The 288,358-nt window shown below is 38.1% G+C and overlaps 1 protein-coding gene across 1 annotated transcript; it reads right to left on the bottom strand.

The window, feature by feature from the left end:
- Positions 1 to 189,472: 189,472 nt before the first annotated feature.
- LOC145692584 (uncharacterized) lies at positions 189,473 to 190,120 on the bottom strand. The gene has a single exon (XM_081767898.1). It carries the CDS (start codon positions 190,118 to 190,120, stop codon positions 189,473 to 189,475), a length of 648 nt encoding a protein of 215 aa, XP_081624024.1.
- Between the last annotated feature and the right edge of the window lie 98,238 nt (positions 190,121 to 288,358).

A 288,358-nucleotide genomic window follows, 5' to 3' on the forward strand; every position in this document is an offset into this window, starting at 1 on the left:
CCCCTGGCTTTGACAACATTACATATAGACATATCAAAGAAAGTCCTCCATTATTATTGAATCTGCTTGCCATCATCTACACATTCATTCTTCGCACAGGCTTCTTTCCAACAGACTGGAAAACTTCGAAAACTCTGATGTTTCTGAAGCCCAATAAGCCTCCAACCGACACATCCTCTTACCGTCCGATTTAGTTAACATCTACTTTCAGTAAAATTCTAGAACGTATCATTGTTAAGCGGCTCCATCCGTATCTCGAAACTAAAAGTATACTCCCTATTCATCAAGCAGGCTTCCGACCTTCCTACTCCATCAACGATCAACTCCTTCGCCTCACCAGTCTAATCACAACACACTACAACTCTGTTAAACCCTCTTGCCTTCTTGGAGAAAGCCTTTGACAAGGTATGGCACCTTGCACTTCTTTACAAGCTTATTCACCTTAAATTTCCCACTGTTTACGTTCGCTTTATTTATCACTTTCTGGTCTGTCGCCTTTCATACGTTTCCATCAACAATCAGCTCTCTCATCCTATATTTCTTCTGTCTGAAGTCCCACAAGGTTCTGCCCTATCACCTCTGTTGTACATCATTTTTGTGGCCGATTTTCCTTCGCTTCCTCCTGACATTTATTTATTTCAATATGCGGACGATACAGCCTTTTTAGCCTTGGGTAACACTATTCGGCAAATTAATCAGCATCTGCAAGAGGCCATTAATCGCTTCACTCGTTGGTGCACCAAGTGGAACCTCTCTATTAATGCAGCGAAAACCCAAGGTATCACTTTCATTCCTCCCCGCAAACGCTCTAAGGTCCATAGAAACCCACCGTTGCTCTCCCTTCAGGTTCACGATACTCTCATCATTCCAACCAAAACTGTCACCTACCTAGGCATCATTTATGATACTCACCTAACCTGGAAAGCTCATCTACAGCACATCGCTGCCAAAGCCTACAAACGCTTAAATCTCCTGAAGCGCCTCACTTTTACGACCTGGGGACTTCAACCGACCGTAGTCCTTAATACATACAAAGCATTCATGCGTCCAGTTCTCACCTACGGCTTCCCCGCCTGGATTTCTGCATCCGCTTCCTTTTACGAAAAGCTACGAATTCTCGAACGACATGCTTTCCGCATAGCCCACCGTATTCAGCTACCCAGCCCTACCAGAGAACTTTATAAACTCATCAAATTCCCCAGCATCACATATCATCTTGAGTCTCTCCGACAGAAATTCATCTCAGCTCGTTACAGCTCTCAGCATCCATTACTCATGGCAAGTATGCATTTTCATGAACTTCATCCTGTCAATCCTCGGTACGTTTACTCTCCGCTTTGTCTCCTTTTCACATTTTACTGCTACACTCTGCCTCCCGATCATCCAGACCGAGTCCTGTTACACGAGTATCAACTTCATGACCATCTACCTCACATTTTCCCTTCATTTACTGCACAGTAATACCTCTTGTGACTAACAGGGCTCCCATCGTCATCATCAACCTAGAGATGCCCCTAGGCAGAAGATAACACTCATTCGTCTTCCTAACAAAACCCTGTGTTGTCCCGTGCATCGCACTTCATCTCATTCTTCGCCCTCATTATTGATTAATACTTTACATGTTAATTATTTTGTATGTGTTCATATCAAATAATCAGTTACTGTATCCCATTATGTTGCGCTTACGTTAATAGTTTTTTTTGCATGTATTTTGTGATAGTCGTTGTTATTATATATTTCTATGTGTGACACCAATTAATCTACATTGCAAGTTTTGGCTAATAAACGTAGAATACCTTTCCCACAGTTATGATTATGGTCGCAAAGATCATAATGTCCTGGTTTCAGATAAATAAGAATAATAAAGGATTCCTAACAAATATCACTTAGCCCAACCATTGTTCCTATGAACCTAAACTTTCCAATCACATCCTATACCTAAAAGAGGGTGTAGCCCTCTAAAAGGATGCTAGCCTTCGGCTAGCCTAAAAAAAATTTCTTCCGAAGTGCAAAGAGCTGAGACAACTATTATACGGTATATATTTTTGCTAGGTGAAGGCTGTATTATAGCTAAGCCTTAAGTATTGTTGATTATTGTAGCCGGGCGTTATATGCAAAATGCATGTTTATCGTAACTTGCAGGAAGGTACGGAAAGAGTTTTCTTCTTTCCGTCGAACTTGTAAGTATTCATGTGAGACGCATGTGAAGATGCATATTTCACAAAATTCGCAAGATACTACGCAATGTATATGGAGTATTACAAGTAGCACATTTTCTGCTATCGAGAGAAAAAAATTACCCAGAATTCTTGCGCGACGGGACGTCATGTGGAAGAGAGCACGAAACAAGCACAATGTAGGGAATATACTAAGCGGTGTCGATGCGTGAAATTTATAAAGATTGGGTATTTATTGAGACAAAAATGAATAAAAATAACTTTGTTGTTGCTCAATGTCTGAATTGAGAAAGGAAGACTCCATGTATAACATAGCACTCCTTTTCTAAAATGTTGGTACAACGACAATGAGTTTCTCGGTGTAAACGAGCAGACAGAATCGATGTAAACAATGCTAATATTTATTCTATTCATTTCTTACCCAAAGATTGTGAGACAGACTTAGAACACGAACTGCATAAGCTACCTGTAAGAAAAAAAGTTCCGCCCTCATGTAATTTCTTCTCTGCATATATCGAATTGGCATGGAATTGTTAAAAACGAACAGAAGTAAAAGGTTAAGAGAAAATAATTTATTTTTCAAACATATGAAGTTGAAGAACTTGAAACAAATTTAAACAACTAGTCATGGATGCCGATCCTGTAGGACGAGCAAAAATGTTAGAAAAGAGGATTTGTCCATTTTGTCCCCATAACTCGGTGAAGCCAAAAGAATAATCGACACAAACCTGATTGGCTGCTCTCTTTTTCGCCAGTAATGCTCGCTCAAAACTAGGTTTTCCGTATGCCAACATGTAGTGTTAATTGCGTTTATTCTTATTTAAATATTAACTTTAACGTTTAAAATGGTTACATGTGCAACTTATGGATTCGTGTTCGTTACCTTCAATGGGGATCGCGTTCTTATTTCCATTGAGGCTCGTGCTCACTTGGGCTAGAACTCATCCTCCAATAAGGATCACACTCAGGGTGGGATCCAGGATTTTCTGAGCGGGGGTGCATCAATAATTACCAAACTAACCAATCTCACTAAAACTCTTCAAAGTGACATGTGGCAATATTCTTTACCCTTGACAACGCTGATACATAGAACGGGGGGCGGTTATTTTAAAGAAGGTCGCATGTTTTTTGTCCTACTTGACAAATGTTATATTGTTTTGCTTGGTGAATCCTTTTCCTTCAACCTTCAGAAAATCGACTTAATGTTTTGCTTTTGCAAAGCTCTGCTTTTTCTTATGGCACCAGTGTGTATTAATGTGGGCTCTGGTTCCATATTTTCAGTGGGGTTCGCGCTATTTATTCTCGTTGTGGCTTGCGCTTTCTTGGTCTAGGACTCACATTCTTTAATGAGGTTCAAACTCACTATGCTCCTTGGAACTCGTGCTCTCTAGTGTCCTTCGGTCACGCACTCGCTTGAATTCGGGCATACTAATCTGGATGGGACTCGTGCTCACTTGTGTTGGCTCACTTCCGTCAGCTGGGCTCGATCTCATTACCATCAATATAACTCGGGCACAATTGCTAGTTCTGAAAGTATATAATACTTCCATGTCCCATTCAATTTCTTCTTTTTTGGCTGAGAGTGCTGCAAAAAAGCAAAAAGGAACAAATTTTATACTGGGACACACAAAAAACGCAAGTATTTTATACTTCAAGAACTTGCAAGGGTGCTCCTTGTCAAGAAATCATAGCATGGAGGCAAGGCATGACTAATGTAAAAACTGATGAAAATTTTGCCTTCCTGATGCGTTGATTTCCAGTCGGCAAAGGGCCACTTTCCGACGGCGCAAGAAGTCGGATGCCGCCTGTGGGAGAATCGGGAAGCCGACGTCGAAAAGAGGTCCTTTCCAGCAGTCGGCAAACAGCCGGAAAGGTGCATAAAATGCGCCGGCGCCGCCGTCGAATAGTTGCCTTGCAGAGCAGTCGGCAAACAGCCGGAAATGAGCATTAAATGCGCCGGCGCCGCCGTCGGAAAGTTGCCTTGCCGAGCAGTCGGCAAAAAGCCGTAAAGGTGCAGTAAATGCGCCGGCGCCGCCGTCGAAAAGAGGCCGGCATAAGGAGTCGGCAGAGGGTCGGAAAGAGGTCTTTTCGACTGTTTTGCCGACTCTGGCGGTCGGCAACAGTCGGCAAAGGGCATTTTTTTTTTTTACGATTTTCGACCGCTTGCCGCCTCGGCAAAAGGTCGGCAATTTTGAACAAGTAGATCGTCGTGCCGCCGCGGACTGGTGCCGGCTGCCTACCGGCGGCGTGCCACCGTCGACGACGGCAATCCCTCTTGCCGACCGCGGCATCCTGATGGGGTCGAGCTCACTGATACCAGCGCGGTTTTCACTAATGTGGGCTCGGGTTCATTACCTTTAGTGGGGTCGTGCCCAGAGCCGGATTTAGGCTTGGTGGGGCCGTAAGCTATTGAAGGTAATGGGGCCCCTTTATGTATTTTGTCATAAAGGGACCCCTTTATGTGTGCAGGAAATGAAGAAACTAGTGATATTTTAGGAAGCAGGCTAGCAGAAGGGGCTCCATTACTTACATGATAAAAGTCTACACAACAACAAACAGTATAGTTTTTTCTTATATTTTGGAAATGTACATAAAGATTTTCCTTTAATTGTTTGGGGCCCCCAGCAGAGTGGGGCCCTAAGATATAGCTTTTTTAGCTTATACGTAAATCCGGCACTGCTCGTGCTCATTATTCTCGTTGAAGCTCGTGCTTATATAGCCCCGGGCTCATATCCTATGTTCCTTGGAGCTCGTGCTCTCTGATTTCTGGCAAGCGCTTACTTGGCCTCAGACTTCAACATTCAGTGGGACTCGTGCTCACTGGGTTAGTAGGGCTTGTACTCAATTTTGCTTGGGCTCACATCCTTCATTCAGGCTCGTGCTTAGTAGGTTTTGGCTCAGATTCTTTAATGAGACTTGTAGTTATTAGCCTCCTGGCACTCGCACTTACTAATTTTATTCGGGCACATTTTTCGCGATTTAAACCCAAAATATAGTAAAAACTCACGTAAAAATAAGAACATTTATTTGAGCAATCTCAATCTAAAAAAAATAAAGTCCAAACAATGAAGAAACACAGTGCAAGGAAGAATAATCAATGCGTTCCGAGTTCTGTGACTTCTGAGGGCTGCAATTAGAATTATCACTAACACTTCCTATCAATATTCATAAAAGAACAGCAATGAGTGGATGATAACATTAATATAAATTTATTATAATATACCCATTTACCCTGCGTATTATAGTGTTAAAATTAGTAATATTTTTGGCTCTATGTAGTTTCAACAAACAAATGAAGTTACAATATGCTCGGATTATACAAAAAGTATATGCTAAAAGCAGAAGACACGATTTCCTCTCTTCCGCGTGACGTCACACTTCCAGCGACCAATGCCAGTTCGAATCGCATATTTAGCAGCCCCTGGGATACTATGTATTTCTGAATTTCCTTGTTGCATACTAGCATATTTGAGAGTACATCACAAGAAAGTGGGTTATATTTAAAGTGAACTGACTCACTTTGTAAACGCAGATGTAGAATAAAGCGTTGTATAGAATAATAGAAGAAAGCGTTGTATCCTATCCCAAATTAGTCCACCTGACTTGTCTTGCATACGGTCTTCATTGCGTAGCAGATACAATCAGATGTTAATATCTAGCAGTAGACGCGCTTGTATCAAATGTAAAATAAAATCTTTTTCTCAGCTCCATCGCACGTACATACCTTTCGCGAAGTTCCGATAAATGTTCCAGTACCTTCTCAAGCAGTGGAGCTCGTGGCTAGAAGCTGTGTCGTATTATGCAGGTTACTTAAATCAAGTGAAGACAAGTGTAGACTCGGCTTTGCAGCCAATTATCAACTAACAAGTTATTGCAAAGTTATATTTTGGATGGAGGTTAGCAAACGATTAGGATTAGAAATTAGATTTCTGGGCTGTCGGCTTCTAAAGCCATTTACCCGTCAAGTATATGAGGGATGACGTCACTCGGCAAGCTCACCAGCCGCTGAAAGGTAAAGGAGGAAAGTATTAGGGAAGGAAGGAAGCGGCCTGGGTTCTATAAGTTAGGTGCCATCCCGGAATTTGCCTAGTGCGAATGAGGAAAATTAAGGAAAACCTCATTCAGGATGACGGGCCTGAAAGAAACTTTTACATTTTTCAACCGAGTGCTCCCACCTGAAGTCGAACCCAGGACCGTTCGCACCAAAGGCGAGAGAATTAGTGACTATGCCACGCGGGGTTATTGGACGGGAGCAAAGCGTGCAGAAAGAGATGGCTTTCTCGCCACACAGTGTAATGGTCCCATCGGCTCCCTCTTCGTATCAAAACCTGAGACTTAATCCCAAGAGACGCTTACATAATATAAATAAAATATGTTTATTAATTGTCTAGGGTAATTAGCAAAGCAAATATTAATACCCAAGGTTTAGGGAATTTTATATAGATTACGCTTTTCCAATTAGACTAAAATTTATTCAGGAAACCAAAAAAGAGAAATATCCCTAGTGAGATAAGAAGTTTCTTCATTAATAAAATTGAACTCTCTAATTGTTCGCTCCCCCCCCCCCAAAGAATATAGGTTCACCTCTTAGAACTAGAGTTCAGCGCCTACTTAATGCCTTAAATTCTGCTTGCTTCAGCCTGCAAGCGTTCAATCCAAGGATAACTAAGATTTCTCTTAAAGAGATTCTGAACATGTGTTCTCGTACAAGCCATCATAAACGTCGAATTCTCTAAAGACAGCCCCAACATTCTGAGCATTGTCTGGCCTAAAATCCCTAATTCAGGTGTTGCCCTTTATTGGACAATCTTGAGGAAATAAACTAGCTATTAATCATTAATCAGGGAAAAAAAAGGAAATAGGGAAATTTCCTTCATCTAAGAATATAGCACCTTCATGCAAGGGTCGGTAATAGGAAACAACCTCAAACCACACAACCTGTTATCCCCTTACGTGATGAATCAGCTGTGTAAAATAATCTAATCCAGCTAGTCAAACACAACTAACTGTAAAATAAATAAATAAAAAAAAAACTTATTCGGCTCCAGTTGCCATAGCAACGACCTTCTCTAATATTCAATCAAAATTCATGTAACAGCCAGCGCCCAAAAATGGACGTTGCCTAAAACAGATCTAATGATCCCTACTAAAATACATTTTCCACAAAATTTCTATCTAGGGATCGCACCTATCCTTAGTCTAAACCCCAAGGACATACAACCAGAATTTAAATATTCTGATTCGTATTGCTCTAATATAAATCTAAAACTTGGTCCTAAGCCACAGCCATCTCCTCGGCTACACCCTCGCTACTGACTTAAAAAATAAAAAAGAGTCGCGAAGAAAAACAAGACCTCTGGAGCACAGAGGCTCCTCCCGAAAAAAATTTCCGTCCTCCTGCTATTTCCCTTCTCTCTTATATATGATTTTTACAACCTCCCCCTCCCCGAAACAAAGAGAGAAGCTGTCGTTCTGCTTAGCAGTGTTTCAAACTAAACCAGCTCTCAACCAAAACAAAAGTTTAGCCTAATTGGAATTAATTTTGTCTAAAGCTGTACAAGATAATTTTTAGATTAACATATATATATATATATATGTACATTCAACAATATACAAAATAATCAAACAGAAAATATATATATATGTATATTTATATAAATGATTAATAAGTATTTTCCATATCTTATCATGATTTTACCAGCGCTGGTACTAACTACTAATTATGTATTAATAAAACCAAAGAAAATAATATGTATATTAAAATACATTAAAATATATGTAGATATATACAAAAGCTAGCAATGAGCCTGAAACTGCTCATGACAACAGAGTTTCACTTCTTCCTGAATTCTAGCTTTTGTGTTATTTGCAGTCCACCTACTGTAGCAGTTTCTCCAGTCTTACTTTCTTGGACGTAGAACTATCGTAATTTTAACTTTTCGTTCGATATATATTCGGCCCGACTTCTTGGCTGCATGTATTGTGTAAGGTGCTGCAAAAAAGTTTTCTAGAAGAAAAATATTTTTAAGCAAAAGGTGCTATCTTCTGCCATGTTTCCTTCCTATCTCAATGACAACTAGTCCTCACGTTGCGGAAACAAGGTATAGTGGGACTTTGGGCGAGGCTTTCCCTTTTCGTTTTTTTGTAAAATATATGTAATCAAATCACGGTTGATTATAGCGGTTATCCAGGAAGGATCTTGCATCGTTTGGCCTATTCCTCGTTTCGCCTAATCAATTATCGGACACTTTTATGACAGATAAATGATAAGATTTGTATCTGCCATGCAAGGCGAAATAAGTATTCTCGTTTGGCCTAAAATGGCGGACTATAAACAAATTCGCTGAAATAAAACCGGAGAGTAAAAAAATGAGAAAACTCCCTGCTATATGAAGAACTGAGAAATATTTATTTCCTCTTAACTAATTTGTAATACGAATATTTGCTTTTGGGAAAATGTTTCGGCATTTGTCTTATGGTTAATTTTAATTTCCATTTTGAGAACATTAACATTCGATATACCTTTCATTTGAACTTAAGCATAGTGTATAGTTACTATATTTCAGATGAGAGAGAAACAAGTTACACGTACCTTAATCCATGTTATTAATTTAGTTTATAGGCGAGTGTTTTAGTTTACAGTCTGTTCCCAAATATCTGATATTGTCAAAGGGCATCACTGCAATTAGGCATCTGGAAGGAAATATAGTTTGCATGAGTATAAACGGAAATATGGGTTTTATATTTGTTTGTTTCGTACTTATGTGGATGCAGAAGTTATTTTATTGTAGGTTTAGCTGATTTTTCAGAGGATTTCATTCCAATTTCAATGTCTTTTCTTTAAAACTTTGAATGCATTAGGAGGAATCCCATTGTGATTCTGTATTATTTTAATTCATATGAAATTTGTAAATATATCGATCTAGATCTGACAAGAAATATCTAACTTAGCTCACAACAATAATAAACTGTGATGACAATTAGTGATTTGAACAAATCGCTCCACTGGCAAAGTTGATCTTTGGATAATTCCACAATCCAAATATCTCAATGTGTTACTGTTCTTAGGATCTGTGGAAAAGATATGTTATAGATTGTTATTAAAAACAAGATTAAGTTTTTTTTTTAAAAGTGAATAAAAAATTTAAGCTTTAGATTCCACGGTTATGCGGGCCAGGCTAAAGAAGATAGTCATGATAAGAAATGAATGAAATGAATAAAGTGGAAGGAAACGGTAGAACCCCAGAAAACCCACGCACATAGTGTTTGTCCACCACAAAGTTCACTTGGCGCGAGCTGGGATCGAACCAGAGACCGCATGCACCAGCGGTGAACGCTCTACCACTGAGCCACCGCGGTTGAGAAAGTCTGCTTAGCAGGGTTATTATATAAACTATGCACTCAAGGTCTTCCGGATCGTCTTCTGCATTTATTTCGTTCTTATCTTATTGACAGAACCTTTCATGTGTCGGTTGATAGTGTCAAATCCTCGTCTCAGCCAACTAATGCAAGTGTTCCACCTCTTATATAATCTTTATAGAGCAGCCATAGATACGTTTCAGTAAGCGGTATGGTAGTACAAAATGCATTGATACAGGGGCCAAGAGAAGACCTGAAACAGTTTGGTGTTATCAATCTCAAGTCTTAGGATGCAATAGGAGTTATTTTTCACTATCAGATTGTTCAAAAGTAGTGAGCCTTTTGCACAGAAGATGGCGTGAGTATCCTAAACCTCAGATTATATTAGTCGCAGCGTGTAAGGCTTAACATCATTCGTTAGCCGACAGTTGAAGCAAGTAGAAGCAGAATGTATTGAAATTCTCACATTCAGACGTAAGATACAATGTCGTGAAAATGAGGAGCTTTGTACAAAGCTGCACTACATCATACAATCTTTTTGCGATAATGATGTATACTGTGCAAACCTGCGAAGAAATCAGCGTTGTTTAAGAACAAGATACGTTATAAAAAAATGTAAGAGCCGAAACACAGTTCAGTCGCTTTCGTTCTACAAATTTTGATGTCCAGGTTTCTCCTCGCATTGAACGACCAATAACAATAGAAAGTGGATGATATTCTGGAAAAAGTCGAGAACCATGATCGGCATGTAAGCAGTAATGACATCGCCAGTGACCTAACATCCATCACCAAATAGTATTGAACCATTTGGATCAGTAAGTACGCCAGAAATTTTTACTTGAGGGGGTGTTCAAAATAAAAGGGGGGTGCTCTCAGAATAGTGATATAATTTTTAAGCAAACTCAAACAAACAAGAAAACAGTATATTATGTTTCGCAACTATTGCAATACTACTACTATTACTACTACTACTACTACTACTAGTGGACAAACACCGTGTGCGTGGGTTTTCTCGGGGTTCTCCCGTTTCCTCCCACTTTCTTCATTCCACCATTTTCATTCATTATTCATCATCACCGTCTCCTTTAGCCTAACCGGCATAATCGTGGGACGTAAAACGCAAGGATTTCACTTCATTTTTCTACTACTACTACTACTACTACTACTACTACTACTACTACTACTACTACTACTACTACTACTACTAATAATAATAATAATAATAATAATAATAGTAATAATAATATCAGTTCTTCCCAGTGGTAGGTTTAATAAAGTAAGTTCACACATTTTAGCATTTATTATTATTATTAAACTAAGTAATACAGTGAAACCTCTCAAAGCGGACATCGGTGGAACCGATTATTTGTCCGTAAATGAGAGGTGTCCCTAAAAGGAAGGGTTCTCTCTCATAACACCACACCGTACATATTTATGGCATGGAAGAATAAGAAAGTTTGTCCTGTTACGAAGATCTCCATTATTGAGAGATGCCCGTTAAGAGAGGTTTCACTGTATTAGCAATTAAGCTGCACTGTTTTTGCCCAGTAATTACATGTGAATTGATTACATACGAATTATTGTAATTATTTTGCAAAATTCTGCTATTGTTTCAATTTATTCAACCCCAGCAAGTTTTAGTGGGTGATTTTTTTTTTTCAAAATATTAATTAGGAAAAATTCCCTCGTCCCATGCTGAAATCACATTCGTTTAGTAATTAATACTGTACGTAGTTCCAATTTCATTATTTTAATATTCTAACCCTGATGTTAACGTTAATTGTTGTAATATTATTTGATCTCTTAATCTCCGTTTATGCCCCTTCCTGGCTACGTTATTGCTCTGAATATCTTTCATGAGTAAATTATTCATTGATTTAGTTTTTTTTTTCAGAAATCCAGTTTTTCAATTTACAAATATGTTGTATCTTTCTGTTTTGTCTTCTTTAATATACCCTAATTTTAATAACCCCATGGCTCATAGGGGTCTGATCTCTTGTAAATAGTTGAAAAGTGACCAAAAATGGCCAAAAGCACACGAAAAAGTGACCAAAATCTCATCATGCCCCTTTTTTCTTTAATTCTTCTTTTTGAGCTTCCTACTTTCTTAGGTTTTCCAAGTATGCTTTGTAGTTACGGTAAGCAGACTTAGCAGATGTAAGAAGCTTCTGAGTAAGTGAAACCGGTTCTGACCTATTTCCGAATTTCTTCATCCCAGACATTATATTTAACTTCGCATTGAGAGTTCTCAAAGCCATGAAATATTCAAATTCATCACCTACTCTTAAGAACATACAAGAAGCATAATACAAGACGAACATGATGAACCACACAAACACACAACGTTGAACGGAGCGTTAACTATTACGAGAGAAAACTAAAAGATTATTATGATAGAAGAAAGAATAGACACAGAAGGGTTCTCAACCCCACGTTGAGAATTTAAGCATCCACCAACCATCCACTGTGCTTTAGAAAGAATAAAAGCTGAAGTGAGAATAAAGCTGTTCACATATGGCAGCAAGTACTGAAGCTTTCAGAAGAGTAATGAGTAACAAGTTTCTGTCTTTTTCCATTTGTTTTTATATTTTTCTTAGAAAACTGCCAATGCAAAACTAAATCACACGAAAGTCACTTTACCTCTCAAAAAAGTAACTTTTAGTGACCAACTTGAAAAAAAGTAAATTTTAGTTGAAAAAATGACTCGTTATGAGCCCTGTTCCGCTCAATGAATTTACGTGAATAAAAATATACTTTACAAAAATTAAGCTAGCACCAAATGCGTTCCTGCATAACACTCGAATCAGTCTAAAAATATATATAATTCTTACTTCTATCGATCTTTTCATTTCCAAAAACGTTTTAACTACACCCTTCTAACGTCCGTCCGTTGATACACCACTTGCAGAGCAGGCTCGAAACCAGCTACAGAGTTTTGGGGCCCATGAATATGTTAGGAGGGGCCAAGTCATTAAAAATTCTCTTACAAATATCTAAATTGTGCATTTTGTATTGAGGTCTGGATGAAATATGAAAAATTTAGGGACGGCCAGGCCCCACCTAGCCCCTCTTTGGTTGCGAGCCTGTTGCAGAGTAGCACTTACCAACTGAATCTGGTATTGGCTTATTACTATATTGTCACATTTTTCCTTATTGAGGAGGAGGGAGGCGAATGACCGCTAAAGACGTTGCCAATTTCAGTCATCTGCATATGTCCATCCATCTCTTTTCTCGGAAACGACTGCGGAGCCCAGGAGGGTAGGTATCAGCGGTCTGTTTTGTCAATTGTTTCGATCGAAACACCGCCCGAAACAATGATGTCATGGGGTTCTCGAAGCCGTACAGGAGAACGAGGTCGCTTCGTATTTTAAGTGAAATAAATAAATAAGAATATTGCCTTCTTTCCTAAACGCTAAACCTTTTTAAACTTGATGTAATAAATAACCTATATGATACTGATTGATACAATATGGGAAGTATTCTTTTTCCATTCAGGGGTGTGTGTAAAGAAATTTGGTGGGGTGTTAGGGGGGTGTTGGGGGCGGGTGTAGATTACTCCCTGATTTGGATAAAGCCGGGTAGAAAAAACGGTCGACACTTGGGTGGCATATGATTTGATACACGATTACATTTCTATTTGAGAACCTTACTGAAACGTAACGAATTCGAGCCATTTCTGAAGCGGTTGATCACGAGTGATGAAAAATAGATAACCTACAACACCAATGTACGAGAAAGATTGAAGTTGAAGCTAGCAGAAGTTCTACAATCTGTGGTAAAGCCTACACTGCGCCCGGTAGATTAAGCTATGCGTTTGGAGGAATTGAAAGAGCATCTTGCACCACGAACTGCTGTTGCTGGGCAGACCGATAGACTCGGTCCTGTATTGTCAAAATTAATGTGGGTGTGCCTAGAAATTGAAATTAAACGACTGGAAGTTATCAACAGAAAGAGTGTTTTATACCACGCTAACATCATCAGACACAGTGGCGTAACAATCGCGTTTTGCACCCCTATGCTAAAACCCTAGTGGCGCCCCCTCATCCATCGAATAGGCCCAATGCATGACCATCTATAACTTATGCGTAGGCGCAGAAACGACCATAAAATTGTTAGTGGGAGGGTATTGACTGTTTTTCTTTTTATATCTTGTAGTGTCTTTTAAAGTAAACTGGACAGAGTGTCCTGTTCATTAAAAATATACTCATGTAAAATTCGGACTTTTTGCAATTGTAGTGTAAATAAACAGTAATGTATCAACCAATATTACCTAAAGGATTTCAAATGAACCGTGGCGAAGCGTACTATGAGGCTCTGTGGAGGGGCCTACCCTGTTCTCCGCTGTATATTTTTTTTATCTTTGCTCCTCATAAAATAAAGTCAATACTTCAAGATTTCGGTTTGTTCGGTAACAAAAATTGTAGGTTGGAAACAATTGGAGACGTCTGAGCCTCACCAGCTCGCTAGACATGCTTGTGCGCTATGCTGGTCAATGATATCGTATTAATACAGGAGGAATTATTTCTTAATCATACGGTGCTATAACGTCGACGATTTTCTAGTAATGCACATAACTTGATACGCAAATGTAATAAGCTGCGAGTGAAGTGAGCTGAAATTTTTATTTTTGCCAAATTCGAAAATGAAGACCACGAAATCTTGGGGCTGAATTTATATAATTTGCTTCTTTTTTAATTAAAATACTGAGCCGCTCATAATATATACCGAAATGCCATGCGCCCGTAGGCAATGCCTATCCTACCTACCCTATTGCTACGCCACTGATCAGACCTCATACATACTTAACCTGTCAGAAACTGAGAAAACTCGTTTCAAAAGATATGACTGCTTGCTGTAAGCATGCATTGGAAGTCGGTCAGCTTGCAGCCGGCTTGATTGGAAAGAGTGCATGCATGCCGCAAGCTGGATTCCAGTAGCGAAGTTACATACGGGCAACCTTGCATTCAGTGTTCCATTGAAGCTTTTCTCAAGCGTTTTATGCTGGCGACAAATCAATAGCCAACGAACGGCCAGTGATGGTATGACGGCTTTGTGAATGATCTAAAGTATCGCTTACAAGTACAACAAAATGCAGATTGTATGAAAGTATGCCTTAAAATGGCAAGCATAGAAAACCAAAAGCCAGGCAATCGCCAACTGGCCGAAAGTTTTCTTGCTACATAGGAATGTATCCACCGCATAGCACGGACATAGCACTATTATAATGTTGTTTGTTTCGGTATCTGGAGAACTCTTTGAACAATGTTAGATTTAAAAAGAAGCCTGTTAAAACCACGTGTTACAATTTTTGACCAGAAACTACAGCAGCACTGTAGCAACGGAATTATGGTGTTGCCGGAGAAATAACAAAAAGTCATCGACTAAACTGGTGCAAATGTGGTTTCCTAATATTTTCTAATCACAATTAATGTACTCTCAATTTTGACCTACAATGGCTTGATATTTTTAGAATACCTGATACTTGCAAACAACTTGCTTTATCTGTATCCTTACTTACATTTTTAATTTCGTTATCTACAGTTACTGCGTACACATTTTGCTCAGTAATGCATACCAAGTGGATTACGTTTGTTACCCTCAGGTTTGTATAGTTTTACTTAGCTTTTAAAATAGTTCCTTACGTGATTACTAATATATACTTGGATACGTATTAAATTGAATAAAAAAAAAACACTACTTCAAACATGCTTTACACTTGTTCTCACATACGGTTTTCGAGTAAAACACTCCTCTTCCAGTTGCAAAAATGAGCAATCAACCAAATGTCAATTTTCTTCTTACGAAAATGGAGCGACCAGTCTTTAGTGTACATTACCAAATGTCTCTATTCTATTGCCTTATTTTATTAGTACTTTTTTTGGTTTACTTTACTGCGTATGCCCGAATGATGTGCTATTAACTAAGCTACTGAGTGGATGATACTAAAAAAGTAGTCAGACTTCCTTAGGGGGCGCAGAAGGACAGAGAAGGGCGCTATTTGTTGTCAACACTTTACAGTACTTATAAACATATTGGAGTATGTAAAGAATGTACGGCAGATTGGGTAGATTATATGACAGAGACATTACATCATTTATTTCCGTGCAGATTAAGAATACGGGGTTAAATTTATAAAACAGTGACACTCATTTCTTCATGAGAATAGTGCCATCATGCCTTCTAAATAACTCTTTCGTTGGCGCATGCCGATACCTTGATAGAAACAGATTATGTTGAAAGGCGCCAACAAAAATTTTAAGCAATGGTGTCTTTAGAAGGAAGTCACATCGGTTAAAATTACTGTTCCATCGTTTCAATTCAACTTAACATCGGAAGAAAACTTAACAAACTTGGCTAATGTTCTGATTACGTATACTATACAGTGATTAGTAAATTAGGTAAATTTCCTTCTCTTAATTTGTACCGATAAGAATTTAATTTTTACTATTGTAACTTCCCTCAAGAGCCGCCACTAATTACAAATCTTTAACTATTTATCTACTAATATTTTCCACTCGTTTATTTCCTTGGCGCCTAGCCACTAACTCCACACGGATTAGTAGGATACTTGCAAACTTGTTATATGAAAAAAAAAAAAAACAAGTGCAAAAGAATGCACCAACATGTGCTAGGTGACCACTGCAAGCTAGTATTACTTCTACTCCGAATCAGAGCAAGGCGAACTTGAACGACTTGCTCAGGGGTGCGTCCTTAGGGAACACGAATGTCAGTGATGATGGATATGCGTATAAAGGACCAACTTATGTTACGTGATCGATATAGCTAGCTCTGTGTTATAATTCCATAGTACTGAACTATATTTTTAACACTGTTTCTACCTCTACAGATGACTTACATGCTCTCTATTTACGCCTAAACATCACTCTCCTTTGTGAATTAACACGTCTAACTTTTCATTTTCAGAATTGATCTCGTATTCTTAATCTGTACTCCTATTTCTACCTGAGCTCCTTCGTGGCTAAGCGGTTAGCGTACGCGCCTTTGGCGTGGGAGAACCGGGTTCGATTCCCGGCGGGAGCTCATGTGGTTCGGATTCGACGTTAATCAGTAGGTCCACGTCTCATATAGCCTCGCTGCTGAACGGGACGCTAAACTAAAATCAACTCAACTCAACTCCTATTTCTACCTAAATTTATTCAGTTTGATTTCAGTTTTTAGAAGTGATATTTCCTTTTTTAAGCTTGATATTTTCTATTGGTATTCATTTACCTGTTAATTGGTGTATTTCATGTTCAACATGCTACCTAGTCATTTTCACAAACATGTATTTTTCTTTAAAGTTTACGAATATTTAACTGCCTAATACTGTATACGGAAAAATCAATAATGACATGGTATAGTGTAAAGGAATTCCAAACTTTTTTTCATTGATCAACAGTAAGCTTGGTCTAACATTGAACGTAAGTTTCTGCATGATGCCCGCAGAAAATTGTAAATATTACATACAGAGTGGCCCAAAAGTAGGTATACAGTCCCGTACTGATCGGTCATGACATTTTATATCATTTAGTTATTGTTATCTATTCAGGTATTGGTTTAGTTTCTTCCTTATCTGTTCTTAATTTATTTTCACTTATAGCTTAAGCTCGGAACAAACCGAAGCAAATGAATTAATTCATTGTCTTAATCCATTAAAACGCCATACTTGATCGATTCTGGTCTTTATACCTACTTTTGGGCCAGTCTGCATGAAGAAAATAACTATAACACTCACCTGGAATTTATCAGTACTCTGGAATGGCAGCAGTGTTGAATTCAGACTTTTGTGCAAGGAAGGGGGGCAATAAAAATTAAGGGTACATTTTAAAAATTCCGGATTTTGTCCGGCAAGGCCATTCTAACTCAAATTTTTCCAAAGAATTTCCTTAGTCCCACCAGGGGAATTCCGTATAAAAAGTGCAAACCACAGAAACCAGTATGGAAAAACCTCATATTACACCTCCATAGGCGCCGACTTGAAGAAAATATTGGGGGGTCCAAACAATGAATAAATATATTATCATCGTATTCAACCGTTTTCAATTAAGTGCTTGATTGAAGGCCCCCTTCCAACTCCAAATCTCGTGGGGGCGCGGTGGCTCAGTGGCGGAGCGTTCACCTCTGGTGCTTGGGATCCCTAGTTCGATTCCAGCTCAAGCCGTATGGAGTTTGTGGTGGACAAACACAGTGCTCGTGGGTTTTCTCAGGGTTCTCCTGTTTCCTCCCACTATATTCATTCCACCATGTCATTCATTTCTCATAATTACCGTCTCCTTTAGCCTAACCGGCATATTTGTGGGACGTAAAACTCAAAGATTTCATTTCATTTTTCCAAATCTCGATCCGCTACTCCGCTGCAAAACTCACATTGCATTAATCTTCATTTGCCAGATGTTGCCAGAATGCTGGTTGAAGCTTCAGTGCTCTATTCAATACCATTCTGTAAACGGCCTTTTCTGTCGAATAAGAGGGCTGTAGTGATGGCCACAAGCGACCTCGAGCGAGTTTTCTTTGAAACTCGACTCGACTCGCAACATATAGGCCTATATTTAAGCTCGAATCGAGAACTTGGTTCGAAATATTTCCTCCAACTCGACTCGAATTCAGGTCGAGTTTCGAGTCGAGCCAAAACAAGCCAAATGGAGCTAAATTTTGTGTAGTTTCAAGTACTCACTTCAACTATCCTACATAGACAGTATAATTATTATCAATGATGCTACTGCTACTGCAACTCATTATTATTATTATTATTATTATTATTATTATTATTATTATTATTATTATTATTATTATTATTATTATTATTATTATTATTATTATTATTATTATTATTATTATTATTATTATTATTATTATTATTATTATTATTATTATTATTATTATTATTATTGTAACATTGTATATAAACATGGAAGATAGGCAATTTGTATTTGAATACCAAAAACTAGTTGACTGCGAATCTCAGAAGTCGTGAAGTCTTGGAGGCAAAGACACCGTTCATGAGATTCTGGATTTGAGTTCCGGAGAAGCAAGGATTTGGCTCTAGCTAAAAATTGTTAAAAGTTATATAGAGCGCAGGCCAAACATGTTAAAAACTGCTCGGCTCGTGTTTAGGGTTGACGGCCTGGGTGAGCCGATCTAAGCCGATGGCTCATCCCAACCGAGCCCTCTCCAGCCGATGGCTCATCCCAACCGAGCCATCTCCAGCCGATGACTCATCCAAACCGAGCCAAACAGATCTGATGGCTCAGTTTGGTTACAATTGATGGCTCATCCCAACCATGCCGGTTCGAGCTTTTCGCTTCGTTGAACCGAGCCGATCCAGTTTACAACACTACCCTGGTTGGGTTTCTGTTTAACCTCAAAAATTGAACCTTGCAGGTCTCAGTTTTGATGGTAAGAATTACAGTATATACTTAAATTGATGCTAACGACACTTAAGGCCTCATTATAAAATCCTTTGTCATCTCGTTATCCAGACGGAATGAGATGCGAGCAGTTTCCCTTTTCATGAGCAAAACTAAAAGTATTCCACTTTATCACTTACATTTCTCATGGCTTTCGCTTTCCAGTCTAATCAACCATGATTTTAAAACGAGTTAAAACGACTGAACGAGTGAACCATTTATCAAACTCGAGTCGACTCGAAATTCGACCTAAAGCACAGTGACTCGGTTCGGAACTCGACTCGAGAAAATTACGTTTGACTTGACTCGTGCCCATCCCTACAACGCTGTTCCTAACGTTAAATTAAAGGGAAAACGAAGTTTACGACATAAATTCTTGCTAGCCTTTGATAATTATTCCTCGGTCGGATTATATTGGAGGGGCGAGGACCCCATCTCTAAATATTGGGGGGGGGGGGGCAAAAGTGTCCTGCCCCCAAAGTCGGCGCCTATGTACACCTCCGTATGATCGACTCTCTTTTTCGACTTTTTGCTTTCCTTCCTTGCTCTCAACATTGCAAGACTTCTAAAACAGAACGTCTCGAAACAGTGATTACCCTGCTGAACCACTCCCTATATTCCAAATGAAAATTCAAATCGTTCCCACAATGCAACGAAAGTGATATCAGCGATACTGGCGGCTAGAGTCATAACTAGCTGCATCGTCTACTACTGGCTGTAGCAAAGTGTATCACTGGCTAATTCTATCAGACTCAAGCGCTCTGAATGATTTGATTCATTCTTCCTTTTAATAGTTTGTGGTAGTCAACTTCCTTGAGTGGTGGCGCCACAGTCTCCACAATTTCAGTGGAAGAGCAGCTGAAACCTCTTATACTATATTATTACTCTATGTCTTGAAACCTACGCAATACATATGTGAAGAATGAGTCAAGAGGATAAAGACTAATATGAACATGTTCGGGGCTGTTTTATTTTGTTTACCGAGTCCTTACCATAGTGCTTCAACTTCCAACACTTTTTTTTTTTTACCTGGTCCGTTGCAATAACCAACATATTGCCATTTTCTTCTAACTAACGTTGTAAAGCGATTGTGTGCATCTGTATCTAATTTCCAAGGTTTCATTTAACTTAGACTTTATACGAGAACGCGATTTGTTAATTAAAACAATTAGGTTGGCTGAAAGAAGACACTAATTTTCTTAAAACAAAAAAACAAAAATATCTGCTTTTAAGACTCTTTTATTTCCTAAAAAACAGAAAAAAAAACAAATATTTCATTGCACTGTATAGATATTCTAGGGATTACAGTATATTCTAGGGGCGTTAGCCCTCTCTTGAACAAGTCTGAATTCATCACTAATGGCAGTAACAGTTGTGTTTCATACCTTGTACTCAATCGATGTACTAGTGTAAATAAAACATTCTCTACGTTACATATCTTTGCACAAAGCACATCCATCTTCTATAACAAAACAGAACAGAGTCCTATTGGCTAGCAAGGGGAGCTTTCAAGCTTCCGCGTCCTTCACCTTGACTTGAGGGGAGGTTGCGGGCTAGTTTGACCCTGTGGGAGAACTCTCTAATGCAAATTATCAAGTGCCCCTTACGTGGCCCTTAAGTAGCCGTCTAAATAACTATGCATACGGCCCTTAGTCATGTAAGGAAAATTATACAGAGAAAATGAATAAAAGCAAAGCATCTATAAACCTTCTATTTCAAGCTGTATGGAAAACCTTTGTTGTCAATAGACGTCAGCATATTGTCCTCTGACAGAATATTAGAGGATCAAGCCAGTGTTAGATAAAAGTCAATTTTTTCTTGCAAGATGTTATAGCAATATATTTTGATTTTGAGTACATTGGACCTGATTCTATGGTTGAATTTCTTGTTTCTGTTATATTGTAATATATACCAGTGTTCAATGAATGCAGACTTGATACACTTTGCTGTATATAAAAGAATTTTCGCACTTTGAAATGGTAGATCATTAAGTACGTCCCACGTGCTAAAGTTGAGCAAATAGTTCACACTAGAAATGGCTACCGGTATATCATAAAATCAAAAGACCCGAACTTTGGAACCTACTTGAGAAACAAGGCATCCTATGAAATCTTTGGGAAAAATGCCAAACTTGCTAAGAAAACGGATTCTAGGATCAAACAACCTCCACCTCCGAAGAAGATACCAATGCTGTCTGTGGTCATTCGTGGCGTCCTACCTGAATTTACCGATGAAGAAGTTCGTGAAGAACTTATTCAAGAGGGCATCAATGTTGACAAATGCATTCGTATCAAGAATAATTCAGGACCTACTTATATGGTTCGGGTATTATCTCAAAACCAACAAGCTATTGATCATTTATTAGCCTACGGTGCACACATTTACAAAAAGATCCATAAGGTAGAACCGTCAAAGACTCCTGGATCAGTGCCTATTAGATGTGAGAAATGTCAAGTTTATAATTCTCATTTTACGAACTCGTGCCCTAATCAACCTAAATGTGGCTATTGCGGTGAACAACATAACACTAGATTGTGTAAAAACCAACAGTAACCTCCAAAATGTGCCACGTGCGGAGACTCACACCCCACTTACAGCTATCGCTGCAAGGCAAAACCTCAGGCAGAACCTACTCGTCCAGAGTTTACAGCACCCCTCCGAAGTTCTGACAAGCCAACGCCACCAGCGCAATCAATTTTACACCCTGTCAGTGTTGAGGATCTTCTCCGCTGTTTAACTATTGTGCTTCAAAACATACTGCCTTTTCAACGTGATCATATCCTTCGCACTATTAGTGACACAGCTAAATCACTCTTCAATATCAATCTCCATGCTACCTACTCCAGACAATATGCCCATTTTCAAATCGCACCATTGAATCAATCGTATAAAACCATGGCACTAGTATTTCTCATTATGGCAATTATTAATATTCTATTTCTTAATATTCGATCGTTTCTACAACATAAACTTCTACTGGAACAGCTACTGCTAGAGGAACACATTGATCTATTTGCATTAAATGAAACTGCACTCAAACCTACCACCACAGTACGTCTACCAGGTTATCAAATATATCGCCATGACTATTCAGGGCATGGTGCAAGAGCACAGGGTGGGGTCGCAGTTGGGTTTTCCCCTAAGGTATCGTTTCGCCAATATCATCCACAGATCTTCATCAATCATCCGGAGCATCTTCTTTTGTCAATTTATTACCCATCACTTGTTATCAATATCGCTACAATCTATATACGGCCGCGTCACCCCGTCCCATTTGATTTTCTTCATTACATAGCACATAACTTCCGAAATGTCATCATCATGGCCGATATGAACATTCATAGTCGAGGCGACCGAGAGAAACAACACTTCTTTTACTATGTAACTCAAAATTTGAATTTACATGTACATCGTTTACCTAGTCATTCACGACCAATTAGTCAAACAACACCCGATGTAGTGATAACGTCTCTTAATCTAGTCAGTGACTCCACTATACAAATTCTTGACACTATAGGCAGCGATCATGCACCAATTAAGCTATCGTTGACTAGGGGCCGTTGCCCACAGTCTAAAACCGAATACCGTACTGTCAAGCGATATGATCGAGCAAACTGGAGCACATATAGGCAGACTATTGACAGAGATATTACAGATATTGCTGCACCAAGTAGCGAACACGAATTATATAATACGCTCACTCATCTTACTGACACCTTAACAACAAACGCACGTGTAAGTATTCCTGAAGACAAAATAAGCGCGTACAAACCAAAATTGCCACCTCAATATCTTGCACTTGTAAAGCGCTTACGTCAACACATTAGAGAACATCACCGAACTGGTAATGTGGAAGAGCTCCTTTACCACAGGCAATGGCAAAGAGCAGTTAGGAACTATCTTATTGCATACAAACGGAAGCACTGGATTAGTACTTGCAACAAACTGCGAGACGAAGTACATCCAACCCGATACTGGAAGAAATTTCACCAACTAACGGGTAAAAGTACAATAATTACGTATCCGCTTCAACTTAATGGTGTACCACTTCACACTGATATCGATAAGGCAAATGCTTTTGCTGACCAATTACAGACAGTCTTTACTCCATCAGAATCGCCTTGTCGTGATGAGCGGATTGATCTCTCCACCATCTGTTCTCTACAGCCTTCTACATCACATCACATTGATCACAATCATCCTCTTACAAGCCCTATTACACCGAATGAATTTCATTCAGCTCTTAGTAGAAAACGAAACACAGCACCAGGCATGGACGGAATTTCTTATAGGATGATAAAAGAATCACCGGTCTCGTTTATCACTTTGTTAATTTCCGTTTATAATTTCATCCTCTCAACTGGTTATTACCCGTTACAGTGGACGGTTTCCAAAGTATGTATGTTCCATAAACCAAATAAGCCCATTCATGATGTCAGTTCATATCGGCCGATTCAGTTGACTTCCGTATTTAGTAAACTATTCGAAAAGATTCTAGTAAATAGACTTCATGCACATCTTAAGGCATATGATCTATTACCAATACATCAAGCAGGTTTTCAAGCTAACTTCTCTATCAGTGATCAACTGCTTCGTTTAACTACAGTCATCACAAATCAGTACAATAAAGGACTTCCATCCTGTCTAGTCCTCATGGACTTAGAAAAGGCGTTCGATAAAGTGTGGCATTATGACTTACTACGTAAACTACAGCCCACTTGTTACCTTCGACTCATATACTCCTTTATAAGTAACTGTATCGCATATGTTTCAATAGGAAATGTACTATCAAGGCCCATTTTCCCACATACAGGTGTACCACAAGGTTCTGCCCTTAGTCCATTATTGTATATATTATACGCTTCCGACATGCCGAGCCCACCGCCTAATGTGTACATCTTTCATTACGCAGACGATACTGCCTTTTTATCGCTTGGGAAAACAATCCTTCAGGTCAGCAGAAACCTACAAATAACCTTAAACAACTTTCTTAATTGGTGCAGTAAATGGAAATTAACTGTTAACACTGCGAAAACACAAGCTCTTGTTTTCCTCCCTTCAAAACGACGCAGTAAAGTACACAGAAATCCTGGAAATCTTCGTGTGTCAGTAGATGGTCATTTCCTTAGACCAGCAGTTTCTGCAACATACTTAGGAGTGGTCTTTGATTCGAAACTCTCTTGGAAACCTCACTTCCAAAAACTTGCGTTGCAAGCAAAGCACAGATTAAATCTCCTCCGTCGTCTCACTGGCACAACTTGGGGGCTAAATGCAAAGTTACTACTCAATACCTATAAAGCATTTTTACGGCCTATATTAACATTTGGTAACATTGCCTGGTGCCATGCCTCACCTACGCTATACGAAAAGCTTGCAATTCTCGAACGCCATGTTATTCGCCTTGCATATCGTATTAAATTACCATATCCAAATTACCTCACGTATGAACACATTGATTTTCCCAACATCATTGATCATCTCTCTACTCTTAGGGCACGATATATACAGTCTCGAATCACTACTTCTCATCCCTTATATCTCGATACATTACGAGTTGATGCCCTTACCGACGCACCGTACAGATTTCTACACTCGCCACTCAACATTCTAACAACAAATTCGAAATGGTTTTACTCTGGCCGAAGAGAAGGCGTAACCTTCTGTGGCATGCCCATCTCCGGATGGGAATGAAATTGCTTTTGATGATGATGATCTTTGAAATGGTTAGCCAAAATTTTTCTTTTAGTAGGTTTTATTTTTGATGGGCGAATGCTGCATTATAGCTAAGCCCTATATATTTGTATGAAACAATATAATTTTTTGCTAACGGTGAGCATACTGGTAGTCATCAGCCCAACCACAGTGCAGTGTCGTGGAAAATCCGCGCGGGGCGAGAGTATACAACGGCGTCCTTGTAGATATGGATATGAGTGAGGTCGACAAACCAGCCGCGAAACGCCATCATGATTGGCGCGAACCGTAAGAAAATTTTCAAAAATAAACTTTGATTTTCCTTGATTTTGAGCACTTTTTATTACTTTTTTCCATCCATTTTATAGATGTGCACATGTATTTTCCTAATATGAGTAACATTATAGGACCACTTCCTAAAGCAGGAAGATGATTTATGTATATACTAGTAATTTTTCCTATCTTTTTCTTTCCTTCTTTTATATTTTTCTAATGAATTTTGCGCTCCCTTACTTCGGCGCCAGGAGCCATCGACCCGCCTGCCTCACCCCCGCCCCCCAAGGCACGGCACTGACAGTGAAATACTAGAAAGTTAAAATCGATATGTGTTAAGTTGCCATAGCTTTTAACAATTCATGGCCGAGGATAATTACCGTATCCATAAATGATATTTCAGTATGTTTGAGCTCTTCAGAATGTATCTGAAGATGTTACACTTTCATTCTTTCTTGAGAGTTCTTTTTTTTTTTTTTTTTTTTTTTTTTGGCTTTCAAACATGATTCACCCCTCTTTACATATGTTTAATTAGTCATTTGAGTCTACATTTCACACGAAAAAATCCAGTATACAATTACTGTATACGATATGTCCAACATAAACATACCCGTGGCCTAATACTCCATTTAAAACTGTTAACCGATGTTATTTTTAGCTTATTAATTTATTTACAAACTACAAGAGCAATTTATACTAAGGTGAACAATAATAGCAGTGGGAAATGATGCGAAAGAAGTCGACTAGGTACTATCCTGGAATTCAGATAGCGTAGCTGAAGAAAAACCAGTCATTATTGAGGTGCTGACTGTATTTGAGACCGATAATCCCCGATAGCGAAGCCAAAATACTAAATACAAGTAGGGTCTAATCTTATTTTGTCAAGATAGTTCCGATTTCCGATAAAATATCCTTCATACCAACACGGGTCTATCAGGAATTTGAAATTTCCCGACTTGTATATTTATTGATTAAGTTTATTATTATTATTATTATTATTATTATTATTATTATTATTATTATTATTAAATTTAATTTTCATATTACTATACAGAACCTTCAAGAAGACAGGAACAGAGGTAGGCAGGCGGACAGGAACGTAAGAGGTAGGCCTATATAAGGCTATGAACTATTTAATTCATCATTTTTTTGAAATCTTTCAGTTAAAAGCTTCCCCTATTACGCCCTTTAGACTAAGGGAGACGCATGATTAAGGCAAGAGAATGATGATGGAAGAAATGGTGGAATGAGAATGTGGAAGGTAACAGGGATACCCCGAGAAAACCCAGGCCACGATATTGTCCACTACAAATTTACTTGGTCGGGGATCGAATCAGGGACACACGCACCAGAGGTAAGAGCTCTCTACAACTGAACCATCGTGCCCTCCGCCATAAAGCATATACGACTGAACATGTTTTACTGTAACTTTATCAGTTACATAAATATGATTGTCTCCTCATTAGAAAGCCATATTACACTATTACGAAAAAATAACAGTTGGTACCAGTGTTTCTTCCAGACCTGTTTTTTGGGGCACTGCCCTCCGCAGCTCTGACAGTTTCTTCCCCCCCCCCCCCGGAGCAGACCAAAATAATATATTTACAATATAATAATAAATAGAATAATATCAGCAGTCCCCCCTCCCGGAATAATAAGTATGCCCTTCCGGAACATTATTTCTGAAGGAAATACTGGTTGGTACATTTCTCCGTCCCTCCCCTGTAGCTACCTGATGTGTTCCTACGTTTTGCTTTGGGAAGGTAACATCCCTGGCTACTAGTCTACAGTTTGTTTCAATGCAACTGAATGACTAAAAGACAGGCTCTTGACGCGTGTGGTCCTGGGTTCGATTCCTGGTAATTGCACACAAATAATGACGTTAATACATCATAAAGCAATTGAAATTGGAATCTTTCAGTTTAACGTCCCACGATTATAATCTTTAGGCTACGTGAAACGGAAGATTAAGGCACGTGAATGATGATGGAAAAATAGTGGAATGATAATGTGAAAGGAAATAGAAGTGTCCGAGAAAACCCACGGACACGATCCGCTACAAACTTACTTGGCCGGCATCGAACTAGGAACCCTATGCATCAGAGGCAAGCTCTCTAACCACAGCCCTACACGAGGCAATTTAAAAAAGCTCTCTGAATTCATGTCAATTTTGATTTAGCAATTCACAAGCCATTAGAATCGATAATGATGACAACGTACGCCCCACTTAAAAGTACTGTGGCCGGTTATAATCATTTGTTTGATTTAGATTTTCAGTTTAGTGTCCCTTTCAGCAGCAAGTCTATATAAGACGTGGACCTACAGTTTAACTTAGGTTACGAACCACATGAAGCTCTCCCCAGGAATGGAACCCGGGTCTCCCAAGTCAAACGCGCGTACGCTAGCCGTTTAGCCATGAAGCAGGTCCATAGTAATTTGTGTATAATTATAGAGTTAAGTTTGATCTTTTATTTTTATTTATATATAACAATGACATTGTTAATAATATGAGCAGGTAGTGGCGATAGGGTGGAAAGTAACACTAGACATACCTATTGTGGATGCTACGTAGTCAAAATAATGATTATAGTTGGGAAAATATGAAAAAAAAGAGAATAAAATAAACTTACTAGTTTAACATTCCACGATTACGCACCGAGGATAAATGAGGCGATGATAAAGATAATAAATGAAATGGAGGAGGGAAGAATGTGGGAGAAAACGCAAGATCCCCGAGAAAAGCCAAGCATATGATATTTGTCCACCGCAGAGCTCACTTTGGTACGAGCTAGGTTGGTGAAATTTGATATTTAGTAATAAATTATGTCGTCCGATTACGTTGAGTTAAATATTTTCTAAGATAGAGCCAGGGACGAGCAAATGTATTACGAAATTAATAATTTCTTTGTTTGAAGTTTAATGTTTCTTGTGAGCAGGACCGTGTAATGCTCCCTTTTCTCCAGAAATCTTAAAAGCCACGATTTTAAAAATACTACATCATTATGAACAATGAAGAGGAAAGAAAGTGCACTCGTACTCAGAAAAGCCTAAAAACTACAAATACAATCGTTGTGTTTGTTTTTATTTTAAAAATAATTATCTATTATGTTAGCAGAAGATAAACATACACGTAGAGGAAATATGGTAATCCTTTTTTTAGAATTCAATATCGACTTTCAATCTCAAAATATCAGTTTGCAATTCCAGTGCAATTAGCTCTTTTATCTTTATTTCTTGATTTCCCATCTACATCTGTTAAAAAAATTAAAGAAAAAAATGTTTCCACTTTTAGTGATAAGGAACTTGTTTGTAACAAGGACAAAACTAGTTTTCACATGAAAACTGTGATAACCAACTAAATGGAACAGATGTTCGCTACTGTTCCAGAGTAGAGTTCTTGTATTTGACAACAATCAAGCAATTCATGCTAGTATTTCTTTGACCATTTGCTTTAGCACTGTCCATGTCACCTTAAACTAATGCGACCTAAACATGATCTATGAATGTAGTATTCAAATAGAAGGTCAGCTTAGTAAATTTAACTACCATCATCATGAAGTCTGTTTACAACAAGAAATATTTATTTTGAATAATATAATTATGACAGATTTTACCATTCCTCGAAAAGTGCCTCCCCGTGCAAAGGTACGTGTTGCACATATAGTACAGCTGTCCCTGCCGTTGAACACAGAGACCATGTTACCGTGAACACCACAATAGGTTCAGTGTTCGTACGTCGTCCTTCCTGCGTACCAAGGAAAACAAAGGTCAAATTGCGAGCAAATAGAACATGTAGGTTGAACAGGGTACACGGTTGTTCAATGATAGAGCGCTCACCTCTGGTCTGAGGGCTCCCTGGTTCGATTCTAGGCCAGATGAGTTTGTGGCGGACAGCATTGAAACTATGAGTTTGCTCTGAGTTCTTCCGTGTCCTCTACATTCTCATTCCACCCATTATTTTAGAATTATTAACTTTCATTAATCACCTGTTTTCATTAGCCTAAAGGACATTACAATGGTACGTTGAATTAAAAATTCCATTTCATTTTATAACTTCATTGCGCTTGAAATCATGGTTCAAATGAACTTTTAATTATGTAAAGTTTAGTAATTACATCACAATTGTTTACAGCTTTCTAGATGTTTGGTACGTCTTAACCCTATAATGCATAGTGGGATAGATATGGGTCATAGTGGAAAATGTAATCTATGCTTTCCTACATAACGGTATGTAGTTGCTAATGCATGTTGAGCCAGATTGGGAACGTTCGAAGCTAGTCGTAATTCTACAGTTTCCTCTTAGATGGCACTTTAAGCGTACTAGTACTTCCGTTACTTCTTTTCTCTTGGAAAACTATCCTTTTTTTTTTTTTTTTTTTTTTTTTTTTTTTTACAGAAAATAAAATGATGTATTTTAGGGTTAATATATGCTCTTCCACTATTACTTCAGATTATGAACGAAAAACTCTTAAGCCAAGAAGTCTTTAGACAGAAACTCCAGTATACTTACAATTCGTAGTTTATGACTTGAATTTTCTTTTTATATTTTGATTAGTTCTACTTTAAAGTAAGGAAATATTTAGTAACGTCTTGTAAAAGAAAGGGGTAATTAGTAAAATAACTTGCTGTAATAATTCACGATGTAACTCGGTTCGTGACTATAGGCTGAATGTAAGATGCCATATTCGCTTGAGCAAAACGTATTATCTGGTAGCTATTACTTATGTAAATTTTTCTCTTTGGCTGCGAGATATGATTATCACGGCAGTTGGCTGTTAACTTTATCGTATTAATACGCACTGTTTAACCTTTCTTTCATGCATTTTACACGCTAGTTTTTGCGGAAGATTATTTCGGCTTCTTTTATTTCTGATCTTTTGATGCTCAAAGAGCATGATGAAAAGATGCAGAAAAGGGAACAAGGGATGATTACACAATCTGAATGCATCAGTCGAATAACAAGAGAAGAACTATTTTTCACTCATATCATCACTGAAAAGTAAGTTTAGGTTCGAGATAATTGTTAGTATGACGTCTGGTTATCGGTAGCAGTATTTACGTAATGCACATATTTACAGAAATTCAAAATTTAACGTACTTATTATACGCAGTGTTCGAAGTAAAAAAAAGCAGAGGCGGTGTTTTATTACGATTTTGACTCGACATACCGGCTATCTAAATGTTGAAATGCAGTGAGTGTATGTTCCCTAAAAGATTGCATTTGTATTTATATAATGACTGAAAACCATTGGAAGGCTTTTCTGTAGTAATACGAGGAGAGAGAACATGGAGGGGCTTTCATTCCCTCCAACAACTTTTTGAAAAAAAAAATGAAAAATATCCCCTTATGTCGTATTATAGAGAATTATACACAAACTGCTCAAAAACCGAATGAGGATATTAACAATTTTCTGTGGGAAATCTCCAGGTACACTCATGTCCAAAATGATTGTCGCATATCTATAACTGTCTTCTTGTAAGAATATAATTTGATAATGATTTTGCAGGGTACTTTTAATACTGATACTATGTGTATAATCGGGAAGTATATATTTGTGGTAAATTTCATAGGAAAACAAGTATAAAGACGAAATTTAGAATAACTAAAACAAAATGTTGCTAAATGGACAAGAAAGTTTTATTTTCGTTTTATTGTTCTTATTTACTTCTTTTTTGACATGAAATTTGCCACATACATGTCTTTGCCAATTATACACATACTAACATTATAAGAAATACCGGGCAAATTCGTTATCAAATTATATTCTGACAACAACATATTTATAGACATGCGACAATAATTTTGGACATGAGTGTACATCACTCAACTGTGGCGTATTTCAAACATCTGGAAGGTCCGCTCCCATAGCAGACAACTCCTAAATCCGCCCATGCTGAAAACATGGCATTTATATCATATCCATTAAGGCAAGAACACACACACACACACACACACACACACACACACACACACACACACACATATATATATATATATATATATATATATATATATATATATATATATATATATATATATATATATATATATATATATATATATATATACTACACACGCATATATATATTATTTATAGCTTTCTAGATGATTGGTACGTCTTAACCCTACAATGCATAGTGGGACAGATATGGGTCATAGTGGAAAATGTAATCTGTGCTTTCCTACATAACGGTATGTAGTTGCTAATGCATGTTGGGCCAGATTGGGAACGTTCGAAGCTAGTCGTAATTCTACAGTTTCCTCTTAGATGGCACTTTAAGCGTACTAGTACTATATATGTGCGTACTAGTACTATAGTGTAATATATATACGTAACAAAGAAACAATTCAATATGGTACATCAAAATATAAACTAGGTGAACTTCCTTGAAGACACCATTTTAAAAAGAAAAGTTATGAAAGGTAAGAAAAATGTCAGTGTTATCAACTAAAAATTATTTCTACAAAAGAAATAAAATCTTTTTATGTGCAAAGCTGTTCGTCAATTACTGTGTATAAAAATGGATTTATTAAAGGTATTTAAAATCTACTTTCCAGTGACGGTATGTTTTAATCATTGAAAAACCAGAGACGGTATGGCATACCATCGCATACTACCTCACTTCGACTACTGATTACAAGGGCTTGAGTTTTGCTGTAGTGACCCATTGTTCACCTATTTGATCTATTCTACGGCCTAACCCAGAGACCTTTCCATGCTAGACACTTCTCTTAACTTCTTTCCAGCTATTGTTCGTCACAGAGTTCCAGAGCTATGTAAGTACTATCACATTGCAGAAGAAAAAGAAAACAAAAACTATTGCAAAACATTCTAGCTATGGCGTATAAGAATAAAAAGAATTAATCCCAGAAGCGACAGTCCTATTAGCGACAGGAACTGTTATCTGTCCTATGTGCGACCGATTCATTTACATTGAGATGATGGAAGATGATATGATTCCCTCTCGTGAAATATGTTTGCCTCTGGCGTTATTATCGCCCGAACAACCTTGCTACGAAAAATGTACGTGCTAGTAACACAGTTCATCAAATATATTTTCCCTCTACAGTGAGCGCAAATAAAAACATAAAACATATCAAGTAACATAGCGAGACAACAGGGACATTTCCATGAAAAGTATATTCTTATGTAATTATTGAAAAGCCAGTTGTAATATCTCCTTTCTTCAAAATCTCTGTTTTCCGTACTTAATTTGATTCAAATCTAATTACTCACTAAGCATAGTAATATATTTTATTTTGATAAACCTAAATGTGTAACAGTTTCGCCATTTATCTACTTCTTAGACTTCCAAAGACACTGAATAAAATGATGAAAAAAAAAGTCAATGATAAAAGACAGCTTTTGAGATCCTTTACATCTGATTGGCTATTCTCAACCAATCTCACCAATTACAATGCAGTTCACTCTAAACAATCCAAAAGGTAAACAGACTCTTTAAACTACCTTCCTCCCTATTGTAAGCTACTAAAACGTAAACTAATTGCTTAATTTGCCTTCCTTTCTTGTTTTGACTTATACATAAAAGCTTGTCGTATAGCAATCTGAAATACGAGTAATCCCTTATAACTAGACGAACTGTTAAGTCCTGCGAGAGATTTGTAACTTGTGTAATAATTTCTTCGAATACATTTTTTAAAAAGATTTCTTTGATATCCTCAAGTGGTGAACACCCTGTTTCCATGGGCGCCCGATGGGAAGGCAGGGATCACCCCCCTGGCTCACGAAAATGTATACGTAATATAGCAAACCACGTATATTAAATACCAGATATACCAGACATGGTACAGCAACCATGAAGATGCCCCTCCCTAGAAAATTTTCTGCGGGTGCCCCTACCTCTTTCTGATTTCTTTCTTATGCTATAAACATATTCAATCTAAACTTATGCTCCGCATTATTTTAACATGAAATTTTTAATTATATTAGAATCATAGACAAAGGCGGAGCTACTCTAAATATTTAATTAGTTTTCCCCTTGATATAATCAGTGTATTCATAGAAAGTAATCCAAAAATATTTAGGAAAAACGTAGAAAATATTGTTAGTGTAATGAGAGTAGTCTCACGTATTAAATTCAGGTAGAGCGAAATTTTTCATAGTACATTTTGTTAGGTTCTAAATTGCATTAGCATGAAACAAGTTAAAGAAAAGAGAACCTTGTCTTCTTCCATTATCTTAGTATGAACGAATCGGTGACTCATAGAGCAGTTAACAGATCGAATCGGTCGCTCATAGGACAGTTAACAGTTCCTGTCGCTAATAGGAATGTCGCAAGTGGGACGACACCGAATAAAAAGTATGGAACATGAAACTTTTTCACTTGCATTTCTTTAGTTCAATTATGTCACGTCCAAATTACAATATTACAGAAACAGATATTTATGAAATATTGTCAAAATTATAGTAAGTTTTTGGAAAATTTCGTCCGAAGAGAATGTACACCAAAAGAGTAAACTATTTCTTATGAAATTTCTCATGATAGTGCATTTGCATTATTTCATAATGTTGTTAATTATATATTTATATGTGAAATGCCTGTTTAACTCAATTTGACAGAAAGAATGGTGTGTCGGTTGTATAAAAATTTTGTTAAACCGGAATAAAGGGTTTCTGATATACATTGCAGTAGCGTACGCAGGAATTTATTTCGGGAGGGGTCCAAACTCAATATGAGGGTATTTTATATTATAATTCGTAAAATTGCCCCTAAAATTAGACTAAATTTACACAAAAGTCGTCGAAATTTCGAGAGGTCGGTCCGGACCCCGAGGACCAACCCCCTGCGTACGTCCCTGATAGTAAGATATCAGCCGCACCGAACTGAATACAAATCTTAACTCGCAAATATCTCTTAACCTTTAAAATAGAAATAAATGCCCTTTAGTCCTAGGCAGATAGATAATTAATGCATATGAATGATGATGTCTGCATCAGTGGAATGAGGTTGTGGGAGGAAACGAGAGCATCCAGAGAAAACTCCACGGATATGACGTGGTCTACTACAAACTTCTTAACCGGGGATCAAATCAGGGACCCCGTGCATCAGAAGTAAAAGCTCCACCACTCAGCCACAATTGCCTTCCACCCTTAGGGTATAGTACGTATGGTAAAAATAGACAGGGTAAGTATAGTAAACGATTCGTAACAATGAACTTGTGTTTGATAAATAAATATTAGACTGTCCAAATATAGGTCTACTATATTAGAAATTGCACACAATAAAATAAATAAATAAATAAATAAATAAGAGATTCGATTAACCCCGAAATTCGGTTAACCATTATCCGGGCAAGCGGGGCCTCCCAGGCTCAGCAGCTTCATATTTTTTTTTTCGAATTTCTCAATAACCATAAATATTTCGATGACATATAATTCTGAGTTATTCTATGGTTAGTCGAAGTTAAAGTCATGAACATATCGAGTTGGGAAGGCAAATAGACTTGGTTAGGCCCAGTTGCCCGTCTACGTTACAAAAATATCTTGCTCGGACAAGGGTTAACCGGGATTAAGTTAAACGAGGCTGCTGTAAGAACAAAATTATCAGTGGTATTTTGGAGAAATCTGACCGAAAAGAGCAATCCCCCAAAATAAACAATTCCTTAAACTATCACTTATGGATTTTTTATTATTATTATTATTTGGTGAGAAATGACATGTCATATTGAAGCGTTTTAAGATGAAATATCAACAAATTGATATAATTCATTTTAGAAAAAAAAAAAAAAACTATGTGAGAACTTTCCCACTATATTGGGGTATGCCTTCAAGATTTCTGGTACAAAAAAAGTAGGATTGTCCAACACTGATTTATGAAAAGCAAATAATTTCATCAGAGAAGTTTTCGAGATTTTTTTTTTACCCTCCAGAAAACTACTGTATATTCATTTATGGTGGATACGAAGAGAAATTCGCATTTCACGTTCTCTTTAAGAATGTCATAAATCCTTAACTTTCGGTCCGGGTACTTTGAACGATAAAGTACTGTACACTGGCGTTTCTGGCATGTAAAACTGGGGGGGGGAGGATATCAATCAAAGATAGTGATTTAAATGGTAACCTAGCCCAACCTGTGTATTATCTTCGATTCCATTTCTTACCTTTCTGCTTACCTTCACGGACCCTCTGAGACATATCAACAACTCTGTTATAATCGTTTCACATCCTGAATATTATATTCCAAATAAATATAATAATTATTATTTATATCTTATTCTGTCGTTAGTATATAAATTAAAATAAGAATAAAATATTGAATATTTTGTACTTCAAAATATTAGGGGGACGCGTCCCCCCAAGTCTCCCCGCCAGAGACCACCATGGTACTGTACCTACATCGGGACATTCATTTTTTTTTTTTCAGTGAGCAGTACTCATGACATTTGGGACTCCATTGACATCTATAATTCGATTTTTCCCACCATTTCTATACATTCTCCTCTCCTATCGTTGCTTGTGGATTATGTATCCAATTTGTATTCTTTACAACGTAGGCCCTATTTTGTGTTGGTGTTCACCTCCATAATCCTAACCCGCCCTCTCCAAACAAAATATAAAATTACCGTGAATAACATTCCTTCCTGAAGTATTAATTTGCAATGTAAAATATGAAAATTATTTCCTAACTATTCTTCATCGTTGCCAAGATATTAGTTAAACGAATCTTGCTTTTTGTTTAAAGAAAAAAAAATGGAGTGTTTTAAAACTAGAGATGCAAAAAAGCCGGCTTTTTTTAAATCGATGGTTTTTTGCACATAAAAAGCCGGCTTTTTTGAAAAAAAAAACGAGAATTTTGGAAATTTTGGCTTTTTATGATTTTGATGATTTTTCTATTTGAATAGCTTTCTTATACTCTGAAGATTTCATGACCTAAATACCATATTTCGTCCTGAAATTCACCATCTTGATAGATGGAGCATATGTTTTATGAATTAAAGTAAACATACAGAACGTAGTATTTGAGGGCAATTGTAGAGGATATTTAACTTTATTTTAACTTCTGTGTTATCAACATTTTTTTCTTCTCTGCGTCATTTCTTTTTAGTCATCCGTGTTTCATTTCTTAAGAGATTATAAATATACCACATTGACTTGATCCCCAGTCTTCCGTTGCAAGCGCTGCTATCGGCTGAAGGAATTCCACTCGCGTTCTCTCGCTTAGCAACAGCTGAACCCTTATTGGCTGAACTCGTGGGTGTGTGAGGGTGTGAGCTTTAGTTCGCATTTTTGCCACGGCTCAAGACATTTTGGCAGCACAATAGTAGGCCTACTCTAGCTTCTAGCACATAAGTTAAATTTCTGTTTTTCAATATATCCGTAAGAGCGTACGTTTGTCAGTATATCTGTCAGAGCGTACTTCCACATTTTTGTTATACTGTAGCTGTGCAATGATTTAGCAATAATCTTCTGGATACAACCTTGAATACAGTTTTATAGAAATAATCAGTAGCGGATTCAGAAAAGTATTTTGGGAGTTGTTTCCCTGCTTAATGTTTGTTTTTTTTCTAAAATTTCCTAATTTTTATTTGGGAGGAGCTTGAAGTTTATGAGTATAGGCCTAACCAATATTTCATTTGTTTATATTCAGCAATAATCTTCCGGGTACAACCTTGAAGACCATTTTATACAGTACTGATAATCAGTGGCGAATTATCCATCTTAATATTGTCCTCCCATCTGCCCCTAAGTTTTCCTAATGGACGTCCAGTTAAAACTTTGAAAGTGTTCCTACCACCTTCTTCCATTCTGGCTGCATGACCTGTCCACCTGAGCCTCCTAGACTTGATGACCGTAACGATGTTTAAGAAACCGTAGTATGAATTATGCAGTTCTTCGTTATGAAGCTTCCCCCATTCCCGTTCCTCTTGTGTCCGAATATTCGTCTCAGGATTTTATTTTCAAATACTTTCAGTCTGCATTCTTCCCCCAACGCAAGCGACCATGTTTCACAACCATACAGAACAACAGGTATGATTATCGTTTTATATATTTTAAGCTTTAAATTCCTCGACAGAATTCGCGACGACAAAATATTTTGAACTGAATAATAACAGGAATTTTCTGATTTCAGTCGACATTTAATTTCTTTGTGGATATGATCTTGGTCTGGTAATATTGATTCTAGATATTTGAAAGTATCCACTTTGTTGAAACTATTATTTGATATTTTAACGCATCCACAATTTGCCGTATTACGATCCCGGTGAACTTCCATGTATTTAGTTTTCTCTGCATTTACTTCTAAACAAATGTCGCTGCAAGCGTTTAGTAAGGCCTATGCATTTTTTTGGTATTATTTTCCTATCATCCCCTATTAAATTTACATCATCAGCATACGCCATAATCTGGTAAATACCATTCACCTCTAGGGCCTGGTTGCTAACTTTTATTTTCCTTATAGCGTACTCCGGAACAATGCTGAATAATAATGGCGATAACGCATCTCCTTGTTTCAGACCATTTTCGACGTTGAAGCTCATGGACAAGAATTTTTCTACTCGGACTTTACTCTGGGATTCATTTAAACACATTTTAATTAATCTAACTAGCTTTTTCGGTATTCCGAATTCTGTAAGAATTGTACAATACTTCCCTCCTATCGGTGTCTTCCTGTTCTGTCTAATACCTGTTCTGCCTAATACCTGTTCTGCCTAATGACCCTCCAGCACTTTGTAACACATTTTTGATTTAATCTTATATTTAGGCACAACAGGAATTCCTGTTCTGCCTAATTCACACAAAAAGGGATATTTAGATTTGAGGGAAATTTATTAGTAACTATTTCTCTTTATTTTCAAATATCATTCAAGAACTCTTTAATAAAACTTCAAGGCACAAGTGAGGGTTAGTTAGTTAGATTGAACACGTGAGTGGAACGAATTGTTTCATGTGACCAAATACCACTAAAAATCATTTTTAGTATAACAAATGTAGGGAAAGTGTCCGGTATTATGTAAAAAGCAAAACACTACAATTACGTTGAGTAAAATGATTACACAATTTATTAGAGATAAATACTTCCAAATATCTACAAAGGAAACTTGAGAAGAACAAAGTTAGCTCTAAAATAACAAATTAAAATATCGGAAAGGAAATACAGTTTTAACTTCTTAAAATCACATATATATCTTTTCAATTTGAGAGAGAACAAAACTTCGAAACTTCGAAACACATACTAAACCCACACACAACCTTCATTGTTATAAATGTAAACTGTAAGCTACAGCGTCTACACAGGAAATCAAATCCAATTGTCCCGACTCTAATTTACTTTGCAAGGACTTGATTCTCTGCTGAATACGCTTATATTTTAGTTTCTGTTCTCTTGGTTTCTTCCCAACTTCTAGAAGCATCATTGATCTTTCATTTTCGTTCTGCTCTTGCTGTAAAAACTGGACAAGGTTAAACATATTCGGATGTTCCTTTGTCAGCCTTCGAAAGAAAGCCCTCCACTATATTAGTTGTCCTTTCTTCTCCGTTGTCATAATAGTAATGTAGTTCACTAGAAAACATTTAAGAGAGCATTAGTATTGAAAAACACTAAGCAAACAAATTATAACGTTTACGAATAGATAATTGTCTGAAATATCTGTTGAAGTTTCAACGAAAAGCACATCAAGTTTCCTTTCAAAATGTATGAAATTCAGCGTGCAGTAAACAGACTGAAGGTTTTAACACAGGATACAAAATCGCAACACTCAAGTGGGAGGAGATAGAAGTACAAAAAAAAAAAAAAAAAAGAAAAATGATATTTGAATATCCATAATTATTACACTTACACAGCTAACCATTACTTCAGCCATTAATCTACGTAAATAACATATGAATTATTGTAATTAATTTGCGGGCTTTTGACGATGGTGTCAGTGTCATTTTATTCAGTGACAATCAGAGCCATTTTCGAAAACTATATGTTGAAGGAAACACTGGAATTGATCAACAAAAGCAAATATTTTTGTTTCTCTTTTTTTATTGCAATTTTGGGCCAATATACTTAACCCAAATCGGTAATGACAAAAAAATATTGCAATATTAAATTACATATGTTTTATATAATTCGTAAGAAAAAGTAAACCTAACTATACAGTACTTGCGGTGTGAACTTGGCTTCTGCATCGTCCAACCACGTTTCAACCAAATAATCGTGAAAATCGTCTCGATTCGGCACTTCTGGTGTATCTTCTTGTATATGTAAGTACATATCACCAATTTTATCAATGGGTACAAGTGGTAAAGCACTAGTTCGTCGTATCCACCTTCTAACTTGCATATCTTGACGGTACCATGAAGATGAATCCAGTGACTGGACTTTTCTCCAGATGCTCAGAGTATACCCGAAGAAACAACCACGAATAGTAGCATTAGGAAAAGATCTAAATAGAGCAGCCCTTTCAAAGTCCACAACAACTTTGGCAGGACCATTATCAACAGCCTTCTCCTTAATAAAGCATAGCATTCTGTAATAATCACCCTCTTTTTTGCTTGGCAGTAGACAAAATAGAAATGGAAAGACCTGCCCCAAATATTTCCCGTGTAAGGTATAAAGTTGAAGAAATAGACGTGGAGCAGCTTTAAATGTACCATCCATAAATAATGTGTCTCCGCTTACAAGCTTCTGTACATTTTCTGTAAATTCTTCCACTATACTTAGTGCATCTGGGGAAAAGACCAGTCACTGGGTTTATCTTCATTGTACCGTCAAGATATGCAAGTTAGAAGGTGGATACGACGAACTAGTGCTTTACCACTTGTACCCATTGATAAAATTGGTGATATGCACTTACATATACAAGAAGATGCACCAGAAGTGCCGAATCGAGACAATTTTCACGATTATTTGGTTGAAACGTGGTTGGACGATGCAGACGCCAAGTTCACACCGTAAGTACTGTATAGTTAGGTTTACTTTTTCTTACGAATTATATAAAACATATGTAATTTAATATTGCAATATTTTTTCATTACCGAGTGGGTTTAGTATATTTGTCCAAAATTGCAATAAAAAAAAAGAGAAACAAAATTTTTTTTTCTTATGTTGATCAATTCCAGTGTTTCCTCAAACATATAGTTTTCGAAAATGGCTCTGAATAAAATGACACTGACACCATTGTCAAAAGCCCGCAAATTAATTACAGTAGTTCATATGTAATTTACGTACATTTCATATGTTATTAAAGGCTGAAGTAATGGTTAGCTGTGTAAGTGTAATAATTATGGATATTCAAATATCTGAGCTCCCTATGTCGATACTTTTCAATGTGAAGAGATTTTTTTTTGTACTTCTGTTTCCTCCCACTTTGACTGTTGCGATTTTGTACCCTGTGTTAAAACCTTCAGTCTGTTTACTGCACACTGAATTTCATACATTTTGGCAGAAGACTTGATGCTCTTTTCGTTGAAACTTCAACAGATATTTCAGACAATTATCTATTCGTAAACGTTATAATTTGTTTGCTTAGTGTTTTTCAATACTAATGCTCTCTTAAATGTTTTCTAGTGAACTACATTACTATTATGACAACGGAGAAGAAAGGACAACTAATATAGTGGAGGGCTGGCTTTCGAAGGCTGACAAAGGAACATCCGAATATGTTTAACCTTGTCCAGCTTTTACAGCAAGAGCAGAACGAAAATGAAAGATCAATGATGCTTCTAGAAGTTGGGAAGAAACCAAGAGAACAGAAACTAAAATATAAGCGTATTCAGCAGAGAATCAAGTCCTTGCAAAGTAAATTAGAGTCGGGACAATTGGATTTGATTTCCTGTGTAGACGCTGTAGCTTACAGTTTACATTTATAACAATGAAGGTTGTGTGTGGGTTTAGTATGTGTTTCGAAGTTTCGAAGTTTTGTTCTCTCTCAAATTGAAAAGATATATATGTGATTTTAAGAAGTTAAAACTGTATTTCCTTTCCGATATTTTAATTTGTTATTCTAGAAGAAACTTTGTTCTTCTAAAGTTTCCTTTGTAGATATTTGGAAGTATTTATCTCTAATAAATTGTGTAATCATTCTACTCAACTTAATTGTGATGTTTTGCTTTTTACATTATACCGGACACTTTCCGTACTTTTGTTATACTAAAAATGATTTTTAGGGGTATTTGATCACATGAAACAATTCGTTCCACTCGCGTGTTCAATCTAATTAACTAACCATCACTCGTGCCTTGAAGTTTTATTGAAGAGTTCTTGAATGATATTTGAAAATCAAGGGAAAATAGGTGCTACTAAATTTCCCTCAAATGTAAATATCGCTTTTTTTTTTTAAGCACAACAGGAGCTAGGCAGAACAGGAATTCCTGTTGTGCCTAAAGATAAGATTAAATCAAAAATGCGTTACAAAGTGCTGGAGGGTCATTAGACAGAACAGAAATTAGGGAGAACAGGCAGGAACCTTAGTTACATATGATTCTTTCATTTACATTTTTGTAGGGTAGAAAGTACTATGGCTTGAATTGAATTGATTACATATCTTATACATCCATCCATCCATTCACACACAATATATATATATATATATATATATATATATATATATATATATATATATATATATATATATATATATATATATATATATATATATAGTTGACTCTTTTTAATTCGAAGTCCAAGGGGACACGAAAAAACTTCGAATTATGCAATATTCGAATTATCCAACTACATTCATTTTCACATATATAACACCAAACAAACCAAAGTACTGTGCATTAAAAAGATATTCATATCAGGGGCGGACTGGCAACCATAGGGCCCACCCTGCTAAACTGAAATGATGGCCCACTGTATAAAAATGTAAAAAATGTACTTGGCATTCTTCATATGCATTACAGTCCATGTTCGAACCCATAAATAGTATCCCATATATTCATACAAAAGCAAAACATTAATTACAAAAAATCTGAAGTAGGAACATCTGAAGTTACACCAACGCTTACTGAGCCCAGTGCGGCAGCTAGTGCTCTCAAACGGGTCAGGTCAGGCCTCATTGCGTCAGGGCTCTAGTCGAACCTCCTTGGGTCACAGGTCGGGTCAGGGCTGCTCTAGCCACGGTCAGCTCGGGTCAACTTTTTTATGCGTCGTTTTGGCTAAAACCTATTCGGATCATGAGTCGGGTCGGGTTGACGTTCAACTCGACCCGACCCTCTCGACCCGAGAAGGATTTAGCCGAAACGGCGCATAAGAAATTTGACCCGAGACGAGCACAGATTCAAACAGCCTACGTTGTTTTGGGTCAGATGCAGCTTTTTGTAAATCTCATCTTCGTTTGTGTTCTCGCTTTTTAGCGCCACTTTTATATTTTTTCTTTACAGTAATCTTACAATCACTCCTACCATCCATACTGACACAACCACATCTGTCTTCCACGACAAACGGCACGTAACTGGTGTTCCAATAATTGAATTGCTGCTATCGGATTTGCTCTTCGATGTAATATACAAATAAAACACGAGCCGAGGGCAGCAACTTCATAGTAATTGTTTGAGGTTTGTATAAAACAATCGTTGATAGTGGCGACTAATTTCTTTTCGCTTTACCGCACTGAAAAAACAAAACAACAACAACAACAAAACAACAACAACAACAACAACAACGAAGCCTGATTCGATTTCCTTCTTCGAAGCTTGGTCTGAGGACAATGCAGTTCAAAAGCGTTCCGGCACCACTTCCACTTTCCACAATAACAATATCTACGAAACTATTGTTTCTTTAAAACATCGCCACTCGCCGGCTTGTAAAAGGACTGGAGTAGGCAATGGTATCCAAATCCAATAACAGCCTGAAATCTAGTGTGTTTCTTATATTTAAAAAAGTAGTAGTTAACGTGCTCGTTTTTAACAGTTGCTGTATCACAAACCCCGCAATGTTTTAGGGCCTGATTGTCTCATAGACGGAACCTTTTCAAGTCGATAAACGTGAAGAAGAATGAGGTCTGTTCATGAAAGTTTAACTTTACGTCTTTTTTTATGCAAAACACAAGTTTGCGGGAGTTACCCTGCCATATTTTTGATGCTGGTAGGTTTAATTGAGCACATCTTTTTAAAATTGGTGGAGGGGGCACACCCTGCATTTGCAGGGTAGCAGGTTGGGCCAGTCCGCCCCTGATTCATATGGTGTAGACTTTACCTTTAAAGCAGCTTATTATTTGCGTGATCGAATACCGCAAACTAACAAACGACATTGACTCCACATAAATCAAACTACATCTATAATGGAAAATATATTTACGTACAACACGACAACATTCTGTACATTGAATAGCCCAAATAATTAAACACCAGTAACAATTGGAATATTCTGTTCTCACTTTTAAGAAGTCGTAAACCTCATTTGCTTAATGATTGCTTTTGTACGGTCAATAAATCTTGAATTTCATGTATTGCGTGGAATACGATATTAAAAGATTTGGTTGACTTAATCAATAATTCATCTTAAATTTTCAACCAATTCTTAAAACAAGATGAGATTGGCACACGTTCTCTATTTTTACTTCTTCCCCAACTCACCTTCATCTTTATCATTACATTGATTTTCTATTTATCTTTTGTATTGCTCTTCCCTATGGCTGTATCTGGATAACTGAAAACACGTTAAAACTGTATTTCTCTGTTTACATCTATCCATCATTAAAAATTTTCAACTGTATTTACTTCGAATTATCCAAAACATAGGTTCAAAATTTCGATTTATCCACGATATTTTACTATTGTTTTCAATACAGTTTTCAAGGGGAATGGACTTCTGTTCGAATTATCCAATATTTCGAATTATCCAAGTTCGAATTAACGAGACTTTCATTGTATATATACATACACACACACACACATATATATATATATATATATATATATATATATATATATATATATATATATATATATATATATATATATATATATATATATATATGACAGAGAGGGAGAGAGACGGATTCCACGAATAATTTTTAGCGACTTTTTAACCAAAATTGGAGTCATTTCATCTCCTATTTAGCGACTTTTTGTATCAACTTGTTGGCAACACTGATCGATTGTTCGATGTTCCTCCAGATGACACCTCTGATTGAAGACCTAGAGATTTTCGTAGTCTAACAAAAATAACATCTTTCAGTTTTACGTTTTATGTATGTGCTAACTAGGCTATGATGATGATGATGGGAATGAATTAAATGATAGAACTAATAAAGTTGGAACAAACGGGAGAGTCCCGAGAAAGCCCACCACAAACGTCACTTCGTCTGATAGGTCCCGTTAATGATAATGTCTTTGGATCTAATGAAAGGTACGATAAACATGATACACAGGATCATAAACAACCATCAATACTGAGCATAGAGCAATTTTTTGTATTGTTACCTATTATAGAAGTTACTTTATTTTTAATAGATGTCAGCACTATTCATCTTGAAAGATTGATTGAAAGTCTCATGTAAATGTTACATATAAAAAGATACACTTTTCTACAGTTTAATGGCACTCTCTTCTTTTGATGAAATGTAAAAGTCATATCTTATTACTTGAACTTGGCTTTTGATACATAATAATATGTAAAACAGCTCACGGGAAATTATTTGCCTTAATGGTTAAAATTACAGGAACCAGTATTTATGTTTGGAACGAGGAATTCATTTGCATTTGCTACATATTTTTGCTAGGTGAAGGGTGTATTATAGCTGAGCCTTAAGTATTGTTGGTTATTATAGCCCTTCATTATAAGCAAAATGCATGTTTACCGTAACATTCAGGAAGGTCTGTCAAATGTTTTCTTATTTCCGACGAACTTGTAAGTATTCGTGTGAGACGCATGTGAAGATGCATATAAGTGCATATTTCGTAAACTTTGCATGATACTGCGTATTTCTAAATTTTAGTGTTGCATACTAGCATATTCGAGAGTATACCAGAAAAAAGTAGATTATATTTAAAGTGAACTGACTCACTTTGTAAACACATATGTAGAATAAAGCGTTGTATATAATAAGAGGAGAAAGCGTTGTATCCTATCCCAAATTAGTCCAACTGGCTTGTCTTCCATACGGTCTTCATTGCGTAGCAGAAACAATCACATGCTAATATCTAGAAGCAGACGCGCTTGTATCAAATGTAAAAAAAAAAAAAAAAAAAAAAAAAAGTCTTTGTCTAAGCTCCATCGCACGTATGTATCTTTCGCAAAGTTGCGAAAAATGTTCCAGTACCTTCTCAACCAGTGGAGCTCGTGGCTAGAAGCTGTGTCGTATTATGCAGATAACTTGAATCAAGTGAAGACAAGTGTAGACTCGGCTTTACAGCCAATTATCAACTAACAAGTTATTGCAAAGTTATATTTTGGGTGGAGGTTAGCAAACGATTAGGATCAGGAATTAGATTTCTGGGCTGTCGGTATCTAAAGCCATTTACCCGTCAAGTATATGAGGGATGACGTCACTCGGCGAGTACACTATCCGCTGAAAGAGAAAAAGTATTGGGGAAGGAAGGAAGCGGCCTGGGTCCTACGTTAGGTACCATCCCGACATTTGGCTAGTGCGAATGAGCAACATTAAGGCAAACCTCATTCAGGATGACTGGCCTGAAGAAACTTTTACACTTTTTCGACCGAGTGCCCCCATCCGAAATCGAACCCAGGACCGCTCGCACCAAAGGCGAGAGAGTTAGCGACTATGCTACGCGGGGCTACTGGACGGAGCAAAGCGTGCAGAAAGAGACTGCTTTCTTGCTACACAGGAAGTTTCAATTCTTCCTGAATTCTTTTAGCTACTGTAGCAGTTTTTCCAGTCATACCTTCTTGGACATAGAAATAGCGTAATTTTCACTTTTCGTACGATATATGTTTAGCCTGCATGCTTCGTGTACGGTGCTGCAATAAAGTTTTGTAGAGAAAAATATTTTTAAGCAAAAGGTGCTATCTTCTGTCATGTTTTCTTCCTCTCTCAATGACAACTAGTCCTCACGTTGCGGAAACAAGGTATAGTGGGACTTTGGGCGAGGCTTTCCCTTTTCGTTTTTTTGTAAAATATATGTAATCAAATCACGGTTGATTATAGCGGTTATCCAGGAAGGATCTTGCATCGTTTGGCCTATTCCTCGTTTCGCCTAATCAATTATCGGACACTTTTATGACAGATAAATGATAAGATTTGTATCTGCCATGCAAGGCGAAATAAGTATTCTCGTTTGGCCTAAAATGGCGGACTATAAACAAATTCGCTGAAATAAAACCGGAGAGTAAAAAAATGAGAAAACTCCCTGCTATATGAAGAACTGAGAAATATTTATTTCCTCTTAACTAATTTGTAATACGAATATTTGCTTTTGGGAAAATGTTTCGGCATTTGTCTTATGGTTAATTTTCCTTTCCATTTTGAAAACATTAACATTCGATATACCTTTCATTTGAACTTAAGCATAGTGTATAGTTACTATATTTCAGATGAGAGAGAAACAAGTTACACGTACCTTAATCCATGTTATTAATTTAGTTTATAGGCGAGTGTTTTAGTTTACAGTCTGTTCCCAAATATCTGATATTGTCAAAGGGCATCACTGCAATTAGGCATCTGGAAGGAAATATAGTTTGCATGAGTATAAACGGAAATATGGGTTTTATATTTGTTTGTTTCGTACTTATGTGGATGCAGAAGTTATTTTATTGTAGGTTTTGCTGATTTTTCAGAATATTTCATTCCAATTTCAATGCCTTTTCTTTAAAACTCTTAATGCATTAGGAGGGATCTCATTGAGATTTTATATTCTTTTAATTCAAATGAAATTTGTAAACATTTCGAGCTAGATCTGACAAGAAATATCTAACTTAGCTCACAAGAATAAAGAACTGTGATCAAAATGAGTGATTTGAACAAATCGCTTCACTGGCATAGTAGAAGTTTGGATAATTCCACAATCCAGATATCTCAATGTGTTACTGTTCTTAGGATCTGTGGAAAAGATATCTTATAGATTGTTATTAGGAAAAAGATGTGAAATGAAATATTCAAGCTTTACGTTCCACGATTATCCCGGCTAGGCTAAAGGAGATGGTGGTGATGAGAAATGAAGGAAATGGTGGAATGAATAAAGTGGAAGGAAACGGGAGAACCCACACACATGGTGTTTGTCCACCACAATGTTTACTTGGTGCGAGCTGGGATCGAACCAGAGACCCCATGCACGAGAGGTGAACGCTCTACCACTAAGCCACCGCTTTTGATAAAGTCTGGTTAACAAGGTTATTATACAAACTATACACTCAAGGTTATCCGGATCGTCTTCTGCATTTATTTCGTTGTTATCTCATTGACAGAACCTTTAATGTGTCGGTTGATGGTGTCAAATCTTCGTCTCGGCCAACTAATGCAAGTGTTCCACCTCTTATATAATCTTTATACAGCAGCCATAGATACGTTTCAGTAAGCGGTATGGTAGTAGAAAATGCATTGATACAGGGGCCAAGGGAAAACCTGAAACAGTTTGGTGTTATCAATCTCAAGTGTTAGGATGCAATAGGAGTTATTTTTCACTATCAGATTGTTCAAAAGTAGTGAGACTTTTGCACAGAAGATGGCGTGAGTATCCTAAACCTCAGATTATATTAGTCGCAGCGGGTAAGACTTAGCATCATTCGTTAGCCGACAGTTGAAGCAAGTAGATGCAGAATGTATTGAAATTCTCGCATTCAGATGTAAGATACAAAGCTGCACTACATCATACAATCTTATTGCGATAATGATGTATACTGTGCAGGCCGACCAATAACAAAAAAGAATGGACGATATTCTGGGAAAAGTCGAGAACCATGATCGGCATTTAAGAAGTAATGACATCGCCATTGACCTAACATCCATCACCAAATAGTATTGAACCATTTGGATAAAGGTGGGTAGAAAAAGGGCTCGACAATTGCGTGGAATATGATCTGATACATAATTACATTCCTATCTGAGAATCTTTCGGAAACGTAACGAATTCGAGCCATTTCTGAAGCAGTTGATCACGAGTGATGAAAATTGGATAACCTATAACACCAATGTACGAGAAAGATTGCGGTTGAAGCTAGCAGAAGTTCTACAATCTGTGGCAAAGCGTACACTGCGCTCCGGTAAATTAAGCTATGCGTTTGGAGGAATTGAAAGAGCATCTTGCTCCACGATCTACTGTTGCTGGGCAGACCGATAGACTCAGACCTGTATTGTCAACAATTAATGTGAGTGTGCCTAGCAATTCAAATTAAATGACTGTAAGTTATCAATAGAAAGAGTGTGGTATACCATACTAACATCATCAGACACAGTGGCTTAACAATGGCCTTTTGCACCCCTAGGCTAAATCCCTAGTGGTGTCCCCTCACCCATCAAATAGGCCCAATGCATGACCATCAATAAGTTATGCGTACGCGGAGAAACGAACATAAACCGAAAATTGTTAGTGGGATGGTATTGACTGTTTTTCTTTTTATATCTTGTAGTGTGTCTTTTAAAGTAAACTGGACCGGGTCTCCTGTTCATTAAAAATATACTCATGTAAAATTCGTACTTTTTTGCAGTTGTAGTGTAAATAAACAGTAATGTATCTACCAGTATTACCTAAAGGACTTCAAATAAACTGTGGCGAAGCGTACTATGAGGCTCTGAGGCCGGGCCTATCCTGTTTTACGCCATATATATATATATATATATTTTATCTTTGCTCCTCATAAAATAAAGTCAATACTTCACGATTTCGGTTTGTTCGGTAACAAAAAATAGTAGGTTGGAAACACTTGGAGACGTCTGAGCCTCACCAGCTCGCTAGACATGCTTGTGGGCTATGCTGGTCAATGATATCGTATTAATACAGGAGGAATTATTTCTTAATCATACGGTGCTATAATGTCGACGAGTTTCTAGTAATGCCAATAATTTGATACGCAAATGTAATAAACTGCGAGTGAAGTGAGGAGGAATTTGTATTGTTGATAAATTCAGATATGAAGACCACGAAAACTTGGGGCTGAATCTATAAAATTTGCTTCTTTTTTAATTAAAATACTGAGCCGCCCTTAATATACCGAAAGGTCATGCGCCCGTAGACAATGCGTACCCTGCCTACCCTATTGCTACGCCAGTGATCAGACCTCATACATACTTGACCTGTCAGATACTGAGAAAACTCGGTTCAGAAGATATGACTGCTTGCTGTAAGCATGCATTGGAAGTCAGTAAGCTTGCATCCGGCTTGATTGGAAAGAGTGGATGCATGCCGCAAGCTGGATTCCAGTAACGAAGTTATATGAGGGCAAATTCAGCGTTCCATTGAAGCTTTACTTATGCGTTTTATGCTGGCGCAAATCAATAGCAAATGAAAGGCCGGTGATGCTATGATGCTCTGCAAATGATCTAAAGTATCGCTTACAAGTACAACAAAAGGGAGATTGTATGAAAGCATGCATTAAAATGGCAAGCGTAGAAAGCCAAAAGCCAGGCAAACGCCAACTGGCCGAAAGCTTTCTTGCTACATGGAGAACTCTTTGAACAATGTTAAGTTGGATTTAAAAAGAAGCCTGTTGAAACCAGGTGTTACAATTTTTGACAAGAAACTACAGAAGTATATAGTAACGGGATTATGGTATTGCCGTATAAATGACAAAAAGTCATCGACTAAACTGGTGCAAATGTAGTTTCATAATATTTTCTAATCACGATTAATGTACTCTCAATTCTGACCTACAAAGGCTTGATATTTTTAGAGAACCTGATACTTGCAAACAACTTGCTTTATCTGTATCCTTACTTACATTTTTGATTTCGTTATCTACAGCTACTGCGTACATATTTTGCTCAATAATGCATACCAATTGGATTGCGTTAGTTGCCATTAGCTTTGGATAGTTTTACTTAGCTTTTAAAATAGTTCCTTACGCGATTACTAATATATACTTGGATACGTATTAAATTTTATAAAAAGCCACTACTTCAAACATGCTTTACACTTGTTCTCACATACGGTTTTCGAGTAAAACACGCCTTTACCAGTTGCAAAATTGAGCAATCAACCGAATGTCAATTTTCTTCTTACGAAAATGGAGCGACCAATCTTTAGTATAAACTATCAAATGTTTGTATTCTAATGCCTTATTTTATTAGTACTTTTTATTTTATTTTAGTGGGTATGCCCGAATCATGCGCTATTAACTAAGCTGCTGAGTGGATGATACTAAGAAAGTAGTACTACTTCCTTAGGGGGCGCCGAAGGACAGAGAAGGACGCTATTTGTTGTCAACACTTTACAGTACTCATAAACATATTGGAGTATGTAAAGAATGTGCGGCAGATTGGGTAGATTATATGACAGAGACATTACATCATTTATTTCCGTGCAGATTAAGAATACGGGGTTAAATTTATAAAACAGTGACACTCATTTCTTCATGAGAATAGTGCCATCATGCCTTCTAAGCAACTCTTTCGTTGGCGCATGCCGATACCTTGATAGAAACAGATTATGTTGAAAACGCCAACAAAAATTATAAGCAATGGTGTCTTTAGAAGGAAGTCAGATCGGTTAAAATTACTGTTCCATCGTTTCAATTCAACTTAATATCGGAAGAAAACTTAACAAACTTGGCTAATGTTCTGATTACGTATACTATACAGTGATTAGTAAATTAGGTAAATTTCCTTCTCTTAATTTGAACCGATAAGAATTTAATTTTTACTATTGTAGCTTCCCTCAAGAGCCGCTACTGATTACAAATCTTTAACTATTTATCTACTAATATTTTCCACTCGTTTATTTCCTTGGCGCCTAGCCACTAACTCCACACGGATTAGAAGGATTCTTGCAAACTTGTTATATGAAAAAAAAAAAAACAAGTGCAAAAGAATGCACCAACATGTGCTAGGTGACCACTGCAAGCTAGTATTACTTCTACTCCGAATCAGAGCAAGGCGAACTTGAACGACTTGCTCAGGGGTGCGTCCTTAGGGAACACGATTGTCAGTGATGATGGATATGCGCATAAAGGACCAACTTATGTTACGTGATCAATATAGCTAGCTCTGTGTTATAATTCCATAGTACTGAACTATATTTTTAACACTGTTTCTACCTCTACAGATGACTTACATGCTCTCTATTTACGCCTAAACATCACTCTCCTTTGTGAATTAACACGTCTAACTTTTCATTTTCAGAATTGATCTCGTATTCTTAATCTGCACTCCTATTTCTACCTGAGCTCCTTCGTGGCTAAGCGGTTAGCGTACGCGCCTTTGGCGTGGGAGAACCGGGTTCGATTCCCGGCGGGAGCTCATGTGGTTCGGATTCCACGTTAATCAGTAAGTCCACGTCTCATATAGCCTTGCTGCTGAACGGGACGCTAAACTAAAATCAACTCAACTCAACTCCTATTTCTACCTAAATTTATTCAGTTTGATTTCAGTTTTTAGAAGTGATATTTCCGTTTTTAAGCTTGATATTTTCTATTGGTATTCATTTACCTGTTAATTGGTGTATTTCATATTCAACATGCTACTTAATCATTTTCACAAACATGTATTTTTCTTTAAAGTTTACGAATATTTAACTGCCTAATACTGTATACGGAAAAATCAATAATGACATGGTATAGTGTAAAGGAATTCCAAACTTTTTTTCATTGATCAACAGTAAGCTTGGTCTAACATTGAACGTAAGTTTCTGCATGATGCCCGTAGAAAATTGTAAATATTACATACAGAGTGGCCCAAAAGTAGGTATACAGTCCCGTACTGATCGGTCATGACATTTTATATCATTCAGTTATTGTGATCTATTCAGGTATTGGTTTAGTATCTTCCTTATGTGTTCTTAATTTATTTTCACTTATAGCTTAAGCTCGGAACAAACCGAAGCAAATGAATTAATTCATTGTCTTAATCCATTAAAACGCCATACTTGATCGATTCTGGTCTGTATACCTACTTTTGGGCCACTCTGCATGAAGAAAATAACTATAACACTCACCTGGCATTTATCAGTACTCTAGAATGGCAGCAGTGTTGAATTCAGACTTTTGTGCAAGGAAGGGGGGCAATAAAAAATTAAGGGTACATTTTAAAATTTCCGGATTTTGTCCCGCAAGGCCATTCTAACTCAAATTTTTCCAAACAATTTCCTTAGTCCCACCAGGGGAATTCCGTATAAAAAGTGCAAACCACAGAAACCAGTATGGAAAAACCTCATATTACACCTCCATAGGCGCCGACTTGAAGAAAATATTGGGGGGTCCGAACAATGAATAAATATGTCATCATCATATTCAACCGTTTTCAATTAACTGCTTGATTGAAGGCCAGCTTCCAACTCCAAATCCCGAGGGGGCGCGATGGCTCAGTGGCGGAGCGTTCACCTCTGGTTCTTGGGATCCCTAGTTCGATTCCAGCTCAAGCCGTATGGAGTTTGTGGTGGACAAACACAGTGCTCGTGGGTTTTCTCAGGGTTCTCCTGTTTCCTCCCACTATATTCATTCCACCATGTCATTCATTTCTCATAATTACCGTCTCCTTTAGCCTAACCGGCATATTTGTGGGACGTAAAACTCAAAGATTTCATTTCATTTTTCCAAATCTCGATCCGCTACTCCGCTGCAAAACTCACATTGCATTAATCTTCATTTGCCAGATGTTGCCAGATTGCTGGTTGAAGCTTCAGTGCTCTATTCAATACCATTCTGTAAACGGCCTTTTCTGTCGAATAAGAGGGCCACAAGCGACCTCGAGCGAGTTTTCTTTGAAACTCGACTCGACTCGCAACATATAGGCCTATATTTAAGCTCGAATCGAGAACTTGGTTCGAAATATTTCCTCCAACTCGACTCGAATTCAGGTCGAGTTTCGAGTCGAGCCAAAACAAGCCAAATGGAGCTAAATTTTGTGTAGTTTCAAGTACTCACTTCAACTATCCTACATAGACAGTATAATTATTATCAATGATGCTACTGCTACTGCAACTCATTATTATTATTATTATTATTATTATTATTATTATTATTATTATTATTATTATTATTATTATTATTATTATTATTATTATTATTATTATTATTATTTTATTATTATTATTATTGTTATTATTATTATTATTATTATTATTATTATTATTATTATTACTATTATTATTATTATTATTATTATTATTATTATTATTATTATTATTGTAACATTGTATATAAACATGGAAGATAGGCAATTTGTATTTGAATACCAAAAACTAGTTGACTGCGAATCTCAGAAGTCGTGAAGTCTTGGAGGCAAAGACACCGTTCATGAGATTCTGGATTTGAGTTCCGGAGAAGCAAGGATTTGGCTCTAGCTAAAAATTGTTAAAAGTTATATAGAGCGCAGGCCAAACATGTTAAAAACTGCTCGGCTCGTGTTTAGGGTTGACGGCCTGGGTGAGCCGATCTAAGCCGATGGCTCATCCCAACCGAGCCGTCTCCAGCCGATGGCTCATCCCAACCGAGCCATCTCCAGCCGATGACTCATCCAAACCGAGCCAAACAGATCTGATGGCTCAGTTTGGTTAGAATTGATGGCTCATCCCAACCATGCCGGTTCGAGCTTTTCGCTTCGTTGAACCGAGCCGATCCAGTTTACAACACTACCCTGGTTGGGTTTCTGTTTAACCTCAAAAATTGAACCTTGCAGGTCTCAGTTTTGATGGTAAGAATTACAGTATATACTTAAATTGATGCTAACGACACTTAAGGCCTCATTATAAAATCCTTTGTCATCTCGTTATCCAGACGGAATGAGATGCGAGCAGTTTCCCTTTTCATGAGCAAAACTAAAAGTATTCCACTTTATCACTTACATTTCTCATGGCTTTCGCTTTCCAGTCTAATCAACCATGATTTTAAAACGAGTTAAAACGACTGAACGAGTGAACCATTTATCAAACTCGAGTCGACTCGAAATTCGACCTAAAGCACAGTGACTCGGTTCGGAACTCGACTCGAGAAAATTACGTTTGACTTGACTCGTGCCCATCCCTACAACGCTGTTCCTAACGTTAAATTAAAGGGAAAACGAAGTTTACGACATAAATTCTTGCTAGCCTTTGATAATTATTCCTCGGTCGGATTATATTGGAGGGGCGAGGACCCCATCTCTAAATATTGGGGGGGGGGGGCAAAAGTGTCCTGCCCCCAAAGTCGGCGCCTATGTACACCTCCGTATGATCGACTCTCTTTTTCGACTTTTTGCTTTCCTTCCTTGCTCTCAACATTGCAAGACTTCTAAAATAGCACGTCTCGAAACAGTGATTACCCTGCTGAACCACTCCCTATATTCCAAATGAAAATTCAAATCGTTCCCACAATGCAACGAAAGTGATATCAGCGATACTGGCGGCTAGAGTCATAACTAGCTGCATCGTCTACTACTGGCTGTAGCAAAGTGTATCACTGGCTAATTCTATCAGACTCAAGCGCTCTGAATGATTTGATTCATTCTTCCTTTTAATAGTTTGTGGTAGTCAACTTCCTTGAGTGGTGGCGCCACAGTCTCCACAATTTCAGTGGAAGAGCAGCTGAAACCTCTTATACTATATTATTACTCTATGTCTTGAAACCTACGCAATACATATGTGAAGAATGAGTCAAGAGGATAAAGACTAATATGAACATGTTCGGGGCTGTTTTATTTTGTTTACCGAGTCCTTACCATAGTGCTTCAACTTCCAACACTTTTTTTTTTTACCTGGTCCGTTGCAATAACCAACATATTGCCATTTTCTTCTAACTAACGTTGTAAAGCGATTGTGTGCATCTGTATCTAATTTCCAAGGTTTCATTTAACTTAGACTTTATACGAGAACGCGATTTGTTAATTAAAACAATTAGGTTGGCTGAAAGAAGACACTAATTTTCTTAAAACAAAAAAACAAAAATATCTGCTTTTAAGACTCTTTTATTTCCTAAAAAATAGAAAAAAAAAACAAATATTTCATTGCACTGTATAGATATTCTAGGGATTACAGTATATTCTAGGGGCGTTAGCCCTCTCTTGAACAAGTCTGAATTCATCACTAATGGCAGTAACAGTTGTGTTTCATACCTTGTACTCAATCGATGTACTAGTGTAAATAAAACATTCTCTACGTTACATATCTTTGCACAAAGCACATCCATCTTCTATAACAAAACAGAACAGAGTCCTATTGGCTAGCAAGGGGAGCTTTCAAGCTTCCGCGTCCTTCACCTTGACTTGAGGGGAGGTTGCGGGCTAGTTTGACCCTGTGGGAGAACTCTCTAATGCAAATTATCAAGTGCCCCTTACGTGGCCCTTAAGTAGCCGTCTAAATAACTATGCATACGGCCCTTAGTCATGTAAGGAAAATTATAGAGAGAAAATGAATAAAAGCAAAGCATCTATAAACCTTCTATTTCAAGCTGTATGGAAAACCTTTGTTGTCAATAGACGTCAGCATATTGTCCTCTGACAGAATGTTAGAGGATCAAGCCAGTGTTAGATAAAAGTCAATTTTTTCTTGCAAGATGTTATAGCAATATATTTTGATTTTGAGTGCATTGGACCTGATTCTATAGTTGAATTTCTTGTTTCTGTTATATTGTAATATATACCAGTGTTCAATGCAGACTTGATACCCTTTGCTGTATATAAAAGAATTTTCGCACTTTGAAATGGTAGATCATTAAGTACGTCCCACGTGCTAAAGTTGAGCAAATAGTTCACACTAGAAATGGCTACCGGTATATCATAAAATCAAAAGACCCGAACTTTGGAACCTACTTGAGAAACAAGGCATCCTATGAAATCTTTGGGAAAAATGCCAAACTTGCTAAGAAAACGGATTCTAGGATCAAACAACCTCCACCTCCGAAGAAGATACCAATGCTGTCTGTGGTCATTCGTGGCGTCCTACCTGAATTTACCGATGAAGAAGTTCGTGAAGAACTTATTCAAGAGGGCATCAATGTTGACAAATGCATTCGTATCAAGAATAATTCAGGACCTACTTATATGGTTCGGGTATTATCTCAAAACCAACAAGCTATTGATCATTTATTAGCCTACGGTGCACACATTTACAAAAAGATCCATAAGGTAGAACCGTCAAAGACTCCTGGATCAGTGCCTATTAGATGTGAGAAATGTCAAGTTTATAATTCTCATTTTACGAACTCGTGCCCTAATCAACCTAAATGTGGCTATTGCGGTGAACAACATAACACTAGATTGTGTAAAAACCAACAGTAACCTCCAAAATGTGCCACGTGCGGAGACTCACACCCCACTTACAGCTATCGCTGCAAGGCAAAACCTCAGGCAGAACCTACTCGTCCAGAGTTTACAGCACCCCTCCGAAGTTCTGACAAGCCAACGCCACCAGCGCAATCAATTTTACACCCTGTCAGTGTTGAGGATCTTCTCCGCTGTTTAACTATTGTGCTTCAAAACATGCTGCCTTTTCAACGTGATCATATCCTTCGCACTATTAGTGACACAGCTAAATCACTCTTCAATATCAATCTCCATGCTACCTACTCCAGACAATATGCCCATTTTCAAATCGCACCATTGAAACAATCGTATAAAACCATGGCACTAGTATTTCTCATTATGGCAATTATGAATATTCTATTTCTTAATATTCGATCGTTTCTACAACATAAACTTCTACTGGAACAGCTACTGCTAGAGGAACACATTGATCTATTTGCATTAAATGAAACTGCACTCAAACCTACCACCACAGTACGTCTACCAGGTTATCAAATATATCGCCATGACTATTCAGGGCATGGTGCAAGAGCACAGGGTGGGGTCGCAGTTGGGTTTTCCCCTAAGGTATCGTTTCGCCAATATCATCCACAGATCTTCATCAATCATCCGGAGCATCTTCTTTTGTCAATTTATTACCCATCACTTGTTATCAATATCGCTACAATCTATATACGGCCGCGTCACCCCGTCCCATTTGATTTTCTTCATTACATAGCACATAACTTCCGAAATGTCATCATCATGGCCGATATGAACATTCATAGTCGAGGCGACCGAGAGAAACAACACTTCTTTTACTATGTAACTCAAAATTTGAATTTACATGTACATCGTTTACCTAGTCATTCACGACCAATTAGTCAAACAACACCCGATGTAGTGATAACGTCTCTTAATCTAGTCAGTGACTGCACTATACAAATTCTTGACACTATAGGCAGCGATCATGCACCAATTAAGCTATCGTTGACTAGGGGCCGTTGCCCACAGTCTAAAACCGAATACCGTACTGTCAAGCGATATGATCGAGCAAACTGGAGCACATATAGGCAGACTATTGACAGAGATATTACAGATATTGCTGCACCAAGTAGCGAACACGAATTATATAATACGCTCACTCATCTTACTGACACCTTAACAACAAACGCACGTGTAAGTATTCCTGAAGACAAAATAAGCGCGTACAAACCAAAATTGCCACCTCAATATCTTGCACTTGTAAAGCGCTTACGTCAACACATTAGAGAACATCACCGAACTGGTAATGTGGAAGAGCTCCTTTACCACAGGCAATGGCAAAGAGCAGTTAGGAACTATCTTATTGCATACAAACGGAAGCACTGGATTAGTACTTGCAACAAACTGCGAGACGAAGTACATCCAACCCGATACTGGAAGAAATTTCACCAACTAACGGGTAAAAGTACAATAATTACGTATCCGCTTCAACTTAATGGTGTACCACTTCACACTGATATCGATAAGGCAAATGCTTTTGCTGACCAATTACAGACAGTCTTTACTCCATCAGAATCGCCTTGTCGTGATGAGCGGATTGATCTCTCCACCATCTGTTCTCTACAGCCTTCTACATCACATCACATTGATCACAATCATCCTCTTACAAGCCCTATTACACCGAATGAATTTCATTCAGCTCTTAGTAGAAAACGAAACACAGCACCAGGCATGGACGAAATTTCTTATAGGATGATAAAAGAATCACCGGTCTCGTTTATCACTTTGTTAATTTCCGTTTATAATTTCATCCTCTCAACTGGTTATTACCCGTTACAGTGGACGGTTTCCAAAGTATGTATGTTCCATAAACCAAATAAGCCCATTCATGATGTCAGTTCATATCGGCCGATTCAGTTGACTTCCGTATTTAGTAAACTATTCGAAAAGATTCTAGTAAATAGACTTCATGCACATCTTAAGGCATATGATCTATTACCAATACATCAAGCAGGTTTTCAAGCTAACTTCTCTATCAGTGATCAACTGCTTCGTTTAACTACAGTCATCACAAATCAGTACAATAAAGGACTTCCATCCTGTCTAGTCCTCATGGACTTAGAAAAGGCGTTCGATAAAGTGTGGCATTATGACTTACTACGTAAACTACAGTCACTCCGCTTGCCCACTTGTTACCTTCGACTCATATACTCCTTTATAAGTAACTGTATCGCATATGTTTCAATAGGAAATGTACTATCAAGGCCCATTTTCCCACATACAGGTGTACCACAAGGTTCTGCCCTTAGTCCATTATTGTATATATTATACGCTTCCGACATGCCGAGCCCACCGCCTAATGTGTACATCTTTCATTACGCAGACGATACTGCCTTTTTATCGCTTGGGAAAACAATCCTTCAGGTCAGCAGAAACCTACAAATAACCTTAAACAACTTTCTTAATTGGTGCAGTAAATGGAAATTAACTGTTAACACTGCGAAAACACAAGCTCTTGTTTTCCTCCCTTCAAAACGACGCAGTAAAGTACACAGAAATCCTGGAAATCTTCGTGTGTCAGTAGATGGTCATTTCCTTAGACCAGCAGTTTCTGCAACATACTTAGGAGTGGTCTTTGATTCGAAACTCTCTTGGAAACCTCACTTCTAAAAACTTGCGTTGCAAGCAAAGCACAGATTAAATCTCCTCCGTCGTCTCATTGGCACAACTTGGGGGCTAAATGCAAAGTTACTACTCAATACCTATAAAGCATTTTTACGGCCTATATTAACATTTGGTAACATTGCCTGGTGCCATGCCTCACCTACGCTATACGAAAAGCTTGCAATTCTCGAACGCCATGTTATTCGCCTTGCATATCGTATTAAATTACCATATCCAAATTACCTCACGTATGAACACATTGATTTTCCCAACATCATTGATCATCTCTCTACTCTTAGGGCACGATATATACAGTCTCGAATCACTACTTCTCATCCCTTATATCTCGATACATTACGAGTTGATGCCCTTACCGACGCACCGTACAGATTTCTACACTCGCCACTCAACATTCTAACAACAAATTCGAAATGGTTTTACTCTGGCCGAAGAGAAGGCGTAACCTTCTGTGGCCCGCCCATCTCCGGATGGGAATGAAATTGCTTTTGATGATGATGATCTTTGAAATGGTTAGCCAAAATTTTTCTTTTAGTAGGTTTTATTTTTGATGGGCGAATGCTGCATTATAGCTAAGCCCTATATATTTGTATGAAACAATATAATTTTTTGCTAACGGTGAGCATACTGGTAGTCATCAGCCCAACCACAGTGCAGTGTCGTGGAAAATCCGCGCGGGGCGAGAGTATACAACGGCGTCCTTGTAGATATGGATATGAGTGAGGTCGACAAACCAGCCGCGAAACGCCATCATGATTGGCGCGAACCGTAAGAAAATTTTCAAAAATAAACTTTGATTTTCCTTGATTTTGAGCACTTTTTATTACTTTTTTCCATCCATTTTATAGATGTGCACATGTATTTTCCTAATATGAGTAACATTATAGGACCACTTCCTAAAGCAGGAAGATGATTTATGTATATACTAGTAATTTTTCCTATCTTTTTCTTTCCTTCTTTTATATTTTTCTAATGAATTTTGCGCTCCCTTACTTCGGCGCCAGGAGCCATCGACCCGCCTGCCTCACCCCCGCCCCCCAAGGCACGGCACTGACAGTGAAATACTAGAAAGTTAAAATCGATATGTGTTAAGTTGCCATAGCTTTTAACAATTCATGGCCAAGGATAATTACCGTATCCATAAATGATATTTGAGTATGTTTGAGCTCTTCAGAATGTATCTGAAGATGTTACACTTTCATTCTTTCTTGAGAGTTCATTTTTTTTTTTTTTTTTGGCTTTCAAACATGATTCACCCCTCTTTACATATGTTTAATTAGTCATTTGAGTCTACATTTCACACGAAAAAATCCAGTATACAATTACTATATACGATATGTCCAACATAAACATACCCGTGGCCTAATACTCCATTTAAAACTGTTAACCGATGTTATTTTTACCTTATTAATTTATTTACAAACTACAAGAGCAATTTATACTAAGGTGAACAATAATAGCAGTGGGAAATGATGTGAAAGAAGTCGACTAGGTACTATCCTGGAATTCAGATAGCGTAGCTGAAGAAAAACCAGTCATTATTGAGGTGCTGACTGTATTTGAGACCGATAATCCCCGATAGCGAAGCCAAAATACTAAATACAAGTAGGGTCTAATCTTATTTTGTCAAGATAGTTCCGATTTCCGATAAAATATCCTTCATACCAACACGGGTCTATCAGGAATTTGAAATTTCCCAACTTTTATATTTATTGATTAAGTTTATTATTATTATTATTATTATTATTATTATTATTATTATTATTATTATTATTATTATTATTATTATTATTATTAAATTTAATTTTCATATTACTATACAGAACCTTCAAGAAGACAGGAACAGAGGTAGGCAGGCGGACAGGAACGTAAGAGGTAGGCCTATATAAGGCTATGAACTATTTAATTCATCATTTTTTTGAAATCTTTCAGTTAAAAGCTTCCCCTATTACGCCCTTTAGACTAAGGGAGACGCATGATTAAGGCAAGAGAATGATGATGGAAGAAATGGTGGAATGAGAATGTGGAAGGTAACAGGGATACCCCGAGAAAACCCAGGCCACGATATTGTCCACTACAAATTTACTTGGTCGGGGATCGAATCAGGGACACACGCACCAGAGGTAAGAGCTCTCTACAACTGAACCATCGTGCCCTCCGCCATAAAGCATATACGACTGAACATGTTTTACTGTAACTTTATCGGTTACATAAATATGATTGTCTCCTCATTAGAAAGCCATATTACACTATTACGAAAAAATAACAGTTGGTACCAGTGTTTCTTCCAGACCTGTTTTTGGGGCACTGCCCTCCGCAGCTCTGACAGTTTCTTCCCCCCCCCGGAGCAGACCAAAATAATATATTTACAATATAATAATAAATAGAATAATATCAGCAGTCCCCCCTCCCGGAATAATAAGTATGCCCTTCCGGAACATTATTTCTGAAGGAAATACTGGTTGATACATTTCTTCGTCCCTCCCCTGTAGCTACCTGATGTGTTCCTACGTTTTGCTTTGGGAAGGTAACATCCCTGGCTACTAGTCTACAGTTTGTTTCAATGCAACTGAATGGCTAAAAGACAGGCTCTTGACGCGTGTGGTCCTGGGTTCGATTCCTGGTAATTGCACACAAATAATGACGTTAATACATCATAAAGCAATTGAAATTGGAATCTTTCAGTTTAACGTCCCACGATTATAATCTTTAGGCTACGTGAAACGGAAGATTAAGGCACGTGAATGATGATGGAAAAATAGTGGAATGATAATGTGAAAGGAAATAGAAGTGTCCGAGAAAACCCACGGACACGATCCGCTACAAACTTACTTGGCCGGCATCGAACTAGGAACCCTATGCACGAGAGGCAAGCTCTCTAACCACAGCCCTACACGAGGCAATTTAGAAAAGCTCTCTGAATTAATAACTCAATTTTGGTCTAGCAATTCAGAAGCAATTAGAGTCGATATGATGATCACGTAGGCCCCACTTAAAAGTACTGTGGCTGGTCATAATCATTTATTTTATTTAGATTTTCAGTTTAGTGTCCCTTTCAGCAGCAAGTCTATATGAGATGGAGACCTACAGTTTAACTTAGGTTACGAACCACATGAATAGTGCTCTCAAACGGGTCGGGTTGACCCGACCCGACCCGTGACCCGACCCGACCCGAGTCGGGTCGGGTCAGATCGGGTCGGGTTACGGGTCGGGTCGGGTCAGGTCAACTCGGGTCGGGTTATCGGGTCGGGTCAGTCGGGTCAGCTCAGGTCGGGTTGCCGGGTCAGGCTACTCGGGTCGGGTTATCGGGTCGGGTCAGTCGGATCAGCTCGGGTCGGGTTGTCGGGTCGGGTTATTCGGGTCGGGTTGTCGGGTCGGGTCAATCGGGTCAGCTCGGGTCGGGTTGTCGGGTCGGGTTATTCGGGTCGGGTCAATCGGGTCAGCTCGGGTCGGGTTGTCGGGTCGGGTTATTCGGGTCGGGTTGTCGGGTCGGGTCAGTCGGGTCGGGTTATCGGGTCGGGTTGTCGGGTCGGGTTATCGGGTCGGGTTGTCGGGTCGGGTTGTCGGGTCGGGTTATCGGGTCGGGTTGTCGGGTCGGGTTAGTCGGGTCAGTTCACTTTGGTCAACTGAGTTTAGGTTGAGTTTAAACTCGGCTGGAGTCGAAAGCTGCTGTTTTTCACTAGCTGCCTAATTAAAAATAGCAATTTTCAATTGATTTTATAGAAACCATAAATCTATTTTGAACACTTGCAGCTAGTGTTTTTATGATAAATGCTTATTTTTCTACTTGTGTGTACTTTAATTTTTAAATGTGGAAGATTGATTTTACCAATCGACTGTAAGATTAATATCTACGCCAATATGGAGTCTGGATTTAGAAGAAAACTAGAAGTTGTTTAAGCAACGCCAAAAGAGATATTGGATATGGACGACCAAGCCCAAGCAGGGCCGCGGTGGCTCAGTGGTAGAGAATTCATCTCTGGTGCATGGTGTCCAGTAGCGTAGCTAGAGTTTTTCCAGGGGGGGGGGGAAATGAAGGGCCCAAGAGGATTTTGAGGGGGACATCTCCAATATATATATATATATATATATATATATATATATATATATATATATATATATATATATATGTGTGTGTGTGTGTGTGTGTGTATTCAAGGTGAATGTTTCCATCTTTATTGTTCATGATTTTACTCTTTGGAAAACAGTGAAAATATAAGAATTTAGTACCTCAAACAACTAGGATTCATTAATGCAATTGATTTCTAATATAAGTAAATAGTTATTTAATCATGGCGTTTAAAATATGTGTAGCTGGTTGACTTAAGTGGAAGCAAATACACTTTTACAGGTAAAGAAAATAACTTATAGGTTCATGCCTCTACTTGAAGAGGATCTTTCTATTCGTGTGGGCAGCAGCAAACATATCCACAACTTGTTAAAGATCTAACGATTTATCAATTTTCTTCTCAAAATAAAGTAACACTAAGTTTTTCAACCTATCATGAGTCATTGAATTGCGTATACAAGTCTTTAATCTTTTCAAAGAAGAGAATGACATTTCACATGTAGCACTAGAAACTGATATAATCACAGAGATGATACCTAGCTTGTAGGTTTCTAGGAATGCGTTTTTGTAGACACAAAGAAGATCAACGAAATTCGTTAAGGAATCAGCTTTCGTTTTCTTCTCGTCTTCATACAACTTAATTGTTAGAGCAACCCACATTATGCTTTATTTCTTGTTTAATTATGCTTTTTTTTAAATTATGCTTTATTGTTAATTTCAATGATTATTTTACATTAATCGTGTATAATGTATATTTATTATACATTAAATATTCTAAATATCTTAATCTATTTATTGATATTTTTTTGCAACTAGTTTCTCTCATATTTAATGAACTTTCTACTTAATTCATTGTAAAGAGATGTGCTTTGCTCGAATAAATTTTTTCTATCATTTGTGTGCGCCTTACAGGTACATATATACAGAAAGGGAAAGTAAAAGATGCCACCAAAAAGTACAGAAAGTGCTTAAGTTCAAAAAGTAAACATAACAATACAGTGACGACGCCAGAGGGGAGAAGGGGGGAGGGCGCCCCCCTAGTAGCTACTTCTGCCCCCCTGACTGCCACCTAGACTGCCCCTCCAGACTCGTACAATCTTTAAACATTCTTCACGTAGTATTTTATATCAGTATCATAACCAATCTCATTGACAAATTGTAGTCTACTCTCCATGAATTTACTATGTGGCAGATTAATCCTCAAGCTTTCTTCTTTGAGCGTCTGGGTATACACGCATATTTCTGTTTTCTAATTTAGCCCCTTTTGAGGTAAATTTTAGTTATACTTCTTTCTTATGATTTTTAATAATTGTGCCTAGCGAAAAATAGTAGATTTGGTCGACTTGTTTTCTTCTCATTGGATCAACTTCGATTGGAAACAAAAGAAAGGTAAAACCAGTTACGTAACTTGTTTGTATTTATCCAGGTTTGAAGTTTTCAGTTTCATATTTTGTTTTATTTAAAACTTATTTTTTCTGAAACATTATTCTCGGCTTCCAATATTTAGAGGATGTGCTTATAACAGCTTAGTTTGCAACTACCAGGGCTTAATTTTTTGAAGGAGATAAAAAGAGTTGTGTTTTCCCTTCCTGCAAATGATAATAATAAAATTATGGAAGAAATTGATTCCCAATAAAATGTATTGTCAGAGTGCTGATCTTTAGTTAGTAATTGGTTTATACTAGTGCTCCTTTACTTATTTTGTTTCAAAGTACTGACGTGACGTCTACCATATTGACTAGGAACTGCTGAAAAATTCGTAGCCCAACCCAGAAGGAGTGCACGTGGATTGGTGAAGTTTTACTTCTTCTTCTTTTCCCCCGAGAGTCAATATACTACCTTGTACAGTGTTCCAGCTTTTGCAGAAAAGTTAAAAAATCTAGATTTCCTCGCACCACTGTTCGTAGCACTACCCCTATCAGATCTAAAATGGCGTCTTTCAAGTGTTACTTAAGTTTGGGAAATAAGTACACGTAATAGTTAGACGGAGCTAAATCTGCGGAATAAGAATGATGATCTAGACATTGAAATCCTAGATTATGCAATGTCAGTTATGTTCGCAGGGGCTTGATGGACAGGTGTATTCTCCTGAAGGAACAGAATTCCTTTCTTTTCATTTTCCGCAGCGTTGAACTTTGAATTTTTCTTTCAGTTTTGTAAGTAATGTAGAGATTCTGGATTAAATATCTGACCATTGAGGAGGTAGTCTACCACTCCATACTTATACCAGAAGAATGTTCCAAACAGTTTCTCAACCTACTTCTGTGTCTTGAACTTCTTGGGGCGATGGAGAAATGAGTGCTACTACTCCATTGACTGTTGTTCCGATTCAGGATCATAGTGGTACAATCATATTTCATCTATGGTTACTATTCGTCAGCGAAATTGATCAGCATTACGGTCAAATTGGAAGAAGACTTCTCTTAATGCCGTTACCCTTTTATTCTCCTGACATATATTTTGCTTAAATTATTTTTGTCATACAAAAACTGGGGTGGCCTAGGTCCTCCGGCCCCGGGCTATATCCACCACTGGGTGAAATGCTGCAATTTTCAAGAATAATGTCACAAATTGCATCCATGATTCCAGGAAGAGTCATTGCTTTTAATCATCCTGGATGTAAAGAATAATTTGTTGAGAAATTGCTACGTTTATACTAAGCCACTTACTTCTTCACCACCATATATAACGGAGGAGAGTCCCGTGGTGTTTCACTGATTTCCTCATTAATTTACTTCGGTGACTTTCCTTGCTGGAACAAAAATGTTATAACAGTAAGGATCTGGATGTTCGTGAAATTATCTGTTTGGGCACACATAATCACTTCAGATTTCTGAGAAACAATAAGAATTTCATTATTAATATGAAAATTTATATTTGTACATACATAGATATGTTTTTCTAAACTACGGTTTCATTTTTCTACCTAGTACCTACACTCCTTCTGGATTGGACTACGATATTTTCAGCAGCTCCTAGTAAATTCTCTCTCTGGCTATATATATATATATATATATATATATATATATATATATATATATATATAGAGAGAGAGAGAGAGAGAGAGAGAGAGAGAGAGAGAGAGACGTAGCATATAGACGAATGTGTTACTTGTAGCTTACGCGAAAGTAATTCAATTTATGTTTAGGCTTCAAAAGTTTCATTGAAAAATATTTCATGTGCAGACGTTACTTATTTGTTAGTTACAAATTTTATTTGAAATAAGTTTAATTTATAATCATATAGATCTAACATAAAAACAGCAACGAAATACACAATGTAATGTAAAATAAGTCAAAAGTAATAAATATGTCATTTTTGGTATGGCAAATAGCCCCCCCCGAAAATGTATCTGCCCCTCCTTTGCCCCCCTAAGAACTTAAAGCTGGCGTCGTCACTGTAACAATATAGTATGGAGTTCTTGCATACTATTCATTGTTGGCAGAAAAAATTCTTCTTTTACTTTTTTCTTTTCTCCACATCAAAGGATTTCACCGATAAGTTTACAGAAATGAAAATAAGCTTTTCATTGTTGCATTGTTATGTTCTCAATGATTTTGCATTGTAAATATTGGCTTTAAAAAATATTAACACAGTATGTTAAACTTTCAGTTAAAGAGAATTTTCCAAGAATTGTGCTGTATATTTTAAATTATGCTTTATGCTTTATTTTCTAAAATTATGCTTTTAAAACTAGTTTCCCAATGTGAGTGCATTTTGGCGTTCACCCAGTGTCGTGACCATAGTGCTCTCAAACGGGTCGGGTTGACCCGACCCGACCCGTGACCCGACCCGACCCGACTCGGATCGGGTCAGTTCGGGTCGGGTCAACTCGGGTCGGGTTGTCGGGTCGGGTCAGTCGGGTCGGGTTGTCGGGTCAGGCTACTCGGGTCGGGTTGTCGGGTCGGGTCAGTCGGGTCAGATCGGGTCGGGTTGTCGGGTCGGGTTATTCGGGTCGGGTTGTCGGGTCGGGTCAATCGGGTCAGCTCGGGTCGGGTTGTCGGGTCGGGTTATTCGGGTCGGGTTGTCGGGTCGGGTCAATCGGGTCAGCTCGGGTCGGGTTGTCGGGTCGGGTTATTCGGGTCGGGTTGTCGGGTCGGGTCAACCGGGTCAGCTCGGGTCGGGTTATCGGGTCAGGTCAATCAGATCGGATCACGGTTCGGGTCAGTCGGGTCGGGTCGGGTCATCGGGTCGGGTCAGTCAATTCGGGTCACGGGTCGGGTCGGGTTGGTCTTCAACCCGACCCGACCCGACCCGTTGAGAGCACTAAGAAGCTCTCCCCAGGAATGGAACCCGGGTCTCCCACGTCAAACGCGCGTACGCTAACCGTTTAGTCATGAAGGAGGTCCATAGTAATTTGTGATGCATAAGTGTATAATTATAGAGTTAAGTTTGATCTTTTATTTTTATTTATATATAACAATGACATTGTTAATAATATGAGCAGGTAGTGGCGATAGGGTGGAAAGTAACAATAGACACACCTATTGTGGATGCTACGTGGTCAAAATAATGATTATAGTTGGGAAAATATGAAAAAAAAAGAATAAAATAAACTTACTAGTTTAACGTTCCAGGATTACGCACCGAGGATAAATGAGGTGATGATGAAAATAATGAATGAAATGGAAGAGAGAAGAATGTGGGAGGAAACGCAAGAACCCCGAGAAAAGCCAAGCATATGATGTTTGTCCACCACAGAGCTCACTTTGGTACGAGGTAGGTTGGTGAAATTTGATATTTAGTAGTAAATTATGTGGTCCGATTACGTTGAGTTAAATATTTTCTAAGATAGAGCCAGGGACCAGCAAATGTATTACGAAATTAATAATTTCTTTGTTTGAAGTTTAATGTTTCTTGTGAGCAGGACCGTGTAATGCTCCCTTTTCTCCAGAAATCTTAAAAGCCACGATTTTAAAAATACTACATCATTATGAACAATGAAGAGGAAAGGAAGTGCACTCGTACTGAGAAAAGCCTAAAAACTACAAATACAATCGTTGTGTTTGTTTTTATTTTAAAAATAATTATCTATTATGTTAGCAGAAGATAAACATACACGTAGAGGAAAGATGGTAATCCTTTTTGTAGAATTCAATATCGACTTTCAATCTCAAAGTATCAGTTTGCAATTCCAGTGCAATTAGCTCTTTTATCTTTATTTCTTGATTTCCCATCTACATCTGTTAAAAAAATTAAAGAAAAAAATGTTTCCACTTTTAGTGATAAGGAACTTGTTTGTAACAAGGACAAAACTAGTTTTCACATGAAAACTGTGATAACCAACTAAATGGAACAGATGTTCGCTACTGTTCCAGAATAGAGTTCTTGTATTTGACAACAATCAAGCAATTCATGCTAGTATTTCTTTGACCATTTGCTTTAGCACTGTCCATGTCACCTTAAACTAATGCGACCTAAACATGATCTATGAATGTAGTATTCAAATAGAAGGTCAGCTTAGTAAATTTAACTACCATCATCATGAAGTCTGTTTACAACAAGAAATATTTGTTTTGAATAATATAATTATGACAGATTTTACCATTCCTCGAAAAGTGCCTCCCCGTGCAAAGGTACGTGTTGCACATATAGTACAGCTGTCCCTGCCGTTGAACACAGAGACCATGTTACCGTGAACACCACAATAGGTTCAGTGTTCATACGTCGTCCTTCCTGCGTACCAACGAAAATAAAGGTCAAATTGCGAGCAAATAGAACATGTAGGTTGTACAGGGTACACGGTTGTTCAATGATAGAGCGCTCACCTCTGGTCTGAGGGCTCCCTGGTTTGATTCCAGGCCAGATGAGTTTGTGGCGAACAGCATTGAAACTGAGTTTCCTCTGAGTTCTTCCGTGTCCTCCACATTCTCATTCCACTAATTATTAACTTTCATTAATCATCTGTTTTTATTAGCGTAAAGGGTATTACAATGGGACGTTGAATTAAAAATTCCATCTCATTTTATAACTTCATTGCGCTTGAATTCATTGTTCAAACGATCTTTTAATTATGTAGAGTTTAGTAACTACATCACAATTATTTATAGCTTTCTAGATGTTTGGTACGTCCTAACCCTACAATGCATAGTGGGATAGATATGGGTCATAGTGGAAAATGTAATCTGCTACATAACAGCATGTAGTTGCTAATGCATGTTGAGTCAGATTGGGAACGTTCGAAGCTAGTTGTAATTCTACAGTTTCCTCTTAGATGGCACTTTAAGCGTACTAGTACTTCCGTTACTTCTTTTCTCTTGGAAAACTATTTTTTTTTTCACAGAAAATAGAATGATGTATTATAGGGTTAATATATGTTCTTCCCCGATTACTTTACGATCAAAGGTCATGAAGCATATTTCCAAGACCATTTTCGTCAATCCCAGACTTGCACCGTTCGGTAACAGACCTTAGATTATAGTTCAAGATGATTATGAACGAAAAACTCTTGAGCCAAGAACTCTTTAGACAGAAATTCCAGTATACTTACAATTCGTAGTTTATGACTTGAATTTTCTTTTTATATTTTGATTAGTTCTACTTTAAAGTAAGTAAATACTTAGTAACGTCTTGTAAAAGAAAGGTGTAATTAGTAAAATAACTTGCTGTAATAATTCACGATGTAATTCGGTTCGTGACTGTAGGCTGAATGTAAGATGCCATATTCGCTTGTGCAAAACGTATTATCTGGTAACTATTACTTATGTAAATTTTGCTCTTTGGCTGCGAGATATGATTATCACGGCAGTTGGTGTTAACTTTATCGTATTAATACGCACTGTTTAACCTTTCTTTCATGCATTTTACACGCTAGTTTTTGCGGAAGATTACTTCGGCATCTTTTATTTATGATCTTCTGATGCTCAAAGAGCATGATGAAAAGATGCAGAAAAGGGAACAAGGGATGATAACACAATCTGAATGCATCAGTCGAATAACAAGAGAAGAACTATTTTTCACTCATATCATCACTGAAAAGTAAGTTTAGGTTCGAGATAATTGTTAGTATGACGTCTGGTTATCGGTAGCAGTATTTACGTAATGCACATATTTACAGAAATTCAAAATTTAACGTACTTATTATACGCAGTGTTCGAAGTAAAAAAAAGCAGAGGCGGTGTTTTATTACGATTTTGACTCGACATACCGGCTATCTAAATGTTGAAATGCAGTGAGTGTATGTTCCCTAAAAGATTGCATTTGTATTTTTATAATTACTGAAAACCATTGGAAGGCTTTTCTGTAGTAATACGAGGAGAGAGAACATGGAGGGGCTTTGATTCCCTCCAACAACTTTTTGAAAAAAAAAAAAAAAGAAAAATATCCCCTTATGTTGTATTATAGAGAATTATACACAAACTGCTCAAAAACCGAATGAGGATATTAACAATTTTCTGGTGGAAATCTCCAGGTACACTCATGTCCAAAATGATTGTCGCATATCTATAACTGTCTTCTTGTAAGAATATAATTTGATAATGATTTTGCAGGGTACTTTTAATACTGATACTATGTGTATAATCGGGAAGTATATATTTGTGGTAAATTTCATAGGAAAACAAGTATAAAGACGAAAATTAGAATAACTAAAACAAAATGTTGCTAAATGGACAAGAAAGTTTTATTTTCGTTTTATTGTTCTTATTTACTTCTTTTTTGACATGAAATTTGCCACCATACATGTCTTTGCCAATTATACACATACTAACATTATAAGAAATACCGGGCAAATTCGTTATCAAATTATATTCTGACAACAACATGTTTATAGACATGCGACAATAATTTTGGACATGAGTGTACATCACTCAACTGTGGCGTATTTCAAACATCTGGAAGGTCCGCTCCCATAGCAGACAACTCCTAAATCCGCCCATGCTGAAAACATGGCATTTATATCATATCCATTAAGGCAAGAACACACACACACACACACACATACACACACACACACACACATACACACACACACACACACACACACACACATATACACATATATATATATATATATATATATATATATATATATATATATATATATATATATATATACGTAACAAAGAAACAATTCAATATGGTACATCAAAATATAAAATAGGTGAACTTCCTTGAAGACACCATTTTAAAAAGAAAAGGTATGAAAGGTAAGAAAAATGTCGATGTTATCAACTAAGAAATTATTTCTACAAAAGAAATAAAATCTTTTTAAGTGCAATGCTATTCGTCAATTAATGTGTAGGAAAATGGATTTATTAAAGGTATTTAAAATCTACTTTCCAGTGACGGTATGTTTTAATCATTGAAAAACCAGAGACCGTATGGCATACCATCGCATACTACCTCACTTCGACTACTGATTACAAGGGCTTGAGTTCTGCTGTAGTGACCCATTGTTCACTTATTTGATCTATTCTACGGCCTAACCCAGAGACCTTTCCATGCTAGACACTTCTCTTAACTTCTTTCCAGCTATTGTTCGTCACAGAGTTCCAGAGCTATGTAAGTACTATCACATTGCAGAAGGAAAAGAAAACAAAAACTATTGCAGAACGTTCTAGCTATGGCGTATAAGAATAAAAAGTATGGAACATGAAACTTTTTCACTTGCATTTCTTTAGTTCAGTTATGTCACGTCCAAATTAGAATATTACAGAAACAGATATTTATGAAATATTGTCAAAATTATAGTAAGTTTTTGGAAAATTTCGTCCGAAGAGAATGTACACCAAAAGAGTAAACTATTTCTTATGAAATTTCTCATGATAGTGCATTTGCGTTATTTCATAATGTTGTTAATTATATATTTATATGTGAAATGCCTGTTTAACTCAATTTGACAGAAAGAATGGTGTGTCGGTTGTATAAAAATTTTGTTAAACCGGAATAAAGGGTTTTTGATATAAAGTGCAGTAGCGTAGCAGGAATTTATTTCGGGAGGGGTCCAAACTCAATATGAGGGTATTTTATATTATAATTCCTAAAATTGCCCCTAAAATTAGGCTAAATTTACACAAAGTCGAAATTTCGAGAGGGGGGTCCGGACCCCGAGGACCAACCCCCTGCGTACGTCCGTGATAGTAAGATATCAGCCGCACCGAACTGAATACAAATCTTAACTCGCAAATATCTCTTAACCTTTAAAATAGAAAGAAAATGCCCTTTAGTCCTAGGCAGATAGATAATTAATGCATATGAATGATGATGTCTGCATCAGTGGAATGAGATTGTGGGAGGAAACGAGAGCATCCAGAGAAAACTGCACGGATATGACGTGGTCTACTATTAACTTCTTAACCGGGGATCAAATCAGGGACCCCGTGCGTCAGAAGTAAAAGCTCCACCACTGAGCCACAATTGCCTTCCACCCTTAGGGTATAGTACGTGTGGTAAAAATAGACAGGGTAAGTATAGTGAACGATTCGTAACCATAAACTTGTCTTTGATAAATAAATATTAGACTAGCCAAATATAGGTATACTATATTAGAAATTGCACACAAGTAAAAAGAATAATAATAAAAAAATAAGCGATTCGGTTAACCCGGACATTCGGTTAACCAAGATTCAGGTAAACGAGACTGCTGTAAAAACAAAATTACCACTGCCATTTTGGAGAAATCTGACCGAAAACAGCGATTCCCCAAAGTAAACAATTCCGTAAACTATTCCTTATGTTTTTTTTTTTTTTTTTAATTTGGTGAGAAATGACATGTCATATTGAAGCGTTTTAAGATGAAATATCAACAAATTGACATAATTCACTGTAGAAAAAAAAAAAAAACTATGCGAGAACTTTCCCACTGTATTGGGGTATCCCTTCAAGATTTTTGGCACGAAACAAAAAAAGTAGGATAGTCCAACACTGATTTATGAAAAGCAAATAATTTCGTCAGAGCAGTTTTCGAGATTTTTTTCACCCTACAGTATATTTGTTTCTGGTGGATACGAAGAGAAATCCGCATTTCACCTTCTCTTTAAAAATGTCATAAACCCTTAAGTTTTGGTCCGGGTACTTTGAACGATAAGATACTGTACACTGGCGTCTCTGGCATGTAAAATTTGGGGCGGGGGGGACATCAATCAAAGATAGTGATTTAAATGGTAACCTAGCCCAACCTGTGTATTATCTTCGATTCCATTTCTTAACTTCACGGACCCTCTGAAACATATCACGAACTCTGTTATAATCGTTTCACAGCAGGAATATTCTACTGCAAATAAATATAATAATTATTATTTATATCTTACTCTGTCGTTAGCAGGGGCGTCATTTAGGGAGGGCAGTAGGGGGCAATTGCCCCCCCCCCAAGAGTTTGAGGAATACATATGCTTTAATAGATTGTCTACTAATATACTAGTACAGAAAAGTGCGATTCTTATGTGAGTGGTGCTCTTCCCCTCCCAAGCGAAGTCTTAAATGACGCCCCTGGTCGATAGTATATAAATTAAAATAAGAATAGAATATTGAATATTTTATAGTTCAAAATATTGGGGGGACGCATCCCCCCAAGTCCCCCTTCCAGAGACCACCATGGCACTGTACATATATCGGGACATTCATTTTTTTTTTCAGTGAGCAGTACTCATGACATTTGGAACTCCATTGACATCTATAATTCGATTTTTCCCACCATTTCCATACTTTCTTCTACTCTCCTATCGTAGCTCGTGGATTATGTATCCAATTTGTATTCTTTACAACGTAGGCCCTATTTTGTGTTGGTGTTCACCTTCATAATCCTACCCCCCCCCCCCTTCTTCAAGCAAAATATAAAATTACCGTGAATAACATTCCTTTCTGAAGTATTAATTTGCAATGTAAAATATGAAAATTATTTTCCAGCTATTCTTCATCGTTGCCAACATATTAGTTAAACAAATATTACTTTTTGTTTAAAGAAAGAAAAAAAAAGTGTTTTAAAACATATCTAATGCACTCTAGGGAGTATAACATGAACTTCCTGGAAGTGTTACATACTTCACACACTTGATGGCAGCACCAATCAGAAATGATCAGTAACGTAGAACTTGTTCGTCAGATGTCACTATGTGCTGTTCGTCACAGAAGTGAGGCATTATCTTTCCATTCTTTCCATTTTTTCTTTCTTCGTTTCAAGTTAGATTTTTTTCTTCATCAGTTTCAGGGGGGTAGCCCGGGGGAGGGAATTCTTCCCGGACCTATGAAATTCCCTTCCGAGACCATACTTTATCATGCTCAATGTAGATATCCAGGATTTTTTGTAATACTATTTTTCACCTCCAGTGTACTGAAATCTGTCTCCCCCAAGGAAAAAATTTGAAATTATCAGTGGGTGTAATTGTCATGGAAGCCGATCTTCAGGGGAGAGAGCGAGTTGCTTGGGTCAGTGCTCGAAATGGAATCCTTTATTTGATCCTTTTTATGTATGATTATTACAATGGCAAGATTAACTACTAACTAGCAGAATCAGAGGGTTTTCCAAGAAGGTATTATCCCCCTGGAAGCTCAGAAAATATCCCATACAAAAGTTCCGAAAAGCTAGTTTTTCATAATACCATTAACCAGTGGCGTCGTCTTGTGTAGTTCGCAAGAGCACGTGAACCACAAAATACATTGCGCTGTTTGCTGCTTCTTAAGATATTTAATAATATTTAGAATATTACTATAATGCCCCTTGCTTTACCCCTTGCCTATATGCATTCCATCATCATACCACATTCCCAACAGAGCAAGGGTGATAGACTGCTCTGTGTATAGTATGGAAGGGAAGAGCGACCAACTGAGGGGAGGAACTGAGGTCTGTTGTTGACTAATTTGCTGTAATGTGAAACTTTAAACGGAGTCAAAGACTGAACTGCAATTTAAATAGAAGAATATAATAGTATATAACTCATTCTTTCAATCAGTTATCTATATTTCTTTTTATCTCAATTTCTTGTAATGAAAATAAACTAATGGAACAAACAAATTCACGGCTTTCTGAGATCGTATCGAGGGAAATGGGAGGTTTAGAACCCTTGCACAGAGATTCTTAAGTTACCGCAGAACAAAAACTTTATTTTCAAGACTTGTTTTAAATAGTATAATCTCTAAGTTTTCTTTAGAGTACGGTTTTCCTACCTAGACTAAATAAACTAAATGTTTGTAAGAAAAGTGAATAGCTTATCAAAGCATATATAGCTTGGTAACATTGCTACATTGGTAAAATCTTACCTTAATAGTAGGAACCTGAAGAAATTTTTGAACTGATTTTTCTATTTCAACATTCAACTTTAACTCATGCAAAATGGTAAAAGGCAAGTATTGGTATTTGTCGTAACGTACGTTCAATTGTAACACTTTTAAAAAACGCGGAAAGGATTTTTCTTTGGAGAGGGGCGGAACTTATTTCGGAGATCGTACTTTATGCACGAAAAACATTATTCTCTCACGTCAGTGCATTTCAAAGTGGCAAAAGTCAAAACGTGTTGTGTGGTGGTATGCGGATTGATTTATAAATGTGTTTGCTAGTATTTATTATTTCTTGTCAATAATTTCCATCAGCTATGTGCTGCTAGAATTTTTGGTAGATATACTCTCGACCGTTTTCAAAACTATAGCTTTTATCCATCCTTATACCTCCATTGCATCTCACAATTAAGGTAGCTGTTCCCTCCCCTTCTCCAAGTATTTCGCTCTTTCGCCACTAGACGCTCAATTTTTCATCTAGCAATCACTTCTAGCGCCTCTACTGGGAAGAAGTGGAAGATCGTAGCGCTCAGTTTGAATGTGTCCAGGAAATCCCCTATGACTGAAAAATTCACACTTGAAGTCAGCAGGGGAGAGGAATCCAACAGGTTATTCTTTGTCGTGCACCTCCAGTCTGCCAGAGTATATTTTTACAAGCCGTGTTTAGCTGTAGGGCAAAACCTCAACCATTGACGGGTAACATAAATCTTTTCCTTGTGCAGGTAGGAATAGATTTTTTGAAAGAAAAGCGGAAATTAGGTAGCAGACAAAGCTAATTTGGGGGCCGCGGTGACTCAGTGGTAGAACGTCCACCTCTGGTGCTTGTAGTCCTGGGTTCGATCCCAACCCCCGCCAAGTGAACCTTGTGGTGGACAAACACCAGGTGCGTAGGTTATCTCGAGGTTATCCCGTTTCCTCCCACTTTATTCATTCCACCATTTCATTCATTACTCATCATCACCGTCTCCTTTAGCCTAACCGGCATAAGCGTGGGATGCAAAACTCAAAAATTTTATTTCCTTTTACAAAGCTAACTTGCTTCGAATTTCGTTTCTGGGATTCTCCGTAACTCGCGTTGAGAAGTTTTCTTTCGTCCGTTTATCAATAAAACTTTTTATTACTTTTCTATTATTACCAGAATATGAGACTAACATAAATGGTTCTTTGTATACAGAAAACAAACCAGCAATACTCATACTTTCTTACAATTATCAGTACTATATGTTTTTTTTCTGAAGTGTATGACGCATAAAAATTAACAGAATGAATTCTTTGCTTTTCTGTTTGTTACTACTCTTCTCAGTAGAGAGAATGTAAGGTAAAATAATAACACCAATTTTATATATATATACAGGGTGTTAATGAACTATACCGACAAAATGTAAGAGGTGATTCCTGACATCATAATAAGACAGAAAGTTCATGTGGACTTAAAGCGAAAAGTGCATAGTTTCAACTAGGGATGTCCAAATTCGCGAAAAAGCCAAATTTCAAGAGGCCCTTTTCTTTTCTTTTTCTTCTTCTTCTTGTTCTTTTTTTTTTATCGCAATGCTCTATGGGCCAACATCTTGCAAACGTCATTAGGTCAGACAGGAAAAATCTTTACGTGTATAGCACAAGAGAGCAGGATTTCCTACGAGATATGTCGTAACATTTTTCCGAAGGTAAATCCTAAGATATTTCCTAGGATTTATCTCATAGTGTATAGCTGGCCTTATTTGATTGATTTTATCGTTTTGCTTATTTAGAATACTGATAGAATTCCAGGATTAGAATTTTGTAACTAGCAAAAAATTAGTCAACGCTATTGACTTCATAATAAAAAAAAAATATATATATATATATGGCAACCATTCCCGATCTCCCCCTCAGTTAAGCTTACAAGCAAGAGTCACTCGCGTGCAGTGTTCAAAGTGGGAAAAAGCAGAGGCGCTATGTTTTAGTACAATTTTGACTCGACATACCGGCTATCTAAATGTTGAAATACAGTGATGGTATTTTACGTAAAAGCATGCGTTTGTATTTACATAATGACTCAAAAATCATGGGAAAGCTTCTCTGTAGTTAAGGAGAAAGAGAGCATGGAGATCCTTTATCCTGCACCTCCAATATTTTGAGAAAAATAAAAATATATTCTCTTAAGTTGAATTAGAAAATTATACACGAAAATCCTTAAAAACAGAGCTCTTGTATTAGTCGAGTCAAAATACGGTTTGACCTGGGCAAAATTGCAACCTTTAGTTTTACACCTGTATTTTGTTTAGGTACCCCACCTGATGAAAATATTCAAAATCCGACAAAATCGGACCACGGGAACACCTCCAAAAACGGGTTTCAAAATGGCGGACCATGGTTTTTCGAAAAAATCGTAGACCTTTACGTTGGCGGCTCTAGTAGTCCTCTTAATTGACACAGAGACATGAATGATACCTCGTTGAAACACTCATAGACAACAAATTCCAACGAAGTGACTTTTGTACCCATCGTGCCCAACCCCTAGAAAAAGAAGAAGAAGAAAGTTGATTTTTTTGCTTTTTCTCTTCTAAATTGATATTTCTTGGACCCTTGAAACACTGTACGTCCTCATACGCCTTCAGAAAAATTCCCACGCGTAGACCAGATATTGGTAACAATAACATTAAAAAATGAAGGACGTAGGTTTAACAGTAAGGGAGATAAAAATTTGGAACCACGGACCAAGGAGGGTCACTCTGTATATTTTTTACAGTGGTCTAACTTATGTTTCTTAGATCTAGCATCCTCCCTAATTGTCACAGACATGGAGCATACCGCATTGGAAAGCTTATGGAACCCCCTTGCCAACGACGTATCGTTTGTGCCCCCTGTGCCCAACCTGTAGAAAAAGAAGAAGAAGAAACCTTGAAAAAATTGGGAAAATCTACACTTTTACCTTTCTTAGGCTCTGGCAACCCTGATAATCGTTGTACGCTTGAAAAAATCTTGTTTCTTTCTTTAAATCAAAGGTCGCTTTAATATAAGTACTATACATAAAACAAAAATATTCTTAAGCAAAAGAATGGGAATAACGAAAGACTTTGGGAGGAAAATTACACATCTACATCGACGTTGCCTAAGCTAACACTGTCCTCACCATATTCATTTAAACAGTTAAAACATTCAGTTTCTTGGCACACACCACAAGAAATAGCAAATAGAAGGTCATACCATAATACAGTGTACAAGACAATTCGTTTTATAGAAACATAACACCTATATATAAAGCAAAAATATTCGAAAGCAAAAGAATGGGAAGACGAAAGAGTTTTGGAGGCTAATTACACATCTATATCGTCATCGCCTACGCTAGCACTGTCCTCACTATATTCATTTAAACAGTTAAAACATTCAGTTTCTTGGCAGACACCACAAGCAATAGCACATGGAAGGCCATGCTTTCTGCAAGTACAATGCGTTGTTGCACACCCGGTAACACAGTTGCAATGAACAATGGTGAGCAAATTCGCTGGAGCTGGTGGTAGATCACATAAGATTGGGTGGAGCTCACCATCCCTTTCTTGCCAGCCCAATTCTGTAGCGTTTGCAGGTTTCGACTTCCACACCTGGACCTGGTGGTAGGTGCGAAGAGAGTGGAATTTGGTGGAAGACGCAGTTGGTGGCAGTCTTTCTGGAGCTACGAAACATTTGGCTGTTGTGACTTTTGCACTGAACATGCGATGTCTAAGACGAGTGAGGTCAATGTGATCATCCCCCCCAAACAATAGAACCATTGCTTTATGCCCGGCTTCGATTATTGCGCTTGCTGGCTGGCCAGGAAAACAAAATACAGAAGCTATTTCTCGAATTCTAGAGTCTTTCTGCATTTTTATAAATGCCTTCTGCTTTCCAAGCTCATACACTCGTGATGTGCTGTCCCAACCAGTAAAGGCATGCAAAAAGAGGAGATGTTCACACAAGCTGGGACTGAGACTTTCACGAATTAGGTGTATGTCATAATCGGGCTTAACGTTTTTTCTTGTATTTATGTCACTGCGGTAGACGAGGCGGAATGGAGTCGGTTGTGAGTAATATAGGAGTAAAAGTAGAACGTCTGTGTCTTCTCCAATCACAAAAGTGTGATAGGTTTTGGAAGCTGCGGCTGCTATCAGAACATCAGCATCTCCGTCAGCGTGAAGCACTGTGCAACCTACTTTCTCTAGGTGGACTGTTATGAGGTCGATCATTTGTTCCTTATTACTTTTGTTGGACAAGAAGCTGTCCTTTTTGCCCACGAATTCCATCGATGGCATAAAATGCACTGTTGGACCAGCACAGGATCCAGCTCGACGGCGGTGTGTGACATCTTTCGTTGATGGTGATCCATACCCATCAAACACGATAGTTGATGTGCCATATTTACGAACTATTTAATATATACTCAGCAAATGATGCAGCGATATTGTCGTACGAACTGCCTTTACACCATTTTAGTCTATGTAACAAAGATCCTCCGTCTAAGACATAGAATATTGTCTGGCTCCGTTTCCTCAAACTGTGCGGTCTGCTGCTTGCTGAACTCTAGTATCACATGGGCCAGTGGGGCTTTGTCTGCCTTACGCATCATGCTGGGTGACTCAAATAAAGCTGGTGGGTAGGCACATAATTCATGAGCTAAGGTCTCCTCTAAAGATGTGCTGCCTGCATTAGCGACAACTAACAGTCTTTGAAACAAAAGATTCGAATCGAAGGAGATATCGTTGCTGATTTTAACACTACTCGGGGATGCTAGAGTTTTGACTTTATCAGCACGCTTCCACTTCACAGTGAACAGGTCTTTGCCAGATAGTTTCTTCGCAAGCTCTTCCCCAACTGAAAATAAATTATGGACGTTGACCGAGGAATCCGCTATGACGCCAGTGACAATGTTTCTCAATGATTTGTGTCCGTCAAATGGTAAGATGGGCTGCAGTCGTGCAAGAATGCGACGTGTGTCACTGATATCACGTGACATTCTTGACGTTTCGGCTTCTTTATGTTGTTCGCTAGTGACATATGCTGTGTGAGTAAGAGTTTGCATCGCCAGATTATACTCGGAGCATTCTGGCATTGAGAGTACCCACAAAGATCGTTGCATCTCCGACATTCCACTCCCATGGGTTAGACCCCCAGTGGATTTTAGCGATCTCATCAGAACCTGCTCTATGACTAGATCAGAAGACAACCCAGCCCAATAACGGTTGCTTCTTCTAATAACTCCGAACCCATTTTGAAAGCTTTCGTGAACTGTTGGATTAACCGATGGCAGCGTTAACATTGTTTGCAGGTACAAGCATGTCGACTTCAAATAATTGAAGTGTCCTTCTGCAGCGAATATGGGAATGCACTCTGCTATAGCTTCAAGGTGATCCTCCCAGCTTCCTGTTCGGTCTGCTGCCACAAGTTTCCTTGCTGTAGTCAACATGCGCTGGTATGCAAGCCACAACTGACTTGTTTTTGATGTGTTAATAAGTTCTGACTTTCGTTCTTCTATTTTTTTCTGGGCTTCTTGAAGAAGAGGTAAAGAACTAGCTCCAGTTACATTAATCTCACCCGACATCAGGCTCTGGTAGAGAGAGTAAGCATCGTTGATAGTTCTGTGTATTCTGTTATTGGTCTCCAGAAAAACATTCTCCACAAGCAATGCACTTAATGCGAGGTCAACCATCATGTGCGCACGGAAGGCTCTTGCTACGGACTTGCCACTTAACATATGTACAACCGAATTTTCTCCATAAACCTCATGCAAGATTTCACGTAAGCCTGAACCATCCATCAGGGAACCAATTGCTCCTAGAAGGTTCATCAGAGTATAAAATGAGCCCAACAGGAGAACCGTGTCCTTAATACTGGTGTTATGTGCTCTGTCATGCAGGATACGTGAAGCTTTCCAAAACAGTGGTTGGTCTAAGGTGATGATTGGTGTGACTTTATATTTTCTCGCAAGATTATTCAGGTACACTAAAGTGGAATAGATGCATGACATATCAGATGGAGGGAGGTCAATAATCGGTAAGCAGAGAACAGTGGATTTCCCTGGATGATGAAGAGATGGATCTGCGTGAATGGCCTGCATCATTCCTGACCAGTTTGGAGTGCGTGACGGAAAGTGCCAGGAAAGTTTCCACAAAATGTCCAGGGAGCTTTCGTTCGGTGATGGTGCTGTTACCAGTTCACAGTTGACCTTTTCAAGAATAGCCCTGGCTTCAGTGTATGCATGAATGGGAACACTGGCAAGGGACTTCACATCAGCATCAGAGACAGGCTTCCGAAGAATGGTTAGACTGGTAGTAGTGGATGGAGTAATGGCCGCCAACATTCCCATACTATGGAATGTGCCTAAACCACTCAGCGTTTGGAGATTATGGTCTACATTATCCGCTGCAAAGAGGAGAGTCTGGTCTGCTGACATTTCGGTCACACGATTACCAAATGTACTTGCAGCACAGCGTTCAAACCGCTGCACTTCCGCGTATGAAGAGCAAAATCCCAGGTGATGTAGCGTGTCAATCAGGTGTTTCGATCGATAGTGGTGGTGCAGCTGCACAGCAACACCTAACTGCAGAGGAGCTAATATAGCTCTTGGTCTGGCTGCTTGCATCAAACACTGGCCAATCGATGCTATTTTGGTTTCATTGTCCTTTCCGGCAAAAAGTGTGGCACAGAATAGTTTAAGACTAGGTGGAATGTACTGAAGGGATTCCTGAATGGTCAATTCGCTGGGTGAAGGATATGTATCACTTCCAGATTGTAGTTTGGATTTTATGTCGCTTTTGATCAGTCGAGCTGCGGTTTCTATGATTCTATCTTTTCCTTTTCTTCATCATACTTTCGTGGCAAATCACGATATGCCCGTAGAATGTGATTGGCAGTTTCTCGAAGTGTAATGAAGTCGTTTTTTCCACTGTCACTAGAAATTATAATTTTGTCACCGAAGTACTCCATTAGTTGACGCTTCATGTGCCGTCTGTCATATGTAATGTGATCAGTCCCTTCAAGAAATGTGCCCATATTTGTTACAAGTTCTCCAACAGTTAGTTGCTTATCATCGTGCTCTTCCAAATAACTATAGATGCGCTGAAATGCACGGATTCTCTTATGATTAGTAGGTCGGCCAGCCCGGAACTTTTTTGAAGCTGACTGATTAGCGGTACAGTATTGTTGAGGAATTGCTTTACCTGTTCGAAAGTTGATACTACATGATCTGTGATAGACACAATCTGCTGCATGAAGATCAGATGAGAAGTACAATATTCGACCTCGGACAGTTTGTGACCAGTTATCGTTTCGTTCATTGCAACACTTTAAAATGCTGTGTGGCAATGCTTGTGTTTTCACTCGCACATTTTCTGATTTCAACACGTGACGGTCATCAAATAAGACAGGCGTTCCGCAAAACAGGCAATCACTGTTGCTGTTGAAGGACCCATCCGACGAGCGAGTAACTCGTTTTTGAATCGGCGATGACGTTTTTCTTTTTAGGGCAATCGCAATATCTTTCTTATCAACGTAACGTTTGCGACAAGAGACATGAACCACCATACCTGCAGCGGCGAGAATGTTACTACCGCGAGCCTTACTGGCAATGTTCACTCCTTCAGCTCCCTTTTCTTGAAGTGTGATGAGGTTATCGTCAGGATCTTTTACACAACGATTTTTAAGGTTGCCAGAGCCCAAGAAAGGTAAAAGTGTAGATTTTCCCAATTTTTTCAAGGTTTCTTCTTCTTCTTTTTCTACAGGTTGGGCACAGGGGGCACAAACGATACGTCGTTGGCAAGGGGGTTCCATAAGCTTTCCAATGCGGTATGCTCCATGTCTGTGACAATTAGGGAGGATGCTAGATCTAAGAAACATAAGTTAGACCACTGTAAAAAATATACAGAGTGACCCTCCTTGGTCCGCGGTTCCGAATTTTTATCTCCCTTACTGTTGAACCTACGTCCTTCATTTTTTAATGTTATTGTTACCAATATCTGGTCTACGCGTGGGAATTTTTCTGAAGGCGTATGAGGACGTACAGTGTTGCAAGGGTCCAAGAAATATCAATTTAAAAGAGAAAAAACAAAAAATCAACTTTCTTCCTCTTCTTCTTTTAGGGGTTAGACATGATGGGTACAAAAGTCACTTCGTTGGAATTTGTTGTCTATGAGCGTTTCAACGAGGTATCATTCATGTCTCTGTGTCAATTAAGAGGACTACTAGAGCCGCCAACGTAAAGGTCTACGATTTTTTCGAAAAACCATGGTCCGCCATTTTGAAACCCGTTTTTGGAGGTGTTCCCGTGGTCCGATTTTGTCGGATTTTGGATATTTTCATCAGGTGGGGTACCTAAACAAAATACAGGTGTACAACTAAAGGTTGCAATTTTGCCCAGGTTGAGGGTAAAATTGCTCTAGATTTCCTGGACTATATGAACAATTTTTAAACAATTTCTCGCGTGACAACTCCCGGATCTCCAACTCGAGTGGCAGGTCTGCCCCACAGCAGCTAATCCCTAAATTCGTTCAAGCTGAAATTCTCATATTTGAATGCACCCAAAATTCTCTTCGCATTTGTACGTATAGAACAATCAAATCAATCATTATTGTACATCAGCCACGTAAATTCTTTAAATTTGGACTCCTATGACTCTCGTAAGATAATCAGAAAATGCAGGGAAAATCATGTGATGAGGATTAATTTGCTGATAAATGCATTTATGGGAGAAGCATGTAAGAGAGTTGCTTTTTTATTTTTACAACGAAAAAAAAACTAGATATTTAAAATATTTAACTTTCATTAACTAACCGTATCAGACATACTTACCCAGAGCTTCCTCTGAAGCGTTACCTTGCATATGGTGACGATTTTTGAATCATCCTTCCTTTTCCACATCCTGAACCTCTTTCTCTGTTTCTTTCTAGAGATCCGTCCGTCAGACTTACCAATCCAAGGGCGTCCGGATCTACGGATCGAGACAGAGGAGCCGCTCCTCCTGGGCAACTATCCAAGCGGGTTGTCCTACCTTCATCATATTCATAACTCTCTACACATCATCTTCGGGTCTCACGGCTCTGTAGAAATCTATCGGTCTCTGCTATGGCAGATCAAGCTGCTTCTGGACCACAGGTGGATGGACGGCACGGTGGTCTTCCTCCGGTATTTGTCACTCCGACCGCTTCGAGCACGAAGGTGGTCAAGCGGAAGGACACTGGCAGCCGGCAGCGAACCATATCCGGTAGCTCTACAGCTTCATCAGCTTCAAATGTCTCCACCCGTTCTAGGTCCCCACGAAACTCACAATTGTATGCTGATACTTTCAAGCAGCTTCGAGTGTTGGGATGTAGTATGGGCAGGAAGTTACATGAAATTGTACACATGCCGTTACGTAGCTGTTGTTAGGTAAATATTATGTGTAATGTTAAGATGAAATCGAATCGCTAGATTATGAAGAAGTAATTAATGTACGTGTGAGTTGAGATTAATATTTAGTTGGGAGCCGTAGCGATTGTGTATCCACAAAATAATTGTTGGAAAGATCTTGTGAAAAGTGTATACCATAAACAGGTATAGAAATAAAGTAAGCATTTCTACGAAAAGGTGTTACTGATTTGGGCAGGTCTATAGAATTACAGTAGACACAATTGAGGTGTGTTTATATTCTTTTAGGAAGAATATAGAATTTTACATTTCTACTTCAAAATTATGACACAAAGTACAGTAATGAGAAGTTCATCACATTACAACTACGGAAGTATCTACCAAGCATTCCACTAGCAGAAGTCATCAAGACTCGTAACGGTTACATCTTAAAGTCCACAGACCCGCAGTTCGCTATCACCGTCAGAAACAAGGCTTCGTTTGAGATCTTTGGGAAGAACGCCACTCTTTCATCTCTCTCCTCTGCACGACAGAAACAAGCACCACCACCAAAATGCTTATCATCATTACCCTATACTTCAAGTCCATCATAATTACTTTTGCTACTATTTATGTTCGTCCAGGCCATCCCATCCCACTTGATTTTTTCAGTCATATTTCTCATACCTATAAACATTACATAATTCTTGCCGATATCAATTTTCATAGTCGTACACCAAATGAACGCACACGCTTTACAGACCACATTACAACTCATACCACAGGCATAATGCATATTCCTCCATCTGCTACCAGGCCCGTGTCAAATACCACACCTGACATCGCTATCACCTCAACCACACTTACCACTAACAGTACCATCACAGTCCTTGATCTCCTTGGTAGTGACCACGCACCGATCAAACTTTCATACCATCTTGGTACTCTTCGTCCGCAAAATGCACCTCCACCACTCCGAACGCCTCGCTTTGATAAAGCCAATTGGGATAAATATCGTACATATCTTACAACTGCTGTTGCAGATCTCCACCCTCCTACAACATCTGACGAACTCTATGCACACGTCACTACAATCACATCTGAGATCACCCGTGCATCTGACTTATACATTCCAACTACCAGTTCCACTCCATACCAACCTAAATTGCCTCCGCACTACCTCGCTCAGATCAAACGCTCCCGCCAAGCATATCGTGAGTACGTTCGGACACGAAATCCTAAAGCTCTAGGCCTTCACCATCAGCTACAACGTCTAGGCCTTCGCCATCTTGAAGCATACAAAAAGCGACAATGGATTAAAACTTGTAAAACACTCGCCGACACAGCACATCCATCACGTTACTGGAAACGTTTCAATGCGCTTTGTGGCAAATTCAGTAAAACTCCTTACCCACTCATCATCGATAATAGTCCAGCTGCTTCTGATCAAGACAAGGCCAATGCTTTTGCCGACTACCTCCAGGATATCTTCACTCTTCAACCTTCTGATCATATTTTTTTTTTAATCCAGTCGATAAAGTCAACCCAGCGAGCCCTCTCTTCCAACCTAGTGCCAGTCATACATTGCCGCCTAATGAACTCACTTCTCCCATCACTGTTGCCGATATCACTTCCATTGTCCAGACTAAACGAAACTCTGCTCCAGGTTTTGATTCAATCACCTATCGCCATATCAAGGAAAGTCCACCCCCACTCCTCCTTTTATTAGCCTCTATCTTCACTTTCATCCTTCGAACAGGCTTTTTTCCTGCCGAATGGAAGATGTCTAAAACGCTTATGTTCCCAAAACCGAATAAGCCACCCAGCGCCGTATCTTCCTACCGCCCTATACAACTCACTTCGACTTTTAGCAAAGTACTGGAACGCATTCTAGTCAATAGGCTTCATCCTTATCTCCGTGCACGCAATCTCATCCCATCTTTCCAAGCCGGTTTCCGCCCGTCATACTCCATCAACGATCAGCTCCAACGACTAAGCACCCTTATGACAAATCATTATAATTCTGTGTGACCATCCTGTCTTGTGCTTTTTGACCTAGAAAAAGCATTTGACAAAGTCTGGCATCTCGCTCTTATCTTCAAACTCATCAAACTTAAATTGCCATCTCCATATATCCGTTTTATCTATCACTTTTTGGTTTGCCGCATTACCTATGTTCATATTAACAATCATTTATCTCATCCAATATTTTTACATTCTGGCGTCCCTCAAGGATCAGCTCTGTCCCCCTTGCTGTACTTGCTATTCGTTTCCGACTTTCCGACTCTGCCCGCAGACGTACATACCTTTCAATATGCCGATGATACTGCTTTCCTCGCTCTCGACCGTACCATCAGACACATCAACTTAATATTACAAGAATCAATTGATCGTTTTTCTCAGTGGTGTCGAAAATGGAAGCTCACTATAAATGCTTCAAAAACACAGGCCATCGTATTTCTTCCACCACGCAAACGCTCCAGATTTCACAGAAATCCATCACTTCTCTCTCTCTCTCCATTCAGAATTCGCCAATTCGTCTCAGCAAAACAGTGACTTATCTGCATTATATTTGATCAACACCTTACTTGGACTCCTCATCTAAACTACATTAAAACTAAAGTCTATAACCGCCTCAATCTTCTAAAACGTCTGACTGGCACCACATGGGGACTAACATCACACATCGTTCTCAACACATATAAGGTTTTTCTTCGTCCTGTACTTACCTATGGATTCACTGCCTGGATATCAGCTCCATCTTCATTCTACTTCAAACTGGCAACCTTCGAGCGCCATGCCTTTCGTATCGCTCATCGTATTTCTCTTCCTAGTCCGACTCGCTACTTGTATTCGCTCATAACCTTCCCTACATTGCTTTATCACATTGAATCTCTCCGCCGAAACTTCATCACCATTCGCTTCCAGCAAGAACAACCATTGCTTTTCGAAACCATGCATTACCTCGCTCTATCATCTGTTCGGCCACGATATTACCATCTCCCTCTTAATTTACTCTTCACACTCTATTGCTATACCTTACCACCTAATCATCCAGACTTCGCACTTGTGCAGGATCACCGCCTTCATGTCCATCTACCGCATATCTACCCGTCACATCAAGCACAGTAACTCCTCTGTCATCTAACAGGGCCTCCTCTGTCTACATTGGCCTAGCGTCGCCCCTAGGCAGAAGATAACCAGCATTTGTCTTTATTAACAGTCCCTGTGTGTTGTGGCGTGCATCGCACCTCATTTCATACCTCATATTCATTTATACAGTTTTGAATTATTATCACAAGCCTGTTTTGTATTATGCTAATCATATTTATTGTACTTGTACCAATATAAATTTTTTGTTGTTAATTACCTCATCTATAAAATGATTATAGTCGCAAAGACTATAATGACACAAAATATAAAGTAATAAATAAAGAAATATCTCAGCCCAACGATTATAACCTTCAATTCCTTCATTCCGTTCCATCCCTTTCCTAAAAGAGGGTGTAGCCCTCTACAGGGTAGCTAGCCCAAGGGCTAGCATTAAAAAAAAATAACCATATCAAATTGAATTAAAAGCAATCGCCACAACGATCTATCTATTAGGTATACAATCACGCACACAGATACTCGCCGCACACGTATTCAATGTGTTATCCAATTAGTAGAAGGACGCAAAAGTACTTTTCAATGAAAACATTTTTTGATTGCATAAATTATATTTTTTCTCGTAAATATCAGACTCAGTTCTGTATTTCTTAATCATTGTAAACATAAAAATAGTCCCGACGAACTCATAACAATACTTTCCGATTTTTAGTCTAAATGTATTGTGTTAATACACTATCTTTTCTTTAGATTGGGGCCACAATTCATTCCTTTCTGTCTGTGACCTTTATCTACAAAACACATCTGGCGTAGGAGCAAGGGGAGAACTTCTTTTTATAAACCTTATTTTAAAAATAAAAGATAGGAAAAATAACAAAAATGCTGGAATTGGCAACTTAGAAGTTATTTCAACATAGATTAAATCTTTGTCGTACAATGCTATCTGTCAATTACTGTGTATAAAAATGGATTTATTAAAGCTATATTAGCACGAACTTTCCAGTGATGGTATGTCTTCATCACAGAAAAACCAGAGGTGGTATGGCATACCACCGCATACCGTCTTACTTCGACCACTGCTCGCGTGTATATGAAAGTTGATCAAAAATGAAATTCGTACATTGATAATTATAACTGATATTCAGCATACACGGTTCACACTTTTCTGTTTGAAGTGTACCTAATCGTCTATGCCTTAACGTAACCAGTTGGGTTGATTTTGAGTTTAACGCCCCGTTCAGCAGCGAGGCTATATGAGACGTGGACCTACTGATTAACATGAATTCCGAACCACATTAGCTCCCATTGAGAATCCAAGCTGGCTCTCCTACTAACGTAACCAGATCGAAGTCAGAAGCACCATTCGATTTTTTTGAGAGTTTCTCTAACGATATTACAAATTGAGCTCCTCATTCTCCCTTTGTACCAGTGGCGTACACAAGAAGTGGTTTCGGAGTTGTCAACCTCCCTCTAAGGTAGATAATAGTAAACTAGTAAACATTTACTATATTAAGAACAAGTTGTACAAAAATCACACTTGTCCTAAGAGGATATGAGACGGCAAATTAAACCCCCATTGATAAAATTGTGCGCACGCCACTGATTAATATATTACCATGCTATTGATTAAATTATGCGTACAGTGTTTCAAACTATGAAGTATCGATTGTTCGATGTTCTTCCAGATGACACCCCTGATTGAAGACCTGGAGTTTGTCGTAGTTGAACAAAAATTATATCTTTCAGTTTTACGTCGTATGTATGTGCTAACTAGGCTAAAGGAGATGGTGATGATGGGAATGAATTAAATGATAGAATCAATAAAGTTGAAACAAACGGGAGAGTCCCGAGAAAACCCACTATAAACGTCACTTCGCCTGAAAGGCCCCGTTAATGATAACGTCTTTTTTTTAGATCTAATGAAAAGTAGGATAAATATAATACACAGGAGCATAAGCAACCATCAATACTGAGCATAGAGCAATTTCTGTATCGTTACCTCTTATGGAAGTTACTTTATTGCTAATAGATGTCAGCACTCTTCGTCTTAAAAGAATGGTGGAGAGTCTCAAGTAAATGTTACATATAAAAAGATACACTCTTCCACAGCTTAAAAACACTCTTTTCTTTTGGTGAAATGTATTAGTTATATTTTATTAATTGAAGTTCATTTTGTGCTACATAATAATATATGAATCTACTCACAGAAAATACTGATATATAATGGTTAAAATGAAAGGCACCAGTTTTTTTTTTTTTTTTTTTTTTTTTCTTGGAACTGGCCACCTGGAATCTCTAACCAGGTAAAAAAATAGGGTATCCGTAGCTGGCGGAGAAAAATAAGCAAGTCCTTTAGTATTTCCATCCCCATTTGTTGATTTTATTCGCGATCTTCGTTTATACGGTTGGATTACTTGCCTCTTTGGGGTTTAGGAAACAACCGTCGAATTGATTATAAGCCTCCACGGAGGTAAACAGGCGTAATTGATCATAAGTTGACGACCTTGCTATTTCTTTGGCTTTTCGATTTATTTTATTCTCTCCTCTTCGGAGGTAGAGCTACCGAAAATCAGTTGACGACCTTGGCATCTCTACCGGCTAAAGAATATATTTTCTACTTACTCTTTCATTGCAAAGAAATAGGTCCTTCCTATGATGGCCACGGGACACCACCCAGGGTTACCTGCTCAGGTTCTCGATCCACCCGCTAGTGAGAAACGGAAAGCTCGCAGAAGAAATTCTACTGCATCAAATTCTTCCTGCAACACCGAATCGTGTTCGGTACGCTCGCGTTCTCGATCACCACTTGTGTGCGATACTTTTGTGCAACCAGGTACACCTCCATCAAAACGCCATCACACAAATCGAGACACCGATGACAACCATAGCGATATCGATCAGGACTTCCCAACCCTTGAGTCTACTCTGAAACCGAAGTGGTATCCATTCAAACTCACCAACTATGATACTAAATTCGAAAATCCAAAACTTCTGCTCCAGCAGATCACTAAATATCTTCGAAGGGAAGCTGTATCGGAAATTATCAAAACTCGGAATGGCATTATTATTCGATCTACTGATCCTCGATTTGCAACCATAATTCGCAATAAGTTCTCTTACGAGATTTTCGGCAAGCAAGCCAAGCTTGAAAAGCTGCAACCACCAACTGCTAAACAACCTCCGCCGCCCAGGAAAGCACCTTTCTTATCTGTAGTTATCCGTGGCGTCGACCCTATCATCCAAGACGGCGAAGTAGAGGAAGAACTGAAGCTCGAAGGCATTGACATCCATAAGTGCATGCGTATTCGCAATAACCAAGGCCCGACTTACATGGTGAGAGTCCTAACGAATTCGCAAGATGCGATTGACACACTACTTTCCAACGGCGCATACATCTTTAAGAAACGCCACCGTGTAGAACCTTCTCGAACTGCACAACCCTTACCGATTCGATGTGAGAGGTGTCAAACATATAACGACCATACTACAGCTAATTGTAAGAGAGCTTCGAAATGTGGTTATTGCTCTGGTCCCCATGCTACTAATCAGTGTACAAATCTGAAAACGCCACCTGTTTGCTCTGCCTGTCCTGAGAGTCATCCGACATACAGCTTTAAATGTAAATCACGCCCAGCACCTGACACCACAAAACCAAGTCTAGTTGTTCCAGTTCGGCTTCATACAACACAGCAAACTCAAATGCCTCCTACACAAACGCAACAAACTGTAACTGTAGCTCAGCTACTCTCCTTCATAACCATCGCCCTTCAAAACATACATCCCTTTGATAGGCCACATGTTCTTCAACAAATTCAATATGCTGCCAGAAATGTTTTTCATATTAACCTCAATGCTACATACACCGGACAATCTGTTTATTTCCACGCTGCCCCCCTCGAAACAGCAGTCTAAGCATAAAGTGATCATGGAACTTGTGTTTATATTTCTTAATATCCGATCGCTACTAACGCACAAGCTTTTGTTCGAGCATCTTCTTCTTGAAGAAAAAGCTAACGCATTCCTATTGAATGAAACGTATCTTACATCCAAGCAAAGCTGTAAGATACCACAGTATCAACTTCTACGTCACGATAACACTGTTCCAGCACAACGCGCAAATGGCGGCGTAGCTATTGGCTATCCTGTTACTCTTGCCATCCGACAACATTTCCTCACATTTCGACTTCCGGAATACCTTATAGTCACGACGTATTTTCGCCAACTGTATGTCACTCTTGCAACCATCTATATACGTCCAGGTCACCCTATCCCACTTAACTTCTTTCATTATATCTCCAATAACTTCCGTAACTATATCATTATGGCAGATATTAACATTCATAGTCGGCCAGAGCGAGAGAAACAACAGTTCATTAACTTCATTGAAACAAACACGACAGGCATCATTCATCAACTTCCAGCGCACACACGACCCATCTCACAAACCACCCCAGACATTGTGATTACCTCTGCCTCCCTTCATAATCGCTGTAATGTTACAGTTCTGGGGAATCTGGGTAGCGATCATTTACCAATCAAGTTAACAATCACATGTTTAAAATCTTCTCAAACCCTATCCAGTCATACTGCTCGACGTATCCTGCGTTTCGATAAAGCAAACTGGGAAGCTTATAGAACTGATATAGCTACTGCGTTGGCGGAAACCCCTAGTCCAGAAACCGAAGAAGCACTTTATACTACACTAGATACTATCAACACAGCACTTCAAAATGCCGGGAATAAACACATCCCTACTACCAAGCTTACTTCTCCAAGCCGTCCTCCGTTACCTCCGCAATACTTACCTCTCATACGACGTTCCAGAGCCCTTTACAAAGAATATATCCGTACCAGAAACGAAGAAGCTCTTCGTCATCATCGTCAACTTCAACGCACCGTCTCCAATTACCTTAAAGCTTATAAATTACGCAACTGGATAAAAGCCTGTAATTCCTTAGCCGAAACAGCTCATCCAACACAATACTGGAAGCGCTTCCGTCAGCTCACAGGACAATCCACTCGTACTTCATATCCGTTAATAGATAAAGATTCCCCACTACAAGGTGACAAGGATAAAGCCGACGCTTTTGCAACGTATCTCCAGGGAATCTTTACCCCGTTACCACCTGCATACTCTCAGCGTCTTCATCCGGTTGAGAAACTTAATTTTGACACCTTTTGTCTTCAACCTGACATCTCTCACACTTTCCCGCACAAGACTGCTCTTACAAAACCAATTACAGTAACGGATATAACTCGAACTGTCCAGAACAAGAAAAATACTGCACCTGGTTTCGATGGGATTACTTATCGCCATATTAAAGAAGCGCCTTATCACCTGCTTTACCTTCTTTCTCTCATTTATACATTCATCCTGCGGACAGGCTTTGTTCCTTGTGAGTGGAAGACTTCCAAAACACTGATGTTCCTAAAACCACACAAACCACCAAATACTGTCTCTTCTTACCGGCCCATTCAACTTACTTCTGTGTATTGCAAAATTCTTGAAAGAATCCTTGTTCGACGCCTTCATTCTTATCTAACAGAACGTAATATAATCCCTCTGCATCAGGCTGGTTTCCGCCCCGGTTTTAGTATCAATGATCAGTTACTTCGTCTGTCTAATATTATTACCAATCAGTTTAATACACAATTTCCATCTTGTCTAGTGCTCTTCGACCTGGAAAAGGCATTCGATAAGGTATGGCATGCAGCTCTCATATATAAACTTATCCGTCTGACACTTCCCATATCATATATCAGGTTTATCTATAATTTTCTGCACAACCGTATTGCTTATGTTGCTCTTAATGACACTCTCTCGCACCCGATATTTATTCTTTCTGGAGTACCACAAGGGTCTGCCTTATCACCTTTGCTGTATCTTCTCTATGTAGCAGATATGCCACCATTGCCGCCAAACACACATATCTTTCAGTATGCAGACGATACTGCATTTCTTACATTAGGCCGGACTATTCACCGTATAAGTACTGAAATTAATGCAGCAATTCAAACTTTTCTCACCTGGTGTACGAAGTGGCGTCTGAAACTCAACCCAGATAAAACACAAGCAATAGTCTTTCTCCCGCCAAAACGCAGATCACGGGTACATCGAAATCCTTCACTACTGAATATCCAAGTAGATAACATGCGGGTTCATCCAGCTAAACATGTAACGTATCTGGGAATTATATTTGACCACCACCTCACTTGGCGCCCTCACCTTCAGAATGTAATACAGAAAGCATATAACAGGATTAACCTCCTCAAACGCCTCACGGGTACTACTTGGGGACCACGAGCAAATACCATTCTTAATACCTACAAAGTTTTCTTACGACCAGTCCTGACCTACGGATTCACTGCATGGATAGCCGCACTCCAGCGTCATTATGAAAAACTGAAGATACTAGAACGACATGCCATACGAATAGCCTACAGAATAAAACTTCCTAGTCCTACTCAAGATCTTTACGACATTATGCCTTTTCCACATCTTCTGTTCCATCTTGAAGCTTTACGGACGAAGTATATTATTAACCGATTCGAGTCCCGGCATCCGTTACTCCTCACCACAATGCAAGCAGACATCCCGTTCAATCCACCTCGCAAATTACAGGATACACCTTTGTCGCTACTCTTTGCACTTTACCGCTATACCCTACCTCCAGATCATCCGGATTTAGACGCAGTTGCAGCTTTTTCATCATCCGTCGTTCCTCATTACATAGCCCCTTCATCCTCTGCACAATAACAACCTTATGTCTTACCAGGGCACCGTTGGTCTTCATCACGTCCAAAGTTGGACAGAACATAGCATTCATCTGGTACACTATCACATCTGTGTTGTGTTGAGACAGTGCACTTCATGTTCTTCTTTTCATTTACTTCTTCTACTTTTCTTTTTAACCATGATCAAATAAAATAGAACCTGAATAAAATAAAGATTAACTCCCCGTGTAACAAAATTGCACTTAGACCATCTATTGTACTTGTATTAGCAACACCAATACGTATCGTAACCTATGCCAAAGAGAGGGCGTAACCCTCTACTGGCTGGGAGTAGGAACTTATTTTATAAAGATAAAGCAATAAGATGAATAAAACTTTCAATGTTACCCTATTCCCGTACCACAAAAAAAAAAAAAAATTTTTCTTCCGAAATATTTTGGGTTCTGGATTTGGCTTTATATATATTTTTAGTAGGTGAAGGCTGTGTTATAGCTAAGCCTTAAGGTTATTCTTTACGTCCAAATAGTTTGTGTCTTAAACGGTAGATGGCGCCACCGTCACCAATGTTAACATATGCAACTAATTAAATTAAAACAATCAAAAATAAAATGAACAATTCAAAAATTAAGCAAAACCGGATGTAATCCGTTTTTTTTTATACTCTCGGTCGATATTTAATTCGATCCAAACAGCTGTGACGTACCAGACGTCAGAACAGCTGCATTTTGATTCCTTTCTGTTCCTCATCCCGGATTCATTCTCTTGCATTACTTTTACTCCACCCAGCAGCATTTCGATATTTCCATCCGCCGCTCTCACTCCTGTATACTCTGTACTGCTACACACTACCTCCTGATGCACTAGACCTGGAGTTACTTGCTGACTACCAAATTCCTGACCAGCTTCCGCTCATATTTCCATCCTATGTTGCTCAATAAATCCACTCACAACTGCCACCCATTCCCTACCTGATGTTAAAGCCCGCAAAGGTCATTAAGTCTTTGATAGTTCTAATAAGCTTTAATACAGAACTCTGAGACCCTCACAAAGTCATACACAGCTACTATTTCCATACTTCAGTTCCCTAAGAGAGGGCATAACCCTCTAACAGGGCTCTAGCCGGACGGGCTAGTCACTTACAAAAAAAAAAAAAAAAAAATTTCTTCCGAAATATTTTGGGTTCTGGATTCGGCTTTATATATATTTTTAGTAGGTGAAGGCTGTGTTATAGCTAAGCCTTAAGGTTATTCTTTACGTCCAAATAGTTTGTGTCTTAAACGGTAGATGGCGCCACCGTCACCAATGTTAACATATGCAACTAATTAAATTAAAACAATCAAAAATAAAATGAACAATTCAAAAATTAAGCAAAACCGGATATAATCCGTTTTTTTTATATACTCTCGGTCGATATTTAATTCGATCCAAACAGCTGTGACGTACCAGATGTCAGAACAGCTGCATTTTGATTCCTTTCTGTTCCTCATCCCGGATTCATTCTCTTGCATTACTTTTGAGCTCTGTCCATCAGACTTATCTAGTCAAGGGCGTCCAGTGCTACGAGTTTGGCAAGTGAATTTATCCAATCTTGACGGCTATCCAAACGGGTCGTCTCACCTTTGCATCATCTCATCTCATCATTTGATTAGAGATTTCATACACAACCACACACCATTACGGCTTCGTGCCGCAGGTCTCGATTTGCTCATGGCGGACTCTGGCAACGCTTCTGGACCACCTATAGAATGCAGACACGGAGGTTTACCACCTGTTTTCGTAACTCCCTTCGCTAGCTCCACGAAGGTGGAGAGGCAGAGAGAGCATCGCGAAAGACGCCGCCGAGCCTCAGAGCGCTCAACTACCTCAACAGTGTCTAATGCCTCAAGCAGGCAACGATCTAGATCTCCACTTAGTCAGCCCAGCTATGCCAGCAAAGCACAATCTCCTCCTGCTAAGAAGCAACATACCGCCAATGACTCCGATATATCCGACATGGACGCTGAAAATTCCACATCATCACGCCGGCATCAACTACCAATATCACTCTACATTCACAGTCCTCATCTGTTCATTGCTTCCTATTGCAGAAATACGATCCTAAGTATTCTAATGAAAAGTTCATTATTCTGCAACTTAGGAAATATCTACCAAGTCTTCCACTCCAGGAAGTTGTCAAAACGCGAAACGGATACATATTGAAGTCCACAGATCCAAATTTCCTCACGACAGTACGCAATAAGGCATACTTCGAAATTTTTGGTAACACCGCCATCATTACTTCTCTCACTTCTTCTCGCCGTAAACAGCCACCTCCACCTAGAAGACCTCCAATGCTTTCTGTAGTGATTCGAGGAGTTGATCCTACATACTCAGACGAGGAAATCCAAGCAGAATTACAGTATGAAGGGCATACTATTAACAAAGCCATCCGTATTCGTAATAACACTGGCCCAACTTATATGGTTAGAATCCTCACTTCATCTCAGGACACCATAGATACTCTTCTCACTCAAGGCGCCCTCATATATAAGCGACGACACAGGGTAGAACCCTCTCGGTCGCCTGCACCCTTACCTATTCGATGTGAGCGATGCCAAGCGTATAACAGCCACGCAACAGCCGATTGTAAAAATGCTACTGTTTGTGGTTACTGTTCTGGTCCACATCAAACGCGACTTTGCCCAAATATGGAACTTCCACCCCAATGTCCAACATGTCAAGATAGGCACAATGTAAAAGCAAACCTAAGCCTGATGAATCACACCCGGAATTAGTTGCTCCACTCCGCACCCAGTCAGCATCAACCAACACTGAAAAACATGTCGATGATCCAGTCACTGTCGGCAAACTCCTGGAATTTCTTACTCTTGCACTTCAGAATATCCACCCCTTCAATCGTCAGCACATTCTCCAACAACTCACACTTGCCGCTAAATCAACTTTCAATGTCTCACTTTATGCTACATACTCCAATAACTATGTTCATTTTCATACTTCACGATACGAAACAACTGTTTAACCATTTTCTCCTCATGGACTTGTCTTTCTTGTTCCTGAATATCCGATCTCTACCCCAAAACAAAGTTCTCTTCCAGACCCTATTACTCGAAGAACACATTACAGCTTTCCTTCTCAACGAAACCTTTCTGACCAAGTCTATCTCTTGTCGATTCCCAAATTACATCTTACTCCGCTGTGATAACCCACTACCAGCCTTGCGAGCTAATGGCGGAGCCGCTGTAGGATTCCGACACAACATGCCATACAGGCAGCAACAATGTCCTATTTTACATTTACCAGAGCATGTCATTACTACTCTGTATTTTAAAAATATCACTATCACTTTGGCTACAATATACATCAGACCAGGCAATCCAATTCCTCTGGATTTCTTCTCTCATATATCAGCTATATACCGCCATTATATCATTCTCGCTGATATCAATTTCCATAGTCGCTCCGCTCAAGACCGAACCCGTTTTACTGATCATATCACAACTCATACGACAGGCGTTCTTCTCGATCTTCCAACGGCCACTCGGCTAATATCCAACACCACTCCGGACATTGCAATTACTTCTAACACGCTCACCACACGCTGCACTGTCACAGTTCTCGATTTACTTGGCAGCGACCATGCGCCGTTAAAACTTACATATCATACAGGTCTTGCTCCTCACCAGCCTCTCCCATCACCTCGTCTTTCACCCCGCTACGATAAAGCCGACTGGCCGCGTTACCGCACTTAATTCTCTTCTGCTCTTGCACCTTATCAAGCACCAACCACTTCAGATGAACTTAACGCTCAAGTTGATCATATTACTTCTGCTCTCCAACAAGCCTCCGCTCTCTATATACCACAAACAGAATCCATACCATATCGTCCAAAACTACCACCGCATTATCTTCACGACAAGCTTATTGTGAATATCTCCATACACGAAACCCGGATGCACTTCATCATCACCATCAACTTCAGAGAACTGTCAGAAATTAACTTCTAGCATATCGGCAAAGGCAGTGGGTGAAAACTTGCAATAATCTCGCCGACACAAGCCATCCAACCGTGTATTGGAAGCGTTGTAACGCCTTGTGTGGGAAATTTTCCAAGACTCCTTATCCTCTCCTTGTCGATGACAAGCCATTGCACTCGGATTTGAAAAAAGCGAACGCATTCGCAGACCATCTTCAAGGTATATTTACACCTCCTGCACAGGTTACTTCCCGCTCACATCCTGTTGACAGTGTAAACACGGATTCACAGCACTTTCAGCCGAACGCCAACCATCCATTACCACCGCATGCCCTAACTGTACCCATCCAGTCGGATGAAATAACAGCTGTGGTTCAGCGTAAGAAAAATACTGCTCCCGGCTTTGATAGCATAACTTACCGACACATCAAGGAAAGCCCACCTATACTGCTCCAACTTCTGGCCCTTATATTTACGTTCATACTACGCACTGGTTTCTACCCCACTGAATGGAAAGTTTCAAAATGTCTCTTGTTTCCGAAACCTAATAAATCTCCCAGTTCCGTCTCATCTTAGAGACCCATCCAGTTAACGTCCACACTCAGTAAAATCTTTGAAAGGATCATCGTCAAACGCTTACATCCATATTTAAACGATCGCCATCTCATCCCGACTCATCAAGCTGGTTTCTGTCCTGGTTACTCTATTAACGATCAGTTGCTTCGTATCACGACATTAATCACAAACCATTATAACACGATTCAGCCATCTTGCCTTCTTCTATTCGATCTCGAAAAAGCGTTTGATAAGGTATGGCATTTAGCGCTAATTTACAAGCTTGTCAGACTCCGGCTTCCTATGACCTATATTCGGCTCATATATCACTTTCTTGTTTGCCGTCTTACTTACGTTGCCATAAATTCTGCGCTTTCATATCCCATTTTTCTGTTATCTGGCGTTCCACAGGGATCTGCTTTATCACCTCTTTTATATTTACTATTCGTTGCAGACTTTCCAGATCTACTAAGGAAAGTCCATCTGTTCCAATATGCCGATGACACGGCATTTCTTGCCCTCTGTCGCACCGTTCCGCAAATCAATCTTGCACTCCAGGAAGCTATCAATCGCTTTACACACTGGTGCCGGAAATGGAATTTAATAATTAATGCCGGAAAAACACAAGCCATAGTTTTCATCCCACCTCGCAAACGCACAAAAATCCATCGCAATTCATCTCTTCTTTCATTACAAGTCAATAACGTACCAATACATCCTTCTAAAACTGTCACTTATCTTGGCCTCATTTTCGACCGTCACCTCACTTGGACACCTCACCTCAACTCTGTTAAAACTAAGACATATAATAGACTTAATTTACTCAAAAGACTAACTGGAACTACTTGGGGTCTCTCTTCCCAGCTTATCCTTAATACATATAAAGTCTTCCTTCGCCCAGTGCTTACCTATGGTTCTCCAGCCTGGATATCAGCATCACCATCCTACTATGCCAAGCTCGCAGTTTTCGAACGACACGCCTTTCGCATCGCTTATCGCATTTCATTACCCAGTCCCACCCGTGATCTTTACTCTCGTATTACATTTCCTGTTCTTAAATTTCACCTAGAAACGCTACGCCGTAAATTTCTCATCGATCGCTACTCTCGTCACCACCCACTACTTTTCGACACTATGCACTACCTTTCACTTCACCCATGCCGACCACGTTATTACTATACCCCTTTGCACCTCCTTTTCACGCTCTATTGTTATACACTGCCCCCTAATCATCTCAACCTAGAACTTCTGGACGACTATCGTATTCATGCTCATCTCCCTCACATATTTCCTTCATATACTGCACAGTGATTTTCCTTTGTTTAATAACAGGGCTCCCCCAGTCTTCATCAGCCTAGCGTCGCCCCTAGGCAGAAGATAACCGCATTCGTTGATCTAACCTTTCCCTTGTGTTGTGGCGTGCTCGCACTTCATTTCATCATTCACGTTCATAGCATATACTTATAATTACCATCCTCTATCGTTTGTGTTATGTTTATAGTTTCATAATTTATTTCCATTCTTCCGATTGCATTTTCTTTGATTTCTCATATGTTTATATTATTACTTGTGCATCCACCTGTCAGTATGTTTATGATCGCAAAGATCATAATGTCCATCCATAATCATATATATATATATATATATATATATATATATATATATATATATATATATATAGTGATGTAAATAAATGACGAAATAAAGAAAAATAAAGGTTGAAAATGTAACCATGCATCCCTTAGATCCTCTCCCAATATCCTAGTCCAACCATTTTCCTTTACATCCCATTCCTAAAAGAGGGCGTATCCCTCTAAGAGGATGCTAGCTTACGAGCTAGCTTAAAAAAAAATTCTTCATACTCTCGATCGATACTCTCCCATATTTCATTCGATCCAAACAGCTGTGACGTACCAGACGTCAGAACAGCTGCATTTTGATATCCTTCCTGTTCCTCGTCCCGGGCTTTTTTCTGCGTCATTCCTTTGAGCACTACTCTCCAGACTAATCAAGCCAAGGGTGTGTAGTGCTACGGGTTTGTCCAGAGAACTGTCCCAACCTTGGTGACTATCCGAACGGGTCACCTCACCTGCATTACATTTCATCTCATTACGTCCCATCTCATTGGTTTGGGCTTCGGCCCACCATCTATACTCCATGGCGGATCCTGTTTCGGTCGCAGGCTCTCAGATAGATGGTCATCATGGAGGTCTACCACCAGTATTTCTTGTCCCTCCCGTTCATTCCACGAAGGTGGAAAAGCGGAAGGACGGCCATAGACACCGCCGAGCTTCGGAGCGCTCTACAGCCTCCTCTATCTCTAATGCCTCCAGCAGATCTAGATCACCACACCATCCAGAAAGCTATGCTGAGCGAGTCATGAACTCACCGCCAGCAAAGAAACAACATTTGAGCCAAACCGATACTTCTGTTGCCATGGATACCGCTATTTCTCATCCATCATCGTCACATCAATCCCATCCGCAATCAGGCATTTCATCCATTTCAGCTCCACAGATTCATTCATTTCTGCTCCAAAACTTCGATCCTAAGTACGATAACATTAAGTACGTGGTTCTTCAACTGCACAAGTACTTACCGAGCATCGCTCTTTCTCAAGTAGTGAAGTCTTGTAATGGAATAATCTTGAAATCTCCAGATCCCAACTTTGCTATCACCATCCGGAACAAAGCTTCGTTTGAAATCTTTGGGAAAACTGCGAAAATCGAAAGACTCAGTTCATCGAGACGTAAGCAACCACCACCTCCTAAGAAACCTCCTCTTCTCTCTGTTGTTATTAAGGGAGTCGACCCCTCATACACAGATGAGGAAGTTCACGAAGAATTGCAGCTAGAAGGTTTCAACATAACAAAAGTTCTTCGTATTCGTAACGATCAGGGGCCCACATACATGATGCGAATCTTAACCCCATCACAGGAGACGATTGATTCATTGCTTACTCATGGCGCACTGATCTATAAAAAGAGGCACCGTGTAGAACCATCTCGCTCATCACTACCACTTCCTCTACGTTGCGAAAAGTGCCAAGCTTACAATCAGCATACCACTGCTAATTGTCGCAACACAGTTGTTTGTGGTTACTGCACTGGTAGTCACTCAACACGCACATGTTCCAATTTACAACTTCCGCCTCGCTGTGCTACATGCAATGAACAACATCCAACTTATAGCTATAAGTGCAAAGGAAAGCCTCAACCGGAAACCTCTCATCCTGAGCTAGTAGCTCCACTCCGGACTCACGACTCCTCCACAAACACTGATTTTCCCGTCGACTCCACTCCTGTCACCATCGATAAACTTCTTGCTTTCACTACATTAGCATTACAAAATATCCACCCCTTCATTCGTCCTCATATCCTCCAGCAAATCATTCACGCTGCTCGCATTATCTTTCATGTATCATTCAACGCAACTTATTCTAATACAGATGCTCATTTTCACACAACAAATATCCCACCTACTTCTTAACTGCCATAACCTATTGTACTTAATTATGGCTCTTGTCGTCTTATTCCTTAATATTCGATCCTTTTCTAAAAACAAATTACTATTCGAAACGCTACTGCTCGAAGAAAAAGCAAACGCCTTTCTCCTAAACGAAACCTTCCTTAAAAGATCGGACGTTATCCACCTCGCTCGTTATAACATCCATCGCCACGACAACCTTCTTCCCGCTCAGAGAGCCAATGGTGGGGCAGCCATAGGGTTTTACCATACCCTTCCCTCTCGGCGCCATACTTGCCAGTTACCAAATCTTTTCGAGCATATTATCACGACTCTATATTTCCCTCAAATTGCCATCACTCTCGTCACCATTTATATAAGACCCGGACATCCGATACCTCTTGCTTTCCTCCAACATATTTCCAACACATACAAGCACTATATAATCATGGCAGATATCAATCTCCATAGCCGTACCGATAATGAACGCACCACCTTCACTCAATTTGTTACTTCCAATACCACAGGCATTCTTCATGATCTACCGGCACCATCTCGTCCTGTCTCTCAGACGACACCCGACATAGTTATCACTTCTAGTACTCTTGCCTCCTATTGTACCGTTGATGTGCTTCCACTTCTTGGCAGCGATCACGCTCCTATTCGGCTGACGTACCGCCATTCTCAGGCCTCTCACTCTACCAATCCGCCACATCTTCGGCCAACTCTTCGCTACGACAAAGCCAATTGGGACAAGTACCGTGACCATATCTCTGAGTCATTACATCATCTGCAACCTCCAGCGACTGAAGACCAGTTATATGACAGTCTTAATACCATTAACTCCACTATCACTCATGTATCAGAACTTTACATTCCATCCACTTTCTCCACACCGTATAAACCTCGTCTTCCTCCACAATACTTACCTATGATTCGCCGTTCCCGTCAATTATACCGAGAATACCTCCGTACTAGAAATCCTGATACTCTTCATCATCATACCCAACTACAGCGTACCGTTCGAAACTATATCAAGGCTTACAAACTGAGACAATGGGTCAGAACGTGTAATACTCTTAATGAAACCAACCATCCAACGAAATTCTGGAAAAGGTTTAATGCCCTGTGTGGCAAATATACCAAGCCGCATTACCCACTTCTTCACAATAACGCTCCGCTCCAAACTGACAAAGAGAAAGCAAACGCTTTTGCTGATTACTTACAGGACATCTTTACACCTGCACCATCTACAAATTTCATCAATGCACACCCTGTTAACCGCATCAATCTTGCATCTCCTGACTTAAAGCCTAACGTCTCTCATACGTTACCAAATCATCCACTCACAGCATCCATCACTACCGCTGAAATCATTACTGTTGTTCACCGTAAGCGAAATTCAGCCCCTGGCTTTGACAACATTACATATAGACATATCAAAGAAAGTCCTCCATTATTATTGAATCTGCTTGCCATCATCTACACATTCATTCTTCGCACAGGCTTCTTTCCAACAGACTGGAAAACTTCGAAAACTCTGATGTTTCTGAAGCCCAATAAGCCTCCAACCGACACATCCTCTTACCGTCCGATTTAGTTAACATCTACTTTCAGTAAAATTCTAGAACGTATCATTGTTAAGCGGCTCCATCCGTATCTCGAAACTAAAAGTATACTCCCTATTCATCAAGCAGGCTTCCGACCTTCCTACTCCATCAACGATCAACTCCTTCGCCTCACCAGTCTAATCACAACACACTACAACTCTGTTAAACCCTCTTGCCTTCTTGGAGAAAGCCTTTGACAAGGTATGGCACCTTGCACTTCTTTACAAGCTTATTCACCTTAAATTTCCCACTGTTTACGTTCGCTTTATTTATCACTTTCTGGTCTGTCGCCTTTCATACGTTTCCATCAACAATCAGCTCTCTCATCCTATATTTCTTCTGTCTGAAGTCCCACAAGGTTCTGCCCTATCACCTCTGTTGTACATCATTTTTGTGGCCGATTTTCCTTCGCTTCCTCCTGACATTTATTTATTTCAATATGCGGACGATACAGCCTTTTTAGCCTTGGGTAACACTATTCGGCAAATTAATCAGCATCTGCAAGAGGCCATTAATCGCTTCACTCGTTGGTGCACCAAGTGGAACCTCTCTATTAATGCAGCGAAAACCCAAGGTATCACTTTCATTCCTCCCCGCAAACGCTCTAAGGTCCATAGAAACCCACCGTTGCTCTCCCTTCAGGTTCACGATACTCTCATCATTCCAACCAAAACTGTCACCTACCTAGGCATCATTTATGATACTCACCTAACCTGGAAAGCTCATCTACAGCACATCGCTGCCAAAGCCTACAAACGCTTAAATCTCCTGAAGCGCCTCACTTTTACGACCTGGGGACTTCAACCGACCGTAGTCCTTAATACATACAAAGCATTCATGCGTCCAGTTCTCACCTACGGCTTCCCCGCCTGGATTTCTGCATCCGCTTCCTTTTACGAAAAGCTACGAATTCTCGAACGACATGCTTTCCGCATAGCCCACCGTATTCAGCTACCCAGCCCTACCAGAGAACTTTATAAACTCATCAAATTCCCCAGCATCACATATCATCTTGAGTCTCTCCGACAGAAATTCATCTCAGCTCGTTACAGCTCTCAGCATCCATTACTCATGGCAAGTATGCATTTTCATGAACTTCATCCTGTCAATCCTCGGTACGTTTACTCTCCGCTTTGTCTCCTTTTCACATTTTACTGCTACACTCTGCCTCCCGATCATCCAGACCGAGTCCTGTTACACGAGTATCAACTTCATGACCATCTACCTCACATTTTCCCTTCATTTACTGCACAGTAATACCTCTTGTGACTAACAGGGCTCCCATCGTCATCATCAACCTAGAGATGCCCCTAGGCAGAAGATAACACTCATTCGTCTTCCTAACAAAACCCTGTGTTGTCCCGTGCATCGCACTTCATCTCATTCTTCGCCCTCATTATTGATTAATACTTTACATGTTAATTATTTTGTATGTGTTCATATCAAATAATCAGTTACTGTATCCCATTATGTTGCGCTTACGTTAATAGTTTTTTTTGCATGTATTTTGTGATAGTCGTTGTTATTATATATTTCTATGTGTGACACCAATTAATCTACATTGCAAGTTTTGGCTAATAAACGTAGAATACCTTTCCCACAGTTATGATTATGGTCGCAAAGATCATAATGTCCTGGTTTCAGATAAATAAGAATAATAAAGGATTCCTAACAAATATCACTTAGCCCAACCATTGTTCCTATGAACCTAAACTTTCCAATCACATCCTATACCTAAAAGAGGGTGTAGCCCTCTAAAAGGATGCTAGCCTTCGGCTAGCCTAAAAAAAATTTCTTCCGAAGTGCAAAGAGCTGAGACAACTATTATACGGTATATATTTTTGCTAGGTGAAGGCTGTATTATAGCTAAGCCTTAAGTATTGTTGATTATTGTAGCCGGGCGTTATATGCAAAATGCATGTTTATCGTAACTTGCAGGAAGGTACGGAAAGAGTTTTCTTCTTTCCGTCGAACTTGTAAGTATTCATGTGAGACGCATGTGAAGATGCATATTTCACAAAATTCGCAAGATACTACGCAATGTATATGGAGTATTACAAGTAGCACATTTTCTGCTATCGAGAGAAAAAAATTACCCAGAATTCTTGCGCGACGGGACGTCATGTGGAAGAGAGCACGAAACAAGCACAATGTAGGGAATATAGTAAGCGGTGTCGATGCGTGAAATTTATAAAGATTGGGTATTTATTGAGACAAAAATGAATAAAAATAACTTTGTTGTTGCTCAATGTCTGAATTGAGAAAGGAAGACTCCATGTATAACATAGCACTCCTTTTCTAAAATGTTGGTACAACGACAATGAGTTTCTCGGTGTAAACGCGCAGACAGAATCGATGTAAACAATGCTAATATTTATTCTATTCATTTCTTACCCAAAGATTATGAGACAGACTTACAACACGAACTGCATAAGCTACCTGTAAGAAAAAAAGTTCCGCCCTCATGTAATTTCTTCTCTGCATATATCGAATTGGCATGGAATTGTTAAAAACGAACAGAAGTAAAAGGTTAAGAGAAAATAATTTATTTTTCAAACATATGAAGTTGAAGAACTTGAAACAAATTTAAACAACTAGTCATGGATGCCGATCCTGTAGGACGAGCAAAAATGTTAGAAAAGAGGATTTGTCCATTTTGTCCCCATAACTCGGTGAAGCCAAAAGAATAATCGACACAAACCTGATTGGCTGCTCTCTTTTTCGCCAGTAATGCTCGCTCAAAACTAGGTTTTCCGTATGCCAACATGTAGTGTTAATTGCGTTTATTCTTATTTAAATATTAACTTTAACGTTTAAAATGGTTACATGTGCAACTTATGGATTCGTGTTCGTTACCTTCAATGGGGATCGCGTTCTTATTTCCATTGAGGCTCGTGCTCACTTGGGCTAGAACTCATCCTCCAATAAGGATGGGATCCAGGATTTTCTGAGCGGGGGTGCATCAATAATTACCAAACTAACCAATCTCACTAAAACTCTTCAAAGTGACATGTGGCAATATTCTTTACCCTTGACAACGCTGATACATAGAACGGGGGGCGGTTATTTTAAAGAAGGTCGCATGTTTTTTGTCCTACTTGACAAATGTTATATTGTTTTGCTTGGTGAATCCTTTTCCTTCAACCTTCAGAAAATCGACTTAATGTATTGCTTTTGCAAAGCTCTGCTTTTTCTTATGGCACCAGTGTGTATTAATGTGGGCTCTGGTTCCATATTTTCAGTGGGGTTCGCGCTATTTATTCTCGTTGTGGCTTGCGCTTTCTTGGTCTAGGACTCACATTCTTTAATGAGGTTCAAACTCACTATGCTCCTTGGAACTCGTGCTCTCTAGTCTCCTTCGGTCACGCACTCGCTTGGATTCGGGCACACTAATTTGGATGGGACTCGTGCTCACTTGTGTTGGCTCACTTCCGTCAGCTGGGCTCGATCTCATTACCATCAATATAACTCGGGCACAATTGCTAGTTCTGAAAGTATATAATACTTCCATGTCCCATTCAATTTCTTCTTTTTTGGCTGAGAGTGCTGCAAAAAAGCAAAAAGGAACAAATTTTATACTGGGACACACAAAAAACGCAAATATTTTATACTTCAAGAACTTGCAAGGGTGCTCCTTGTCAAGAAATCATAGCATGGAGGCAAGGCATGACTAATGTAAAAACTGATGAAAATTTTGCCTTCCTGATGCGTTGATTTCCAGTCGGCAAAGGGCCACTTTCCGACGGCGCAAGAAGTCGGATGCCGCCTGTGGGAGAATCGGGAAGCCGACGTCGAAAAGAGGTCCTTTCCAGCAGTCGGCAAACAGCCGGAAAGGTGCATAAAATGCGCCGGCGCCGCCGTCGAATAGTTGCCTTGCAGAGCAGTCGGCAAACAGCCGGAAATGAGCATTAAATGCGCCGGCGCCGCCGTCGGAAAGTTGCCTTGCCGAGCAGTCGGCAAAAAGCCGTAAAGGTGCAGTAAATGCGCCGGCGCCGCCGTCGAAAAGAGGCCGGCATAAGGAGTCGGCAGAGGGTCGGAAAGAGGTCTTTTCGACTGTTTTGCCGACTCTGGCGGTCGGCAACAGTCGGCAAAGGGCATTTTTTTTTTACGATTTTCGACCGCTTGCCGCCTCGGCAAAAGGTCGGCAATTTTGAACAAGTAGATCGTCGTGCCGCCGCGGACTGGTGCCGGCTGCCTACCGGCGGCGTGCCACCGTCGACGACGGCAATCCCTCTTGCCGACCGCGGCATCCTGATGGGGTCGAGCTCACTGATACCAGCGCGGTTTTCACTAATGTGGGCTCGGGTTCATTACCTTTAGTGGGGTCGTGCCCAGAGCCGGATTTAGGCTTGGTGGGGCCGTAAGCTATTGAAGGTAATGGGGCCCCTTTATGTATTTTGTCATAAAGGGACCCCTTTATGTGTGCAGGAAATGAAGAAACTAGTGATATTTTAGGAAGCAGGCTAGCAGAAGGGGCTCCATTACTTACATGATAAAAGTCTACACAACAACAAACAGTATAGTTTTTTCTTATATTTTGGAAATGTACATAAAGATTTTCCTTTAATTGTTTGGGGCCCCCAGCAGAGTGGGGCCCTAAGATATAGCTTTTTTAGCTTATACGTAAATCCGGCACTGCTCGTGCTCATTATTCTCGTTGAAGCTCGTGCTTATTTAGCCCCGGGCTCATATCCTATGTTCCTTGGAGCTCGTGCTCTCTGATTTCTGGCAAGCGCTTACTTGGCCTCAGACTTCAACATTCAGTGGGACTCGTGCTCACTGGGTTAGTAGGGCTTGTACTCAATTTTGCTTGGGCTCACATCCTTCATTCAGGCTCGTGCTTAGTAGGTTTTGGCTCAGATTCTTTAATGAGACTTGTAGTTATTAGCCTCCTGGCACTCGCACTTACTAATTTTATTCGGGCACATTTTTCGCGATTTAAACCCAAAATATAGTAAAAACTCACGTAAAAATAAGAACATTTATTTGAGCAATCTCAATCTAAAAAAAATAAAGTCCAAACAATGAAGAAACACAGTGCAAGGAAGAATAATCAATGCGTTCCGAGTTCTGTGACTTCTGAGGGCTGCAATTAGAATTATCACTAACACTTCCTATCAATATTCATAAAAGAACAGCAATGAGTGGATGATAACATTAATATAAATTTATTATAATATACCCATTTACCCTGCGTATTATAGTGTTAAAATTAGTAATATTTTTGGCTCTATGTAGTTTCAACAAACAAATGAAGTTACAATATGCTCGGATTATACAAAAAGTATATGCTAAAAGCAGAAGACACGATTTCCTCTCTTCCGCGTGACGTCACACTTCCAGCGACCAATGCCAGTTCGAATCGCATATTTAGCAGCCCCTGGGATACTATGTATTTCTGAATTTCCTTGTTGCATACTAGCATATTTGAGAGTACATCACAAGAAAGTGGGTTATATTTAAAGTGAACTGACTCACTTTGTAAACGCAGATGTAGAATAAAGCGTTGTATAGAATAATAGAAGAAAGCGTTGTATCCTATCCCAAATTAGTCCACCTGACTTGTCTTGCATACAGTCTTCATTGCGTAGCAGATACAATCAGATGTTAATATCTAGCAGTAGACGCGCTTGTATCAAATGTAAAATAAAATCTTTTTCTCAGCTCCATCGCACGTACATACCTTTCGCGAAGTTCCGATAAATGTTCCAGTACCTTCTCAAGCAGTGGAGCTCGTGGCTAGAAGCTGTGTCGTATTATGCAGGTTACTTAAATCAAGTGAAGACAAGTGTAGACTCGGCTTTGCAGCCAATTATCAACTAACAAGTTATTGCAAAGTTATATTTTGGATGGAGGTTAGCAAACGATTAGGATTAGAAATTAGATTTCTGGGCTGTCGGCTTCTAAAGCCATTTACCCGTCAAGTATATGAGGGATGACGTCACTCGGCGAGCTCACCAGCCGCTGAAAGGTAAAGGAGGAAAGTATTAGGGAAGGAAGGAAGCGGCCTGGGTTCTATAAGTTAGGTGCCATCCCGGCATTTGCCTAGTGCGAATGAGGAAAATTAAGGAAAACCTCATTCAGGATGACGGGCCTGAAAGAAACTTTTACATTTTTCAACCGAGTGCTCCCACCTGAAGTCGAACCCAGGACCGTTCGCACCAAAGGCGAGAGAATTAGTGACTATGCCACGCGGGGTTATTGGACGGGAGCAAAGCGTGCAGAAAGAGATGGCTTTCTCGCCACACAGTGTAATGGTCCCATCGGCTCCCTCTTCGTATCAAAACCTGAGACTTAATCCCAAGAGACGCTTACATAATATAAATAAAATATGTTTATTAATTGTCTAGGGTAATTAGCAAAGCAAATATTAATACCCAAGGTTTAGGGAATTTTATATAGATTACGCTTTTCCAATTAGACTAAAATTTATTCAGGAAACCAAAAAAGAGAAATATCCCTAGTGAGATAAGAAGTTTCTTCATTAATAAAATTGAACTCTCTAATTGTTCGCTCCCCCCCCAAAGAATATAGGTTCACCTCTTAGAACTAGAGTTCAGCGCCTACTTAATGCCTTAAATTCTGCTTGCTTCAGCCTGCAAGCGTTCAATCCAAGGATAACTAAGATTTCTCTTAAAGAGATTCTGAACATGTGTTCTCGTACAAGCCATCATAAACGTCGAATTCTCTAAAGACAGCCCCAACATTCTGAGCATTGTCTGGCCTAAAATCCCTAATTCAGGTGTTGCCCTTTATTGGACAATCTTGAGGAAATAAACTAGCTATTAATCATTAATCAGGGAAAAAAAAGGAAATAGGGAAATTTCCTTCATCTAAGAATATAGCACCTTCATGCAAGGGTCGGTAATAGGAAACAACCTCAAACCACACAACCTGTTATCCCCTTACGTGATGAATCAGCTGTGTAAAATAATCTAATCCAGCTAGTCAAACACAACTAACTGTAAAATAAATAAATAAAAAAAAACTTATTCGGCTCCAGTTGCCATAGCAACGACCTTCTCTAATATTCAATCAAAATTCATGTAACAGCCAGCGCCCAAAAATGGACGTTGCCTAAAACAGATCTAATGATCCCTACTAAAATACATTTTCCACAAAATTTCTATCTAGGGATCGCACCTATCCTTAGTCTAAACCCCAAGGACATACAACCAGAATTTAAATATTCTGATTCGTATTGCTCTAATATAAATCTAAAACTTGGTCCTAAGCCACAGCCATCTCCTCGGCTACACCCTCGCTACTGACTTAAAAAATAAAAAAGAGTCGCGAAGAAAAACAAGACCTCTGGAGCACAGAGGCTCCTCCCGAAAAAAATTTCCGTCCTCCTGCTATTTCCCTTCTCTCTTATATATGATTTTTACAACCTCCCCCTCTCCGAAACAAAGAGAGAAGCTGTCGTTCTGCTTAGCAGTGTTTCAAACTAAACCAGCTCTCAACCAAAACAAAAGTTTAGCCTAATTGGAATTAATTTTGTCTAAAGCTGTACAAGATAATTTTTAGATTAACATATATATATATATATATATATATATATATATATATATATATATATATATATATATATATATGTACATTCAACAATATACAAAATAATCAAACAGAAAATATATATATGTATATTTATATAAATGATTAATAAGTATTTTCCATATCTTATCATGATTTTACCAGCGCTGGTACTAACTACTAATTATGTATTAATAAAACCAAAGAAAATAATATGTATATTAAAATACATTAAAATATATGTAGATATATACAAAAACTAGCAATGAGCCTGAAAGTGCTCATGGCAACAGAGAGTTTCACTTCTTCCTGAATTGTAGCGTTTGTGTTATTTGCAGTCCACCTACTGTAGCAGTTTCTCCAGTCTTACTTTCTTGGACGTAGAACTATCGTAATTTTAACTTTTCGTTCGATATATATTCGGCCCGACTTCTTGGTTGCATGTATTGTGTAAGGTGCTGCAAAAAAGTTTTCTAGAAGAAAAATATTTTTAAGCAAAAGGTGCTATCTTCTGCCATGTTTCCTTCCTATCTCAATGACAACTAGTCCTCACGTTGCGGAAACAAGGTATAGTGGGACTTTGGGCGAGGCTTTCCCTTTTCGTTTTTTTGTAAAATATATGTAATCAAATCACGGTTGATTATAGCGGTTATCCAGGAAGGATCTTGCATCGTTTGGCCTATTCCTCGTTTCGCCTAATCAATTATCGGACACTTTTATGACAGATAAATGATAAGATTTGTATCTGCCATGCAAGGCGAAATAAGTATTCTCGTTTGGCCTAAAATGGCGGACTATAAACAAATTCGCGGAAATAAAACCGGAGAGTAAAAAAATGAGAAAACTCCCCGCTATATGAAGAACTGAGAAATATTTATTTCCTCTTAACTAATTTGTAATACGAATATTTGCTTTTGGGAAAATGTTTCGGCATTTGTCTTATGGTTAATTTTCCTTTCCATTTTGAGAACATTAACATTCGATATACCTTTCATTTGAACTTAAGCATAGTGTATAGTTACTATATTTCAGATGAGAGAGAAACAAGTTACACGTACCTTAATCCATGTTATTAATTTAGTTTATAGGCGAGTGTTTTAGTTTACAGTCTGTTCCCAAATATCTGATATTGTCAAAGGGCATCACTGCAATTAGGCATCTGGAAGGAAATATAGTTTGCATGAGTATAAACGGAAATATGGGTTTTATATTTGTTTGTTTCGTACTTATGTGGATGCAGAAGTTATTTTATTGTAGGTTTTGCTGATTTTTCAGAATATTTCATTCCAATTTCAATGTCTTTTCTTTAAAACTTTGAATGCATTAGGAGGAATCCCATTGTGATTCTGTATTATTTTAATTCATATGAAATTTGTAAATATATCGATCTAGATCTGACAAGAAATATCTAACTTAGCTCACAACAATAATAAACTGTGATGACAATTAGTGATTTGAACAAATCGCTCCACTGGCAAAGTTGATCTTTGGATAATTCCACAATCCAAATATCTCAATGTGTTACTGTTCTTAGGATCTGTGGAAAAGATATGTTATAGATTGTTATTAAAAACAAGATTAAGTTTTTTTTTTAAAAGTGAATAAAAAATTTAAGCTTTAGATTCCACGGTTATGCGGGCCAGGCTAAAGAAGATAGTCATGATAAGAAATGAATGAAATGAATAAAGTGGAAGGAAACGGTAGAACCCCAGAAAACCCACGCACATAGTGTTTGTCCACCACAAAGTTCACTTGGCGCGAGCTGGGATCGAACCAGAGACCGCATGCACCAGCGGTGAACGCTCTACCACTGAGCCACCGCGGTTGAGAAAGTCTGCTTAGCAGGGTTATTATATAAACTATACACTCAAGGTCTTCCGGATCGTCTTCTGCATTTATTTCGTTCTTATCTTATTGACAGAACCTTTCATGTGTCGGTTGATAGTGTCAAATCCTCGTCTCAGCCAACTAATGCAAGTGTTCCACCTCTTATATAATCTTTATACAGCAGCCATAGATACGTTTCAGTAAGCGGTATGGTAGTAGAAAATGCATTGATACAGGGGCCAAGAGAAGACCTGAAACAGTTTGGTGTTATCAATCTCAAGTCTTAGGATGCAATAGGAGTTATTTTTCACTATCAGATTGTTCAAAAGTAGTGAGCCTTTTGCACAGAAGATGGCGTGAGTATCCTAAACCTCAGATTATATTAGTCGCAGCGTGTAAGGCTTAACATCATTCGTTAGCCGACAGTTGAAGCAAGTAGAAGCAGAATGTATTGAAATTCTCACATTCAGACGTAAGATACAATGTCGTGAAAATGAGGAGCTTTGTACAAAGCTGCACTACATCATACAATCTTTTTGCGATAATGATGTATACTGTGCAAACCTGCGAAGAAATCAGCGTTGTTTAAGAACAAGATACGTTATAAAAAAATGTAAGAGCCGAAACACAGTTCAGTCGCTTTCGTTCTACAAATTTTGATGTCCAGGTTTCTCCTCGCATTGAACGACCAATAACAATAGAAAGTGGATGATATTCTGGAAAAAGTCGAGAACCATGATCGGCATGTAAGCAGTAATGACATCGCCAGTGACCTAACATCCATCACCAAATAGTATTGAACCATTTGGATCAGTAAGTACGCCAGGAATTTTTACTTGAGGGGGTGTTCAAAATAAAAGGGGGGTGCTCTCAGAATAGTGATATAATTTTTAAGCAAACTCAAACAAACAAGAAAACAGTATATTATGTTTCGCAACTATTGCAATACTACTACTATTACTACTACTACTACTACTACTAGTGGACAAACACCGTGTGCGTGGGTTTTCTCGGGGTTCTCCCGTTTCCTCCCACTTTCTTCATTCCACCATTTTCATTCATTATTCATCATCACCGTCTCCTTTAGCCTAACCGGCATAATCGTGGGACGTAAAACGCAAGGATTTCACTTCATTTTTCTACTACTACTACTACTACTACTACTACTACTACTACTACTACTACTAATAATAATAATAATAATAATAATAATAATAATAATAATAATAATAATAATAATAGTAATAATAATATCAGTTCTTCCCAGTGGTAGGTTTAATAAAGTAAGTTCACACATTTTAGCATTTATTATTATTATTAAACTAAGTAATACAGTGAAACCTCTCAAAGCGGACATCGGTGGAACCGATTATTTGTCCGTAAATGAGAGGTGTCCCTAAAAGGAAGGGTTCTCTCTCATAACACCACACCGTACATATTTATGGCATGGAAGAATAAGAAAGTTTGTCCTGTTACGAAGATCTCCATTATTGAGAGATGCCCGTTAAGAGAGGTTTCACTGTATTAGCAATTAAGCTGCACTGTTTTTGCCCAGTAATTACATGTGAATTGATTACATACGAATTATTGTAATTATTTTGCAAAATTCTGCTATTGTTTCAATTTATTCAACCCCAGCAAGTTTTAGTGGGTGATTTTTTTTTTCAAAATATTAATTAGGAAAAATTCCCTCGTCCCATGCTGAAATCACATTCGTTTAGTAATTAATACTGTACGTAGTTCCAATTTCATTATTTTAATATTCTAACGTTAATTGTTGTAATATTATTTGATCTCTTAATCTCCGTTTATGCCCCTTCCTGGCTACGTTATTGCTCTGAATATCTTTCATGAGTAAATTATTCATTGATTTAGTTTTTTTTTTCAGAAATCCAGTTTTTCAATTTACAAATATGTTGTATCTTTCTGTTTTGTCTTCTTTAATATACCCTAATTTTAATAACCCCATGGCTCATAGGGGTCTGATCTCTTGTAAATAGTTGAAAAGTGACCAAAAATGGCCAAAAGCACACGAAAAAGTGACCAAAATCTCATCATGCCCCTTTTTTCTTTAATTCTTCTTTTTGAGCTTCCTACTTTCTTAGGTTTTCCAAGTATGCTTTGTAGTTACGGTAAGCAGACTTAGCAGATGTAAGAAGCTTCTGAGTAAGTGAAACCGGTTCTGACCTATTTCCGAATTTCTTCATCCCAGACATTATATTTAACTTCGCATTGAGAGTTCTCAAAGCCATGAAATATTCAAATTCATCACCTACTCTTAAGAACATACAAGAAGCATAATACAAGACGAACATGATGAACCACACAAACACACAACGTTGAACGGAGCGTTAACTATTACGAGAGAAAACTAAAAGATTATTATGATAGAAGAAAGAATAGACACAGAAGGGTTCTCAACCCCACGTTGAGAATTTAAGCATCCACCAACCATCCACTGTGCTTTAGAAAGAATAAAAGCTGAAGTGAGAATAAAGCTGTTCACATATGGCAGCAAGTACTGAAGCTTTCAGAAGAGTAATGAGTAACAAGTTTCTGTCTTTTTCCATTTGTTTTTATATTTTTCTTAGAAAACTGCCAATGCAAAACTAAATCACACGAAAGTCACTTTACCTCTCAAAAAAGTAACTTTTAGTGACCAACTTGAAAAAAAGTAAATTTTAGTTGAAAAAATGACTCGTTATGAGCCCTGTTCCGCTCAATGAATTTACGTGAATAAAAATATACTTTACAAAAATTAAGCTAGCACCAAATGCGTTCCTGCATAACACTCGAATCAGTCTAAAAATATATATAATTCTTACTTCTATCGATCTTTTCATTTCCAAAAACGTTTTAACTACACCCTTCTAACGTCCGTCCGTTGATACACCACTTGCAGAGCAGGCTCGAAACCAGCTACAGAGTTTTGGGGCCCATGAATATGTTAGGAGGGGCCAAGTCATTAAAAATTCTCTTACAAATATCTAAATTGTGCATTTTGTATTGAGGTCTGGATGAAATATGAAAAATTTAGGGACGGCCAGGCCCCACCTAGCCCCTCTTTGGTTGCGAGCCTGTTGCAGAGTAGCACTTACCAACTGAATCTGGTATTGGCTTATTACTATATTGTCACATTTTTCCTTATTGAGGAGGAGGGAGGCGAATGACCGCTAAAGACGTTGCCAATTTCAGTCATCTGCATATGTCCATCCATCTCTTTTCTCGGAAACGACTGCGGAGCCCAGGAGGGTAGGTATCAGCGGTCTGTTTTGTCAATTGTTTCGATCGAAACACCGCCCGAAACAATGATGTCATGGGGTTCTCGAAGCCGTACAGGAGAACGAGGTCGCTTCGTATTTTAAGTGAAATAAATAAATAAGAATATTGCCTTCTTTCCTAAACGCTAAACCTTTTTAAACTTGATGTAATAAATAACCTATATGATACTGATTGATACAATATGGGAAGTATTCTTTTTCCATTCAGGGGTGTGTGTAAAGAAATTTGGTGGGGTGTTAGGGGGGTGTTGGGGGCGGGTGTAGATTACTCCCTGATTTGGATAAAGCCGGGTAGAAAAAACGGTCGACACTTGGGTGGCATATGATTTGATACACGATTACATTTCTATTTGAGAACCTTACTGAAACGTAACGAATTCGAGCCATTTCTGAAGCGGTTGATCACGAGTGATGAAAAATAGATAACCTACAACACCAATGTACGAGAAAGATTGAAGTTGAAGCTAGCAGAAGTTCTACAATCTGTGGTAAAGCCTACACTGCGCCCGGTAGATTAAGCTATGCGTTTGGAGGAATTGAAAGAGCATCTTGCACCACGAACTGCTGTTGCTGGGCAGACCGATAGACTCGGTCCTGTATTGTCAAAATTAATGTGGGTGTGCCTAGAAATTGAAATTAAACGACTGGAAGTTATCAACAGAAAGAGTGTTTTATACCACGCTAACATCATCAGACACAGTGGCGTAACAATCGCGTTTTGCACCCCTATGCTAAAACCCTAGTGGCGCCCCCTCATCCATCGAATAGGCCCAATGCATGACCATCTATAACTTATGCGTAGGCGCAGAAACGACCATAAAATTGTTAGTGGGAGGGTATTGACTGTTTTTCTTTTTATATCTTGTAGTGTCTTTTAAAGTAAACTGGACAGAGTGTCCTGTTCATTAAAAATATACTCATGTAAAATTCGGACTTTTTGCAATTGTAGTGTAAATAAACAGTAATGTATCAACCAATATTACCTAAAGGATTTCAAATGAACCGTGGCGAAGCGTACTATGAGGCTCTGTGGAGGGGCCTACCCTGTTCTCCGCTGTATATTTTTTTTATCTTTGCTCCTCATAAAATAAAGTCAATACTTCAAGATTTCGGTTTGTTCGGTAACAAAAATTGTAGGTTGGAAACAATTGGAGACGTCTGAGCCTCACCAGCTCGCTAGACATGCTTGTGCGCTATGCTGGTCAATGATATCGTATTAATACAGGAGGAATTATTTCTTAATCATACGGTGCTATAACGTCGACGATTTTCTAGTAATGCACATAACTTGATACGCAAATGTAATAAGCTGCGAGTGAAGTGAGCTGAAATTTTTATTTTTGCCAAATTCGAAAATGAAGACCACGAAATCTTGGGGCTGAATTTATATAATTTGCTTCTTTTTTAATTAAAATACTGAGCCGCTCCTAATATACCGAAATGCCATGCGCCCGTAGGCAATGCCTATCCTACCTACCCTATTGCTACGCCACTGATCAGACCTCATACATACTTAACCTGTCAGAAACTGAGAAAACTCGTTTCAGAAGATGTGACTGCTTGCTGTAAGCATGCATTGGAAGTCGGTCAGCTTGCAGCCGGCTTGATTGGAAAGAGTGCATGCATGCCGCAAGCTGGATTCCAGTAGCGAAGTTACATACGGGCAACCTTGCATTCAGTGTTCCATTGAAGCTTTTCTCAAGCGTTTTATGCTGGCGACAAATCAATAGCCAACGAACGGCCAGTGATGGTATGACGGCTTTGTGAATGATCTAAAGTATCGCTTACAAGTACAACAAAAGGCAGATTGTATGAAAGTATGCCTTAAAATGGCAAGCGTAGAAAACCAAAAGCCAGGCAATCGCCAACTGGCCGAAAGTTTTCTTGCTACATAGGAATGTATCCACCGCATAGCACGGACATAGCACTATTATAATGTTGTTTGTTTCGGTATCTGGAGAACTCTTTGAACAATGTTAGATTTAAAAAGAAGCCTGTTAAAACCACGTGTTACAATTTTTGACCAGAAACTACAGCAGCACTGTAGCAACGGAATTATGGTGTTGCCGGAGAAATAACAAAAAGTCATCGACTAAACTGGTGCAAATGTGGTTTCCTAATATTTTCTAATCACAATTAATGTACTCTCAATTTTGACCTACAATGGCTTGATATTTTTAGAATACCTGATACTTGCAAACAACTTGCTTTATCTGTATCCTTACTTACATTTTTAATTTCGTTATCTACAGTTACTGCGTACACATTTTGCTCAGTAATGCATACCAAGTGGATTACGTTTGTTACCCTCAGGTTTGTATAGTTTTACTTAGCTTTTAAAATAGTTCCTTACGTGATTACTAATATATACTTGGATACGTATTAAATTGAATAAAAAAAAAACACTACTTCAAACATGCTTTACACTTGTTCTCACATACGGTTTTCGAGTAAAACACTCCTCTTCCAGTTGCAAAAATGAGCAATCAACCAAATGTCAATTTTCTTCTTACGAAAATGGAGCGACCAGTCTTTAGTGTACATTACCAAATGTTTCTATTCTATTGCCTTATTTTATTAGTACTTTTTTTGGTTTACTTTACTGCGTATGCCCGAATGATGTGCTATTAACTAAGCTACTGAGTGGATGATACTAAAAAAGTAGTCAGACTTCCTTAGGGGGCGCAGAAGGACAGAGAAGGGCGCTATTTGTTGTCAACACTTTACAGTACTTATAAACATATTGGAGTATGTAAAGAATGTACGGCAGATTGGGTAGATTATATGACAGAGACATTACATCATTTATTTCCGTGCAGATTAAGAATACGGGGTTAAATTTATAAAACAGTGACACTCATTTCTTCATGAGAATAGTGCCATCATGCCTTCTAAATAACTCTTTCGTTGGCGCATGCCGATACCTTGATAGAAACAGATTATGTTGAAAGGCGCCAACAAAAATTTTAAGCAATGGTGTCTTTAGAAGGAAGTCACATCGGTTAAAATTACTGTTCCATCGTTTCAATTCAACTTAACATCGGAAGAAAACTTAACAAACTTGGCTAATGTTCTGATTACGTATACTATACAGTGATTAGTAAATTAGGTAAATTTCCTTCTCTTAATTTGTACCGATAAGAATTTAATTTTTACTATTGTAACTTCCCTCAAGAGCCGCCACTAATTACAAATCTTTAACTATTTATCTACTAATATTTTCCACTCGTTTATTTCCTTGGCGCCTAGCCACTAACTCCACACGGATTAGTAGGATACTTGCAAACTTGTTATATGAAAAAAAAAAACAAGTGCAAAAGAATGCACCAACATGTGCTAGGTGACCACTGCAAGCTAGTATTACTTCTACTCCGAATCAGAGCAAGGCGAACTTGAACGACTTGCTCAGGGGTGCGTCCTTAGGGAACACGAATGTCAGTGATGATGGATATGCGTATAAAGGACCAACTTATGTTACGTGATCGATATAGCTAGCTCTGTGTTATAATTCCATAGTACTGAACTATATTTTTAACACTGTTTCTACCTCTACAGATGACTTACATGCTCTCTATTTACGCCTAAACATCACTCTCCTTTGTGAATTAACACGTCTAACTTTTCATTTTCAGAATTGATCTCGTATTCTTAATCTGTACTACTATTTCTACCTGAGCTCCTTCGTGGCTAAGCGGTTAGCGTACGCGCCTTTGGCGTGGGAGAACCGGGTTCGATTCCCGGCGGGAGCTCATGTGGTTCGGATTCGACGTTAATCAGTAGGTCCACGTCTCATATAGCCTCGCTGCTGAACGGGACGCTAAACTAAAATCAACTCAACTCAACTCCTATTTCTACCTAAATTTATTCAGTTTGATTTCAGTTTTTAGAAGTGATATTTCCTTTTTTAAGCTTGATATTTTCTATTGGTATTCATTTACCTGTTAATTGGTGTATTTCATGTTCAACATGCTACCTAGTCATTTTCACAAACATGTATTTTTCTTTAAAGTTTACGAATATTTAACTGCCTAATACTGTATACGGAAAAATCAATAATGACATGGTATAGTGTAAAGGAATTCCAAACTTTTTTTCATTGATCAACAGTAAGCTTGGTCTAACATTGAACGTAAGTTTCTGCATGATGCCCGCAGAAAATTGTAAATATTACATACAGAGTGGCCCAAAAGTAGGTATACAGTCCCGTACTGATCGGTCATGACATTTTATATCATTTAGTTATTGTTATCTATTCAGGTATTGGTTTAGTATCTTCCTTATCTGTTCTTAATTTATTTTCACTTATAGCTTAAGCTCGGAACAAACCGAAGCAAATGAATTAATTCATTGTCTTAATCCATTAAAACGCCATACTTGATCGATTCTGGTCTTTATACCTACTTTTGGGCCACTCTGCATGAAGAAAATAACTATAACACTCACCTGGAATTTATCAGTACTCTGGAATGGCAGCAGTGTTGAATTCAGACTTTTGTGCAAGGAAGGGGGGCAATAAAAAATTAAGGGTACATTTTAAAAATTCCGGATTTTGTCCGGCAAGGCCATTCTAACTCAAAATTTTCCAAAGAATTTCCTTAGTCCCACCAGGGGAATTCCGTATAAAAAGTGCAAACCACAGAAACCAGTATGGAAAAACCTCATATTACACCTCCATAGGCGCCGACTTGAAGAAAATATTGGGGGGTCCAAACAATGAATAAATATATTATCATCGTATTCAACCGTTTTCAATTAAGTGCTTGATTGAAGGCCAGCTTCCAACTCCAAATCTCGTGGGGGCGCGGTGGCTCAGTGGCGGAGCGTTCACCTCTGGTGCTTGGGATCCCTAGTTCGATTCCAGCTCAAGCCGTATGGAGTTTGTGGTGGACAAACACAGTGCTCGTGGGTTTTCTCAGGGTTCTCCTGTTTCCTCCCACTATATTCATTCCACCATGTCATTCATTTCTCATAATTACCGTCTCCTTTAGCCTAACCGGCATATTTGTGGGACGTAAAACTCAAAGATTTCATTTCATTTTTCCAAATCTCGATCCGCTACTCCGCTGCAAAACTCACATTGCATTAATCTTCATTTGCCAGATGTTGCCAGATTGCTGGTTGAAGCTTCAGTGCTCTATTCAATACCATTCTGTAAACGGCCTTTTCTGTCGAATAAGAGGGCTGTAGTGATGGCCACAAGCGACCTCGAGCGAGTTTTCTTTGAAACTCGACTCGACTCGCAACATATAGGCCTATATTTAAGCTCGAATCGAGAACTTGGTTCGAAATATTTCCTCCAACTCGACTCGAATTCAGGTCGAGTTTCGAGTCGAGCCAAAACAAGCCAAATGGAGCTAAATTTTGTGTAGTTTCAAGTACTCACTTCAACTATCCTACATAGACAGTATAATTATTATCAATGATGCTACTGCTACTGCAACTCATTATTATTATTATTATTATTATTATTATTATTATTATTATTATTATTATTATTATTATTATTATTATTATTATTATTATTATTTTATTATTATTATTATTGTTATTATTATTATTATTATTATTATTATTATTATTATTATTATTATTATTATTATTATAATTATTGTAACATCTATATATATAAAAGAGAACGCACAAAATCCTTTGTCCGCTCATCACGCTAATACGGCTGAACCGATTTCTTTCATTTTTGGGGGGTTGTTAGGATTTGGACCCTAGATGGTTTTTATCATATCACTTTAATTTTCAATTACCAGTGTCTTGAGATAATTGACCAATCATGTGTCAATACGTACAAAAAATCCTTTTTCCGCTCATCACGCTAATACGGCTGAACCGATTTCTTTCATTTTTGGGGGGTTGTTAGGATGTGGACCCTAGATGGTTTTTATCATATCACTTTAATTTTCAATTACCAGTGTCTTGAGATAATTGACCATTCAGGTGTCCATACGTACAAATCCTTTGTTATTAGTTCATCATAGGTATAAAAATAAACGTATTTATATGCAACCCGCATGACCCTGTGACTCGGCGGGTTAACATAACTGACAGGCGCTATAAATCACTTGAAAGCGAAAAAGTAAAAATTATCTAAGTAACAAAGTTTATTGCGTTAAGGGATGACCGCAGCGAAGCGGGGCGGGTTGGGGTGACCGCAGCGAAGCGGGGCGGGTTAACATAAATGACAGGCGATATAATGTTAACATTAGTGCAATCTTCTATGGTTTTTATCATATCACTTGAAAGCGAAAAAGTAAAAATTATCTAAGTAACAAAGTTTATTGCGTTCCGGGGTGACCGCAGCGAAGCGGGGTGAACGCTGCTAGTTGTATATAAACATGGAAGATAGGCAATTTGTATTTGAATACCAAAAACTAGTTGACTGCGAATCTCAGAAGTCGTGAAGTCTTGGAGGCAAAGACACCGTTCATGAGATTCTGGATTTGAGTTCCGGAGAAGCAAGGATTTGGCTCTAGCTAAAAATTGTTAAAAGTTATATAGAGCGCAGGCCAAACATGTTAAAAACTGCTCGGCTCGTGTTTAGGGTTGACGGCCTGGGTGAGCCGATCTAAGCCGATGGCTCATCCCAACCGAGCCGTCTCCAGCCGATGGCTCATCCCAACCGAGCCATCTCCAGCCGATGACTCATCCAAACCGAGCCGAACAGATCTGATGGCTCAGTTTGGTTACAATTGATGGCTCATCCCAACCATGCCGGTTCGAGCTTTTCGCTTCGTTGAACCGAGCCGATCCAGTTTACAACACTACCCTGGTTGGGTTTCTGTTTAACCTCAAAAATTGAACCTTGCAGGTCTCAGTTTTGATGGTAAGAATTACAGTATATACTTAAATTGATGCTAACGACACTTAAGGCCTCATTATAAAATCCTTTGTCATCTCGTTATCCAGACGGAATGAGATGCGAGCAGTTTCCCTTTTCATGAGCAAAACTAAAAGTATTCCACTTTATCACAAAAATTTTCATGGCTTTCGCTTTCCAGTCTAATCAACCATGATTTTGAAACGAGTTAAAACGACTGAACGAGTGAACCATTTATCAAACTCGAGTCGACTCGAAATTCGACCTAAAGCACAGTGACTCGGTTCGGAACTCGACTCGAGAAAATTACGTTTGACTTGACTCGTGCCCATCCCTAGAACGCTGTTCCTAACGTTAAATTAAAGGGAAAACGAAGTTTACGACATAAATTCTTGCTAGCCTTTGATAATTATTCCTCGGTCGGATTATATTGGAGGGGCGAGGACCCCATCTCTAAATATTGGGGGGGGCAAAAGTGTCCTGCCCCCAAAGTCGGCGCCTATGTACACCTCCGTATGATCGACTCTCTTTTTCGACTTTTTGCTTTCCTTCCTTGCTCTCAACATTGCAAGACTTCTAAAACAGCACGTCTCGAAACAGTGATTACCCTGCTGAACCACTCCCTATATTCCAAATGAAAATTTAAATCGTTCCCACAATGCAACGAAAGTGATATCAGCGATACTGGCGGCTAGAGTCATAACTAGCTGCATCGTCTACTACTGGCAGTAGCTAAGTGTATCACTGGCTAATTCTATCAGACTCAAGTTCTTTGAATGATTTGATTCGTTCTTGCTTTTAATAGTTTATGGTAGTCAACTTCCTTGAGTGGCGGCGCCACAGTCTCCACAATTTCAGAGGGAAGAGCAGCTGAAACCTCTTATACTATATTATTACTCTATGTCTTCAAACCTACGCAATACATATGTGAAGAATGAGTCAAGAGGATAAAGACTAATATGAACCTGTTCGGGGCTGTTTTATTTTGTTTACCGAGTCCTTACCATAGTGCTTCAACTTCCAACATTTTTTTATACCTGGTCCGTTGCAATAACCAACATATTGTCATTTTCCTCTAACTAACGTTGTAAAGCGTTTGTGTGCGTCTGTATCTAATTTCCAAGGTTTCTTTTAGCTTAGACTTTATACGAGAACGCGATTTGTTAATTAAAACAATTAGGTTGGCTAAAAGAAGACATTAATTATCTTAAAATAAAAAACAAAAATCTTTGCTTTTAAGACTCTTTTATTTCCGAAAAAATAGAAAAAACAAATATTTGATTGCACTGTATAGATATTCCAGGGATTACAGTATATTCTAGAGGCGTCAGCCCTCTCTTGAACAAGTCTGAATTCATCACTAATGGCAGTAACAGTTGCGTTTCAGACATTGTACTCAATCGATGTACTAGTGTAAATAAAACATTCTCTACGTTACATATCTTTGCACAAAGCACATCCATCTTCTATAACAAAACAGAGTCCTATGGGCTAGCAAGCGGTGCTTTGAAGCTCCCGCATCCTATACCTTGACTTCAGGGGAGGTTGCGGGCTAGTTTGACCCTGTGGGAGAACTCTGTAATGCAAATTATCAAGTGCCCCTTACGTGGCCCTTAAGTAGCCGTCTAAATAACTATGCATACGGCGCTTAGTCATGTAAGGAAAATTATACAGAGAAAATGAATAAAAGCAAAGCATCTATAAACCTTCTATTTCAAGCTGTATGGAAAATCTTTGTTGTCAATAGATGTCAGCATATTGTCCTCTGAGAGAATGTTAGAGGATCAAGCCAGTGTTAGATAAAAGTCAATTTTTTCTTGCAAGATATTATAGCAATATATTTTGGTTTTGAGTGCATTGGCTCTGATTCTATGGTTGAATTTCTTGTTTCTGTTATATTGTAATATATACCAGTGTTCAATACAGACTTGATACACTTTGCTGTATATAAAAGAATTTTCGCACTTTGAAATGGGGATACTTTCCCAGAGCTTAGCTTTGCTCTGCCCTGAATCGCCACTAGAGCATAGTGACGAGTTTTGCAATCTCCTATCCCAAATCCTGGTCACTGAAGCTTGGCATCTGTGTGTATCGGTTGAGAGACTAATCTAGCCCAACTCATCAGATACCTACGCAGGTTGACAGCCTCTTTGGACCACCTAGACCACTATCCAAACGGGTGGTCTTCTTCAAACCTGTAACCAAGACGACATTCGCTAAGGCTTCTGAACAAGGCACTGGTCATACTGGACTACCTCCTGTTGTTGCTCAGGGACCTTCTCTGACGGCGGCAAAGATCGACAAACGAAAAGCCCGCCAAGAGTCAGAACCGAGCAGTCCAACGGCTCACTCTACGACAGCTGCTACCTTTTCTGCTGCACTCCAGATGACACCACCCACCAAACGTCATCATACACTGAGTGAGTCCTCGTCTTCGTCTAGCAACATGGATGTCGAGATGCCAGGAAAATCATCTAAACCAGTAGTCCATTCTTTTCTTCTTACCAACTACGACGTTAAGTACCATGATTTAAAGCAGATTTACTTACGTCTACTCAAGTACGTGCCACGATCGGATGTCAAGCAGCTAATACCTACCAAGAACGGTATTATCATCCGATCGACAGATCCTAACATGGCAACCACTCTCCGTAACACCTACTCATTCGAGATCTTTGGCACCTCAGCAAATCTTCAAAAGCTTTCATCAAACCAGGCGAAGCAGCCTCCACCTCCTCGCAAACCTCCAGCTCTATCTGTTGTAATACGAGGAGTAGATCCCCAGTTCACGGATGCCGAGGTCGCTGATGAACTTAAGCTGGAGGGTCATTCAATCTTGAAATGCCTTCGCATAAAGAACGCATCCGGACCCACTTATATGGTCCGAGTTCTCACAAACAGTCAAGAGACCGTGGATGACCTTCTTAGCAATGGTGCTTACATATACCTGAAAAGACATCGGGTGGAACCGTCTCACTCACCTCCGCCACTTCCTGTCCGTTGTGAGCGATGTCAAGCTTATAACTCCCATCACACTAACGACTGCAGGAACCCTTTCAAATGCGGGTACTGTGCAGGTCCCCATTCCACCAAGTCTTGTCCCAATCTCAGTAATCCACCGCAATGCTCGACCTGCCCAGATCAGCATCCTACATACAGCTATAAATGTAAGGCCAAACCCGCTGCAGAGATACTAAAACCCGAGCTCACTGTACCTATCCGCATTCACAACACAGATTCTACTACTCCGCCTCCTAGTTCTGCACAACAACCGATCACCATTGATAAATTTTTGTCCTTTCTCACTGTAACCTTGCAGAACATACATCCATTTCTTCGTCAACATATCTTCCAACAAGTACAACTCGCTGCTAAAACTATCCTGCATGTCAACTTCACTGGCACTTACTCCAACAACTGCGCTCATTTTCATTCTACAGTCCATGAATCTGCAGTCTAAATTCTCTCCGCATCTCTTCTCATTATTTTTCATTATGGCAGTGCATTTTCTCTTTCTGAATATTTGATCTCTACAAAAAAACAAGCCTTTGTTTGAGCAGCTACTTCTGGAGGAACACGTTCATTGTTTTCTTCTCAACGAAACGTTTCTCACTCCTAAAATCTTATGCAAACTCTCACCCTATCACATTCTTCGACACGATAATACCATTCCCACCCGCCGTGCTAACGGTGGCGTAGCTATTGGTTTTCCGCACTCTATTTCACATAGAGTACACGCTACTGGCGATACATCTCTGCCTGAACATCTTATCGCTACTTCATATTTCAAACAATGCTACGTCACTGTTGCTACCATCTATATACGACCAGGCCATTCTATTCCGCTAAGTTTCTTTCAATATATTTCTGACAATTTTCGGACCTACATCATAATGGCCGACATTAATTACCATAGCCGCTCAGATAATCAAAAAGGCACCTTTTGTCATTATATTCAGACTCAAACGACGGGATTTATTCATCCCATTCCTAAACCAACTCGACCGGCTTCAAATACAACTCCCGATATAGTGATAACATCAACCAATATTCTCTCCAAGCTCACTCTTTCTGTGCTTGATCCGCTTGGGAGCGATCATATCCCAATTAAAGCTACTCTTCAACATCCCGGTACACCTCAACCCGCTCCGCCTACAACTCCCCGCATAGTGGCTCGTTTCGATCGTGCCCGTTGGCCTAACTATAGGGAATACCTTTCCAACAGGTTAACACCTTTATCCGCTCCAACTTCAGAGTCTGAACTATACGACACTATTGATGAGATCACTGATAGTATTCATCAGGCGTCCTTGCAGTATATCCCTCAGACTACAATTGATCCCTATAGACCAAAACTACCGCCACAATACTTACCTTTAATACGTCGTTCCCGCCAACTTTATCGAGATTTCACTCGCACGGGCAATCTGGAATCGCTTCGTCAACATCGTCAATACCAAAGGGCAGTGCATAATTATCTCGTGGCATACAAGACCAGAAGCTGGATAAAAACCTGCAATACCCTCTCTGATACAGCACATCCAACTAAGTACTGGAAACGCTTTCATCAGCTCACCGGTAACACCACTCGCCCTTCATATCCACTCATCCTCAATGATACGCCATTACACTCTGACGTGGACAAAGCCAATGCCTTCGCTGACCAACTTCAAGATGTCTTCACGCCTCTTGGACCTGCCCTCTCAGCTCGCACTCATCCCACTGACCGGCTCAATCTCAACTCACCATCACTCCAACCTCATGTTGATCATCATCTACCCGACAATTCACCATTGACAGCTCATGTTACCGTCACCGAAATTACTACCACCGTCGCTCGTAGACGCACCACCGCTCCCGGGCTAGATTCTATTACGTATCGCCATATCAAAGAAGGGCCATACATTCTCCATTATCTTCTGTCTCTCATCTTCACGTTCATCCTCCGTACTGGTTTCATCCCCAAAGACTGGAAAACATTTAAAACTTTAATGTTTCTGAAACCGAACAAACCAGCTTCATCTGTGTCTTCTTATCGCCCAATTCAACTCACCCTTGTTTTCAGTAAGATACTCGAACGGATACTTGTCTCTCGCCTACACACTCATCTCGCTGATCACAACCTCATTCCCTTTCATCAGGCCGGATTCCGTCCGAATTACAGCATTAATGATCAACTACTCCGCCTGACCACGTACATCACTGCCTAGTTTAATCAATCTAAGCCTTTCTGTCTTGTCCTTTTCGATTTAGAAAAGGCTTTTGATAAGTTTGGCATCTTGGCCTTCTCTATAAACTATTTTCTTTTCGACTGTCAATGTGTTATATTCGCTTCATTTACTATTTTCTCTCAAGTCGCCTCACCTACGTTTCCATTAATAATGTTCACTCTCACCCTGTATTTATCCATTCTGGTGTTCCTCAAGGCTCGGCTCTGTCCCCGCTTCTTTACTTACTCTATGTAGCTGACTTCCCTACTCTCCATCCAAATGTCAGCCTTTTTCAATATGCGGATGATACGGCTTTTCTGGCAACGGCAAATACCATTCAACGCATCAACCACATTCTTCAAACTGCCATTGATGCTTTACTTCAGTGGTGTGATACGTGGCGTCTCAGGCTTAACGCCAATAAAACTCAAGCCATTATCTTTCTACCACCAGGCAAACGCAGTCGGGTCCATCGCAATCCCTCCAACCTCAGCATTGAGATTGCAGGTACACCACTTGCTGCTAGTCCCACAGTCACGTACCTGGGCATCATCTTCGATTCACATCTAAAATGGTCTGCCCATCTGAAAAGTCTTGCTCTAAAAGCGACCAACCGACTGAACGTACTTCGACGCCTAACTGGGACTACCTGGGGACTGAAACCTAAAATCCTACTTAACACCTACAAGGCATTTTTACGTCCTGTTTTGACTTATGGCTTTACAGCCTGGCTTTCCGCACCCGAGGCATACTACCGCCGACTCCAAATTCTTGAGCGCCACGCCCTATGCCTTGCCTTCCGAATTAAATTACCCAGCCCTACCCGGGAGTTATATGATAGAACACCTTTTCCACACATTCTCTATCACCTAGAAGACCTCAGACTCAGGTACATTACGAAGCGATTCCAGACTCACCATCCATTGCTCTTTGATGCTATGCACCACGAAGCCACTCTCCGCAAACCATCAACAATTCTCCGGCATTCTCCACTCTCTCTGCTGTTTACTCTGTTCCACTACGTTCTCCCACCAAATAGTCCTGACTTTCCACTTCTTGAAGACTTCCTCATTGCACTCCCCCCACCCTTCATCACTCCCTCTCATGTTGCACAGTGACTTTCCCGCACTAACAGGGCTCCCCTCGTCTCCATTGCGTCCGGAGCAGCCCCTGGACAGAAGATAACACTCATTCGTCTCACTAACCCAATTCTCTGTATTGTGTTGTGATGTCAAGTGCACCTCATAGTTTCATTTTCATTTTCACTGATGCTCTGCTCTCTCCACTCTCCTGATGAATTGCTCGCCAGTGTACATTTCCAGACCTGATGATTATGGTTAAAGGCCATAATGTAATCTAATGATAATGAAGTTAAAATATAATAAAGTTAATAAAATCTCCTTTGCCTGACGAAAATAGCCTCACACCTAAAGTTCCTGTCAACTCCGCATCCCAAATAAAGGGCGTAACCCTTTGGGTGGGTGCTAGCTGCGGCTAGCAAAAAAAAAAAAAAAAAAACAACTTTGAAATGGTTAGCCAAAATTTTTCTTTTAGTAGGTTTTATTTTTGATGGGCGAATGCTGCATTATAGCTAAGCCCTATATATTTGTATGAAACAACATAATTTTTTGCTAACGGTGAGCATACTGGTAGTCATCAGCCCAACCACAGTGCAGTGTCGTGGAAAATCCGCGCGGGGCGAGAATATACGACGGCGTCCTTGTAGATATGGATATGAGTGAGGTCGACAAACCAGCTGCGAAACGCCATCATGATTGGCGCGAACCGTAAGAAAATTTTCAAAAATAAACTTTGATTTTCCTTGATTTTGAGCACTTTATATTACTTTTTTCCATCCATTTTATAGATGTGCACATGTATTTTCCTAATATGAGTAACATTATAGGACCACTTCCTAAAGCAGGAAGATGATTTATGTATATACTAGTAATATTCCAAGTAATTTTTCCTATCTTTTTCTTTCCTTCTTTTCTTTTATATTTTTCTCATGAATTTTGCGCCCCCTTACTTTGGCGCCAGAAGCCATCGACCCGCTCGCCCTTCCCTCCCCAAGGCACGACACTGACAGTGAAATACGAGAGAGTTAAAGTCGATATGTGTTAAGTTGCCATAACTTTTAACAATTCATGGCCGAGGATAATTACCTTATCCATAAATGATATTTGAGTATGTTTGAGCTCTTCAGAATGTATCTGAAGATGTTGCACTTTCATTCTTTCTTGAGAGTTCTTTTTTTTTTTTTTTTTTTTTTTTGCTTTCAAACATGATTCACCCCTATTTCCATTTGTTTAATTAGTTTAATTAAGACAAAATACTAAATAAAAGTAATCTTATTTTGTCAAGATAGTTCCAATTTCCGATAAAATGTCCATACCAACGCCGGTCTATCAGGAATTTGAAATTTCCCGACTTTTATATTTATTGATGAAGTTTATTATTATTATTATTATTATTATTAAATTTAATTTTCATATTACTATACACAGCCTTCAAGAGGACAGGAGCAGAGGTAGGCAGGCGGACAGGAACGTAAGAGATAGGCCTATATAAGGCTATGGACTATTTAATTCATCTTTTTTTTAAGTCTTTCAGTTAAAAGCTTCCCCTATTACGCCCTTTAGACTAAGGGAGACGCATGATTAAGGCAAGAGAATGATGATGGAAGAAATGGTGGAATGAGAATGTGGAAGGTAACAGGAATACCCCGAGAAAACCCAGGCCACGATATTGTCCACTACAAATTTACTTGGTCGGGGATCTAATCAGGGACACACGTACTAGAGATAAGAGCCCTCTACCACTGAACCATCGTGCCCTCCGCCATAAAGCATACATAACTTAAAATGTTTGACTGTAACTTTCTCAAAATATCAGTTTGCAATTCCAGTGCAATTAGCTCTTTTATCTTTATTTCTTGATTTCCCTTCTACATCTGTTAAAAAATTAAAGAAAAATTTGCTTCTACTTTTAATGATAAGGAACTTGTTTGTAACAAAGACAAAACTAGTTCTCATATGAAAACTGTAATAATTAACTAAATGGAACAGATGTTCGCTACTGTTCGAGAATAGAGTTCTTGTATTTGACAATAATCAAGCAATTCATGCTAGAATTCGTTTGACCATTTGCTTTAGCACTGTCCATGTGACCTTAAACTAATGGGATTTAAACACGATTTATGAATGTAGTATTCAAATAGAAAGTCAGTTTAGTAAATTTAACTACTATAATCATGAAGTCTGTTTCTAACAAGAAATATTTATTTTGAATAATATAATAATGACAGATTTTACCATTCCTTGAAACGTGCCGCTCCCGTGCAAAATGTACGTGTTGCACATATAGTACAGCCGTCCTTGCTATTCAACACCGAGACTATGTTACCGTGAACATCACAATAGGTTCAGTGTTCATACGTCGTCCTTCCTGCGTACCAACGAAAATAAAGGTCAAATTGCGAGCAAATAGAACATGTAGGTTGTACAGGGTACACGGTTGTTCAATGATAGAGCGCTCATCTTTGGTCTGAGGGCTCCCTGTTCGATTCTAGGCCAGATGAGTTTGTGGCGGACAGCATTGAGACTATGAGTTTCCTCTGAGTTCTTCCGTGTCCTCCACATTTTCATTCCACCAGTTATTAACTTTGATTAATCATCTGCTTTCATTAGCCGTTCGAGGCCATTACAATGGGACGTTGAATTAAAACTTCCATTTCATTTTGTAACTTCATTGCGCTAGAACTCATGGTTCAAATTACCTTTTAATTATGTAGAGTTTAGTAACTATATCACAATTATTTATAGCTTTCTAGATATTTGGTACGTCTTAACCCTACAGTGCATAGTGGGACAGATATGGTTCATAGTGGAAAATGTAATCTGCTACATAACGGCATGTAGTTGCTAATGCATGTTGAGCCAGATTGGGAACGTTCGAAGCTAGTTGTAATTCTACAGTTTCCTCTTAGATGGCGTTTTAAGCGTACTGGTACTTCCGTTACTTATTTTTCTTTTCTCTTGGTAAACTATTGTTTTTTTTTCCACAGAAAATAAAATGATGTATTATAGGGTTAATATACGTATGCTCTTCCTCGATTACTTCACGATCGAAGGTCATGTAGCATATTCCCAAGACCATTTTCGTCAATCCCAGGCTTGCACCGTTCGGTAACAGACCTTAGATTATAGTTCAAGATGATTATGAACGAAAAACTCTTGAGACAAGATCTCTTTAGACAGAAATTCCAGTATACTTACAATTCGTAGTTTATGACTTGAATTTTCCTTTTATACTTTGATTAGTTCTACTTTAAAGTAAGAAAATACTTAGTAACGTCTTGTAAAAGAAAGGGGTAATCAATAAAATAACTTGCTGTAATAATTCACGATGTAACTCGGTTCGTGACTATAGGCTGAATGTAAGATGCCATATTCGCTTGAGCAAAACGTATTATCTGGTAACTATTACTTATGTAAATTTTGCTCTTTGGCTGCGAGATATGATTATCACGGCAGTTGGCTGTTAACTTTATCGTATTAATACGCACTGTTTAACCTTTCTTTCATGCATTTTACACGCTAGTTTTTGCGGAAGATTATTTCGGCTTCTTTTATTTGTGATCTTCTGATGCTCAAAGAGCATGATGAAAAGATGCAGAAAATGGAACAAGGGATGATAACACAATCTGAATGCATCAGTCGAATAACAAGAGAACGACTGTTTTTCACTCATATCATCACTGAAAAGTAAGTTCTAGTTCGAGATAATTGTTAGTATGACGTCTGGTTATCGGTAGCAGTATTTACGTAATGCACATATTTACAGAAATTCAAAATTTAACGTACTTATTACAAACAGTGTTCGAACTAAAAAAAAATCAGAGGCGGTATGTTTTATTACGATTTTGACTCGACATACCTGCTATCTAAATGTTGAAATACAGTGAGGGTATGTTTCCTAAAAGATTGCATTTGTATTTATATAATGACTGAAAACCATTGGAAAGCTTTTCTGTAGTAACACGGGGAGAGAGGACATGGAGGGGCTTTGATTCCCTCCAACAACTTTCTGAAAAAAAAAAAGAAAAATATACCCTTATGTTGTATTATAGAGAATTATACACAAACTGCTCAAAAACCGAATGAGGATATTAACAATTTTCTGTGGGAAATCTCCAGGTACACTCATGTCCAAAATGATTGTCGCATATCTATAACTGTCTTCTTGTAAGAATATAATTTGATAATGATTTTGCAGGGTACTTTTAATACTGATACTATGTGTATAATCGGGAAGTATATATTTGTGGTAAATTTCATAGGAAAAACAAGTATAACGACGAAAATTAGAATAACTAAAACAAAATGTTGCTAAATGGACAAGAAAGTTTTATTTTCGTTTTATTGTTCTTATTTACTTCTTTTTTGACATGAAATTTGCCACATACATGTCTTTGCCAATTATACACATACTAACATTATAAGAAATACCGGGCAAATTCGTTATCAAATTATATTCTGACAACAACACATTTATAGACATGCGACAATAATTTTGGACATGAGTGTACATCACTCAACTGTGGCGTATTTCAAACACCTGGAATGTCCGCTCCCATAGCAGAGAATTAGTCCCAGATGCGACAGTCCTATTAGCGACAGGAACTGTTATCTGTCCTATGAGCGACCGATTCATTTACATTGAGATGATGGAAGATGATATGATTCCATCTCGTAAAATATGTTTGCCTCTGGCGTTATTAGCTCCCGAACAACCTTGGTATGAAATATGTACGTGCCAGTGATACTGTTCGTCAAATATGTTTTTCCTCTACTGTGAGTGCAAATAAAACTTATTTTAATTTTGAGTTAGATTTGACATAAAACATATAAAATAACTTAACGAGACAGCAAGGATATTTCCATGAAAAGTATATTTCTATGTAATTATTGAAAATCCAGTTGTAATATCCCTTTTCTTCAAAACCTCTGTTTTCTGTATTTAATTTGATTCAAATCTAATCACACACAGCACAGTAATATATTTTATTTTGAAAAACTTAAACGTGTAACAGTTTCGCCAACTATCTACTTTTTAGATTTCCTAAGACTCTATGAATAAAATAAAAAAATGGCAATGATAAAAGACAGTTTTTGAGATCCCTTATATCTGTTGGCTATTCTCAACCAATCCCACCAATTACAATGCAGTTCACTCTAAACAATCCAAAAGGTAAACAAACTCTTTAAACTACCTTCCCCCCCTATTGTAAGCTACTAAAACGTAAACTTATTGCTTAATTTGCCTTCCCTCCCTTGTTTTGACTTTGTCATGCAGCAATCTGAAATAATCCCTTATAACTAGACGAACTGTTAAGTCCTGCGAGAGATTTGTAACTTGTGTAATAATTTCTTCAAATACACCGTATTTTAGACTTCTTTGATATCCTCAAGTGGTGAACACCTTTTTTCCATGGGCACCCGATGGGAAGACAGGGGTCGCCCCCCTGGCTCACAAAAATGTATACGTAATATAGCAAACCACGTATATTAAATACCAGATATACCAGACGTGATACAGCAACCATGGAGATGCCCCTCCATAGAAAATTTTCTTCGGGCTCCGCTACCTCTTTCTGATTTCTTTCTTATGCTATAAACATATTCAATCTAAACTTACGCTCCGTATCATTTTAACATGAAATTTTTAATTATATTAGAATCATAGACAAAGGCAGAGCTACTCCAAATGTATTTAGTTAGTTTTCCCCCTTGATAGAGTCAATGTATTCATAGAAATTAATTCAAAAATATAATATTAGGAAAAACGTATAAAAGATTGTTAATGTAATGAGAGCATTCTCACGTATTAAATTCAGGTAGAGCGAAATTTTTCATAGTACATTTTGTTAGGTTCTAAATCACATTAGCATGAAACAAGTTGAAGAAGGGAGAACCTTATCTTCTTTCATTATCTTAGAATGAACGAATCGGTGACTCATAGAGCTGTTAACAGATCGAATCGGTCGCTCATAGGACAGTTAACAGTTCCTGTCGCTAATAGGAATGTCGCAAGTGGGAAGACACCCATAGCAGACAACTCCTAAATCCGCCCATGCTGAAAACATGGCATTTATATCATATCCATTAAGGCAAGAACACACACATACACACACACACACACACACACATATATATATATATATATATATATATATATATATATACGTAACAAAGAAACAATTCAATATGGTACATCAAAATATAAACTAGGTGAACTTCCTTGAAGACACCTTCATTTTAAAAGGAAAAGGCGTGAAAAGGTAAGAAAAATGTCAGTGTTATCAACTAAGAAATTATTTCTACAAAAGAAATAAAATCTTTTTAAGTGCAATGCTATTCGTCAATTACTGTGTATAAAAATGGATTTATTAAAGGTATTTAAAATCTACTTTCCAGTGGCGGTATGTTTTAATCATTGAAAAACCAGAGACGGTATGGCATACCATCGCATACTACCTCACTTCGACTACTGATTACAAGGGCTTGAGTTCTGCTGTAGTGACCCATTGTTCACCTATTTGATCTATTCTACGGCCTAACCCAGAGACCTTTCCATGCTAGACACTTCTCTTAACTTCTTTCCAGCTATTGTTCGTCACAGAGTTCCAGAGCTATGTAAGTACTATCACATTGCAGAAGAAAAAGAAAACAAAAACTATTGCAAAACATTCTAGCTATGGCGTATAAAAATAAAAAGTATGGAACATGAAACTTTTTCACTTGCATTTCTTTAGTTCAATTATGTCACGTCCAAATTACAATATTACAGAAACAGATATTTATGAAATATTGTCAAAATTATAGTAAGTTTTTGGAAAATTTCGTCCGAAGAGAATGTACACCAAAAGAGTAAACTATTTCTTATGAAATTTCTCATGATAGTGCATTTGCGTTATTTCATAATGTTGTTAATTATATATTTATATGTGAAATGCCTGTTTAACTCAATTTGACAGAAAGAATGGTGTGTCGGTTGTATAAAAATTTTGTTAAACCGGAATAAAGGGTTTTTGATATAAAGTGCAGTAGCGTACGCAGGAATTTATTTCGGGAGGGGTCCAAACTCAATATGAGGGTATTTTATATTATAATTCCTAAAATTGCCCCTAAAATTAGGCTAAATTTACACAAAAGTCGTCGAAATTTTGAGAGGTCGGTCCGGACCCCGAGGACCAACCCCCTGCGTACGTCCGTGATAGTAAGATACCAGCCGCACCGAACTGAATACAAATCTTAACTCGCAACTATGTCTTAACCTTTAAAATAGAAATAAAATGCCCTTTAGTCCTAGGCAGATAGATAATTAATGCATATGAATGATGATGTCTGCATCAGTGGAATGAGGTTGTGGGAGGAAACGAGAGCATCCAGAGAAAACTCCACGGATATGACGTGGTCTACTACAAACTTCTTAACCGGGGATCAAATCAGGGACCCCGTGCGTCAGAAGTAAAAGCTCCACCACTGAGCCACAATTGCCTTCCACCCTTAGGGTATAGTACGTATGGTAAAAATAGACAGGGTAAGTATAGTAAACGATTCGTAACAATGAACTTGTGTTTGATAAATAAATATTAGACTATCCAAATATAGGTCTACTATATTAGAAATTGCACACAATAAAAAAAAATAATAAATAAGAGATTCGATTAACCCCGAAATTCGGTTAACCCTTATCCGGGCAAGCGGGCCCTCCCAGGCTCAGTCAACAGCTTCATTTTTTTTTTTTGAATTTCTCAATAACCATAAATATTTCGATGACATAAAATTCTGAGTTATTCTATGATTAGTCGAAGTTACAGTCATAAACATATCGAGTTGGTAAGGCTAATAGAGTTGGTAAGGCAAATAGACTTGGTTAGGCCCAGTTACCCGTGTACGTTACAAAAATATCTTGCTCGGACAAGGGTTAACCGGGATTAAGTTAAACGAGGCTGCTGTAAGAACAAAATTATCAGTGGTATTTTGGAGAAATCTGACCGAAAAGAGCAATCCCCCAAAGTAAACAATTCCTTAAACTATCACTTATGGATTTTTTATTATTATTATTATTTGGTGAGAAATGACATGTCATATTGAAGCGTTTTAAGATGAAATATCAACAAATTGATGTAATTCATTTTAGAAGAAAAAAAAAACTATGTGAGAACTTTTCCACTATATTGGGGTATCCCTTCAAGTTTTCTGGTACAAAAAAAGTAGGATTGTCCAACACTGATTTATGAAAAGCAAATAATTTCATCAGAGAAGTTTTCAAGATTTTTTTTTCACCCTCCAGAAAACTACTGTATATTCATTTATGGTGGATACGAAGAGAAATTCGCATTTCACGTTCTCTTTAAGAATGTCATAAACCCTTAACTTTCGGTCCGGGTACTTTGAACGATAAAGTACTGTACACTGGCGTTTCTGGCATGTAAAATTGGGGGGGAGCACATCAATCAAAGATAGTGATTTAAATGGTAACCTAGCCCAACCTGTGTATTATCTTCGATTTCATTTTTTACCTTCACGGACCCTCTGAGACATATCAACAACTCTGTTATAATCGTTTCACATCCTGAATATTATATTCCAAATAAATATAATAATTATTATTTATATCTTATTCTGTCGTTAGTATATAAATTAAAATAAGAATAAAATATTGAATATTTTATACTTCAAAATATTAGGGGGACGCGTCCCCCCAAGTCTCCCCGCCAGAGACCACCATGGTACTGTACCTACATCGGGACATTCATTTTTTTTTCCCCAGTGAGCAGTACTCATGAAATTTGGGACTCCATTGACATCTATAATTCGATTTTTTCCACTATTACCACACTTTCTCCTCTCCTATCGTTGCTTGTGGATTATGTATCCAATTTGTATTCTTTACAACGTAGGCCCTATTTTGTGTTGGTGTTCACCTCCATAATCCTAACCCGCCCTCTCCAAACAAAGTATAAAATTACCGTGAATAACATTCCTTCCTGAAGTATTAATTTGCAATGTAAAATATGAAAATTATTTCCTAACTATTCTTCATCGTTGCCAAGATATTAGTTAAACGAATCTTACTTTTTGTTTAAAGAAAAAAAAATGGAGTGTTTTAAAACTAGAGATGCAAAAAAAGCCGGCTTTTTTAAATCGATGGTTTTTTGCACATAAAAAGCCGGCTTTTTTGAAAAAAAAATGAGAATTTTGGAAATTTTGGCTTTTTTTGATTTTGATGATTTTTCTATTTGAATAGCTTTCTTATACTCTGAAGATTTCATGACCTAAATACCATATTTCGTCCTGAAATTCACCATCTTGATAGATGGAGCATATGTTTTATGAATTAAAGTAAACATACACTACGTAGTATTTGAGGGCAATTGTAGAGGATATTTAACTTTATTTTAACTTCTGTGTTATCAACATTTTTTTCTTCTCTGCGTCATTTCTTTTTAGTCATCCGTGTTTCATTTCTTAAGAGATTAGTAGGCCTACTCTAGCTTCTAGCACATAAGTTAAACTTATATTTTTCAATATATCCGTCAGAGCGTACGTTTGTCAGTATATCTGTCAGAGCGTACTTCCACATTTTTGTTATACTGTAGCTGTGCAATGATTTAGCAATAATCTTCTGGATACAACCTTGAATACAGTTTTATAGAAATAATCAGTAGCGGATTAAGAAAAGTATTTTGGGAGTTGTTTCTCTGCTTAATGTTTGTTTTTTTTCTAAAATTTCCTAATTTTTATTTGGGAGGAGCTTGAAGTTTATGAGTATAGGCCTAACTAATATTTCGTTTTGTTTATATTCAGCAATAATCTTCCGGATACAACCTTGAAGACCATTTTATACAGTACTGATAATCAGTGGCGAATTATCCATCTTAATATTGTCCTCCCATCTGCCCCTAAGTTTTCCTAATGGACGTCCAGTTAAAACTTTGAAAGTGTTCCTACCACCTTCTTCCATTCTGGCTGCATGACCTGTCCACCTGAGCCTCCTAGACTTGATGACCGTAACGATGTTTAATAAACCGTAGTATGAATTATGCAGTTCTTCGTTATGAAGCTTCCCCCATTCCCGTTCCTCTTGTGTCCGAATATTCGTCTCAGGATTTTATTTTCAAATACTTTCAGTCTGCATTCTTCCCCCAACGCAAGCGACCATGTTTCACAACCATACAGAACAACAGGTATGATTATCGTTTTATATATTTTAAGCTTTAAATTCCTCGACAGAATTCGCGACGACAAAATATTTTGAACTGAATAATAACACGAATTTTCTGATTTCAGTCGACATTTAATTTCTTTGTGGATATGATTTTGGTCTGGTAATATTGATTCTAGATATTTGAAAGTATTATTTGATATTTTAACGCATCCACAATTTGCCGTATTACGATCCCGGTGAACTTCCATGTATTTAGTTTTCTCTGCATTTACTTCTAAACAAATGTCGCTGCAAGCGTTTAGTAAGGCCTATGAATTTTTTTTGGTATTATTTTCCTATCATCCCCTATTAAATTTACATCATCAGCATACGCCATAACCTGGTAAATACCATTCACCTCTAGGGCCTGGTTGCTATCTTTAATTTTCCTTATAGTGTACTCCGGAACAATGCTGAATAATAATGGCGATAACGCATCTCCTTGTTTCAGACCATTTTCGACGTTGAAGCTCATGGAGAAGAATTATTTCTACTCGGACTTCACTCTGGGATTCTTTTAAACACATTTTAATTAATCTAACTAGCTGTAAGAATTGTACAATACTTCCCTCCTATCGGTGTCTTCCTGTTCTGCCTAATACCTGTTCTGCCTAATGACCCTCCAGCACTTTGTAACGCATTTTTGATTTAATCTTATCTTAGGTACAACAGGAATTCCTGTTCTGCCTAATTCACACAAAATGGGATATTTAGATTTGAGGGAAATTTATTAGTAACTATTTCTCTTTATTTTCAAATATCATTCAAGAACTCTTTAATAAAACTTCAAGGCACAAGTGAGGGTTAGTTAGTTAGATTGAACACGTGAGTGGAACGAATTGTTTCATGTGACCAAATACCACTAAAAATCATTTTTAGTATAACAAATGTAGGGAAAGTGTCCAGTATAATGTAAAAAGCAAAACACTACAATTACGTTGAGTAAAATGATTACACAATTTATTAGAGATAAATACTTCCAAATATCTACATAGGAAACTTTAGAAGAACAAAGTTAGCTCTAAAATAACAAATTAAAATATCGGAAAGGAAATACAGTTTTAACTTCTTAAAATCACATATATATCTTTTCAATTTGAGAGAGAACAAAACTTCGAAACTTCGAAACACACACTAAACCCACACACAACCTTCATTGTTATAAATGTAAACTGTAAGCTACAGCGTCTACATAGGAAATCAAATCCAATTGTCCCGACTCTAATTTACTTTGCAAGGACTTGATTCTCTGCTGAATACGCTTATATTTTAGTTTCTGTTCTCTTGGTTTCTTCCCAACTTCTAGAAGCATCATTGATCTTTCATTTTCGTTCTGCTCTTGCTGTAAAAGCTGGACAAGATTAAACATATTCGGATGTTCCTTTGTCAGCCTTCGAAAGCCAGCCCTCCACTATATTAGTTGTCCTTTCTTCTCCGTTGTCATAATAGTAATGTAGTTCACTAGAAAACATTTAAGAGAGCATTAGTATTGAAAAACACTAAGCAAACAAATTATAACGTTTACGAATAGATAATTGTCTGAAATATCTGTTGAAGTTTCAACGAAAAGCACATCAAGTTTCCTGCCAAAAAGTATGAAATTCAGCGTGCAGTAAACACACTGAAGGTTTTAACACAGGGTACAAAATCGCAACAGTCAAAGTGGGAGGAGATAGAAGTACAAAAAAAAATCTCTTCACACTGAAATGTATCGACATAGGGAGCTCAGATATTTGAAACACAGCTAACACAGCTAACCATTACTTCAGCCATTAATGTACGTAAATTACATATGAATTACTGTAATTAATTTGCGGACTTTTGACAATGGTGTCAGTGCCATTTTATTCAGTGACAATCAGAGCCATTTTCGAAAACTATATGTTGAAGGAAATACTGGAATTGATCAACATAAGCAAATATTTTTCTCTCTTTTTTTTATTGCAATTTTGGGCCAATATACTAAACCCAAATCGGTAATGACGAAAAAATATTGCAATATTAAATTACATATGTTTTATATAATTCGTAAGAAAAAGTAAACCTAACTATACGTACTTACGGTGTGAACTTGGCGTCTGCATCGTCCAACCACGTTTCAACCAAATAATCGTGAAAATCGTCTCGATTCGGCACTTTTGGTGCATCTTCTTGTATATGTAAGTACATATCACCAATTTTATCAATGGGTACAAGTGGTAAAGCACTAGCTCGTCGTATCCACCTTCTAACTTGCATATCTTGACGGTACCATGAAGATGAATCCAGTGACTGGACTTTTCTCTAGATGCTCAGAGTATACCTGAAGAAACAACCACGAATAGTAGCATTAGGAAAAGATCTAAATAGAGCATTGATAGTAGCAGGGACCTACGCAGGGGTGACCAGGGAGTCCGGACCCCCCGAAATTTTGACTTTTTTAAAATTTAGCCTAATTTTAGGGGCAATTTTAGGAATTTTAATATAAAATACCTTCATATTTAGTTTGGAACTCCCCCCCCGAAATAAATTCCTGGGTACGCTACTGGATAGCAGCCCTTTGAAAGTCCTCAACAACTTTGGCAGGATGCAAGGTGAAACCATTATCAACAGCCTTCTCCTTAATTAAGCACAGCGTTCTGTAATAATCGTCCTCTCTTTTGCTTGGCAGTAGACAAAATACATATGGAAAGACCTGCCCCAAATATTTCCCGTGTAAGGTAAGTTGATGAAATAGACGTGGAGCAGCTTTAAATGTACCATCCATAAATAATGTGTCCCCGCTTACAAGCTTCTGTACATTTTCTGTAAATTCTTCCACTATACTTAGTGCATACGGGGAAAAGTCCAGTCACTGGGTTTATCTTCATTGTACCGTCAAGATATGCAAGTTAGAAGGTGGATACGACGAGCTAGTGCTTTACCACTTGTACCCATTGATAAAATTGGTGATATGTACTTACATATACAAGAAGATGCACCAGAAGTGCCGAATCGAGACGATTTTCACGATTATTTGGTTGAAACGTGGTTGGACGATGCAGACGCCAAGTTCACACCGTAAGTACGTATAGTTAGGTTTACTTTTTCTTACGAATTATATAAAACATATGTAATTTAATATTGCAATATTTTTTCGTCATTACCGATTTGGGTTTAGTATATTGGCCCAAAATTGCAATAAAAAAAGAGAGAGAAAAATATTTGCTTATGTTGATCAATTCCAGTATTTCCTTCAACATATAGTTTTCGAAAATGGCTCTGATTGTCACTGAATAAAATGGCACTGACACCATTGTCAAAAGTCCGCAAATTAATTACAGTAATTCATATGTAATTTACGTACATTAATGGCTGAAGTAATGGTTAGCTGTGTTAGCTGTGTTTCAAATATCTGAGCTCCCTATGTCGATACATTTCAGTGTGAAGAGATTTTTTTTTGTACTTCTATCTCCTCCCACTTTGACTGTTGCGATTTTGTACCCTGTGTTAAAACCTTCAGTGTGTTTACTGCACACTGAATTTCATACTTTTTGGCAGGAAACTTGATGTGCTTTTCGTTGAAACTTCAACAGATATTTCAGACAATTATCTATTCGTAAACGTTATAATTTGTTTGCTTAGTGTTTTTCAATACTAATGCTCTCTTAAATGTTTTCTAGTGAACTACATTACTATTATGACAACGGAGAAGAAAGGACAACTAATATAGTGGAGGGCTGGCTTTCGAAGGCTGACAAAGGAACATCCGAATATGTTTAACCTTGTCCAGCTTTTACAGCAAGAGCAGAACGAAAATGAAAGATCAATGATGCTTCTAGAAGTTGGGAAGAAACCAAGAGAACAGAAACTAAAATATAAGCGTATTCAGCAGAGAATCAAGTCCTTGCAAAGTAAATTAGAGTCGGGACAATTGGATTTGATTTCCTATGTAGACGCTGTAGCTTACAGTTTACATTTATAACAATGAAGGTTGTGTGCGGGTTTAGTGAGTGTTTCGAAGTTTCGAAGTTTTGTTCTCTCTCAAATTGAAAAGATATATATGTGATTTTAAGAAGTTAAAACTGTATTTCCTTTCCGATACTTTAATTTGTTATTCTAGAGCAAAATTTTTCTTCTAAAGTTTCCTTTGTAGATATTTGGAAGTATTTATCTCTAATAAATTGTGTAATCATTTTACTCAACGTAATTGTAGTGTTTTGCTTTTTACATTATACTGGACACTTTCCCTACATTTGTTATACTAAAAATGATTTTTAGTGGTATTTGGTCACATGAAACAATTCGTTCCACTCACGTGTTCAATCTAACTAACTAACCCTCACTTGTGCCTTGAAGTTTTATTAAAGAGTTCTTGAATGATATTTGAAAATTAAGGGAAATAGTTACTAATAAATTTCCCTCAAATCTAAATATCCCTTTTTGTGTGAACTAAACAGAACAGGAGCTAGGTAGAACAGGAATTCCTGTTGTGTCTAAAGATAAGATTAAATCAAAAATGCGTTACAAAGTGCTGGAGGGTCATTAGGCAGAACATGCAGGAACCCTCCTATCCGAGTCGTAGACCTTTTTAAAATCAATAAACAGCTGATGTGCTGGGTAATATATTCCTATTTTTTTTTTTTTTTTTGTTTGGAGTATTTATCGAATACATAGTAAATATCTGGTCGATAGTTGATCGATTTCCCTAAATCCACACTGTTAATATCCAATAATTTCATCTGCGTAGGGAATCAATCTTGTTAATATAATGTTAAGAGAAATGCCTCGCTAATTAATACAGTATGTTTTGTCGCCTTTCTTGTGAATTGAAACAGTGATTGATTCTTTCCACTCTTCTTAAATGTATTTCATGTTTTTTTCTTTTTTTTCTTTTTTTTAACAAAAAAGTTGAATTCCTGTCGTTAAAAATTCAGAAACCTTCAGGACTGGATAAACCGTGATGGTGCTAATAAGCCTAGGAAACCACACGATCAGATGAACGGTCTATTACGCATGTGATCCATGAACAGAAAATTCGGTACTTGCCCGATTCTAAACAAGCTTAAAGAACAGTCAGTGCATTATAGAGTTCGAAATTTTACCGATTTTACAGATCCGAAGCACCTGACAGGTGGTAACATTATTACGTATGTGATCAATGACTGAAAAATTTGTTCGAAATATCCATACAATGTATATGAAACTTAAAAGTTTCAAGAATGTGCAGAACCATCCGAAACCAAGTTCTTGATTTGCAGCCTTTAAGATTATCACATAAATGTACTTGTCTCATGTTTTATTTTATTTTGTACCAAAAACAGGGTGTGTGATATTTTGAAATAAAAATACTACACACAATTTTGCTAGTTATTTGTGTACCATTTCTTAAAATAAAAGTACTTAGTTTTGTGTATAAGAGGTTAAAAAATTATTACATCTATTGGTTAATCCTTAGGAATTCATAATGTAAATATGTTAAGAATTTTTTTAAAAAATCTTTTCGAAATTCATGGTTTATTTTAGGTTTTATATTATTACCTATATCAACCACTAATTAAATGAGTTTTTGTGCTGTAGAGAAGCGAAACAAAGTTTGCTGTATCAATTTAAAGCAAAATTTTGAAAAAGCCCAAAATTTCTCAAGAAAAAAAGCGAATCAGAAAAAAACGATTTTTTTTTTCAAAAAAGCCGTTTTTTCCGAGCCCTTGCATCTCTATTTAAAACATATCTAATGTACTCTAGGGAGAAAAACATGAACTTCTTGAAAGTGTTACATACTTCACACACTTGATGGCAGCACCAATCAGAAATGATCAGTAACGTAAAACTTGTTCGTCAGATGTCACTATGTGCTGCTCCTCACAGAAGTGAGGCATTATCTTTCCATTCTTTCCATTTTTTCTTTCATCGTTTCAAGTTAGGCTTTTTCTCCACTTTTTTCTTCATCAGTTTCAGGTGGGGTAGAACGGGGGAGGGAATTCTTCCCGGACCTATGAAATTCCCTTCTGAGACCATATTTTATCATGCTCAATGTGGATGTCCAGGATTTTTGTAATACTATTTTTCACCTCCAGTGTACTGAAATCTGCCCCTCCCCCGGAGAAAATTTGAAATCATCAGTGGGTGTAATTGTCATGGATGCCGATTTTCAGGGGAGGGAGCGAGTTGTTTGGGTCAGTGTTCGAAATGGAATCCTTAATTTGACCCTTTTTATGTATGATTATTACAATGGCAAGATTAACTACTAACTAGCAGAATCAGAGGGTTTTCCAAGATGGTATTATCCCCCTGGAAACTCCGCAAATATCCCATACAAAAGTTCCGAAAAGTTAGTTTTTCATAGTACTGTTAACCAGTGGCGTCGCCTTGTGCAGTTCTCAAGAGCACGTGAACCACAAAATACATTGCGCTGTTTGTTGCTTCTTAAGATATTTAATAATATTTAGAATATTATTATAATGTCATTTCGCGTCTACTTTCAGCTTGCATTACCCCTTGCCTATATGCATTGCATCATCATACCACATTCGCAACAGAGCAGCGAGTGGGATAGTCTGCTCTGTGTATAGTACGGAGGGAAAGAGCGGCCAACTGAGGGGAGGAACTGAGGTCTGTTGTTGAAGATTTTCCGGTTATGTGAAACTTTAAACGGAATCAAAGAATACAGAATTAGAATTAATAGAAGAATACAGTAGTTTATAACTCATTCTTTCAATCAGTTATCTATATTTCTTTTTATCTCAATTTCTTGTAATGAAAATAAACTAATGGAATAAACATAATCACGGCTTTCCGAGGTCGTACCGTGGGGAATAGGAGGTTTAGAACCATTCCCCAGAGATTCTTAAGTTAACGCAGAACAAAATTAAATTTTATTTTCAAGACTTGTTTTGAATACGTATAATCTCTAAGTTTTCTTTAGACTACGGTTTTCGGACCTAAATAAACTAAATGTTTGTAAGAAAAGTGAATAGCTTATCAAAGCATATATTGCTTGGTAACATTGCTACATTGGTAAAATCTTACCATAATTGTAGGAACCTGAAGAAATTTTTGAACTGATTTTTCTATTTCAACATTCAACTTTAACTCATGCAAAATAGAAAAAGGCAAGTATTGGTATTTGTCGTAACGTACGTTCAACTGTAACACTTTTAATAAAACGCGGAAAGAATTTTTCTTTGGAGAGGGGCGGAACTTATTTCCGCGATCGTACTTTATGCGCAAAATACATTATTCTCTCACGTCAGTGCATTTCAAAGTGACAAAAGTCAAAACGTGTTGTGTGGTGGTATATGGATTGATTTATAATTGCTAGTATTTATTATTTCTTGTCCATAATTTCCATCAGCTATGTGCTGCTAGAATTTTGATAGATATACTCTCGACCGTTTTTAAAACTATAGCTTTTATCAATCCTTCTACCTCCATTGAATCTCACAATTAAGGTGGCTGTTCCCTCCCCCTTCTTCAAGTAATTCGCTCTTTCGGCATTAGACGCTCACTTTTTCATCTAGCAATCACTTCTACCGCCTCGACTGGAAAGAAGTGGAAGATCGTAGCACTCAGTTTGAATGTGCCCAGGAAATCCCCTATGACTGAAAAATTCACACTTGAAGTCAGCAGGGGAGAGGAATTCAACAGGTTATGTCCCTTTCACATTATCCGGCGATTTGCCAGATCCGTTCGCGGCCAATTGCCGGACGAGGTAGAAAGACATTGCAAGCAATGAAGCTCTTCACATACTGTACGTGCGGCGGTCGCCGGACATTTATCCGGCGAGCAAAAACAGCCGTATCTCCCTGCTAGAATCCGGCGCGGCAAATCGCCGTGCATAGCCAAGCGGGACATTACGAGCAATGAAGCTCTTCACATATACGCGGCAAACTACCGGATGGGTGTTGGGGGAGGAAGCAAGTGTTGCCATGAAAGAGCAGAAAGTGGCTGCTATAATATGGGAGCGTGTGGTTTTGTATGTGAAGTGTGTGTGTGAAGTGTGTTTGTGTATGTGGTTATGTTCTAGCCCAGTACATCTGAAGTAATTAACCAATCCTGTACATACAATATATGAGGAAAGATGACATGTAAAATTAATTGAAAAAGACCAATACCACCGAAGTGTCGAAATCTATACAAATTATTATTTTTCTATGTAATAGAAGATTGGGAGATGACCGGGTAGCACTGGACAAATGAGCTTCTATAAATTTGTGGTGACCCAAAATTGAAATATACACTATCAAATATTTCAGCAATACAGTATTTTGCTATATATTTATGTACTATTTTGCTACGCAAAGCAAGAGAGAATTCATGATGTTATATTTGATAAATATACCGTACTTTATATATTTTATAATTATCTGGCTGTAATTTCTTGACTAGTCCTCTGAATTCAGGGACTAGAGCAATGCTTTAAAGAGACTTCAGTCATTAGTCGGAACGCTTAAAACAAAAGAATAAACCCGAAATAGTATAATAATAATAATAATAATAATAATAATAATAATAATAATAATAATAATAATAATAATAATAATAATAATAATAATAATAATAATAATCTAATATAAATAAAATAAAGAGTTTGTGTCTGTCTGTCTGTCTTTGTGCCTGGGGACCATACGAGTGGATCGAAAGTTACCAAATTTAGTCACGGGTACCTTGGTCGAGGCTCCAGGTCAAGCTGATGCGTTTTTTTTTTTCAAAATTCGAACCAGGAGGTCTCAGGGGGGCGTTAACCAGGACATGTAAAAGTAGTAGAAAATGACCGATATTAGTCTCAAATCCATAGTTTTTGCGGTCGCTGAGATCAATGCTAACACTACCATTAGCGATGACTTCATCCACCATTTGTATGCGGGCCTGGGGTCACCAGAGAGGGTGGGGGAGGAATTTTGAGACACGTAAAAATAATCGAAAATGACCGATATTAATGTCACATCCATAGCTTTCGGGGTCACTGAGTTCAATGGTGAAACTCAAGATAGCGTTTACTTTCACATTTAGTCCCCATCAGCTAAGGAACTTGGGCCAGGAGATCACCGAGACATGTAAAAATAATCCACAATGACCGATATTAGTGTGAAATTCACAGTTTTCGCGGTCTCTGAGATAAATGGTGATACTTTCATTAGCGATTATTTTCAAATTCAGCCACCATTGTATGCGGGCCATGAGTCACCGGGTGGAGAATTGCGAGACATGTAAAATAATCGAAAATGACCGATATTAGTGTCAAATCAATAGTTTTCGCTGTCGCTGAGATGAATTGTGATACTCCCCAGGCGTTGACTTCCAAATACAGTCCCCGTCGACTGGGAGCCAGAGGTGTTGTTTTTTCAAAATTGTAACCAGAGGATCACAGAGGCGTTTACTTCCTATGTAAAAGTAGTAGAAAATGACAGATGTTAGTGTCACATTCACAGTTTTTGCGGTATCGCCTGAATGCCAGAGGCGATTTTTTCACAATTCGAACTAGGGAGGGGTCTCAGGGGGCGTTTACCGGGACATGTAAAAGTAGTACAAAATGACCAATATGTGTGTCGAATTCACATTTATCGAGGTCGCTCAGATGATATTGATACTCCCGATAGTGTTTACGTTCAAATCCAGCCCCTATCCGCCTTCCCAATGAAAACACGTACGTTGTTGGATATATATTCACACAAAATGTATCTAATTTTAGAAAAGTTTCTTAATTCTTCTCTCATTGTTCATTTTGTTTACATTGATATTTTATCTGACCCGTGCGAAGAACGGGCATTCCTACAGACCAGTCTTGGGGTCAGTGGCTGAATGATGGCTTGAGGTTCTCGGATAGACCTTAACGGTTGACTATCCCGAGAGGACTTTAGCCTGGTTTTCTCAGTCACAACAGTTGAATACCGGAACGGTATTTTAAATATCCAGAACCGGGCCGCTATTTTGCCCAAGTTTATCAATTGTGGAAACAGTATAGAAAAATATTTTCCAATATACCGTTTCTCTAATAAAAAGTGCACATCTTTTTTGTATGTGTCATGTTTTCTCATTTCGGTAACAAACAGGTCCGTATCCACGGGGGGCTAGATGGGCCGGGCCCCCTAAAAGTTTCAGGGTAGGCTTGCAAATGAACTATAATATGGTGATGAAGTATACTATGATTGGGTCGGGCCCCCTAACTTCTACCGGGTCCCCTCTTAATTTTTGGGCTCGCTACGGGCCTGGTAACAAAGTGAATAAATTGCATATTATTTTGCATTTGCCCACTGCAGCCACGTTAACAAAACTAATGAATGACTATAGTTGATGCGATAGACATACGAAAGTAATTAAAGAATTTTCCTTAGTCTTCCCTCAATTGTGGAAACAGTATAGAAAAATCAGGGTGAACCCATATATCTCTCTGACGTTTTTTTTTCTGCCTGTGTCTTAACAAAGCGAGTAGAAAACACATTTTGCGTCTGTCCATTACAACCACCACAACACGACAAAAGTCACAGAGTTTCGTTTCTTCAGTTGCACAGCAACCCTGCTCGCATATTTTTCATCCACGGCAAAACGCCGGATAATATGAAAGAAGCCGAAACCGGATCCGGCAAACAGCCGGAAACGGATCCGGCTAATCGTCGGATAATGTGAAAGAGGCCTTATTCTTTGTCGTGCACCTCCAGTCCGCCAGAGTCTATTTTTACAAGCCGTGTTTAGCTGTAAGGCAAAACCTCAACCATTGACGGGTAACATAAATCTTTTCCTTTTGCAGGTAGGAATAGAGTTTTTGAAAGAAAAAAAGCGGAAATTAGGTAGCAGAAAAAGCTAATTTGGGGGTCGTGGTGGCTCAGGGGTAGAGCGTCCACCTCTGGTGCTTGGGGTCCCGGGTTTGATTAGGGTCCCCGCCAAGTGAAGCTTGTGGTGGACAAATACCGTGCTCGTGGGTTTTCTCAGGGTTATCCCGTTTCCTCTCACTTCCTTCATTCCACCATTTCATTCATTACTCATCATTACTGCGTCCTTTAGCCTAACCGGCATAAACGTGGGACGTAAAACTCAAAGACTGTATTTCTTTCTACAAAGCTAATTTGCGTCGAATTTCATTTCTGGGATTCTCCGCAACTCGCGTTAAGAAGTTTTCTTTCGTCCGTTTATCAAATAAAGTTTTTCTTGTTTCTTTTCTATTATTACCAGAATATGATACTAACATAAATGGTTCTTTGTATACAGAAAACAAACCAACAATAATCATACTTTCTTACAATTATCAGTACTATATGTTTTTTTTTTCTGAAGTGTATGACGCATGAAAATTGACAGAATGAATAGCTGGCTTTTCTGTTTGTTACTACGCTTCTCAGTAGAGAGAATGTAATGTGAAATAATAACACCAAATGAACTATACCGACAAAATGTAAGAGGTGATTCCTCACATCAAAAATAAGACACAAAGTTCATGTGGACATAAGGCGAAAAGTGTATAGTTTCAGCTAGAGATGTCCAAATTCGCGAAAAAGCCAAATTTCAAGAGGCCCTTTTCATTTCCTTTTTTTTTTTTTTTTTTTTACCGCAATGCTTTGTTGACCAACATCTTGCAAAGGTCATTGGGTCAGACAGGAAAAATCTCTACATGTATAGCACAAGAGAGCAGGATTTCCTACGAGAACTGTCGTAACACTTTTCCGAAGATCAATCCTAAGATATTTCCTAGGATTTATCTCACAGTGAATAGCTGGCCTTATTTCATTGATTTTATCGTTTTGCTTATTTAGAATACTGATAGAGTTCTAGAATTAGAATTTTGTAACTACCAAAAAAGTAGTCAACGCTATTGACTTCAAAATCCAAAAAAATATGCGAACCATTCCCGATCTCCCCCTCAGTTAAAGCTTACAAGCAAGAATCACTAGCGTGCAGTGTTCGAAGTGGGAAAAAGCAGAGGCGGTATCTTTTAGTACGATTTTGACTCGACATACCCGACTATCTAAATGTTGAAATACAGTGAGGGTATTTTGCCTAAAAGCTTGCGTTTCTATTTACATAATGACTCAAAACCATGAGAGAGCTTCCTCTTAGTTACGGTGGAAGAGAGCATGGAGATTCTTTATCCTGCACCTCCAATATTTAACAATAAAAATAAAAATATATTCTCTTAAGTTGAATTAGAGAATTATACACGAAAATGATTAAAAACAGGGCTCTTATATGAACACAATTTTTTCGCGGGGCAACTCCCGGACCTTCAACTCGATTGCAAGGTCTGCCCCCTAAACAGCAGCTAACCCCTAAATCCGTCCATGTTCAAATTTTCAGATTTGGATACACCGAAAATTCCGTTCACATTTGTACAACCAAATCCATCATTATTGTATGTCAGCCACGTAAATTCTATAAATTTGGAGTCCTATGACTTTCGTAAGATAATCAGAAAATGCAGCGAAATTCATGTGATGAGGATTAATTTGCTGATAAATGAATTTATGGGAGAAGCATGGAAGAGACGTGCTTTATTATTTTTACAAAAAAAAAAAAAAAAAAAAAACTCCATATTTAGGATATTTAAATTTCATTAACTAAAAATATCAAATTGAATTAAAAGCAATCGCCACAAAAGTCTATCTAATAGGTATACACTCACGCACACAGATACTCACCGCACACGTATTCACTGTGTTATCCAATTAGTAGAAGGACGCAAAAATACTTTTCAATGAAAACATTGATTCCATGAATTGTATTTTTTGTTGTAAATATGAGACTGAGTTATGTATTTTTTAATCATTGTAAACACAAAAATAGTCCCGACGAACTCATAACAACACTTTCCGATTTTTAGTTTAAACGAGTTGTGTTAATACACTATATTTTGTTTGGGTTGGGTCAATGATTCATTCCTTTCTCTCTATGACCTTTATCTACAACCAACATTAATTCTGGCGTAAGAGCAAGGGAATAACTTTTTATAAAAATAAAAGGTAGGTAAAATAACAAAATGTTGGTATTGACACTTAGAAATTTTTTCAACATAGATTAAATCTTTGTCGTGGAATGCTATTTGTCAATTACTGTGTATAAAAATAAATTTATTAAAGATATTTTAGGGCCAACTTTCAAGTGATGGTATGTCTTCATAACAGAAAAACCAGAGGCGGTATGGCATACCACCGCATACAGTGTCACTTCGACCACTGCTCGCGTATATATGAGAGTTTCTCAAAAATCAAATTCGTACATTGATAATTATAACTGATATTCAGCATACACGGTTCACACTTTTCTGTTTGAAGTGTACCTAATCGTCTATGGCTTAACGTAACCAGATGAGTTGATTTTGAGTTTAACGCCCCGTTTAGCTGCGAGGCTATATGAGACGTGGACCTACTGATTAACATGGGTTCCGAACCACACTAGCTCCCACCGAGAACCGAACCCGGTTCTCCCACTAACGTAACCAGATTGAAGTCAGAAGCACCATTAGATTCTTTTGAGAGTTCCTCTAACGATATTACAAATTGAGCTCATCATTCTCCCTTTGTCCCAGTGGCGTACACAAGAAGTAGTTTCGGAGTTGTCAACCTCCGTCTAAGCTAGATAATAGTAAAGTACTAAACATTTACTATATTAAGAATAAGCTATACAAAAATCACACTTCTCCTAACAGGATCTGAGACGGCATCTTAAACCCCCATTGATAAAATTGTGCGCATGCCACTGATTAATATATAATCATGCTGTTAAATCATGCGTACAGTGTTTCAAACTATGAAGTATCGATTGTTCGATGTTCTTCTAGATAACACCTCTGATTGGAGACCTAGAGAATTTCGTAGTTGAACAAAAATTACATCTTTCGGTTTTACGTCTTATGAATGTGCTAACTAGACTAAAGGAGATGGTGATGATGGGAATGAATTAAATGATAGAATTAATAAAGTTGGAACAAACGGGAAAGTCCCGAGAAAGCCCACTATTAACGTCACCGCCTGAGAGGTCCCGTTAATAATAACGTCTTTGAATCTAATGAAAGGTACGATAAATATGATACACAGGATCACAATCAACCATCAATACTGAGCATAGAGCAATTTCTGTATTATTACCTATTACAGTCGTTACTTTATGGTTAGTAGATGTCAGCACTTTTTGTCTCGTAAGAATGGTAGAGAGATTCCAGTAAATGTTACATATAGAAAGATACACTCTTCCGAAGCTGAATGCCACTCTTTTCTGTTGATGAAATATATTAGTCATATTTTAGTAATTGAACCTCGTTTTGCGCTACATAATAACATGTGAATATACTCACAGGAAATATAGATATCTGTTGGTTAAAATGAGAGACACCAGTTTTCCTTTTTCACATAATCACTCAGAATTCAGAATCGATTATCGATTCACAGGTCTGAGGTTGATTGCTAACGCTCTACGAGCATTGTCTAGCATTTTTTGTTCATTTCGGGAGGATTGTACTGTTACAGACAATCGACATCCCCTTGCAGTCCGTATTGCTGACTCAAGTGGGAGCCCGTGGCCATCATCATCATTTTCGTCTCCTAATCTCTTTTGTGGAGGGCCAGTGCTCGCACTGACCGACATCTCCGCGAGGACGTATTGCTGCCTCAAGTGAGAGCCACAGTGGGCTTCCTCGATCATCCTCTTCACCGAAGTCTTTTGCGCCCATTTGGATGGCGTCAGGTGGCCATCCGGGACTACCACCGCAACCTCCTGGGCCGTCTCTGAATCCTACGTCAGTGGGCCAGGGAACTGACCGCAGGCATCCATCTGCTTCCCAAGGCAAAAATTCTGGTAGATCCCGATCACGCACACCGGACAAACATCACACTTCTTCAACTCAGCCACCATCTAAGCGTCATCATACTGTTAGTGAATCCGAGCAGTCTGTTTCATCCATGAATCTCGACGACGCTAATGAATTTCCGACAATACTGGATTCTTCCAAACCTCGTCTTCATTCATTCCTGCTTACCAACTTTGATCCCAAATTTGAGAATACCAAGCTGGCATTCCAACAACTCCTAAAATATCTACCACGCGCCTCCGTCGCTCAAATTGTTCATACACGCAATGGGATAATCTTCAAGTCATACGATTCATCATTCTTAACCACTGTACGAAACAAATGCAGTTTCGAAATTTTTGGCAAACATGCTGAAATGAAGCGACTTGAATCAAAGGCGTTTAAACAGGCACCACCTCCACGAAGACCCCCGGCTCTTTCAGTTGTCATTAGGGGGGTGGATCCTTCCCTGACAGACGATGAGATTCAGGAAGAACTCACTCAAGAGGGGCACTCTATACTTAAGTGCATACGTATTAAAAACGACCATGGAGCCACATACATGGTACGAGTCCTTACTAATTCCGAAACCACCATCGATGACTTGCTAACTTATGGCGCTTTCATTTATAAAAGAAAGCATCGCGTCGAGCCTTCAAAATCACCTCCACCTTTACCATTGCGATGCGAGCGCTGTCAAGCGTACAATTCCCACCCGACTTCAAAATGTACGCAACCTAGCAAATGTGGATACTGTAGCGGTGCCCACGATACTAAGGCATGTACCAACTTAGCTAAACCACCTAAATGCTCCACATGTCCAGAGCAGCATCCGACGTATAGTTATCGATGCAAAGCGAAACCTACAGCTGAGCCTCTCAGCCCGGAACTCACGGTTCCTTTGCGACCTGTTTTACCGCCAACTCAGCAAGCGCTACCACCACCAGCTATCGAAGAACCTATTACTCTCCAACAATTACTATCTTTTTTCACTATCGCAATGCAAAACATTCATCCTTTTCTTCGACAACACATTCTCAGGGTGGTCAATCACTCTGCTCGCCTGATCTTTAAATGTTCCTTTCAAGCTACCTACTCTGGTCCACACGTGTATTTTCATGTCACTCCATTCGAAGAACATGCCTCCGCAGAAACTTCCAACCCTTCTACTGCACCGTAATCATGGGTATTTCGCTCTTATTTGTTAATATTCGATCCCTCGCTACTCATTATACTCTTTTCGAACAGCTTCTCTTAGAAGAATCTATTCAAGCCTTCCTCATTAACGAAACTCACCTCACACCAGCTATGTCTTTTAAAATACCACGATATACATTACTACGTTGTGATTCTACGGTAGCTGCACGCCGAGCAAATGGGGGAGTGGCTGTTGGCTTTCATCCTTCCATTAGTCATCGCCAATACCACCCTGCCTTATATAACATACCGGAGCACCTCATTATCACTCTCTATTTTCACTCCCTTTATGTCACTATAGCCACCATATATGTGCGCCCTGGACACCCAATCCCCCTCTCCTTTTTTCAGTATATCTCTAATAACTTTAAATATTATATCATTATGGCAGATATTAATATTCATAGCCGTTCAGATAACCAGAAACAACGTTTCCTTAACTTCATCACCAGTCATACCACAGGCCATATCTTTGACATACCAAAACCTACCCGACCTATCACTGAAACCACACCAGACGTATTTCATCTGTCAACCTTTCCCAACGATGTACTCTCGAGGTACTAGACTCCATTGGTAGCGATAATCTACCCATCAAACTTCACATTGATCAACCACAGCCTCATAGTCCTCGAACCTTACCAGAATCTCGACGTGTCCCACGTTTTGACCAAGCAAAATGGGAACATTATCGCTCAACAATCACTGCCGATTTAGCCAATCTTGAGCCGCCTACCACAGAAGATGCTCTGTATAATTGCATTTCTGATATCACCTACTCTATCTGTCATGCATCCGAACTCCATATACCAACCACTGAAATCTCCCGGTTCCAACCACGCCTACCACCAAGTTATCTACCTCTTATACACCGCTCCCGCGCATTTTTCCGAGAGTTTCAGCGCACTGGGAACTTGGAAGCACTGCAGCATCATCGCAAACTCCAGCGCACAGTCCGAAACTATGTTAAGGCATATAAACTCCGGACCTGGGTCAAGACTTGCAACACCTTGGCAGAAACTTCGCACCCAACTAAGTACTGGAAACGCTTTAATCTGCTGACGGGCAAGCTAACCAGGACGCCTTATCCATTGCTTATTAATGACTGTCCGCTCCAAACCGATGAAGATAAAGCCAACGCTTTTGCCGACCACCTGCAAACTACATTCACTCCTTTTTCACCAGACTTTCCCCGGAGGCATCCCACGGACATCTTGAACCCATCAGCACCTTACTTACAACCAAGTGAAACTCATAGTCTTCCCGACAATAATCCTCTCACCGCTCCTATCTCTACTGACGATATTTCGTCTGTCGTGAATCGCAAGCGTAATACAGCTCCTGGTTTGGATCGGATAACTTATCGCCACATCAAAGAAGCACCATACTGTCTTCTTCTTCTTCTTTCTTATGTCTATACATTTATACTTCGTACCGGCTACTTCCCCTCAGACTGGAAAACATCCTCTACTTTAATGTTTCTGAAACCTAACAAACCTCCAGATTCTGTTGCATCTTACCGTCCAATACAGCTAACCTCCGTATTTAGCAAGATTCTCGAGCGCATCATCGTCGCCAGACTTCATCTCCATCTCTCTACCCATAATTTGCTTCCTGTGCATCAGGCTGGATTTAGACCTAATTTTAGCATCAACGATCAACTGCTCAGACTCTTAAATCTCATTACCAATCATTATAATACTGCTCGACCGTCTTGTCTCATCCTTTTCGATCTCGAAAAAGCTTTTGATAAAGTTTGGCATTTAGCTCTTCTGTTCAAACTACACCGCTTCCGACTTCCGCTTTCTTATCTCCGATTCATATTTCACTTTCTTTCTAACCGCCTCTCTTATGTAACCATCAATAGCTCCTTCTCTCATCCGATTTTTATTCACTCTGGTGTACCCCAAGGCTCTGCTCTCTCACCCCTACTATATCTTCTGTTTGTAGCTGACATGCCGGCACTTCCTCTCAATGTGCACACTTTCCAATATGCTGATGACACTGCTTTTCTCTGTACAGCCCGAACCATTCAACAGATTAACTCCTCTCTCAGCATAGCAATTGACTCCTTCTTTCGATGGTGCAATAAGTGGCGACTTCACATAAACTCCACTAAGACGCAGGCAATTGTCTTTATTCCACCTCGCAAGCGCTCTCGAGTACAGAAAAATCCGAATCTCCTTAACATCAGTGTCGACGGTACACGAATTCAACCCACTAAACAGGTCACTTACCTCGGTCTCACTATAGACCATCATCTAACTTGGCGCCCACATCTTAAAGAAATCACTCGCAAAGCCTATAATCGTTTAAACCTTCTTAAACGTCTTATAGGTACCACATGGGGATTACAGCCTTCTACAGTACTCAATACCTACAAGGTATTTTTGCGCCCCGTCTTAACATATGGACATCCCGCCTGGGTTAATGCATTACCTTACTTCTACAACAAATTAAAAGTGCTCGAACGACATGCTTTTCGTCTAGCATACCGAATCAAGCTTCCGAGTCCAACGCAGGAGTTGTATGACCGCATAACGTTTCCTACCCTACTTCATCACATCGAAAAATTAAGGCTCAAGTTCATAACTACCCGCTTTCAGCAACGGCACCCTCTACTTGTGGACACGATGGATATCGATCGCAACTACGATCTGGGTTATAATTTCATCACCTGTCCTTTATCTCTGCTCTTCTCCCTTTATCTCAAAACTCTTCCACCTGATCACCCCGACCATTTTGTCGCATCTGCCTATTCTTCCGATCATCTTCCCCATCATGTTTCACCCACATTTACTGCACTGTAAATCCATTATACTAACAGGGCTTCACATGTCTTCATCACTGTCCAGAGTAGCCCCTGGACAAGAAGATAACCAGCATTCGTCTTTTTAACAACCTGTTTGTGTTTGTCCTGTGAAGTGCACCTCACCATCATCTTTTCCTGCCCTTATGATTATGATCACAAGATCATAATGTCTGATGCATACTATAATAAAATGAAATAAAGTTGAAATATAATAAAGTGTTACTTAAATACATGATGTTCTAGTTCTCCTACATCCCATAGACCAGCTCCAATCTCCTTACTACCCCAATACTTTCAGCACTCACCCCGGATAGAGGGCGTAACCCTCGCAAGGGAGCTAGCCTTCGGCTAGCATTTAAAAAAAAATTCCTTTTTCGCAAGATCTTTTTGTAGACAAGATAATCTAGATATTTTTGCTAGGTGAAAGCTGTATTATAGCTAAACCTTAAGTACGTATTGTTGATTATTAAAGCCGGGCGTTCTATGCATGTTTACCACAACAAGTATCGTGTCTAGATTACCGAGATTAGATCTAACAAATGATAGAGATATAGTGTCATTCTTTGAGGAGGTTGACGATGCTTGCGATACAGGAGGTTATGACTAGCTATAAACAGACGACTGACTGACTGACTGACTTTTCCTTTTTCAGGAGATACTTTACCAGAGCTTCACTCTGAAGCGCCACTGAGAGAGCAGTGACGAGTTTTGTAAAGATCCTTCCTTTTCCTCATCCTGAGCTCTTTCTCTGTCTCTTTTGCGCGAACCGTCTGTCAGACTGATCAAGCCAAGGGCAGCCGGTTCTACAGATCGAGGCAGGGGACCTGCTCCCCCTGGACAACTATCCAAACGGGTTGTCCTACCTTCATTATCATCTAGAGCTTCCACTCCATCATTCATTTTTTCAATTTCAAGCGTCACGGTTTTCCAGCACACATCGGTTTCTTGCGATGGGAGATTCAGATGCTCATCCTGGGTCCTTGGTGGATGGACGACACTCTGGCTTACCTCCTGTCTTTGTCACTCCGTCCGCTTCGACTGCGAAGGTGGTCAAGCGGAAGGAAAAGGGCAATAGGCAGAGAACCCAATCGGGCAGTTCCACAGCATCCAATGTTTCAAATGTCTCCACAAGGTCCAGGTCTCCAAGACAGCAACTCTATGCTGACACTGTCAAACAGCCTCGCCATCAAGCCAAGAAACCGCACAAAGATAATGCTTCAGACTGTTCTGATATGGAAGCCGGTGACATGAACTCTTCTGCAGTCAATCCAACTCAATATTCGCCTATCAACAAACCTTCTGATAAACTTATACTTCATTCATTTCTACTACAACATTACGACACTAAGTATAGCAATGAGAAATTCATAACTCTCCAAATTCGGAAATATCTTCCAAGTATACCGATCTCAGAAGTCATCAAAACCAGAAATGGCTACATCTTCAAATCCACAGATCCACAGTTTCTCACCACTGTCAGGAACAAGGCTTCATATGAAATATTTGGCAAGAATGCCACAATGTCATCTCTTTCTTCTGCACGCCAGAAACAACCGCCACCCCCCAAACGTCCGCCATTTCTATCCGTCGTGATCCGTGGGGTTGATCCATCATATTCTGATGACGAAATCCAAGAGGAACTTCAACTCGCTGGTCATACCATTCACAAAGTAATACGTATACGTAACAATAATGGTGCCACATATATGGTTCGTGTTCTTACTTCCTCACAAAACACCATCGATTCCTTGCTTACTACTGGCGCTTACATCTATCATCGTCGGCACAGAGTCGAGCCCTCACGCTCGCCCGCTCCTCTTCCTGTGCGGTGCGAAAATTGCCAGACTTACAATAATCATAGTACCAGTAGTTGCAAGAATCCGCCAGTTTGTGGGTACTGCGCAGGATCCCATCAAACACCTCTTGTCAGAATCTCCAACGGCCACCTGAATGTCCAACTTGTCACGAACAACATCCGCCATACAGCTATAAGTGCAAAAATAAACCGCAACCTGACCAACAACACCCAGATTTAGTAGTTCCACTTCGTATCCCAGACCCTTCACCTCTTCCTGCCCAACAAACTACAGATCCAGTTACCATTCAACAACTACTTCAATTTCTTACACTTACTTTACAGAACATCCATCCCTTCCAGCGTACTCACATTCTGCAACAACTCACCAAGGCCGCAAAGTCTGTTTTTAATGTCAACTTTTACGCCACATACACCAACAACTTTGTTCATTTTCATACATCACCACAAGAAACAGCTGTTTAAACATGCTTATCATGGATTTAGTCTTCATGTTTCTTAATATTCGCTCTCTACCAACAAACAAAATTCTATTCGAAGCACTGCTACTTGAGGAACACGTATCTGTTTTCTTACTAAATGAAACGTCCCTAACGAAAACCATTCCTTGCAGCATTCCTCGATATACGCTTCTACGTCAGGACAACACAGCACCAGCATTACGGGCAAATGGCGGCGTAGCGATCGGTTTTCGCAATCATATACCTTACCGCCAACAAATTTGTCCCATTCCTCACCTACCCGAACATCTCATTTCTACATTATACTTCAAGTCTATCATTATCACCTTTGCCACTATTTATGTTCGACCTGGTCACCCTATTCCTCTTGCTTTTTTCAGTCATATATCCCATAACTTTAAACATTATATCATCCTCGCCGATATCAACTATCATAGTCGCACTCTTGCAGAACGCACACAGTTCTCTGACCATATTACCACTCATACTACTGGCATTCTGCATATTCCTCCGACTCCTACTAGGCCTATTTCAAATACCACTCCTGATGTAGCTATCACGTCCAATACACTTACTGCTCACATCACCCTTACAGTTCTCGACCTCCTCGGCAGTGATCATGCTCCACTCAAGCTTTCTTATCATATGGGCCCTAATCGGCCCCATGAAGTCCCTCTGCCGATTGAAACACCACGTTTTGACAAAGCCGACTGGGAACATTATCGCACCTATCTTACTACTGCCATAGCACATTTACATCCTCCCACTACATCCGAAGAGCTTTTCGCCCATGTTGACACTATAACTTCAGAAATTACCCATGCATCAGAGCTGTATATCCCTACTAATAGTTCAACACCATATAAGCCTAAATTGCCTCCGAATTATCTTGCTCAAGTCAAACGCTCCCGACAAGCTTATCGAGAGTACATCAGAACACAGAATCCCGAAGCTCTTCGTCTACACCGACAGCTGCAACGTTCAGTCAAAAATTACATCCAAGCGTACAAACGCCGTCAGTGGATAAAAACTTGCAATAACCTTGCTGAAAGTGCTCATCCTTCATGTTATTGGAAACGTCTTAACGCACTCTGTGGCAAATACAGCAAAACCTCATACCCTATCATCATCAACAATAACCACGCATCTTCTGATCAAGATAAAGCCAATGCCTTTGCCGATTATCTGCAAGACATCTTTACACCATCCCCTCATACCCACATCTTTGGTCATCCAGTCGATCATGTAAACACCACAAATCCAATCCTCCAACCAAATCTTAATCATCCTTTGCCGCCACACGAACTCACCTCTCCCATCACCATTACTGACATAACAACTGTTGTTCAACATAAACGCAACTCCGCTCTTGGCTTTGATTCCATCACATATCGCCATATTGAAGAAAGTCCTATTTCTCTACTTCTTCTCCTTGCCTCCATTTACACTTTTATTCTTAGAACCGGCTTTTTTCCTGCTGAATGGAAAATGTCTAAAACCCTCATGTTCCCGAAACCGAACAAACCTCCCAGCGATGTCTCCTCGTATCGACCAATACAACTAACATCCACTTTCAGCAAAATCCTTGAACGCATCCTTGTCAACAGACTTCATCCATACCTTCGTACACGTCATCTCTTACCATCTTTTCAAGCTGGATTTCGACCGTCATATTCCATTAACGATCAGCTTCAACGTCTAACCACCCTCATTACAAATCACTATAATTCAGTCCGTCCTTCCTGCCTTGTTCTATTTGACCTAGAAAAAGCATTCGATAAAGTCTGGCACCTTGCACTCATTTTCAAACTCATCAAATATAAATTGCCCATGTCTTACATCCGCTTTATTTTTCATTTTCTGGCCTGCCGTATCACCTATGTTAATATCAACAATCATCTGTCACATCCTATATTCTTGAACTCTGGTGTTCCTCAAGGCTCAGCTCTATCTCCTTTGCTCTATTTACTGTTCGTTTCCGACTTCCCTTCTCTTCCAGACGCTGTGTATCCTTTTCAATATGCAGATGACACCGCCTTCCTTGCCCTCGGACGCACCATTAGTCATATCAATATCATCTTGCAGGAATCTATAAATCGTTTCTCTCATTGGTGTAGTAAATGGCACCTCACCATTAACGCTTCCAAGACACAGGCCATAGTATTTCTGCCCCCACGGAAACGTTCCAGGACCCACAGAAATCCTTCGCTTCTTTCTTTGTCAGTTCAAGGTACGCCGATCCGTCCATCTAAAACAGTCACGTATCTTGGTATTGTTTTTGACCACCATCTCACCTGGGTTCCTCATCTTAACTACACGAAAACCAAAGTCTATAATCGCCTCAATCTTCTTAAACGTCTCACTGGAACTACCTGGGGCCCCAGCTCCAAACTCATACTCAACACCTACAAAGCCTTTCTCCGGCCCGTGCTCACATACGGTTTCACTGCCTGGATATCAGCTCCCGTGTCCTACTACTACAAACTTGCCACCTTTGAACGCCATGCCTTCCGTATTGCTCATCGCATATCTCTTCCCAGTCCAACTAGATACCTGTACTCACTCATCACTTTTCCTACACTACTTTATCACCTCGAATCTCTTCGCCAAAAGTTCCTTACTGTTCGCTATATGCAGCAACAACCACTCCTGTTAGCCACTATGCACTACCTTGCACTTTCATCGGCACCCCCTCGATATTACCACCTCCCTCTAAATTTGCTGTTTACCTTGTATTGTTATACCTTGCCACCAAATCATCCCGACTCAGAACTCTTGCAGGACCATCGATTGCATGTTCATCTTCCGCATATATATCCATCACATCAAGCACAGTGATCAACCTCTGTCTCTAACAGGGCCTCCCCCGTCTTCATCGGCCTAGCGTCGCCCCTAGGCAGAAGATAACCTGCATTTGTCCTTACTAATATTTCCCATGTGTTGTGACGTCATTTGCACCTCATTCCATCCCTCATCTTCATCTTTGCAAAAAAAAACTGCATTTCTAAATGTTATTGTAATTGTAGTTACTATTTATTATATGATATTTAAACTTACAATGTTTTATACATGTGTTATGTATTACCTTCCCCAATAATGATTATGGACGCAAAGCCCATAATGACCTACAAATTGAAGTATTTATTAATAAAGGAACATCCCATAGCCCAACGCCAGTCATACCACATCCAAATAGCTTCCTTTGCAACCCTTCCCTCCAAGAGGGTGTAGCCCTCTACAGGGTAGCTAGCCTACTGGCTAGCATTAAAAAAAATTTCCTTTTTCGTTTGTGTTCATATCAAATAATCATCATTTACTGTAACATTATATTTTGCGATTACCTTATTAGTTATTGATATTGTATGTATTTTGTGATAGTCGTTGTTCTTCTATATTTCAATATGTGACATCAATTAATCTACATTGCAAGTTCTGGCTAATAAACGTAGAATACCTTTCCCACAGTTATGATTATGGTCGCAAAGATCATAATATCCTGGTTTCAGATAAATAAGAATAATAAAGGTTCCATACGAAATATCACTTAGCCCAACCAGTGTTCCTATGAACCTAAACTATCCTATCCCATCCCATACCTAAAAGAGGGTGTAGCCCTCTAAAAGGATGCTAGCCTCAGGCTAGCCTTAAAAAAAATTTCCTTTTTCGCAAGATCTTTTGTAGGCAAGATAATCTAGATATTTTTGCTAGGTGAAGGCTGTATTATAGCTAAACCTTAAGTACGTATTGTTGATTATTACAGCCGGGCGTTCTATGCATGTTTATCACAACAAGTATCGTAACTAGATTACCGAGATTAGATCTAACAAATGATAGAGATATAGTGTCATTCTTTGAGGAGTTTGACGATGCTTGCGATACCGGAGGTTATGACGATAATAAAAGAAAAGCGTTATTGCCGTCAGTATTCGAAGGAATTGGCCGTCAATGGGACAAATTATTTTTGAAAAGGAAAAATATTGAGACCACACCTTATACGACACTGAGAAAACAATTAATAGATGAATTTACAGGATCGACATTTAAGGTAGACATTGAAGATCGGATTAGAGATAGACTTCAAACAGAAGACGAACCAGTCATTAACTTTGCATATGATATTTTAACTTTAGCGGAAAGACTAGATGAGAAAATGTCGTATAAGAAGAAAATTGGCCTTATAGCATCAGGTTAATTACCGTATTATATTGATAAGGTCGGAACGAAATCCTATGCTAACTTAGACGTATTTCTGAATGACTTGCAGAAATTGGAGAAAAATAAGGTAAAATAGTTAGAAGAAAGAATCGTAGAAGTAGTGAACCAAAAGAAACTGTTGGGGAAATGTTAAGTAAATTAAGAAAGCAAGACAGTGAAGATGATTCAGATTTAGAAGAATTAGTGGCAAAAATTGCAAAGAAAAAGGAAGAAAAGCAGATCAAACAAGAACCGGTGAGCTTATCTCAAATAGCTAGTTTAGTAAAGAAATTAGAAGAATTGCAAGTAGCCTTAAATGATTCAAAGAATGATGGTAATTATAGCCAGAAAAATAATCAAGGGAAAAATCAAAACCAATATAATAATAATAGAGGAAACAATACCAATAGGAGACAGTCTAGAGATAGATATTTCAGAAATGAAGGGAATAGAAATTATAATTCAAACAACGCCGGAAATAACTTTGGTAATAAAAATTCTAGGCAGAGAGGAAATAACAGGTTTTTAAAGAGGTAGATATTTCAGAGGCAATAGGCCGGCATACAATAAATACCAATATCAGCCATATAGTAGTCAAAATTATCAAACATCATGTTGTAATCACCAACAGTACAATGCATGTCAAGGAAGTTCAAACAGTCAATTAAATTCAAATGCACAACCATTTGTTCCAAACAATACATACCAACAACATCAGTGTTCTTGCTATATTTCTTTAAACTGAAGTATACATTGAATGACAGAGGAACATTTACTGGGAATAAAAATGGCAGAAGTAGAGAACTTTTAGCCTCTACTTGTTGTGAAAATAATATGGTACTTTTACCGGTTAATATAGACAGAACGTCTGTAAAATCTGTCGTTGATTCTGGGTCACAAATATCAATAATTTCTAAATATCAATAAATCTCAGTAAGAGTTAAAATCTTTCTTAGGTCTCACAAATTATGTGCGTCGATTTTGTAAAGATTACGCAGAATTAGTGGCTCCATTACAGCGCATGACAAGAAAAAACTCTAAATTTATTTGGGATGAAGAAAAACAAGAAGTATTTAAAAAATTAAAACAAGTACTTTTAGATGCACCACGTTTAGCGCCATACGTTCCAGAAAAGCCTCTACGTTTATGCACAGATGCCTGCACCAAAGCTATTGGAGCGGTTCTCCTACAACAACAATCAGATGGTTCTTGGTCACCTTTGGATTACTACAGCAGATTATTAAGACCGGAGGAAACAAGACGCCATATTGTGGAAATAGAACTTTTGGCAATTTTCTCTGCTTGCAGAGCGTTCAATTTCTTTTTGGCATGTAATGAATTTGAAGTTTTGATGGACTGTAAGAGTCTTACATACTTGAAAACATCTCCAAAATTATCACCAAAATTACTTCGTTGGGCACTTGAATTAGAAACTTACCGTTACATTCCTTTACACATAGCTGGTAAAAATAATCCTGCCGATATTTTAAGTAGAAACACGGACATCGAGAAGACAAAAGAAGATTTTGATTCCGAACATCTAGACGTCCGATTTCTAACAATTCAACAGGGTTTAGAAGTCGCTAGATTACAAAAAGAAGATAAATTTTTTGGACCAATTTATGAAGCGATCCAAGACCCCGAAAAATGTTCCCCCGCTTTAGGAAAAGCGAAGAAAATGTACGAAATTCAAGATGACCGTTTATACAGGATACATCGTTTCGCAAATGGGAAGAAACTTCTTCTATGCATACCATATAGTATGAGGGATGCAGTTTTTAATCAAGGTCATAGTGACCCCATGGGCGGAGGTCATTTCGGGTACAGTAAAATGTACAACGCTTTATATAAGAAAATCTATATTCCCAATTTGAAAGGTTTTCTACATGAGAAATGTGATGTATGCATAACGTGCCAAATAAACGGAAACAGGGAAAAATAACGTTACATCCTCCAACATATCCTCAATAAGAACCGATGTAATCGATCGTTCTCGACAAGCTTGGTCCTCTTCCATTGTCTGGGACCCATAGACACAAATACATACTAGTAATGACTGACATGGCCACCCGCTATATTATTGCCAAGTCAATTTCTAACGTTTGTGCAGAAGAAATCTCGCAAATTATATACGAAGAATTAATATTAAAGTTTGGAATTCCAAAGCAAATTTTGTTAGACCGTCTATCTGCTCACAAGAGTAAAATAATGGAAGAAATGGCAGAAAGATTCGGAATAACTTTAAACTTTGCCGATACTGGAGGTCATTTTTCAATAGGGCTGGTGGAAAGAGCGAACGCTATATTGCAGGACACACTCAAACACTATGTAGATAAAAATATAAATTCATGGGATATCGTTCTTCCGAGCATAGTATTTACTTTAAATACTCATGTACACGAAAGGACTAAATTCTCTCCATTTTTCTTCTTATGATGCGAAGATGAAGATAGATCACGTTTTTGATTTAACTTGCAATCATCAAGAAAACGAGGAACGGTTCACAGCACTAAAGAAAGCTCGCGATTTGGCATACAAAAACTTGCAAAAACAATACAAGCAACAAAGGCGATATATGGAAAAGAAATATAAACAGGAAAATTTGATTCCAGGTCAACGAGTCTTAATTAGGGAGCTAGGACAGAAGCCCGGAATGCCAGCTTGTTTTTCGAACAAGTATAAATTAATAGGTGAAATATTAGAAAAAGTGAGTGATAACTATTATAAAATACGGTATGTGAACGAAAAGAAACAAACTAAAATTGACACCTTCGATATCCGAAGATTAAGATTATACAATGAGGCATGTGAGAACTAAGTTAAAACAAAAAAAAAAAAAAAAAAAAAAGAAATATTGATTATCCCATGGTAATATTATTGTCTTCTTTTCCCTGGCGAGTCGGTGCGCACGGCTGAGACACCTTCTCAGAAACGTAACACCTTTTCAGACATTCAGGAAATGGGATGTCTTTTGAATACAATATAGTACCATTGATAATCTAATATTAAAAAAGTATTGGCTCAGAAAATGATTGATTTCAGCTATTTAAAAAATCTATCAACATGAAATTTTACATTTCTTTCTACCTGTTGTTTGAGGCTGTAGACTCGGACTTCGCTAACCGAATGTAGGCTGCTTATAGCAAAGAGATTAGAAATAAATGCTAGCGACCGTACGCTGAGTTCAAATCTTTCAATGTGTGTAGATATGTAAATACACTACGCACAGAAATTTCCTTTTCCCCAATTCTGTGTTGTAGTGTAGGTTACGAAAAATAATATCTACGAATTTGATGACAGCATGTCTCATCCTAAATCTTCTATTAAATAATGTAATATTTTTAGAAACTAAAAAAACATAGACAGAAATAAGAAATTAAAACTATAAATATTTGATACGTTGTTAGAATTAATTAAAATTATAATTAAAGCAATCAATTGAATAAATATTAATAGATTACTACGTTATTAATTATTAATTATTTGTTATTAAGTTATCAATTACTTAGCTATGAGAAATATTAATCTATGGCTTGAATATATGCTAAGCATATTTATTACTTGCCATTTAAAATGAGAACTATAATAATAAATACAGTTTAAAAAAATGAATCAAATATTCGATTTTAGATGTTGTACTATGGTATAATTTAGAACATATAATGGTTAAACATTCATACTATTTATGAATTAATATACCATTTTGTGTTATCGATTTTAGTTGCTTTTCATCTTTCCACGAGCTATATGGAATCAACAAGTTAAAATTAATATTTTAGAGCCTACAACCTAGAACTGAAGCCATGATCAAATTATTTAGTCAATTATTTAGCATAATATTTCATACATTTTAGTTATACTTAGTTTTACGTGTTTCTTTACAGCGCATGAAGATTGAAGAAATCATGTATCCCGTAATACTAGTATTAGGTGTTCTTACTCCCCTAATTTTTATTATAATCATAATATACTGGACCTGGACAGAGAAAAAGCTAAAAAGAACGAAAATAAGGAATAAAATTAATGAACAGGACAATGCATCAAGGATATCTACCATCAGTGGGCAAGTTGTGAACAAAGATCCTACCCCTAATCATATTAACGACCATATATCAATAACACCCATGCCTCAGCACAATTCCCTTCAAGCGCATTCTCTCACAACTCAAACTGACCTACATTCTTATACACAAGGTCAAGGCTCATCACGGTGAAACGCTCATGTAATAAACACTGACTATTCGAATAAATCTTTTTCCACCAACACACAACAACAAAACACTGTTTCTGAAGATTGTTCCTTATCTGAAACTGAATCCCTACCCCATCAACTCCCGAATTTCTCTGGCCAAATTAATACCTCCTAATAAACACGAAGAAAAATCACCTCGATAAGCAAAAGACGCAACAAGTGACTTTAATTGTTAAAGACGATATAACTATAACGCCGTCTGAATGTATTTTATTAACGGTCGATTAACTAATTCTGTGAAAATATATCATCATTCCACAATGTAAAACTCACCAGGAAAACGACAATTAAACATAATTTTGAAAGATGCCTGACACGGATCTCGCCTCGCAACATCGCAGAAAAGACTGCAATAACTCAGTTATTCTCCTAGCAATTAGTAATTCTTTCCAACTCATCACTATGCTGTGTGCAACGCTTATTGTAAGTACTTGCGTCATAATTAATTACAAGTAAATAAATTAGGGGAAAGTGATAGCAAATATTTTATTAAAAATAGTCTTTTCAGTGCAAAATTTTCACAGAATTCTAACGTTGGAGGATTGTGTTTTTTGTGTTCAAGTGAAAAATGTAGTGAGTTCAAAGATAAGAAAAATAATTAGTTTGGTTTCTCAATTATTTTCTAACAACCATTGTCGTGTGAACTACGATGCCAGCGTATCATGTGTACGTCGGCGTTGGATCAAAGGTATCTTACTAACTGCAAAAACGAATCATAACTCATCCCGCCCAGAGCAAGAAAGACCGCAGACTTTCATTCATTGGTAGGGGCGGAACTTATACTCATCTGTGATTCTCTGTAGTGTTCTTCTAATGTTTTTTTACGTCGCTAGATGGCAGCATGTACTGAAACAACTCACTACACAAACTTTACCTCTAAGCATCTTTGTGATCTAAAACTGATATTACAATTTTAATATTGCATAAAGCAAAAGACAATATTTGCACAATATATGTATATAAACGGACAGTAATTTTATCTTCAAGATTTTAATTACAGTAGAGCGTCGATTATCCGAACGTCGGTCAACCCAACGACCGCTTAACCGAACTATGTACTTGCTCGCACCTTTTACTCTCCCACCCTACCGTCCATCATCCCTTTCACTCCCAAACCAAGTTTCCCACAGTAGTCGCCGCACTGAGCCACCGCTGGCTGAACATTGCTTCTAATGGGGCCTTCATAAGGCGCTGCTGACAGGCCAAGCCGCCAGTCGTTGTGTTTCAACAATCAGCACAATTCTGTCAGTTTGGCACTGGCTGTAGAAGTACCGGCAGTATCAAAGCTATTCACAGCAACAGCTGCGCCAGCTTAGAGTTGAGGCGTGCCGCTCCGCGTAGTTTGAAGGATTGCGCGCCTCCAAGAAGAACTTCTCACGGTGCAAACAGTAACCTTCTGTTCTCTGTTACGACCACATGTACAGTTCGATTATCCGAACAAACCAGTTTTCCGAACACCCATGTCCTCCAATTACTTCGGATAATCGACGCTCTACTGTATTTTTATATCATTATTATTTTAGCATCTGAACATTGCAAGTGAAACGTTAATAGTGATATTGAAGCACTGACATTAATTTTTACGTTCAACAATTTATCTATTTATATCATATCAAGACTATATATATATATATATATATATATATATATATATATATATATATATATATATATATATATATATATATAATTTTATGCAAATTTCATTTTATTTTCTTTCGACAGCACGAATGTGTCGAAGTTTACTAGCCAGGGGATGTTATTGGATATTATTAGATATTATAGTACTAGACTTCAATTCTTGATAATGCTACGATACATCATGTTATTCAACTTAATTTTATTTACATAATCACTTGTGTTTATTAGAATCATGTTACACGACTAAGAAAGAAGGAAATAGTGTTATGAAAAATTATTCACATTGCTCATGAATTATCTTCATTACGAAAAGCAAATACTGCAACTTATTTAACATTACGTTAAAGAGAATTTACATAATGAGGTTATTATATAATTGTTGAATAATCACTATTATATCAGCATTTTACTTTCAGAAATGTGTACGGGAATGTTGTAATACTGTAAGAATTTTTGTATTCATCTTTTCCAGAAATTTTTCAGATTGACAAAATTTAATTTATCCGGAAGATTGAGTCTAGATATTTTAAGAATTTTTGGTCAGCAGAATGTACTTTCTCAACTGAGTTTTCTCAAGAGTTCCACGTACTGGCTGGAGTCGTTGTTGTCATGAAACATCTTTGAAATCTGCAGTCTCATGTTTTCGATTACATAAAGCTGTTTCCTTGGAAAGAGATTTATTTGAGTTAGAGACCGGGAACAGAGCGAGTAAGAGATCGAAGTAGAGTAGGAGAAGTTCGAGAGCCGAGAAAGCTCGGACAGTAAAATCAGATGGGTCGAACTAATAAACGCAACGAGTCATAAATTATAAACGAACGAATATGTTAATGTGCGATACGAGACTACTTAAAGTAACGAAACAGATTAAGTCATTTTAATTTAAAAGTGTCGGAGAAGCTTATAATTCTTATTCGTGACTGATTCGCGAATACCAAGTTTCATTCTTCCAAGGACGTTTTATAACATCCAAAGTGAACTGCAAAGCAAGATTCTTGACAACATGGACCTAGAAGTACTCAAGGTACGACATTCTTTTGGCCAGATTTCCTTACTTTTATTCCTCACAACCTTTCAGACATTTTAACACGTCAAATCTGTACCAATCCAATGACCAATAAACTGTTACAAAATGAACACTAAGCTTTTCTCTGAAGTAAATAATATTTTTCATTGATTACAACTTAACCCTTTCTCCTCGAATGCGGCGAGAGCCCGGACATTCGAAATTTTCATTTTCGCTCGTATGTCGGGGCTACCCCGCACTAATTTTGACGCTTTAATTACTCGCATGTCGATAGAGCCCCGCTTGTATAATTTAGTCGACAACTTCTGCCATCTTTGGGACGTCTATTCAACTCCTTACCCGGCCGTTCCTTAGTCAACAACTGCTGCCAGTTTTATGCGTAAATTGGTGAAATGGTGGAGAAAGTTATTTTTCTGGCTTTTAGAGGTAGCAATTGTGAATAGTTTCTTATTATTCAACACGCAGAGACAAATGAATCAAAATCCAAGAGTTGCCCATATTGAATACAGAAAAAAGTTGATCACTCAGCTGGTAGGCATACCCGAAATACACAACGCAAGCGAGGGAGGTAGTCGTCTACAGATACGGAAGAAAGACTGAGTGGTGTACTACATTTTATATATCCCAATCCAAAGAACAATTCCAAAGACTGTGCAGTGTACAGTGATAAAAATGTAAAAGGTGAAAGGAGAGAGACTGCGTTTTTGTAATACGTGCTGCAGAAAACCTGGATTGCATCCTGGTGAATGTTTCGAAAAAAATCACACACAGCGCAAATATAGGTAACAGATATGTAAAACGGCAGTTTATGCTTTATTTATGATGTATTTTTAAATAAAACAAAGGTATTGTCTGTTATGTGGTCGTTTATTTGTATTGAAATGGTAGTAAGCAGAAGTCACTAAAACTATCTCAAAATAAATCCGAGCAGTACAGCTTGCTGTGTCAAAACAAATTCGAGGGGAAAGTGTTAAATTGTTTTCAGCCTCTATGGTACACATTTTGCCTATCTTTCAGGAGCATGTTTATGAGAGAAATTTCAGATATTTCTCTAAGTTTAGTTTGGTCTTCTCCTTTAAGCTACAATCCCCTTTATTCACATCTAACTAGAGTAGACCAGGCTAACAATATCTAGCAGCAGACGCGCTTGTATCGAATGGAAAATAAAATGTTTTTCTAAGCTTCATCTTACGTACATATCTTTTGCGAAGTTCCGGAAAATGTTCCAATACCTTCTCAAGCAGTGCAGCTCGTGGCTAGAAGCTGTGTCGTATTATGCAGATTACTTAAATCAAGTGAAAACAAGTGTAGACTCGGCTTTGCAGCTAATTATCAACTAACAAGTTATTGCAAAGTTAAATTTTGGGTGGAGGTTAGCAAACGATTAAGATTAGGAATTAGATTTCTGGGCTGCCGGCTTCTAACGCCATTTACTCGTCAAGCTAATGAGGGATGACATCACTCGGCGAGCCCAAGGTCTGCTGAAAGAGAAAGGTAGAAAGTATTGGGGAAGGAAGGAAACGACGTGGGTCCTATAAGTTAGGTACCATCCCGGCATTTGCCTAGTGCGAATGAGGAAAATTAAGGAAAACCGCATTCAGGATGACGGGCCTGAAAAAAACTTTTACATTTTTCAACCGAGTGCTCCCACCCGAAGTCGAACCCAGGACCGTTCGCACCAAAGGCGAGAGAGTTAGTGACTATGCCACGTGGGGCTATTGGACGGGAGCAAAGCGTGCAGAAAGAGATGGCTTTCTAGCCACACAATGTAATGGTCCCATCGGCTTCCTCTTCGCATCAAAACCTGAGACTTAATCCCAAAAGACGCTTACATGATATAAATAAAATATGTTTATTAATTGTCTAGGGTAATTAGCAAAGCAAATATAACTTAATATTAATACCCAAGGTTCAGGGAATTTTATATAAATTACGCTTTTCCAATTAGACTAAAATTTATTCAGGAAACCAAAAAAGAGAAATATCCCTAGTGCGTTATTTCTTCATTAATTAAAAGTTTCTTCATTAATAAAATTGAGTTCTCTAATTCCTCAGTCCCCCCCCCAAAGAATATAGGTTCACCTCTTAAAACTAGAGGTCACCACCTACTTAATGCCTTAAATTGTGCTTGCTTCAGTCTGCAAGAGTTCAATACAAGGATAATTAAAATTTCTCTAAAAGAGGTTCTGAACATGCGTTCTCGTACTAGCCATGATAATCCTCGAATTCTCTAAAGACAGCCCCAACATTCTGAGCATTGTCTGGCCTACAATCCCTAATTCAGGTATTGCCCTTTATTGGACAAACCTTTAGGAAATAAACTAGCTATTAATCATTAATCAAGGAAGAAGAAAAGGAAATAGGGAAGGGGAAATTTCCTTCATCTAAGAATACACCAGCTTCATTCAAGGCTCGGTAATAGGAAACAATCTCAAACCACACAACCTGTTATCGCCTTACGTGATGAATCAGGTGTGTAAAATAAACTAATCCAGCTAATCAAACACAACTAACTGTAAGAAAAACTTATTCGGCTCCAGTTGTCATAGCAATGACCTTCACTAATATTCAATCAAAATCCATGTAACAGCCAGCGCCCAAAAGCGGACGTTGCCAACAAAGATCTAATGATCCACACTAAAATACATTTCCCACAAAATTCCTATCCAGGGATCGCACCTATCCTTAGTCTAAACCTCAAGGACATACAACCAGAATTTAAATATTCCGATTCGTATTCCTCTAATATAAATCTAAAACTTGATCCTAAGCCACAGCCATCTCCTCGGCTGCACCCTCGCTACTGACTTAAAAAAAGGGTCGCGAATTAAATCGAGACCTCTGGATCACGGAGGCTCCTCCCGAAAGAAATTTCCGCCTCAACTGCTTAAAAAGAATGAAGAATCTGCCCTCCTCCTGCTATTTCCCTTCTCTCTTATTAATGATTTTTACAACCTCCGCAACAAAGAGAGAAGCTGTCGTTCTGCTTAGCAGTGTTTTAAACTAAACTAGCTAAAAAAACAAAATTTTAACCTAATTGGAATTAATTTTCTCTAAAGCTGCACAAGATAATTTTCAGATTAATATATATATATATATATATATATATATATATATATATATATATATATATATATATATATATATATATATATATATATATATAGATTCAACAATATACAAAATAATCAAACAGAAAACATATATGTATATTTATATAAATGATTAATAACTATTTACCATATTTTATCATGACTTTACCAGCGCTGGTACTAACTACTAATTATTTGTGTGTTAATAAAACCAAAGAAAATAATATGTATTTTAAAATACTCGAAGATATATGTAGATATATACAATAACTAGCAATGAGCCTGAAAGTGCTCATTGCAACAGAAAGTTTCACTTCTTCCTGAATTCTAGCTTTTGTGTTATTTGCAGTCCACGTACTGTAGCAGTTCTTCCAGTCTTACCTTCTTTGACGTAGAACTATCGTAATTTTAACTTTTCGTACGATATATATTCGACCTAACTTCTTGCCTGCATGCACTGTGCAAGGTGCTGCAAAAAAGTTTTGTAGAAGAAAAATATTTTTAAGCAAAAGGTGCTATCTTCTGCCATGTTTTCTTCCTATCTCAATGACAACTAGTCCTCACGTTGCGGCAACCAGGTATGGTGGGACATTGGCGACGCTTTTCCCTTTCGTCTTTCAGTAAAATAAAACTAATCAAATCACGGTTGATTGCAGCGGTTGCCCACGAGGAATCTTGCATTGTTTGGCCTAATCCTCGTTTCGTCTAATAAATTATCTGACACTTTTATGACAGATAAATGATAAGATTTGTATCTGCTATTTTAGGCGAAATAACTATTCTCGTTTTTCCTAGAAAGGCGGACTATAAACAAATTCGCCGAAATAAACCCGGAGAGAAATTAAATGAGAAAATTCTCTGCTATATGAAGAACTGCGAAATATTTATTTCCCCTTAACTAATTTGTAATACGAATATTTGATTTTGGGAAAATGTTTCGACATTTTTCTTATGGTTAATTTTCCTTTCCATTTTGTGAACATTAACATTCGATATACCTTTCATTTAAACTTAAGCACAGGTTATAGTTACTATATTTCAGATGAGAGAAAAACAAGTTACACGTACTTTAACCAGTGTTATTAATTTAGTTTAAAGGTGAGTGTTTTAGTTTGCAGTCTGTTCCGAAATATCTGATATTGTCAAAGGGCATCACTGCTAATAGGCATCTTAAAGGAAATATAGTTTGCATGAGTATAAACGGAAATACGGGTTTTATATTTGTTTGTTTCGTACTTATGTGATGCAGAAGTTATTTTATTGTAGGTTTTGTTGATTTTTCAGAGGATTTCATTCCAATTTCAATGTCTTTTCTTTAAAACTCTTAATGCATTAGGAGGGATCTCATTGAGATTCTATATTCTTTTAATTCATATGAAATTTGTAAACATTTCGATCTAGATCTGACAAGAAATATCTAACTTAGCTCACAAGAATAAAGAACTGTGATCGGAGTGAGTGATTTGAACAAATCGCTCCACTGGCAAAGTTGATCTTTGGATAATTCTACAATCCAGATATCTCAATGTGTTACTGTTCTTAGGATCTGTGGAAAAGATATGTTGTAGATTGTTATTAAAATCAAGATTAAGTTGTTTTTTCTTTAAAAAAACAAACTGAAATGAAATATTTAAGCTTTATGTTCCACGATTATGCCGGCCAGGCTAAAGGAGATGGTGATGATAAGAAATGAATAAAGTGGAAGGAAACGGTAGAACCCCCAGAAAACCCACGCACATAGTGTTTGTCCAACAGAAAGTTTACTTGGCGCGAGCTGGGATCGAACCAGAGATCCCATGCACCAGAGGTGAAAGCTCTACCACTGAGCCACCGCGGTTAAGAAAGTCTGTTTAACAGGGTTATTATATAAACTATACACTCAAGGTCTCCGGATCGTCTTCTGCATTTATTTCGTTCTTATCTCATTGACAGTACCTTTCATGCGTCGGTTGATGGTGTCAAATCCTCGTCTCGGCCAACTAATGCAAGTGTTCCACCTCTTATATAATCTTTATACAGCAGCCTTAGAGACGTTTCAGTAAGTGGTATAGTAGTAGAAAATGCATTGATAAAGGGGCCAAGAGAAGACCTGAAACAGTTTGGTGTTATCAATCTCAAGTCTTAGGATGCAATAGGAGTTATTTTTCACTATCAGATTGTTCACAAGTAGTGAGCGTTTTGTACAGAAGATGGCGTGAGAATCTCAAACCTCAGATTAACTTATATTAGTCGCAGCGGGTCAGACGTAAGATACAATGTCGTGAAAGTGAGTGAGCTTTCCACAAAGCTGCACTACATCATACAATCTTATTGCGATAATAATGTATACTGTGCAGGTCTGCGAAGAAATCAGCGTTGTTCAAGAACAAGATACGTTATAAAAAATACAACACAGTTCAGTCGCTTTCGTTCTACAAATTTTGATGCCCAGGATTCTCCTCGGGGCGAGCGACCAATAACAAAAAAGAGTGGATGATATTCTGGGAAAAGTCGAGAACCATGATCGGCATGTAAGCAGTAATGACATCGCCAGTGACCTAACATCCATCACCAAATAGTATTGAACAAAACTGGGTAGAAAAGGAGCTGGACACTTAGGTGGCATATGATTTGATACACGATTACATTTCTATCTGAGAAACTTACTGAAACGTAAGGAATTCGAGCCATTTCTGAAGCGGTTGATCACGAGTGACGAAAATTAGATAACCTACAACACCAATGTACCAAATTTCACATAAGTAAATCCCCACGCTAAGCGGGTTTGCATATCCAGGCTCCTAACTATGAAAATATTTACGATCACTCCAACCCCAATCATTTCACAGATTCAACCTGTTCTATATATAAGTTATTAGGACATAAAATTGAATGTAATTTATACGAAAAACCCTTTTATGCATTGCAAGACCTGTAACGTCCAAATATTCACCACAAACTTATAGTTGTATCGACATAAACAAACAAACAAAATAAAAAAAAGTGTGGAGCAGGAAACCACTTTACAACACAAAAGTCAAAAGAGTTCATTGAAGGCATACGAACTGGTCGAGCGGTTTGGGTGACTAGTCTGTCAATCAGAAGTTTATGTGTTCAAACCCTGTAGAAAATATTCGTTTTGTTTTTTTTTTTTCTTAAAAGTGTGTTCCTATTTTCATCAGAGGACTGAGAACATTTCTTTGAATAAATCTTTGGAAACTACTTTTCTCTCAAATTCGATTAGAAGCGAACATTATATGAATTGCAAATCTAACATCCACAGCTGAGAACAAAATATTAAGTATGTTCAATATGTCATTATTATCCTTTGATTTGTAGTGAAAAACTAATTATAAGCATTGACAATTTCAGAAGATTCTCCCCCGGTAATGGTCAAGATATGAATGAGAAAAAACTGATAAAACATTATTAGTCCATTTGAGCATGATCGAAGATAACTTATGGCCACGAAGGGGAAATTTATGTCGACAGGATCTCAAATTCTCCGACAGGTCATGCCCTGAAATCTTCACTGTTTGAAAGGTATCCTTAACAAATAGAATATTATATTTATTTCTCCTTCCATGTTTTGAAATGGAAAAATCATAATTTTAAATAGAATTATAATACGATAAGCATAAAGATTTATACAACTAATGAAGTAAATATCCTTGTGTAAGTTATCGATTTCTATTCGGATTAAAACTCGAATATTCGTTTGCATCACATTTTAAAGTAAATCCTCTCTATATATAGTTCCTACTGGAAAGCATGTTTAACTCCAATTACTTAATCAATATTTTTAATAATATATTTTTATTGTAATACTCTTACTATTCAATGTTGTATGCACTTAATTTCCCAAAGCAAAACCTCACAAATGTATAATTGACTAGTAAATATTATCAAATAAATTATCATTTAGTTTACGTAAACATTGCATCGCCTGATTTGAAACTTCGTATTTTAAATAATAATAATAATAATAATAATAATAATAATAATAATAATAATAATAATAATAATAATAGTAGTAGTAGTATTAAAATCATAGCCATATCTTTATCAGAATTTCAGGCTTAGTCAATAAATGAATTCAACATAGTCTCTATTCGAAGCTCTATTTAATCGAATCAGATAGAAATACGAAGAGGAACTTCGAGAACAGGTAAAAGAAAAATGTTACTTTGGTGGGTTTGAAAGTAACTTTTAAGAGGGTTTTTTTTTTTTTTTTTTTTTTTTACAATTACAGACAAATGCCTTGGACACTATTTTCTTTTCTTTCAGTTAACTGATTCACCGAACGTATCTGACATATGAGTAACTTGTCTCTATTTTCTACTCGGTTATACACGTTTTACAATCTTTTCCATTAACCTTGAACGACAAGAACACGAACACCAAAACATCCACGTAGGTATGACAGTTAAAATTCCTAACTTCCCCCACGGGGGATCGAACCCGGAATAACATACACCTGAGGCACACGTGCTAGCCACTAGACCAGCGGGAAGAACAAATAAAATGTATTTTGTAGTGTCTGAAGTTTATAGCTATTTCACCCTGTTGTAGCATGTTTATTGATTTTTTAATGTTTACCGTATTCGTTACTTTGAGGAATGTTATATATTATTGATATAGGTTTTATTACATATTCGGCCATAAATATTATATAAATTATCAGAATTATTCATGATCTTTCATGGAAATTCACTGGTGCATGCGCAGTAGAAACAGAAGAACACAATTTTCTGATGTTGGTCAGAACGCAAATTTCTAACAGGCTGTCTGAATTCCTTGGTGGAAAGCAGTAGTTCCCAACCTAGGCACCTGCAGCTTCCTCCTGAGTAAGCATGAAGAGCGAGTAAGGTGGCGAAAGCTACTGGCATAAAAGAATTGTGCAATAAGTAAATAAAGCACTACTTATTATGACTTTCAAATTCAGCTTGACAATTTTATAATTGCCGTTTTACAAAAACATCATATTGCACTAGGAAGGTATGCAAAAGTTTTGCTGGAAATAAATATAAATTCCTGGGATGATGATGATGATGATGATGATGATGATTATTATTATTATTATTATTATTATTATTATTATTATTATTATTATTATTATTATTATTGGTCTCCTACTTCTTGGCCAAGATGTGAAATATTCACTACCTTCTTCATACCGCTAAATCAATTTCTTCACTGTTTTCTCGTCACAGCTCATACCCCTAGCTATCTGAATGGCAATTTGTCTAATTGTTGCTCGACCTATGATTTTCCCTCGCATAGTAACAGATAGTTTTCTACAGCTTTTAGAGCGAGGTATTTTGACAACCTGTAGAAATTTGCATTGTGATTCGTATTAGCAATGACAGTAAAGTGGATATTTCTGTTCCTACTGTGCATCATCAGTATCATTATATCAGAAGTATTCCGCCATTACCAGCGGGTCACTTACCGCAGCTGAGAAGCTGCCATGCTCCACGATCTTCTGTTAACCTCTCCATCTTCACATACGATTTTTCTGTTTTGATATCGCCAATAGCCTAATTCTGTTTCTATATAGTCTAATTCGTCCTCTCCCTCTCTTCCCTGCCACCATACCCCTTAAAATACTATTTCCTCCATCCTAAAGGCTCTTTTCGCCATTTCTATCCTTGCTTTTATTTCACGTTCGCATGTCAAATCATCACTAGTAATAGTACTCATATATCGAAAACTAATCACTTGTTGTTTTTTCCCGCTCCTACTTCTATATTTCACACCGATCGCTTCGTTTCAATCACCATGGATTTTGTCTTTCTAACATTTATTTTCATCCCATATTCTTCACAAGCCTTTCTCAAGTTTTCTACATCTTATTAATTTTCTTTTTAGATTCTACAACAACAACCATATCAACCCCAAACCGTATACACCTCACCATTCTATCTTCTACGGAAATTCCATCATCATTATGTAGACTCGTTTTCGTTATCTCTTCTAAATAGTTATTAAATAAAATATAATCGGCGGAATATAGCCCTATAATCTCTGTTGAACTCATCTTCCAATTACACTGTCTGTCTACTGCGCATGCACCAGTGAATTTCCATGGAAGATCATGAATAATTCTGATAATTTATATAATATTTATGGCCGAATATGTAATAAAACCTATATCAATAATATATATCATTCCTCAAAGTAACGAATACGGTAAACATTAAAAAAATCAATAAACATACTACAACAGGGTGAAATAGCTATAAACTTCAGACACTACAAAATACATTTTATTTGTTCTTCCCGCTGGTCTAGTGGCTAGCACGTGTGCCTCAGGTGTATGTGGTCCCGGGTTCGATTCCCCGTGGGGGAGGTTAGGAATTTTAACTGTCATACCTATGTGGATGTTTTTGTGTTCGTGTTCTTGTCGTTCAAGGTTAATGGAAAAGATTGTAAAACGTGTATAACCGAGTAGAATATAGAGACAAGTTACTCATATGTCAGATACGTTCGGTGAATCAGTTGACTTAAAGAAAAGAAAAAAGTGTCCAAGGCATTTGTCTGTAATTTGAAAAAAAAAACTAACTCTTAAAAGTTACATCCAAACCCACCAAAGTAACATTTTTCTTTTATCTGTTCTCGAAGTTCCTCTTCGTATTTCTATCTGAATCGATTAAATAGAGCTTCGAATAGAGACTATGTTGAATTCATTTATTGACTAAGCCTGAAATTCTGATAAAGATATGGCTATGATTTTATTACTACTACTACTACTACTACTACTACTACTATTATTATTATTATTATTATTATTATTATTATTATTATTATTATTATTATTATTATTATTATTATTATTATTATTATTTAAAATACGAAGTTTCAAATCAGGCGATGCAATGTTTACGTAAACTAAATGATAATTTATTTGATAATATTTACTAGTCAATTATACATTTGTGAGGTTTTGCTTTGGGAAATTAAGTGCATACAACATTGAATAGTAAGAGTATTACAATAAAAATATATTATTAAAAATATTGATTAAGTAATTGGAGTTAAACATGCTTTCCAGTAGGAACTATATATAGAGAGGATTTACTTTAAAGTGTGATGCAAACGAATATTCGAGTTTTAATCCGAATAGAAATCGATAACTTACACAAGGATATTTACTTCATTAGTTGTATAAATCTTTTAGCTTATCGTATTATAATTCTATTTAAAATTATGATTTTTCCATTTCAAAACGTAGAAGGAGAAATAAATATAATATTCTATTTGTTAAGGATACCTTTCAAACAATGATAATTTCAGGTCATGACCCGTCGGAGAATTTGAGACCCTGTCGACATAAATTTCCCCTTCGTGGCTATAAGTTATTTTCGATCATGTTCAAAGTAGACTAATAATGTTTTATCAGTTTTTTCTCATTCATATCTTGACCATTACCGGGGAGAATCTTCTGAAATCGTCAATGCTTATAATTACTTTTTAATTACAAATCAAATGATAATAATGACATATTGAACATACTTAATATTTTGTTCTCAGCTGTGGATGTTAGATTTGCAATTCATATAATGTTCGCTTCTAATCGAATTTGAGAGAAAAGTAGTTTCCAAAGATTTATTCAAAGAAATGTTCTCAGTCCTCTGATGAAAATAGGAACACACTTTTAAGAAAAAAAAAAAACAAAACGAATATTTTCTACAGGGTTTGAACACATAAACTTCTGATTGACAGACTAGTCACCCAAACCGCTCGACCAGTTCGTATGTCTTCAGTGACCTCTTTTGACTTTTGTGTTGTAAAGTGGTTTCCTGCTCCACACTCTTTTTGTTTTGTTTATGTCGATACAACTATAAGTTTGTGGTGAATATTTGGACGTTACAGATCTTGCAATGCATAAAAGGGTTTTTCGTATAAATTACATTCAATTTTATGTCCTAATAACTTATATACTACAGGTTGAATCTGTGAAATGATTGGGGTTGGAGTGATCGTAAATATTTTCATAGTTAGGAGCCTGGATATGCAAACCCGCTCAGCGTGGGGATTTACTTCTGGGAAATTTGGTACGAGAAAGATTGAAGTCGAAGCTAGCAGAAGTTCTACAATCTGTGGCAAAGAGTACACTGCACCCCGGTAGATTAAGCTATGCGTTTGGAGGAATTGAAAGAGCATCTTGCACCACGAACTGCTGTTGCTGGGCAGACCGATAGATTCGGACTTCTATTGTCAACAATTAATGCGAGTGTGCCTAGCAATTCAAATTAAACGACCGGAAGTTATCAACAGAAAGAGTGTGGTATACCACGCTAACATCATCAGACCCAGTGGCGTAACAATGGTCTTTTGCGCCCCTACGCTAAATCCCTAGTAGCGTCCCCTCACCCATCGAATAGGCCCAATGCAAGACCATCTATAACTTATGCGTACGCGCAGAAACGGACATAAACCGAAAATTGTTAGTGGGATGGTATTGACTGTTTTTTTTTTATATATATATTTTGTAGTGTGTCTTTTAAAGTACACTGGACAGGGTGTCCTGTTCATTAAAAATATACTCATGTAAAATTCGGACTATTTTGCAGTTGTAGTGTAAATAAACAGTAATGTATCAACCAGTATTACCTAAAGGATTTCAAATGAACTGTGGCGGAGCGTACTATGAGGCTCTGTGGCCGGGCGTACCCTGTTCTCCGCCGTATATTTTCTTTATCTTTGCTTACTTATAAAATAAAGTCAATACTTCAAAATTTCGGTTTGTTCGGTAACAAAATAATAGGTTGGAGACACTTGGAGACGTCTGAGCCTCACCAGCTTGCTAGACAAGCTTGCGGGCTATGCTGGTCAATGATATCGTGTTAATACAAAAGGATTTATTTCTTAATCATACAGTGCTATAACGTCGACGATTTTCTAGTAATGCAAATAATGTGATACGCAAATGTAATAAACTGCGAGTGAAGTGAGCTGGAATTTTTATTGTTGTCAAATTCGGAAATGAAGACCACGAAAACTTGGGGCTGAATGTATATAATTTTTTTCTTTTTTAATTAAAATCCTGAGTCGCCCCCTAATATACCGAAACGCCCTGCGCCCGTAGTCAATGCCTACCCTGCCTACCCTATTGCTACGCCACTGATCACACCTCATACATACTTGACCTGTCAGAAACTGAGAAAACTCGGTTCAGAAGATATGACTGCTTGCTGTAAGCATGCATTGGAAGTCGGTAAGCTTGCATCAGGCTTGATTGGAAAGAGTGCATGCATTCCGCAAGCTGGATTCCAGTAACGAAGTGATATGGGGGCAAATTCAGCGTTCCATTGAAGCTTTACTTAAGCGTTTTAAGCTGGCGGGAAATCAATAGCCAATGAACGACCAGTGATACTATGATGCTCTGTGAATGAACTAAAGTATCGCTTACAAGTACAACAACAGGCAGATTGTATGAAAGCATGCGTTAAAATGGCAAGCATAAAAAACCAAAAGCCAGGCAAACGCCAACTTGCCGAAAGCTTTCTTGCTACATGGGAATGTATCCACCGCATAGCACGGACATAGCACTTTCAGAATGTTGTTTGTTTCGGTATCTGGAGAACTCTTTGAACAGTGTTAAGTTAGATTTAAAAAGAAACCTGTTGAAACCACGTGTTACAATTTTTGACCAGAAACTACAGAAGCTCTGTAGCAACGGAATTGTGGTGTTGCCAGAGAAATAACAGAAATCATCGACTAAACTGGTGCAAATGTGGTTTCATAATATTTTCTAATCACAATTAATGTCCTCTCAATTCTGACCTACAAAGGCTTGATATTTTTAGAGAACCTGATACTTGCAAACAACTTGCTTTATCTGTATCCTTACTTACATTTTTGATTTCGTTATCTACGTCTACTGCGGACACATTTTGCTCAATAATGCATACCAATTGGATTACGTGTGTTGCCATTAGGTTTGTATAGTTTTATTTAGCTTTTAAAATAGTTCCTTACGCGATTACTGATATACTTGGATACGTATTAAATTGAATAAAAACCCACTACTTCAAACATGCTTTACACTTGTTCTCACATACGGTTTTCGAGTAAAATACTTTTTTGCCAGTTGCAAAAATGAGCAGTCAACCAAATGTCAATTTTCTTCTTACGAAAATGGAGCGACCAATCTTTAGTATACACTACGAAATGTTTGTATTCTATTGCCTTATTTTATCAGCACTTTTTTTTTTTTTACTTTACTGGGTATGCCCGAATGATGCGCTATTAACTAAGCTATTGAGTGGATGATACTAAGAAATTAGTACTACTTCCTTAGGGGGCGCAGAAGGACAGAGAAGGGCGCTATTTGTTGTCAACACTTTACAGTACTCATAAACATATTGGAGTATGTAAAGAATGTGCGGCAGATTGGGTAGATTATATGACAGAGACATCACATCAATTATTTTCCTACAGATTAAGAATACGGGGTTAAATTTATAAAACAGTGACACTCACTTCTTCATGAGAATACTGCCATCATGCCATCTAAAGAACCCTTTTGTTGGCGCACGCCGTTACCTTGATAGAAACAGATTATGTTGAAAGGCGCCAACAAAAATTATAAGCAATGGTGTCTTTAGAAATAAGTCACATCGGTTAAAATTACTGTTCCATAGTTTCAATTCAACTTAACATCGGAAGAAAACTTAACAAACTTGGCTAATGTTCTGATTACGTATACTAAACAGTGGTTATTAAATTAGGTAAATTTTCTTCTCTTAATTTTAACCGATAAGAATTTAATTTTTATTGTTGAATTTCCCTCAAGGGCCGCCACTGGTTATAGATCTTTAACTATTTATCTACTAATATTTTCTACTCTTTTATTTTCTTGAGGCCTACCGACTAACTCCACACGGATTAGTAGTATACTTGCAAACTTGTTATATGAAAACGACAAGTGCAAAAGCATGCACAAACATGTGCTAGGTGGCTACTGTAAGTTAATATTACATCTATTCAGAGCAAGGCGAACTTGAACGACTTGCTCAGGGGTGCGTCCTTAGGAAACACGAACGTCAGTGATGATGGATATGCGCATAAAGGACCAACTTATGTTACGTGATCAATATAGCTAGCTTTGTATTATAATTCCATAGTATTGAAGTATATATTTTTAACACTGTTTCTACCTCTACAGATGACTTACATGCTCTCTATTTACGCCTGAACGTCACTCTCCTTTGTGAATTAACACTTTTAACTTTTCATTTTCAGAATTGGTCCCGTATTCATAATTTGCACTCCTATTTCTACCTAAATTTATTCAGTTCGGTTTCAGGTTTTGGAAGTGATATTTCCGTTTTTAAGCTTGATATTTTCTATTGGTATTCATTTACCTGTTAATTGGTATATTTTATGTTCGACATGCTACTGTAGTCATTTTCACAAACAACTTGCTTTATCTGTATCTGTATCTTGCTTCGGATTTCTTTAAAGTTTACGAATATTTAACTGCCTAATATACGAAAAAATCAGAAATGACATGATACAGTGTAAAGGAATTCCAAACTTATTTTTATTGATCAACAGTAATATTGGTCTAACATTGAACCAGGAGCGTCATTTCAGACTTCGCTTGGGGGGGGGGGGGAAAGAGCACCACCGAAATAAGACTTTCATGTTTTGTACTAGTATATTAGTATAGAATTAATTAAAGTAAATGTGTTCCTCAAACTCTTGGGGGGGGGGAAATTGCCCCCTCCTGCCCCCCTAAATGACGCCCCTTCATTGAACGTAAGTTTCTGCATGATGCCCGCAGAAAATTGTAAATATTATATAGAGAGTGTCCCAAAAGTAGGTATACAGTTCCGTACGGATCGGTCATGACATTTTAAATCATTTTGTTATTGTTATTTATACAGATATAGATTTAGTATATTCCTCATCTGTTCTTAATTTATTTTCACTTATAACTTAAGCTCGGAACAAACCGAAGCAAATGATTTCATTATTATAACAGGTTGACTGCCACGGGGATAAAGTGGTTTCCTTAGCTTGGGGCCACGCCGCGAAATCTTAAAATTACCATTATTTCTGTGATTCTTGTTTACTTCTATTAGTGAAAAATGTAGCAAAATAAATTTTCCGTTATTTTTTGTGAAATCCACGGGCTACGATCACTTTGCAACTTTCTGAGTCCAAACGAATATTTCAATCCATATTATCAAGTACGAGGTGTGGTATTGATAAAGATATCAATTCCTGAAGCAGTTGTTGTAGTGAAACCTGAAAACGGGTCTCACGGCCTACACAAGATATGTATGTGAGACCAGATTTTGTGTCTCATGGCAGTCAACCTGATGCCATACTTGATCGATTCTGGTATGTATACCTACTTTTGGGCCACTCTGCATGTAGAAAATAACCATAACACTCACCTGGCGTTTATCAGTGGCAGCAGTGTTGAATTCAGACTTTTGTGCAAGGAAGGTGGGCAATAAAAAATTAAGGGTACATTAAAAAAAATCCGGATTTTTTCCGGCAAGGCCATTCTAACTCAAATTTTTCCAAAGAATTTCCTTAGTCCCACCAGGCGAATTCCGGATAAAAAGTACAAACTACAGAAACCAGTATGGAAAAATCTCATATTACACCTCCGTATGATAGACTCTCTTTTTCGACTTTTTGCCTTCCTCCCTTGCTCTCAACATTGCAAGACTTCTAAAACAGCACGTCTCGAAACACTGATTACCCTTGTGTACCACTCCCTATATTCCAAATGAAATTTCAAATCGTTCCCACAATGCAACGAAAGTGACTCGGCGACAATACAGGCTAGAGTTGTAACTATTTATTTATTTATTTATTTAGAAAACAACACAACAGGCTTAATGCCTAATTATAGTGTCGTATAATACATACATAGACATATATACATTTACCCGTACATTATTAATCAATTCACTTCGAGTGTCAGGTACTCGGTAATAATCCTGTTTCTAAATACATATTCTGACGTACTGAATATATCTAATACATCAATTTTATGACTTAATTCATTGTAATATAGGGAGCTAGCTTTAATGCGAGGCTGAGGAATTCAGAGTTGATTAACAGGTGCCCCGCTCACGTCACCACGAAACGGTCACTCGACGGTTCTGGGCAGGGTTGCCAGTTCGTTGTAAAAAAAATCACCTAATACTCACTTAATTCAAAGAGTTTATGCAAATCATGCAATCGCTATCGAAAGATTTTTTTAACTCGTCATTTACAAATTTGCATAAGCAGTTACCGTATTTGGGTACATTTTGCATATTATTCACTTCTATATTTTATAGCCACTTGCGTGGCTTAGTGGTCTAGCATTTTAGTCTCCGATTCCAACATAAAGGGGCCAATTCCGCTGGGGACAGCTGAATGGAATGGTTCAAATCCCACTTTATGCAAGAAAAAGTGTAGTTCTACATTTATAAGCTTCTAAGCTCGTTTAAAGCGTTATTTCTTATAAATAATTAATAATAATAATAATAATTTTAATTCTTTTTAATAATAATTTCAATTCTTATTAATAATAATTATATCTAAGAATATTCCGCTCTTTCGAAGATATTTTGTTGGCTCTAAAAATAGCATTGTCTTTGTATAATATATCTATTTACAACCTAATCACAGAGCTTATATATAACACTTGAAATAAATAAATTATATACATTCCTATTAACACGTAACAATTTACAAGCGCAATGAAGAATATACCGGTATGTTTTATGTTTACGTTCAATTAATCATTATCACTAGAGACCAGATGTTTAGGCATTAAAAACCTGGAAAATAGGTAGGCAAATAGGCACTTAAAATTTATAAAATAGGCACTAAAATGTAACTTAAAATAATGAAGATACATACTCAATACAATTAAAAAATAAATTCAAGTCATAGATAATGTTCAAAGAATATAGAAACAGGCTACCTGTTTGTGAATATCTTCTTTTCCTGTATATATGAAAACGAAGCTTTCCATATATTCCGAGTATATTTGGTAAATACATTCTCTACTGCACTTTTTCACTATACATAACAGTCCAAATTTTATATATTTATCAGTACACACAGCAGTCCAAACTTTTACAGCACTTTATCAGTACGCATAGCAGTCCAAAGTTTTATGGCATCTTATCAATATAAACAACACTTATATTTCTCGGAAGAGGCAGAATCCTTTCTTGAAATTCTAAATTATATACTTTCTCCTAATAAAGTCTAATTTGGAAGAAAATTCATAGAATAGGCAATATTAGGCACTAAAACAATTATTTAGGCAGGAACGGGCGAAATAGGCAAAATAAAATTGTCTTAAATGGAAACTATAACCTCCGATTTAAACTTCAAAACGTTATTTTTGATTATATTTTTAATATTAAAGAATATACATTTTGTCTAACATCCGGTCTCTAATCATCACTATCGGACATGCGCTGAGCAAGTTCAGAATCCGAAGACGAATTCTCGTCCTCTTCGCTTATATCATCATCATCATCACTGTCAATACCACCAAGTTCAATTACAAAATTATCTATGGTATCCTCTATTAATCCATCTTTCTCCCAGAACTGCTGCTCCTCTCTAATCACGTGTTTGTTGTACCCCTCCCAATCCTCCGGTGTCACAGACTTCAGAGCATCTCTGGTCACTTCCTCCAATCTAGTCAAAGGCAAATCCCCTGTTGGATTATTTTCCCTAACAATTCTTTTGATTTTTGCCCAAGCTAGTTCAATGGCATTAAGTTCACACATGTAAGGCGGAAGGCGAAGTACGTTATGACCATTGATCTTCAATAATTCATCAATGCGATATACTTTCTCCTGTGGCTTATGTTGTTCAATCAGCTGATGTAGTTCAAACTTCTTCATATTTTGGGAAAAGGGAACTTGGTTGTCTTGAAGCCAGTTCATCATCTCCTGTTTTACAGCATACTTTGATGGTGGTTTGTTAATTTGTATGTTGTGGTAGGGAGCATTATCAAGAACAATGATACTTTCTTTAGGAAGATTCGGGACAAGTTTTTCCGTAACCCATTTCTCAAAATTAAGTGAGTTCATTTGTCCGTGGTAGTCCCCAGAAGCCCTTCCTGCTCTAAAAGTTAAACTTGCCCCATCAATAAACCCACTACTTGCTCCAGCATTCACTAAAATCAACCTGTTCGAAGAACTTGGGTTTGAAGACACACCGTGTAAAGTTTCACTCTGCCAGCATTTCCCAAAAGTCAGATTGTTGTCTACCCAACTTTCGTCTATGTAAACGATATTTCTATTTTGTGACCTGTAATTTCTAATGGCCCTCAAATACCTTCCCCTCCAATTCACAATATTTGGACGCTCGATGAGAATCTTCCTATTACTCCTGCATCTTTTCCACTAAAACCCCATACTGTGAAGCAACCGCCGTAAAGTGTGAACCTTCCACGGGAAATCAACTTTTTGTTTGATGACTGACAATAACTTTGGTGCACTTGGAACAATTTTCTTCCGCAAATAGAAGTCTTGTATAATATCACGTATAACGCATTTGTCAAATTCATCACAATGAAATCTATACTTTTCCGCTCTAGGTCGTTTTTTACCTGGAGTGGTGAGTGATGATTCACCAGCTTCCAGTCCCTCTTTCCGTATGTTTGTTACACTTCGCACAGAGATCCCTGTATACGCGGACACACGCAAATTAGGATTTGATAATAAATGCTTCAGTTTTTTCTCCCTCACTTCTTCGTCGCACTGCATTACGACCTTCCTTATTACTTCCCTAGCTTCGCTGTGTATAGTTTGCCCTCTCTTACGCTGTGAAGCCATTGTCAAATGACTAATAAGCAATAAAACCGCAACCACAACAGCACTCAATAAATAACCAACTCACACGAACTCTTCAGAATGACATTCACGTGACAATTTTCTACCCCTGGCAACGCTGACATATAGAAGGAGGGTAAGGGAGTGTCGCAAGAGTCAGGCAGAAAGCATGTTGGAATTTGTCCCCCTCTACCTCAGCCCCCGCTGGTAAACAAGCTAGCTCCCTATAATAGGAGTCACACATTCTCCACAGCAGAGATTTACTGAGAATATTTGTTCGTACCCTTTCACAGAAAAATATACCAGTATTCCCTGGTCTTGTTCTGCCTGTTGGAACGCTCAGATATATTTTCGTGATTAGCTCTGGACAGTCAATTTTATTATTTAATACTTTATATAAAAATAGTAAATCAAACATCTTTCGTCGATTCGTCAACGTTAGGAAGTTCAAACTCCTTACTAAGTCCACGTAGGGAATCTGTGTGGGATAGAAAGCTGTTTTCTTGTACGTAAGCATTTTTAGAAATTTAAATGGTATGTTTTCTATTGCTTGTAAGTATTTATTTACATTCGGTGTCCAAATAACGCACGCATATTCCAATCGGAACTTTACGTACAAATTATAAAGTTTAATGAATGTTGACTCGAGTAGTAGTCCCCGACGTATGGCCAGCCGAGTCAGCAAAAATTTCTCGATTCTGATTGGCTGAGAGAGGTCACGTGACGTTAGGCCCCGCCCACGCGGGAAAATCAAATTTTCCAGGTCATGTGGTATGACGTCATGAGTCACCCTGCGGGGAAATCCCTCACTAATTTGTTCCCTTTTACGGGTAAAGTGTGTGTTTCTGATTGGTTGATAGCTGTCACGTGATTTTAGACCCTGCGATATTTGAAATTCGTTCCCTTTTACGGGTAAGATGAGTGTTTATGATTGGCTGACAGAGGTCACGTGATCTTAGGCCCAGGGATTTTTTAAAATTCGTTCCCTTTTATGGGTAAGATGAGTGGTTTGGTACCTTGAATTTGATTGATTGATAGAGGTCACGTGATCTTAAGCCCCTGTGACTTTTGAAATTTGTTCCCTTTTTACGAGTAAGATGAGTGCTTTGGTACCTCGATTCTGATTGGTCGACAGAGGTCACATGATCTTAGACCCGCCACACGGTGAACAGAATACGTGGGAAAACCCCTCACTTATTTGTTTTATTTTATGTGTAAGATGCGTGTTTTGGTACCGCGATGTTGATTGGTGGATAGAAGTCACATGATCTTAGCCCCAACCCCCAATGCTAGACATTCAGAGTGCTATGACGACGATCCATCCTAGACCGGGATAAATCTGACAGTGTAACGCTTCTCAAATCAAACTTTTTATCGAACTAAACTTTTAAAATTTTCGAACTAGAAATTTAAACCAAGTTTTAGAAAAATCCTAAGAAATGTTTCTCCAGGAATCGAACTCAGGTCTTTCAAACCAAAGATGTGTATCCTAACCGCTTAGCTATGAATGAATTCGGATTTAATCATGCTTGGTGGGTTTCGAACCATGGTCCTTGAAAAGGATACACATACACTTTAAGAAAATAAATCTGACAGTGTAACGTGGATTAAAATAAAATGCTGATAGACTTCTTTGTGTGACGACATAGAAGCACATATGATTGAAAAAATGGAAACGTCAGCGGATCGCATTACTTTTTGTTTTACTACGAACGTGTCAGCATGATTCATGGAAAAAAAAGCAAACATTGACATTCTCGTATGGAATATGAGGAAAATGAAATGTCGTCACAGTTACGACAAGTAGTGACATGATCCTGGCAGAAGGGAATTGGCATCGGAATTGCGATACTAGATGTTGTAACTATTGAGAAACGTGAATGACGTCACGATCGATTGTTACACATCGTTTTGGTTCATGATTCATGACAAAAGCAGCGAGCGTTTTGATTGGTTCGTTGTGATGTCATTTTATAAATTTCCTCGTTTCTGATTGGCTGATGGTGACATCGTTTTCACAACGACCTAAATAAAAATCTAAATTTCATTTTTCAAATCCTACATCGCTCTCAACTGTGAAGTGAAGAAGATCTGCTTTTTTAGAAGTGTCTTCATTTAAGCTTTACTGCACCGACTTTGTGTTCATTGAATTTGAGGTAAGTTCAGTGAGATTTTATTTTCACACAAGATTCGAAAATCATTTTATTTTATATTTGTGGGGTGGATCACTCATACACTGTTTTACTTTTAGTACGAAATATTTAGACTATGAAGAAATTAGTGGAATGGGAAAGTGGGAGTACGAATCAGGAACCTCCACACATTAGAAGTAAGCACGATAAACGATATGGTTTAGCGTCCCTTCAGCGAGCACCCGTCGGGAATTGAACCATGGCCAGAAAAATGTGTGCGCTTAGTTTTGAAAAGAATGCATTACAAAATTTCAGAAACTATGTCTGAGAATAATATGGTTCGATTCCCTTTAAAAGCATTAGCGGCCCCTTCAGCTTAACGTGATATTCGAGCAATCACCTGGGATTGAACCAAGGCCAGAGGCGTGTACGTCAACCATTTAGCTTAGTTTTGAAAAGAATGTATGATAACGCATGAGAATATTAAATTTCAGAAAAGACTTGACAGCGATCCGATGTGGAAAGCAAACCCACCGAGGATTGAACCAGGACCTTCCACGTTAGAAGCATGTACGCTAACCGCTTAAATAAAAAAGAGTGCATGAATATTTGGTTAAAAGATTTACGCTATACAGATTTTGTTTTGACAATTACGTATGTATAACGTTAATGGTTGGTGAATCTCTTCAACTTGCAAACGCATCATTTAAAGGTCATTGTGAGTAGAAAAAATGCTTACGCGTACTTTGTCACATCTCAGTACTGTTGAAACATTCATTCATGCATTCTTTTTTTATCACTATAGAATGGTAGGTCAGTTACATGCTGATGTAATGCTCTCGAGTTTGACAGCAATAAAACACTCATTTCAGTAACATAATTATTTTTAAAAAACTTTGATTTTTAGTACACGTGCTTTCATAATGAGATTCTGAACGTCACCGCCAGGAATCAAACTCAGGACCTTTACATGAATTGCTTAGTTAAGAATTTATCATGAATGTTATGATTTCCCGAACTAAGCGGTTAGCATACGTACCTTTGGCGTGGGAGACCAGGGTTTGATTCCCGGCGGGAGCTCATGTGGTTCGGATTCCACGTTAATCAGTAGGTCCACGTCTCATATAGCCTCGCTACTGAAAGGGACGCTAAACTAAAAATCAAAAAATAAACTCAAATTCACGCTGCTCAATTCCTTTTTTCCCATTACATATTTGTTTTACCGTACCTGTTTGTTTGTTTTCATTTTTAATCATGGTCCAATCGGGTTTTACTGTTCGCAATGAAATCACTCGTCATTATAGACGATTTATGTACGTTTATGTATTATGAGGTGTGCACGTCAACCATTTAGCTTAGTTTTGAAAAGAATATATGATAACGCGTGAGAATATTAAATTACAGAAAAGGCTTCACATGCCCCGACGTGGAAAGCAAACCCACCGAGGCTTGAACCAGGACCTTCCACGTCCGAACCATGTACGCTAACCGCTTAGTCACAATAATAATAAAAAAAATACGCTATACAGATTTTGTTTCGACAATTACGTATGTGTATCGTTAATGTTCGATGAGTCTCTTCAACTTGCAAACGCATCATTTAAAGGTCGTTGTGAGTAGAAAAAATGCTTACGCGTACTTTATCACATCTCAGCACTGATGAAACATTCATTCATGCATTCTTTTTATCACTATAGAATGGTAGGTCAGTTACATGCTGATGTAATGCTCTCGAGTTTGACAGCAATAAAACACTCATTTCAGTAACATAATTATTTAAAAAAAAAAAACTTTGATTTCTAGTACATATGCTTTCATAATGAGATTCTGAACGTCACCGCCAGGAATCAAACTCAGGACCTTTACATGAATTGCTTAGTTAAGAATTTATCATGAATGTTATGATTTCCTGTTTATCAGGTGATTAAGATTTTTCTTTCTTCTTTCTTTTGTAGTAAATTCACGCTGCTCAATTCCTTTTTTCCCATTACATATTTGTTTTACCGTACCTGTTTGTTTGTTTTCTCCTTTTATTAACATGGCCGAATCGGGTTTTATTGTTCGCAATGAAATCACACGTCATTATAGACGATTTAACATTGAAGGCAGAATGCTCGAAGTTCAATTCAACGCACCGCCCGTAGGAACCGATATCATACAGTATGTACATAACAGTTTCCAAGCAATGCTGGACCATTTGTTAGCCAATGTCGACGATGAGGCGATGGTTGGTTTATCAGTAATATCACCACGCAACACAAATAAACCGTTTTGGGTGAGTTTTCGCCAAGCACGAAACTTGACACTGGAAACGATGTGGGCCTCCTTTGAAAGAGTGTTACAAAGTAACAATGCATTTCTCCTGCACGAACCATTCACCGTGCATTTTCATCGTGTGGATATTCCACGTGGCTATGGCGGTTTGCGGCAAGGAGTACTTCAAAACGAAGAATTATTACGTTGCAAGCGAGGGATTGTACGTGTAAGAAATCAAGATTCAAGGTGCCTGGCGTACGCCCTTGTTATTGCTATTGGCCTGAAAAAATACAAGAATGTAGATGTGAAACGACATAAGCAGTATAAACATCAATCGAAATGTGTTGTGGACGATGAAGTGGATGCGTTATGTGCAAATGCAGGAGTGAATTTGGATCATGGTGCCAGTGTAAATGAAATACGACAATTCCAGGCATACCTCAAAGAATATAAAATTACAGTGTATACCAGTTTCACAGGCCATGACATCATGTACGAGGGGCCCAACGACGAAAATCGCACTCCCATAAATTTGATTTGTTTGGCTGGTCATTTTGACATCATCCAATCCTTAACTGCTTGTTTTGCAACCAATTTCTACTGTGAGGCGTGCCATAAAAAGTATAGTAAACGCAATGAACATGTGAAAAATTGTCCTGTAACGTGCTCCAAATGTCTACAGAGACCACTATGCGACAAGAACCAAACGCTGATATTATGCAAAGACTGCAATCGTCAATTTTACGGCGAACAATGTTTTAACAATCATCGTAATATCGTATATCATCAAGGGGAACCTGTATGCAAAATGGTGAAGCAATGTACTAGATGTTACAGAGTTTATTCTTTTGTGCATACAGGACAACGACTTCATGATTGTAATGAGATCTTTTGCAATGTTTGTAAGAAGATTGTTCCGGGATCACATCAATGTTTTATGCTTCCCGATCGACAATGCTTGAAACCTGGTGTTCCTTCACTCATGCACGCAAAGAAAGCCTTGTTGATATTCTATGATATAGAATCTATGCAGGACACGAATATTGGCGATAATACGTATGTACACATTCCAAATTTATTGGTTGCACAACAAGTATGTTATGCATGTGTTGAAAACAATAATATCCAGCAGTCTTGCAGTACGTGTGGTCAGCGCCAGCATATTTTCCAAGGAGAGGATCCAGTTTATGATTTTCTTCAGTACTTGCGGGAACGTCGTCCCAATATAAATAGGATTTTCTGTGTCGCGCACAATGCTAAGGGATACGATGGACATTTTATCCTAAAGACCATGGTCGAACAATGCCAATGGAGACCTGACGTCATATTAAATGGGACCAAGATACTGAGTTTAACGTTGAATAATCTGACGTTCATTGACTCGTTGAACTTCCTACCTATGGCATTAAGTAAATTGTCAAAAGCGTTCAATTTACACACAACCAAAGGCTACTTCCCGCATTTCTTCAACACCAAGGAGAATCAATCGTATATTGGACAACTTCCAGAAACAAAGTATTATGGTGCAGATGAAATGCCCGTCGAAGACAGGAACAAGTTCATGCAGTGGTACAACGATCATCGTAATGACACGTTTGATTTCCAGAAAGAAATTCTCAAGTATTGTATTCAAGATGTCAATGTACTGCGACAAGCATGCGTTTCGTTTATGACGTCATTTGAAACAGAAACCAAAGTGAATCCCTTCTTGGAGACGATCACGATTGCCAGTGCTTCCAATCTAGTATTTCGCCGGAATTTCCTTAAACCCAACACCATTGGAATTCTACCGGCACATGGCTATCGATGGAGAAGTACCCAATCGATCGCTGCAATGCAATGGCTGGCCTACATTGAAAAAACCGAAGAAAAACAAATCTTACATGCGGCCCGACAAAAAGAAGTGTTTATTGCGGGATTCCATGTTGATGGTTACTACCAAGATCCTGAGACGTTAGAGGAGCACGTCTACGAGCATGCCGGCTGTTTTTACCACGGGTGTAAAGTATGTTTTACTACAGGCCGTAATCAGCCCATCTACAGCAATCCAGAAGACACCATGGAATTCCGTTATGAACGAACACAACGCAAAAATGCAAGACTGCGTGAATTGGGGTACATTGTACATGAAATGTGGGAGTGCGAATTTAATCAGTTCTTAAAACAAAATCCTGCAATGGCGACGTATCTGAAGAATCACCCGTACATGAACCGCAGACCATTAAATCCAAGAGATAGCTTTTTTGGAGGAAGGACCAATTGCGTGAAATTGTACCACCAAGTCGATGAAAAAGCGGGGGAAGTAATAAAATATTACGATATTGTCTCGCTTTATCCTTATGTAAATAAGTGTGCTAAATACCCTGTAGGCCATCCACGAATTTATCTACAGGGTGATGAAAATATACCACCAATAAATAAAGTCAATGGTCTAATCAAAATGTCGATATTACCAAGTCGCCATCTTTATCATGGTCTCCTGCCTTACCGATGTAACAAGAAACTACTCTTTCCACTGTGTGCTGCGTGTGCCGAAGAAATGAACCCAGACCCTACAGCAACGTGTACGCACAACGACCAGGAGCGATGCCTCACTGGAACATGGGTATCATATGAAATCCAGAAAGCAATAGAATTGGGATATCAACCAGTGGAAATTTTTGAAATTTGGGATTATGACATTGAACAATATGATCCCATCACGAAAACAGGTGGCTTGTTCACGGAATATATCAATACATTTTTAAAATCAAAAATGGAAGCGTCTGGCTGGCCTAGTTCCTGTGTCAGCGAAGAAGACAAATCAAAATTCATACAAACCGTCCTGGAGCGTGAAGGTATTGCATTGGATCGGTCCAAAATTGAAAATAATCCTGCACGAAGAAGTTTATCTAAGCTTTGTGTTAATGCTCTTTGGGGAAAACTTTCGCAAAGATCAAACTTTAGCCAGACCACAATTATTGATCGGCCGGAAGAATTTTATGAAAAACTCACTTCCCCCGACATTAAACTCCATCAAATTGTACCCATCAATGATACGATGTTGTATGCGTTCTGGGAGTACAATGAACATGTGCCTGTTCAAAACCGAAACACCAATGTCGTGTTAGGTGCATTTACAACATGTCAGGCACGTCTGGAACTGTACAAGTACCTGGAAATGTTGCAGGAACGTGTTTTATATTTCGACACGGATTCTGTAATATTTACGGAGAAGCCCGGGGAGCCAACCATTGAACCTTCTACGTACTTGGGATGCTTATCGAATGAGATGGAGTCTTATGGACCACGAGCATACATCAAGACATTTGTCAGTGGAGGACCAAAAAATTACAGCCTAGAAATATACAATCCGGATACCAACGTCACCAGTTACATATGCAAAATTAGAGGATTTACATTAAATTACAATGCAGGACAACAATTAAATTTCAACACGCTAAAAGAAATGATTACAAATCAATGCCGTGGACAAGTCACCATCACTATCCCCCATAAGATATGCAGGACCAAAGACCATAGTAGTAATGGGGTGACTTGGTCTCACTTTGGACTTTGACCCCGACCTTTGTGACGTCATAGGTCAAAGGTCAATGACCTTGGCCCAGGGTCAATGACCTAGGGGTACCTAGGACTACCCCCTCTAAATTTTGGCAGGGGTACCTTGGCCCACCCCCTAAATTTTGGCAGGGGTACCTAGGACCACCCCCTTAAATTTTGGAAATTGCCAAATCTAAAAATTTGGTATGGTAGCCTAGGACCACAGTATGTACCTCTAACAGTATTGGGTGTCTATGTCGTTCCCTTTTATGGGTAAAAAATTGCCAAAAAGTCAAATTTCGGGAGTTTTTGACCTAATTTATCCCCTTTGATGAGGTGTTATTACCCTATATGGTTATATGGGCGTATACAGGGGTCCATTCCCTTTCATAGCATATGGGTATATTAATGCACCCCTTGAAATTTTTGGGAGGGGTACCTTGGCCCACCCCTTCAATTTTGGAAATTGCCCAATTTAAACATTGGGTATTATAGTATAGGACCCTAATATCTATTATGATAAATTTGGGTGGTCCACCTCATTCCCTTCTAGGGGTACAAAATTGCCAAAACTATAAACGTAAGCAATACGTTATACCACGTGTTTGGTTTTTGGCTCAATTTATCCCCTTTGATGAGGTGTTATTACCTTATATGGTTATATGGTCATGTATAGGGGTCCATTCCCTTTTATAAGATGTGGGTATATTTGTGCACCCCTTGAAAAATTTGGGAGGGGCACCTTGGCCCACCCCTTAAATTTTGGAAATTGACCAATTTAAACATTTGGTATTATAGTACTGCACCCTAACATGTATTATGATAAATTTGGGTGGTCCACCTTGTTCCCTTCTAGGGGTACAAATTTGCCAAAATTTTAGTACAACCACGTGTTTGGTATTTTGGCCCAATTTATTTCCTTGGATGAAGTCCTATTACCTTATATGGTTATGTATAGGGGTCTATTCCCTATCATAAGACATGGGTACATTGGTGCACCCCGGGAGGGGTACCTTGGCCCACCCCTTAAATTTTGGAAAATGCTCAATTTAAACATTTGGTATTATAGTACAGGTCCTCAATATGTATCATGATAAATTTTGGATGGTCTACATCATTCCCTTTTAGGGGTACAAAAATTGCCAAAATATAAACGTTGTACCATGTGTTTTGTTTTTTGGTCCATTTTATCCCCTTTGATGAGATCCTATGATTACAAGGGTCCATATCCTATCATAAGACATGGATATATTGTTGCACCCTTCTTAAATTTTGGCAATGGGGGTCCACTGAAATTGTCCAATTTAAGCATAGTACAGGACCTCAATATGTTTCGGTGGTCCTATTGTCCAAATTTTAAGTACAACCACGTGTTCGGTTACTGACTCAATGTATCCTCTTTGATAAGGTATGGACGGTATCTCCTTTCAATTTGGTAGTACCCTTCGGGTGTAGTACGGTCACGTGATCAATGATTTGGTTTTTGATGCGCGACGAGGTCCCTGGTCAATGTTCTCTAGGAATTAGGTGGAAACTTTGTCCAGGGTTCTCGTCTTATATCGCACAGTTCTTTAGGAGAATCTGATAACGTTGTATATGGAATGGACAATAAAAACACATAAATAAGTATAAATTGTATTTTATTCATATTTCTGGTTTCTTCTTTTTCTTTCTTATTGACAATGTTTCTTCATTAGACCGCCTCCTCTTCTTGATTGCGATGATTTGTTTCCATGTTTTGCAGCATAGCACCCGTTTGCAAAGCTTCGTATTGTGAATTCTGTAAAAAAGAACGAGGAAAAAGATGATTAGATAGAAATAGATGATGATTAAACAATACATTTGCAATGATAAATATGATAAAATTACCTGGAAGGTATATTGCAGCAGTCTACGATCATTAACCGTGGGTACTGTTGTGAACAAGTATTGAATTTCACGCAGAGATTTTCCTTGGGCTTTACAGCACAAATAAAAATAAGCATAATAGCCACATACGGATGAACCAAGACTTTGCATTTGGCTATTATTATATTTATAGTACATACAATGAAGTTTTAAGAATGCAACATGTTGTGGTACATAAGGAGGAAGGCCATAGCTGTCAAAATATTCTCCAACACCGCGATGATCAATATAAATTGCAATCCAATGACTTCCTAGTTTTGTGGATGGATCTGTATTTACAATCATTGCCAGAGGAAGAGAAATCCGTGAGGGCAACTCATCGCTTGCAAATACCCCGGTAAAATGATTTCTGAACAACGGACTACCGTGTAAAGCACTAGCTAATTGTAATGTATTCAACATCGTGAATGGAAATGATACATAACGTATACGTACCTTGTAATTTAAAAGTCCAGGATAATGTTGCGCTGGTGGTCGATCTCTAGGAGTGAGGAAAACTCTCCATACACAATACAGTTTGCAGGTGCTGCTAATTTCTCTTGGAAATGAACTTCCAATCGGATGGCTCCATGTCGTTGTAAATTCCAATAGTGACAATCTCCAGCAGAAGAATCGGGAGTTAGGTCAAATACAAACAGTGTATATCCATTCTTGTAGTCGGCTCTTGAAATTGTATTTCCAGTATTGGTAAAATGTATGCCAGAGCCTGAGAACAATGTGTGGTACGATGAAATGTAGAGATTTTCTTCAAAGTTGGGTTGCAATGGTTTTGAAGGTACAGCTTTTCCATCCACGTACAATGTAAAGAAATTAATGTTTAGATGTTGAAATTCAAATGGATTGGTGGTAATAGTTCCACTGGATGCTTCATTCGATGTAAATCCTACAATAATACGATTTGGCAATGTTCCCATAAACAGGTTATCAATAGTTTTGGATTGTATATCCTTCGGGATGGTAAATGATTTCATTTGAACCCTTGTCAGAGGATACTTTGCCGGTGTAGATTGTAAAATTTTATTGTGTGCCAATTTGACACTAGGGCTGATGCTGACTTTTTTCACCTGCAACGATGCATCTAGAATATTGATTTTTGCACTGACACCACTTTCACCGGCCATGAGACAAAAGTTTGGCTTTACAGGAATAAGTTTCACACGTAATTCCACTCCATGAATTAAAAATTTATCTTGATTAAAAATGTCACAATGAAGATGTCCAATCATATCGAATTTCATACTTTGTTTTGTCAGTTCATAGCGTTGTTGAAATCCTTTGTTCTCACTTGTGGTTGCGTTCATATGACCAGCCGTATCTTGAAACCACATTGCTGTTTGTAAATGTGTATTTTTAGCTCCATCACTATAATTGAGTAGTTTTTCCATGTACGAACGATATGGATGATTATGTGACGGAAATGAAATCAGTTTATTGTTCAAGTAGATTTGTACTTCACTAAACATAGCATTTAGAAAATCATTGACAGGTGCAATTGCTTTATCCGTATTGATGAAGGAGGAACCATCTGGTTTCACAATTTGTGCTTGGATGTATAATAAGGTTTGTGGTAAATCAATATATTCATCACTGCTACCACTCACTACAAATTCTATTGGTGAATTTTCAGCTATTGAACTAATTGGTTTGTAGCCAATAATACGATTGTCCAGAACACTGGTTTGCGTGGGCAACGTTGAAAAAATGTCCAATTCACTTTTTACACATTCACAGGATTGATGATGTAAGAAAGCCATCGTTGAATTAATCAAAAATATCTGGTGACGATGCCAATGATCTCTTCTTCTTCTTATGTGATAATTTACGTCTCTTTGTAGGATTGATGGTGTTGTTGATCGTTGGAAGGTCAACCTCAAACTGAGAGCAGTCATCCCATTTTCGTTTATGATATCCACTTCCCAGCATAGTTTTCAACTTGTTTTTAGCTTTTTCTTGTAAATTTGATTTTGCCTCTTGCATACGTTGATGAAACGATTCTTCCAGCGGTTGATTCGAGATCACAACATCATTAATCATATTGGCACCTGATTTTAATAATTCTTTTCCCACAGTTTTAGCGCCTTGCTTCACAAGTGGTAACACTGAACGAAATAAGCCACCAAGGAAACTTCCAATGCCATGTCCTGCTTGATAGGGACTTCCCACATAGACGTTGCCGATACCGGATAACGCTTGTTTTTGGTAGTATTGCAAATACGGATCAGTCATGACGACGACGACGGAAATGTAGTTTTGTACACACCGTTCCAAAGGTGAATGGCATCCGATGACCTGTGCTATCCCTTATATCGATTTGTATTTGCTCAAAATTCATTTTTTCCACCGGAACATAATGTGCAGGATTAAAGATTTGTACTGCATGACTTCCAAAAGTATGATTCACAGGATCCATGTTGACAATTCGTAGCAAGGGTACCATTGTATCTCCAACAATGACAGATTCAATAATGTCACAATAGACGTACATTTGTGATGGTAAGCCTAATCGTACATCCGGTGTATATTGTCCCTTTTCCATATCTTTTAAATCACTTTTCGGGTCAAATCCAAGCATTAAACTAACACTTGGTGACAATTGTACAGAAGTATGGATTTCCTTTTTGGGATGTCTTATGAGGCATATATTATTAGTTGCGTCATGAGATATAAATAAATTGGTTTCTTTATGATGTATATTAATTGCATGAATAAGATCCCGTATATTGTTATAATAGCGTACAGGGATCGTTACAACCTTCCACGGTTCTTGATCATTACTACTTGATGATTTGTAATATATTTTATTGTTTTTACTGTTAATGTTCAGCAAAGAATGTGGATAATGAATCTCTACAATTGCCACATCCCATTTCTGGCGAAACTCTACACGTCGTTGTAATTTCGTAATATATGAAGTCAATGTATTTTCTGGAAAATAATCCATGGAACTATTACTGGGAAGTGTAACGTAAAAATCTTGATCAGGTTCCATTCTTCTTCTTCTTCTTCAATGAAGTTGCAGGGATCCACGAATTGAATGAGGAAGGATATCCTTTCCACTGGACGAGATACTCCTTTCTGCGACCTTTTGTTCTTGTACGTAATATTTTATCGATGAGGAACGTCGAAGGGAGCGGTACTGGTTGTAATTCTTCTCTGTAGAAAACACCATCGATAAGTTGATGATTTAAATCCTCTAGTCGATACACTGGTGGGTTTCTTGGTACAATGGCTTTTACTCTGAATATTTCCCAAGTCCAGTTCTCGAGGTAACCCTTGTCAAAGATACGTTTTGTTTTACTTATACGAACAGTATCACCAACAGATAAATCCGTATCTTGTTTTGAACGTTGTAGCTTTTTGTCGTATAAGTTATGCCACACCTCCAGTAAATTGTCCTGAGAAACGTTTGCAGGTGCCATTTTAATACTGGAATGCCGACTTTCATTGTATGCTTTTACAAGTAAAGGCAATACTTTGATGTAATTGTATGTTTGATATTTGGTAAAGTATTTCCACATACGATGTTTCAATGTCTGATTAAATCTTTCTGCGATGCTGGCTTTAATATCTGGATCCTTTGTTGTAACATGTTGCACGTTGTGTTTTCTGAGAAACTTTTGTACTGTCTTGTTGGTAAATTCAGTTCCTTGATCACTACGTAGTACAATTGGTTTCCTCTCCTGGAAAATCATTTCAAATGCATTCACTATATCCTCGGCACTTTTTGATTTTAGTGGTACAGCCCACCCGTACCGACTAAACACATCAATCACTGTAAGAATATAGCGGTAATTGTCATTATAGTTTTGAAGGGATTGTAAATCATTTAAATCACATTCCCATTGATCATCAATATTGTTGACAAGATAAAAATCTCTACGGAAACGACGACGTACAGGACGATGTAACGTGTAGGTAGGTTGTTTGTTTAACCAAAGTTTTATTTTGGCTAGAGGTATAGATTTTCCTGTGGCTTGCCATAATTTCTTTGCAGTAGAAAACGATGCAGGATGTGCTGGATTGTAATAAATGGATTTCAACTTTTTGTTCATGGTTTGTACGTTGACCATTGTGGAATGATACGTTTTCTTTTTGGTCGGACTTCTAAAACATCATCATCGTCTTCTTCTTCTTCTTCTTCTCCGGAAGAAAATAATTCAGATGCCGGTTTTGGTGGTGCAGATCCTTCAGATGCTGTTGTACTATTATGCTTGACAATATAGTTTAATCTTCGTGGATTACCAATCAATTCTTGCGGTGTGTTTGACGATGCAAGGTAGTTGCAAAACAATTCCCAGCCTTGAGGATTAGAATGTTTCCTCGGTCGAGTCACATCGCACATTAAATCTACAATATTGGATCCATGTAGTTTATTGTCGTTGATGTACACTGTTCCTTTATGATCCCACGTAATTGCGTCATCTTGTTTTAAACGACGGAATAGTAGTTCGGCTTTCTTACGATACATTTGTGGTATTGCGGCTAAAATTTCTTGTTTCGTGCTATCGTCAACATTCGGGACGTCACCATCAGGTTTCATTGATGTAATTGTAAGTGGTATTGGTTCTTCTTGTTTACGTATCACATAAAGATATTTCTGTAATATTCTATTGTACTGATTCCATTTTTCTTCATCACTTGGATACGATGTATTCAATATAGATTGCATTTCACGATCGAGATTAGATTCTCGATTTTCACTCGCACGGGATGATGATGCATGCATTCGTTGAAGCATTTCTGGTGGCACTAAAACCATCTTCTTGCTATGTTCCATGAAGTTTATTGTTTAAACAAAATACTGGATAACACACTTCCTACAATAGGTGCAAGTAATGCAGGTAAGAATCCTCCTTGTTGTACGGCTAAATGTTTCTTCTTTTTATCCAATGATTTTGTATTGTCTACGAGATAGCGGAGCGTGTTCTTGTAACGCTTTAATCTTGACTTCTGCGCACTTGTCAGTGGAACATTGCCTTTTAAGACATTATAACAACATTCACAAATACTATGAATTAATGAAGCGTCTGCATTGGCAATAATAGCTTTACGCAATCTTGGTTTAGCTTTGTGCAGAGCACGTAGCAGATCAGCGTGTTTCACTGTAGGAGACATCGTGACAGACTAAGTCATTCTTTTCACATGCACAATAATTTAAACATGTTTTGTTGGTACGTAAACATAATGATGCAAATCGTCGGGAAAAATATTTGTACGAAATCGCATTTCATCGGGTGTATCTTGTTTAAGATCCATCAGTAAATAACCATGTGGATTTCTTGTTGCGTCTGCATAACTTTCTTGTAGAAACAGTGGATGCTCAGGCATGATTTGATAACTCATATGCTTGATTTGTGACTTGTCACGTGGATTTTTAAACAACACCAAATACGAACAATTTAAACTCATATTTCTATTTGCTTTACTTTGATGAAATACATTTTGTGTTATAAAAATCACACTAATATTTCGATGATGTGATCCTTTTGTGAACATATCAACAATATCACTATTCACTTCTCGCATATGGTCATCAATAATAATCAAATGTGGTCCATCTTGAGGCTGAAAATCTTTCATTCGTGGAAGTCCTTCGTGAAATTCTACTGGAACTGGCATTGTTGCATACACGTCTTGCCATTCTGCATAATACCAGTATATCTTACGAAATTTTGCATTGATCATGGTTGGGAGATGTGACAGTAATCGCTTCACAAAATACGTTTTTCCACACCCACTAGGCCCTGCGAGAATACAGGTAAATGGATGTTTCCACTGTGTATCCATGATGAACACTAACACCTTGTTTCAAAAATGATGCGTATTTAAAGCGAGTACAACAATTCTTGCACTCACTGGTGTGAAAAGGAAAAATCCGTTCATGTGTTTATTGAATAGTTGAAAACCGTTTATTTGTTAATCGAATAGTTGAAAACCGTTTATTTGTTAATCGAATAGTTAAAAACCGGATAAAGTTTAACGGTTAACCGTAAAAGCTGATCACTGTTTGATTTAAATTCTATTTGAAAATTTTTCGTTTGAAATTTGTTTTGAAATTTTTTTCAAAAATTTTGTTGAAAATTTTTTGTTTCAAAATTTTTGTTTCAAATTTTGTTTAAAAATTTTTTCGTTTGAAATTTTTTTTTTGTTGAAAATTTTTGTTTTGAAATTTTTTTCAAAATTTTGTTTGAAATTTTTTTTCGTTTGAAAATTTTTAATTTTTTTTGTTGCAAAATTTTTTTGTTTAAATTTTTTTTGTTCGAAATTTTTGTTTTGAAATTTTTCGTTTCCAATTTTTTTTTTGTTTAAAATTTTTTTGTTTCAAACTAAAAACTTTTTGTTTGAAATTTAAGTTTAAAAAATGTTCGAATTTTTTGTTTAAAATTTTTTTGTTTGAACATTTTTGTTTCGAAATTTTTTCGTTTCAATTTTTGTTTTCATTTTTTTTTTAGTTTGAAAAGTTGAAAAAAAAAAGTTTTAAATGGCAAGAATCTTTCCTAGAGAACATTGACCAGGGACCTCGTCGCGCATTAAAACCAAATCATCGATCACGTGACTGTACTACACCCGAAGGGTCCTACCAAATTGAAAGGGGATACCCATCCATACCTTATAACCTTAATTGAGTCAGTAACCGAACACATGGTTGTACTAAACAAATTTGGTAATAGGACCACCGAAACATATTGAGGTCCTGTACTATGCTTCAATTGGACAATTTCAGTGGACCCCCATTGCCAAAATTTAAGAAGGGTGCCCATGTCTTATGATAAGAAATGAACCCCTGTAATCATAGAATCTCATCAAAGGGGATAAAATGGACCAAAAAAACAAACACGTGGTACAACGTTTATATTTTGGCAATTTTTGTACCCCTAAAAGGGAACGATGTGGACCATCCAAATTTATCATGATACATATTGAGGTCCTGTACTATAATACCAAATGTTGAAATTGGGCAATTTCCAAAATTTAAGGGGTGGGCCAAGGTACCCCTCCCGGGGTGCACCAATGTACCCATGTCTTATAATAGATAATGGATCCCCTATACATGACCATATAACCATATAAGGTAATAGGACCTCATCCAAGGGAATAAAATGAGCCAAAAAACAAACATGTGGTTGTACTAAAATTTGGCAATTTTGTACCCCTAAAAGGGAACGAGGTGGACCACCCAAATTTATCATAATACATGTTAGGGTCCAATACTATAATACCAAATGTTTAAATTGGGCAATTTTCAAAATTTAAGGGGTGGGCCAAGGTACCCCTCCCGGGGTGCATTAATATACCCATGTCTTATGAAAGGTAATGGACCCCTATACATGACCATATAACCATATAAGGTAATAACATCTCATCAAAGGGGATAAATTGAGCCAAAAACCAAACACGTGGTACAACGTATTGCTTACGTTTATATTTTGGCAATTTGGTACCCCTAAAAGGAAACGAGGTGGACCACCCAAATTTATCATAATACATATTAGGGTCCTGTACTATAATACCAAATGTTGAAATTGGACAATTTCCAAAATTGAAGGGGTGGGCCAAGGTACCCCTCCCAAATTTCTCAAGAGGTGCACAAATATACCCATGTCTTATGAAAGGTAATGAACCCTTGTATACGCCCATATAACTATATAAGGTAATAACACCTCATCCAAGGGGATAAATTAGGTCAAAAACCCCCGAAATTTCAATTTTTGGCAATTTTTTACCCATGAAAGGGAACGACATAGACACCCAATACTGATAGAGGTACATACTATGGTCCTAGGCTACCACACCCAATTTTTAAATTTGGCAATTTCCAAAATTTAAGGGGGGTGGTCCTATGTACCCCTGCCAAAATTTAGGGGGTGGGCCAAGGTACCCCTGCCAAAATTTAGAGGGGGTGGTCCTAGGTACCCCTAGGTCATTGACCCCGGGCCAAGGTCATTGACCTTTGACCTATGACGTCACAAAGGTCGGGGTCAAAGTCCAAAATGGCCTCAAGTCCCGCGATTACTACTACCATACCATCGTCACACGCAAAGAAGAAAAAATGTACAGTATCCAGTACACAAAACGTCGATTTAAAGAATTCAATTCTTATGATACGGTTCCGTACGGGTACGTTAAAAAACAGAAGATGGAACTGGAAAAAGAAGATGAAGAAGAAAAAACTGTAAATACCCAATAAGGCCGCCATTTCTTTTTTCCTTTTCCTTTTTTTCACTCCTTAACCACAAAGCAGCAACACCAAGAAGAAAATGAAGTACCCACAAGAGTTTATAAACCATCAACACAACCATCAGTGGAAGAAAATGCAGTCATCTCGTACCCAAGGGGGAACCTTGACCATAAAGGTGCAACAGCTAGAAAAATGCAGTACCCAGAAGAGTTCATAAACATCCATCGGTGAAAAAAATGCTGTCATCTCGTACCCGAGGAGGAAGATGAGCCTAAACAGATCCATCATTTACGAGTAAGTTTTATTTCTCGCTTATCAATATTGACTCATTTTTACTGTTTCAGAAAAAAGAAATTCTTAAATTAATCCGTCGTTTCTTCTTTTTTCTTTACAGGATACGGCTACAACATTCGAAGATGATGACGCGTCCAATATATTCATTAATTAGATCCTGTATTTATTATGTTAATAAACATGTATAGGAAGACCACATACCTTTCGTTAAATACAACAAGTTGAAAAAAAATGTGTTTTATTATTTCTTGAAACACTTGTCCTGAACACTTGTTTTCAAATCATGGTAATCTTGAAAATTTAAGGTGGAAAATATATTCAAGATTTGGTTTACACGATTTTGTTCGAAAAATAATTAAAGAATTTTTTTAGTGTCCAAAATTTGATTTTTAATTTAGTTCGAAAAATTTTTAATTTGAAAATTTTTAGATGTGATTTACATCTTTAGTTCGAAACTTTTGTTTTAAAAATGTTTTAGTTCGACAAAATTTTGTTTCAATTTTTTTAGTTCGAAATTTTTTCTGGGTTCGAAAATTTTTTGTTTGAAACTTTTTTGTTTCAAAATTTTTAGTTCGAAAATTTTTTGTTTGAAAATTTTTTAGTTTTGAAATTTTTTAGTTCGAAAAATTTTTTAGTTTAAAATTTCTTGCACTCTGCGGAACCGTTTCGAAAAGAATCGGAGCAGTTTCGGTAAAAAAAAATCTGGCAACACTGTTTCCATTAATGAAGCGCTTACTGAGCAATAAATCGCTTAAACTCACAACAATGTGTTATAAGAAATCTACAAGCGACACCCCTCTTTCACCATTGTTACTTCCAGAGACATAGGCTACTAATTCAAGGACAGGATCTCCATCAAGGTAAGAAAGCTGGTAATCATCTTATCTGTCACAGAGAATGATAATATTTAAGGTAAACTTCAGTACAATATCATGATACCAAAAAAGGGTTATTTAAGGAGGAGGTTGAACCCTTCATGGGAACTTTACGCATAACCATAAAAAGGGAACTAAATTCTAAGATCCCGGTCTAGGATGGATCGTCGTCATAGCACTCTGAATGTCTAGCATTGGGGGTTGGGGCTAAGATCATGTGACTTCTATCCACCAATCAACATCGCGGTACCAAAACACGCATCTTACACATAAAATAAAACAAATAAGTGAGGGGTTTTCCCACGTATTCTGTTCACCGTGTGGCGGGTCTAAGATCATGTGACCTCTGTCGACCAATCAGAATCGAGGTACCAAAGCACTCATCTTACTCGTAAAAAGGGAACAAATTTCAAAAGTCACAGGGGCTTAAGATCACGTGACCTCTATCAATCAATCAAATTCAAGGTACCAAACCACTCATCTTACCCATAAAAGGGAACGAATTTTAAAAAATCCCTGGGCCTAAGATCACGTGACCTCTGTCAGCCAATCATAAACACTCATCTTACCCGTAAAAGGGAACGAATTTCAAATATCGCAGGGTCTAAAATCACGTGACAGCTATCAACCAATCAGAAACACACATTTTACCCGTAAAAGGGAACAAATTAGTGAGGGATTTCCCCGCAGGGTGACTCATGACGTCATACCACATGACCTGGAAAATTTGAATTTCCCGCGTGGGCGGGGCCTAACGTCACGTGACCTCTCTCAGCCAATCAGAATCGAGAAATTTTTGCTGACTCGGCTGCATATACGGGGGGGACTACTACTACTCGTTTCTAAACTCTTTACCCATTCTATAGATAAAACACAGGTTTCTGAATGCAGCGTTAGAGATTGCATCGATGTGATGAGAGAATGTCAATTTTGAATCAAAAATTACTCCTAAATCTTTAACTGAATTTGGTTTGCACAGAGATATGGCATTAATTATATACGGATAATTGATGGGAGTTTCTTTCCTTGAGAACGATAAAGACTTGCATTTAGGGATATTCAATGGAAGTTTGCTTTTGTCACACCATTGCCCAACACCCTGTAAATCCAACCCAACAACCCTGCCCAACAAAGCACATTCATCTTCTATAGCAAAACAGAGTTCTATGGGCTAGCAAGGAGAGCTTTCAAGCTTCCAGATCCTTCACCTTGACTTGAGGGGAGGTTGCGGGCTAGTTTGACTCTGTGGGAGAACTCTGTAATGCAAATTATCAAGTGCCCCTTACGTAGCCGTCTAAATAACTATACATACGGCCCTTAGTCATGTAAGGAAAATTATACAGAGAAAATGAATAAATCCAAAGCATCTATTTCAAGCTGTATGGAAAACCTTTGTCCGTCAATAGATGTGAGCACATTGTTCTTTGAGAGAATGTTAGAGGATCAAGCCAGTGTTAGATAAAAGTCAACTTTTTCTTGCAAGATATTATAGCAATTTATTTTGTTTCCGAGCGCGTTGGCTTTGATTCTATAGTTGAATTTCTTGTTTCTGTTATATTATAATATATACCAGTATTCAATGTAGGCTTTGTACACACTATTATATATAAAAGAATTTTCGCAATTTGAAATGATTTTTCACTTTTCATTTAGTAGGTTTTATTTTTGATGAGCGAGTGCTGCATTATAGCTAAGCTCTATATATTTGTATGAAACAATTTCATAATTTTTTGCTAACGGTGAGCATACTGGTAGTCATAAGCCCAACTACTGTGCCGTGCCGTGAAAAATCCGCGCGGGGCGAGAGTATACGAAGGCGTACGAGAGTATACGAGTAGGCGTCGTCCTTCCTGCGTACCAACGAAAATAAAGGTCAAATTGCGAGCAAATAGAACATGTAGGTTGAACAGGGTACACGGTTGTTCAATGATAGAGCGCTCATCTTTGGTCTAAGGGCTCCCTAGTTTGACTCCCTAGATGAGTTTGTGGCGGACAGCATTGAAACTATGAGTTTCCTCTGAGTTCTTCCACATTCTCATTCCACCAATGATTAACTTTCATTAATCATCTGTTTTTATTAGCGTAAAGGGCATTACAATGGAACGTTAAATTAAAAATTCCGTTTCATTTTATAACTTCATTGCGCTAGTACTCATGGTTCAAATGACCTTTTAATTATGTAGAGTTTAGTAACTACATCACAATTATTTATAGCTTTCTAGATGTTTGGTACGTCTTAACCCTACAATAAATAGTGGGACCGATATGGGTCATAGTGGAAAATGTAATCTGTGCTTTCCTACATAACGGCATATAGTTGCTAATTCATGTTGAACCAGATTGGGAACGTTCGAAGCTAATCGTAATTTCACAGTTTCCTCTTACAAGGGAAAAGAGGTAAATTATATATCGAAGTAGAAGACGGTTTATACATCAATCGAAAGCACTAATGACGCTTGTTATGAAACTGTAATAAAAATTTTTCCGAATGCATATACTGTGCGAGTTATATAAATATACAGGGTGTCCAGAAAATCCGTTTTCACCCCTAGAAATCGCAAACGATGAGACAGATGCCAAAACAGGGAAACACTTGTTTGATCATTTTAAAAATACAACGTATCAAACCAAAAACTGTTGTCTCAGGGCCACCCGCAGCGTTCCAGACGGGGTCCTACTCAAAATTTTCAAATGGCAAGGGAGGTCAAGTAGCATATCGTGGAAAGCTGTTGGGAAATGAAAGAGGACGGAACAAGGTCTCGACTCTCTAAAATTGCCCTGCGCAAAAAGGCCTCCGTTCAAAATGTCTACAAGAACATTGTAAAGTCTATGGCCACCCCCAAGAAACCTGAAACCTGAAACAGATGTCAAAATACGAAAACACGTGTGTCCGCATTTCAAAACTACAATAATTGAAAGTAAAAATATTTGTCCCAGGGGCTTTCACAGCTTCCCAGATGGGCTCCTACTCAAAATATTCATATGGCAAGGAAGGGGGTCAAGTAGCACGGCGTTTAAAGCTATTGTTAAATGAAAGCAGATGGAACAAATCTTGACGCTCTGCGATAACACTGTGCGAATATCTTGCGTTTTAAATTCTTCTTTCTGTAGCCGGGTTCTAGTTTATTTCCACTTTAATTCTTGTACTCAACGGAAAGAAAGGAAATACCCCTACTGTGAGATTCTGCTCTTTGGGACCAGTAATGTCTAAATAAATAAATACAATAAAATAAAAGCAAATTAAGAAATAAAGAAACTAAAAGAAAATATATAACATTTGACATCTTTGAATATAGAATTGACTAGTTAACATATAATGTACAACCACGAACATAAATAAGTAGAGGTTGGAGCCATAAGAAATAAAGACTCTTAGCTCTACTTGTTTATGTTTATGACTGTACAATATTGGTATTTATGCTCATTGTCTGAATTATCAATTATAAAACGATTAAAAAAAACCTGCTTACACCAGGAACAGCAAATACGTGCAAATGTCTCACAATGACAAGTGCTGATTGCAATCAAGACTAGGCTGGGGTCGTGCTCTGTCACGTGATCTGTGACGTATTCGTGACGTTGAGTGGCGACAAGAATCAAGCTAGGAGACCCGCAGAGCTTGCGGAAGACATTTCCCGCGTCTATTGAAATACGGAGATTTTACCACCTTGTAAATTCTATGGAAAGAGGATAATAGCACAAAAATTTCGGATGAAAGAAACGAAATAGGAAAAAAAAAATATATAAATAATTTCCTAGTTTGGAGTACGTTAACTTTACAATATTCGCCCAAATCACCACATTTAGTTACATTTCTATTATTAAAAATAACATGCAAAATACTGGGGACGGGGATCACTCACTTCCTTCAGCTATCTAAGCAATTCTATTTGTATCTTGGTGACAGGGAGGTAGCCAGGGAATAGTCCGTGGGGTGTAGATTCCCCCGAAAATTAAGGTGAAACGAAAAAATGCTACCTATAAATAACATTTTTCACACTTACTTTAGAAGTTGCAACAGTCTACTCCCCCCTGACACACGCACAAACACCGAAATGAAGTAACTAACGGAATAAATATCAAACGAGTAAATAAGAAGTAATTAACAAATTTCTAAAAAAGTAATTTGCGTAAGAAATTTGAATCGACTTGCTATATTTACAAAAAAAAAAAAAAAGAAAAAAGAAAATGCATAAGGTTAAAACTATTCTACTAAAAAACAAGTTTTTTTTTTTTTTTTTTTTTGCGAGAAATATAAAATAAATAACTTACCCTCTCCTTCGACGCTATATCGATACGTTAAGCTTCATTGTGTGATTACTTCACTAACTTTTTCATTTTCTTTTGTTGAGCGTGACTTGGTGAACTAACGTTGTTTATATGCCTAATCCTAATAATAGTTCTTAATCTTATAAATCTTTCGATTACACTAAGAGGCACATGTGGTATCTTGCGCGATATCAATTCTGATAGGGTTTTCACAACTTTTGCCCTTTGTCGAAATGATGTTGAACCATGAAACTTCAAAAATTCTCTGTTCATGAACATCACATCTTCATAAAATTTATTCGACGGGTGCACAAGACTACCTCTAGAGAGAAACGACAACCATGAAACTTTTCCATCTATTATTTTTTCTTGTCCTCTGAGCATAATTCTGGATATTTTTTACCTTCTTTGAAAGCTATATATCCAGCTATATACAACAAACCTTCGTTTGACGTGTTTATGTTCTCATCACTATTTTCCTTCGGCGTTTCGTGTATAGAGTTCCGATGAAGCCCTTTATGTTCAATTGCATAATTACTACTTGAACATTCACCAGTTTTATGTTCGAGGTTCTCAACTATACTCTGTGATTCTTTCAATAGTGATACATAAAACTCGGAGGAAACATACGGCTCGTCACTGTCTTCACTCACATTCAAATTTGAACTTATAGTGGAAACATTGCGACTTAAAATTAGTTTCCTTAATCGATACTTAACTTCAACTGGTGTAGTATGATCATACTGTCCACCAGCAAAGCGTAGCTGCGAAAAGAGATTCTCTAAGCAATCCTGGTTAAGTCTACTCGTTAATATATATTGTATACCATATTTACTTTTGACATATTCGAATAAAGATATTAAAGATTTAATAGATAATGCAATACCTTCCTGAAATGGCAAAATATTTTTGCTTCCTACTTTTCTTATACCTAAGGTAAGATTTAGCATTTGCGACAAAATACTTAATTGGGATTGAATAGAATTTCCAAAAGCACTTCTTAAGTGCTTTCTAAATTCGAAAGGTAGGCGCGAATTAAAAACATCAAAAAATTTATCTATAGCCAAAATGAAGTTCGATAATGTTTCTTCCTTTGGATACACATACCGCACTGCCTTTGCAACACTTTCCGAAAAAAGTTCTGTTGCATATTTCACGCACTGTCTGTTTGTTCCATGAACGTTAATATGAATGTCACGAAGCTTGGGACATATTTTAATTTCATTACAGTCATATTTCGAAAGAGCTACTAATGGGAATTTTGAAATTCTCTTTCCTGATGGTGATACATAGCCTTCATCTAAGAAATGATTCCTTAATAACTTCATCATGTGAGGAATATCGGCAAAAAAAAATATATTTCTTTCGGTGTCGAAAGGATTGCGATATGACGTGTTATTCATTGTTATCCCTAACTCTTTCCAAAGACACCTATTTGATCCTCCAAGATCTGATACTGCAGCAACCACAGGATACCCTATTTCTTCTAGAGCTTGGACAATTGTGTCAAATAATGTTTTTGTAAACCTAATATCAAAATCAAAATATATTGGTTGTTTCCATTTACCCACTAATCCTCGAACCATTACCACTAACACCTGTTTAGAAGGTTCATATACAGTATCAGTCCGTTTGTCATAACAAGCTTTTTGGAGAATGTTCATTTCATCAAACGAGATCACACACAATTTTTCTGAAACAGATAGACTTTCACCTTTGGCCTTCAATATGCATATGACTTGCTTCAGAAGACCTGGCTCACATTTTATTGAACGAAACCAACGGCGAATGGTTACACTCGGCAGTGGAAAATGGCACTTTTCGCGCAAGAACATGTATGTTTTCTTTGACAAAGTCCAAAGAGACAAACACATCGTCATATCTTCTTGTTGCCACTTAGTTCTCGTTTTCTGATTGAGTAGGCAATCAATTTGGCTATCAGTGAATGACGTTTGTAAAATTCTTCGAACTTCACTCGCAACGAATCTGCGCTGCCTACTGGGATTTAATTTTTTACGCAAATTCGAAATTTGAGCTTGATAAGCTATGTTGCGGCTTTTTTCGGTTTCTAATTGATTCTTTAAATTATTTAGCTGTGCACGTAATTCTTCGTTTTCTTTTACTAAGTTATTTTGGAGAACATTATCATTATCATATATATTATCACTCAGTACACTTTTACACTTCTTCTTAGGAGATGACGGTGATTCTTGTAGTATGCTCGCTATTTGTCGTTTCCTCTCTCTTACTAACTGTCGATCATCTCGTTCTGATTTTTGGGGAGAAAAATTAGACGGTAAACTTATTTTGGGGTCTGCATCTAGTTTAAGACGTTTTCTGGGAGGGAGGCCTAATAATTCATGTTCCAAGTCACGCTCATAATCATCACTACAGAAATGCGTAGAACAAATTCGACTATTTTCGGGCTTAAAACTGTCTTTTCCTTTGCACCTCACTGTCCACACCGCAGAGACCGCAGAATCCTTTGGGAAACGATGAAAAATAATGTCTTTATTGCAACTTCTGCTGTTGTTCTTACAAGTTGAAACAGCACACTCAGACGGCATTTTCTTTAGATATTAGACATGCACTTACTCACTCAGCATTAACACACGAATATGTGATAATATAGGAAAAATACACACAACAAAACACAGCTCACAACACAATCACAAAACAAACTAATTTCTAACAGAAATGCTTCTCAAATTCTTCTTTTCAGCCACACATGTTTCCCATTATTTTGTATTTGTGTATGTGTGTGTGTTCGTCCCTTTAGTTGTCGCCATGTGACGTCATAGTTTGACCACTGCTTCCACGGCGAAAAAAGAGGCGTGTCTGACCCTAGCCTTATATAGAGTAGTCTTGATTGCAATACGGAAAGTGAATGCGCTCCGAGAATCGGAATGAAGATGTACATTTTGACCGGCCGCCATTTTACATAGGGTAATTTTAAAGAGTCTAGATCCTTTTCCGTCCTCTTTCATTCCCCCAAAAGCTTTCCAAAAATATGCTACTTGACCTCCCTTGCCATTTGAAAATTTTGAGTAGGACACCGTCTGTGACCCTGTCGAGGAATCTGGGACAAATATTTTTACTTTCAATCATTGTACTTTTGAAAAGATGACACACACATGTTTTCCTATTTTGACATCAGTCTCACCGTTTCAAGTTTCTTTGGGGTGACCATAGACTTTACAAGGACGTTTTTTCTTACATTTTTTCTGACGTTTTTACTCCTCAACAAGTTTCCAACGATATGCTACTTGACTTCCTTCCCATTTGCAATTTTTGAGTTGGATTCCGCCTGAAACCCTGCGGGTGGCCCTGGGACAACACTTTTTGCTTTGATACGTTGTAGTTTTAAAATGATCAAACATGTGTTTTCCTATTTGGCATCTGTCTTATCGTTTGCAATTTCTAGGGGTGGAAACGGATTTTCTGGACACCCTGTATATTTATATAACTCGCATAGTATATGCATTCGGAAAAATTTTATTACGGTTTCGTAATAGGCGTCATTAGTACTTTCGATTGGTATATAAACCGTCTTCTACTTCGATATATAACCTCCCTCTTTTTCCTTGTCAGATGGCACTTTAAGCGTACTGGTACTTCCGTTACTTCCGATTACTACACGATCAAAGGTCATGTAGCATATTCCCAAGACCATTTTCGTCAATCCCAGACTTGCACCGTTCCGTAACAGACCTTAGATTATAGTTCAAGACGATTATGAAGGAATAACTCTTGAGACAAGAACTCTTTAAACAGAAACTCCAGCATACTTACAATTCGTAGTTTATGACTTGAATTTTCCTTTTATTCTTTGATTAGTTCTGCTTTAAAGTAAGGAAATATTTAGTAACGTCTTGTAAAAGAAAGGGGTAATTAGTAAAATAACTTGCTGTAATAATTCACGATGTAACTCGGTTCGTGACTGTAGGCTGCATGTAAGATGCCATATTCGCTTGTGCAAAACGTATTATCTGGTAACTATTGCTTATGTAAATGTTGCTCTTTGGTTGCGAGATATGATTATCACGGCAGTTGGCTGTTAACTTTATCGTATTAATACGCACTGTTTAACCTTTCTTTCATGCATTTTACACGCTAGTTTTTGCGGAAGATTATTTCGGCTTCTTTTATTTGTGATCTTCTGATGCTCAAAGAGCATGATGAAAAGATGCAGAAAATGGAACAAGGGATGATTACACAATCTGAATGCATCAGTCGAATAACAAGAGAACGACTATTTTTCACTCATATCATCACTGAAAAGTAAGTTTAAGTTCGAGATAATTGTTAGTATGACGTCTGGTTATCGGTATCAGTATTAGCGCATATTTTTCAGAAATTTAAAATTTAATGTACTTATTACAAACAGTGTTTGAAGTCTGGAAAAAAAGCAGAGGCGGTATGTTTTATACGATTTTGACTCGACATGCCGGATATCCAAATGTTGAAATGCAGTGAGGGTATGTTGCCTAAAGGATTGCATTTGTATTTATATAATGACTGAAAACCATTGGAAACCTTTTCTGTAGTAACACGGGGGAGGGGGCATGGAGGGGCTTCGATTCCTTCCAGCAACTTTCTGAAAAAAATAAAATAAAATATATCCCCTTATGTTGTACCCACCCAACCAGGTACATTCTAGGAACGTGCCATTTAAGTTCCATATGTACCGTTTACGTACCTGGTACTTGAAAAATGTACATTTCATATGCATAGCACGTGTCGCTAGGTACGTGCCTTTCGAGGAATTTCTGACACTTGAAAGGTACTTTTACATGCTTCACTGGAATGTGAGGAATGTGAATGGCACATACCCCATGTACCATGGCATGGTTGTGCGTAAGTTGCTTCGTATTGCGACTAGGGTTGCCAATTTAGCCACTTTGTGACGAGATCTGGCCATTTTGAGAACGTCGTTAGTCACATAATTTCCAAAGAGCCAATAGTGGCTTTTTAGCCATATGCTTTTCACTTCTATAGCCACTTTCTGAGTTTAGCCACATTGTATTATATTTTGTGTGTCATTTTGCAATTTTCTGACGTTTGATGCGTTCTCTAGGTTGTAACATTCTAAACCCCACTGGCAGAATTGTCCTCATAAAATTAGCATTGATGGTTATATTGTGACGTTACACAGCAGAGAATTAGTTCAAAACCTGTACGTTAAAACTAGACGTTAAATAAAATTTTCGGGAAGACGTAAGTTTAAGTATAAACTAACTCCTTAAAGAAATTCAGCCTGATAATATAGACATCCTTCAGGAAATGGTTATCCTTCCTTTTCCATTATTATTTGGCTATGAAACAAATGCCGGAGACATATACAACCGCTATATACAACAGTGTGGTGTTGGAATGTGTAATGATTAGGATGTGATGTTTTATTTTATTTTTTTGAAAGTTCAACACTTCCAATGTACCCGTAAAAATGTACTAAAGAAATAGTGCCCATGTTTTTTAAATATTCAATTAGAACTGGACAATCTACATGAAATTTGCAATCGATCAGTGAAAACGTCATCTTTCTAGAGCCTGTAGTTTCTGAGATCTTATTGTCGAGAAACATATATGTGTATTTTAAAAGAGCTCCAAAGATGGCAGCACAATTCATTTGCATGTATTTCGGAGAAGGCTTACTAAAGGCAAAGGCCTTTGAACAATAATTTAAAAGGATAAACTTTGTGAAAAATATTTATTTCAGTAATTTATTTAAACTACACTCTTTTAAAAATATTTGTCTTTGTTATAAACGTGAAATCACAAATAACCGTAAATCAAAGGTTTGAATGCTAAGGTTATAGGTTAGAGCTCGGGGCGTTACCCTTTAAACGGGATGACGACCAAAAAAAAAAAAATCGCTCGTATAGGTCATACTTCCACTTGGCTGTCAACTCTCCGGCCGAGGTACCTAGGTATCGAGTCTAGGCTTTGATCGATCCTGAGTTGTGGACGCAACCAGGCAATCATTGCTACGGGCGTAGTGGTGCGGCGAGATAGAAGGTTTCACCCCAGAGAGGCCAGTTATTTTTGGCTATTGCATCATTATTTCTTCTTCTCATTTAGTCTACATTCATCTGAGTTACGCACTTTGTTGATTCATCACATCGATCTAGACGACTATGGATATCGACACCGGGCAAACAACACCCTCACCTTCTGCTTCAACTGGTGCTATCAGCAAGACTGATAAACGCAAAAACAGCAAGGGTTCGCGGGCAGGTGTCCGATCTCGGTCGCGATCTCCAGGCCCAGTGCGAACTACCCGCAGTCAGCAAAAATCGCCACCGCCAAAAAAGCACCATTCTTCGCAACCTGTGCAACCTCACACTACAGAGATGGAGGTACCATCTCCTGACGATAGGCAGCAATTTCCTTCTCTAGAAGATATCTCAAAGCCGACGTTCTAGTCTTATCTACTTACTAATTATGATCCGAAGTTCCAAAACGAGAAGCAAATTTTTCTTCAACTAACAAAGTATTTCACTCGAGCACAAGTCACTCAGATCACTAAAACTCGCAACGGGATCATAATTAAATCACCAGATCCTAAATTTGCAACAACTATTCGAAATAAATACTCATTTGAAATTTTTGGGAAAAACGCTAACCTGCAGAAACTAACAGATAAACATATAAAACAGCAACCTCCTCCACGCCGACAACCTGCTTTATCAGTAGTCATACGTGGAGTCGAACCAAGTATAAGCGACGATGAAGTCAGCGAGGAACTAAAAGCTGAAGGGCACTCCATTCTCAAGTGTTTACGCATCAAAAGCGTACATGGCGCAACTTACATGGTCCGCGTTTTGACTAGCTCTCAAGAGACCATTGACGATTTACTTTGCAATGGAGCTTTCATTTATAAAAAACGTCACAGAGTGGAGCCATCACACACTCCAGCTCCCCTTCCTTTGCGTTGCGAGAAATGTCAAATTTATAACTCGCATAGCACAGCGGAATGTCGTAATCCTGCGAAATGCGGATACTGCTCGCAACTTCATAACACGAAAACCTGTCCAAACCTCCAAAATCCGCCAGCATGTAGTACTTGTGGAGATGCTCATCCCACTTTTAGCTACAAGTGCAAAGCACGGCCCCGTCCTGAACCAAGCAAGCCAGAACTAGTCGTGCCTTTAAAGGTTACGGCACCTACCGACAATACTATGGATACGCCAACTTCTGTTTTTCAACCAATTCAAATCAACCAGTTTCTTTCTTTTCTCACCACAGCACTTCAAAATATTCTTCCCTTTCAACGGCAACACGTCTTCCAACAAATTCAACTGGCAGCCAAAAGAATCCTCAATGTTAACTTCCAAGCTACTTACTCTGGTCAAAATGTATATTTTCACTCTTCTATTCTCAACACTGACCTTGCAACTGATACACATTGAGTTTTCAGACATGGACTCTCATATTAGTTTATTGTTTCTGAATATCAGCTCCTTACAGGAACACAGGACTTTGTTTGAACAACTTCTTTTGGAGGAAACCATTCATGCATTCTTACTAAACGAAACTCACCTTACAGCTGCACGCTCTAGCAAAGTTTTAAATTATCATGTTCTTCGCCATGACAACGCCATACCAGCCCGCAGAGCAAATGGTGGGGTAGCTATTGGTTTCCCCCGAAGCTTACCATATCGCATCTTTCATCCTCCAATACAAAATCTGTCTGAAAACTTGGTTGTTACGCTCTATTTTTCAAACCTTTATGTAACCATTGCCACAATCTACATTCGCCCTGGTCATGAGCTTCCTTATGGGTTTTTTCAATATATTTCCAATAACTTCAGAATGTTTGTAATCATGGCTGATATCAATTTTCACAGCCGTACTGATCGTCAGAAACGCCACTTCCAGGATTTCATCACCACTCACACTACCGGCATTATTCTGCAACTACCCAAACCAACTCGACATGTTTCCAACACTACACCAGATGTAGTCATAGTTTCGCATAATCTCATAGACCGATGCATTGTGCACGTACTCGATCCGATGGGCAGTGATCACCTTCCAATTAAACTTTCTATCACACGCCGAGTCTCCAACCCATCAAATTCCATTCCATCACGTGAAGTCCCACGTTTTGATAAAGCAGACTGGGAAGCATACCGCATTTCTCTTGCACGCAGTCTTGAACACTTAGAAGCCCCTACTACAGAAGAAGGTTTATATCATGCGCTTGACGTTATCACATCATCTATTCAGGCATCCGCAAACTCCTATATTCCCAAGTCAACTATTTCTCCTCATCATCCTCAACTCCCACCCCATTACCTTCCACTTATTCGTCGTTCTAGAGAACTCTATAGAGATTATCAACGCACCGGCAATGTCGAATCCTTAAGGCTTCATAGACAATTTCAACGGACAGTCCGAAATTACATACGGGCATATAAACAACGGCGTTGGATAGACACTTGCAATAAACTTTCATATACTGCTCACCCCACGAAATTTTGGAAAAGATTCAATATCCTAACAGGTAAAAAGACACATACGCCATATCCATTAATCAACCATGACAAAGCTCTTCATACCGATAAAGATAAAGCGGACGCTTTTGCCGATTATCTACAAACCATTTTCACTCCTCTAACACCTACTAATCAGTCAAAAACTCATCCAGTCGAAAAAGTTAATTTTCATTCCCCTCACCTTCAACCAAACCCATCCCACTCTCTTCCCGCTAACCATCCACTTACAGCTCCTATCACCACAGTCGAAATTCAAGACACCATAGCACGAAAACGCAATACTGCCCCTGGACTAGATAAGATCACATATCGCCATATCAAAGAAGGACCGTATATTCTCCTACACCTCTTAGCTCTCATTTTTACATTTATACTCAGAACAGGTTACATACCGTCTCACTGGAAAACCTCGAAAGTTTTAATGTTTCAAAAGCCGGACAAACCTGCCAATAGCGTTGCTTCTTACAGACCAATTCAATTAACATCCATCTACTGCAAAATTCTTGAACGTATTCTCGTTTACAGGCTCCACCAACACCTCTCTGTTAAAAACCTTCTCCCGAATCATCAAGCAGGCTTTCGTCCAAATTACTGTATCAACGACCAACTTTTACGAATGCTCACTATCATAACTGATCATTACAATGCCATCAAACCATCCTGCTTAGTATTATTTGATCTTGAGAAAGCATTTGATAAAGTTTGGCACCAAGGTCTCATTGCTAAATTGTTGAATTTCAAACTTCCTCTCGCCTACGTCCGTTTTATTTATAATTTTCTCTCTTGCAGATTGGCTTATATCTCAATCAACAGTGCTCTTTCACATCCCATCTTTCTACATTCCGGCGTGCCTCAGGGTTCAGCACTTTCTCCTTTATTATACCTTCTATATGTTGCAGATTTACCGCCACTTCCAGACAACATCCAACTTTTTCAATACGCAGACGATACAGCCTTTCTAGCCTTAGGGAACACAGTACAGCAAATTAATACCGCTATGCAGTCTGCTATCAACTCCTTCGTCAGCTGGTGCAACCAGTGGAGGCTCAAGATAAATCCAGATAAAACACAAACATTATTTCTTCTTCCTCCCAGAAAACGTAGTAATATTCAGAAAAATCCATCTTATCTCAATTTAACCGTCGACGACACTCGCCTGAAACCCGCTAATTATGTTAAATATCTTGGTCTCACCATCGACAAACACCTTACCTGGCGTCCTCATTTAAAGACGGTTGTCGCTAAAGCTTATAATAGATTGAATCTATTACGACGCTTAACTGGAACGACTTGGGGCCTCAAATCATCTATCGTCCTAAACACATACAAGGTTTTTCTCCGGCCAATACTAACGTATGGGTTCGTGGCTTGGATTAACGCCTCTCCCTTTTATTACGAGAAACTAAAAATTCTTGAACGCCATGCCTTACGCATTGCATTCCGCATTAAATTACCCAGCCCTACACATGAACTTTATGAGCGCCTAACTTTTCCCCATATTTTATACCACCTCGAAACCTTCCGACTGAAGTATATTACTAAACGGTTCGAGGAACGACATGCCCTCCTCTTAGATACTATGAAATTTGATATAGCTTATACCCCTTCTCACCCCCTTCATTATACTTCACTTTCCCTTCTCTTTTCATTATACCATTACACTTTACCCCCTGATCATCCCGATCTTCATGCCGTTGCTGCTTATAAAACCGACTATTCTTCACCTCTCATCTTTCCATCCTATGTTGCACAGTAGTCCTTTTGTTCTAACAGGGTTCCCACTGTCTCCATCATGGTCCTGAGCCACCCCAGGACCGGAAGATAAGCTCATTCGTCCACTAACATATCCCACGTGTTGTGATGTCCGATGCACTTCATTTTCATCTCATATATTCCCCTCATTTATGATTATAGCATTAAAGCTATAATGTCCTTCATATGATCCCATAACCAAATAAAGGCAATGCCATCGCTTGCAATACTACCTACTCCCCATCCTTATGATTATAGCATAATGCTATAATGTCTGCTGTTGTATCATACATTCACATCTATTTCTATATTCGTAATATACCTGTTGTTTATTTTTTTTTTTGTTTGTTTGTTATTGAAGCTAATAAATAAAGATTGTACTCATAGACCAGCACCATATTCCTTCTATCCACAATCCTCTTCCTTCTCTTCCCATATAAAGGGCATAACCCTTTGGGGGAGCTAGCCATCAAGCTAGCACTAAAAAAAAAAAACGCTCGTATAATAGCTATAAATGTAAAGCTAAACCAGCAGCAAATCCAGAACATCCTGAGATGACTGTCCCACTACGGACTACAGACTCAACAGTACCAGTGTCACAATCCATTACAACTCCATTAATTGTTGAAAACTTTCTCCGTTACATTACGCTTATCCTTCAAAATATATTTCCTTTCCAACGCCAACTTATTCTGGATCACGTTATTGCAGCAGCCTCAGCTATCTTTCAAGTTAATCTGTATGCTACATATTCTGGGCCCTATGTTCATTTCCACATTGTACCGAGAGACACCGCAGTCTAAGTTCATAATGTTTTATGCAATTATGGCTCTTGCGCTTCTTTTCATGAACATTCGCTCCCTACCGTCACATCGCATACTGTTTGAGCAATTACTACTTGAGGAGAATATAGACATCTTTCTTCTGAATGAAACAGCGCTCAAACCAACTACATATATTCGTTTTCCTCGATATAACTTTCTTCGATGTGATTACCCAGACCATAATGCAAGAGCTCAAGGCGGAGCTGCAATCGGAATACGTAATAAAATCACTCATAGAAACCACTCTATTGCACTGCATTATCAGTTACCAGAGCACCTAGTGACAACAGTTTACCTTCCAAATCTTGCACTAACAGTGGCTACAATCTACGTTCGTCCCGGTCATGTCATCCCTCTTGCATTTTTCACTTACTTGTTTCATCAATTTAGACATCTCATAATATTAGCTGACATTAATATTCATAGTCGCTCTGTACGAGATCAAGAACAGTTTCACGATCATATATCACTTAATTTGCATGGACATGTTTATCAACTACCTAAACATACGCGACCAAGCAGTCAGACGACACCTGACGTTGTTATTAGTACTGTTTCAATTGTCGATAAATGCATCATACAGATTCTGGATTGTATTGGCAGCGACCACCTTCCAATAAAAGTGACTGTTAACCATAAAAGACAACAATCAGAACCAGTTTTAAGAACTATCAAGCTGTACGACAAAGCGAACTGGGATCAATATCGCTCTGATATAGATGTCGCTCTTGCTCCTTTAGAACCACCTACTACTGAATCAGAGCTTGAAGGTACCGTACAAAGCATTGTAGAGGCTATACAAAATAGCGCTGACCAACATATACCTCAGTATCGAGGTAAAACATACCAGCCAATGTTACCTCCTCACTATTTGGCTCTCGTACGCAAATCTCGCTATTACTTTCGAGAATACGAAAAACACGCAACCCGGAATACCTAACGCAAGCTCGTAGGTGGCAAAGGGCGGTGCATAATTATATTGTTGCTCACAAGCGGATTAGCTGGAGCAAAACCTGTAATCAACTGAACACAGAGTCACATCCAACGAAATATTGGAAAAAATTTCACCTTCTAACTGGGCAAAAAGTAAGTTCATCTTATCCCCTTATACTGAATGATCAACCTTTACATACGGACAATGAGAAAGCAGATGCTTTCGCCGGCCATCTCCAATCTGTCTTTACACCTCCTACCTGTATTCACCGCAGCAGTCCCAAAGTTTCCGAAGGAACAATAAACCAGCTATTACAGCCTTCCATCCATCACAAGTTAGACAGCAATAATCCTTTAACTCAGGAAATCACTTCTGGAGATATTCTATCCGTCATTAAACGGAAACGTAGCACTGCCCCCGGCTTTGACCAAATATCGTACAGACTTCTGAAAGAATGTTCGGCCAACTTTTTCATTTTTCTGGCTACAATATATACATTTATACTTCGAACAGGTTACTATCCTTCCGATTGGAAGGTATCCAAAGTCTGTATGTTTTTGAAACCAAACAAACCAGCACATTCTGTGCAATCATATCGTCCCATCCAACTCACGTCCACACTTGGGAAAGTCTTTGAAAAAATACTGGTCTTACGTTTACACCCCTATATCATTGAGCATCAACTTTTACCACTTCATCAGGCTGGATTTAGACCCTATTACAGTATAAATGATCAGTTACTTCGCCTCACTACCATCATAACCAACCACTACAATAAATCTCTTCCGTCTTGTCTCATACTGATGGACCTTGAAAAGGCATTCGATCGGATTTGGCACTACGGATTATTTTATAAACTGCTTAAATTGAGTCTTCCTCTCTCATACCTCAGAGTTATTTATTCGTTCATACTTAACCGTATTGCCTATGTCAGCGTCAATAATTCTTTATCCCATCCAGTATTTCCACACACGGGGGTACCGCAAGGTTCTAGCTTATCGCCTCTTTTGTACATCTTGTATGCTTCAGATTTGCCATCTCCAGCGCCTAATACTTACCTGTTCCAATATGCTGACGATACAGCCTTTCTAACACTAGGCAAAACAATACAACATATTAACATACATTTGCAGACTACGATTACAGCTTTTCTGGACTGGTGTCGTAAATGGCGACTATCAGTAAACGAAGACAAAACTCAGACACTAGTTATTCTACCAACAAAGTGTCGTAGTAAAGTTAGGCGTAACCCTAATTTGTTACAGATACGAGTAGGCGATCACCTTCTTCACCCGTCTAAATCTGTTACATACTTAGGTATCATCTTTGATGATAAGTTGCGATGGACACCTCAGTTACAAAAAATTGTTACGAAGGCTAAAAACAGATTACAACTTCTTCGTCGCCTTGTTGGTCAGAACTGGGGACTGAACTCTAAATTATTACTTAACACTTACAAAGCATTCATGAGGAGTGTCCTTACTTTTGGTCACGTAGCTTGGTGTTCAGCCCCACAAAAATTCTACAACAGACTAGAGATTCTAGAGCGACACGCCATTCGTCTAGCATATCGGATCAAACTTCCTTATCACAATACTGACCTATATGATAAAATTGACTTTCCTCCGCTCGTTCACCACATTGCCAACTTGCGTGAGAAATTTATAGCCAAGAATCTCCAGAATCGTAAGGATATATTTCTTGATACAATATTTACAGACTTACAGCAAGATTCCGCATATAAATACTGTTATACACCACTCAGCGTCCTGGTTACAATATATCTCCGCAATATTCCAGCAGATCATCATCACACAGCATTCTTTCGTCACCAACTTATCCAGCAGCACATTCCTCATCTTTTCCCATCATAGCACTGTTTCTCCACACCACTAATAAGGGCTATCCATATGTCTTTCATCAGTCCTGAGCAGCCCCAGGACAGAAGATTAATATTCATTTGTCTGTTCTAACATCCATCTACTGTGTTGTGACGTCCAGAGCACCTCACTCATCAACATTCATTTGTCATAAATTTGTACTATAATCTTTCAACAGTACCTTCTATACATTTCACAAAATTTTATTCTGCTTTACTTCTATTATCACTTTTTTTTGCACTTATGTTATTTTTCTGCACTCGCACCTTTGTTTGCTAGTTTCATGCTTTGTTTAATATTGTTTTGTTTAATAACATTTTGTTTCATGTTTCCTTTTCTTTATGATATTGATATATAAAATTAATCTTTTTTGATATAATCTTTGTATTTTGTTTTTGTTAATGAATAAAATAAATATTTGTTTCATAGCTCCTTGACCGACCATAATATGAATAAAGAATAATTGATGATCTCAAACCCCAGGCCAAGAGAGAGGGCGAAACCCTCTAGTGGCAGATTATATACAACTAATGTTTATTCAAATTTCCCAAAAAATAAAGTTTGTTCCACCCATAATAAGATGCCCTCATAATTCCGTATATAGAAATAAAGTATTAGCTCCAACGACTACCCTCAAAAAAAAAAAAAAATCGCTCGTAAATGTTACTGTAGTATTTTAATAGATAGTTAAATTGCCACACAGATGCCGGAGGAGGGCATATATTTTCAGAGTTAGTTGCTTGGCTTTTTTTAAAAGTACAAGCTTCTAAATTCGAACGTAAAAATGAAGCGTTAAGGTTTTAGTATTTAAGTACTCGCACCCCCAGTTGCATAGCACTGCCCTAAGGAACATTACTGACATGCCTAGTACATTCCTGGCACATGCCAATGCCAAGTAAATGTGTCAAGTACATACACGGTACGTGATATACATATAATAGATACATTCCTCGGTATGTGTCATGCACGTACTTTTGGGCGGAAGTAACCTTATTCCTTACATGTGTATTTCACATGATTGCTCTATTCACGTACCTATCATGTACATTCCAATGTACCTCGAGGAACATTCTTTACACATGATCAGTATGTACTTGTGTTGGGTGGGTATTATAGAGAATTATACACAAAAATGCTCAAAAACCGAATAAGGATTTTAACAATTTCCTGCGGGAAATCTCCAGGTACATACATCACTCAACTGTGGCGTATTTCAAACATCTGGAAGGTCCGCTCCCATAGCAGACAACTCCTAAATCCGCCCATGCTGAAAACATGGCATTTATATCATATCCATTAAGGCAAGAACACACACACACACACACACACACACACACACATATATATATATATATATATATATATATATATATATATATATATAGGGGAAACCATATAGTTATTGGCACTTTAAGGATTTGTTTTCATTCATATCTTTATAACAGACTTATTTTATAACATATACTGGCGATTTTTTAATATATACTTTCTGGGAATCTCTAATTGAATAATATGTTGAGAAATTACAATACAAATGTAAAGTTTGGCAATAAAATTTTATTTTGTAATGTGACAATGATCTTACAGTTATTGGCACTCAAAAACAGTTATTGGCACCCAATGAGGACAGTTATTGGCACCATTATATAGCATACAGTAGAAGATACGATTGACAGGAATGAGGCTTGTAGGCCTGACTGGAAGTAATATCAATTATTATATTTATTAATACAGAAGAAATAGACATTTTAGACCTTGAACATTATGAAGTAAAAACAAATTGACCGGGGAATGCACAATATATTTTTAAAATTTAAAAAAACGGGAAATGCACAAGCAAAATTGTATGTTTCAATGATTTATTTCAATCCGTTTCATTAATCTCGTCCTCATCTGTGACCACATACACTGCCATCCTGTAGAACGTAGCACCCTTGACACACAAATCCATCTTCTATATCTTCTGGTATGTTTTCCTTATGGTACTTTGGAATGCAACAACTGTGACATTTGCTGAGGCACAACTCGCATTCAAGATCCATCCTTCCCGAAAAGAACGGCTGAAAACAGTGTTTGCAGGATATTACGTTGCTTCGCGCAGCTGATGACGAATCGAAGTTCAGCCTCCTTGTGAGCGTTCCATTTTGTAATGATTCAGTCAGTCCTTTGTCTTGTTCAAAGTTAGAAGTTGAAGGACCGCTTATCTCCGTTGAACAATCGAGATAGACCTCATGCTTTGATTTCTTTGCAGATGCTTTTCCTCTGCGTTTTAACTCTTGTTCCTTTCTCTCAGACATCTTTCTTGTTTGCTTTCTGATCTTTTCTTGTTCATCTAATTGCTTTCTTAATTTAGCTTGATATTTATGAGATGTTATTACAAACGGCAGTCTTCCTACATTTCGTTTCCCCTTTCTCTTAGGAGTTTCTGGCCATACTAAAACATCTTGCAGCAACGGGTGTTCGGTGGTTAACTTTTTTTCAGTTGAGCCGGAACCTTTTTGTAAAGCATTTGCATCTGTAGTACTGCCATTGGTAGGTGTACTAGGGTTTACTTCACAAAGAGTATGAGCATCACTAGCAGTATTTGAGTGGTTGAAATCATTGAGTTGGATACATGCAGATGATACAGGTGAACCTTGCTGATTGTTCGCCTGCCCCGACTGAAGATTAACACATCTCTCTACCGAAGACTTAGGCCTACTATTATCTATAAAATGTTGAAATAAGCGATACAGTACATGGAATTCTTCGTTCTTATTTATAAGGACTTGTTCATTGTCAACTTCCTGAAGTCTTCTCATTACATTAGCTCCTATTATACTTTCAAACTCGGTTCTGGTTAATACTACATCCTTAGTTTGCTCATTACCGCCGCGTATTTCTTGTACTGTTTGTCTTGGTTTTGCAACGCATTTAGTGTAATCTATGTTGTTGGGATCAAATGGGTGTAAACCGCATGCCCTAAATCCATTTTGTATAATAGATGGCGAAATGTAAGTGTCAACTGCTTGTTTCAACAGAGGAGCAAATTTAGCTTTCGTCAGAGACTGCAATTGATTATAAAGTTGCCATTCTCGTACCACTTGCTTCCACCCATCCTTCAATGGTTTAAATACGGCAACGTCAGCAGGTTGCAAAATTCTTGTAGAATTGGGGTACAGAGCAATGAGTTCAATTTGAAGCTTGCAGCAAAGTTCGCTAAGTTTTTAAGTAAGATGAGTTTTATGACCGTCCACAAAATATATAATCGGGAACTTGACATTTTTCGATTTTAAATACGGATACAACGCATTACCTATATATCCATAAAATACTTCGGCTTTCATCCACCCGTTCTCACTGCGACCGATACCCTATCCTGTAGGCACAGATAGAGCCACATCATTAGGCACACGAACATAAGGGAAAACTATCATTGGGGTGTTACGTCACCTGCAGCACTGAAAGTAAACATAACTGTTCAAGACTTCTTTGCATTTCCGAGTGTCTACATCGTACACGTTACTTACTTCTTTTACCGCTAAAACCTTTCCAGTTTTCGGGCAAAGCAAAAAGTTAGTTTCATCACCGTTGTAAACACGTGTTGCATCCTGCAGAACATCTGTAATGTTATTGGCTTCAAAATACTTCTGTATATTATGAAACCATGATCTTATGTCGTTTTCTGTTACACAAGCACTCGCACTTGTAACAGATTCGCACGTTCTTTCCGCAACCTTGCGATTTCTTTGAAAGAACGATTTATACCATCCATCTTCCGGCATGTTATTTGGAAACGGATTAGGACGAGGATGTTTCACGAGAAAGTCCTGAACACTTTTAAGAATATCCTGTTTCTTTCTGATAAAACTCTTTTCTGCACATTTTATTAACAATTCCACCAACAATGGTTCTTCCTCTTGTAAAATGGGTCGTGGTCCGGAAGATGATTTCACATCTTGATTTCCCAGATGGAACTGTAAAGTAGACCGAGGAACGCCATACTGCTTCGATGCTGTCTTTATTCCTACACCTTTTGATATTGCTTCAAGGGAAGCAGTTCTCTGTTCTAGTGCGTATCTTTTTCTTCCAATATTTGGCATTGTGTGTCGAAGTTTGACATTGATCTAGGCCCTACCATTTTAAAAAAAATAATAACTAAATGCCCATGTCGCTAACACCAAGAATGTCCATAACCGTCCAGACGTTTGGGACTAACGTTTTGAATCTCACAGCAGACTTCTTTACTGGAGTTTCTTTACTCCGTTATTCACATTGACTTAGGCTAGCTCGCCGTTGACCATGCGCCATTCACATTGACCACGCGCACTTCTTGGCCGACTACTGAGTTTTGAAAAATACTTTCTTGCTGTAACTCGAAGTTCAAACTATTATAATAAATTTTGATGGTGGGCTAACTCTGTAACTCAGCCAGGTGGGCCAAACTTTGCCAGTCCGCCCCTGAACTAGACTACATGAACAAATAATTTCAATAGGCATATTAGACATATTTCATTACCAGAACCTATTCTGCTGCAAATCCCTACAGTCATTGGCATGGTCATTTATACAGTTCTTGGCACTGTGCCAATAACTGTTACTTATTAGAGTAGGGAACCAAAATTTTGACCAAGAATAGATGTAGAGATGAAAAGCATTATCGGACAGTTTTCAAGCTATTTTATTTTTCAGCATCAGAGACAGTGATTGGCACTCTAGTGCCAATAACTGATATTTTATATTTTCATTCGTACAGTTATTGGCACCCCATGCATTCACTCGAAGGACAAACAAATCGGTTGAAAATGTACCTTTGGAATGGTTAGTAGGCCCAATTGCTCTCGTGCAAAAAATACTAAAACATTTTAAACAATAGCAAACTAATTACATTTCTCTTAAGCAGACAGATATCCTTAACAAAAAGTATAAGAATTACCTGCAAAATTGAAAAATTTAAATAGCTTCCACTGTTGAATAGAGCTTGCCTCCAACTGAAAGGTTCCCGGCAAAACAAACCAAGGGAACGCGGGCAGGAAGGATCAAAGCTGCCAGCTGCAGGAAATTTTTACCAACACGTATTCATTTTTCCTTAGTGAAGAGAAAAAATTAAGGAAAGTGCCAATAATTGTCAGAGTGCCAACAACTATATGGTTTCCCCTATATATATATATATATATATATATATATATATATATATATATATATATATATATATATATATATATATATATATATATATATATATATATATATATATACGTAACAAAGAAACAATTCAATATGGTACATCAAAATATAAAATAGGTGAACTTCCTTGAAGACACCTTCATTTTAAAAAGAAAAGGTATGAAAAAGGTAAGAAAAATGTCAGTGTTATCAACTAAGAAATTATTTCTACAAAAGAAATAAAATCTTTTTAAGTGCAATGCCATCTGTCAATTACTGTGTATGAAAATGGATTTATTAAAGGTATTTAAAATCTACTTTCCAGTGGCGGTATGTTTTAATCATTGAAAAACCAGAGACGGTATGGCATACCATCGCATACTACCTCACTTCGACTACTGATTACAAGGGCTTGATTTCTGCTGTAGTGACTCATTGTTCACCTATTTGATCTATTCTACGGCCTAACCCAGAGACCTTTCCATGGTAAACACTTCTCTTAACTTCTTTCCAGCTATTGTTCGTCACAGAGTTCCAGAGCTATGTAAGTACTATCACATTGCAGAAGAAAAAGAAAACAAAAACTATTACAGAACGTTCTAGCTATGGCGTATAAGAATAAAAACTATGGAACATGAAACTTTTTCACTTCCGTATCTTTAGTTGAATCATGTCACGTCCAAGTTACAATATTACAGAAACACATATTTATGAAATATTGTCAAAATTATAAGTAAGTTTTTGGTAAGTCATTGTAAGTTTTTGGAAAATTTCGTCCGAAGAAAATATACACTAAACGAGTAAACTATTTCTTATGAAATTTCTCATGATAGTGCATTTGCGATACATCATAATGTTGTTAGTAATATATTTATTTGTGAAATGCACAAGAGTCCTGTTTAACTCAATTTGACAGAAAGAATGGTGCGTTGGTTGAATAAAAAATTTGTTAAACCGGAATAAAGGCTTTTTGATATACATGCAGTGCAGTAGTTTACGCAGGAATTTATTTCGGGAGAGGTCCAAACTCAATATGAGGGTATTTTATATTAAAATTCCTAAAATTGCCCCTAAAATTAGGCTAAATTTACACAAAAGTCGTCGAAATTTCGAGAGGTCGGTCCGGACCCCGAGGACCAACCCCCTGCGTACGTCCCTGACATTAAGATATCAGCCGCACCGAACTGAATACAAATCTCAACTCGCAACTATCTCTTAACCTTTAAAATAGAAATAAAATGCCCTTTAGTCCTAGGAAGATAGATAATTAATGCATATGAATGATGATGTCTGCATCAGTGGAATGAGATTGTGGGAGGAAACGAGAGCATCCAGAGAAAACTCCACGGATATGACGTGGTCTACTACAAACTTCTTAACCGGGGATCAAATCAGGGACCCCGTGCGTCAGAAGTAAAAGCTCCACCACTGAGCCACAATTGCCTTCCACCCTTAGGGTATGGTAAAAGTAGACAGGGTAAGTATAGTAAACGATTCGTAACAATGAACTTGTGTTTGATAAATAAATATTAGACTGTCCAAATATAGGTCTACTATATTAGAAATTACACACAATAATAAAAAAAAATAAATAAGAGATTCGATTAACCCCGAAATTCGGTTAACCCTTATCCGGGCAAGCGGGGCCTCTCAGGCTCAGCAGCTTCATTTTTTTTTTCGAATTTCTCAATAACCATAAATATTTCGATGACATAAAATTCTGAATTCTTCTATCTTTAGTCGAAGTTAAAGTCATGAACATATCGAGTTGGTAAGGCTAATAGACCTGGTTAGGCCCAGTTGCCCGTCTACGTTACAAAAATATCTTGCTCGGACAAGGGTTAACCGGGATTAAGTTAAACGAGACTGCTGTAAGAACAAAATTATCAGTGGTATTTTGGAGAAATCTGACCGAAAAGAGCAATCCCCCAAAGTAAACAATTCCTTAAACTATCACTTATGGATTTTTTATTATTATTATTATTTGGTGAGAAATGACATGTCATATTGAAGCGTTTTAAGATGAAATATCAACAAATTGATATAATTCATTTTAGAAAAAAAAAAAACTATGTGAGAACTTTCCCACTATATTGGGGTATCCCTTCAAGATTTCTGGTACAAAAAAAGTAGGATTGTCCAACACTGATTTATGAAAAGCAAATAATTTCATCAGAGAAGTTTTCGAGATTTTTTTTTCACCCTCCAGAAAACTACTGTATATTCATTTATGGTGGATACGAAGAGAAATTCGCATTTCACGCTCTCTTTAAGAATGTCATAAACCCTTAACTTTCGGTCCGGGTACTTTGAACGATAAAGTACTGTACACTGGCGTTTCTGGCATGTAAAATTGGGGGGGGGAGCACATCAATCAAAGATAGTGATTTAAATGGTAACCTAGCCCAACCTGTGTATTATCTTCGATTCCATTTCTTACCTTTCTGCTTACCTTCACGGACCTTCTGAGACATATCAACAACTCTGTTATAATCGTTTCACATCCTGAATATTATATTCCAAATAAATATAATAATTATTATTTATATCTTATTCTGTCGTTAGTATATAAATTAAAATAAGAATAAAATATTGAATATTTTATACTTCAAAATATTAGGGGGACGCGTCCCCCCAAGTCTCCCCGACAGAGACCACCATGGTACTGTACCTACATCGGGACATTCATTTTTTTTTTCAGTGAGCAGTACTCATGACATTTGGGACTCCATTGACATCTATAATTCGATTTTTTCCACCATTACTATACTTTTTCCTCTCCTATCTTTGCTTGTGGGTTATGTATCCAATTTGTATTCCTTACAACATAGGCCCTATTTTGTGTTGGGTGTTCACCTCCATAATCCTAACCCGCCCTCTCCAAACAAAGTATAAAATTACCGTGAATAACATTCCTTCCTGAAGTATTACTTTGCAATGTAAAATATGAAAATTATTTCCCAAAATTCTTCATCGTTGAAAAGATATTAGTTAAAAAAATTGGAGTGTTTTAAAACATATGTAATGCACTCTAGGGAGTATAACATGAACTTCTTCAAAGTGTTACATACTTCAAACACTTGATGGCAGCACCAATCAGAAATGATCAGTAACGTAAAACTTGTTCGTCAGATGTCACTATGTGCTGTTCGTCACAGAAGTGAGGCATTGGGTGATATCAATAAAAATAAGTAACTACTCCTGAGAAGTCCGGCTCGAGAATCGGAGTAACTACACCTGGAGTAATCTCCTCCCTCAATTTCGTATCAATAAAACAAGCCACTACTCAGGTCTAGTCTGCTCCAGATTTATGAACGTTTACTCGCGCTTCCTCTGCACGTAGCACTGAGTCGTATCAATAAAAGAAGTAGTTACTCATTTCTCCCATCCCTCGCGCGGTCATTTCGTTGTTTTTAACTTATGGCGTAATATCCTAAACGCCATGGAAGGGACATGTAGCAACGACAGTTTCAATTAAAGTGCATTTGTGGATATTATAAAAGAGTTTCCAGTGGTACTTTCAAAGTCACAGCTACCAGAAAGTAAACGAAGGAAAGCCGAAGCTTTGAAGGCAATTACAGTGAAATGCAACGAAATATCAAATACATCTACAAATGAGAGACAAATCCAAAAGAGAATCTTTAATATCCGAGCGAGCATTAAGAAAAAAAAAACTAATTTGAAAAAGAAAACGGGAAACAAGAAAGTAATACTGAAACCACGGGAACGAACTTCTTGGAACTGATGGATGTTGATTGGAATCCAGCAATATCAAGATTAGCACGACAAGTGCATATCACGTGTTGTCCAAGGTCTTTGTAGATTGTTTGGCTTTAAGAACGAAATCAGACACTTGGTCCCTTTGTTTCCTTTTTTAAATAGTCCAGCCAGTCACGTCATAAAGCACATCCATCTGATTGCGTTTTCCACACCATACGCGTCCCCTTTCACCTTGGCATAAAAAAATATACATTCTCATGTATACAACCTTCCTATCAGCGTTGAGTTGAGTTGATTTTGAGTTTAATGTCCTTTTCAGTAGCGAGGCTATATGGACGGATGAGTAACTTGGAATCCGATCCATATGAACTCCCGCCGGGAATCGAACGCGGGTCTCTCATGCCAAAGGCATGTACGCTCTCCGCTTAGCCACGAAGGAGCTCTTCCTATTAGCGTATTCGTCTCCAAGATACTAGGTTTCTTTATTGCCACGTGTTTATAGTCAAGTGCTCCGATAGCACCCGGAAATGTATATTGTTCTTGCCACTCTGCCTTTGCTGTTTGAACATTACACACACCTCCGGAAACAATCAATTTTCAGATTTCGCAATAATCGCATCCATTACACTTGTAGTAGTCATAGACACAGTACTTTGAGCCACAACAGAATCCCCTGACATTCAATTCAGACCTGGAATCCCGGATCACTCACGTAAAGCAAGAAAACCCGCATCTTTTTGCCATTACGTAGTGCACCATCCCAAATTTCCGCTGATTCTCCTAAAAAATGTTGTGCTAACTACTTTACATTTTCTTTCATGAACCTATGTTTTTTGTAATCTCCATTTGCAACATTTCTATGCAATTTATAAGTTTTACTACATAGCAAAACAATCATATACTCTGAAATATTTCGCACGGAGTCACCTATTTAGCTTGCTCCACAAATTTGGAGAAGTTACTAGCATTACAGAAGAGTCTTGATTTTTATTGATATCAAACGCGGAGTAGTTATTTGGCTCGAGAATAGAGGTGTGGTTACTTCAAAAGGGCGGGGCTTCTCCGAGGTCAGCCGAGAGGACTATAGTGGATCCAGTAAGAGAACGTCTCTGACAGCTCGCAGTGACATTGCCACTACTCGCGTGTCAAGGTTTTTTTCGGTGCAACTGTAGTGGCAATTTAATTAATGGTATAAGACAGAGTGATCGTGGTTGGTAACACTGGTATCAAAGTAGGGGCTGCAATGTCTCACCGCATGTGGTAAGAAACGTCAGAGACCATCTCTTGTTGGCCGTGCTATAGTGCTCAGTTCTCTTTTTATTGATACCAATGCGAGTAACTACTTCAAAATTGGGCGTAATGAGTAACTTCTCCGTTTTATTGATATCACCATTATCTTTTCATTCTTTCCATTTTTTTTTCTTCGTTTCAAGTTAGACTTTTTCTCCACTTTTTTCTTCATCAGTTTCAGAGGGGTAGCCCGGGGGAGGGAATTGTTCCCGGACTTATGAAATTTCCTTCCGAGACCATACTTTATCATGCTCAATGTGGATGTCCAGGATTTTTGTAATACTATTTTTCACCTCCAATGTACTGAAATCTGCCCCCCGTCCGCCGGAGAAAATTTGAAATCATCAATGGGTGTAACTGTCATGGATGCCGATTTTCAGGGGAGGGAGCGAGTTGTTTGGGTCAGTGCTCGAAATGGAATCCTTTATTTGATCCTTTTTATGTATGATTATTACAATGGCAAGATTAACTACTAACTAGCAGAATCAGAGGGTTTTCCAAGATGGTATTATCCCCCTGGGAACTCCGCAAATATCCCAAACAGAAGTTCCGAAAAATTAGTTTTTCATAGTACCGTTAACCAGTGGCGTCGCCTTGTGCAGTTCGCAAGAGCACGTGAACCACAAAATACATTGCGCTGTTTGTTGCTTCTTACGATATTTAATAATATTTAGAATATTATTATAATGTTGTTTCGCGTCTACTCTCAGCTTGCTTTACCCCTTGCCTATATGCATTCCATCATCATACCACATTCGCAACAGAGCAGGGAGGGTGATAGACTGCTCTGTGTATAGTATGCAGGGGAAGAGCGGCCAACTGAGGGGAAGAACTGTTGTTAACTAAATTTCCGGTAATGTGAAACTTTAAACGGAATCAAAGACTGAACTGCAATTTAAATAGAAGAATACAGTAGTATATAAGTAATTCTTTCAATCAGTTATCTATATTTCTTTTTATCTCAATTTCTTGTAATGAAAATAAACTAATGGAACAAACAAAATCACGTCTTTCTGAGATCGTATCGAGGGGAATAGAAGGTTTAGAACCCTTCCCCAGAGATTCTTAAGTTAATGCAGAACAAAATTAAATTTTATTTTCAAGACTTGTTTTAAATACCTATAATCTCTAAGTTTTCTTTAGACAACGGTTTTCGGACCTAAATAAACTAAATGTTTGTAAGAGAAGTGAATAGCTTATCAAAGCATATATTGCTTGGTAACATTGCTACATTGGTACAATCTTACCTTAATTGTAGGATCCTGAAGAAATTTTTGAACTGATTTTTCTATTTCAACATTCAACTTTAACTCAAGCAAAATAGAAAAAGGCAAGTGTTGGTATTTGTCGTAACGTACGTTCAACTGTAACACTTTTAATAAAACGCGGAAAGAATTTTTCTTTGGAGAGGGGCGGAACTTATTTCGGAGATCGTACTTTATGCGCAAAAAACATTATTCTCTCACGTCAGTGCATTTCAAAGTGGCAAAAGTCAAAACGTGTTGTGTGGTGGTATACGGGTTGATTTATAAATGTGTATGCTGGTATTTATTATTTCTTGTCCATAATTTCCATCAGCTATGTGCTGCTAGAATTTTTGGTAGATATACTCTCGACCGTTTCCTTAACTATAGCTTTTATCCATCCTTATACCTCCATTGCATCTCACAATTAAGGTGGCTGTTCCCTCCCACTTCTCCAAGTATTTCGCTCTTTCGCCACTAGACGCTCAATTTTTCATCTAGCAATCACTTCTAGCGCCTTTACTGGGAAGAAGTGGAAGATCGTAGCGCTCAGTTTGAATGTGTCCAGGAAATCCCCTATGACTGAAAAATTCACACTTTAAGTGAGCAGGGGAGAGGAATCCAACAGGTTTTTCTTTCTCGTGGACCTGCAGTCCGAAAGTGTTTATCTTTACAAGCCGTGTTTAGCTGTAGGGCAAAATTTCAATCATTGACGGGTAACATAAATATTTTCCTTCTGCAGGTGGGACTAGAGTTTTTGAAAGAAAACCGGAAATTAGGTAGCAGACAAAGCTAATTTGGGGGCCTGGGTGGCTCAGTGGTATAGCGTCCACCACTGGTGGTTGGGGTCCTGGGTTCGATCCCAGGCCCCACTAAGTGAACCTTGTGGTGGACAAACACCATGTGCGTGGGTTTTCTCGGAGTTCTCCCGTTTCCTCCCACTTTATTCATTCCACCATTTCATTCATTACTCATCATTACCGTCTCCTTTAGCCTAACCGGCATAACCGTGGGATGTAAAACTCAAAAAATTTATTTCCTTTTACAAAGCAAACTGATCAAATTTCGTTTCTGGGATTCTCCGTAACTCGGGTTGAGAAGTTTTCTTTCGTCCGTTAATGAAATAAAGCTTTTTTTCTTTTCTATTATCACCAGAATATGAGACTAACATAAATGGTTCTTTGTATACAGAAAACAAACCAACAATACTCATACTTTCTTACAATTATCAGTACTATATGTTTTTTTCTGAAGTGTATGACGCATGAAAAATTGACAATAATTCTTGGGCTTTCCTGTTTGTTACTACCCTTCTCAGTAGAGAAAATGTAAGGTAAAATAATAACACCAATTTTATATATATATATATATATATATATATATATATATATATATATATATATATATATATATATATATATTTACTTATTTATATATACAGGGTGTTAATGAACTATACCGACAAAATGTAAGAAGTGATTCCTCACATCAAAATAAGACACAAAGTTCATGTGGACCTAAAGCGAAAAGTGCATAGTTTGAGCTAGGGATGTCCAAATTTGCGAAAAAGCCAAATTTCAAGAAGCCCTTCTCTCTCTCTTTTTTTTTTTTTTAACGCAATGCTCTATGGGCCAACATCTTGCAAACATCATTAGGTCAGAGAGGAAAAATCTCTACACGTAGAGCACAAGAGAGCAGGATTTCCTACGGGTTATGTTGTAACATTGTTCCGAAGATAAATGCTAAGATATTTCCTAGGATTTATCTCATATCGTATAGCTGGCCTTATTTCATTGATTTTATCATTTTGCTTTTTTAGAATACTGATAGAATTCTAGAATTAGAATTTTGTAACTACCAAAAAACTAGTCAACGCGGTTGACTTCAAAATCCCAAAAATAGGGCAACCATTCCCGATCTCCCCCTCAGTTAAAGGTTACAAGCAAGAATCACTAGCGTGCAGTGTTCGAAGTGGGAAAAAGCAGAGGCGCTATGTTTTAATAGAACTTTGACTCGACATACTGGCTATCTAAATGTTGAAATACAGTGAGGGTATTTTGCCTAAAAGCTTGCGTTTGTATTCACATAATGACTCAAAACCATGGGAGAGCTTTTCCGTAGTTACGGTGAAAGAGAGCATGGAGATCCTTTGTTCCCCACCTCCAATTTTCTGAGAAAAATAAAAATATGTTCCCTTATGTTGAATTAGAGAATTATACACTAAAATGCTTAAAAACAGGACTCTTTGTATGAACACAATTTCTCGCGGGGCAACTCCCGGACCTTCAAATCGACTGCAAGGTCTGGCTCCTCCACAGCAGCTAGCCCCTAAATCCATCCATGTTCAAATCTTCAGATTTGAATGCACCCAAAATTATCTTCACATTTGTACATATAGTACAACCAAATCCATCATTATTGTATGTCAGCCTCGTAAATTCTTTAAATTTGGAGTCCTATGGCTTTAGTAAGATAATCAGAAAATGCAGCGAAATTCATGTGATGAGGATTAATTTGCTATTAAATGAATTTATGGAAGAGGCATGTAAGTGAGTTACTCTTTTATTTTTACAAAAAAAAAAAAAAAAAAAAACCCCTACGTATTTAAAATATTTAACTTTCATTAATTAACAATATCAAATTCAATTAAAAGCAATCGGCACAAAGATTTTATCTATTAGATATACACTCCCGTACATAGATACTCACCGCACACGTATTCACTGTGTTATCCAATTAGTAGAAGGACGCAAAAATACTTTATAATGAAAACATTGATTCCATGAATTATATTTTTTGTTGTAAATATGAGACTGAGTTATGTATTTTTTAATCATTGTAAACACAAAAGTAGTCCCGACGAACTCATAACAACACTTTCCGATTTTTAGTTTAAACGAGTTGTGTTAATACACTATATTTTGTTTGGGTTGGGCCAATGATTCATTCCTTTCTCTCTATGACCTTTATCTACAACCAACATTAATTCTGGCGTAAGACCAAGGGAATAACTTTTTATAAAAATAAAAGGTAGGTAAAATAACAAAATGTTGGTATTGACACTTAGAAATTTTTTCAACATAGATTAAATCTTTGTCGTGGAATGCTATTTGTCAATTACTGTGTATAAAAATAAATTTATTAAAGATATTTTAGGGCCAACTTTCAAGTGATGGTATGTCTTCATAACAGAAAAACCAGAGGCGGTATGGCATACCACCGCATACCGTGTCACTTCGACCACTGCTCGCGTATATATGAGAGTTTCTCAAAAATCAAATTCGTACATTGATAATTATAATTGACATTCAGTTTACATAGTTGAAACTTTTCTCTTTGAAGTGTACCTAATCGTCTATGGTTTAACGTAACCAGATGAGTTGATTTTGAGTTTAACGCCCAGTTTAGCTGCGAGGCTATATGAGACGTGGACCTACTGATTAACATGGGTTCCGAACCACACTAGCTCCCACCGAGAACCGAACCCGGCTCTCCCACTAACGTAACCAGATTGAAGTCAGAAGCACCGTTAGATTCTTTTGAGAGTTCCTCTAACGATATTACAAATTGAGCTCCTCATTCTCCCTTTGTACCAGTGGCGTACAGAAGAAGTAGTTTCGGAGTTGTCAACCTCCGTCTAAGCTAGATAATAATAAACTAGTAAACATTTACTATATTAATAGGGCGTGTCATTTTTGAGGGCGAAATAAACTTTTTGCAATTTTTCATGATGAGGGGTCTTAAAAGTGTGTTTTTAGGTATGAGAAATTCAAATCCGTACTTAGTTTTGTGATTAAAGAAATTCTAGCTAGGTAAATCAAGATTTGAATACACCACAAGAGCATTTTTTGGAATTTCATACTAAAATACTTTCGAAAATGCCATGCAATGCTATAAAATAAATTATTTTTCCGTATGAAACATCTAATCAATCATCAAACATATTAATAAAGCTAGAGGTACAGTAAAAAGGAATATATAACCAATACTTTGAGAAAACACTCAATAAAATTTCTGCATACATAGACTTACGCACTGAAATACTGTATTTAGACTTTATATTATTGCATTGTAGTTACTAAGAACAGAAAGCATTATTTTGATTACGTACTATTATACTTTATAATTGTTTTAGTAAAAATATGTAATATTCTCCATGTTTCAAGTGTGTAGCTTCTGTTACAAATCATGAGAAACACATTTTTCATTGATTTTAAAAATACCTTACTCAACCACATTGACAAACTATTAATTTTCATTATAATAAATTATTTTGTAACTGCTGCATCATACAGTTCATACACTTCTTATTTACTACTATAGTATTACTATAGGCTATATATGCTACATTTGTGTTACATTTTGTGATAAAGCTGTCCTTGTTTTACTACAAATGTATTCAAGAAACAGCAACAAGTAAGCAGTACCATTAACCCACAAGTTATTCACAAAACAAATTTCATTATGTTCTGTTCTGATTCATTTTCGGACATCATCTGTGGACTTGCTTCTTGAACTATCATGTACCCCTCACGTTTCTCATGCGTATAGACTTTTGCTGCTGCCTCTGTGACTTGTTTCATAGAAAATATACACCTTTCTATAGACTGAGCGTGATTTGGCCGATGAAAGTACCAATCGGAACGTCTACAAATTTCTTTACTACTACTGTTGAAAGTTTGCATGTCAAGGGAGGTTCATAAACACCTTTAGACCAGTCGATCATCTCTAGCACGAACTAGGCATTGTGGTCGATAGCAGGTGTTTTCCTCGGACGTACAGAGAGATTTCCTTATCCTGCCTCACTTCTCAAGTTAAGTATCTTTTGAAGTACAGCATCCACAACAATTTTCTTCTGCATATTCCCAGCAATGCTTGACTTTGATATTGAACCAGCAGGGCAATAGACACTAACAATGTATTTCACTATCTGCCTAAGATTTATGAGATATTTGACGTTAAGTTCATGTTTAAAAATCCACAAACGACACATTCTATTTGCTGTAGTCAACCATCTTGAATGACTGACTGGACCAATTTCAAAAAGCGCCAGATCCCATGGAGGTTTTCCAGTGAGAATGGCCTATGTAATCTGATATCCATATGCTTGATCTGTAGATAAATCTTTTACGATATTTTCACTCAGCGCAATAAGAAGCCCTCCAATTGGGAGTTTTTGCTATGAAGGATCGATTTCAAGTCCAGTAACTGCGTCTAGCATACCTCCAATAGTACCTTTCCACTGATTGCTAGACAAAATTGCTTTTTATTGTCACAATCTTCCTGAGGAATGAAATGATAAAGATAGCGTCCACCTGGCTCGCTGTAAATAGAATAGTGTTGTTCTCATATAATCCCAGGGAACTGGTGATTTGAATTTTCTGCTACCAACATAACGTTCGTAATATCTTCACAGCCATCAAAGAAGATGCAGTTGATTATACCTTGCTGACAGAACTCATCAAATTCTTGGTCCACGGATTTCATTATTTTTTTTCTTGTGCTCTCTTTGCTTTATTGTGATCAATCACAATCCTTTGGTCTTTGTCGGTCATTAAGCCAACATCCATAAGGGCGGCAGTAGATATGGCAGTTGTGGCACGCAAGCCAACACCATACCAAATGCTCTGCATGACAACATAGCTTAATGACGGGAAGTTCAGAGGGTAACAATTCTCTGCCGGTTCCAATCAAATAACTCCTATGTGTAAATGTATTACGTTTTGTTTTTGTCTTAGAAGTCATTGTAAAGAAATATCAAGAAATAACGATGTTAATATAAAAAAATAGTTGAAAACGTTTACACACTCAAATTTGAAGCTTTTAATCTTATACCCTTGGAGTTATTAAATAATAAATGTGAAAACTTTAGCACCCGTTTAAAATTGAAAATGTATCTAATTTAATGATTGTAGAATATCAATTTGACATAATACTAAAACTGTAACTCAGCAATGTGCGAATAGATAAAACTAATCTTAACAAGCATGTATTTCTGCTCAATAAATGAAATATAACGCTAGCGCCATCTATGAACAACAAAATTAAATTTGTAAAAAATGATCGAAAATGACAAATCTTTGGACTGATATTTACCTAGCAAAACAACATTATATCGAATTTGTAAATATATGCTTCGAAATACAATGTCAGGTCACAACTTTTTAGCACCCCTCATTTTAGGATTTTGAAAATTAAAAAAATCGACACGCCCTACTATATTAAGAATAAGCTATACAAAAACCACATTTGTCCTAACAGGATCTGAGATGGCATCTTAAACCCCCATTGATAAAATTGTGCGCACGCCACTGATTAATATATAACCATGCTGTTAAATCATGCGTACAGTGTTTCAAACTATGAAGTATCGATTGTTCGATGTTCTTCTAGATGACACCTCTGATTGAAGACCTAGAGAGTTTCGTAAGAATTAATAAAGTTGAAACAAACAGGAGAGTCCCGAGAAAACCCACCACAAACGTCACTTCGCCTGAGAGGTCCCGTTAATAATAACGTCTTTGGATCTAATGTAAGGTACGATAAGTATGATACACAGGATCATAATCAACCATCAATACTGAGCATAGAGCAATTTCTGTATTATTACCTATTACAGTCGTTACTTTATTGTTGGTAGATGGCAGCACTTTTTGTCCAGTAAGAATGGCAGAGAGACTCCAGTAAATGTTACATATAAAAAGATACATCCTTCCGCAGCTGAATACCACTCTTTTTTGTTGGCGAAATATATTAGTCATATTTTAGTTATTGAACTTCGTTTTGCGCCACATAATAATATGTGAATCTACTCACAGGAAATATAAATATCTGTTGGTTAAAATGAGAGGTACCAGTTCCATTTCTCCTTCTTCTGCTTCTTTCATATATATATTCTTTTATTCTTCGGACCGGCTACATCCCTTGTGACTGGAAGACTTCTTCCACTCTCATGTTTCTTAAGCCCAACAAACCTCCAGATTCTGTTGCTTCTTACCGTCCAATACAATTAACCTCCGTTTTTAGCAAAATTCTTGAGCGCATCATTGTCATCAGACTACATCACCATCTTTCTCAATATAATCTCTTGCCTGTACACCAAGCTGGTTTCCGACCTAATTTCAGCATCAATGATCAATTGCTCAGACTTCTCAACCTAATCACAAATCATTATAACACTGCTCGGCCTTCATGCCTCATTCTTTTTGACCTAGAGAAGGCTTTTGATAAAGTGTGGCATTTAGCCCCCATGTTCAAACTTCACCGTTTTAGGCTTCCACTCTGCTACCTCCGTTTCATTTTCCATTTTCTTTCTAACCGCCTATCTTATGTTACCATCAATAGTTCTTCATCACATCCGATCTTTATCCATTCTGGTGTACCTCAAGGCTCCGCTCTCTCGCCTCTTCTATACCTTCTGTTTGTAGCCGATATGCCAACCCTTCCTCCCAATGTTCATACTTTTCAATATGCAGATGACACTGCCTTTCTTTGCACAGCCAGGACTATTCAACAAATCAATTCTGCACTCCGCCTAGCAATAGACTCTTTTCTCCGCTGGTGTGCTAAGTGGCGCCTTCATATTAACTCGACTAAGACTCAAGCTATCGTCTTCATACCACCTCGAAAACGTTCTCGAGTTCAGAAAAACCCCAATCTACTTAATCTAGAGGTTCACGGCACACGAATATCACCTACTAAACAGGTTACCTATCTTGGTATCATAATCGATCATCACTTAACTTGGCGGCCCCATCTTCAAGCAATCATTCGTAAAGCGTATGCTCGGCTCAATTTACTAAAACGTCTAGTAGGTACCACATGGGGATTGCAACCCACTACAATCCTTAATACGTATAAAGTATTCTTACGTCCAGTTCTAACTTATGGTCATCCCGCTTGGGTTGCTGCACTACCTTTTTTCTATCAGAAATTACAAGTTCTTGAAAGGCACGCATTTCGTCTGGCTTATAGGATCAAGCTTCCCAGTCCGACACAGGAGCTTTACGACCGTATCTCTTTTCCTACCATTCTCCGTCATCTTGAACAGTTGCGACTAAAATTCATCACAAACCGGTTTCAGCAACGTCATCCACTACTTCTAGATACTATGGATGCCGACCGCCACTATGATTTAGGATATCAATTTTCTACTTGCCCTCTATCCCTACTCTTCTCTTTATATCTCAAAACCATTCCACCAGACCATCCAGATCATTTTGTCGCTTCAGCTTATTCTTCTGATCACCTTCCATTTCATATATCACCTACATATGCTGCACCGTAACCTATTGTGCTAACAGGGCTCCACTTGTCTACATTACTGTCCAGAGCAGCCCCTGGACAAGAAGATAATCTGCATTCGTCTCACTAACATATCCTTGTGTTGTCCTGTCATATGCACTTCATTGTCATTTTTCCCCCTGTCCTCATGATTATGAACAAAGTTCATAATGTCCAATGAAATTGAATAAAATGCCATAAAAGCAATAAACTGAAATTATGATCTAAATAAAATAAATGATTCTTTCCGCTTACTCTTACTTCCCATAGACCACCTCCAATATCCTTCCTTCCCCAGTCTCTGCACTCCTCACCCCGGATAGAGGGCGTAACCCTCGCAAGGGAGCTAGCCTTCGGCTAGCACTAAAAAATAAAAAAAAAAAAAAAAAAAAACCATTTCTCCATCTTACAGGCCCATACAATTAACTCCGACTTTCAGTAAAATATTGGAACGCATCCTTGTCAAAAGACTTCACACTCACTTAACAGCGAAAAATTTGCTACCTTTACATCAAGCTGGTTTCCGACCAGGATATAGTATTAACGATCAGTTACTTCGCCTCACCAACATGATCACTAATCATTACAATTCTTCCAAGCCTGCCTGTTTAGTTTTATTCGATCTCGAAAAGGCATTTGATAAAGTATGGCACCTGGGACTTTTATTCAAGCTTCTGTCTTTCCGTCTTCCAATCACGTACATCCGCTTCATTTTTAATTTTCTCTCAAACCGCCTGGCTTACATTTACATCAATGACAGTGTTTCTTATCCTGTTTTTCTTCATAGCGGCGTTCCGCAAGGCTCTGCCTTGTCCCCACTGCTGTATCTGCTTTATGTCGCTGACATGCCGTCCTTACCGCAAAATATTCATACATTTCAGTACGCCGATGACAAGGCTTTCCTGGCGTTAACAAAGACTATCTCTCAAATAAACACTGCGATGAATGAAGCTATCCGTCGCTTTAGCGTTTGGTGTCGGACGTGGCGCTTAACAATAAACGCTACCAAAACTCAGGCCATAGTCTTTATTCCACCAAAACGTCGATCACGAGTTCATCGAAACCCAGCTCGTCTTGCCCTTACCGTCAATGATGCTGCCATACAGCACTCAAAGACAGTGAAATACTTGGGTATAACATTTGATCATCATCTTACATGGCGTCCACACCTCGCTACCGTTGTAAGCAAAGCCAAAAATAGATTAAATTTACTTAAATGTCTCATAGGTACAACGTGGGGTCTCCATTCTTCTACGCTTATCAACACCTACAAGGTCTTCCTCCGTCCCGTACTTACATATGGTTTTACCTCCTGGATATCAGCAAGCGCAAAACATTACGAAAAGCTGTTAATAATGGAACGACATGCTCTCCGCCTAGCCTACCGCATTAAATTACCAAGTCCAACCCGTGAATTGTACGACCGCATCACATTTCCTCACCTACTTTATCATATTGAAGCTCTTCGTATTAAATATATAACTCAACGGTATGACAACGAACACGCTTTATTTTTTGAAACCGTTTACAGCGACGCTCCCTACACTCACAGCCATCACCACACGTCTACACCTCTCTCACTGCTTTTCGCATTATATAAATATACCGTACCTCCAAATCATCCGGACTATAACATCATCAGTATCCTCAGCACATCACACGTACCGGCCCATATCTCACCTTCATATCATGCACAGTAAACCCGCTTGTCACTAACAGGACCTCCTCACGTATAATAAAATAAATAAATAACTAAATAAAACTTATGGCGGTTTAATACAGTTCATAAATGTCTCTTTGCCCAACAGAAAATATTTCTTTTTCCGACACAAATATGTTAAATCTCTTTCCCTAATAGAGGGTGTAGCCCTCGCAATGGGTGCTAGCTACACCATAGCTAGCTAACTTAAAAAAAAAAATCCATTTCTCGACATCCGATCTTTACCTTTGAGCTGAACCCAACCTCTCTTACAACTGTTAATCTGTTAGCGAGGATCAGGTGTAGCAGACGCACTTGTGAGCATCACTGACCTACGTTGTTTAGAGGATTGACGAAAGTTAACACTTTCGGAGGGTCGCTTATATTTTTGAAATATCATCATCATCATTTTCCTCATTATTTTCTTTCACTTCATTTCTCATACTAGTATAATCACACGGATAGGTTGTGCTGGTCTTGGGACCAATGCACAAGAACCTACCCCCATACGTGGGGCCACCGGCTCCTGGTTCTTCTGTAGGAGACAGTGAGAATATATCTCGCTCCGGTCGTACCAGGCACCTTTCATGGGGTAGTCAAACCAGTTCGCGAGTAACTAGACCCAGAGATCGTACTGATTCTGGTGACTGCTCACTCCAGTAAACGGCCTCGTGATAGATCTCGGTCTCCTGTTCTAACAACCAACAAAGACTCTGCAATGGACACTGCTAACGCTTCATCTTCAAATATCTACAACACCAAAGAACCAATCTACACGTTTCTACTGACAGATTTCGATACAAAATACACTCATCCTAAGATGGTGTTTCTACAAATCATCAAGTACCTACCACGAGCTAGCATGGAAAATATTGTTAAAACTCGGAATGGCTTTATTATTCGTTCTAAGGACCCGAATTTCGGTACTACACTCCGAAACAAAGCATCTTATGAGATCTTTGGCAAAACTGCAAAACTAGTAAAACAAGCTGATAGGAAAATCAAACAACCACCACCTCCTCGAAAACCACCCATGTTTTCTGTAGTTATCAGAGGAGTGATACCTGAAATAAGCGACGAAGAGATTCTCGAAGAACTCAAACAAGAGGGAATCGACGTTAACAGGTGCATTCGTATTAAAAATAGCAATGGCCCCACTTACATGGTTCGCGTTCTATCGCAAAATCAAACTTCCTTAGACTATCTCCTAAGTCATGGAGCTCCTATCTATAAGAAACTCCATCGCGTTGAACCTTCCAAGACAACAGGGCCTCTACCAATCCGATGTGAGAAGTGTTAAACCTATAATTCTCACTTGACATACCAATGTCCAAACACATCTAAATGCGGGTACTGTAGTGGACCTCATGAAACAAAAGCTTGTAAAAATCAGCAGCAACCACCAACTTGCTCTGCGTGTAACGAACATCATCCAACCTACAGTTATCGCTGTAAGGGTAAACCACAAGCACAACCTGAACGTCCAGAACTCACAGTACCAGTACAAAGCTTCGACAAATCCACGCCACCTACTCAGTCTCTCGCTCAGCCTCTCACTGTCGAAGATCTTCTTCGTTACATCACCATAGTGCTCCAAAATGTTTTTCCATTCCAACGCGAGCACATTCTTCGGGTTGCCATTTCAACAGCTAAATCTTTGTTCAACTTAAACTTTACAGCTACATATTCTGGCAATTTTGTCCACTTTCACATCGCACCTCTAGAAACAGCAGTCTGAAACCAACATGGCAGTATACATAATGGCTTTGACTTTACTCTTTGTAAACATTCGATCTTTTCATCAACACAAAGTACTTCTAGAGCCACTCCTGCTAGAAGAGAGAGTTGATATTGTAGCTCTCAATGAAACAGCTTTAAAACCAACCATTACTGCGCGACTTTCAGGGTATCAAATTCAACGATGCGATTACCATGATGCACATGCACGCGCTCAAGGAGGAGTACTGATTGGCTTTTCTCCAAAACTTCCTTATCGGCAATATAATCCTCCGGCATTTGCACAGCTACCTGAACATCTCTTCTACTCTATATACTATCCTTCTATCACAGTAAATGTAGCCACTATATATATCCGCCCTGGGCATCCAATACCATTTTCTTTTTTCGATTATATAGCCCGTAATTTTAAAAACATAATTATCATGGCCGACGTAAACATTCATAGCAGAAGTGCCAGGGAAAGAGAACGATTTACGGAATTTATTTCAACCACCCTCCAACTTTATATTCACAACCTTCCTGGTCCCACTCGACCAGCCAGTCAAACAACTCCAGATGTGGTAATCACTTCTTTATCGCTTGTAAATGACTGTGAATTGCAGGTTCTCGACACGATAGGAAGTGATCATTGTCCGATCAAACTGTCTATTAACAAGGGTCGTTCCTCTGTAAAGCAGTTACAACCTCATTTTATTCCCCGTTATGATAAAGCCGACTGGCCTCAATTCCGGCAGTTCATACATACCCAGGTCTCAGCCCTTCATCCACCAACTACTGAAAACGAAATGTATAGCACAGTCAACCAGATTACAAACATCTTGCATACCAGTGCTCAACAAACAATCCCTGAGGAGAAATGTTATCCTTCTAAACCTAAATTACCTCCTCAATATCTGTCTTTAGTACAAAAATCACGCCAACATTTCCGAGAATACCAACAAACCGGAAACGAGGAATGTCTTCGCCATCACCGGCAATGGCATCGCACAGTAACTAATTATCTGATAGCATATAAACGTCGCAGCTGGATCAGCGCCTGTAATAAATTAAACGATGAGGCATCTCCAAGCCGGTATTGGAAATCTTTCCATAGACTCACAGGCAGAAATACTAAAATTTCTTATCCACTTTTGGACAATAGTACTCCTCTGTTTTCTGACCTAGATAAGGCCAACGCCTTTGCAACGCAATTGCAGACAGTTTTTACACCTGCAGTATCTCCACATTCAAGTAACCGTATAGACTTGGCTACTATTCCTGCTCTACAGCCGTCACTTTTACACACAATCGATGAGGAAGCCCCTCTTACATCACCAATCACTACTCGCGAACTTCAACGTGCTCTCCATAAGAAACGCAATACTGCACCAGGTATTGATCGTATTTCCTACCGGCTACTAAAGGAGGCTCCGCTTTCTTTGCTTACGTTACTTGTTGCAGTATACAACTTTATTCTCCGTACCGGCTTTTATCCTCTGGATTGGAAAGTATCCAAAATCTGCATGTTTCTCAAACCTCATAAACCGGCACATGATGTAACGTCTTATCGCCCTATCCAGCTCACATCAGTCTTTAGTAAACTATTCGAAAAAGTCCTGGTACAAAGGCTTCATCCATATATCCATGAACATAATTTATTACCTACACATCAAGCGGGCTTTCGACCCACATATTCGATTAATGACCAGTTACTTCGTCTTTCGACGATTATCACCAATCAATATAACAAAGGTCTCCCATCATGTCTCGTCTTAATGGATCTGGAGAAAGCATTCGACAAAGTTTGGCATTATGGGCTCATACGAAAGCTGCAGAAACTTAACCTTCCGATCAGTTATTTACGTTTTATATATACCTTCTTAACTAATAGAATCGGATATGTTTACATAGGATCTGCCATCTCCCGTCCTATTTTTCCATACTCCGGAGTTCCACAGGGTTCTGCACTCAGCCCACTTCTCTATATACTGTACGCCTCCGATATCCCACAACCTACACAGAATGTGTACTTATTTCAATACGCGGATGATACGGCGTTTCTAGCTCTGGGCAAGACCATGCATCAGATCAACACAACCTTGCAATCAACTCTAAATAATTTTATGCAATGGTGCACTACTTGGCGACTAACTTTAAATGCCTCCAAAACACAAGCATTGGTATTTCTACCTCCTCAACGCCGCTCCAAGGTTCAACGTAACCCTCGCAACCTTAATATATCTCTAGAAGGCCATCTACTTCGACCAACACCTACAGCTACATATCTCGGGGTTGTTTTCGACTCTAAATTAAGTTGGAAAGCTCATTTAGAGAAAATAACACAAAAGGCCACTTTGCGCCTCAATCTTCTACGGCGTCTAACAGGAACTACTTGGGGTTTACACGCACCTCTCTTAATCAACACATACAAAATGTTCCTCAGGCCCATTTTAACATTTGGCCACATTGCTTGGTGCAATGCTCCAACAAAGTTTTACGACCGATTATCGATACTAGAACGCCATGCCATTAGACTTGCATATCGCATAAAATTACCATACCCGAACCTCATGACACACGAACACATCAACTTTCCTCAACTTATTGAACATCTTGCAGACCTCCGTTTGAAATACATACTCTCTCGTCTACCAGTCTCCCATCCATTACTCCTAGACACTTTACAAGCCGATGCTGAAACTGACACCCCGCATAAATACCTGCATACACCGTTAAACGTTCTCCTCACGCTATACCTAAAATCAGCACATCCTACAGCTGAAGAACACGACATCTTTCATATATATCTTATACCAGATCATCTTCATCATCTGTTTCCATTATAGCACTATGTCTCAATTCAATACTAACTTTGGGCTTTCCCCGTGTCTCCATCAGTCTCGAGTCGCCCCGAGACAGAAGAACTAACATGCATTCGTGTATCTAACATTATGTTTGTGACTGTGACGTGTACGCACTGCATTTCATTTTATACTATCATGTTTATTTCATACAAATACAACACACTGCTTCCATGCCAAAGTTCCATTTTGTTTATACTTGCACCATTTATATATGTATTTCGTTTACTTATATGTACATTTATATTTATTCACTCACTTGATGTTTTGTTTATTGTTACTTTCAGCACTATTCGTTTATAAAATTGCACTTAGACCATCTTATATGCTATAAACCCACCAGTGTCGTCAATTATGTGCCAAAGAGAGGGCGTAACCCTCTAATGGCTAGGGTTTAGGGGACACTTTACAAGCATACAATGTTGAAATGAAAATAGATGAATAAAGTTTCCACTACCAATCCCTAACCCTGTAACCTTTAAAAAAAATCCATTTCTCGAACTGGCCACTTGGAATCTCTAACCAGGTAAAAAAATAGGGTATACGTTGCTGGCGGAGAAAAATAAACTAGTTCTCTGGTGTTTCCATCCCCATTGTTTGATTTTACTCGCGATCTTCTGTATACGGTTGGATTACTTGCCTCCTCGAGGTCCAAGGAAACAACCGTCGAATTGATTATAAGCCTCCACGGAGGCAAAAATACTAAATTGATCCTAATAGTTGACGACCCTTGCTATTGTTTTTGGCTTCTAGATTTATTTGATACTCTCCTCTTTGGAGGCAGAGATACCTGTACACAGTTGACGACCTTGGCATATCTATCGGCAAACGACTTCGTTTTCAGTTTTCGTAACACAGTACCATGGCTTCTCCTACACAACCCTCATATCAGCATTGCGGATTACCACAGATCATCCCAGGTCCGGCTGACGCTGCTGCTCTTGACAGACAACGCAGGGAAAGCCACAAACGTGCTCAAGGCACTAGTCGATCTCCATCTGGATCTCGATCTCGCTCACGTTCACCAGCTCTTTCACGACAACCTCTGTCCCAGCCATCAAAGAAAGCACACACAATTAGCGATTCTGAATCTGAACTTCAGATAGATCTAGGAGACGACCGGCAATTTCCCCCATTACAAGCATCGCAACGTCCACCGTTATACTTTATCCTTCAACAGTTTGATCCTAAATTCGCCAATCTAAAAATTCTGCTCCAGCAATTCTGTAAGTACGTACCTCGTACGTCAATTTCTGATCTAATACCCACTCGCAATGGCATCATCATAAAATCCACAGATGAGAAACTGGCCTATAAAATTCTGAACCGCTGCAGCTATGAAGTCTTTGGCAAAACAGCCACTATGGCACGATTAGCCGACAAAAGAGCCAAACAGCCACCACCACCACGAAAATCGCCTACCTTGTCTGTAGTTATACGTGGTGTGGACCCGTCGATCACAGACGAAGAAGTTGCCGACGAGCTCAAACAGGAAGGCCATGTCATTACGAAATGCATCCGCATTAAGAATAATATGGGCCCGACATATATGATGCGTATTCTTACTTCGCACCAAGAAACTATCGATGAACTTCTAACTTCAGGGGCATTTATCTTCAAACGTCGACACCGGGTCGAGGCATCTCGCACTCCACAACCTCTCCCGCTCCGATGCGAAAAGTGCCAAAAATATAATTCGCATCCAACATCAAAATGTCCAAATCAACCAACGTGTGGCTTTTGCTCCGGGTCTCACTTCACTAAGGTCTGTCCAAATACCCACCAACCGCCTAAATGTACCACATGTCCTGAACAACACCCTACGTTCAGTTACAAATGCAAAGCCAGGCCACCAGTGGACGAGACTAAACCTGAACTTGTGGTGCCTATCAGAACGCCCGAAACTAAATCTGAATCTCCGCCTATCACTTCAGTATATCAACCTATCACAATCGAACAACTTCTTGCATTTTTCACCGTAGCTCTGCAAAACATTCATCCATTTCAAAGACAATATGTACTCCAACAAATCCAACTTGCAGCTCAGGCAACTCTAAACGTCACATTAAATGCTACATATTCAGGTCCGTATGCTTATTTCCATGCTACTGCGGTTCCACCTAGCTCTTAAAAACCTCACTTACTGTATATCGATCATTATGGCTTTAATATTTCTGTTTCTTAATATCCGGTCTCTTCAATCACATAAACCACTGTTTGAACAACTGCTACTAGAAGAACAAGTCAATGCATTTCTCCTTAACGAAACTCATCTGAAGCCTAAACAAAGCTGCAAATTTTCACGATACACACTGCTCAGACATGACACAACCATACCCATGTGCCGTGCAAATGGCGGAGTCGCCCTTGGGTTTTCTCCATCAATCGCCTATCGCCAACATTTACTGTCAATACCAAACATCCCGGAATACATCATTACCACTCTATACTACAAAGATATATATGTCACTTTGGCTACCATTTACATCCGCCCTGGTCATGCCATACCTCTAAATTTTTTTTCAGTATATCTCAGACACTTTCCGCACCTACATCATTATGGCAGACATAAATTTTCACAGTCGAACAGCCCGCCAAAAGGAAGAATTTCTAGATTTAATTGCAACCGAAACATCCGGCACATTCCATACCCTGCCTCATTCTACCCGACCGATCTCGGATACCACTCCAGACGTTGTCATTACTTCAGCCAGTATCTCTGCACGGTGTACTCTCACAGTACTCGACCCGCTTGGTAGTGATCATGTTCCCGTTAAATTATCTCTCACTTCTTCACACCGTCCAGCACCCCACTTACCTCCTGTCACTCGTACCACATTGCGCTTCGACAAAGCCGACTGGCCAGGATATCGAAATTACCTCAGTAGCATTTTTGCAAACTCAACTTTATCAGAAACGGAGGAAGATCTTCATAATTCTTTGGATAGAATAACTACAGCACTCCATGACGCTACCAGCCGTTTTATTCCGACTAGTACATCCCATAGTTATCGCCCAACGCTCCCACCCCATTATTTACCACTTATCAGACGTTCACGAGCGCTCTACAAAGATTACAAACGTACAGGAAATCTAGAGTCATTGCACTTACATCGTCAATTTCAACGCACAGTTCACAATTATATTAAAGCATATAAACTCCGTCAATGGATAAAAGCTTGCAATAATTTGGCAGACGATGCACACCCATCCAGATACTGGAACCGTTTCAACATGCTCACTGGTCGCAAGACCCACACTACCTATCCTCTTCTAGAGAATGAAAATCCTCTTCACACAGATAAAGAAAAAGCAGACGCCTTCGCAACCTATCTACAATCTATTTTCACTCCGTCTGAAGCAGCCATTCCTCGCAGGCATCCCACACATACCTTTAACATAAATTCACCAGAACTTCAACCCAGCACGTCTCATGTTTTACCCGCACATCCTCTTACTACGCCTATCACTGTAACAGATATCAACTCCGTTACGGCTCGCAAGCGCAATACTGCCCCTGGTCTGGACTCAATCACTTATCGTCATGTCAAAGAAGCGCCTCTCGCCTTACTACACCTTTTAGCAACTATATTTACGTTTATTCTCCGCACAGGTTATCTTCCCCCTCAGTGGAAGATTTCCAAAACACTCATGTTTGCTAAGCCACACAAACCACTAAATTCCGTATCATCTTACAGGCCCATACAATTAACTCCGACTTTCAGTAAAATATTGGAACACATCCTTGTCAAAAGACTTCACACTCACTTAACAGCGAAAAATTTGCTACCTTTACATCAAGCTGGTTTCCGACCAGGATATAGTATTAACGATCAGTTACTTCGCCTCACCAACATGATCACTAATCATTACAATTCTTCCAAGCCTGCCTGTTTAGTTTTATTCGATCTCGAAAAGGCATTTGATAAAGTATGGCACCTGGGACTTTTATTCAAGCTTCTGTCTTTCCGTCTTCCAATCACGTACATCCGCTTCATTTTTAATTTTCTCTCAAACCGCCTGGCTTACATTTACATCAATGACAGTGTCTCTTATCCTGTTTTTCTTCATAGCGGCGTTCCGCAAGGCTCTGCCTTGTCCCCACTGCTGTATCTGCTTTATGTCGCTGACATGCCGTCCTTACCGCAAAATATTCATACATTTCAGTACGCCGATGACACGGCTTTCCTGGCGTTAACAAAGACTATCTCTCAAATAAACACTGCGATGAATGAAGCTATCCGTCGCTTTAGCGATTGGTGTCGGACGTGGCGCTTAACAATAAACGCTACCAAAACTCAGGCCATAGTCTTTATTCCACCAAAACGTCGATCACGAGTTCATCGAAACCCAGCTCGTCTTGCCCTTACCGTCAATGATGCTGCCATACAGCACTCAAAGACAGTGAAATACTTGGGTATAACATTTGATCATCATCTTACATGGCGTCCACACCTCGCTACCGTTGTAAGCAAAGCCAAAAATAGATTAAATTTACTTAAACGTCTCATAGGTACAACGTGGGGTCTCCATTCTTCTACGCTTATCAACACCTACAAGGTCTTCCTCCGTCCCGTACTTACATATGGTTTTACCTCCTGGATATCAGCAAGCGCAAAACATTACGAAAAGCTGTTAATAATGGAACGACATGCTCTCCGCCTAGCCTACCGCATTAAATTACCAAGTCCAACCCGTGAATTGTACGACCGCATCACATTTCCTCACCTACTTTATCATATTGAAGCTCTTCGTATTAAATATATAACTCAACGGTATGACAACGAACACGCTTTATTTTTTGAAACCGTTTACAGCGACGCTCCCTACACTCACAGCCATCACCACACGTCTACACCTCTCTCACTGCTTTTCGCATTATATAAATATACCGTACCTCCAAATCATCCGGACTATAACATCATCAGTATCCTCAGCACATCACACGTACCGGCCCATATCTCACCTTCATATCATGCACAGTAAACCCGCTTGTCACTAACAGGACCTCCTCACGTATAATAAAATAAATAAATAATTAAATAAAACTTATGGCGGTTTAATACAGTTCATAAATGTCTCTTTGCCCAACTGAAAATATTTCTTTTTCCGACACAAATATGTTAAATCTCTTTCCCTAATAGAGGGTGTAGCCCTCGCAATGGGTGCTAGCTACACCATAGCTAGCTAACTTTAAAAAAAAAAATTGAAATGGTTGGCTTGGCCGAAATAAGAATTTGGAAGGTTTTATTTTTGATGGGCGAATGCTGCATTATAGCTAAGCCTGTATATTTGTATGAAACAATTTTATGATTTTTTGCTAGGATTCCTTGTTGATGAGAATACTCTTAACAAAAATGATTTTGGTTAATCAATCAACTTCCATTAATGAAATTGGTTTACTCATACGCTTAGGATAAGGGACATTTTATTTTATGAATTTCAATCTAAAAGAATAGTATTTCTGTTTTCAAGCAGTCGAAATACAATGTGGTTCCTATGCCTGCGCTATTTTCTTTATGCGGTGGCTCAGTGGCAGTGTACTCCACTCTGCTGTTAGAGGTCCCAGGCTAAGTGAGTTCGTGGTGGACTACATCGTAGGCCTATCCGTACGTCTTCTACCATTTCCTTCCACATTAGTCTTCCACTTTATTAATTACTCGTCTCCCTTATTCTAAAAAAGATACTCGTGGGATGGTTAACCATAATGTTCGTTTCACCTCCGCCATCTTTCTTCTTCAACTCGTTGATTTGGAAGGAGAAGAATTGTTCTATTTTCTTTTAAATCAATTCGGGGATTTAATTGTTTTGATTTGACCGATTTCTAGAGGTCTATACCTAGGCATAAATCCATAAATCACCTACATTTTTGGTATGAAATCTAATTTACGTAACACAGTAAAACATCCGTTAACGGATACTTCCAGAATAATTATATACTTTATGCTACGCACAAGTATTGTTATGGTAGAGAATATTCAAATTAACAGACACAGACATACATCTTTAACCCGGGGGCGTCATTTCAGACTTTGCTTGGTGGGGCAGGAGCACCACCGACATAAAACTTTCACGTTTTGTACTACTATATTAGTAAACAATCGACTAAAGTATATGTATTCCTCAAACTCTTGAGGGGGGGGGACAATTGCCCCCTCCTGCCCTCCCTAAATGACGCCCCTGCTTTTACCCCAAACGTTTTAGAAAGCTCTCATAACGGACACAATTGTTCTCAGCTCGTACATGTTTAGCATAGATAGTACTTTCTGCGATTTGAAAATAAATCTTCAATTGATCCTTCAACGGATTCAAAAGTTTCAAGTAAATTTCAAGCAGAAACTAATGTCCACAGGATTATGCAACAGAAGTACTATTGAAGACTTTTTCTCACGAAATTTACAAACTATTATGAGTGGTTAGTTCTGTATTCCTTGTCAGTATTTAAAAATAGACCCTAACGATGAATATTCAAGTTAAGTTAATGTTACTTTTCATAGAAACAATTACCGGATTATGGGACTTTTTAAAGTCGTGACTTAGAGACGAAAATTATCACACAAGCATCATATTTTGTAGTTACGATTATATAAACACATTTTCAGGGATACTTTTGTTTCTTTAAAGAGACGGAGTTTCTCTCCTCATTTGTCCAGTAATTCGTACATTCAGTACAATATTTCGAATTTGGCAAGTTTTTACGATTATAGTCAATGTGTTTATGTACACTGCATATAATTAGCTCAAGAGTTATTGGCAATCTAAATGTATGTAATCTCTCTGTAACGGACAACTCTCATTACAGATAAATCATGTCGCACTGGCATTCGTTGTTGAGAAGTTTCCCTGTATTAAACTTCTACATTATTTTGACCAAGGAAGGGACATTTAAATAGTCTTGAAGAAAAAAAAACAAGTAAAATCATATCAAAATTCCTGTTCCTTTCAACGGAAAGACATGCATAATTCCCTATATAAATTAATGAACTAAAAATTCAATATGGCATAGGAGTCCAACACCGCCAACATTTATTGAACGTCGTTTCTTTAATTTTTCCATTACATCATAAGAATCAGAAGGGTGTTTGCCTTATTAGCAAATCATATGCTGCAACTAAAAGACTTCCATGCTCTACTGTCTTTAGGTACATTTTTTGCCTTTATGTACTTTTAGTTTCATTTTGAATTCTGAAAGACCATTGTATATACATAAGTTTTCCTTCTGCTGTCAACAAATTAGAGAAAAACAGTGATTTTCTTTCCCATAGCCTTCAAGTCCGTACTTATAGTCACTCAGACCACACCTGTGACTATTATCTAAGTTATCGTACCAATTACTATGATTTCAGCTTTCACTATTGAAAGAGCTGCTTTCTTCCCACAATGCACTCTTGTTCTGACTATTCAATTTAGGCCAAATCGGTAGGGGTAGCCCTTCTGGTAGTAAAACACTACCAGCACAGACCTAAATTTTACTCTAATAAGTAATTCTGCGCACTCGATACATAAGTATCTATATAAAGGCGGTGTTTACCGGAGATGTGCAATATATCAACATACATTTTTACAAGGAAACATTTCACACGTAACTTAAATTTATTTTCAACGATCTGACGCTTCAGACTGATGGGTAGGATATTTCTTCGGCATAAACGAAGTGTTCGTATAAAGTTTGCTGATCCAAGTTTTCGAAGTAAGATACTACAGGTTAACCCCCGCTTGGTAACTGGGATCTTTCTTGACCCCACGCCAAATTTTGCTAAATTTGAAATGATTTTAAATTTGACATAATGTTCTAATTCTCCAGATATTTTACTCTAATTGAGTAAAGTCTTCTTGTTATATGTCCATTGGTAATAAATTAATTTGACATTTTTGAAACAGGATCAAGTATTGGTATATAATTTTCGATGTTATTCCCTATCTTCTCTGAAGGGAAACTTCTACATGCAAATGCTTATTCACTTTGCCAAAAATGAAAACGTGAATTTATCATTCACTGTTTTAGAAATATGTGCGAAAACAATTTTCGTTAAAAATATGTTTCGTTTTGAGCGTTTTGAAGCATAATTCTTCAGATGCTTCAGAATCATCCTCTCCGGACTGACCTAAAGTAAGCGAGAAACGAAGGGGTGGATTAACCTCCCCCTCATCATTTTTGAAAAAAATAATTCCTCGATAACTTTCGTAAAAAATATTGGATTTTGATACAATGTTACGAAAATTTTAAAGGATTTTTTATGCATTTTTAAAGCATTTAATTTATCCTAACTCATTAGATTTAAAACGAATCGTCAAATTGATTAGCGTGAAGTTTTAAAAATTAAGATAAACATAGTGTTTGGAACACAATCAAAGGGAACGAAACACAAAATCCAGTTGAGGTAATAAAATGTACGATGTTGATATTCGATTGTCTATCCACACGCAAAATACATTTTTCAAGTGTTTGAAACACTGATTAAGAAGATGAAAGAAATTTTATATTGTAAAAGACGAAAAAGTTAAGAACTACAATTTGAAATCCATTAAACAAAGAAGAGGGAAAAAGAATCTTAGATTGCTCGATGCGATCCAAAAATAAGTTCTATATTGTTGGTAATACATAATAACTTCACTTTAGAGAGAGTAGTTCTATTGTCTCATTATGCGGTACGAACACTTATTTTGAATCTGTTTCATTTCTTGATTTGTAATTACTATCAATACGCTGTCAGTGAAACATTTCAAACAAGTACTTCACGCATAAATTTTCACGAGGAATTTCAGTTTATCCAACTTTACCAATATAATACACAAAACTGAAACGTGTGTTTAGGTATTGCGTTACAAAACGGAAAGCACTTGGTATTGGGCACAGACCTAACTTTCTATTTCCATGTGCATTTTTAATATACAAAAGAACGTATAGAGGTCTCGAAACTATTAGTTCATGCTTCCCAACATTTGCAAAAGGCTATCTACCAGAACTCAGAAACAAAAGTAGTAGAAATTATGACAGAGTTATAGAGAAAAGAAAGAACACTGATAAAACCTATAAAGATGGGGCAATCATCCGTCTAGAAACTAACAAATAGTAAAACTCGCAATTCCAGTTGAAGACCTAATAATGAAAGGTAAGACTTTAATTCATCAAGACAAGAATCTCCCAGTTCTAAACGCTAGTGGTAGTTCCGAAATTAGGACTTCTATTATGGTGGGTACTTATCAGGGTTGGTCCTATAGATTTTCAAGATCCAAAATTTACTTCCATCATTATTGGTATACCAGAACGTGATTTATTTTATTAATTTTTGGGTTCATTTTAATCATTAAAAAGCCTCTACAAATAGAATACTCGAAACAAAAAATTCTAAAGCGAATTTTTAAAAATACTGGCAACCTACTCAATTTTACTATGGGATATAGAGTATATCAAAAAATAATTATCAACGAATATTATTAAAATAAATACAAATATAGTATAACGTGTTGTTATACTATGAATCATATAGAATTTGCAGATGAAATAAACAAAGATGTTTACCTCGGATGTAGTAGCGAACATTTTTATATGCATTTTCTAGACACATCAGATCAATCCCCTTAAATTCGTAGATACTTCAGACACTACCATTTCTCCTGAGGTATCGTTTATTCCAATGTTGTTCAACTGGACGGAGCTGTGGGCACTTCGGTACGTTCATAAGTTTATTTATAAAAAAGCGTTGAAGTTCATTGCCAACAAGCTGTAAGGGCCTACCATTGTCAACTCTTAATTCTGAACCTGGATGAAAAGGGTAAGGATCTTCCGTTACCAACTCTTAATTCAAAATCTGGATAAAAAGAGTAAGGAGCTTAAGTTACCGATTCTTAATTCAGAACGTGGATAAAAAGAGTAAGGACCTTCCGTTACCGACTCTTAATTCAGAACCAGGATAAAAAAGTAAGCACCTTCCGTTACTGACTCTTAATTCAGAATCTGGATAAATAGAGTAAGGACCTTCCGTTACCGACTCTTAATTCTGAATCTGGATAAAAAAGTAAGCACCTTCCGTTACCGACTCTTAATTCAGAACCTAGATAAAAAGACTAAGGACCTTCCGTTACCGACTCAATTCAGAACCTGGAAAAAGAGTATGGAGCTTCCGTTACCGACTCTTAATTCAGAACCTGGATAAAAAAAGTAAGGCCTTCCGTTACCGACTCTAAATACAGAACCTGGATAAAAAATAAGGACCTTCCGTTACCGATTCTTAATTTAGAACCTGGATAAAAAGACTAAGGATCTTTCGTTACTGACTTAATTCAGAATCTGGATAAAAAGAGTAAGGATCTTAAGTTACCGACTCTTAATTCAGAACCTGGATAAAAAAAAGTAAGGACCTTCCGTTACCGACACTTAATTCAGAACCTGGATAAAAAGAGAATCTTCCGTTACCGACTTTTAATTCACAACCTGGATAAAAAGAGTAAGGATCTTAAGTTACCGACTCTTAATTCAGAACCTGAATAAAAAGAGTATGGACCTTCCGTTACCGACTCTTAATTTAGAGCCTGGATAAAAAGAGTAAAAACCTTCCGTTACCAACTCTTAATAGACAATCTGGATAAAAAGTAAGGATCTTCCGTTACCGACTCTTAATTCAGAACCTGGATAAAAATAGTAACGACCTTCCGTTACCGACTCTTAATTCAGAACCTGAATAAAAAAGTAATGACCTTCCTTTGCCAACTTTAAATTCAGAATATGGATAAAAAGAGTAATGACCTTTCGTTACCGACTCTTGATTCAGAATCTGGATAAAGAGAGTAAAGACCTTCGACTCCTAATTCAGAATCTGAATAAAAAGAGTAAGGAACTTCCGTTACCGACACTTAATTCAGAATCTGAATAGAGTAAGGACCTTCCGTTACCGACTTTTATTTCAGAACCTGGAAAAAAGAGTAAGATTTCGTCGATGCTGATTCTTTAATTCAAAACGTCTATTAAAAGAGAGAAAAAGGCTGTACTTACTCCATTCCCCACTATTTATTCTCTGCTGGTGTATGTGTCTGTAGAATTATTAGGTAATGGAGGTTGCATGCACGTACGGTGTTATGTGAAACCCAAATTTGAACCCGTCAGCCGAAAATCGAAAAAAAGCTTCTTACAGGATGAAAATGTATGAGTTCTTGGTCACCTCCTTCTGTGCTGAAAGCTTATGACGGACAGACAGACTCATATGCGCTTATTATTTTGATATATTAGTAGAGATACGTGGACAACTCCACTATGGATATCAAATAGTGTATTGAAGCTAAATTTGGTGAAAACAAAAGCGATCGTGTATTTTAAGGATGGGTTGAATGTACTTCCCCCAGTCTCAATCTACTCATGATCATTGAAAGACAATGGGAACTTGTATTCATCCACATGTTCATATGTTAGAATCTATCTTAGAGTTACTGAACGTTAAACACAACATTCAAAAATCACACCTCTTGCTACTTCAATTTTCCCGCCAAATGTAATGTTACTTTTGAGTTTGACAATATATTTTAGACAATTTTCTACCCATAGCAGGACTGCCAAATTTAACGAAGTATATATTTATATCCTAGAGAAAGTTTACCAATATTTGTTTTGACAATATTTCGAAACGTAACTCCAAATTTAATGGAAAAGTATTAATGTATCCATAACCTTATAAAAGAGAATTCATCCTTGCACTCACCTATACACTAAAACCTTAAAAAAGAGGATGCAATATGTCAAAAACCTATTTTGAATTTTTGATCATTTGTACCTATAAAAATAACAGAAATAGATATTCGAGTCCGAAAGAACATTTACCAATATATATGGTTTTAACAAATTCAAAATTTAAGGATGGGCCTATGAACCCATCCCAATATTTAAAAGGACTGTATTAATGTACCTATGTCCTATGATAAAGAGAATTTACCCTGTACTCAACCAGATGACTATAAGATAAATTAGGCTAATAACTGGCTACGTAGTGAACGCATGTCAACATAATATTTTGGCAATTAAAGATTTTGGGGCAAAAACTCATCAAGTCCAAAAAATGGAAGTGTGAAGGAGAGAGATTCACAAGGGTTTCTCGTTATCCGATTTTGTTCGAACTTGGCCCATATATACTAGATCGGAAATAAATCGACACTTATTTTTTTTGTTTCTTTCTAAATAGAAATTTGGATAAGGAGAGCAAAGGGTCCAATTTTCAAAAAAAGGTCACCTTGATTAAAAGGGCCATATTACAGAAACGGAACTCTGCCGATGCAAAGATGACTTCAAAGTAGGAAGTACGTGTTTGGCGTTTTTGCGAGAAAAAGTTACAGGGGCAATGGCCTCCTCGAAATTACAAACGACCTTACGGAAATTTGAATTCGTTGGAATTGCTTGAAACCTTGATATATTGTAGATAATGTGCTCTTGAGGAAAAGTCTCAATGGTCACAACCACAAATCACTGACCCTTTGGCCACTACAGGGCTACTTTTTGAAATCAGCCGAAGATAACGATATTCAGGATTGCGGTAAAAATTACTGAAACCGTGATATGTTGTAGATATTGTGATCCTTAAAAAAGTCTTAATGGACATAATCACTAATCACTGATCGTTTGGTCACTTTTTTGAAAGCAGCCGAACATAGTGATATTCTGGATTTCGATGAAAATCACTGAAATTGTGAAAGATTGTCGATATTGTGTTCCTGAAAAAAAATCTCAATAGGCACAAGCACCAGTCACTGACCGTTTGGCCACTACAGGACCACTTTTTTTGAAAACAGCTAAGGTAACGGTATTCTGTATTTCGGCGGATTTGCTTGAAACCGTGATATGTTGTAGAGATTGTGATATTGAGAAAAACTCTCAAGAGGCACAACCACCCATCACTGACCGTTCGGCCACTATAGGGCCATTTTTTAAAAATAGAATAGAAAGTAACGGTTTTCTGGATTTCGGTGTAATTGCTTGAAACTGTGATATGTTGTAGATATTATCATCCTGGGAAAATGTCTCAGTGGATTCAAGCCCCAGTCTCTAGTTGTTAAGTGGCAATCACTTATCACGGTTACATTCTTAAAAACAGAATAGAATAACGATGTTCTTATTTCGGTGAGAATAAGTAAGAGTGTGATATGTTGTAGATCTCATCGCGAGAAGAAGTTTTAATGAACACAACCATCAATTATTGACCGTTTGTCCACTACAGATCCAGATTTTTGAAAACAACCTAGTATAACGATATTTTTGATTTCGGTGTAAAATGAATGAAACTAGATATGTCGTAGATGTCGGGATCCAAAGAAAAATGATTTAGGGCTTTCCAGGTTTTTTTTGTTCCCCAAGATGAACATTGGAATGTTGTCTATCATCGAAGAACCGTTATCGGTTAAAACCACAACTTTTCAGAAGAAGAAAAAATATTCCAAATTTAAAATTTTGCCAATTATATATGGAAACACTTGAAAAATATAAAAAATTTGGTTCTGCGTATATTATGCACTGGACATTCTTGTAGCTTGCTTCAACAATCTCAGGCCTATATTACTATTTTTGTGTTTACGTAGCACATGTCGGTTTATCTTTTGCGCCTTTATAAGCACATAGAGGATCAGTACGTGCGTGATGAGAACTTGAAGCCTTTAATTTCAATTTATTATTGTTTTCGTAACTGTGACGAAACAATTGAATGTTCACTTATCACATTATAAGGGACGTTGCTTGCTAGCGTTCAGGCTTATTTGCACGGCATCTCATTTTCGGCAAAAAGGTCACATAGCGGTTCTGCGAGGCACAGCAACGCTATGCTCAAATGATGTTGGCCGCTACTCTTCCCATCCCTTTTCCGGGTTGTGGCACAGGGTTTCATAGGATTCAACCAAAATTCCAGAATACGTACCTTCTGCTGTTGTCAAAAAACGTGGTCCTGAAGTGGTCAAACGGCCAGTGATGGGTAGTTGTGCCCATTAAGACTTTTTCTCATCAGGATCACAATATCAACAACATATTATGGCTTCAATCAATTCTACAGAAATACAGAATACGTTACCTTCTACTGTGTTAAAAAAAATGGCCCTGTAGCGGCCAAAAGGTCAGTGACTGGTAGTTGTGCCTGTTGAGATTATTTCACGATCACAATATCTACAACCTATTACAGTTTCAGTGGTTTTCATCGAAATCCAGAATATTACTATGTTCGGCTGCTTCCAAGAAAGTGGTCTCGTAGTGGCCAAACGATCAGTGATTGGTGATTTTGATCATTAAGAATTTTTCTCAGGATCACAATATCTACAGCATATTACGGTTTCAGTCATTGTTACCGAAATCCAGAATATCGTTACCTTTGGGTGTTTTCAAAAAGTAGCCTTGTAGTGGCCAAAGTGTCAGTGATTTGTGGTTGTGCCCATTAAGACTTTTCTCAAGAACATAATATCTACAACATACCATGGTTTCAAGCGATTCCACCGATATCAAATTTCTGTGCTGATTGTCTAAGAATTGTGCTGGTCGTTTGTAATTTGGAGGGGCCATTACTCCCTGCAACCCTTTTCTCGCAAAAACGACAAAACACGTATCGTACTATGCCTGAATATTCAGAATATGCAAAGCATACGAAGTAATGAAATTTTAATAAGAACACACAATTTAAACAATGAGCTTTCTAGTACGCTCACACAATTTAAACAATGAGTATGTTATACATGCGATATACAAGTTGCAAAAGCAAATGATCCAATGAAATAAATAAATGAAAAATAAATAATGAATAAAGAAATGTTCCTTTCCTATTCCTTTTCTCGCTTCCAAACTCCTCCATGTTAAACACTTACTGTGCGCGTTTTTGCCCTGGTAGTCCAGGGTTTCGATTCCCATTGTTAATATACTTCATAATTAAACATTTACTGTGAACGCCCTTAACCTGGGAATTTTTATTCTTTCGAAACATAATTTCTAATCCTAATCATTCAGAGTTCGATTCAAATTGTTAATACATAAGCAGTGGTCCTCAAACATTGGGAACAATTTGGGGAGGGCAGAAAGCACTTTAACAAAGACTATTAATATATATAATACGAATGAAATAAAAACGGCGGCTACAGTGGGTCATTTCTTTACATTTAGTTACCCAGGGCTACAGGGGTCATTTTTTACATTTTGCGACGCAGGGGTACAGGGATAATACGAACCAAGGTTTAATGGCTAATTTTTAAACAGTATTTAGAATCGAACCTGTAAAGTCAGGGAACAACAAGCTTTATTTTTACGAGGGATTAAAAAACCAGGGTTCTTCTGGGAACCATTTAACAATCCAGGGCGTATAGGAGGTTCCTACACAGGGGTCTTTCAGAAACCCATCTCAAACCAGGAAGCACGCTCCTAATGACATCAAAGGTCATTTACATCCCAGATGTCATTCACATTTTAGAAATCAAGACCTACTTTCTCGTGTACCACTTATGATGACAACGCTTTCTAGACCACGTTAAAATCTCAATCTCATTAAAACTACCATTGTCAGTCTCTTTTACCACCATCCTAGGCTTTCATAGTTCTGATAACTCTTGGCATGTGTCGTTATACAAAAGAAAGATTCAATTATGACAAGTTCCAAAATTTAATGAAATTGTATGTACACCCAAAAGAGGTAGAAAACGGAGAACTTTGAGAAAACCCATGCACATGATGTTCGTCCACCACGAGGTCCAGTTGGCGCAAGCTAGGATCGAACCAGGGACTCCGCACATCAGAGGTGAAAGCTCTACCACTGAGCCTCCTCGGCCCGTGCCAAAATTTAGAGAGAGTGGTCCTATGCACTCCTGGATCATGGACCCTTAGCGAGGAACACAAAAGTTCAGCCAACTGCCGCCATTACTACTATCTTAACGGAATTTCTGTATGACGTACTCTCAAGCAAGATATTTGATAATTAATATAAATCACTGCATTAGAAAAGTAAAGGAAATTCTGAAAACAAAAGAAATAATTTTGATTTGAAATGGGACAGTTGGGAAGCAAAAGTGAGGTCTCCTAGGAAAATATGTGAAGGTCGTAATGTGAAACCACATTAGCGTTGTTTATATTTTGAAGTTTATGACGACATATGCAGCCAGATGCGCCTAGACTTAGTAATTTGAGAAAACTTATATTTCCTCAGGTTCGTGATGAAAAGAATATACCGAAGCCATTGTCAAATGCCGAATTTCCTTCACTGACAGTAAAGTATATTCAACACTTCAATTTCGCCTGGCTTTGGAGCGACCTTTGAAATACATATTGAGCAACTAAATATTTACCAATTGATATATACAGGGTGTTTCAAAACAACAGAGACAATGTTTGGGAGCTGATTCCTGATACTAAGATAAGACAAAAATTACAGACCAACCTAAGTGTAGAAATGCTTCCTACCGGCGCTACCAACAGCCGAAAATTCGTCGTAAAAATGCAAAAGCAGCCATAACTCGAGAGAGCGGATGAAAGTCCGATGAAACGGAAAGTTAATTATTTTTACTAATGGATTCTATTGGTGTACATTGAATGTTATGCAGCGACGGCGCAAGAGTGACCCCTCAAAGAAACTAGAGATTTCCCCTCATGTTTTATCAAAAATTGAATGAGGAAAATAACAATAAAGTATTATATTTCAAGGTACAAAAATTATAGTATATATATTTCAATATAGAATGTTGTTAGAAATCAAGAGGAGACATACTCATACTTCATTGAAATATTTTATGTGAGTAGAAAATATAATCCTTCGGTGGAAGAACTGATAGGAAGTGAATTTTCAACGTCTCGTGGTTATACCTTTTAGGCGGCTAATGGAGACTGATAACAAATGAAAGCTAATTATTTGGAAAGAATTGTTGGAATGATGGTGAGAAAGTAATCATTAATGCTTGAGAAAGTTCACAGATACGATGTTGTTCATGATAAGCTTCCATCGTTTTGGAGAGAACGAAGGATTTCTTGGACCGAGGTGAGTAGTATATCGCTGAGCCAGAGTTGCTCCCATTTTCGCTGAAGAAGTATGATTTTGATAGATGTATCGGTTGAGTAAATACATTGGGCGGTAAACGAAAATGCCAAGAGTACTGACGCTGAAAATGTGAAATTTGTAGAGTTTTTTTTTTTCATTCGGAAGCGTTTATCTATTGTTATTCTCAACAACTAGTGGCCTGCCTTGTTGCATGTGTCGCAGACAGAGTGTCAGCAGAACTAGGATGATTTAGAGTTTAGCGTCCCTTTCAGCATCAAGGCTATGTGAGACGTGAACTTACAGCTTCACGTGGGATCTGAACCATACAAGCTCCTACCGGGAATCGAACCCTAGACTCCAGCACCGAACGAGCGTATGCTTTTCATACAGCTACAAGAGAGCTCACAATGCCGAAGTAAAGAAGCTCATAGACAGATAGTGAAACATGTGTGGGAGAGGATTGAGTCCAGAAATAATACAAGTAACTTCAACACATGTTCAAATTCTACACCAGTGGTCACCAAAATTATAAAGCTTCTGTGTTACTATATCGTTTTTAAATCGAACTGTGAGCTACCAACCAAAAGAACTACCAACATTTTTTCTTTTTTTAAAAAAAATTACATTTCTTTATTGCCTATAAACTTACACTACTTACATGGCCAATCTGAGCTTTAACGCGATCTACCGAAAATGTCCCTGCGAGCTACTACTAGCTCGCGATCAACGGTTTGGCGCTCAATAGTCTAAACATCAATATGTGAGGATGCTTAGTGGGCACATTTTGTATAAGCGTATTTCCCGTTATGATGTATAGCAATTCTACAAAGCCCACACTTTCTGTTTTAAGATCAATTCTACAAAATCAACGTATTAAACAATAGTGAACAATAACAAACTGTTTCATTATGTTAACTATTACTTAACCTGTAAAAGGTTCAGTGAAAGGGATTTAGTTTCGGAAGAAATTGATATGGGAATTCAGTTAGGATTCTTAACAATGACTATCCATTTGGTTGCGTTGCTTCTTGAGTGGTGGTTTGGAATCTGCCTGGAAGACCCGCTAATAATTACATAACAGGTTGCCTAAAAATGATCATGGATTTTAGAGTTAAAGTTTATAAGCAAGAAGGAATTGCTCGTGTGTGCGAATGTGTTGGTTTCCCTATATAAAAAATCAAATTCGTACATTCATAATTATAATTGATATTAGATTTACATAGTTCGCACTGTTCTATTTAAAGTGAACCTGATTGTCTTTGCACTAACGTCACCAGATTGAAGTCTAAAGCGTCATTACAAGTTTCTTTTTGTGGGCAGTAAGATTCTCCGACGATACTTTAAACTGAGCTCATTATTTTTCATTACAATCAGTGGCGTAGCAACTAGTGAGAGGTAGCTTCAGAGTTGCCAACCTCCCTCTGAGCTAGATATTATAAATTAATAGATCTTTAGATACTAAGTTTTGATATAGGCCTATGACTATAAAAAATCACGCTTGTCCTAACAGGATGTGAAACAGAATGCTTTAAGCTACATCGGTAAAACTGTGCGTACGCCACTGATCAGTATATTACCATTCTGTTGCTTAAATTATATGTACTGTATTCAGGCACGGGGGAAGAAAATTTTCTAGGCAGATCCATCTCCAAAGTTACTATATTACGTCTTGTCAACCCCCCTTCGTGTGCCTTTTATAGCAACTGCGTAGCTCAAAGGAGAGGGAGATTGTCCCCTGAACATTATCTATAATGTCCAGGAAAAGGTAGTAAAATAATTTCATGAAAAACAAACAACAAGCCAAGATTTATTATTAAACATTTGTATTTGCAGTAAAGAACTTTGTCATTAAAGTGTACTGTGTATTGTGTGTAAAGAATGTGCAAAACATTATCAGATCACAACTCGCGAAGCCTGATTATTTTCTCTATTTGACAACGATGATCAGATAGCAAACACATACCTTCTGAATTGATGTCGTCGGTGGTCCTCTGGAAGCAAGGTGCAGCTGAACGAACTCCAACAACTTGGAATGATGAAACTACCAAGATTTTATAACTTTAACTAATTGTATAAATTATAATGGAGAATAGTCCACCATGACTAGTGACTATTCGCTGACTACTAACTCTCTCTGAATGAATCTCGTTGAAGGATGATCCTTAAAATGCTACTCTTAGAATAACTCCTTAGAAGGATCTTCTTAGAATCATCTCCTTCCAATCTTGGTAGAGTATTTATTTGGAACACGTCAATTTCCAAACTGCCACCTTGATTCACGTCACTCCACGTGTTTGCTTATCTCATTGCCGAAATTCACATTTCTGCAATGATCATCAAAGAGACAAAATCTCCAAACGTCTAGAATATCTCTGTAATCTGACAGTTTGTCACATCCTAAAATTGTGTTGATGTTAACAAATTGATTTTACAATGACTCTTACAATAGTTTTTACTCTGCAGTTTACTTATTTGTTGTCCTTCGTCATCAAAGCATCACAAGTTAACATGTCTGTGTTTACGTCTGACATAAAACCAAAACAATCACTTGGACAACAGTACAATCTCATCATAATTTTGAAATGTATTTTCTTTTACTTAATTTTGCGTTTTGTAATTTTTTGTCTTTAATTTTGTCTTTAGTTTCGTTACATTTTTTGTCTTCATTTTAGCCAATTATTAGATTTTTAAAATATAAAATTATTTAATTCTAATTCCTCAACAGTCTGGTATTTACTATACGTGGTTTGTAATATTACGTATACATTTTCGTGAGCCAGGAGGCGCTCCCTTGCCCCCTCCCTTCGGGCTCCCATGACTGTATCTCAAACTATAAAATATCGATTGTTCCCCTTCTTCTTGAAGACACCTATGATTGAAGACGTATCGTTTTACGTAGTTGAACAAAACTCCTCTCTCTCAGTTTTACGTTCTACGATTATACCAACTAGGCGAAAAGAGACGGCGATGATGAAAATGATTAAAATGTTGGAATGAATAAAGAGGATGGAAACGAGAGAGTCCAGACGAAACATACGCACATGGTGTTTGTCCATCACAAAGCCCAGTTAGCGTGAGCCTAGATGGACTTCAGAATAAATCTATTAACGATAATTGGAACTAATGAGAGGAGCGGTTAGTCTGATATACAAGACCATACAGTGAATGCTGAGCATTATCAACAATTGCTGTATTTTCACCTAGTGTGGAAGTAACTTTATTGCCGATAGATGTCAGCATTGTGCCGTGCGAAAAGATAGTGAAGCGTCTGCATCAAATGCAATGTATAAAGCGTCACTTCTACTGAGTAATAATATTGTTTTCCGTTCTTTTGGAATGTTAGTTATGTGTCATTACTTGACGTTCCTTTTTATCATATGTCACAAACGGTAAAAGTACTCACAAGGAATTCTAATACGCTAGGCTACAAATCGCCGACACCAAGTAAGCACGATTTCGATTCTATAGTTACCTCAGGAATTTTTGCTGGGCGAATGCTGTGATATAGCTAAGCCTTATTTATCATAGTCCATATTAGTAATTAGCAATAACACATTGACAGTTCGTTTGTATTGTCGAATCAACTCCTGTCAATCAATTCCAAACAAGGATTTTTTCGCAAGGATACACATAACGGTTGAGTCGAATGGTAGAAGCTCACTACGCTAACTTCCACTAGCAGTTTTCGTCCGCTAATTTTATTTCTTTAGGTCACATTCAAAATCTTAGCTAGTCGTATGGTGGTACATGCGACAGGAGAGGTTCTTTTATCGTTTAAGGTGATTCAAGGTCACGCGGCTCAACAAAGCTAGAGATAAGTTTAGGCAAACATACAAAATATGAAGATTCTTACTAAATACGAAAATATTTTTTTTTTGCTAGCCGCAGCTAGCACCCACCCAAAGGGTTACGCCCTTTATTTGGGATGCGGAGTTGACAGGAACTTTAGGTGTGAGGCTATTTTTGTCAGGCAAAGGAGATTTTATTAACTTTATTATATTTGAACTTCATTATCATTAGAGGACATTATGGCCTTTAACCATAATCATCAGGTCTGGAAAAGGAAATGTACACTGGCGAGCAATTCAATATGAGAGTGGAGAGAGTAGAGCATCAGTGAAAATGAAAATGAAACAATGAGGTGCACTTGACATCACAACACAATACATAGACGAGGGTTAGAGAGACGAATGAGTGTTATCTTCTGTCCAGGGGCTGCTCTGGACGTAATGGAGACGAAGGAAGCCCTGTTAGTGCGGGGAAGTCACTGTGCAACATGAGATGGAATGATGTGTGGTGGGGGGAGTGGAATGAGGAAGTCTTCAAGAAGTTGAAAGTCTGGACTATTTGGTGGGAGAACGTAGTGGATCAGAGTAAACAGCAGAGAGAGTGGAGAATGCCGGAGAATTGTTGATGGTTTGCGGAGAGTGGCTTCGTGGTGCATAGCATCAAAGAGCAATGGATGGTGAGTCTGGAATCGCTTCGTAATGTACCTGAGTCTGAGGTCTTCTAGGTGATAGAGAATGTGTGGAAAAGGTGTTTTGTCATACAAGTCCCGGGTAGGGCTGGGTAATTTAATTCGGAAGGCAAGGCGTAGGGCGTGGCGCTCAAGAATTTGGAGTCGGCGGTAGTATGCCTCGGGTGCGGAAAGCCAGGCTGTAAAGCCATAAGTCAAAACAGGACGTAAAAATGCCTTGTAGGTATTAAGTAGGATTTTAGGTTTCAGTCCCCAGGTAGTCCCAGTTAGGCGTCGAAGTAAGTTTAGTCGGTTGGTCGCTTTTAGAGCAAGACTTTTCAGATGAGCAGTCCATTTCAGATGTGAATCGAAGATGATGCCCAGGTACGTGACTGTGGGACTAGCAGCAAGTGGTGTACCTGCAATCTCAATACTGAGGTTTGAGGGATTGCGATGGACCCGACTGCGTTTGCCTGGTGGTAGAAAGATAATGGCTTGAGTTTTATTGGCGTTAAGCTTGAGGCGCCACGTATCACACCACTGAAGGAAAGCATCGATGGCAGTTTGAAGAATGTGGTTGATGCGTTGAATGGTATTTGCCGTTGCCAGAAAAGCCGTATCATCCGCATATTGAAAAAGGCTGACATTTGGATGGAGAGTAGGGAAGTCAGCTACATAGAGTAAGTAAAGAAGCGGGGATAGAGCAGAGCCTTGAGGAACACCAGAATGGATAAATACAGGGTGAGAGTGAGCATTATTAATGGAAACGTAGGTGAGGCGACTTGAGAGAAAATGGTAAATGAAGCGAATATAACACATTGGCAGTCGAAAAGAAAATAGTTTATAGAGAAGGCCAAGATGCCAAACTTTATCGAAAGCCTTTTCTAAATCGAAAAGGACAAGACAGGAAGGCTTAGATTGATTAAACTGGGCAGTGATGTACGTGGTCAGGCGGAGTAGTTGATCATTAGTACTGTAATTCGGACGGAATCCGGCTTGATGAAAAGGAATTAGGTTGTGATCAGCGAGATGGGTGTGTAGACGAGAGACAAGTATCCGTTCGAGTATCTTACTGAAAACAAGGGTGAGTTGAATTGGGCGATAAGAAGACACAGATGAAGCTGGTTTGTTCGGTTTCAGAAACATTAAAGTTTTAGATGTTTTCCAGTCGTTGGGGATGAAACCAGTACGGAGGATGAACGTGAAGATGAGAGACAGAAGATAATGGAGGATATATGGCCCTTCTTTGATATGACGATACGTAATAGAATCTAGCCCGGGAGCGGTGGTGCGTCTACGAGCGACGGTGGTAGTAATTTCGGTGACGGTAACAGGAGCTGTCAAGGGTGAATTGTCGGGGAGAAGATGATCAACATGAGGTTGGAGTGATGGTGAGTTGAGATTGAGCCGGTCAGTAGGATGAGTGCGAGCTGAGAGGGCAGGTCCAAGAGGCGTGAAGACACCTTGAAGTTGGTCAGCGAAGGCATTGGCTTTGTCCACGTCAGAGTGTAATGGCGTATCATTGAGAATGAGTGGGTATGAAGGGCGAGTGGTGTTACCGGTGAGCTGATGAAAGCGTTTCCAGTACTTAGTTGGATGTGCTGTATCAGAGAGGGTATTGCAGGTTTTTATCCAGCTTCTGGTCTTGTATGCCACGAGATAATTATGAACTGCCCTTTGGTATTGACGATGTTGACGAAGCGATTCCAGATTGCCCGTGCGAGTGAAATCTCGATAAAGTTGGCGGGAACGACGTATTAAAGGTAAGTATTGTGGCGGTAGTTTTGACCTATAGGGATCAATTGTAGTCTGAGGGATATACTGCAAGGACGCCTGATGAATACTATCAGTGATCTCATCAATAGTGTCGTATAGTTCAGACTCTGAAGTTGGAGCGGATAAAGGTGTTAACCTGTTGGAAAGGTATTCCCTATAGTTAGGCCAACGGGCACGGTCGAAACGAGCCACTGTGCGGGGAGTTGTAGGCGGAGCGGGTTGAGATGTACCGGGATTTTGAAGAGTAGCTTTAATTGGGATATGATCGCTCCCAAGGGGATCAAGCACAGAAAGAGTGAGCTTGGAGAGAATATTGGGTGATGTAATGACTATATCGGGAGTTGTATTCGAAGCCGGTCGAGTTGGTTTAGGAATGGGATGAATAAAGCCCGTCGTTTGAGTCTGGATATAATGGCAGAAGGTGCGTTTTTGATTATCGGAGCGGCTATGGTAATTTATGTCGGCCATTATGATGTAGGTCCGAAAATTGTCAGAAATATATTGAAAGAAACTTAGAGGAATAGGATGGCCTGGTCTTATATAGATGGTAGCAACAGTGACGTAGCATTGTTTGAAATATATAGTGGCGATAAGATGTTCAGGCAGAGATGTATCACCAGTAGCGTGTACTCTATGTGAAATAGAGTGAGGAAAACCAATAGCTACGCCACCGTTAGCACGGCGGGTGGGAATGGTATTATCGTGTCGAAGAATGTGATAGGGTGAGAGTTTGCATAAGATTTTAGGAGTGAGAAACGTTTCGTTGAGAAGAAAACAATGAACGTGTTCTTCCAGAAGTAGCTGCTCAAACAAAGGCTTGTTTTTTTTGTAGAGATCGAATATTCAGAAAGAGAAAATGCACTGCCATAATGAAAAATAATGAGAAGAGATGGGGAGAGAACTTAGACTGCAGATTCATAGACTGTAGAATGAAAATGAGCATAGTTGTTGGAGTAAGTGCCAGTGAAGTTGACATGCAGGATAGATTTAGCAGCGAGTTGTACTTGTTGGAAGATATGTTGACGAAGAAATGGATGTATGTTCTGCAAGGTTACAGTGAGAAATGACAAAAATTTATCGATGGTGATGGGTTGTTGTGCAGAACTAGGAGGAGGAGTAGTAGAATCTATGTTATGAATGCGGATAGGTACAGTGAGCTCGGGTTTTAGCATCTCTGCAGCTGGTTTGGCCTTACATTTATAGCTGTACGTAGGATGCTGATCTGGGCAGGTCGAGCATTGCGGTGGATTACTGAGATTGGGACAAGACTTGGTGGAATGGGGACCTGCACAGTACAAGCATTTGAAAGGGTTCCTGCAGTCGTTAGTGTGATGGGAGTTATAGGCTTGACATCGCTCACAACGGACAGGAAGAGGCGGAGGTGAGTGAGACGGTTCCACCCGATGTCTTTTCAGATATATGTAGGCACCATTGCTAAGAAGGTCATCCACGGTCTCTTGACTGTTTGTGAGTACTCGGACCACATAAGTGGGTCCGGAGGCATTCTTTATGCGGAGGCATTTCAGGATTGAATGACCCTCCAGCTTAAGTTCATCAGCGACCTCGGCATCCGTGAACTGGGGATCTACTCCTCGTATTACAACAGAGAGAGCTGGAGGCTTGCGAGGAGGTGGAGGCTGCTTAGCCTGGTTGGATGAAAGCTTTTGGAGGTTTGCCGAGGTGCCAAAGATCTCGAACGAGTAGGTGTTACGGAGAGTGGTTGCCATGTTAGGATCTGTCGATCGGATGATAATACCGTTCTTGGTAGGTATTAGCTGTTTGACATCCGATCGTGGCACATACTTCAGTAGACGTAAGTAAATCTGCTTTAAATCATGGTACTTGGCATCGTAGTTTGTAAGAAGAAATGAATGGACTACTGGTTTAGATGATGACTTCCCGTGAATCTCTATATCCATATTGCTTGATCCTGACGATGACTCACTCAGTGTATGATGCCGTTTGGTTGGAGGTGTCATCTGAAGAGCAGCAGAAAACGTAGCAGCTGTCGTAGAGTGAGCCGTTGGACTGCTGGGCTCTGACTCTTGGCGGGCTTTTCGTTTGTTGATCTTTGCCGCCGTCAGAGAAGGTCCCTGAGCAACAACGGGAGGTAGTCCAGTATGACCAGTACCTTGTCCAGAAGCCATAGCGAAGGTCGTCTAGGTTACAGGTTTGAAGAAGACCACCCGTTTGGATAGTGGTCTAGGTGGGCCAAAGAGGCTATCAACCTGCGTAGGTATCTGATGAGTTGGGCTAGATTAGTCTCTCAACCGATACACACAGATGCCAAGCTTCAGTGACCAGGATAGTGGGATAGGAGATTGCAAAACTCGTCACTATGCTCTAGTGGCGCTTCAGAGCAGAGCAAAGCTAAGCTCTGGGAAAGTATCCCGAAAATATTATCAAATGTGAAATTTTAAAACACCCATTTCAATTTAACACACCGCGAGACATTAGAACTAATGTTCTTATTGCTGTGCGCGGCATGGTTTAAAATTTGAAAATTCATATTTTACATCTCTCTGTTTATATAAATAATATTGATAGTTGTTCTCATATGATAATTTTGGAAAGTAGGGTGGGAACGCTGCGTTTCAGCCTATCAGCTTTCATTTTTCCCACGGTACTTTGCGGTTGGTGACGTCATGTGGAGGTATTTCAAAGCAGTGTTACCACACTTGGTACAATTGTACTGTCCGAAATTCAGCCCTTTCTGTCATTCGTCGGCATGTTGATACCATTTTCAGCCGCTTTTGTGAAAATGTTGTTGCAATTCTACTCAATTCAGCACCATTTAACAAATACTTACTTGTCACATTTTCAAAATGTCAATAAGGCTTTTCCTACATCTCACGTTACTCATACTGTGTGTTGGACTCTTTAAAAAAATGCTATTGAACATTCTTTCTGAGACGCACCGCATAACGCTACGAACTTTGTGTGGAAAATTCGTAATTCGAAATATACTGGGAAACAAATAACACTAGATGGGTTATTTTTTCATATATGGCCACAATATCATTTTGGTTTATTGGTCACTTTGAAGTAAAGGCGCGTTTGGTTTCCTTACAGTACATTCCGAAGATGATAACCCTTTTCCCTTGTGGGTGCTTGGGGTCCTGGGTTCGATCCCAGCCCCCGCCAAATGAACTTTGATGTGGACAAACACCGTGTGCGTGGGTTTTGTCGGGTTCTCCAGTTTCCTCCCACTTTCTTCATTCCACCATTTCATTCATTACTAATCATCACCGTCTCCTTTAGCCTAACCAGCATAATCGTGGGACGTAAAAATCAAAGATTTCATTTTTTTTCCTTTTAATTTGCGGCCTGTGTTATACTTCTTACGTGCGATAAAAGTTCCATCTACTTCCACGTAGTGTTGCCACGAGACGAGACGAGACGAGACGAGACTGTCTCGTCTCAAAAATTTGTGCTCGCCCCGTCTCGTGTCTCATTTTGAGGGTTTTGTTTCATCTCGTCTCGTTTGTCTCGTATTGTCTCGTAAAATATTGCAGAACATCATGGAAACGAACGTAAAATGTAGCAGACTGCACCATGCTGGTCCGAATGCAACGAAGTTATTACCCGTGGCAAGAATTGTCACGGTAGCTTCGCCGTGAAGCATTCACCTCTGGCGCGTGCAGTAATCGGTTCGATCTTGGTTAGTGGCATTCGAGTTTTTTTTTGTGTTGGACAAAATCGAGTGTATGTGTTTTCTCGGAGTTGCCTTGTATCCTACCACTTTCTTCATTCTATTAATTTTCTCATGATCATCCATTTGGCGTGAACCAAAGTTGCCTAAAGGTCTTAAAAGTAAATTCAAATAAGTTCACAAGGCAAGGAACAATAGTTCACAAAATAATATTTCTCTGCTGTTAATTGTCTGGGACACCAGCGCAAATCCCGGGGGACTAGAAGGACATATCTTCCCCAATCTTGGAACTGGGGGGACTGTCCTCCAATAATCCGATTTCAACTGTGTTTATTGGGGAGAAATGTGATGATTTGTGTCCAACTGCAACTTCATCTACATCGCCTGATATATAATATATAAGGTTCACTTTAGAAATCAGGTTGATCTACCGTAGTATGAGTCTCATCTCCCCGTTCAGAATAAGCCTCAAATCTGCCCGCCTCCCAATGTTGAAAACAACTTTGCTCCTCTGATTCTCCACAGTGTTGTTTTTCAACTTCATAAATATTTTGACCATCGCTTAAAAAGAAAAGATGGGAACGGTCTTACACGTCCCACTGTTGCAGACATAAGTGCTAAGGGGGCACGTATACACAGTGGCAAACAACTAAAAATAAAAGCTCTTACGAAGTAAAATCGCAAATTGAGTTGAAATTGGCCTTCCTTAACGTGTTCAAGATTTCAATACCGACTCACTAAGACTTTTTAAAAGTATCATTCCGTACAACCTACCTTACTCTCTAAAACCGCGAGTCATGTCAGGTAGATGGGTCCACTGCAGTACTTGAGTTAGTAATAGCATACGCCAATTATAATAGTAAAGACGGTCCTAATACAGGTTTAAAAGGCGGCGCGGCGGCGTGAAAACCTTCCTAACCTTCACTAACCGCTCCTAAGTTCTAACACACTTATTATATTAGATTTGATAATATAAGAATGTTTTTGACAGGGAAGTGTAGAACAAAATGGAACTTGGCATATTACAATTACGACCGTATTTACTATTATGATTTGACGCTAGTAATAGCGATGCCATGACAGGCTCCAGAGACAATAACAAAAAGCGTGATGAAAGATATCGCGTCGGCGCCTCGTGCAGTTTGGCTAAAAAACGATGGGAAGGGTGGTGAAAGGAACAGGAAATTGTGCTTTTTAGTTGATCAATGAAAAAGTGATTAAATCATTATTATCATTATAATCTCTACACTGTTTTAATCAAGTGTTCATTTCGTTTGACGAATTAACCAAGTAGCTAAGACCAGTGATTTATCCAGAATTTTGAACTTAGAGGTGTGTTCAAAAAAATTGGGGGTGCAATCCTGCCTTATTTTTTATTTTATTTTATTTTACTTTATTTATTTATTTATTTATTTATTTATTTTTTACAAATTTTAAAATTCGTTGATGCAACGGACGATTACATTGGATTTCCTTCGTCTGCCAGAGCCAATTAGTGTCGACTTTCTCATGCTTGGTGTGACGTCGAGATGAAAAGGAATTCTGTCCAGGGAGGGATTTCTTCAAGAGATTTTTTTAGTAATTGTAACAGATTTAGTAAGAAGAATAACTGTTTCTTTAAGTTTTATCATAAGTTTTAGATGTTATTCTACTTGTTCCTTTCGGAAAAATGACTACTATCCATTTCATAAAGATAGGCCCCTGACTTCGCGGTGCTGCCATGACGTCCAGTCAAAACTTATATTTCATTGTCATACCTCGTTGGAATTGCTGGAATGTTGTCTTTTCAATACTTAAGATATAAAAATTTTCTTTGTACTATGTAGTGAGAAAAAAATAAAAATTAATGAAAAAGTGCGTATTTTTTCGTACTTTTTTGGTAGATCAATGTTTATAGAGCTATATCTCAGAAAAGAGATCACGTGAAATAATTTCCTGTGTACAGTATGTAGATGCATCCATTAACTGTAAGATGTGAAAAGTTCAATTTTCATCACTTGATATTTTTTGTGTAATTAAAACAAATGTACGACGCTCTGATCTCCTTTACCAAGGTAGGTAGAGAAACGTACAAAACACTGTTCGAAAATTTGGAAGTCTAGTGTTCCAAATATTTGGAACTATAAACAAAAAAGGGTTTAGTTGGTAGAGTATTTATTTTTTAAAAAAAAAATGTTTACTTCAACATATTCTCTGCGTTAAGCGGTGAGCCATGTTGCAACCCAATCTTTAAATTCCCCGCGCTTATATGAAGAAACTGCATACAGTAAATGGAAGTGCGGCAACGCTGTCGTGCACTGTTGTCGCGTTCAGGAAGCTTGTAGCGCGAAGCCTACTTCATTAGAATGTAATAAGAAAAGTATTTATTATAACCTTTCACAACATCATAAAAATATTAATGCATGCACACTTATGTCCAAAATTATTGTCGCATGTCTATAAATATGTTATTGTAGGAATATAATTTGATAACGAATTCGCCTGGTATTTCTTATAATGTTAGTATGTGTATAATCGGCAAAGACATGTATGTGGCAAATTTCATGTTAAAAGAGCAGTAAATAAGAACAATAAAACGAAACTAAAATTTTCTTATCCATTTAGGAACATTTTGTTTTACTCATGCTAATTTTCGTATTCTTTTCCTATGAAATTTATTACAAATATACATTTCCCGACTCTACATATAGTATCAGTATTAAAAGTACCCTGCAAAATCATTATCAAATTATATTCTTACAAGAAGACAGTTATAGATATGCGACAATAATTTTGGACATGAGTGTACACATCTCAATGTAATCGAAATAAAACGTTGAAGAAACACATCCAAATACTCATCTCTTAATCTACTTACTTCATTCACTTTCGTCATGGCTTTGTTGACTCATCGCTGCTCCTGCTATCTTCCCTAATATTTATAAACAATGGCTCCATTTCTACCTCAAGATCTATCAGTATACACACTCTATAGCTTACGAACATGTTAAAGGTTAAAAAGAAATGTAGCCCTACTGTAGCCTTGGCAATCATATGTTCACCCAAGCTCTGCGATCAATTCCCCTGCCGAATGTAACACAGAATGAGTCCTTTGTTTTCTTTCAACGAAAGTAAACAATGCAATGAGTAGGTGACGAGGGCTGTATTTGCGTCTAATCACGTCGCACTGATTAAATCTTCAACACTTCCCTTCGGTTCGTAGGCGTCAAAAACTTCCACACACACTCACATCATATGGGTTCATTGCAATGAAACGGACGAATGGGCATTTATATTTTTGTGAGTATATCTTGTGCTTTTTGATTGAAAAAAAAAAATAGATATTCCTTCACGAGCGGTGATATTACAAAAAGAAGAGGCAAAATGTTTAGCGATAATGAAATTGCAGAACTGATAAATGACTCCGACTCAGACGGTTATGAGTTAGTAATTAATAGTAAGGACATTGATTATTCTGTGCTCAGTGGCGTATCCGGGAGTGAACAAGATAGTAACTCTGTTTCAAGTAAACCTGAAGCTGCGCCGAAAAAAAACACGTCATTCCTATTCAAAGGCAGATTCTAATCTAGCTTGGAGCTCTTAGATCTGAAAACAGATTTTCTGTGAAGTGTAAACTCAATATTACATATCAACTAAGGTTGTATCATATAATAAACTTTGTGCATGTTTTTGTTTCTGTGCAAGTGTATTTTGTACTGCGTGCAATAAGTGAAAAACTGACAAAAAGCAACAAATTTTCGAGGACCATCACATGCAAATCCAAACAAGATAAGAGTTTGCTTTTCTAATTTTGAACACTTGCTACATTTACTGTATATCCTGTTAATTTCTAAGAAATTGGTTTAAAATCTGTGGAGACATTACATTTTAAAAATATCTCTAAAAAGTGCCGGACAGTGTCTGTGACAAGTTTAAATACCCGTCCGGCTGAGAGTCTATACGCGCCAGGAAAATGTGGCAACGTAGCACTCCGTATAAACTGCGATAGCGAAGGGCGCAAAGCAGAAATAATCATAATGTCATATTTGTGATTGTTTATCTTTTAAAACAAGTCAAAACAGTTTGGTTGAAAAAGCTATTTTAAGATCTTTCTAAAAGTTTTTTCAGATTGTTAATACACCGCAGCAATTCAGAGATAATGATATCTCACTTTTTACTGAATAACAAGAAAATTACTACGTGTTGAGTAATGAAATTTTCAGAACTTACAGGTAATAGATGCACCTACATATCGTACACAGGAAATTATTTCATGTTATCTCATTTCCGAGATATAGTCCTATAAACATTGATTTACCAAAAAAGTACGAAAAAATACGCACTTTTTCATTAATTTCTATTTTTTTCTCACTACACAGTACAAAGAAAATTTGTATGTCTTAAGTATTGAAAAGACAACATTCCAACAATTCCAACGAGGTACGACAATGCAGTATAAGTTTTGACTGGACGTCCCGGCAGCACCGCGAAGTCAGGGGCCTATCTTTATGAAATGGATAGTAGATACAGTTCTGTTATTAACAGTGTTATTCACATCTATTTTAGTAAAAATGAATGTGATTTTTCTCCCCCCCCAAAAAAAAGGCACTACCTGCAGAGAAATGGAAAATTGATTGGCTTAGTTGCAAGAAAGCCGTTTGACATTGTAGTTGAAACGAAAATAAAACAAACTTACTTCGGTCTAGTATCGTCATTTCACAACAAAATTTTATTCAGTTGTCCCGTAGTTCACCTGCAAACTACTAAGGCTCGCAGTCAGGGGCGGTTTTAGGATTTAAATTTTGGGTAGGCCCGCTCAATCGCGTAAGGATACATATGCACATTTGATTGAATAATAACAATAGGAAATTACTTTTATAGTAATGGTTGATGCTGTTTATTAAATAATTATTTACTATTAATTTAAAAAGTGAAAATATATTTCTTCTTTATTGTATCTTTTAGTGTTCATATTTTTCAAAATTTTTGGGTAGGCCCGTGCCTACCCGGTCTTCCCGTTGAAACCACCAGTGCTCGCAGTACGTAAAAGAAACCACTGTTCACATCCTCAGGACATGATTGGCCATATATTAAGCAAACAATGCAAAAGAATACGTAAAACGGCTCTTATTCCCGATTATTTGAGCTTTCGATTTGATTGAAACTACAAAAAACGTACAAGTATTTCAACATTGATATTGATATTTTGTATTGCTGCTATTTACATTGAAAATATAAATATGAAAATAGAAGTATATATGATACTATTGCGTATAGTATAGAATTATGTATATAAGAAAAATCAGCTGATAAGGTGATACCAAAAAAGGAGTTGTGATGTAGAACACTTTTATTCTTTGTTAAGAGTCTCCTTATGGATCTTCTTGCATTGTTTACTTAATATATGGCCAAACATGTCTTGAGGATGTGAACTGTTGGACCTTTTACGTATTGCGACTCTTAGCATATTAGAGTTCAACTACTGAAAAAGTGAATAAAATCTTGATGTGAAATAATTTGATATTATATCGAATTAAGTTTATTTTATGTTCGTTTCTGTTACAATGTCAAACGGCTTTCTTGCTACTGAGTCAATCAATTTTCCATTTGCCAGCAGGTATTTTTTTTTTTTTAAATCACATTCATTTTTACCAAAATAGATGAGAATAACATTGCTGAAAAAGAACTGTATCCTCAGTTTTCCGAGAAGAACAAGAAGAATAATATCTAACATTTATGATGAAACTTGAAGAAATAGTTATTCTTCTTATAGCCTTTGTTAGAATTACCAAACAGATTATTACGAATGAAGGACAAAATTCAAGATGGCAAATCTCAAGGAAAATTCACACAAAATGGACTAAATTCAAGCGACAGAATCATAGGCGCAGATTAATAAAAGAATGGTTATTTTTTTCTTCTTCTGTTATGTATTTAAAATGTTATCTGAAATTCTTCACTTCACGGAAACAATAGGCTTTTTTTAAATGGTGAAAACCCTATAAAAGAGGTAAGACTGTTAAAGTAAGTAGGCTATATTTTTCACATTTTGATCTTTACTAAAAAGAATCTTGATCAGTATTTAAGAATTAAAACAAATATTTATACATTACTCAAAATAAAAGACTGCTATATGCTACCACACAAGAACGATTAAAAAAAAATAGCATCACAGGTACCCTTTCATAATTAAAATGAATGGTCTTACTGTAATATGCTAAACGTATTTCAAATGTATTTAAGGTATAATAAATAGGAATACCTAGAACTTTTCATATGGTATCTGTCAGGGGCGCCCACAGAAAATTTTCTAGAGGGAGGCCATCTCCATGGTTGTTAAATTACGTCTGGTATTTCTGGTTTTTAATATACTTGGTTTTCTATATTACGTATACATTTTCGAGAGCCAAAGAGACGCCCAGTCCCACCCGGCCCTTCCTTTCGGGTGCTCATGGTAGTGAAAGTAATTAAAGCTAATCTGTCCCTTCATTATAAAATTTTCTACGCATTTTACGAGTTTTCACTATTTAAAAAAAAAGAAAAAGTTATTTCAGTTGAATAAATACGGATAACCTTTTAGAATATATGGCAATTGTAATGAAAAAATAATCATATAAGGTGTGCACTTTTACATCCAAGATATACTCCTGTAATTTTGTCCTTTGGATTTTGTCCTCGCTAGAATTTTCCTTACATTTTGACCGCTTGCATTTAGTTCCCGCCCTCGTTACTACAGCCATTTGATACATGAGCTCCGATCTGCATACAGACACTTTAGGAGTCAAGCTTTTCGGTGCTGCATTTCCCTAAAAATTTCCTCCTCGCATAGAATTTCCGTTCTGCCTAAAGATAAAATCATTTAAAATATTTTCTTTTTCTACAAAGTCCTGGAGGGCTTTAGGCAGAACGAGAATGAATCTTTTTAATATTGCACCCCCCTAGTTGGGGGGTGTAAGGAATTCATTTCCGGAGGGGTGTCCGAAAATTTTTGGGGGGTGCTGGTAGGTGTAGATAAATACCTGCATAGGGTGGATCACCTCCTGGATGAACAAGTATGTTTAAAATGTTACGAGCCGAATTTTGGGTCCCTTTGCCTGCAGCATACGGCCCTGTCAGTAACTGTAACCAGGGATCGAACACGCGTAATCCAGATGAGTGCAGTTCATAGGAGCATTAGCGATAAACATTAACATTTATGTTTGCGGAAATCGTAGCAGTTACCACGCCAGGAGTTGCAGCCAGATAAGGAATTCACTTTTTAATAGTTTAAACAATGATTTTAAGAAAAAAAATTACTAATAACAATTGAAACAAATTAATGAAATTGTAATTGCGAAATGCTTTACGTTCAAGGCA

Source organism: Thermobia domestica, chromosome 8 (assembly GCF_964235325.1).
Source record: "Thermobia domestica chromosome 8, izTheDome1.hap1.1, whole genome shotgun sequence".
Classification (NCBI taxonomy): Eukaryota; Metazoa; Arthropoda; class Insecta; order Zygentoma; family Lepismatidae; genus Thermobia; species Thermobia domestica.

What these genes read in the sequence shown, in the direction of transcription:
- LOC145692584 (XM_081767898.1), bottom strand. Translation starts at nt 190,120, where the DNA reads ATGAACTCACTTAATTTTGAGAAATGGGTTACGGAAAAACTTGTCCCG.